Source organism: Dermochelys coriacea, chromosome 2 (assembly GCF_009764565.3).
Source record: "Dermochelys coriacea isolate rDerCor1 chromosome 2, rDerCor1.pri.v4, whole genome shotgun sequence".
Lineage (NCBI taxonomy): Eukaryota > Metazoa > Chordata > Testudines > Dermochelyidae > Dermochelys > Dermochelys coriacea.
Window position 1 is genome coordinate 154083450 of NC_050069.1, and position 288358 is coordinate 154371807.

A 288358-nucleotide genomic window follows, 5' to 3' on the forward strand; every position below is an offset into this window, starting at 1 on the left:
AACGCTCTCCCTTGAAGGGAGAGGCACCGGAGTAGTCCTGTCCATTTCCGGAGCCGCTCTATCACCCCGCCCTCTAAATTCTGCCAGTTCTCCGGCGGAGAGGGATGCGTGGCAGAAAGGTAAACGCCCAGATAGAGCAGCGGACCCATGCTCCACCGGATGGCTTGAAGCACGGGTGGGCGGGGGCTCGCCTGCCGCCAGTCCCCTACCACCAAGCCAGAGCTCTTGACCCAGTTGACCCGCGCAGAGGAGGCTGCTGAATAGATGGCCTGGCAAGCCTCCACTCGCACCAAGTCGCCCGGGTCCTGGACCATGAGGAGCACGTCATCAGCGTACGCCGACAGGACCAGCCGCAGCTCCGGCTCCCTCAGCACCAACCCTGTCAACCTCCTTCGGAGGAGACAGAGGAAGGGCTCGATCGCCAGAGCGTAGAGCTGGCCTGAGAGGGGGCACCCCTGCCGTACTCCTCGCCCGAAGTTGACCGGTTCGGTCAGGGTCCAGTTGAGTCTTACCAGACACTCTGCGGAAGCGTACAGCACCCGGAGAAAGTTCACAAACCTGGGTCCGAAGCCAAATGCCTGCAGAGTGCTCAGGAGATACCCGTGATCCATCCTGTCGAACGCCTTCTCCTGATCTAAGGACAGGAGGGCGAACGACAGACCATCCCTACACCCAAGTTCCAATAGGTCCCGGACCAGATATAGGTTGTCGAAGATACTGCGGCCCGGGACGGTGTAGGTCTGGTCTGGGTGGACCACGTCCGCCAGCACGGACCCTAGCCTCAGGGAGATGGCTTTTGCCACGATTTTGTAGTCCGTGCTGAGGAGCGAGACGGGACGCCAATTTCGTAAATCGCGGAGGTCCCCCTTCTTCGGCAATAAGGCCAGCACGGCTCGCCTGCACGAAAGAGGGAGGACCCCGCTCTGCAAAGACTCGGCCCAGACGGTGACTAGGTCTGGGCCCAGGACGTCCCAGAACACGCGGTAGAACTCTACGGTCAGCCCGTCCATGCCCGGAGATTTATTGGTGGGCATGCGACGGAGGGCTTCCGAGAACTCGGCCAGAGTGAGAGGCAGCTCTAGCCGGTCTCGGTCGCCCACGCTGACCGTCGGGAGCTCCTCCCACAGCACTCTGCAAGCGTTAGGATCGGTCGGCTCCGGGGAGAAAAGGCTTGCGTAGAAGGCTCTCGCCCATCTCCACCGGATCCGTGAGGGGGGTGCCATCCTCTGTCAGTAGGCAGATGATATGTTTCTTAGCCCCCCTCTTTTTTTCCAGGGCGTAGAAGAAGCAGGAGCCGCAATCCATCTCCCGAAGGAGACGGATGCGGGATCGAACAAAGGCACCCCGGGCCCGATGGTCCTCGAGGCTCCGGAGCTCCTCCCGCTTCTCCCGGCACGCTCCGCAGAGGGGTGGATCCTCGGGGCTGGCGGCCAGACGCCTCTCCAGCTCTAAGACCTCCCGTTCCAACTGCTCTATCGCTGCATTCCTCCGTCGGCTGGTGCCCCGGGTGTAGTCACGGCAGAAGAGCCGGGCGCGCACCTTCCCTACGTCCCACCACCGCCGTGCCGAGGGAAAGGCACGCCGCTGCCCTCGCCAGGCCAGCCAGAACTCCCGGAAGGACGCCACGAAGCCCGCATCCTCCAGCAAGCTGTTGTTAAAATGCCAATAGGCCGGCCCCGGCCTCTCCGCGCAGAGGGAGGCTGTCACGGTGGCTATGTGATGGTCAGAAAATGGGGCCGGCCGGATGCTGGAGGAGTGGGCTCGTGTAAGAGGAAAGCGTGATAAATAAATGCGGTCCAACCGGGAGTGGCGCGACCGATGGGCCTCCACCTGGACAAAGGTGAACGTGGAAGTGTCATCCGGGTGGTGGTCGCGCCAGACGTCCACCAGGGAGTGGTGTTCGACTATCTCCTGGAGGACGGCCACGGCGGCCGGGCTCTTCTCGGTCCCCGAGCGGTCCCGTTCCTCAAGGGTGATGTTAAAGTCCCCTCCCAGGACCAGGCACTCCTGAGGATCCAAGGTGCCGAGGAAGGCGGATGCCTGCTGATAGAATTGCAGCCGCTCCGGGCTCGCTGCTGGGGCATAGATGTTGACGAGGTTGACTACGAGCCCCTCCATGTGGACCCGGAGGTGCAGCAGGCGACCCGGCACAGCCTCGGCGACCCCCAGCACCTCGGGCCGTAGGTCGGGGGAGAACAGGGTCGCCACTCCACCCGTATGAACTGTGAGGTGGCTAAAGTAGACCCTGTCCCCCCAATCCAGCCGCCAGCTGTCTTCGGCGGTCGGATCCGTATGGGTCTCCTGCAGGAAAACCACAGAGTACCTCCCCTCTCGAAGGAAGGAGAGCACCTGGGACCTGCGGAGACCCATCTTACAGCCACGGGTGTTCAATGTTGCGATGGTAAAGGGTGCCATGAGGAGGGCTGGGGGGGATCCTCGCCGGCAGGGATGCTCGTGGCTCCCGGCGGGCCGCGTAGCAATCCGTGACCCACCCCGTAGGTGAGTAAGGAGTCACGGAAGTGGCGGACCCGCTGGTAGGCCGCGGCGCCCTGTCTCCCGGTCCTTTTCCCCTCCCCCATGAGGGCCCTTGCGGCCCGGAGAATTTGATTAAAGTCCCCCCAGCGCTGGAGGGCAAGCTGGACTTTGTTGCGGGAGCCACGGACGTCTTCTAGGAACTCCCGCAACTCCTCTCGCAGCGCATGGGGGGCTGGGGTTATGGTCTGGTTGCTTCCCGATGGGGCCCTTGGTACAGCCCCCTGGCCCAGCGAGACGGGCAGACAGGGTGCGGACCCCCGACGGGGCTCTTGATGGGTTGACCTGAATGCTGGGGCGATAGGGGGCGGCGGAGGGAGGATAGCAGCCCCTGGTGGGTCGGGACGGGCAAACACAAAGGCCATTCCCTGGGAGTCATCTGTTGGAAAGGGGAAGGAGACTGTCCCAGGGGGTGGCAATAATATCTCGGGAGGTGGGCGGGAGAAGGGCAGGGGCAGGGGTAGAGGTGAGATTCTGGGTCGGGAGAGGGCTCTCACCGATGCCGGGCGCAAGCTCTCTGGTGGATTTGGCAGCCACGGCATCAGGAGGTGGACTTTCTTCTGTAGGGTCCTCTCCCGGAAAGGAGGTCGAATGCTCCTCACCAGCGAGGGATGCCCCTGGTGGCTCAGGTTCCAGCCGCGTGGCACTGGCCGTCGCCTCAACTGGCTCGGTGGCTCTCAGCAGGGTGCCTTCTGCAGCCGGGTTGATGGAGGAGTTCAGGGGCTCCTCGGAGGTGGGAGCAGAAGCAACTGTTACGGGGAGGGAGTATGGGGAAAAGGGGGCTGGAAAGAAGTCGCCCAGATCGAGGCCCGCTGGCATAGGATCGTCCTCCCCTTGGGTGACCGGGGTCAGACCCAGGGCCTCGATCTCCTCATATATAGAGGGGAAATTGTTTTCCGCTACCCCGGGATTCTCCCCGCCGGCACCTGACGCGATGGTTACTTCGGGGCACACTGGGGTTTCAGATGGTGCCTCGGGGGTCTTGGAGGGGAGGGACTCCCGTGGAGGGGAGATACCGTCTTCCAGTGCTGCCACGTCTTCCCCAGCCGGCTCTGGTGGGTGGAACACACCCGTGGGTAGAGCGGAAGGCTCGGCATCGGTGCCCCCCTTCCTGGTCTTCCGGGGGGCCTCCGCGTCAGATGGGAGGAGCGGAGCTCGAGCCTTCCGCTTGCCCCGCTTCCCCTGGACTAGGGCCCAGCCCTCCATGGCATCATCCGGGGGCTGGCTAGCAGGGGTTGTGTCAGGGGGCAGAGGCGATGGCTCAGGGACTCGAGGGGGTAACGGTGGGGCAGCACAAGGGAGGGAAGATTCCCCTTGGGGCGGGTCCTCTCCCATGCAGGGCGGTGTACCTGCCGCACCCTCCTCCACAGGCCTCGCCAGATTGCAAACAGCGGGGGAGGGGTTCTCCCGCTCGTCTGAGCATAGTGGGGGAGGTGCCCCTTGGGCCCGAGCGGGAGCAATGGTGGACTGGGAAGGAGGAGGGGCGGTTTCGGGCGCCGGGCAGCCAGGGGCGTTGGCGATGACGGGGCCGGTGCCCTGCCGGGGCTCGGGGATCCTGGATGGCCCTTCTTCCCGGGCCAGGGGGCAGTCCCTCCGGACGTGCCCCATCGCCCGGCAGAGGTAGCACCGGGCCTCCCCGGTGGAATAATGCACCCTGTAACGGGCCCCCTGGTAGGGGACTAGGAAGGACTCCTCGAGTGCCTCTCCGTCGCGCGCCGCCGGCGGCAGTTGAAGCTGCACTTGCCGGCGGAACGAGAGGACGTGACGGAGGGCGGGGTCTTTGCAGCCCAACGGGAGAGGGCTGATGACAGAGATGGGCTTCCCCAAGGTAGAAAGGGTGGGTAACAGGGCGGCATTGGGCAGAAAGGGAGGGACGGAGGTCAGAACCAGGCGGACGCCCAGGTCCTCTAGTGGCTCTAAGGGGACGAACACGCCCCCCACGGCCAGGCCCTTCTCCACCGCCTCCTGGGCGGCGGCCTCCGATGCTAGGAAGAAGACGACCTTGCCATACATTTTGGAGGCCGCCACAATGGCCGTGGGCCCCACCACCCTCGCCAACGCCCACACATAGGTCTCCACGTGGGGTGAGGCGGGCACCAGGAGGCAACGGACGCCGTGCTTCCTGGTCATGGTGGGAAAGGGGCCCCGGCCGCTATCGATGGTAGCGGAGGCGGTGGGCTGGAGAAATGATGTAGCGGCAGGCGGGGGCGCTGCCGCCACATGGGCATATGCTCTAGGGGCCGGGGGAGAGACACCTGCAGAGCTGGTGGAGGGAACAGCGGGGAGGGGCGCCCCAGCTAGAGATGGGGCCGGGGGATCGGGGACAGCCCCTGCCATGGAGGGCTGGGTCTTTTTAGCGGGGCCCTTCCCCTTCTTCTTCCCCTGGCCCTTCCCGCCGGCTGGGAGGACTCCCCGCAAATCTGAGGGGGTGATAGACGTGGCAGCAGTGGAGGTCACCCCGGTGCCCATCGCTGCTGGTGCCCCAACGGGGGCGATGGCAGATGGTTTGGCAGCGGAGGTAGAAGTTTGGGGGGTTGACAGAGGGGCAGGCGGGGGAGGGGGAGCTCGGGCTACTGGAGAGGTCTCACCCGTCTCATCCCCCGCCATCATGAGCAAGGAGGAAAGGGGGGACACCAAAAGGAGGAGGGGAGAGGGGAAGCAGGTCGACCACTCCTCCCCGCTAGGCTGCAGGCAGGGGAGGAGGGCGCCAAAAGGGGTGGGCTGGACAGGGGGCAATCAGGGGTTAGGGGTCAGTCACCGACACAAGGTGGAAATTCCGGCTCCTCTTGGTGCACTATGGGGGGCAGGATTCAACAACATTGAAGGTGCAGTGAAGAGGGTTGCAACTAAAATGGGGAATTGCACAAGCGCCTGGGAGTGGGCATGGGCACACGGAGCGAGGGGCTAAGCGGTCTGGGGGTAGAAGAGGGAAACCAAGGGGCTAGCTTCAGAGGCTGGGGCGGGGCAAACAAACAAAGGCTGCAGAAGGAAATGGGCGGGGCAGGCAAACAAACTGAAGCTAGTAAGGGGGGCTGGAGCAAAAGAGGAGGCAAAGCAAGTGGCAAATGGGGCAGGTAGTAAAGGGCAAAGCTGGGGGTTAGGCAGTCCGGGGGGGGGCACATGTGCCCATGTGCACTTGCACAAGTCTTTTTTAGCTGGCTGCTGCTTCTGGCCCAAAGGGTGGAAATAGGTCATGGCAAGCCAAGCAAGCAGCTGAGTCCAGAGTCAGGAGCTGAGGCAGATGGTATATAGCCAGTGGGGGTGGTGGAGGGGGCAGTGGTGGTGGTAGTAGTGGTGGGGGTTGGGGGGGACACACAGATGGATCGGGGGGCAGCTCCACGCCACACCCCCCGTGTCCCTACAAACACAGTCAAAACCCCCACCACAAGAGCACAGTTTGAAAATTACTCAGTCTTAGGCCCCCTCCACGGTGTCTGCAAAGTCTCTAGGTGCTGCCCCATTGGCAGATGATCCTCTTCTTCTCCTGCTCGGGCTTCAGCAGCTCCAGGCAGTGGCCTCTGCAGCAGCAGTAGCTCCAGGAACTCCAGGTGGTCGTCCAGACAGGCAGAAAGGACCCCTCTCAGGTGGTGGTGCTGGTGGTGGTGGTGGTATCCACAACAGCAGTGGCTGGGGTCCCTCACTTCTCCTCTCTGGGGAGAGGGCTAGCAGCCCCCCCCCAGGGCTGCAGTTGGAGCAGTAGCAGCACCTGAGAGTGGGGGGTCCAGCAGCCAAGTAGCAGAGAATGGGGGGGTGTCTGGCCCAGCCAGGGGAGCAGCTGGAGCAGCAGGGAGAGCTTAGGGCCTAGCAGCAGCAGGAGTAGCAGCTTCCCACCTCCGTCCAAGCTAGAAGGTTATGGGAGAGCAGGGGGAGGGAGAGAGAGAGAGAGAGATTCGCTCTAGGCTAAACAAATCCCTATCAGGATCAGTGAAATGGCAGCTGCTCCAGGTCAATTAAGACACCTGGGGCCAATTAAGAACTTTCCAGAAGGCAAGGAGAAAGCTAGGTTGATTGGGACACCTGAAGCCAATCAGGGGCTGGCTGAAACTAGTTAAAAACCTCCCAATCACTCAGGTGGGTGTGCATGTCAGAAGCTGTGGGAAGAAGTTGTGCTGTTGGAGAGGCTAAATAGTACACACCGTATCAGGCACAAGGAAGGAGGCCCTGAGGTAAGGGTGAAGTGGAGCTTGAGGAAGTTAGGGCTGCTGTGGGGGAAGTAGCCCAGGGAATTGTACATGTCATGTTTCTAAAAGGGCAGCTACCATAGCTGATACTATTAGGGTCCCTGGGCTGGAGCCCGGAGTTGAGGGTGGGCCCAGGCTCCCCCCCGACCTTTGCCCCCGTTTAATCACTGAGACTGTGCAAGGAAGGATAACTTCTCCTCACCTCCCTTGCTGGCTTATGATGAAAATGGCTCAGTAGACTGTGACCCTTGTCTCTAGAGAAAGAAGGGTTACGTGGAGGGTCACAATGAGCCTCTGAGGCTAGCGAAATCCGCCAGGAAACGTGGGACCCGCGGAGGGAAGGACAGAGCTTTTTCACACTAAACAGGACTCAAGTTTTACTACATAAACTGGGGTCCAAGAAAGAGACCAGCAGAAAGAACAGAAGAATAATAAGAAGGAAAGACCTGGAAGAAGAAGAAGAAGAAGAATCACCTCTAGACTCGGCCTAAGGTCAAAGCTGCTAAGAATCTTCTGCATCACTGTGACATGGAGCAACCAGAATCCAGACTAGACTGACCTTGCCTGGCCAACAGGGAAAGTCCGTCTGCCTGATCAGGATTGGTGATCATAGCATTGTATGCTTAGCATGTGTATTCTGCTTGGTAATTTTTAATAAATAGCGGATAAGGCTATTACTGTGTAAGGTTCTTTCACTGGTAAAAGATCCTGCAAACCCACAAGGAGTATGATACCCTGAGCCCTAGGAATTGGGTAAGGGTGGGTGTATAAATTAAAAAGAACAGGAGTACTAGTGGCACCTTAGAGACTAACAAATTTATTAGAGCATAAGCTTTTGTGGGCTACAGCCCACTTCATTGGATGCATAGAATGGAACATATAGAAAGAAGATAGATAGATAGATAGATAGATATACAGATAAGTTGGAAGTTGCCATACAAAGTGTGAGAGGCTAATTAGTTAAGATGAGCTATTGTCAGCAGAAGATAGAGATCTTGTAGGTGTTTGTCTCTGTCTGAGGATTTGGAGCAAATGCGGTCGTATCTTAGAGCTTGCCTGTAGACAATGGATTGAGTAGTGTGTCCTGGATGGAAGCTGGAGGCATGTAGGTAAGTATAGTGGTCAGTAGGTTTCTGGTATAGGGTGGTGTTTATGTGACCATTGCTTATTAGCACAGTAGTGTCCAGGAAATGGACTGCTTGTGTGGATTGGTCTAGGCTCAGGTTGATGGTGGGATAGAAATGGTTGAAATCATGGTGGAATTCCTCAAGGGCTTCTTTTCCATGGGTCCAGATGATGAAGATGTCATCAATGTAGCGCAAGTAGAGTAGGGGTGTTAGGGGACAAGAGCTAAGGAAACGTTGTTCTAAGTCAGCCATAAAAATGTTAGCATACTGTGGGGCCATGCGGGTACCCATAGCAGTGCCGCCGACTTGAAGGTATATATTGTCCCCAAATGTGAAATAGTTATGGGTGAGGACAAAGTCACAAAGGTCAGCCACCAGGTTTGCTGTGACATTATCGGGGATACTGTTCCTAATAGCTTGTAGTCTTGTATCTTTGTGTGGAATGTTGGTGTAGAGGGCTTCTACATCCATAGTGGCCAGGATGGTGTTTTCTGTAGATTCCTCAGGAAGTCAATGGTGTCTCAAGGATAGCTTGTGGCACCTTAGAGACTAACACATTTATTTGAGCATAAGATTTCGTAAGCTTATGCTCAAATAAATTTGTTAGTCTCTAAGGTGCCACAAGTACTCCTTTTCTTTTTGCGAATACAGACTAACACAGCTGCTACTCTGAATCGAGGATAGCTGGGAGTGCTGGTAGCGTAGGGCCTGAGGAGAGAGTCCATATAGCCAGACAATCCTGCTGTCAGGGTGTCAATGCCTGAGATGATGGGGCCTCCAGGATTTCCAGGTTTATGGATCTTGGGAAGCAGATAGAATACCCCAGGTCAGGATTCCAGAGGTGTGTCTGTGCAGATTTGTTCTTGTGCTTTTTCAGGGAGTTTCTTGATCAAATGGTGTAGTTTCTTTTGGTAACCCTCAGTGGGATCAGAGGATAATGGCTTGTAGAATGTGGAGTTAGAGAGCTACCTAGCAGCTACTTGTTCATATTCCAACTTATTCATGATGACGACAGGCACACTATCATTAGATTCTGCATTCAGCTCTTTTGGGAGATGGATTGTGGCTCCCGCTTTTTCTGCACTCTGGAGAGAAAGAGAGGTGCTAAAAAGCTATCACCTGCCTGCTAGCAGAGGATGGCACCCCTCTCATGGATCCAGTGGACATGCAGGGAAGGACCAAAGCACCCTGCCAGCTTCTTCTCTCTAGATCTAAGCAACTCTGATGTTTGTGGGTTCCTGTGGGACAAACTGTATGGCCAGTGTGGGCAACCGGGCCCTGTTAGAGTAACCGCTCACTCTGGCTGAAGTCTCAAAAGCTCTCTGATCCCCACTGTGACAGACTATACCTGCCCCTCACTGGGCTGGAGTGGGTTAACTCCATGCTATGGGCTGAGGAAGCCATGCTCCCTCACCTCTGCTGGGCATCCTCCAACTGGAACCACAGTATAAGAGGGAGCAATTGTGTCTGGGCTGAGTGAGGAGGAGAGCAGATGGGTACTGCAGGCTCCTGACAGGAAGTTGCTGAAGCCCCAGGCTGCAGAGGCCGACTGCGCTAAGGCCCCTGCAGACACTCAGGCAACTGCTGAGGATGTAAGAGAAATTTGCTGACCGCCGGGACACTACTGGTGTGGGAAGTGAGGGTAGGAAGCGTCTCAGGGAATGGAGCAGTTGTAGAGAGAGACTGAGCCTGAACCCAAAAGAATCAGTTCCTTGGGACCCTGGGTCGGAACCCAGTAGAGTAAGGTGGTCCTGGATCCTCCTACCATGCACTGTACGCCCCACTGGATGTGCTCACCACCTGAAGGAGTGGGCTTTACTGCCTTGAACCCAGGGGCAGCTGCTTGGACTCTGGCTGTTGGGCAATGCTGCCTTGAACCCTGGGCCAGCTGACTAACTGGCCACTGAGCTTTACTAGAGAGCTGGGCTTTACTGGAGAGCTGGATCAAGCTAGAGGCCAGGATGTCTGACCAGCTGCAGAGGTGGACAGGGTTGCTTCAGCGCCTTTCCCTTCAGGGGAGGACACTTGATGTTCAACCAGTTGGTCCTGTCCATACTCAGGCACCAGTTCAACACCCTGAGCCCACCCCTGGGAATCCTGGTCAGCCTGCAGAAGAAGATCCTGGAGTTTTTCTGAATGGGGCTGCACAAGGTCTCTGCAGGTGTCCTAAGCCTTCCCCTTGAGGGTGCGGGGGGAAGACTGATCCTGGTCTATGGCAGCCGGGGTCTATGCCTTCCACCTTCAGGCCCTACAGAGACGACTTTACACTGCAGGTAGTCCAGCATGGGGCATGCTGGCATACAACTTCCTCCACCAAGAGTTCCGCTGGGACTGGCAGCTCTTTTATCTCCACCTGAGGTCAACCCTGAGACCTCTCTGAGCTGCCAGTCTTTTACTGTGGCCTCCTCAGGAGGTGGAAGCTAGTCTCAATGACCAGGTCTGCAGTGGCCACCAAGAGGGACAATCTCCTAACAGAACTCCTGCTACACAACTCACACATTAGCGTGCAGGTGTTGGAGTCCCCCTTAGTGCACCAAAGGATGGTCCTGGTGCCACCAGAATTGGAGAACTTCTGGACTATGGTCAGAGGGACTGGATGGACCCCGCCGTGCTTTGACAAAGCATAGGGCTATCCACTCTGTGTGTTCCCCATCATATGCTCCAGTAGTTGAGGACAGCCTTGCCCACTGCTTCTCACTCTTTTCTCAAGTGGGTCCTGTAGGAGGATGCTTCCTGCCCACCTCTCATCTGTGGCCCTCCGGAATTTGTCTTTGGACCCCTGCCCCATAAGTCTCCCCAGTCACCCCTGACATGCTGCCTGTGTTGGCTGAATGACATCCAGCCAGTCTGTCGCACCCCAAAAACCACATGCCTAAAACATCTGTACACACTCATACCATCCATTTCCTTGTATCCCACCCTGGCTCCAAGAGGTAGGACCTCCTGCCAATCTGTGGAAGACAAGGAGTTTTGGTGGCCCAGTCTGTACTGGACTCTGGTTCCATGGCCCACCAGAGATATTAGTTGATGGCTCCTCCATGGAGCTGTGGGCCTGTATGGGGCATATTTCATGGACTCCTCTAATAGCTATCCTCTCTGAAGTGAGGGAGACACACTCTATGTAGATGTACACCAGTATCAGCCTGCAGCCGCTCTTCCAGCTCCTCCACAATCTCCTACTGAGGTTTTGGCTGCACTTTCCCCACACCTCCTCATTTATGTACACTCCATCCGTGGCCCCACAAAGACATGAGACCTCCTTGCCAACCTCCTCCTGGTGCTGGCCAAGATGTCCATCCATCACACCAGGAGGAAGAAGCTAGAGAGGGTACTCTGCAACTATGGGGCCTATTTCTCGTCCCTTGTTAAGTCATGACTCCAAGCAGAGTTCCTCTGGGCATTGTCCACTGACTCCTTAGGCACCTTTGAGGAACAGTGGTTGTTGTCAGGGGTTTTCTGATAAGTGTTTCCTTTGGGTTCCCTGATTTTTAACATTTGACCCTGTTTTTTTATTTATTGCCGCAAGACTTCAGTTGTGTCCTAGGTTCAGTAGTCCCTCCCTTTTGATTGAAGGGATGGACCTTTAGTTCTGGACAGCCCTAGGCCTGCCCATTCAAGTACCCACAATAGGTTATCTGTTTGGATCCCTCTGCATTCAAATACATCTGCTTCCTCCTTTTTCTCCATGCCACCAGAGCATACTGCCTGCTAAGGAGCACTGAGAGGACAGGACAGACAGACTTACTGCTCTCAGTTCTGTGGCCTCCAGATAAGGGAAAGAGTAATTGCATAAAAAGTCTTGCTCAGCCCCAAGGCAGAGCTTGATTGAATGTTTTGAGATTTTGGACATCAGCTTCTAAGAACACTCTACTCAGCATGAGTAAAAATTTTCAGAAGTCTATAACTCAGCCAATTTTGAGTGGATTTTCACAAGGAAAGTGTTTCCCAGTCCCACCACCACCATCACCACAAAATGTCAAGTTCTTGATCCAAAGCATGGAAGCACTAGAACTTCTGAACAAAACATTTGTAAAAATTATTTAACATTGGCAAAGCACTGTATTTTTCTATAGCCTTGTTTTAGGAAATAGCAGAACTATTTCTGCTGAAACTTCTCCCCTTCCCTGCTCCTCCCCTGCCCACCTGCCCTTCCCCCCCCCCCCCCAACATCAGCCTGAATCAGAGACCTGGACAGGGAAACTTCAGCCCAAATGATTAGTGTTAATCAAAGTTACCAACAACTAAAAACATGGTCTTAGAAAGTATTAGACAACCTTAGCGGTCAGCATTGCTGCCAGCTCTTCCTCTAATAATAAATCCTCACCCTATCATAATAAGAAAGTCTTACAGGATTGTAGTGGAATGCTCACCCTGCTCCAGCCCTGAAGGGGTTAAAACAGCCCTGGGAGAGGGCTGCCTAGGGGAGCCAATAGTAAAAGCAGCCCTGGAGAGGGCTGTGGCTGGGAAAAGGGATTAAGAACAGCTGGGGGAAGCTGACTATGTACCTGACTACAGCTATGGCCAGCTCAGTTAGGGCCCAGCTGGGCCTGATAAGAGGGCTATGGGCCAGAAGCTGGGGGAGTCTCACTCTAGCCCTAGAGTGGGAAGGGCTAATTGCCTGAGAGTGAGGAACCTTTAGTGGAGCAGTGCTGGGGAAGGGCAAAGGGAGCCGTGGAGCTCCAGCCTGGTAAACCTCCAAGCTGCAGGCCTTGGTAAAGGCCTAAAATGGTACTGGGGCTGCAGAGGGGCAACAGGTCCTACCCCCTTGCCAGTGATGAGTGGCCATTACAAACTGCAGTCTGCCCCAGGGAAAACGGCTGGATGATGACCGGCAGTAGCCACTGAAGCAAGGGGGTTTAGAGGGTTGGAGGTTCCCCTGAGAGGGGAGACCCAGAGTGTGGGTACTGCTTGGGCAGAACCCCAAGGGAAAGGGGCACTGGGGTCTGGGAAGGACATGGGGCCAGTGGAAGGTGAGACACCAGCCTGCAGAGGGTGCTCTGTAAGCTGGAAAAGAGCTAATTCCCAGATGACAAGCAGGAGGTGCTGCACCAGTGAGTCTTCAACCTCGCTACAAGGATGAGAACTTGATTACAATGGAGGCTTGCATAGATGCTCCTGAAGCAGGAGAAGAGAGTGGTAGAGAGGGCTGCTCTCTGAATCTGAGTATCAGTAAGAAAGTGTGGTTTGTGGAGGAACAGGTGTTAGATTTTGATAACTGGCTTTCTGTTGTTCAAATATGAAGTCCTCCCGGAGGAAAAAGATCTTGTAGTAAATTGGTGGCAGTCAGCCACAAGTGTGTTTTTTTTTTTTTTTTTTTTTTTTTTTTTTTTTTTTTTTTTTTTGTGTTAGGTGGATGTGGGGAGATTCCCGCAGCTTTCACATGAGGGAGATCATCAGTGTGTGTCTCCTTCCTGCTCTTCGCTCCTCCAACCAATCCTCTATCCTCATCTGGAAGAAAGAGCGGTCGCAGAGAGAGAGTGTAGTCTGAGGCTGCTTAGTGCAGTAGCACTCTGCACGCCCTTTGCTTTCCCTACTGATCAGCTGGGCAGGGAGGAGGCAGTTGCTGCCTCCTGGAGAAGAGGCCATTCTGTTCCTCTGTTGGGCAGACAAGAGAGTGCTCTGTGGTGCCATCTTGGCTCCTTCCCTGCCTGGCCCCACAACAGGCTCTGTGGGTGGTGCAGGGAAGCTGAGGCATGCGGATGGGGTGCTGAACCCGCTCTAGAGAAGAGCTGGCTGAGCCCTGTGCTTAGCAGCAGCTTCTTTCACCTCTGAAGCTGAGAGAGAACTGGGGCAAGAGTACTGCCCCAGAGGAGGACAGCTGTAGGTGTCTCTTTGTGTGGGAAGACATTGTCTTGAGGAACATCTGAGGATGGGGAACTGGAGGTGGCATGCTGATGAGGGACTCTTGTAGGGGAGGGATCATGCTTGCATTCTCATAGTACTTTGAAGATCTGTATTCCTCCTCCCCCGCCCAAAAAACCTGCTATCTAAATTCCTCCACTGAGGTCAAGAAAACAATCCATGAGTCCTGATTCTTGTCACCCTAAATCTCAATACCTCTCAATGAGGGGCTGCTGCTAATTAAGTGCTAGTGGAGCTAAACTTCACCAGCTACCTAGAAACTGTCCTGGCAATTGGGCAGCCTCCTTGCTTGGTGGATTGATAAAAGTGAGCAGCATTCTATATGGGCTATCACTTGCTGGAGTCCTTCATATGGGCTGCCAGGATGCTTTAGACCTCTATGTTGCTCATTTTAGATTAATCCCTCCAGCAGTATGACTTGATAGCAAAAGATGTGAGGGTCTTCATTTGTGTGTGTTCAATTGAGTTGGTTTAACATAATTGAAAGACTAACACATTTGTAAAACTTTTCAAGACAATTTCAAATATGTTAGCTTGGAGCTTAATGGCATTTTCAATTGTGTCACCTTCTCGCCCAAGATATGGCCCAGACATGGAGCCTGGGGCTTCCCTGGTTGGTCTAGATTAGGGAGGGATTCAGGAGAACTACAGAGTATCTGCCTTAGCCAAACTTGCTGCTGGTGCTCTTCCAGGAACGGGAAAAATGAAAGCATTAAAAAAGAATAGCTGGCTATAATGTGGGTTTCTCTGTGCAAATTGAGGTTGAGAAGAACTTTCCTGCAACAACTCAGCAGGTAGTATGCTTCCCAACCTTGATCCAAAATGAGTTTTAAAAGTGCTCTTTCACGCCAACAATTTAACTTATTTTTCTTTTCCATTTCTAAAACTGAGCACAACAGAAACATGAAGGACAAAAATCCACTAACATCATCCCTCTCTTGCAATCATAGGGACAAATCCTGAGGAATATGGCCATCTAATCCTAACAAATCATTCCTGTTTAGTACTCCACAGAAAAGTGAATTTGTACATCCTTTACCTCACAGTCCTTCCCAATATGTTTTTGGGGAGAATGTTGTCCTGTCTAATCTCAACATTGATCAGTTCAAACCTGTGTATGTGAGTGTAGCACTCCTCACTTCAAAGTAGCAGCCTGGAATTCCCATATTCACCACTGTCACATAATTATGGTACAGTTGGTACAAAGTATACCTTGTGAGGTATCATTTTAAAAGTCTTCATCTGCTGAACATTAATATCTTGTTGAATTGTATGTGAAGTTATGAATCATTGCTATGTTTTACTGAAATGTGTTATGGGGTTGGGAATGCCCAGCCTTTCAGTTACAGTAAAGGAGGGCCAGACAGCATTGATGGCCCATCAAGGAAAAAATCCATTATCCCAGAGACTCCTTATAGAAGGCACAAACAAAATGGAAACCGCTTGACCAATGGAGACTATTTGATCCCCATGTCACATCAAGGATCTTTCTAGCAGCTGGAAGAAAGAATAAAAGAGGGAGAGTGACATCATCACTGGGCCTCTCCATCTCAACATCTAGAAGCATGTCTGGAAGACCAAGACTTTGAACTGTGGAAGTTTGGTACCAGGCTGGAAGGTAGTCCCAGCCTGTGTAGTGAGAGACGGTACAAGCAGGTTACAGTTCATCAGGGTGAGAGACTGCTTGCTTCAAATCCTGCTTAGTGTGGCTAGATGTTTGGCTGTGTGTGTGTTCCCTCTGTGTGCCGCGTCAGCCCTGCGCAGACAGCTGGGACAGCAGACCTCGAGCAAACTGCCCAATGACCACAAGATCCATTAAGGGACAAAAGCAGCAGCGGCGGCAGGTTTGTATAATTTTTGGTGGTGCCCAGAACGGGTCCAACTCCCGCACGTGGCCGCCCCCCTCCCCCACATATATACTCCTGCCTAAGGCTCTGGGGGAGAGTTTGGGTGCTGGATGTGGGCTCTGGGCTGGACCAGGGGGTTAGGGTATGGGGATGGGCCCTGGGAGGAAGTTTGGGTGCAGGAGGGGTCAGGCTCTGGGAGGGAGTTTGGGTGTGGGCTGCAGGCTCTGGGCTGGGGCAGGGGGCTGCAATGCAGGATGGGGGGACGGGCCCTGGGAGGGAGTTCGGGTCCGGGTTCTGGGCTGGGGCAGGGGTACGGGAGGGGGTGAGGGTTGTGGCGCTGACCTTGGGTGGCTCCCGAAAGCGACCCGCACACCCCTCTGGCAGTGGCTCTTAGGGGTGGGGGTCTCCATGCACTGCTGCCCACAAGCCCCACCTCTGCAGCTCCCATTGGATGCAGTTCCAATGGCCGAGTTGGTGCTCGGGGTGGAGGCAGTACGCAGAGACACCCCCCACCTCAGGGGCCACAGGGATGTGCTATCCACTTCCGGGAGTGGCTCATGCTCTGAGGGAGGGCAGGCAGGAAGCCACTTTAGCCCCCCTGTGCTGTTGGTGGTGGCAGTGGGGCCCCCAGACCTCTTTAAATTGCCCAGGGGCAGCAGGTGGGGCTGGAGACTCTTGGGGGGAGAGGAAGGTGCACGGGGGCAGCAGGCAGGGCCGGAAGAGAAACCCAACCCCAAGCATTGGTGGAGCTGGGCTCCCGTGCTCTAAATATACCTGGAGTATGGGCACCATGGGCCCATACAACTTGCCACACCTGGGCAAAAGCACCCAGCCAGGTTTATTGTTGACTAAGCATGGGACTAGTATTCTGCAGACTCTACTGGACCACTAATACATATATGCCTGCAACAATGGACCAGCTCAGTGAACAGTGGGACTTTCTGTTCCTCCCTAGGCTAGACAAAAATGCTCCCTCTAAGAGATGTTTATACCATGATACAAACAAGTTAGTACTGCCCCTCTGACATGGCTAGTTATCACCCATCACCTCATACATGTTGGTTCGATCAAAACATCTTTATTACGTTATCCTGACCTTATCTTTTAGGAGGGGTCTGTGTGTTCCTGTTAACCTTGGGGAATGTCTTTGTACCATCCTTGATAGTGGGACATTTGGTACCACTTGATATCGGGATGTATTTGTGTGAGTACTTTCTAACTAGCACTTCTTAGGAATGTGTATTTCTGCAATATCAGTCCTGTTCTTGCCAAATGCTGTGAGCAGGTCCTGTCTCATACCAGGCCCCTGTTACAAGGGCTTATGTTTCAGGCTCTCTTCCTAGTACACGTAGTTAGTAAAATTTAGACTGTGAATTTATTTTTATTTCTTAAGTAGCCAACTTTGATCTGTATGGCTACTTATAATCACTTAAAATCTATCTTTATGTAGTTAATCTGTTCTTATATTTCACCTAAAACAGTGTGAGGTTTTTTGGTTGAAGTGTTAAGAGAATCTCATCTCAGGTTACAAAGGCTGGTGCATGTCCACTTTCCTATGGAATAGTGAACTAGGTAATGAGCTTACACTGGCTAGGCTTTTGACCAGTGCAAGACAGTACAGTTCTGGGGTGCAAAACTGGGAAGTTGAGGGGAATTGGCTGGAGCCTCTCTATTGATGTGGCTAGGAGATCATTCATGTAACTCAGTTGGGTGTGTGTGTCTGCCTGTGGATGGCTGTGTAAGTAGCAGAGGCTTGTGGATGGCAGTGCTTGTCAGATGATTGTAGCTTGACATCAGTTTCACAGTGTGAGAGGCAGCCCAAGTTGGTAGGTTTGGAAGGCTCAGTGGTCTCAGTCCAGGTTGCATCACAGGGACCCCATCACAGTGAGTAAGGATTGAATACCTTGTAACCAGCCTCACCAATGCTTGGTATCAAAAACCCAAATTCATCTCTTTTGATTAAGGGGAAAATTACTTGTATATTTCTTTGGTTTCTGTGCCTTCATCTCTCATTCTTTCCCCTTGCAACACTGGACTGGTGTTCTGGTGAGGAAGGGACAGGAACGCATTTTATAACTTTAGTGGAGCTGAAGGAAACTCAGACCTGACTTAATGGATCTCAGGAAAGCCTTATAAGGTGACTGCCATCTCTCCTAGCTCTGTGGCAGTGCTCCTAGTCTGTAGCTGACCTGCTCTTTCTTCTGAGGGGAAGTTGTAGATCGGGAGTTAATGTAATGAGCATCGTTAACTCTTAACAATTTGCTCTGTACATTAAGAGCAAGTACTGGAGGAGGATGTCATGTAAAGCTGCTGCTCCCTAGCACCTCTTCCTTTCTGACCATCTGTTTCTTTCCTTTCATGCATATTTTAACACTCATTGTTTCCACAGAGATGTGGGTGGTGTTTGGATAGCTGTGAGGCATAGCATGCTGTGTGTGTTCTAGTATTTATGTATTCCCAGCCTGAAGAATAGTAATTTTTGCTTCCTGAAAATCTGTGAGGAGAATTCTGCCAATATCTACTGAGGCAGAGAATTCAAGTGTTTACATATTTGAGGATAAAAGTGCTTACAAATATCTAATCTTCACTTTTTAGGGATTTTAATCTTCAGTAGGGATGCATGGTGTGTGTGGTTTGTTTTTTGTTGTTGTTGTTGCTGCTTAGTTCACACACTTCCATCCCCCAACTCCTTGGGAACCCTCTTACCATACTATATTTGAACACCCTCCAAAGTTCCTTTCCCCAAGTATCCTGCCTTTTCTGCAGATTGGTTAGATTTAAACTTTGCTGCATCAAAGTAATGCCTCCACTAGCGTATATAATTTGTTGAGAAAGGGAAGCTACTTTAAATACATATTGACAATTACTATTGTACATACACTTAAAGTGTGTGTGGCATATCTAAAAATGGGTCACAAAGAGCTTTTTTTTTTTTTCCAGGAGATGGTTTTTACTGAAAATGGACATTATGCTGTACTATTTCTATTGTCTCATCTCAGAGCTGAACATTTTATTTATCCTATGTCTGATGCGGAAACTACATCCAACTTAGAAAAGGTTGAGCCTCAGTCTTTCAACACTGAAGAAATGGTGCAGCAGCAGCTAAAACTAACATACGCTTTGGTAAGGCTAGACAAGTCTACATGGGGTGTGGGTGCATTGTGTAGATTTCATGGGGTTTATATTATGGTAGTGCCTAGAAAATGCATTCAAGCACCAGAATCTCGCTATTCTAGGGACCGTACTGACAAGTAACAAAGAAGACCAGCTAAGCTTTTTGGGGCAAAGTCTAGGATTAACAGAAAAATAGAATTCTCAGCAGTATTTAGAGCTAGTTGCATAAAACATGATTGACTTTTAATTTAAGAAGGTATACCTCATTTAAACTTGTGCTATTAGATATGTCTGTCTTCTGGACAAGCAAATATCTTCCTTGTAACACTTTGTTGTACAATGGATGTCATTTTGGAAGATCCAATATTGGATGGGGCTGGAATCCAATTTCCTGAGTTAATAAGAATAGGGTCATGGCTTTATCTAGGGTTATACCTGTAGCTCGAGCAATTTTCTCTTTTTTTATTAAAAAAAAAAAAAATCTAAGAAGGCCAACTAAATCTTGACTCCCTTTTATCTTAGCGGTAAAATAACTTTCAGTATTGTATAAATGACACTGAAATCAAACAACTTACAAATGGTTTTTAAAGGCCAATGACAATGCAAAACCTTTACCTATGAAAGCAGAGATGATAGAACACCAAGAAATCCTGGAAAACAAACAGCCCTATGGGGTGAGCAAGTGATGTTTTTTTGGTTCGAATATCGTTTCTATGATAGTTTCAGTAGCTCATAAGGCAATGTGAGGAGGTGAGTCAAACCAACAATGCAGCTGGTCTATTCTGCCACCAATAGAGGACACCTGTATAGGACATTTCCTCAAATTGTTGATTTCCAAATCAACAACATATGTTCTAGGTAGAGGAGGGGTTCTCAACCTATTTACCAGTGTGGGCTGCAGCTGGGGCCTGGAATGCATTATGTGGGCTGCATCCAATACTACCTGTATTGCCCGGAGGACTGTCGCACGGGCCACTGTTCTGTCCTGATTGGCCTAGGGCTTAAGAACCACTGACGTAGAGGCAGGTTTCAGAGTAGCAGCCGTGTTAGTCTGTATTCGCAAAAAGAAAAGGAGTACTTGTGGCACCTTAGAGACTAACACATTTATTTGAGCATAAGCTTTCGTGAGCTACAGCTCACTTCATCGGATGCATTTGGTGGAAAAAACAGAGGAGAGATTTATGTCTGTCTGTATCTGTGCGAGTTTTTTCATGAAGTTGACAGATTTCCACTCTAGTTGCAGGAATCCCTGGAATGGCAGGGGGGGGCCTTAGCACTTCAAGGCCGTGCTGCTGTAATGACAGAACGTGGGGGGGTTTCTCCCTGCAAGACATTAAACCAGCTCCACGTGGCCCTTGGTTTTTCCAGGGGGGTTGTGAAGCAGGATAAAACACAGGAAGCCCAGCCCCACTCGCCTTCATGAGGGAACTGGCTTTGGGGCTAGGTCTCTGGCTCCCACCTCACCCGCCCCTCTGGCTTTTTGGTTGACGGCCAGAATTCTTCCCTGCCCCGCAACGGAAAGTTGCCAGCTGCAGCTAGAAGGCGGGTCAACGATCAGAAACCATCAATTCCCGCAGCAGCGGCGGGAGCCCCAGGGGTTCACTCGCCCCTCTCTGTAAAACGAGGAGGCAGAGAGGCTCCTAAGGGGTGGAGGGGGCAGCAACGCTCGACCTCCAGCCGCCTCCCTGCTTCCTGGGCAGCCAGCTTTGTGGCTGGGGGGAGATGGGCCGGGCTGGCTGCGGAGGAGGAGAAGGGCCCCGCGGCGCTGAAGGGGAGCTCCCGCCCTGCGCGGAGAAGTTCAAGGCAGGGGGGAAACGTGCTGAGGGGGGGCAGCTAGGGCGGAGAAGAGCCAGGCTGGCACGGGTGCAGCACGTAGAGGGGACGGCCGGCGCGTCCTGTTCTCGGGCTAGGGCCGCGCTAGGAGCGGGGGCGGCCGCGGGGCCGGGGGCGGCAAACGTGCGGAGGCCCCGGCAGCCGCGGCGCGCCTGGGCTGGAGGCAGCTATCGCCGGGGGGGGGGGGCGCGGGAGAGCCCGACAGGCCGCGGGGACTTGCCGCTCGCGGGGGGGGGGGGGGGCTGCGTCCCGGGCCGCGGGCAGGTGTTTACGATCCGGCTCCGGCCCGGCCCCGCTGGGGGGCGATATGCGCAGCCCGCGTGGCTCCTACCCGCCCCCCCCCTCCCCCTCGGCCGGGGGGGGGCGGGGCTCCGGCGGTGGCGGCGGGAGGCGAGCGCGCTGCGGGCCGGGAGAGGCGCCGCGGGGCCGGTCCGGCTGCGGCTCCCGCCATGGCCACGTCCCCGTGCGGCGGCGGCGGCGGCGGCGTCTCCTCCTCGGCCGCGGGGCTGGGCGCGGAGGCGGCGCTGGAGATCCGCACGCGCTCGGTGGAGCAGACGCTGGTCCCGCTGGTGTCGCAGGTAGAAATCGCGGCTCGGCGCCGGGGGTCGCGGCAGCCGCGTGTGGCGGGGGCCGGGCGGGTTCCCGCCGCGGCCCGGAGAAGTTTGTGCGAGCGGCTCGGGTGCCCGGGCGGGAGGGGACTGCGGTGCCCCCGGCTCGGGCTCAAGGGGAAGCGGGGCCGGCCCGCCCGGGCAGCATCCCCGCGCTGCTTTGCCGCCGCGCCCTGGGTCCGCAACTTCCCCGCTCGCCCGTGGCACGATCCGGCGGAGCCCGCCGAGCTCCCCCTCTGCGTGCGCGGGCTGGGCGCCGCCTGCCCCCCGCCGCGAAGGGAGGCGGGCGGGGGGGGGGTCTCCCGTGCCCCTTCCGAACCGGAGCTTGTGCCCGGCGGGCGGGCGGGCGGGCGGGGTGGCGTCGCCCACGGAGGTTCAGTCCTGGCGGGCTGGAGCCGCGAAGTTGTCAACGTAAAGTACAAAGTCAGGCAGCGCGGGGAGCTCCCCCGGCAGCGTTCATTTACGCTGCATCTGCCCCGTGCGCGACCTGCCGGGCCGCGGAAGCGGGGACTTCATGCAGCTACGTATATGGCGGAGCAGTGAGTGCGGTGGCTTCGGGAACAGGGACCCTTTCAGCCAGCTGCGGGGTTTGTGTTCCGGCGTCCAACCGTGGGAGCTGAGCACGCTGAGCAAACGCGCTGCTGGTAATGCTGCCGCGGCCTGGCCTCGCTTCCGTGGAATTACCCCGGGCGGCAAGCACCGGGCTCTGTAGTAAGTGCTCGCGTGCTGTGACCTTTAACGTTGCCCAAGTGGGTGTGCTCGTCCCATCCACGATGGGACTTGGCAGCTACGTTTTTAAAAGGTGCATGAAGTCGAAGTGCTCATCGCGTACAGTGCTACCTGCGCGTTGAAACCAACTTTTGGCTTTGCAGACTTCGGGATTGCTGGGTCTGAAGTGAATCTGAGGGGCTTTTTATGCACTGTTTGCATAGGTCCACTGTATGTGAAAATAAATATCTTTCGAGAAAATCGGTAACTTCGATGACTTCGAAAACTTAGAATAGATTTATTTTGTACAACAACATTAGTTTGAAAAGTTGCATGCAAATAATGTGGACAGGAGTGAGAACTGCCAATGCTGTAGTTGTTCGGTCTTCGTACTAAACTTTACTACTGTATGCAATGCACAGTAAAAAGAAAAGGCGGACTTGTGGCACCTTAGAGACTAACACATTTATTAGAGCATAAGCTTTCGTGAGCTACAGCTCACTTCATTGAAAAAAATTTTTCATCAAAAAAAAACTTCTTTTTTTTCCACCAAATGCATCCGATGAAGTGAGCTGTAGCTCCCGAAAGCTTATGCTCTAATAAATGTGTTAGTCTCTAAGGTGCCACAAGTCCTCCTTTTCTTTTTTGCGAATACAGACTAACACGGCTGCTACTCTGAAAAATGTACAGCAAGTACCTTGTTAAGTTAATCAGCAAGCTGAGACCGCAGCAGCTGCTACCAGGAAGTTCCCTCGGTCCTGAGCCCTGTCGTGTGTCCCACCCTGCTCTGTGGAGATGGGGTAAGCCGGGGGAGAGGGACACCCTGACATTAGCCTCCCTCTCCTCCTTCTCTGTCTCTCCCCCTCCCCCCCCCCAGCAAGCAAGAGGCGGGCAGGAGCAGCACATGGCAGTTGGGGGGAGGGACACCTGAACTGCCCTGCAATTAATAGCCTGCTGGGCAGCTGCTGCACAGGGAACTTAAGGGGGGCTGATAGGGAGGCTGCCGGGCCACCCTGGTTCCAAGCCCCCACCAGCTGGCTCCAAGGGGCTGCTCTTCCTGCAAGCAGTGGACAAAGCAGGCGGCTGCCAAGAGGACATAAGGGAGCATTGTGCAACTTTAAACGAGCATGTTCCCTAATTGATCAGCAATGTAACAAGGAAGCAGTGTTAACCAGGACGACTTTAAGTGGGGAGTTACTGTACTTAAGAGTGCTGTCTGCGTACTGAAAGGGGAACTGCGCATCTCTCTCTCCCTCACGCAGGGTGTGTGTCTCTGTCTGCCATGCTGTCTCCCCTCCCTCCATTTGTGCTGCCTTGTAGAGTGTGAGTTAACCCTTGAGGGCCAATTGCTAGGTCATCATTTAGCAGTAAGGCATTCCCTGGGAAATATCCCATCCTCTAACTCAACCACCTCAACCAACTTCACAACAATCATCTTTGTGTACAGTATTAAATTGTTTATTTAAAACTTGTACTCTGTGTGTGTGTGTGTGTGTGTGTGTGTGTGTGTGTGTGTGTAGAGTCTTTTTTTCTGGCAAAAAAAAAAATTTCCCTGGAACCTAACCCCCCACCCCCCGCATTTACATTAATTCTTACGGGGGAATTGGATTTGCTTAACATCGTTTTGCTTAAAGTTGCATTTTTCAGGAACATAACTACCACGTTAAGTAAGGAGTTACTGTAGTCGCTTTTAAAATAGAACTTTTTAGCCAGAAGAACATTTGCTTAGCTCTGGTTTGGAAGCAGTAATATTTTAAGTAAATATCTAGTGCTTGAAAGGGAAAATGTCAGTCAGTGAGGGAAATACATTGATTGCAAGTTATAACTTTCTAATCAGGGAATGCCCGCTGCAGTGAATATTAAATATTTGATTTAAAGTTATTTTTAGGAAAGATCTGGGGGTAGGGAGAGAAGACATCCCTTGAAACAGCTTGCTTACTAAACAACTTACTAAAATGGGTGGGCAAACTTTTTGGCTCGAGGGTCACATCTAGGTGGGGAAATTGCATACAGGGCCATGAATGTAGGGCTGGGGCAGGGAGTTGGAGTGCAGGGTGTGGGAGGGGTGTGTGTGTGTGTGCGCGCGCGCGCAGAGGAAGGGGCTCCGGGCAAGGGGTTGGGGCAGAGGTGGGGTGCGGGGTGTACAAGTGGGCTCATGGGAGGGGGTTGCGGTGCAGGAGGGGTGGGAGGGGCTCAGAGTGCGGGCTCTGGCCTGATGCTCCCTGCCTTCCTGCCTGCCTGCCCTGGTCCTGTGTCGCTCCCGGAAGCGGCCAGCACCACGTCCCTGTGGAATGGGGGGCAGAAGGCTCCACGCACTGCCCTTGCCTGTGGGTACCTCCCCCAAAGCTCCCATTGGCCGCGGTTCCCGTTCCTTCCCAGGGGCCACAGGGATGTGGTGCCGGCTGCTTCCAGGAGTGGCGTGGGGCCCATGGCGCCATGGGGGTGGTAATCCTGCGGGCCAGATTCAAAGCCCTTATGGGCCGGATCCAGCCCCTGGCCGTAGTTTTCCCACCCCTGTATTAAAACCATGAGGCTTGGCACCTGTTAATTCCCAGTATGGATGGGCTACACTAGCATAAAGTGGTGTTTACACAAGTTTAGCTTAATATGGTAACATATTGAAGTAAACTGGTGTAAGCCCCCTTTTGCATTCCTGCAGCCAGTTTACATGGGGTTTGTACTGGTGTACCTACAGAGAAATATTTGCATCAGTGCAAAGGCCCTGTCTGTGTTAACTGGAATGGATGAGTCATTACACAAAGTAAAACTATTTCCCCATGGTATTTCTCCCCCCCACCCCACCCCCCACTGTTCCTCTGATATTCTTAGGTGGTTTCAGAGTAGCAGCCGTGTTAGTCTGTATTCGCAAAAAGAAAAGGAGTACTTGTGGCACCTTAGAGACTAACAAATTTATTAGAGCATAAGCTTTCGTGAGCTACAGCTCACTTCATCGGATGCATTTGGTGGAAAAAACAGAGGAGAGATTTATATACACACACACAGAGAACATGAAACAATGGGTTTATCATACACACTGTAAGGAGAGTGATCACTTAAGATAAGCCATCACCAACAGCCGGGGGGGGGGAAAACCTTTCATGGTGACAAGCAGGTAGGCTAATTCCAGCAGTTAACAAGCTAGAACTGCAGTGTGTATGATAAACCCATTGTTTCATGTTCTCTGTGTGTGTGTATATAAATCTCTCCTCTGTTTTTTCCACCAAATGCATCCGATGAAGTGAGCTGTAGCTCACGAAAGCTTATGCTCTAATAAATTTGTTAGTCTCTAAGGTGCCACAAGTACTCCTTTTCTTTCTGATATTCTTGTTAACTGCTGGAATTAGCCTACCTGCTTGTCACCATGGAAGGTTTTCCTCCTTTCCCCCCCCTGCTGTGGGTGATGGCTTATCTTAAGTGATCACTCTCCTTACAGTGTGTATGATAAACCCATTGTTTCATGTTCTCTGTGTGTGTGTATATAAATCTCTCCTCTGTTTTTTCCACCAAATGCATCCGATGAAGTGAGCTGTAGCTCACGAAAGCTTATGCTCTAATAAATTTGTTAGTCTCTAAGGTGCCACAAGTACTCCTTTTCTTTTTGCGAATACAGACTAACACGGCTGCTACTCTGAAACCTGTGTTAACTGTGACCTGTTAGTTTAGTCTAATATCCTTAAATACCAAAGTGGGATAGAAAGTAAAGTTCAGTGGAGTTTCTACTCCTGTGCGCTTTTATGGAAGTGTAGGATATGTTGACTATTGGGGGAGGGCGGCAGGGTAGCTAATAAAATCTCCAATTTGCCTAGAAATTTTATTCTACATTGAAAATTGACTTTTAAATTTGGAGTGTGAGTACATGCAGAAGTTCTTTTTCTTCTTGATTGCACTTTAAATTAGAAGAATTTGGCTTACTCTCAGAGCACTCAATACCATGAGGGCACCACTACCTCAAGGAAAATAGAAATTTTTCCTTGGCAAGCATGAGTGGCATCAACTTCTGTATAAATAGCATTGTATTTGTGCTTTATAGTTAAACTACACTTGGAAACTTTCATGGCCAGATTTTCAGAAGTGTTCAGCGCATACTCCCCTCACCCCAAAAATCATTCAATGTGAGTTGCTGAGTGGTGGGCACTCCTGGAAATCTAGCTATTAATATTTGCCTGATGTAAAATCTTTTAACTCTATATTAGGTTGTTGCCATGAATGAGAATTCCATTCAGGTTCAGTCTCAGATAGGTCACTTGAGACCAGATTTGTTTATTAAACTTGCCTAGTAGAATTAAAAATCAATGTTAAAGAGGGCACTGTTTCTTTTAATATTTGTAGACTGTGTCAAGCACAGGTCTCACCAATTTACCCTGTGTAAGTTTTCCATGTTAACTATTAGGTATTTACACAAGGATTGACTATGCTAGCATAGAACATTTAATATTAACAGCAAATGTATGATATGTTTTATACTTCTCTCATTTGTACATTAAATATGCAGTAGCAGCATCAACACTTAAAAGTTTGTTTTTCTACAGAAGTTTTTCTATATACAGAATATACTTGTAGAAACAAAGTGCATTTTCTTTCTACAAGTGTTCATTTTGTGGTACCCAGTTGGCATGCAATGTTGGCTATTAATTTTTTTTTGTCATATTTCAGTCTCTGTGAGGAAAAGAAAATCTTTTTTGGTAGCATTATTTTTTGGTTAATTTTGCAAGATTCATATAATATGGGAGTTTTGTCAGTTTTTTAAAAATACTTTGGTCAGGTCAAATTATAGTTTTAAAAAAAAAATCCTTATGAGTGCCACAAGCATCCTGTAAGCACAATTTTTCAGAATTGCTTTATGTATTATTGCAGCAGAGAGAAACAAAAAGGAAACAGCCGCAAAGAGTCATGTGGCACCTTATAGACTAGCAGACGTGTTGGCACATAAACTTTCGTGGGTGAATACCCACTTCTTCAGATGCATGTAGTGGAAATTTCCAGGAAACAACAGACTATTGTCTTATCAGTTTAACTTTCATATTTTCCTTCAATAAAGCCTTATGTAAACACATGTTATACTGGTTTACTAAATCAGTTTTTAAACCAGTGCAAAAGACTGTGAAGACAATCTCTTGTTTTGTGTTAAACCTGTTCCTAATTGACTTGCGCTATAAAATCTGGCTAAAATTAATTTAGTATTTTAAGAGTCCACATAACCTTTTGAGCCTCTTTGACTAAAGTGATTTTTAGTCATACCTTTATGTAATTGGTGGAATTTTGCATGAAAAGAACCCTAAGTGTTGAAATGTTGCCAACAGTGTCGAGGAATTCTTATTTGTTCAACTTAAACCAGCTGCCATTAGTATTAAAGAATTAATAGAAATATTTCTTAACGTCTTAAATAGTAAGTTTTTAGAAAACTTACACACCTAAACATCTTGCTTAATAGTGTCCTTTTAAAGTGTAGCAACTGGTTTTATGTTTTACTTTTTTGTTTGTTTACTAATCAAAACCTGACAAAATAAATCTTTAGTTTTCACTCTAAATATTGTTTTAAGTATATTCCTCAGACTTTCCTCTCTGCTATTCAGACCTCCACACCCTAGGGAGTAAATTTAACATAATAGCATGGTGTACATCTTAGAGCAGACAGTTTAGGAGCGATGCTTTTAAACAGGGATTGAAAAATTTACTACCTCAGGGCAAGTAGAAATTTTTCTTGGGCAACTGTTAACGTCTGCAGAAACAGAGCTGCTACTTCAAATATGCGTCAGCATGGATCCCACTGTAGGTGCATGTGCACCTCATGCACAAGATTAGATTTTTTTTTTTCCCCCCCACTGGTAGTTTTTGTTGGAGGCATGTGTTCACCCTGTGCCTTATTGTGGTCTCTTGCAAAGGCCTAAAACATGGAGCATAGCCATGATCCTCCCTCAGTTCCTTTTTACCACCCATGGCAGCAAGACAGAATTCAGATTATGTCCGACCCACTACACTCTTCAGAGACCTTAAACCAAGCTTTTACAGCTTATTTGGTGTGAAATCTAACCTGACTTTTTTCTCATACAATCAATTTTTTTAAATGTCTTTTATGCCCCCTCTGTATAACAGTGGAATGAGGTGCTGCAGTTCTTCCTAACTGTCACATCTCATGGGAGAGTGCAATTCTTCAGGGTTCAAACCCTGCTCATCCTGTGATGGACTGATTTCCATCAAGGATGCACACAGATGACGCCTATGAAACAGCTGCATCCCTTATAAGTGCTCTGTGGTGCAAGCCCTTCTGCAGATCCAGGGACATTGGCTCAAGATGCATTTATTTGAGCAATCCGTGTGGGTCACTTCATAACAGTCACCTTTGGATCTGACTAAAACGAGGCTGGATTAACCAGTGTTGGCCAGCGCTCCCTTCAAGCACTCTTTATGCACTGGGATATGGCAGTGGAAAGAAAGTGAAGAAGGCTCTGGCAGAGTCAGCAACATTAATGCTAACCACTTCAGTATTGTCAAAGTCCCTGGTGCATGAGACCTCTGTGCCAATAGCCTTGACACTGACAGTCCCAGCACTTGTAGTCCCAGTGTTGATGACTCCTTCTCTACACCAATTGCACCAATGCTGCAGGTAGCAAAGCCAGCAACTGCGTCTGCTCATAAACTGGACGCTGACTTGTGTAGTTAGATCAAGCATATAGAGAGAATTCTGGAGGGGAACATGGTAAATCACTCCTCCAAGGGCAAAGTCCCTAAACAGTTGGGCAGAATGAAAGACCCAGCACCGTATCAGTGCCTTTAATGGAGCCAAGCAGGAACTTCAGATATGTTGTTGAGGCATCCATACTTCTTCCAGAAATATTCCCAGTGCTGAAGAGGCAGCTGGCATCAGATCTGGTACTGGCCTCATACATTCCTCAGCACTGCCCTTCAGTGAGGAGGCACATTCGCCTTATTAATATCAGGTAGAAATCTCTCCCCCCTGCCATTGAAGAATGAATAGGCTCCCCAATACCCTAGGATCACAGTGCTGTCCCATCTGGTGTGCGAGTGGTGTTGGTCTGTCCCGTCTCAGCCAGGCCACTACTCATTTGGCTTGCCACCTTGACCTTACTGGGGACCCTCCTGCCATGTGTGGAGGAGCAGATCAGCCTACTGCATATCTAGGAAAAAAAAAAATCTTGCATCCTGGCCAGGCCTCTCAAACTGGAGCTGAAAATGAGCCCAAAGGAACAGGAGAAAGTAGAGAGACAGCAGCAACCCTTGTCTCCTCCCAAAAAATCCTCCTCTTTGCCAGACAGAGCAGTAACACTAGCACCTGCCCTGGTGATAAGTGATTTTAAAGCCTTCCAGGACCTCCTCTCTCAAAATGCAGGGAATCTGGGCATTGAAGGTACATTCATGTAGGAGAAGTTTCATTAGCTCTTAGAATTAACCAGTGTTATCAGATGGATATCAAAGATCCCTTTGTTAATAAAGAGAATGATTCTGGCCAGAGAGTTGCAAACCCTTCTTTTCACCTCCTGCAGCAAAGTTGTTATGCGCCACACAAGATTTTGAACACTTTTACACCCATCCAAATCCAGAGTCCTTTGTCATATCTGCTGCACAAAAGACATTGAAGTCTACTAAAGGCACACCTATGGAGAAGGACTCCAAGAAGTTAGATCTATTTGGGCAAAAGGCATGTTCGTCAGCCTCACCGTGGCTTTGGATTGCAAATAGCCAACTACAGTTACCTTTTGAGGGAGAGAAAGATCACCAGGAAGAAGCAGACAGTCATGAAAATATTGCTACAGGTGGCTAGGGCTATCACCTGATACAGCTACAGGGCTGATGCACATAGCCATCACTGAGAGATGAGCCTGCTGGCTCCAGGCATCAGTTATACCACACAAAGCACAGGCCACTGTAGAGGACTTGCCTTTTTGGGGACGGGTACTCTTAACTAGAGGAAAGATGAACAAACTAAAACTAGCTACTCAGGGGGATTCCACTCCTTGACCAATGTGGCACTCTCTCAGTGGCAGCAGATTTGATGGGTGTTTTGGGATCCACAACAGTGTCAGCCAGAGGCTGGGAGCTGCCTTGCCCCGTTCCACAGGGTCTGGGTGACTGTCACAGCCAATTAATAGGCATTAGACATTGTTTCTCAAGTCTGTCTTGCACACTTCTGTTCACTACGCCCACCCTATAGCCCTTCCCTGTCCCCTTTCAGGACCCTTCTCAACAAGACCCTCTTGATGATGATGATGATGCCACTTCTGTTTGTTTCACCTGGGACCTGTAGAAATGTTATCGCTGGGGAATAGGTGAAGAGGCTTCTAATCCCTTATCTGAAGAATTAGGGTCTTTTGTTTTATTTCAGAAGACTGAGCAAATACATGTGTCACCTCAGATTAAGGTTAGTAACACTTAACCTCCATTGCTCTATTTCTGCAGGCTCAAGACTGGTTTGTGGCTCTTGACTTGCAGGATGTGTGCTTCTACATACTGTACACCTGGCCCACAAGAAGTACCTAAAATTCACAGTGAGGTCCAACAACTCACTATACAAAGTTCATGGAGGATAGATCTATCAATGACTATTAGCCAGGATGAGCAGGGATGGTGTCCCTGTCACGTTTCCTTCCCCACTCTGAACTCTACGGTACAGATGTGGGGACCTGCATGAAAGACCCCCTAAGCTTATTCTTACCAGCTTAGGTTAAAAACTTACCCAAGGTACAAACTTTGCCTTGTCCTTGAACAGTATCCTGCCACCACCAAGCGTTTTAAAGAAAGAACAGGGAAAGAGACCACTTGAAGATGTCTTTCCCCAAAATATCCCCCCAAGCCCTACACCCCCTTTCGTGGGGAAGGCTTGATAAGAATCCTCACCAATTTGTACAGGCGAACACAGACCGAAACCCTTGGATCTTAAGAACAATGAAAAATCAATCAGGTTCTTAAAAGAAGAATTTTAATTAAAGAAAAGGTAAAAGAATCACTTCTGTAAAATCAGGATGGAAAATACTTCACAGGGTATTCAGATTCAAAACACAGAGGATCCCCCTCTGGGCAAAACCTTAAAGTTACAGAAAACAGGAATAAACCTCCTCCTTAACACAGAGAAAATTCACATAAAACAAAAGATAAACTAATCCGCCTTGCCTGGTTTACCTATCCTGGTTGCAATTGGAGACTCGGATTAGGATGGGTTGGAGAAGATGGATTTCTGTCTGGCCTTTCTCAGTCCCAAGAGAGAACGAACACGTAAACAAAGAGCACAAACAAAAGCCTTCCCTCCCCCCTCCAAGATTTGAAAGTATTTTGTTCCTTTATTGGTCCTTTGGGTCAGGTGCCAGCCAGGTTAGCTGAGCTTCTTAACCCTTTACAGGTAACAGGATGTTCCCTCTGGCCAGGAGGGATTTTGTAGCACTGTATATAGAAAGGTGGTTACCCTTCCCTTTATATTTATGACCGTCCCTAACCTCTGTTTGCCAGAAGTTGGTAATGGACGATAGGGGGTGGATCACTTGATGATTATCTGTTTTTTTTCCATTTCCCCTTGCGTACCTGGCATTGGCCACTGTCGGAAGACGGGATACTGGGCTAGATGGACCTTTGGTCTGACCCAGTATTTTCATTATTAGGTTCTTATATTCTTTTTCTGGCATTAATGGAGCCAGGAGAACAAAGCAGGGTGGATTAAAATCAATTTTTTTAAAAAATAAGATTTTTTTAAATTTAATTTTTAGGTCTTATAAATCTATTTGAAATGGACAACCTGCATTAAGGACTAGATTTACTGTATTCTCTTACAATTATTTAAATCAAACTTCAGCAGCAAACATGTACCTGCTTAATATTTTTAAAGTTAAACCACTGAACTGGTGGAAGTTACTAGCTAACCACCTGAAGCCAGAGTGTGTTGAAGTACTAAACCAGTTTTTGACTGAAGTAGTCTCTTCTGCAGATGCAGAGAGAATATTTTCTTCTTTTCAGTTTATTCAACTAGTTCAGTTTAATGACTAATTCATTCAAGGTTAAGAAACCAGTTAAGAGTTGGACAATCAGGAAAGCTTGTTTTCCTTTTCCAATGTATGAATAAAAACAAGGTATGAGAGGATAAAACCCACTAGTTCTAAAATCTTCAAGGACATGCTGACTAAAAACAATAATTTGTTTTAATTCATTAGCTACAGCTAATAGTTCTTTTGTATAATCAATTTTAAATGGAAAATGTGTTTCAATATACTTCTTACATATTCAGGACACAAAGTAGGTTCAGCTTAAAATAAACACTGCTTTTTTTTATTTATGAAACTTCAGTGCCCATCTATAGAGCTTGACACACATCATAAATACAAATCTGTTCAGTTTCTAATATTAAAAAATAAAAATGAGTAGTCTATATACATAGTAAGCTGTTTAGTTGCTTAAATAAATGCATGTTGATACAGTGTATTCTTCTGGTTATGAAAAAAAGTACTAAATTTAGTGTAAAGGCTATATTTAGTTGCAAATCAACATATCTTAATGGTTACTGTACAATAAGTATCAACCTTTCTTTAGGAAGATAACTGAAAAGTAAAAATGCAAAACGAAGAAAAGCAATTTATTTAAATCAAGGTTTTCTGCTTGCTGAGTTATATAATTAAATTGATGTGTGATGGGACACTTGCCCTGCACTGGACTTAAGGGGTTAATAGAGCTCTAGGGAGGCTGTGCAGAGGCAGCCAATCAGGGCCCGGCAGGCCCATTTAAGAAGAGCTGCAAGGCAGAGCAGCTTCAGTAGCTGCCTGGCGCTTGAGGAGGGAATATCAGGCTCCTTGCAGGAGGAAGGATTGCCAGCACCCTGGAGAGAGCAGTGCTGCTAGCAGCAACTGCGGGGAGCTAAAGACTGCTCCTGAGTGGCTGCAGGGATTCGCAGGTTGAGCCTCGCAGGTCCCCACCACCCTATTCGCCCTTGCCTGAGACTAAGTGGCCTAAGGAAATGAACTGAACAGTTGGAGGAGACTTAGCAAGTGGCCATTTATAGGGTCCCTGGGCCAGGACCCAGAGTAGTGGGTGGGCTCGGTTCCTTCCCCCATCCCACCACTGATGAAGTAGCCGGACAATTGGCTGCAGTTGCCACCGAGGGAAATGGCTGGACAGTGGACTGCAGTTCCCCTGGAAGGGGGGAGAACAGTGTGACACAGCTGGAAGGTCCTGGGGGTGACATGGGTCGTGGAGCAGAAGTGACGACAGCAAGACACCACCAGAAGAGAGTGCACTGCTAGCAGAGCTAATTCCTGGGATAGCCAGCAGGAGGCACTGCAGTGGTGAGTTGCACCCTGTCACATGATGATTTACATTAATCTACCCTGGCAAACAGAAACATCTTTAATGTGCCACTGTTAGATCTCTAGTGTAGCTATTCCATGCCGATGGAAGAGAGCTCTCCCGTTAACATAATAATAAAACCACCTACATGAGCCGTGGTAGCTATGTCGGCAGCGAAGAGCTCTCCTGCTGACATAGTGCTGTGCACACTACTGCTTATGCCAGTCAAACTTGTGTTGCTTGGGGGGGTGTTTTTTTTTTTTTTCACACCCTGAGTGACATAAGTTTTGCTGACATAGTGTTGGTGTAGACATGGCCTAAGATGGAGTCTTTCAATTAGTCAGCCTTTGGGTCAGGCCCATACTGAAGTTAGTTGTTGGGCTTGAGGTTGCCCATTATATAGGGCAGTGGTTCTTGATCCGTGGGCTGCATGCGACCCAAATAGCACACAGCTGCGGCCTGGCTGTGTGCTAAAAACAATTCAAAATTTGCTCTCTGGTCTGGCTGGGGGTGGGGGCTGGCTAAGGGGGAGACAGCATCAGGCAGCCCTGCTGCAGCACTCCTGCTAGTAGCAGGCCAGTGAGTGCCGCAGGGCAGCAGGGTGTGGGAGAGACTGTCTCTGGGGAGGTTTGTGGGGTCGGGGGATCTGGGCAGAACAGACACATGAACTAGGGATTTGCAAGGGTGCTGCAGCACTTCCAGTTTTTATGCGGAGCTCCACTCCTGGCCCCGTGCCTGGGGTCATGGCTGCCGCCCCGTGCCCAGGGCTCTGCTCCTGGCCTTGTAGCAGGGGTCCTGGCCGCACTCTGTGGGGGGGCATCTGGGCGGGCGGCGCTGGGCATAGGGGTGTGTGTGGAGTTTTAGCAGGTGGTTCTCAACCTGCAGCCCAATCAATAGGTTGAGAACCACAGATACGGAGAATTGGATGTGTCAGTACAAACAGATCACACATTTCATTGTTCAAATTATCAGTGAAGACATTTTGGATGAATCAAGTCAGATTTCATAAGCATCTTTGTGGCTCAACAGATTACGGAACAAACAACTGATGTTTGGTGTACATCTGAAGGTAAAATTTAAGACATTTTGACTAACACTGCATAAATAGAAATTAAATATGTGTAGCCTGCTGTAGCAACATTTGGAAGAGTAATTTCACAGTTTGAGGAATTCCTGAGCAGCTTGAATTTTAACTAATTGCGAATTGTGGCTTGCTGGTTTTAGAACTGGCTCGTATATCAGGGCTGACATCTCAAATGAGAGAGGTTTGCCGGTGATTGTGTTGTGTTGGCCTGTGGACTTTAGTTTTGAATATGCTGTTCCTCCTACAGATCAAGGTGTTTATCAAAGCTTTACTCTGCAGGATTTAGAAAATCTGGATTCCCACATCCTGTCCCTGTAGCTAAAACCTTGTCCACATTCTGGTCATCTTCCATCTTGGCAGCCATCCCATCCCTTCTTCCTCAGGCTTGTTGATAGCTATTTCATTCCCTTCAAGTCTTTTCAAAGTGTAACTGCTAAAATCTTCCTCTTGCATTTACCAAAAAGCTTCATTCACTTCTTGAGTACCTCCATTGGCTCTCTTGCCTCCTTAACATGAAATTTAAATTTCTCGTTCTTGTGATCAGTGCCATGCTCAATTCCACCCCTGCCTACATCTTGGACCTTGCTTCATATTGTATTTTCTCCAGCCCCACTTGCTCCAATAATAAAGAAATCCTTGATGACCCTTCTGTATCCTGCCACTGAGCATAGGTACAGGATGGAGAACTTTACAAAAAATATTATCCCATTACATAAATCAGTGGTGGGGGTCTTATATGGAATATTTTGTGCAGTACTAGTCACTCCATCTCAAAAAATATTGCAGAACTAGAGTGAGTTAAGAGAAGGGTTGACAAGAATAACTAGAGGCATGTAAAAGTTCCTATAAAAAGTAGGATTGTTTATCTTAGATGAATAAGGGGGCACATGATAAACGTATTTAAAATAAGGAATGTATAGAGAAGCTAGATTAGGAGCTCTGGTTTTTCGGATTTCATAATGTACGTGGAAAGGAGACATTCAATGAAATTTAAAAGGTGGCAAATTTGAAACTGATAAAATTAAATACTTTGTCCCAGAACACACATTTAGACAGTGGAACTCTTTGCCACAAGACGTCTTTGAGACTGAGAATTTAGCAAGTTTTTTTAATTGTTACTTTATATGTATAACTGACTTTAGAAAGCATATTAAACTTCATGCTTTAGGGCTTAAGCTGATCTCTTAGAGATCTGGATGAGATCTAATGTGGAAGGCATATTATCCCACATCCGCCTAATAACATCTGCTCTAGTATGGTACTTTTCATGAGTAGATCTCAAAAGTGCTTTAAACAGGAGGTAAGTCCTGTTTTATCGATGGGGGAAGCTAGGGCACAGAGCTGAAGTTGAGACAGCAGGCCAGTGCCAGAGCCAGGAAGAGGGCACAGATTTCCTGAGTCCCAGTTCAGTACCCTAGCCACAAGACTACACTGTCTTGCAAGGCTTCTTGCACCTTCCTCTTAAGCATCTGGAAATCCACCACATTTGGAGACAAGATACTGGAGTAAGTGGACTTGCAGGCCTGATCTTATGTTCCTGCGTTCTTGTAACCTTTCACGTTGCTGCCTTCAAGTGGAACTCATTCTTAGTCCTCCAAGCCGCCTCTGTCCTCATTTAGATTGCTTTGAAAGATATTCTGCTGAAAAGCCTGCAATAAGCTATGATGAAAAAGGGGTAGTTTTTTTTGAAAGGTGACTATAGTAGAACCACACAGTGTACATAATTGTAAGTAGTTGAGTTATCTTATTTTTCCCCTTTCTTTTACTACCTTCTCTCCATTGTTGCACTTAATTGTCCTTTCTGACTATAATAAGAGTGTAAACTCTTTGGTCAGAGTAGGTCATTGGTTTTATAAACCCACAAAAAGGCAGGCAGCAGGCTTGTATTTCGCACGTGTATTTGTGATCCACAGTTTAAAAACATGATAGTATCAATTTTCTTCTTGATGTGCAGGGTTTTTTTTATGCAGTAGAAAATTTTCTCTTTGGTAGCTTTGAGCTATTAATTTAACTAGTCACAGTGAACTAACAAAAGCTGTCTGCAGTAAAATGTTTGCTATTTTAGAAGTGTAACTTCTCAGATTTAAAATGAGTGAACCAATTAAGAAATGAAGCATGCAGGGCTGAATTGTCATGGCTCTTATTCAGCTACACAGTTGGAACAAGTGCAGCCAAGTAAAGGCTCTGATTAGCCCTCATACTTTTTGCAATCAAGTAGCCTAGGATTACGGAAGTGTCTTGACTCTGCCATACCTATTTGTTGTCCACAGAAGCTGGCTGGATGCACTTGGGGGAATAAACTGCTCCATGAGAAGGGGTGAAGTGGCTTAATCCACCTGGCTAGGAGGGATTCATTTAAATAATCAATTTTTATCATGATTTAAATCAGTAAGCAGAAAACGTTGATTTAAATCAATTTTAATCTTGTTTTGCATTTGTACTTTTCAGTTTTTTTTTCCTAAAGAGAGGTTGATTCTCATTGATAGGTCTAATTTGGTACTACTTTTGACTCTCTGGGAGGGCACACAATAGCTGTATACATTTATTTAAGCAGTTGTGCAGCTTAACATACATTTACTGAGGTTCTTAACATCTGCTTTTTTATTATGTTAGAAAATGGTGAATGATTTATTTCTTACTTAATTAATTTTTTTTACTTGTTTGTATCAAACTGGATGGAAATCAGACTAGCTAAAATGCACAAGCAGCATTGTAAAGTTGTTTATTAGTTAAATAAACCTATCTTCAGTGTGCTGGATACTCACTCGTAAGTTTATCAGTCAGTTTGAAATGCAAAACATGTTCTTATTAAACAAGGAAATATTATCTGTAGTGAATTGAACTAATTGAACTAAGGTCACCATGTTCTTGAAGATTTTAAAATGAGTAGATCTTATGCTCTTGCACCTCATTTTTATTTGTGGATTGGAAGTGGAAAATAAACTTTTCTGCTTTTTCAGCTCTCAATCAGGATCTTAGCTTTCAGTGAACTAGTCATTGAACTGAACTACTTGAATAAACTGAAATGAAGAAAATACTGTCTCCTTACCTGAAAGAAGAAACTATTGTTGTCAAACGCTGGTGTATCACTTCAGCAAACTCTAGTTATAAGTTTTTTAAAAAGGTCAGTGGTTTGACTTTCTTTAAAGCTTCAGCCGCAAACATGAACTGTTTGAATACTTATTTAATTTAAATAGGTTAAGGCCTAAACTTTTAATTAAGTTGTCATAATTTCAAAATGGTTTCTTTTTAAACAGAAAAGTTTAATTTTAAGTGATTTTTAAAAAATAAATTGGTTTTTGTCCAGCACAACAAGGGAGACTAGGGGAAGAATTGTGACTTGAGAACAAATTGTTACTCATTGTGTTTCTGGGTGGTGCATATATGTGTCACCTGTTACTCAGGCCAGAATATAACTTACAATGTAGCCCTCAATGATTGAACAATTATATTAAAACATTGAAGGGAAAATGAATAAGGAATTATTTCTGTAAATGAAAACATGTTGAACCCCTTTGAGAGCCCAGGAAGGTGCACTTGGGAATTCCTTCCTGTGGGGTACCCTCAAGCTCTTTCACCTCCTCCTCTGGGGAAGAGCTGAGAGAGGGGGAAAAGAAAAGAAGAAGGAAAAAAAAAAAGGAAATCAACTGTTGACACCAGCTAATTAAACAACATGTGCACAAACCTCTTAAGACACAAAAATCCAATTCCGTTCTTAAAGTAAATTTTATTAATTAAAAAAAAAGAGAGAGAAAAAATACATCTGGAACTCAGGCTATTGCTAGATTTTAAAAGAGCAACTACAAGAATTAAGCACCAAGAATAGCTTTCTTGAGGTCCAGCTTAAAAGTTACCAGCAAAACAAAAGCACCTGGGGTTAGCACAGAGGAATCCAGCCATAACAAAATAAAAGGAATAAACCTATTGCATCTTCCTAGATATTTCTTGATCTACTTACTTATCTGGGGGTTTAAATGAGTGGTTTCTAGATATGATACTACTGATTTTTTTTTTCATACCTGGTCCAAGCTTCTTACAACATAACTGCTGTCCTGCTTACCGCTCCCCGGGAGAACAACAACAGACAGACAAAAGGGGAGTCTTGTTTCAATTTTAAAAAGTTCTAGCCTTCCCATTGGCTCTTTTGGCCAGGTGTCCACTCACTTCCTTTTACCTATGTATAGCAGTGAGACTTTAACACTTTGCAGGTAGAGCAGTTAGAGAACAGCTACTAACAGGGATTTTATAGCTGCTGGCTGACTGGGTGTCCATAAAAGAAAGCTCCCATCTTCCCCCCCCATTTATCACAAATACACTGATGGTTTATTTTCTTATTCAGTAAGGGCTACATTTTGTCACCCTTACTCATTATTAGGGCTGTGGATTTATCTTGGCATTATTTTTCAGTCATGGAGCAGTCACAGAAGTTTTGTGAGTTTTTTTTAATTTAAAAAAATATGCTGAGATAAGTGGGGAGGAGGGGGCACCAGAGAAGTGCTGGAGAGTGAGCTTGTCCTGCACTCCACCCCGCAGCTGTAATGCCTACAGTTTCTGCCCCATAGGGGTGGATGTAGCTCCTTGTTCTAGACCTTGCAACTTGGTATATGTGGTTGCAGTGCTGCCCAGGTTTGGCCTGGCTACCCCAATGAGGGCTGGATAGCCAGGCCAAACATGAGCAGTGTTGCAATGCCCAGAGCCAGTAGCTGGGCTCAGCCCCCTAGGACAGACACTGCTGGGGTGAGTTTATTAAAATCATAGATGCAAAGACATCACAGACAAGTCATGAACAAACAGGAAAATGACTGTCTCAATGACATTTCTCGCTGATAAACCTACAGCCCTATTCATTGTCTGATAAATACCTTACTCTCCAAATATTCCTGTTGATTTAATGGGACTACTTTCAGATTAAAGTAGTACTCAGTGTTAATAACGATGGCAGAATCTAGCCTCAAGTCTTTAGCTGTAGATCTGTTCCAGCTCCACAAACTATAATGAGAATAAACAGCACTTTCTTGTTCTTGAATGTAGAATAAACGATTTAATACGCAGCTAATTAACATTTAACTTTTGTTGATATAAATTCTTTGAGGATTTCAGCAGCTGGTTATAGGGAGCAAATCTTGATCTGTTTCTTCATGCCAAAGACCAAGCTGTATTTAGTGATCAAAATTATTTTGTGGTCAGTTTTTTCTCAAAGGATTATTAGACTTTTCTTTGTATAGCTGTGATAAATGAAGAGGAGTAGCTCCCTTTTATGGGCACCCAGTTAGTTATAACTAACTCTTGGTGGCTGTTCTCTGCTTGCTTTACCTGTAAAGGTTTACCAGGTAAAGGAAAAGGAGTGGGCACCTGACCAAAGAGCCAATGGGAGGCTAGAACTTTTTAAAATGGGATAAAAAACTTCCTCTTTGTCTGCTCTCTGGAGAAGGAGACAGAGCAGCAATGTTATAAGCAGTAATGCTGTGTAAGGCTTGAACCAGGTATAAAAATTCATCTTCCGTACCTAGAAGAAATTATTGGACAGGAAATGTTTAAATAGACGCAATCGGGTTTATTTCTTTCTTTTGGCTTGCGGCTCTCCTCTGTGCTAACCCCAGATGCTTTTGTTTGCTTGTAATCTTTATTCTGAAACCCCAAGAAAGCTATTTTGGGTGATTAATTTTTTGGAATTGCTCTTTTAAAATCTAGCAAAAGCCTAAGTTTCAGTTGTATTTTTTTCCTTTTTGTTTTTAATAAAATTTACCTTTTTTAAGAACAGGATTGGATATTTGGTGTCCTAAGAGGTTTGTGCATATGCTGTTTGATTAGCTGGTGGCAACAGCTAATTTCCTTTGTTTTCTTTCTCAGTTCTTCCCCAGAGGGGAGGGGTGTGAGAGAGAGAGAGAGAGAGAGAGAGAGAGGGCTTGAGGGTACCCCACAGGGAGGAATTCCCAAGTGCTCCTTCCTGAGTCCAAGGGGTTTTTTTGCATTTGGGTGGTGGAAGTGTTTCCCGAGCCAAGGTCAGAGAAAATCTGTAATGTTGGGAGTTTAATACAAGCCTGGAGTGGCCAGTATTAATTTTTAGAATCCTTGCAGGCCCCAACCTTCTGCACTCAAAGTGACAGCAGGGATTCAGCTTTGACGATAGCACAGAATAAATACAATGTAGCTTTTGTTTTGTAGCAGTGTAAAAACTGAATTCATGTAGTAAGTGAAACAGTTACTCTCCTAATGAAAGATACCAGTTAAAGAATGGGAGATGTGAGTTTGTCATATTTGTTAGTACTCTTCTTCTGTAGATCTGCAGCTGCTTCACATAGGTAAGTATTGCCCAAAGTTTGCAAATGTTTGAAATAGAGAAACAGTGCATGGTTTCTCTCAGGATGCTCCTTTGTAAGCAAAGATTTGCATAATACTTCAGTATTGAATAGATGTCTCATTGTATTTTTAAAATTCTCCATTCTTTGCTTGACATCAGACCCCATAAAATTTTATTTTTAACTACCAATCTTTCATCAGCATGAGTCTATGAAAATGGTCATTGGGTTGGGCTAGAGAGAGATGGTCTTTGGATTTGTAGAAGTGGTTAACAGGTGCTTGGTCATAGCCCTAGCCTGAGGGTTAGGTGTATTTGTATGTCACTTGTTTGTCAGGATCAGGATTGATGAAGTCAAGGGGAATTTAGGGTGTTTCCTTACAGATAGTTGCTCTCTGGGACAACTAGATGCCTCGTGTGTGGTCACTTGCTTGACCTATGATCTTTATGCACCATAGATTGCAAGGAATGAGTTATTTAGCCACAAACACATTTAATTATCTGGACGTGCACATATGTGCAATAGGGAATTATTCTTGATTGACCTCTGCACATTCCCATTCTTGGAATGTGCTGATGGTGCAATTTGGACCAGTGGTACTTGCAAGTAGCAGTTTCTATTGTAGCATTCTCGTATCCTTTGCCCCGCCATCCACAGCTCTGACTGTTCAGAGGGTGGGGCCATAAAAGAGGTCATGATGATGTGTTTTTACAGGACTAATTCAGTTTCAAGGTGTGAAAATGCAGTTAACCAAATAAATAATATTTATGATGTCATGCTGTAATCTAGCCTAGTGTATTAGGTAAACTTCTGATCGTTGCTTGTGTTAAATGTACAGATAAGTAGTGTTGTTTTTATGGCCCTTCAGATAAATGGTATTGGCTATCATATTCTTGCTACAGTGCATGCAGTAAAAGGTTTTTGTAGACTTGAATGTCAAACATCGTGTGCTTTTCTGGATAAAGGAGTTCTCATTAGGAAAGATGAGCAAATGTTGGTCCTAAGTATTACCTGAGATTTAGAGAGATCTTTAAAGAGTGCAGTATTTGAAATTGATGTTTTGTTTCTAAATGAATGAATTAGTCTCTTTATTTACCGAGAAACTTGTCTCAAAAGCCCACATACTAAATCCTCTGCAAGTGTCATCTAATGTGACAGAACAGTTGATTTTATAGTGCAAACTTATTGCAAGATTTGTATATCTTCTGTCCTTTATGTGTTGCCTCAATTTTCATATTTTAGTGAGGTTTCTTGAAATTTTTAATGAAAGTGCCCTTTGTAAACAACTTGATGTAGAAGGGGGAAAAATGCAAACCAGTATAAGAACTAGTGCTCAAGATGTACTGCAGAACTAAAATGAGTCCTTATTCCCTGTAGAAAATATCTTGAACATTTTTGCTGTAGCAGAAATAAAAAACTTAAAGAAGTCACTGAATAAAAATCTGACTCAATAAGCTATATGTATGTCATATGTGTGATAGTTATAAATCTTTTCTAAAACCAGGTGATGTAATCACTTAATGCTGTCCATGCTCAGTGGGGTCTCTTACACTTTTTACAAAGAAACCATGAATTAAAATATAAGTGCTAAGGCCCTCATGTGAATGGGAAGATTATGGACCATATGACAGACTGAATATCTTTTTGTGGCTATAAAGCATCAAGATACTATTAGACAACTTGACCAAAGAAAGTCAGAAAAGATCATTCTTCCATAGCTGATCATAAGCAACAAATCACACGACTCCTAATCTCTGGCAATCCAGTGAAAGGAGGCTGAGTCCCCTTATTCTCAGACCGTTGGCTCTCCAGAGCCTTAGACAGGTGTCTCATGGGAATAGTACAAGAGGGCTTCTCAACAGAACTCAAACGCCACTTGAGGATCTGCTTCACTGAAGCTCCATTAAATAGAGGGTTGTGGAAGAATTAATTACTTATCTCAGTGAGATTTTTTCAGGTGAATATTCAAGCCCTTTTTCTTTTGTCAGCCAAAAAAAGTCTGGTAGTACTAAGGCAATATTTAGTCTCAGGCTGTGTACTCTAGATATGTCAATTTCAAAACTGAGACGAGATAGTTTCTTTTAATCCCCAAGGATTTCTTATCTTGACAAATCAGAAAAGGCACATTCATATTCTTGAAGATAGCTGAGGGTTTCTTTTATGGATCATTCCATTCCATTTGGCCTTTTGTGTATTGCACACTTGTTCACAACTATCACTTGTAGCCTTGAGAGTCAGCATTCACACTTTTTTTGAATAACATCTTCATCAAAGTATCCCCTCTAATGAAGGTGAACAAACATACCTAGTGTACAGTGATCACCTTCCTCCAAGAATACTGCTTCTCCATAAACAGCTGTGAGTTATACAAAGTATTCTTCTCTGAGATTAATATCAATAAGATTGTCTCCCCTAAATCTGTGCTGTGTATCAGAAAAGTCACAACAAATCCACTGGAAACAATTGTTGAATTGATTTTGGCTATGTAGAACCACAAAGGAAGTTCATTTCTCTTGTTCAGGCACAAGAACTTTGACCAGTTGTTTATTTCTGTGGTCTTAGTAGGAGCTTGCCTAGGTAGCCCTGCTTTGATCTTCTAGTGAAGCCCACAAACTTTGGGGGAGCTTTGGCAAATGTAATTCACTTCCCTTACTTCCTTGCTCCTCTTCCCTCTTCCCCAAGCAGTGCAGACCTACAGATCTCAGTAGAAGAGAGGCTTGAAGCAGTTAGTTCTGCAGATGAGCGATCGGAGAAGATTACTCATGTTGTGCATGGATGGGCTTTTCCTGGCATTTCTAAGGATGGTGGTTGCTTTATTGAAAGTGAAGAAACTGGGCTTCCACAACCACTCAGCTGTCCCTAGAAAGAGAGGATCAATGGTTATCCAAGCCACAGAAAAATGTAAGACTTATCATTAAGCAGACAAGACGCTACCCAGTTTTTTATATACTGGACCAGATATCCAGTTTCTCAGGTGGGTTTCTATTGAGTAGCCATGTAATATTAGCTATATGTGTATCCTCTGTCACTTGTAGTAACGAACACATACAACTAAATTATAACCATTTCACTTTTTATTTAGCACCTCTATTTGATGTCTCTGTAAGTCTTGAGTTTAGTACTCAGTAAAAATCTCTTGCCCTACTTAATTAGAATTTCTTTAATTAAAAGTCTCCAGTTCTTGAAAACTTAATTTTATTTGCCCTTGATTTGGGGGATGGCTCTTACCTTAGGGTCACTTTGTCCTAAATGGATTCTACCTTCAATTTTGTGTGTTTCTCTAAAACAAAAGGGATTCATCTGACTATTTGTATAATCACTTTCTCCTTCCTGAGGTTTCAAGAAGGGAAAAAGATGCTTGACTAAAATACTTCCCTCGATCATTTGTTCTTGTCCACCACACAGCTGTGCTTTCTGAAGTAACGGGATATTGGGAGCAGATTTAATCTGTTCCTGCAGAACTCTTCTTCTTCTTCTAATGATGCTATTTTACATTTGGTATAATTGTGATTTTATTCATTATTTTCTCTAAAATATTACTAAGCAGTAATACTAAACAAAGTTTAATAACCAAAGTCAGCCTTCTCCAGCTCTGTCCTTTCTTTGTCATGATTTTCATAACAATCCAGTACCCAGCATTATCACACACAGCCCTTCTAGTTTTTACACCACAACATAATTCACTGTATCTGATGCTAATGTGTATTTAATTATATAAATTATACCAACATAAAATATTTCCAACTTAAGTATTTTTGTTTGTTTATTCTGTATTTTGATTTGTGGTTCAATTTTTACCTGACATTGAGATGTCTTAACATTGACAACTGCTGTGTTTTGTTATTTCCCTTTAACACACACACAGCCCCCCATTCCTCCCAAAAACCAAACAAACTTCACCAAACATCCTTCCAACTTAAATAAATTAGAACCATGATAGTAACGACCCCAGCCTGCCCCCAAACAAATGAGGATTGTATTTTCCTATCCCACTACTTTAATCCTCAACAGATGGGGAGATGTTACTCCTCTGCATTGTAGAATCTCCTTCCCACCTTGAGTGCTATTAAGCATTTTACAATCAGAATGAGCTAGGAGGGATTTAACTGCATGTTTTAGGGACATTCCTTCCTTCCTTTTTCCCTCATATCAAAAAGCCTGTCCTCGTGACAGAACATCTCTTACGAGTAATAAACTACTTATTGTAATCCCATATTACAAATGTTTTTGGTTTTAAAAACGCTTCACTTACCTTGCACACATGATTGCAGATGAACATTTGCTCCTGACTCGTATTCCATGGCTAACTTCTAGAGTGTTGACAACACACTTCCACAACTAGGAAACCGGTCTGTCTAGATTCTTGTTCTCTTCACAGCGTGCATGGAGATCCATCAACACTGAGTAAGAAACCCAGTAATGGTAACAAAGTGAAATTGTATCCCATGCTATTGTGAACAACGTTGCTGCCAACCCCATTAAAAGTATTTTTCAAATAGTTTGAAAAACACAACTGTGACGACTTCCTCCTCCTCCCCCGGTCTACATGCATTTGTAGTAGCACTTAAGTTATTAGTGGAATTAGAATAATGTTAATATCTAATTATTTGGAGTGAAATGTGGGATTCCTTTCATTCTGAGATTTGAAATTGATTTTGGAGCTACTTGTTTCTTTTAGGGTTATACTGAATATAGTTATGTTTGTATTCATATGTAAAATGCCTTGGGATACAAAGTTAAAGCCAAGTGTATAAATCTAATTTGTACTGTATCTATGAGAAGTCAGTAATGTCATCACTCACATCTTTATATACAACTATTTGCTTCTCAAAATAGACATATGTTGGAAAATAGTGCCAAAACATATTTAGTTATCTAAGTAAATATATGCCAGCCTGTGCTTATGAGTCACCTCCATACCCTAAAGTACCATTTCCTAGCACTGTCTCTGTCCTCCCCAGGAGAAGTTCTAATGCCGTCTTAAGATGGTGGTTACATTACTAAAATTGCAACAAATAACCAGTGCATATGTAATTTGCTGAAGGCAAAAAGTATACTCTTTTACTTGCATAATCTTTAGAAATATAACATCTAGATTGTAAACTGGTCATCAAGAACTTAACTGCAATTTAATATAAAAAAGTTTTCAGCATAGTTTTGAGTTCAATTTATCTCAGACACTTTCAACTCCTGTATTAAGACAATTAATATAATCAAATCTCATACTCCAGGGCTTCAGCTGATCACTTGTAGGCTGAAGGGTCAGTAAGGATTTTTTTTTTTCCCCCAGGACACACAATTGGCCAGATACATTCTGAGGTATCTTTTCCCCTTCCTCTGAAGCATCAGAGATTGACCACTGCTGTAAATGGAACACTGGACAGGATGGACCACTACTCTGGGGTGGTGTAGTGAATTCGCTTTCATAGATAGCTGGGTGGCATGTCTTGCTTACATACTGCCCAGATTTGGGGTCGTGAAAGAATTTCCCCTCAGGTCAGATTGGCAGAGACCTTGTTTTTTTAGATTTCTTTTGCAGCCTAGGGTGTGGCTTGCCTGCTAGGATCATCTGGCCATATTCCACTGTAATGTGGCACTCATCTCTTGAGCCCCTCCTAGCAGTTGGGCTTGGTACTGCAGTCCATTTCTTTCCCCTGGTGCCCCCTGTAGACTGCCAGCCGACACTGGCAGGTCTTCAGTGACTTAGCCCTCCGGACAAGTCTGAAAGTCCGAATGAACCCCTTCCTTGGTAGGAAAGAGTCTAGCAAATAAAATTGTGTCTTCTGTCTTGGCTCTGGACCCTGTAAATTCAGCCCTTTTCTCAGGCTTCCAAACAAGTAGTGCCCCTCTCGGGACTTATGCCACTTTACCTGGGACCAGTACAGGAACCTGATCCCACCCAGGGGCCCTATACATAGCAGCCACGTACTGCTTTCTTCAGTCCTCTGCTGCTATTTCCCTGGGCCTCTTCCTATCAGGCCCTTTTATCACTAGCCCCATCCCAGGGCCAGTGTCCTCTGGTTCTTCTCCCTCTGCAATCCCAGTGTGAGTTCAGCCAGCCTTAAATTCTCTGGCTACTTCTCTGGCTCCTTTGGACAGGATGGAGTACCCTTCTTCTCTGCTCTGGTCCCAGCCAGGAACTGACCTGCTAAGACCGCGCAGCACCTTTTATCTGAGCCTGCTGGACTCTGATGGGCTGTTGCTAGCTCTTGAAGCACCAGGTCTCTCTAGCTTCCATGATAGGGTTGCCAGCTTTCTAATTCCAGAAAACTGAACAACCTTGCCCTGCCCCCACCCCTTCCTGAGGCTCTGCCCCTGCTCACTCCATCCCTCCTCGCTCTGTTGCTTGCTCTCTCCCATCCTCGTTCATATGCTCATTTTCACTGCAAGGCCCAAACAGGCATATTTATTGTTTTGACAGATGTATTATTCCAAGTTCAGGTTTCATTTGTTACAGGATGCTAGAGCTGGCAGCAAAATAGTCAAAAAGGGTAATTTTTTAAAAAATGAAATTTTTACGAAGGTTTTCATGATTCTTTCCCTCCTCTCTCCCAATTTTTTGTAACCAGTTCCATGTTTTTTGTTCACCAAAGTTACTGTAATTTTGTGTGTGGAATTAGGACCACACATTATCACAGCTGCATTGGGTCCATTAAAGGCCCACTCCTGAAGCCCAAATACAAATCCATAGAGCACAACCACAGAAATGCATACCTGCCCAGATACCTAGATAAATAAATCTGTAGAAACTGACTTCCACGCCTACATGCAGATACTCGCGTGTATTCATGTGTATACATTTAGCATACACTAACATGCATACTTCCACATTATTTATTATTACAATTGTTGTTTAGTGCCTAGAGATCCCAACTAAGATCAGGGCTCCAGGATGGTAGGTGCTGAACATACACACAGAAAGAGAGTCTGCAACAAAGAGTTTATAATGTAGCTAGACAAAGGTGGGGAGAAATGTATAATACATGGCTCTTCTGCAATTATTCATCAACAGGATTCACTTTTTAAGAAATAATACATTTATTTTAGAGTTCTTCTCTTTTAAAAACTTGTTTTGAAATGAATACACCGATAGTTTGTCATCAGTTTTTTTTGTGCGCAAGCCAGCAAAAGAAATAAGTCAGAGTTAGGCAGCAAATTTTATTCACATAGGTATACACATGTGGAGAATCATGCATCTCGCTACACACAGTCTCTTACACACATAGAGTACATGCATGCACACACTTGCCTACACAGAGACACTTTTCCAGGGGCTGTCTAAATCACGCAGCCAGGAAGGGAGGAGGGTGAGCTGGAGGGGAAAAGATGGGTGGGGTGGGGTGGAGGAGAGAGGATGGGGAGGGAAAGAGGCCAAGGATGAGAGCAGTGTGGAGGTGAGGGGGGGCAGTGAAGGAGAGAGGAGGGGTGTGGGGGGATGGATGGGGAGGCAGAAGGCTACAGGTGCATTAGAATGTGGGGTGTATAGGGATATAATGGGAGTGCTGCAGTGTATGGAGGTGAATTGTGGGTGAGGGACATGGGGGTGGTGGCTCTGGGAGGTGGAGAGGATGGGTGGGAGAGAGCTGTAAGGGGTACAGGGATGGGATGTGTAGGTGTGGGGGGCTGGATGGGATGGGGAGGGATACAATGATGGGGGTGGGGGTTGGGATGGGGAGGGATACAATGATGGGGATGGGGGAGTGGGGGTTGGGACGGGGAGGGATGCAACAGTTTAGTCTCCAGAGGACCGAAATGCTTTAATCTAACTAAAGTCACTGGGCTCAATATAGGTGAAATTTAATGGCTTTTGATATACAAGAGGACAGACTAGATGAACTCATGATCCTCCTGGCTTTACTCCATGAAATGTATGAAAAAAACCTTATTCGTATATATTTGTTTTTTTATTTGCTGATAAAATAGGGTGACAACACATAGATAATTAAAATGGAAAGTTTCTAGAATACTCTTTAATTTGTATCTGTCCAGTTTATCTTCTGAGACTAAATATCTTCTCCCTCCTCCCTGTTAACCATTGTCATGTATATCAAGTTGATTGTTGTTCACGAAACATGAACCCTACCTTCCTTCAACAAAAATCAGTTTACCTCTAGTATATCTAACTTGCATTTTAGTCTCAGTGGCTCTGTTTTGAATTAACCAATTTATCAACTGCTAAAAAAAAAAGTTGGTTTCAGATTTTAGAATCTGTGTGCTTTTATTAGTGAATCTCGTGATACAAAATCCAGTTGCTTCTGTAGATACAGGGAGCATGACTCCCAGGATATAGTTGTGTCCTTTAGGTGGGATTTCAGCCTGCTGTACCTGTTTGCGGCCCTAGGTGCTCCAAAAGAGAATTAGGCCCACAGGGAACTTGATTTTGATCACTCTGAGCTATCCAAAATATCCAAGCCTAGCGAATCTGGTTGTGGAACTTCAGTTATGGCTTCTTGTGACAAAAGATCTCCTGACACAGGTCCCTATCACCTGTGACAATACATCTAATTTCAGGTATAGGGCATGGCTATTTGGAGGGCAAACTTCAGAAATAAAGGCTTTTGCATAAGGTCATTTCAATGTTGTTCTCTTGGAATCAGTCTACTTTGGCGAAGCATTCAAGCGTTTGGGAATGTGTCAGTTCTTGGTGTGACATTCACTCTATAGTTTATACCCTTCCTGATATTTTGGAACTTTTTCAGAGTAGTCTGCCTCATAGGGATGAATGCCAGCTCACTGATTATCCAATTACCAGTAAGTGTGATCTCACAGGGCCACTTAGATAATGTCGCGTTGGGGGCATGTTCTGGTCATATCTGGGTTCTGTGGAGAATCTTAGGCTGGTTTTCAGTTCACCTGCCCCACTATGAGAATTGAACTCAGCTCTGAATTCTGTCACTAAATCACCATTCAAGCCATTATGAATAATTCTGTGGCTCTTATCACTGAAGATCTTGTTACTACTTGCAGCATGGTGAACTGGTAAGTTTAAAATCTTTTTCTTGAAGAGATGGAAGTGATTCATTTGGATGGAAATTAGAATTAAAAATGCACAAAAACATAATTCTAATATTATTCATTAGTTAAAACTAAAGATGCTGGATACACAAGAAGAAAGTGTATCAAATGTTTTTATTTAAAACTCCTTTATTAAACAAAGGAAATATTATGTGTCGTTAGTGAATTGAACTTATTGTTTCTGATCATGTCCTTCAAGATTTTACAGCAAGTAGAGCTCTTCCTCCTGCACCTAGTTTTTATTTATAGAAAGAGGAAAAGAAGCTCTCCTGATTTTTTTTTTTTGTCTTCTAATTGGTTTCTCAACATTGAACCAGTCATTGAATTGAACTAGTTGAATAAACTGAAATGAAGATATCCTCGTCTGCAGGTGCAGAGAAGGATACTAATGTCAAAAGTTGATTTAGCACTTAGTCTGTTAGCCAGTGACTTGTGCCAGTTCAGTTTTTTGACTTTTTAAAAAAGGCTTTAACATTGGTTGTCATAATTTCAAACTTAATTTTAAATTGATTTAGTTTTGAAAAGAAAAATATATTTCATTTAAAGTTAAAAAAAAATAAAATTAAGATTTTTTTTTTGTAAACAAGTCTATTTTTATCCACGCTAGTGCTCAAGACATTGCTATGTTTTTTGCGAAAGGCTTCCTGTTTTATTCCATTTGATCCAAAATATAACTGTCCCTCTTTGTCTTAATCCCAAGGAACAGTAATGAATGTTTGAATGTAATCAGTCTTAAGAATCATCTCTGTCTCAGAAGCTCAGATGCTTTTCATTCTGCATCAAGGCTCTAAGAAAGGACAAACAGCACCCAAGTCTACCTTGTATAATTGAATGCATCCGATGAAGTGAGCTGTAGCTCATGAAAGCTTATGCTCAAATAAATTTGTTAGTCTCTAAGGTGCCACAAGTACTCTTTTTTTCTTTTTGCGAATACATACTAACATGGCTGCTACTCTGAAACCTTGTATAATTGGATAACACATCCTCTAATGGAGGCGTATTTCAGTAAGAAGTGTCAGAAGCATTCAAGTCTTACTTTATGGAATTATTGGATTTATCATGGGAAAAGTGCATAGCAGCTCTGCTGGCAATTTGTAAAGCAACCGCTGCATCACGTCACACATTTTTCAAATATTAGAGTGGATGTATAGCTTCAGTCTATGCAGCATTCAGAAGGAGAATGCTGCAGGCCACTGTGGGTTGCTAGTGCCTCCATTAGGGGTCTGGAATATGCTTTGAAAGGTCCCGAGCATCAAGATCAGCATAGATGATCAAAGAGAAAATGGGGAATTTCCCTTGTTTGAGTACTATCTCTCTTCAGGACATTCATGCCAGTTCATACTCCACTTTTTTCAGACTGACATCACTCCATATAGTTTCGGTCTAAGCTTAAAATAAGTTTAGTTTTTTTACTTTAAAAGTTAGCAAATTATCATAAACTGTTCTTAGAAGTAAAAAGAAAAGGAGTACTTGTGGCACCTTAGAGACTAACAAATTTATTAGAGCATAAGCTTTCGTGAGCTACAGCTCACTTCATCGGATGCATCCGATGAAGTGAGCTGTAGCTCACGAAAGCTTATGCTCTAATAAATTTGTTAGTCTCTAAGGTGCCACAAGTACTCCTTTTCTTTTTGCGAATACAGACTAACACGGCTGCTACTCTGAAACCTGTTCTTAGAAGTGTTAGCTGAGCTTATTGAGGGATGACCTCACCAAAAAGGTTTTATGTACTGTCCCTATCTGCTGCAAGTATCTGAACTGGCAGAAGATCTTGAAAGAATATTATTCAGGTAAAGAAAATTTTCCATTAAGATTCTTCTGTTCAGTTTCAGTGTAGTATTCTGACTAAAATTTCTGTGGAACTGTGAAATGAATGGAGCTGTGTAAGACTTTGACTGGAATATTGAAGTTGTTAATATTTAATACAAACATGTTCACTTTATTTTATGCTCCTGCAAAAGTTAGTTTGCTGCAGTGTAGTTAGTTCTGTTGTCTGGGGAAGTGGAAGAGGGAAAGAAGGGTTTCATAGTGGGGAGAAGGTGTGAGAGCGTAAGTCCTTCTGTTACTGGAGGGAAGGTTTGGCAGCCAGAAGGATTTGTTTTTGCTAGATTGGGGTAGGGTGGGAGCACAGACCCCACACACCCAAAAGCCCTTGCACAGACCCCACACACCCAAAAGTATTTTCTTATAGCTGGGCAATGTCCTGCAGTTTTTTTACAGTAGGTAGGAGAGGTTCGTAGGTTTCCTAATCCCTCTTTCTTTCTTTTTCTTTTCACTGCTATGAAATAAGACCTATTTTGATGCAAGGCTAATGGGTCCAAAATTGAGCCTGATCTAAGTGTAATTTTTAAAAAAATGTGTATCCGGTCTTGTGAAAGGTGGGTAAAGTTCTTCAAAATGTAATTTAGCTCCAGCATTGATTACATAAATGCTTTTGCTAGGCAAATTGCCAGCATTAAGATTTTGATTGGGTACATGCACATCTCTGCAAATGGCCTTTTTTCTATTTGTGTGATATAGCCGTTGATTAAAATACACAAGTTCTGAATAGACAGTCAGAATGGAAAGATGGCAGGACTTGCAAATGTGTTGGCAAACCAAAACAATGCTGGTCGGTCTAGAATTACACAACAACTTTAACGGGGACACTAAGTATTATTGGCCTGTCAAGTGACTTAGAATGGTTTATTTTTAGTACACCCGCTCCCATTACTACATATGAAGTTTAAAAATAAAAGTCAATCTTTAATCTTTTATGAGAAGAGGGTGTGAGTTCAGAAGTGAAAAGGGAACACCAAACTGCTTTTTTAATATTCAGTTTCGAATTTGTTTCCAGAAATATTTAACACATGATTCCATGTGACTCAGTGCAATCGTGTGTTGGCTAATAAAATTGAAGGTCTAGCTCCAGGTGTATTTCAAAACTTGCTAGTAATTTTCATGTTAAAATGTTGACTAATCTGCCATCCTAACAACTAACTTTTTTTTTTATTATAGATAACTACTCTTATTAACCATAAGGATAAACCAAAGCGGTCAGACAAGACATTGCAAGCAATTCAGCGGGTGGGTCAAGCAGTTAACCTAGCAGTTGGAAGATTTGTTACAGTAGGAGAAGCCATAGCCAATGAAAATCGAGAATTGAAAAAGGAAATGAGTATTGCTTGCATTGAAGCAAAGCGAGCAGGTATGTGATTATTTAAGAAATATGCCATTTATGTTGCTATGCTACACCTGACATTGAAAACAAACAGAATCTACTGCTTTCATCTATTGCAGTCATTAAACATGATTTTGGGAGACCTTTTCAGTGATGACCCCTGCCTACATTCAATACCTGATTGGTACCAGTGCTCCCACACTCCACCTGCTGTTTAAACTTCCACCATTATGTCTAAAGTTGACAGGTGATGGCATTCTTGTGTCATGCTTTATTGTGTGGAACACACTTTGCCACAAGAAGATTCACTTTTCCCTTTTTAATTTAAAAAAAACACCAGCAATCCCCCCCGCAACAAACCCTAAAGTTGTTTTTAAAAGTACTTTCAGGATGATCAATGGTGAATCTACATATTTTCCCATTTCTCCCAGTAATTTTCCCTATTTCAAAATTGGAGAACCTGTATTTGTAGTTTTTGATGAGGGAATCTTTCAATTAAGAAACTCAGTGAATTAAATTATTCTTTATTTTAAAGAAACATAATTTGATTTATATCTGGTTGAGTCTTCACAAAACTAACTTGAAAACTTGTGCTATTGCAATCTGTAATACATTTTAATATAAAACCACACTGTAAATACTGTTTTAAAATTCTTATTTTAAAGCTCCCATTTGTAGGGTATTTTCTATTTTAGTTTTACAAAGCCACTGTAAGCGAAGAACAAAACCAGAAGAAAATATTAAACTTGTCTTTTTTTATAACTTTTTTCATCCATCCAAATGGAGCAAAATTTGTCACTAAAAAGAAAATTACTTCAATGTTAACACTGAAATGTTGTGTAGAGCTTCAAAACGTGAAGAAAATCCAGATATGTGAGAAACATTTATAGAGACCCGTTCATAGTGCAACATGAAGCATTACTCCAATCAACGATTTAAAAAAAAAAAAAAATTGCAGGCAGTTACCACTAGTTTGTCGTCGCTGACATTCACTTTCAGGGCCTTCAGAATTAAAATACTTGAACCGTAAACCAAACTTGAAAGCACTATTTATTCCCATGCCATATAATCTTTGTAATTGTCCATATGGATTCCACTCCTTGTGCGCTCTCTCTCTCCCTCCGCCCCCGATGCGCGCAAGATTACTGTCCAGAAGAATCCCGTATCCATTGGGGCTGTGAAGGACAGAGCAGGCCATCAGTTCCTCCATGCCATCTGGCAGTGAGATGGAACCCTAGCACGCTGGGCATTGTTAATTAGTTTGGTTAATTATGTTAGTCACCCACTGGCACGCCAAAAAAAAAAATAGACTTTTTTTGTTTAGATAAATGTTTAGGGTAGAACACCTACGTCTTGTTACAGTGTGACTAGCATCATGGCACAAGCAAAAACAATAGATTTAAGGCCTCTTTCTCATGGAGTGCTTTGGTGCCTGTTAACAACAGGCACTCTGATGTCTGCTCTGCCTTGGAGAAGGACACATTCTGTAGCAATGCTCTGTTTGTTGCTCTTTGTCCAAATTCACTCAGAGCAAGGAAAGTTTGCATGAAACCGTTTCCCAAAAGATCGATGTATGCTGCCTCAGATTACCAAAAAAAGAAAAGGAGGACTTGTGGCACCTTAGAGGCTAACAAATTTATTAGAGCATAAGCTTTCATGAGCTACAGCTCACTTCAGAAGTGAGCTATAGCTCACGAAAGCTTATGCTCAAATTTGTTAGCCTCTAAGGTGCCACAAGTCATCCTTTTCTTTTTGCGGATTCAGACTAACACGGCTGCTGCTCTGAAACTTGTCAGATTACCGAGAAGAAAGCTATAGCCATGCCTCAGCCATCCAGTGAGTCCTTCTCTGTTAATGTTCTTGGGAGGCTGGATTGCACCCTGATATCCCGAGCCATGTTTTATCAAAGGCCTCATTCATCTGCTATTACATCAGTATTTATATTTTCAGACAGAAAGGATCACTTCTCCAGAGATGAGCCAAGGCTTGCCCAGCAAGTTGAGACACCAGATCATCAGACTCATGATTTGTCTTGAGATCATTCTTCTGAGGCCGGAAGCCTCAGAAGGCCTCTTCCAGTGTCTCAGTACCAAACTCAGAGACAGCATATGTAGTACTTGCTAAATCAGTGGACCGTGTTGCCCTTGGTACCAACTCCTCAGCATTGACCCTGTCAAAGAGAGCCTTACTACTTGATATTCCTAGTACCTTCCATACCTTCGTGCAGATGATGTCTGCTTATACCTGTTACCATGGAACCAACAATCTTGACACCTAAACTATATGTCATGCCACATGACTTATCAGTGATCTGGGTACTGGAGTCCTCTCTCTTTGAGAGATTGAGGGTGGTGGTATCCAAACCCTACAGTTTCAGAGTTACTGGTGCATCAGATTCAGGAGGTATCCTTGGCACCCACCTCCCCCATACAGAGACAGACCCCCTTGGGGGAAGTATACCCTTCAGCTGGGTATAGCATGGACTCGTCTCCAATCTGTTCATTTTCCCTTTCCTGGGTAGCACATTGGAAGTCAGGGAGGGATTCTAAAGAGGAGTCCATGAAAGGTAGAAAAAAGAGACCTTGGGTGCACAGGAATCCTCCTTCTTGGGTACCCCCATGTGTCTCCTGCTTCAGTATTCCTACCCTTATCATCCATGGTCCTATTGAACAACCTGTGTTGTGCAGTCATATTCCAGAAAGCCTGCAACATCCACTTTCTCTAGATCAGCTGCTCCAAATTGGCAAATAAGATCATCGCCAACAAGTCTGTGGTGAGTGCATTTCGGATAATGGAGAATCAAGAGGAGGATAGTAAAGGAAGAACATCAGCTGCAAAGTGAAGAACTGCTGCTTTCTCCTCATCTTCCCCAGATGAGGAAGTGAAACCACCCTTGCCTGCCTCATTAGATGAATTCAAGGTATTCCAGGACTTCATGAATCAGATGGCAGAGACCTTGGATGTGCCCCTGGAGGTAATTCAAGCAAAATGGGACCAACTCTAGGACATCCTATGTGCTGCAGCTAATGGAACCTGCACAAAAAACCAAACATGCAATTAAGTGACAGGTGATACCAAGTATCTGAAAGGGGTCTAAATATTTTTGGTTACATATAACATCAGGTTCAGGAGAGGCCAAAACGGGGACATCCTAAGTCTACACCAGGAGAGAAGGATCTAAAGAAATTGGACATCTTCAGTCACAAGTTATGCACATCAGTTAGCTCCAGATGAGGGGGCTAACTGTCAGACTTTCCTCTCCAAATATGACTATTTAACATAGGACCTGTTGTCTCAGTTTATAGACAAACTCCTTGTAGACAAATTCCCTAAGGAACACCCAAGAAGAGATGAGTCCATCATGGGCTGACTGCCTTCCTGAAATTGACAGCAGGATGCACTGAGCTGTAGTGGAATGAGCTGTGATACAATGACACGTACTATGGCCTCAGCAATAGTTATCATGGCTGCTATCGTTGGTGACCCGGTGAGGTCTAGACAACAGTCGAGGACCTGCCATTTGAAGGCAACAAACATTTAAATTTAGTAATGGATGAAGCAGTCACTCCTTGAAAGGCTCCAGGGTGATTGTGTAATTTTATTTTTTGGGGGGTTGGGGGGGCTTATTGTTTCTCTCTCATTGCTCCAGAGTGGCTACTTGACAGATGCCTTTCTTATCGCCTGGACACTGGGACTAACATATGCTTTCCCACCAAGCCCCATGAGGAAACGGAACAAGATGCTGGGTGGATGATTGATAGCTTCTAGCTGAGCCAGGCAGTTCTGGTATTAAGATCTGATAAACCTTTCAATACGGTATTCTACCAGTCCTGCCTGACAGTCTTGCAGAACAGAAGTCAGATCCTACATCTAAATACAGCCTTGTTGCATCTGACCGACTGGATGCTGGCTGGATGTCATCCACCAAAAGAAACTGTTCAGCGGAGTTTCCAGAATATTCCGCTCTCCAAAGCAGGATATTTTCAACTAGACTGACTTACTAAGCTTAATGGAAATTCTTTACTATCAGGGCATCTCAGCACAACTTTTCTCATGTGACATTACCGATTTCAACAATATTGGACAACCTGCTAACCCTGATACAAATCTGAGCTTTCCATTAACTCCAAAGGCATCCATCTAGCAGCAGTCTCATGGCGCCTTCCTGTCCTGGATCATATTATTTTTTTCAGGCCCTACAATGGCAGGATTCCTTAAGGGCCTCCTTCATTATTTTCCCTTGGTGTGCGAGTTCCTTCCGTCTTGGGACTTCCTATGCAGTGTTAGCGAGGTTGATTATTCTCTTCCCTCTCCTCCCCCACCAATAGCAACCTGTTCCCTATACCACCTGTCTATGAAGACTGCCTTTTCAGTATCCATTACATCAGCTGTAAGAATAGGGGCAATTCAGTCCCTCATAACAGGTTTTCCTTTATCCAGTGTTTCATAAGAACAGGGTCACTTCGCCTTGGGCAGACCTCACCCCAAGTTTTTATCTCAGACTTCTCTGTAAACCAATCCATTCTGTTTTTTCACATCAGCAGAACAAAATCATTCAGGAATACACCCAGACTATTTGTGGCCTTTGCTGATGGAGTTCAGGGGCACCGTGTATCCATACAGAGATTGTCTTGAGTGGGGCCAGGTCTGTTGCCATTTCTACACTATGGAGCCTATATCTGCATAGCTCCATAGAGTAGAATTAAAGTAATCTGATAGAAGAAGCTCTACTGCAGCTTAGAAATACCACCTCTGAGAAATGTTAGCTAAGACAGCAGAAGCACTCTTCAGTTGGCATATTTGCATCTATAGTGAGGGTTTTGGTGGCATAGTTATGTTTGTTTTTCTCTCCACACTCCTAAGCTGGCATAGCGATGCCTGTATAACTTTGTAGTGTAAACTAGGCCTGGGTCTCCAACTGTAAGGGCATGCGATACATTAACCAGGTGAGATCCAACTAGCTATATTAGAGCTTATTCCACTAGAGTTCAGGCAGCTCTGTTGCCTGCTTGAGGAATTTCCCTGTTTTGAAAATTTGTAGGGCAGCTGTGTGGATTAAGTTAGTTTACAGGACACTATTTCTTAGTGGAGGCTTCCAGATTGGGTAACTGTTTTGGTAGGGCTGTCCAGCAGCCATTAAACAGGACTCTCACTACTCACCCACAAGTGAATAGGCTACTGCTTGTTGGTAACCATGAGCGGAAGCCATCTGGACAATAACTAGAAGCAAGAACGCTTACTTACCATGCAGTAACTGTGGTTGTTTGACATATGGTGCTGCGTAGATTCCATGACCCACCATCTTTTTCTGCTATATCACCTGGATTCTGTATTGGCAAAGGCATTGTGGGACAGTTGGGCCTACTTATCCTTTATGCTCTTGAGGGAGGAGAGCATGAGGGCATCTGGGGTGCATGCATGGCCCCAGTATTTGCTGCTGGCTGAAAGAATCCAAACTCATGCCCATGGGCTACATGCACACCAAGAATGGAATCTGTGTGGACAATACATCTCAGAGAACCACCGTTACTGTAAGGTAAGTAACCATTCTTTCACCAGGCCAAATGATGAAAATAGTCTTTAAACACAGCAGAGGAAGCTATTGCAGTTTACAGTTGACATACTGCTTTCATGATTGCATCTGTTTTCTCTTGGGATATTTACTTGAGACATTAACTAATGAACAGTTATAGTGTTTCAGTATTTAATTTGAGAGCATAACTTTCTGAAATGGAGAATTATTGTTGGCAGAAACACACTTCTAGCAGAAACTTGTATAATGCTTTCTCTGTGTGGATGCTGGTGATTGTGGAGGTTAATCATCTGTTAAAAAATTACGTGGTTTTGCAACATGATCAGTGTTTTATGAATTCATATTTTTACATTACATAATTGCAAGACAGAAATAGATTTTTCAGGCTTCTTCCAGTCTTCAGCGGCTTCAGCAATTGAACATGAATTCTTCTGTACAGAATCAAGTACCATTGCAACTGTCATTAATATTCAGAGCAGTTCCCTAGCACAACTCATCAAATTAATATTTGTTAGTTTCTGCAAAGTCAGTGTTCTGCTGCACTCCTTACAGACTTTGTGCACTCAGATGTTTGTTTCTATCTATGTGAGGCATGACAAATATACAGACACTTTCCTCTTAATATTTGGCAAACTACAAAGTAGTTGATCCAAAATAATTTAATTGGAAGCATGATTTTTGATATTCTTTTCTTTCAAGCCTTTTGACAGTAAATTTAGAATGTATATAGGAATGTGTGTAGCTATTAGCTGCACTGCCTTTAACAAAGATGAATCATATGGCACCGACATTCCTTGACACTTTTGACTATATCCTGAGTAATTGTAATCAAATATTTGGATGAACGTGGATGACTGGAGTTATGAGTGCTAGACATGTAAATTGCTCCTCCTTTAGCAGTTAGTGTATCATACACAATAGTTTATGAATGTTACTCCATATATCTATACTCGCATATATGCAGTAACTGGATAGTTAGTGAAAATGCTTATGTCCAGATCCTTCAAAAAGACTTCAGCACTTAAATAGTTCTGAGTTCAGTGGGACTACTCACATTCTTAAAGTTAATTGTGTAAATTTCTGCAGGGATTGGGCTGAAGTCTTCTTGGCTTCAAACACTTCATCCATCAAGTGCCCAGCCACCGCAGTTCTGTATGGTGAAGTATAGCCTGATTGAAGCATTTCAGTTTGCTTGACTATTGGATTTCAGTATATCAGAAAAAGAAAAGGAGTACTTGTGGCACCTTAGAGACGAACAAATTTATTTGAGCATAAGCTTTCGTGAGCTACAGCTCACTTCATCGGATGCATTTCATGAAGTTGACAGATTTCCACTCTATACGGCTAAATTCAGTGCCTTGCATACTGACAGGTTTCATGCATCCGATGAAGTGAGCTGTAGCTCACGAAAGCTTACGCTTAAATAAATGTGTTAGTCTCTAAGGTGCCACAAGTACTCCTTTTCTTTTTGCGAATACAGACTAACACGGCTGCTACTCTGAAAGAAGTATATCAGAAGGTGGTGCTGGTTGCAAATAGAGTATAGGCTATTATAGTATAGGCTATTATTATTGTAGAGCCCTTCCTGGATACATAAGTATGACACTAGTATGTGCAAGGGACAATGGCTGGTGAGCCTGGTGCCTGCCCCACTGGGCAAGGCTGGGGTGGCACAGCAATAATGGAGGAGCTTCTGGAGTTGGGCACTGGCTCCTGTGAGCGGCAGCCTGATGTGCAGCTGCTTTTGCCACTGCAGTTGCTGGCCATGACCCTGCTGGTCTTGCTCATTGTCACCAGAGCCTTGCAGCTCCATGGATATCCGCTTTATATCTGCAGATATAAATTGTGTAGCCACACAGGGCTCTAGCTGTTTGCTTATCAATTTTGTGTTTGAGTTTTGTTTTGAGCATACTGCCAGGATGTCAACGAGGTCCTGGGACTTCTCCCTTTTGGCATAAATGAACATTTTAAGTGTAAAACTTCTTAGCAAAAAGCCCCTGTCAAATCTGAAGTTATTCTAACAATTAAACTAGTTTAGGAAGGGGGAAAAAAAAAAGTACAAGCACCCACTGCAACAATTTGACTGTAAATTGAAGTAAAGAACTAAGACTATATAAATACAAAATCTTATTTAAATACAATTTAAAAGTTTTTATCCACCCTGATCTTACTATTTATTTTTGTTCTCATGCACTGTGCTTAAGGTGCTTTTGGTAAGATATTAAGGCTAAACTATATAAATAAATAAAATTGGGGGTGAGTTACTCTTGATTGGTTGAATACATTGATATGAAGTTGCATTTTTGTGTAGGTAAAAGCATGGCTATAGAGTTGATACGAGGGGGTTTGAAGACCTGGATAGTGTTTTGGATGGTTTTTTTTATTCTACTTGTTGCATTTTGTGTGTGTTTGGTTTTATTGTTTGTTGCTCCAATATTAACATTAATTTAACTACAGGGTTTTGTAGCCAGTGCCTTGATTTCTATGTACAACAAGCAAACAAATATTTTTTTAACTTCTAGTGTATATAAATTAAAAAAGAGAGGAGGAAGGTGAAAACACTTTTGAATCATGATAGAATAGAGTCTAACCAGCTTGGTTTTTGAACTCTTGTTAGAATTTTTTGTCAATAAACATGTGAAAAAGTAGATACACAGTGAGGAGGTAAATTTGTAGGTGTAACACAATTCTGATTATTCAAGACTAGGGAAAACTGATGAGCCTTAAGAACAACCTTGCAAAGCTACATGAATAGGCAGCATCGTGGCAGATTAAATTCAATGTTGACAAGTGTATGGTAAAGCAGGTTGGAAAAAGTAATTTTAACTACTCATGCATACTTGATTCACTAAGGAATGAGTACTTGGTGGTCTGAAGAGAGGTCAATGAAAACTTCAAAGTTGTGCCATTCTGTTTCATTCTTGATACACAATGTTTTCAGTATTTTCTATCAGTCACAGGGTAAACAGAACGAAGCACAGTCACCAAAAATATATAGCAGAAAAAGTGGAAAGTGGTTCAGAGAGATAGAGAGAGAGAGAGAATGATCAGTGGCATGGAGACACTGGAGCTGTTTAGGTTTGAAGAGCAAATGAGTTGAATGGGACATGATGAATGGTATAGAGAAGGTAGATGGAGATGTCCTCTTTTTTTTTTTTTTTTTTTTTTTTTTTTTTTTTGCTGCTTCTCCTCCCTTCCCCCCCCCACCTCTAATAATACAAGGAGATAATGAAATTAAAAAGGATTAACTTTAAACTGAGAAATACTTTCACACAGTGCATAGTTAGTCTGTAGGACTCATTGCCTGAAAATACCATTGAGGCTAAAAAATTAACAAGATTCAAAAAAGTTTGGAAGTCTGTCTGGATAACAAGAATATCTAGGTGTCTGTAAGCATTAAAATGAAAAACCCAAGAGTTTTGGAAGGAAGAGAAGCTCTCATGCATGCTTCAAGACATAAGCAGGCCTGTAACAGGTCACATTAGGAAAAAACTTACTTTACAGGTTATTCTGTAACTGCTTACTGTAGGGTTCTTGCAACTTTTTTCTGAAGCATCTGGTATTGGCCACTGAAACACAAGATATGGGACTAGATGGACTACTTGCATGATCCACAATGACAATTGCTGTTACTGTATTTTGTCATACTTGTTAAAGTATCACTTAAGTTTCTTTTGAGTCAAAGCAGAGCTTGTTTTGCCTTTGAGTGAAAATTTAATATGAAAGGTAATTTTTTTTAACAACTATTTGCTTTGGAGTTTAGTTTAAAAGGCTACACATACCTTCTTCCAGAAAGTACTAAAGCATTATTTACACATGTATACACAGTATATACAAGCCTCTCTTACTTAAGGTAAGACGTCAGGTTGTTTGAGCCAAGCAGCTGAGATGGGGGTAGGAGGGAAGCGGAGAATAGAGGAATGGGTATGGGCTGGGATCTGGCAACAAAGGTGTGTGTGAGGGAGAGAGAGAGAGAGAGAGAGAGTACTTTTGAGCTCGGAGCCAGGAGGTGAAGCTATTGGACTATGATCCAGCTAGCCGTGCAATGCCCCTTTTGGGGGCTGGGATAGCAGAAAGGCGGGAAGAAGGCTCCAGGTAGCAGAAGGGACCACGGAGACTGCAGATAGCAGTGCAAGGGGAGGTGGAGGTGCAAGGAGGCCATGATGTGGCAGAATTGGGCAACTGGAGGGGGACTGGAGAGAGAGGCCAGTTGGAGTGGTGGCGGAGGGGGGGGGCTGGAGAGGACTTAGGGGACTGGCCCCGAAGGATGGGATGGGGAGGACACGAGGCTGGGGGGCTCCAGGGACCACTTGGGGACAGCAGCAGCACAAGGCTGGGGTGTGTGTGTGTGTGGGGGGGGGGGGTTCTGGAGGGGCTGTGCTGTGCTTGGTGCCCTGACGCAAGCAGATTCTGCGGGAATTGGTAGGGTACTTACCAGCTGTGTTACTTGGTAGGGAAGGGCCCATGAGTTGTGGCTCTGTGGCCCGGTCGGCCTGGCCGTTTCCATGAAAACTGGGCAATACACGAGGCGAGGTGAAGACCAAAGAGAAGTTTGACTTAGGGCCCCAACAGCACTGCCCTTTGATTAGGCTGCAGAGTGAGCACATGCCACCCCATTGCTCCCTGATTGGAGGGCCAGGGTGTAGATGAGACACATCAGCCAGGCTCCCAAGGACTCCAAACACAGCATCTGTGCAGCTTCTGGGGTGTGTGGAGACTATTTCTCCCCGCCATCTCCCCACCTCTTCCCCCAGAACATTGCTGCTTGCAACCCTGAATGTTCCTCTGTGCCCCACAGTTTGAAAACTGGGCATTTGTCCTGTTTGCTCTTGCCAAGTGATGATCAGATGGCAAGAACAAACGGAACAAATGCCCAGTTTTGCCAAAAAAGTTGGGACCTCTGGGGACAGGACTTACATAGGGGACTGTCCTGGCCAAAATGGGACATATGGTCACCTACAGATGGTGAATTTTGAGATTGGGTATGAGAGGATTAGGTGTTTCATCTTCATGTTTTGTGCTTGGTATTGGGCTGTTAAGTTTGCTTTTAACACACAGGAGTTACTCATTTAAAGCATGTGAGTAATATAGTAAATGATTGGTATTTAAAGCAGTTGTCTCAAGGTTAGTAAAAATTTGATCCAAATTTTTTCAGACATGTTCTAGGTAGTTTCTGTTTTACTGATATAGACACTTTAGATTTCATAATAGCATGTTTATTGTATGCTATGGGAGCACTGGTGTTGCGTTGTGTTACAGGGATAAAAACAAACCATATTCTTTTAGCTCTTGGAGAAAGTTGCTGTAAATAGACAGTGTTGTAATTGTGAAATTTTACATTATTCAATTTTTAAAACATATTTTTCATCGTTTCTTTTCTCTGTTCTTCCTTTTTGTCTTTGACTTTGCATTGTCTTCCTAAAACCTATACACAGTAGTGTCATTACAGTGCTTCCCCAGTAGCCCAACAGATGCAAAACTGTTTTATTGGATATTTAAAATTCCCGTTTGGGGGCTGCTTATTCTTTACACTTGAGAATTTTTAAAGCAAAATGAAATCTACAAATCCGTTAGCTTGTGAGAATTCTAGCCAGGACTTGACAGAATAAATGCTGGTTGGGCTATGGGTTCTTCTGTTTTGTTCCAGTGCTTACATGAACTTCATTTTTGTTATTAAAAAGAGAAAAAGTAGGAGAGAAATTCTAACTTTCATTTTTTCTAAAGCAAAATTAAACCTACAAGCTCTTGAGGGCAAAACCAAAATTTTGTTCATGTGTGAGGGAGAGAAGGAGCGAATATCAAGCAATTGGGAGCTGAAGTGAGGAGACAGTAATAGGAAAAGAGACAAAACGGAGCAAGTAATAGGTCAGCAAGACAAGCGCCACTTATCCCTTTTAATTTAGGCTTTTTTATGTTCTCAGCTTTTTTCTGTTTTAAAAGCACAAAAGTTATTTATTTATTTTTGGTGTTTTTTTTAGGTGAAACAATTGCACAACTTACAGATGTAACTAACTTGGATCATCCAGAATCTGATGGCCGGATAACAATATTTACAGACAAAACAGGAGTAGTAAAAGCTGCAAGATTGCTGCTTTCTTCAGTGACAAAGGTGCTGGTGCTGGCAGACAGAATAGTTATTAAACAAATTATAGCTTCCAGAAACAAGGTATTTAAGTGTCTTTTGTTATTTCTGAAACTGTATGTGCTGGAGATGTGAGAGCATTTGATACCAAATGAAGTAATACTTTGCATTACACTTAGTATTAAAGAACTATGTTTTTTTCCTCTTTTTAGTTTAACGATATATATTTTAAGAGAAGAAACTGTGAAGCTTGTAAAAAAGTCTATTTAGATTCTTTATTTCAGGAAATACTGAATCAAGAGACTTTAGGTCACGTTTGCAAATAATTTGTTTTACATACTTTGCTTTATATTCTCTTGTCTGTAAATATGGCTACATTTGTGTAATCTGTTAGTGATACTTCTTGGAGTTGGGGTGGGGAAGTAAAACAAAATAGTTAAATACTGCCACAAGGTATATATTTTATCTACCCAGTGTGTGAAGAGTGATGGTGGTTGGGCAAGTGTCTAAAGTTATTTTGGTGACTTTGAGCATTGTGTCAAAAGACTTGAGGTGCTGTTTTGTGAGGAGAAAGATGAGGTGATGTGTTAGTGTTCATTTAGTGTTCCACGAAAAAAAATTGGCTTTTATATTTCTTGTTGGGTGCAAAGGATGGCTATTGGTAAAATGGCCAATAAAAATCTCTTCTGTTGGATCCAGCACAACATTTTTAAACATGTTTCCACCAACTGTCAGCAATAAAAATTATTTCCTCATCTATCCTGGGCCCAATATGGCTACAACAACACTGCCAAAACAAATGTTATGTGATTTAACTTTTTGAGTCTTAAATATCTTCAATTGGTGAAGTAAAAAAAAGATTTAGGAAATATACCTTACTTTTAATGTTGGTTGTTTCATATATACAATTAATCAAACTTAAGTGCAAGAAATAAAGCCAAATGGTAATACTAGCTAGGGCTGTTAAGTGATTAAAAAAATTAATTGTGATTAATTGCACGATTTAAATAACAATAGAATACCATTTATTTTAAATATTTTTGGATGTTTACTACATTTCAAATATATTAATTTCACTTACAACGCAGAATACAAAGTGTATAGGGCTCACGTTGTATTTATATTTGATTACAAATATTTGCACTGTAAAAAACAAAAATTTATTTTTCAGTTTACCTCATACAGGTACTGTAGTGCAATCTCTTTATCATGAAAGTTGAACTTACAAATGTAGAATTAGGTACAAAAAAAACTGTATTCAAAAATAAAACAATGTAAAACTTTAGATGTAAAACTACAAGTCCACTCAGTCCTACTTCTGGGTCAGCCAATCACTCAAACAAGGTTGATTACAATTTTCCAGGAGATAATGCTGCCTGCTTCTTGTTTACAGTGCCACCTGAAAGTGAGAACAAGCATTCGCATGGCACTGTTGTAGCTGGCGTTTCAAGCTATTTACGTGCCAGATGTGCTAAAGATTCATACGTCCCTTCATGCTTCAATCACCATTCCAGAGGACATGCGTCCATGCTGATGACGGGTTCTTCTTGATAACTATCCAAAGCAGTGCGGACTGACGCATGTTCATTTTCATTATCCGAGTCAGATGCCACCAGCAGAAGGTTGATTTTCGTTTTTGGTGGTCTAGGTTCTGTAGTTTCTGCATCAGAGTGCTGCTTTTTTAAGACTTCTGAAAGCATGCTCCACACCTCGTCCCTCTCGGATTTTGGAAGGCACTTCAGTTTCTTAAACCTGGGGTCGAATGCTGTGACTATTTTTAGAAATCTCACATTGGTACCACCTTTGTGTCTTGTCAAATCTGCTGTGAAAGTGTTCTTAAAACGAACATGTGCTGGGTCATCCTCTTAGACTTCTATAACATGAAATACATGGCAGAATGCAGGTAAAATACAGAGCAGGAGACGTACCATTCTCCCTCCAAGGAGCTCACTCAAAATTTAGCTGACCCTTTATTTTTTTAACAAGCATCATCAGCACGGAATCGTGTCCTCTGGAATGGTGGCCGAAGCATGAAGGGGCATAAGAATGTTTAGCATATCTGGCATGTAAATACCTTGCAACGCCAGCTACAAAAGTGCCATGTGAATGCCTGTTCTCACTTTCAGCTGACATTGTAAATAAGAAGCAGGGGCAGTATCTTCCGTCAATGTAAACGAACTTGTTTGTCTTAGCAATTGGCAGAATAAGAAGTAGGACTGAGTGGACTTGTAGGCTCTAAAGTTTTATGCTGTTTTGTTTTTGAGTGCAGTTATGTAACCAAAAAAATCTGCATTTGTAAGTTACACTTTCACGATAAAGAGATTGCACTTCAGTACTTGTATGAAGTGAACTGAAAAATACTATTTCTTTTGTTTCATTTTTACAGTGCATATATTTGTAATAAAAAATATCAAGTGAGCACTCTGCACTTCGTATTCTGAGTTGTAATTTAAATCAATATTGAAAATGTAGGAAAATACCTAAAAATTTAATAAATTTCAGTTGATATTCTATTGTAAGTGTGATTAGTAGCGATTAATTTTTTTAATCTCCATAATTTTTTGAGGTAATTGTGTGAGTTAACTGCCATTAATTGACAGCCCTAGTTAATAAATTAAAATTAGTAAATTTCTGCAAAGGTGAACAGTATGATGCCATTGTTGCGTTAGTGACAGTAACTTGAAGGATTGTTCTTTCTAAGTGTAGTCCTTAGCAGATTCAACTATGCCTGCTCCTGCTTGGACTATTGATGGTCCTGTTGCTGTCGACTATCTTTGGCAGTCAAATATGTAAATAAATGAGAATGTGATCTGCATAGCACAAGATATCAAGATAATTCCCATACTTCTTGCTTAGACTTAAACGAGAAGAACTAGAAGTATTCGTACATAAGCTAAATGCTTTGTCTTATTTGGCAGCACAGAGACTTGATGGGATGACTGGCATATTGGTATAGAGAAGTATGAATTGTTCAGGAAGAACAGGCAGATAAAAAGGGAGTAGGTGCTGTATATAGTCTTGATGTATAATGCACTTGATTTGAGGTCCAGAAGAAGGTGAGAGGCAGAGCAGTTGAAAATCTCTGTGGAAAGATATAAAAAGAGGTTTTATATATATATTTAAAAGAAAAAAAAGGCGGGGGTAACATCATGGTAGGGGTCTATTGTAGACCACCAAATTGGGAAGTGGTGGTGGATGAAGCATTTCTAGAACAAATAATAGAAATATTGAAAACACAAGACCTCGTTGTAATGGGAGACTTCAATTGCCCAGAGATCTGTTGGGAAAAATGCTGCTGCAAAAAACAGTATTTCCAGTAAGTTCTTGGAATGTACTGGGGACAACATTTTTGTTTCAGAATGTCAGGAAGTAACCAGTGGAACAGCCATTTTAGACTTAATGCTGACCAACAGGGTGGAATTGGTGGTGACTGTGAAGGTGGAAGGCAATTTGGGTGAAAGTGATCATGAAATGGTAGCTTTCATGATTCTAAGGAAAGGAAGGAGTTAGAGCAGCAGAATAAGGATAATGGACCTGAAAAAAGCAGACTGCAGGAAACTCAGAGAACTGATGGGAAGAAAATCTAAGGGAAAAAGTTGTTCAGGAGAGCTGGCAGTTTTTCAAGGAGACTATATTAAAAGCAAAACTGCAAACTCTCATGATGCAAAGAAGAAATAGGAAAAATAGTAAGATGTCAGTATGGCTCCATGAGGTGCTCTTTAATGACCTGAAAATCAAAAAGCAATCCTACAAAAAGTGGAAATTTGGATGAATTGATTAGGAGGATTACAAAAGAAGAGCACAGGCATCTAGAGATAAAATCAGAAAGACGCAGCACAAAATGAATTACACCAAGCAAGGGACGTAAAAGGAAACCGAAGAGGTTTAATACATTAGGAGCAAGAGAAAGATGAAGCCAAGTATAGGTCTTTCACTTAATGGGGAAGGAGAGCTAAAAATTGATGACCTCTAGAAGGCTGAGGTGTTTGTTGCCTATTTTGCTGCAGTGTTCACTAAAAACATGAATGGTGACCAGATACTCGGCATAATATTAACAACATCAAGGTGGAAGGAACACAAACCAAAATAGGGAAAGAAAAGATATTTAGTTAAGTTAGATACACCGGACCCTCGCTAGAACGTGGGGTTCGGGATCCATGCGCGATACCGCATTATAGCAGGAACAGCGTTACCATGGATCCCAATTTAGATATATAAATTTGGGATCCATCGCCACGACCACGCTACATGAGAATCCGCGCTCTAGCGAGGGTCTGCTGTATATTCAAATTGGTAGGTCCTGATGAAATTCACCCTAGAGTCCTTAAGGAAGTAGCTGAAGCAATCTCAGAACTGCTAGCAGTTATGTTTGAAAACTCATGGAGGACTGGTGAGGACCAGAGGTCTGGAGAAGAGTAAACATAGTACCAATCTTTAAAAAGGGGAATAAAGAGGACTTGGGGCACTATAAACTACTCAGCCTAACTTTGATACCTGGAAAGATACTGGAACACATTATTAAAAAAACAGTTTGTAAGTGTCTAGAGGATAATAGGGTTATAAGGACTATTCAACATGGATCTTTCAAGAACAAATCATGCCAAAACAACCTAATTTCCTTTTTTGGCAGGGTTGCTGGTCTAGTGGATAGGAGGGAAGCAGTACACTGGATATATCTTGATTTTTCAGTAAAGCTTTGGACACAATTTCACAGGACATTGTCATAAGCAAACTAGAGAAATACAGTCTATGTGAAATTACTATAAGATAGATGGACAACTGCTTGAAAGACCATAAAAACTGAAGTTACCAATGGTTTGCTTTCAAACTGGGAGGGCATATCTAATGGAGTCTCGTTGGGTCCAATCTTGGGTCTGGTACTGGTCAATATTTTCATTAATGGAATGGAGTATTTCTAACATTGGCAGATGACACTAAAATGGGAAGAGGGTTGTAAGCACTTTGGAGGGCAGGATTAAAATTTCAAATGACCTTGACAGATTGGAGAATTGGTCTGAATTCAACAAGCCTAAATTCAGTGAAGATGAGCAAAGTACTTCAAATACTCAACTACAAAATAGAGAATAACTGGCTAGACAATAGTACAGCTGAAAAAAATTGAGAGCTTATAGTGAATCATGAGTATGAGTCATCAATGTGACGCAGTTGCAAAAAGGCTAATGTCATTCTGGGGTGTATTAACAGGAGTTTTGTATGTGAGACGTGGGAGATAATTGCCCTGCTCTACTTGGCATTGGTGAAGCTTCAGCTGGAGTACTGTATCCAGTTCTGGGCACCACACTTTAGGAAAGATGTGCACAAATTTGAGTGTCCAAACTGTATTCCCTCTAAGGTGTGCGTCTGCAAGGCCGCACAGGAGACCATCAGGGACCGCGCACCTGATTACTACAGCCACGCAGGTGCACACACAGGGGTGTAACCACAGGGGAGCGTAGGGTGAGCTGGGGAATGGGGGTGAGGTGGGGGAGCATGAGGCATGCAGGTCTATGGTGGGGAGACACCTGGCCCCAGCCGTGGGGCTACAGTGAGGAGAGACACCTCTCCCCCAGAGTCCCTTCTGCCCTTGATCTGAGGCTCCTGACAGTGCACCCATACAGGAGCTCACCCACACACAGCTCCACCAAGCTCCCCCTCAGAAAATGCTCACACCCTGCAGCAGATACGCACGCACAAAATCTCTGCTTTGTCTCTGTCCTCCTTGGCACCCAATCTCTCCGGATATCACAATAACAGATGTAAGATAAGTCTTACAGGAACCTCTCTGCTGGGCTCCCCTAATCCTGTGTTCAGGACCCTGCTGGATTCCCTTGTTACAGACAAACTGTCCACTCCTGGTCACTTGCGCTATCAAATCTCCCGGGCACTTTCTCCAGATGGAGAGTGCTTCACCTCTGAGAGATGTCCAAGTTTCCTAACAAACACATGCACCAACCTGTCACCACATAAGCCCCGGCCAGCTATGGTAGGCATTTTTCTCGCTCTTTCTTTTCTATAGCTCCCGAATAAATTATCCTGAGTAGGCTATTCCTTTGTATAGGCAGTCAGGCCTCCAGACATTCCACATTTCAGATCTGGCAGCACCGAGGTAGGAATATATCAAAAATGTGCATTGCACATGTGTTATTTATTAACTATTTCTACCATGCAATTTTGCAATTGACAGACTTTAGGGTGTTCAGTTGTGGATTACAGAACACACACGTACACACACATTGCTTCAGTTAAGTTAAACACATACTCACACCTCCTTGCTTTCATTCATCTGAGTGGTGCCTGCAATTATCTAATCATGATTCTTGTCTGATCTATAAAACAGGTTAAGATAGGAATTGGGTAATTTACATGAAACCTCTTTTTTTCTAAGGGAGATCCTGAGTTACAGCAATTAAATGTTTCTGTTCTTTGTTCTGCGGTACCTCTGTTTACATGTGATTTATGGGGCTAAGCAATATTTTATCTGCCAAAAATATATACCTTATTGAGTCTGAGCCACATCCTAAACCAAGATTTATACAAAACTGTGAAATACCACAAATTACTACCTTTAACCAGAGAAGAAATACCTTCAAGACACCATAGAGTTTTCATTTCCTTTGGGTGAGGAATCTCAGTTTAGGTTCAGCTGTGCACTGCCAGCCACTAGATTAAATGCTGAGCAAAGGGAACTGCAACCTGAAATATGGGTTGCACGTTATAGGATTTCATTGTTTTCTGTCCTTCAAAAAAGCCTGTTATGGTCATAAGACGTCAGTCTATGCATTTGCAATAGTGATAAGGAAGCTGTTCTAATATGATACACTTGAAGGGCCAAATCCTCAGCTGGTGTACAGCAGCCATGATGTCAATGGAACTACTTTGATTTACACTAGCTGAGGATTTGGCCCTAAATGTCAGATTCCAGGAAATAAATATATATGTATGTTTTGTTTCTGTTGGTGGTGCACATCTGCTCACTACCTCGATATTGGTGCTGCACATAACAAAATGCATTCTGCAAATGGATGGAAAAATTAGAGGGAACACTGAGTCCAACTACCTATAAGGGATGGTCTAAGGCAGTGGTCCCCAAACTGTGGGGCGCAGAGTTCTCCCCCAGGGTGCAGAGGAACATTTAGGGGGTGCAGATGGGCAGGGAGGAGTGTCGCCCAGCCCTGCTCTGCTTATGGCCCCAGTCCTGACCGTGGTTCCCGTCAGGTTCCGGGGGAGAGAGCAGAAAAAGTTTGGGGACCAATGGGCTAGGGTTACTTGGTCCTGTCTCAGCACAGGGGGCTGGACTTTGATTTCTCAAGGTCCCTTCCAGCCCTACATTTCTATGATTCTTTAGAAATGTGCCCTGAAGTGTAGACCATTGGTTCTCAATGGGGGTGGGGGGGCCGCGAGCTGCTTCATGTGGGTCACAGGGCCCCATAACTGGAGCCGCAAATCCCAGCGCTCCTTTTGAGGCTAAAGCCTGAAGTGGCTGGCTGAATCCTCGAGCCTCAAGCCCAGGCACTCACCATGAGGCTAAAGCCAGGAGCTATGGGGCTAAAGCCCAGAGCCACAAGCCCCGATGCTCCCACAGGGCTCCATAGGATGCTTGGACTTTGAAAACCCTTTTTTTCCTAAGTAGGGAAACTGGATCTTCTAAAACTTATTTCTTCAGATACTGGGAGAAAAGGGAAATGGTTTTGTTCTGAGAGGAAAGGGAATATAAAATGTTTATCCTTGTTGGCTTTCAGAACAAATGGATCTCATATTTTGATTGAAACAGAATGATTTAAAATATTTTTCCATCTACAAGAAAAGAGCTTTTCTCCACCTTTTCCTTCATTTCCGTCACTTGAAATAATGGTCTTACATGACCCAATTGATCTGTATAATCCAAGCACTCTGTCTCTCAACTCATAGCATTTGGTAGTCAAATTTCCTCCTTCTCTATTTACCGAAGGAGCAGTTTTATTGCAAAGCTTTGTTAAAGATGAAATTAAGAAAGTAAATAATTACTGTTCATTAATAGATAAAATGTAGCTTAATATGTAAATGTATGAAAATCTGCTTTAGAAGCTTCTGCATAACACTTTCTACGCTTTTAGGAAAATTCCTGATTTTTATCTTGCTCTGCTGCAGTTTTACAGGTTACAAATAGCCATCAAAACTAATTTTCTTCAACATATTACAGGTTCTTGCAACAATGGAACAGCTAGAGAAAGTGACTAGTTTTCAAGAGTTTGTGCAAATATTCAGTCAGTTTGGAAATGAAATGGTGGAGTTTGCCCATTTAACTGGAGACCGACAAAATGTAAGTACTGATGAAAAGCTTCAAGGTTTATTTCAAGTAATTGTGACTTTTTGCTCTATTCAACAGTGGTGTTTGGGTTCTTTTTTTAAAGAAAAATGATTGTGGTGTGACTACAAAAAAACAATGAATACTTGTATCCTTATCCTGCAAACGTTTCCAAAACCCAGTTTCTTTTCCCCTCCTCTCACTGGGGAGCGCCATTCTTGGCGCATCACTTTCCAAAAGCAAGGGGAGGAGCTATTTAAATAAGCCTGCTCTGGCATCTGATAACCAAATTGCCAGTATTTTATCATTTGAAAGCTGCCAAAACAGGTGTTTAACTCCATGTTCTTGTTACTTAATACCTTGCATGTAATGCAGATGAGCACCTTCACAGCAATCCCAAGGCACAGTCTTCTCAAAGAACAGCATCAAACAAGCTACAAATAATTAGGGAAACTCCAGCCTGGAAACTACAGCTTTTCCTTTTCTCCTAAGTCTCACTGACAGTTGAACCCTGTGAAGGGATAGATATTCCCCCAGTCAGTGACACATTAAGGCTAAACATGGCCCAGATCAAACAAAGACTGTGATCTGTTTATGTATTTCTTGCTGAAGTTACTGCAAAATTTTGATTCTCTTTGGAGAATGCGGCCTGATCACTGATGATTAATTCTGCTTTAGTCTATCAGCAACTGTTTTGAAGGAATATAAGGAAGCCAGGCCTCTTTCCTGAAATGGTCATTTTGTAGTTTGGGCTTCAATATGTTGCTGTCTCATAATTTTATCAGGGGGAAACATCACTGTCGGTGTTTTCATTATGTTTAATAACACTAGGCGTGTGTGCAAAACTTTAGGTATGTTCATTGTTCTGAGGGTGAAATGTGAACATCTCAGAGAAACAAGGCACTGTTTCCTTTAATGTACTCTAGAGGCTTGACCTTGTGTTCTGCATTTGTTTGAGTTTTTAAGATCAGAAGGGACCATTATGATGATTTATCTGCCTAACTGCGACCAGTTAATTTCACTCAGTAATTCTTGCATCAAACGCATAACTTCTGGCTGATGAAATACAATCTGGTCATAAAGCACTCCCCCCCGCCCCCCTTCCCATTCCCCTCAACACTTGCTTAACTACTACAATGATCAAGGCTGATTATGATTATGATTAACTGTGAACACTTTTCCAGAAGTTTAGTGAAAACTAGTTTGGGTGTATTTACAGTTTTGCTATTCAGAAAACTATACAGTGATTGGGCTATTGAACATTACTTGATTTGTGAAAATTATTTTAGAATTATGCTAAGCATAGTAGTAATTTGTTTGTTTGTTTTTTATGGCTATATCTTGCAAAGGGATCCACTCTGGCAAACCCTTATGCCCACAAGGAGCCTTGTTGAAGTCAGAAGTCTGTGGATGTGGGTGCAGTTAAAAGGTTGGGGCCTTAGTAGTTTGTTGTTAGACATACAGATTTAACACACGTACTGTGTGCAGGGGTGTGGATGCTGAATTTCAAAAGTAATTCAGATTTTTTTTAAAGCTGTGCTCTACTCAGCTGCTACTAAAGACAGGTCAAAACTGTTTACATAAGCGTGTTAGAGTCCTGATGGAACACTGTATCTCATTCTTCCTGTAAGGATGCTGAAAATGATCTTGTTTCAACTTTACTAGAAGCCAAATAATCTTAACATTTTTTGAGGAAAAGCAGTTACTGATGACCATTATCAGAAATGGGTCATTTTCCTAATAGAGACTGTCCCTGCTCTAAAGAGCTTATAGTTTTAAATGCACTTAAATACCAGTAAATGTTGGGGTAAAGGAGTGCAACGGAAAAGTGAAGTGATTTCACAGATGCAAGTACCTTTTGATTAGCATCACTACATTTCTATTTAAAAAAAACAAAACAAAAAACTGTTTCCTGCCTTTTTAAGTGTTTTCTAATTAAGTTTTCCCACTTTTTTTTTTTTTAAGGAAATTGCTTTCATATTTTTTATGTTGACGGGACAGTATTTACATAATGCTTACTAAATATTGGTAACTGGAAAAGTTGTAGACACTTTTTTTTAAAAAAAAGTTTTTAAAAACCCTGAAAGCTAAAAACAGAGTGGGTTAAAATCCCTAAAGATATCATTATTGCAGGATTCTGACTGCTTTGTCTCAGCTCCCTGCTGTGAGACAGGCAGAACTCTACACTCAGAGCAGTAAAACTTTGAAGAGGTGTGGCAGCGACCACAGAGCTTGACTCTTAGCAATTTTTAAGCCTACCCGTCAGTTCTGTTACCTGGCCAGTGAAAGGATTCCTTCTGTAGCCTGCTACCTCTTTCTTATTTCTGATTTTCCCTCTGATTCAATCCTTAGTATATCATAGGAGCCTTCATTTTCTGCTAAATCAGGAATTATCTGGAAAGTTTCAAGGGTGGTGCTTAAGCTTTGTGGTGTTGCATTACCATGAGCAGAGAATGATTGCCTTTATAAAGAGGGGATGGCAGCCCTTTTTATGCTCATAAAAATCTTTCAGTCTTGGTAGAGTTCTGCTTGCCTCACACTAGGGGACTAAGACTAAAAGTGAGAATCTTGCAAGATAACATCAGAGAGGCAGAATTACAAAGATAGTGACTTTTCCCTTATATTCTATGTGGATACATTTTTCAGTAGAGTTAAGCTTCTAGCAATTGCCTGAAAAATGCCAAGTACATAATGTCATTTGCTATAGAATCAGGCTCCTGAGTTTTAAAGGGAAGAGGTCTTTGTAGCTGTCCTGCAAAATTCCTAAGACTTCCTTCTCTTCTTTAATGCAACTGAGCAGCTGGAGAAAAGGAGGAGAGGTTACTTACCTGTACCGTAACTTGAGTTCAAGGTGTTTTGTCTCGGTGGTGCTCCACCATAGGATGTGTGTGGGTCTGTGTACCTTCCACTGGAGATTGTAAATAGCAGTGTCCACAGGTCTGTGCCTGTGCAATGGATTGCCTCATGCTGCTAGGCGAGGTATTATGGGGAGGCTTGGACCCATGGCCTGTCCAATTCCTTCTCAGTTATGGTGGCTGGAAGACTCTACAGCAGGTGAGAAGGAGGGCAGAAAAGTAGAGCACCCAGAGGGACAAAACACCTTGAGGAACTCAACAGGTAAGTAACCTCTCCTTGGAGTGTATGTCCCTGTGGGTGCTTCACCAAAGGAGCCTCCCATACGACCTGTCAGTGTGGAGACGGGTGCTAGGGAGGCAAATTCAAGACAGTTCAGAGAACTGCATCATCAAAGATTGTCACCTCTGGATGCATGTATGATCGTGTAATGTTTGGGAAACGTGAACTGAGGACCAGGTTGCAGCCCTGCAGATTTCTGCTATGGTAGCATCCTAAAGGAGGGCTGTAGAGAAGGACTGAGCCCTAGTGGAGTGGGCTGTCACTGTGAGGGTGATGTGTCCCACCAGTTTCATAGTAAGTTCGGATACCATGCGATACCCACTGTGACAGTCTATACCCCTATATGCACCCCTTTATACAGGACTAGGACAAATTTTGTACAAAGTATGCCTTAGGAGGTATCATTTGAAAAACTCATAATTTGCTGATCATTATTGTCCTGGTAAACTGTGTAGCGACATTGCATGTAAAGTTATAGGATTCCTCTATATGGTATTACTAATACATGTTCCAAGTCTGTGGAGAGCAGCGACAAACCAATTCCCCAGAGAAAAAAAGGCTAACCACGCCTCAGCCAGGCATCGTCAAAATCAAATGGATCGTCAACTGGTTAAGTGGCTATTCTTTGGCGGGAAAGAAGATGTGGGTGAAAATCTACATCTTGACAAAGAAACAGCTTGGGGTTCCCATCCACACAGACATGATATCTCCTGAAGCTCTGCTGGTGATGAAGAGAGAATCATAGAATCATAGAATCATAGAATATCAGGGTTGGAAGGGACCCCAGAAGGTCATCTAGTCCAACCCCCTGCTCAAAGCAGGACCAAGTCCCAGTTAAATCATCCCAGCTAGGGCTTTGTCAAGCCTGACCTTAAAAACCTCTAAGGAAGGAGATTCTACCACCTCCCTAGGTAACGCATTCCAGTGTTTCACCACCCTCTTAGTGAAAAAGTTTTTCCTAATATCCAATCTAAACCTCCCCCATTGCAACTTGAGACCATTACTCCTCGTTCTGTCATCTGCTACCATTGAGAACAGTCTAGAGCCATCCTCTTTGAAACCCCCTTTCAGGTAGTTGAAAGCAGCTATCAAATCCCCCCTCATTCTTCTCTTCTGCAGACTAAACAATCCCAGCTCCCTCAGCCTCTCCTCATAAGTCATGTGCTCTAGACCCCTAATCATTTTTGTTGCCCTTCGTTGTACTCTTTCCAATTTATCCACATCCTTCCTGTAGTGTGGGGCCCAAAACTGGACACAGTACTCCAGATGAGGCCTCACCAGTGTCGAATAGAGGGGAACGATCACGTCCCTCGATCTGCTCGCTATGCCCCTACTTATACAACCCAAAATGCCATTGGCCTTCTTGGCAACAAGGGCACACTGCTGACTCATATCCAGCTTCTCGTCCACTGTCACCCCTAGGTCCTTTTCCGCAGAACTGCTGCCGAGCCATTCGGTCCCTAGTCTGTAGCGGTGCATTGGATTCTTCCATCCTAAGTGCAGGACCCTGCATTTATCCTTATTGAACCTCATTAGATTTCTTTTGGCCCAATCCTCCAATTTGTCTAGGTCCTTCTGTATCCTATCCCTCCCCTCCAGCGTATCTACCACTCCTCCCAGTTTAGTATCATCCGCAAATTTGCTGAGAGTGCAATCCACACCATCCTCCAGATCATTTATGAAGATATTGAACAAAACGGGCCCCAGGACCGACCCCTGGGGCACTCCACTTGACACCGGCTGCCAACTAGACATGGAGCCATTGATCACTACCCGTTGAGCCCGACAATCTAGCCAGCTTTCTACCCACCTTATAGTGCATTCATCCAGCCCATACTTCCTTAACTTGCTGACAAGAATGCTGTGGGAGACCGTGTCAAAAGCTTTGCTAAAGTCAAGAAACAATACATCCACTGCTTTCCCTTCATCCACAGAACCAGTAATCTCATCATAAAAGGCGATTAGATTAGTCAGGCATGACCTTCCCTTGGTGAATCCATGCTGACTGTTCCTGATCACTTTCCTCTCCTCTAAGTGCTTCAGGATTGATTCTTTGAGGACCTGCTCCATGATTTTTCCAGGGACTGAGGTGAGGCTGACCGGCCTGTAGTTCCCAGGATCCTCCTTCTTCCCTTTTTTAAAGATGGGCACTACATTAGCCTTTTTCCAGTCATCCGGGACTTCCCCCGTTCGCCACGAGTTTTCAAAGATAATGGCCAAGGGCTCTGCAATCACAGCCGCCAATTCCTTCAGCACTCTCGGATGCAATTCGTCCGGCCCCATGGACTTGTGCACGTCCAGCTTTTCTAAATAGTCCCTAACCACCTCTATCTCTACAGAGGGCTGGCCATCTCTTCCCCATTTTGTGTTGCCCAGCACAGCAGTCTGGGAGCTGACCTTGTTAGTGAAAACAGAGGCAAAAAAAGCATTGAGTACATTAGCTTTTTCCACATCCTCTGTCACTAGCTTGCCTCCCTCATTCAGTAAGGGGCCCACACCTTCCTTGGCTTTCTTCTTGTTGCCAACATACCTGAAGAAACCCTTCTTGTTACTCTTGACATCTCTTGCTAGCTGCAGCTCCAGGTGCGATTTGGCCCTCCTGATATCTTTCCTACATGCCCGAGCAATATTTTTATACTCTTCCCTGGTCATATGTCCAACCTTCCACTTCTTGTAAGCTTCTTTTTTATGTTTAAGATCCGCTAAGATTTCACCATTAAGCCAAGCTGGTCGCCTGCCATATTTACTATTCTTTCGACTCATCGGGATGGTTTGTCCCTGTAACCTCAACAGGGATTCCTTGAAATACAGCCAGCTCTCCTGGACTCCCTTCCCTTTCATGTTAGTCCCCCAGGGGATCCTGGCCATCTGTTCCCTGAGGGAGTCAAAGTCTGCTTTCCTGAAGTCCAGGGTCCGTATCCTGCTGCTTACCTTTCTTCCCTGCGTCAGGATCCTGAACTCAACCAACTCATGGTCACTGCCTCCCAGATTCCCATCCACTTTTGCTTCCCCCACTAATTCTACCCGGTTTGTGAGCAGCAGGTCAAGAAAAGCGCTCCCCCTAGTTGGCTCCCCTAGCACTTGCACCAGGAAATTGTCCCCTACGCTTTCCAAAAACTTCCTGGATTGTCTATGCACCGCTGTATTGCTCTCCCAGCAGATATCAGGAAAATTAAAGTCACCCATGAGAATCAGGGCATGCGATCTAGTAGCTTCCGTGAGTTGCCGGAAGAAAGCCTCATCCACCTCATCCCCCTGGTCCGGTGGTCTATAGCAGACTCCCACCATGACATCACTCTTGTTGCACACACTTCTAAACTTAATCCAGAGACACTCAGGTTTTTCCACAGTTTCGTACCGGAGCTCTGAGCAGTCATACTGCTCCCTTACATACAGTGCTACTCCCCCACCTTTTCTGCCCTGCCTGTCCTTCCTGAACAGTTTATAACCATCCATGACTGTACTCCAGTCATGTGAGTTATCCCACCAAGTCTCCGTTATTCCAATCACGTCATAATTCCTTGACATCACCAGGACCTCCAGTTCTCCCTGCTTGTTTCCAAGGCTTTGTGCATTTGTATATAAGCACTTGAGATAACCTGTTGATCGCCCCTCATTCCCAGTATGAGGCAGGAGCCCTCCCCTCACAGACATTCCTGCCTGTGCTTCCTCCCGGTATCCCGCTTTCCCACTTACCTCAGGGCTTTGGTCTCCTTCCCCCGGTGAACCTAGTTTAAAGCCCTCCTCACTAGGTTAGCCAGCCTGCTGGCAAAGATGTTCTTCCCTCTCTTCGTAAGATGGAGCCCGTCTCTGCCCAGCACTCCTCCTTCATGGAACACCATCCCATGGTCAAAGAATCCAAAGCCTTCTCTCCGACACCACCTGCGTAGCCATTCGTTGACCTCCACGATTTGACGGTCCCTACCCAGGCCTTTTCCTTCCACGGGGAGGATGGACGAGAACACCACTTGCGCCTCCAACTCCTTTATCCTTCTTCCCAGAGCCACATAGTCCGCAGTGATCCGCTCAAGGTCATTCTTGGCAGTATCATTGGTGCCCACGTGGAGAAGCAGGAAGGGGTAGCGATCCGAGGGCTTGATGAGTCTCGGCAGTCTCTCCGTCACATCACGAATCTTAGCCCCTGGCAAGCAGCAGACTTCTCGGTTTTCCCGGTCAGGGCGGCAGATAGATGACTCAGTCCCCCGGAGGAGAGAGTCCCCGACCACCACCACCCGCCTTCTCCTCTTGGGAGTGGTGGTCGTGGAACCTCCAACCTCAGGACATCGCATCTCATGCCTCCCAACCAGCGGAGTCTCCTTCTGCTTTCTCCCCCCAGACATATCATCTGGTCCACTCTCCGCATTGGTACCTGTGGAGAGAACATGAAAGCGGTTAGTTACCTGTGTCTGTGTTCCTGGAACCCGGACATTCCGCTTACCTCTTCTGGAGGTCACATGTTGCCAAGCTTCTTCACTGGCCTCTTGGCTCCTCTGTGCAACCTGCTCTATATCTTTAGAGCTTTGTGCCCCTAGAAGGCTATCCTGAGTTTGGTCCAGAAAATCCTCAGTCTCTCGTATACAACGCAGGGTCGTTACCTGTTGCTCCAGACCTTCAATCTTCTCTTCCAATATGGAGACCAGCTTGCACTTTGTACAGACAAAGTCGCTTCTGTCCTGTGGAAGAAAGACAAACATGGCACATCCAGTGCAGGTCACAACAGCTGAATTCCCCCCTTCCATATCACCTACCTACTACGGAGCTTCCTCAGAGACGTTGGCAAGATGTAAGCCTCACTGGGCTCGCTCCAGGCGAACTCCCAGGCAAACTCCTGCTGTGAGCTGCTCTGCTGTCCCCGCTGCTCCGCTGCCGCTCAGCTGGTTCGCGAGGCTCCGGCTATTTTTAAACAGCCAGGCTTCCCTGACGCAAACACACAGACACCCTAATGCCCGCCCCCTGCAGGCTAGCAGCCAATCAGACACTCACTCAGGCTCCCTCCCAGCAAACACACGCTCGGATACTTCCTCAGCAAGCAAACACACACACTCGGATACTTACCAGTCCCAGGCAAACTCCTGCTGTGAGCTGCTCTGCTGTCCCCGCTGCTCCGCTGGTTCGCTGCCGCTCAGCTGGTTCGCGAGGCTCCGGCTATTTTTAAACAGCCAGGCTTCCCTGACGCAAACACACAGACACCCTAATGCCCGCCCCCTGCAGGCTAGCAGCCAATCAGACACTCACTCAGGCTCCCTCCCAGCAAACACACGCTCGGATACTTCCTCAGCAAGCAAACACACACACTCGGATACTTACCAGTCCCAGGCAAACTCCTGCTGTGAGCTGCTCTGCTGTCCCCGCTGCTCCGCTGCCGCTCAGCTGGTTCGCGAGGCTCCGGCTATTTTAAACAGCCAGGCTTCCCTGACGCAAACACACAGACACCCTAATGCCCGCCCCCTGCAGGCTAGCAGCCAATCAGACACTCACTCAGGCTCCCTCCCAGCAAACACACGCTCGGATACTTCCTCAGCAAGCAAACACACACACTCGGATACTTACCAGTCCCAGGCAAACTCCTGCTGTGAGCTGCTCTGCTGTCCCCGCTGCTCCGCTGGTTCGCTGCCGCTCAGCTGGTTCGCGAGGCTCCGGCTATTTTTAAACAGCCAGGCTTCCCTGACGCAAACACACAGACACCCTAATGCCCGCCCCCTGCAGGCTAGCAGCCAATCAGACACTCACTCAGGCTCCCTCCCAGCAAACACACGCTCGGATACTTCCTCAGCAAGCAAACACACACACTCGGATACTTACCAGTCCCAGGCAAACTCCTGCTGTGAGCTGCTCTGCTGTCCCCGCTGCTCCGCTGGTTCGCTGCCGCTCAGCTGGTTCGCGAGGCTCCGGCTATTTTTAAACAGCCAGGCTTCCCTGACGCAAACACACAGACACCCTAATGCCCGCCCCCTGCAGGCTAGCAGCCAATCAGACACTCACTCAGGCTCCCTCCCAGCAAACACACGCTCGGATACTTCCTCAGCAAGCAAACACACACACTCGGATACTTACCAGTCCCAGGCAAACTCCTGCTGTGAGCTGCTCTGCTGTCCCCGCTGCTCCGCTGGTTCGCTGCCGCTCAGCTGGTTCGCGAGGCTCCGGCTATTTTTAAACAGCCAGGCTTCCCTGACGCAAACACACAGACACCCTAATGCCCGCCCCCTGCAGGCTAGCAGCCAATCAGACACTCACTCAGGCTCCCTCCCAGCAAACACACGCTCGGATACTTCCTCAGCAAGCAAACACACACACTCGGATACTTACCAGTCCCAGGCAAACTCCTGCTGTGAGCTGCTCTGCTGTCCCCGCTGCTCCGCTGGTTCGTAGAGTTATAGAGAGAACTATAAAAGGAGATGACCCAAATTATTCCTCCCTTTGTCTCTATCCATGGCATCCATAGTACCTGAAGAACAAAGGAAACAGCTTTGGACTGGAGAGGGATCCTGTCTGAAAGAAATTCAGCCAGTTAGATTGTTGGAACATGTGGTGAGAGAGACTGCTTTTAATTCACTTAGCTTGTCAAGTTAGGCATTAGTTGTGTCTTTATTTTCTTGTAACCAATTCTGACTTTTATGCCTCATTACTTGTAATCACTTAAAATTTATCCTTCTGTTGTTAATAAACTTGTTTTGTTGTTTTATCTAAACCAATGTGTCTGGATTTATGTGTTTGGGAAACTTAATTTGGTATAACAGGATTTGTGCATATCATTTTCTGTTAATAAAATGACAGACTTTATATGAGCTTGTATTGTCCAAGAGAGGGCTGGGCAGTATAAGACGCACCTTTCTAGGAGAAACTCTGGGACTGGGAATTTGCTGGTATTGCTCTGCAATGTAATTCATTAGTGGCTGGCCACAGAATGCACACAAGATAACTGGGAGTAACTTGCATGCTGGAGGCTGTGCACGCACAGACCAAGAGTGGTAGCTCTCACAGCAAAACAGTGTAAAAGTTATCCCAGTTTGGAGAACTGAGGGGACACAGCTATTCATCAGTCCAGATTGTACCCTGGGTAATGTCAGTTTGAGTGGAAATTGGTCATCCATTCATCTTTTTGGTAAAGGACACAAAGTATGAGCAAGTCTTAAAGGTCTTAGTGCTGTCAAGGTAGATGGTGAGGGTCCTCCTGATATCTGTGGAGGGTCCTCGCCATCTAATTTGTGGAGAATATCTTCCTCCCTTTAGGTGTGGGGCTTAGGATAAAATACTGATAAATGGATCTCTTGGGTGATATGAAATTTCACCCAGACTTTAGGAAGGAATAGAGGATGGGGGCGCAGCATGCCCTAATCTCAGTAGAAGATGGTGTATGGTAGGTCTGCCATGAGTACCCTTAAATCACCCATTCTTTTGGCCAAGTTGATGGCAATAAGGAATAAAGTCTTGAGGAGAGTGAGCGGGTAGCCATTGACGCAAATGTGGCCATTACTAAAGGCGTTGAGGACCAATTTGAGGTCCCATAGAGGTACAGAGCTCTCAATAAGAGGGAATACATTGTATAAACCCGTAAGGAATGTTGCCATGGTTAGACTGGCAAAGACTGAAACTCCTTTGATAGGTGAGTAGAAGGCTGTAATGGCAGCCAGGTGTACTCTAACTGAATTCATTGACGGACTTTGTGCCTTTAGGTCCAACCGGTAATATAGGATCACTGAGAGTGGCACTTCTGAGGCTTGCCAAGAGTGGTGACAGCACCAGGAATGAGTGTTTTCGCTTTTGCAGATAAGTCTTACAAGTAGTCAGTTTCCAGCTACACAAGAGGACCGACAGAACATTAGCTGAGCAGTTCAACTCTATGCCCAAGAACTGCTGAGGAGCCATACTTTTAGGTTCAGAGATGAGAGATTCAGATGATTCTGGGTGCTGGGACTCTGTGACAGGAGATTCCCTCCTCCAATCCCTCCAAAGGGAAGGCAGAGAGGCAACACCACAGAGATCTGAAGCAGATCAGAGTTCCACACTTGTTTCAGCCATGAAGGTGCAATCAAAGATAGGGCAATGGCTTTCTTGCATCAATTTGAGGTCCTCAGGATTGGAGGTATAGCTGTGTAGGCATAAAGCAGGATGCAGGACCAAGGTAGCAGCAGGGCATCTCACATGGAGCTGTGGTGCATCCTTCCTTGGACCAGAAAAAGCAACTTTTCACATTGATTGAGGTTGCAAAGAGGTTTATCTTCGGGAGGCCTCAGGTGTGACAGATTCTGTGGAAGTAGGAGCTGTTGAGCTCCCACTTGTGGTCCTGATCAGAGCTCCTGCTCACTGAGTCTGCAACTGTGTTCTAAAGGCCCTGTAGATAAACTGCAGAACTTTCTAAGTGATGGAAAAGACAACAGTTCCACAGCCTTGGTGGTTCTGCAAATAAGAATTGAGATCTTGCTCCCCTTCGTTGGTTTACGTAGTGTATAGCTCTCCTGTTGTCCAATATTACCCTGATAGAAGGGCCTGCTGTGTCATGAAGGAAGTGCTGACATGCATAGCAGACTGCTCTTAGTTCCAGGATGTTGATGGGGAACAATCTCTTATGGGGACCATTTGCCCTGTGCTCTGGCACCCTGTTCATGTGCCCTCCCTTCCCCCCCCCCCAAGAGAGAAGCATTTGTGATAAGAATTTTCAAAAGTGGTAGATGTGAAAATGGGATTCCCATTCAGGGGGTGTTTCCACTGCCTGAGAGAGTCTAGTACCTCTGGAGGCACAGTGATTCATTTGGAAAGACTGTTTCTGTTTGAGGTGTATGTAGGCCGTAGCCAGGCCCGAAGGCACTTGAGATGCAGTCTTGCATGTGGTATAATGAACATGGAGGCCAACATGTGACCTAGGATTATAGACAGGCCCTTGTAGTTGTTTGGGGGTTGTGCTGTAGAGCAGAGTTCAGGCTGGATGTAGTGGAAAATCTGTCCTTGGGCTGGTAGACCCTGATGGTTAGGGAGTCTAGTGCAGCCCTGATGAAGTCTATCTGCTGGACAGTACTGTTGGGGTATTTTAGGGTTAAGTATAACAATAAGCTGCTAATGTGCTAACATGGCATTAGGGGGCAAAGGCATATATAGGCAGTATTTCTTTGTCTAATACATAAATTGCAGAGTCTTCCCTTCTCTGTTGCTTGTAAGGGTTGATAAGGATGCAGCTTCAGGAGAAATGCCCTTTTTGTGAAAGAAGGTAAAAGAAATGTTATCTTCCCTTCTGTTCCTCCCTCCCCAAGAACTGCTGATGAGGGAGATTTATGGCAACAGATTATTGCAAAGAAATGTATCTTCAAGGTAAAAGTGTCTGGATGAAAAGTGTAATGCTATGAGTAATACATAGGGGTGGGTTTACTAAAACAGTAGGTGTTTCTGTTACTTAATAAGGGTTTTTGGGGTGTTGTAATAGATGTAGGCGTGTACATACTAACCTAAACAAAAAGAGTGTGCTGTAACTAATTCAGTGCTTACTGGACAATTGGGTCCAGGGGAACAAGTATTGCAATAAAGAAACCTGTACTCGTATCTGCCTTTGGGTCGACCTGCTCCTCCTCCTCCTAACTAGTATTCACGTAGGCTTCTTTTAGATTGATTCAGAGGCCCAGAAACTGGGCTACAGCCTTGGTCGTTACTGACTGGGCCTCTTGGGTGGAGCGGCCTCTAAGGAGCCAGTCGTCCAGATATGAAAAAAATGTGATGCCCCACTAGCACAGGTGAGACGCTATTGCTGAGAAGACTTTCATAAAGACCCTGAGGGCCACAGATATCCCAAAGGGAAGGACACAGTATTGATAATGTTCTGAGCCTATTGCAAAAGGCAAAGAATACTTGAGGGAGGGGTGACTAGACACATGAAAATAGGCATCTTGGAGGTGGAGGGCAACGAAACACCCCCTGGATCTATGGGTGGGGATCATGGTAGCTAACATCACCATCCTGAAGTACTGTAATAGGATATAGGAGTTCAGATTCCTGAGATCTAATATCAGCCTCCAACCGCCACCTCTTTTGAGAACCAGGAAATGTTTGGAATAGAACCCCTTTCCAACAAATTGAGAAGGAACTGGCTTAATTGCCCCTAAGTGCGGGAGAGATTGGACTTAGTGCATTAGAAGATCCTTGTGAGAGAGATCCCTGAAGAGGAAGAATGAAAGGGAGGGTGGGCAGGACAGAATGGCAATGAATGGAGTATCCTGTAGTGACCACCCCTAGAATCCACTTGTCTGTGGTGATAAGCTCCCAGGCATGTAGGGAATGGAATAGGCAATCTCCAGAAGGAGGGTAGATGACAGGATGGTGCAGTTAGAGGGTCTTGAGGAAAAGATTTTTTGAGGCCCTTGACCCTATTGTCAAAATGATGATTTAGAGAAAGGTGCAGGCTGGGTGGTTGTAGAGGAGGGTAATCCTCTTTTAGGGGTCTTTGTAGATCTGTTGCAGATAGTACTAGAATGGTGGCTAAGGACTGTGAAGTCATGTCAGTGCCACTGAGAGTAGCCTGCAGGGAAGCTTTAACAGTCAACTGACCCTCTGAAATGAGGGCTGGAAATTTGTTTCTTTTGGTCTTGTGGCGGCCGTTCTAGAAAATGAGCAAACTTTGAATAGTTATTTAAAATCATATTTTACCATCAAGGTCTGGTAGTTCGAGACTTGAAATTGATGAGCAGTTGACAATAGCTTTTCCTACTCTGGAAATCTAGGTGATTAGACACCTTCTCAGAAGGAGAGAATCTGGAGCGAGCTTGACAATCATTGACCATGTCTACAGCTAAAGAGTTGGGGGGCAATGAGAGAAGAAATACTCCATTCCCTTGACTGGAATGTAATATTTTTATCCGACTCTTAAGTAGATGGGATAGTGTCATAGATTACATGCTGGAGATGACAGTGCCTCATTGATGGGTAGGGATATCTTACTCTGCAGGGGGGGATGATATGTAAAATGTCAACCTGAGAATGTTGAGGCTCCTGGACTTCCCTCCAATGGAATCCGGAGGGATTCTGCTAACCACTTCATTAAGTCCTGGAAGACCCTAAAGTCATCTTCATAAGAAGGCCAAGTAGCAGCATCGTTGCCTTGTCAGGGATAAGGAAGACTTGGGTGAAGGGGGTGACCCTTCGTTTGGTGGCTCTCGCCTCTCGTGAGTCTTCTCAGGTAACAGGGAAACATTCAGTACTAGTGGGCTATCTTGCAGTGCCAGTGGCTGTTGCAGTACTGGCAGGTCTTTCTGTTTTTTTGTAGGCTGGTACTCTGTAAGATTGGGTGCCATAACCTACCCAGACTTTCCAGTAGTCCCACTATAGAGGTGGATAGGGGAAGAATCCCCACAGTTATTTGTGCTCAGAGAACCTAGGGCTTCTGCTTGGCTCTAGAAAACCATCTTCAGGGTATGTCTCAAGAGGCATGGTGTGGTAAGGGTTGAGAGAGAGCCCTGTATGAAAACCTCAGAGTCTGAGGATGTCATTTTCTGAGTTGAATAGTGAGTCTTTGGGCATTGGTGCCTGGTACTGGAGGCAGTGAATCAGGTGGTGTTCTTGCGAGTAAGGGTTCAGTCACCAACTGTTGAAGTGGCATTGAGGAAGAGTCTCTTACAGTGCCCTTTTGGAGAGAGTACTGCAGTTCATCTGAGATGAGATCCTTGGGAGGAAGAAATTTGGAGGGCTATGATGATAATGAGCAGTAGGAGCCTGAGGTGATACCAGGGCCTGAAATGGGGATGGTTGCAGTGCTAGAGATGCATGTTGTATTGGAGAGGTGGATGAGGTGATGTCTCAGTGCTTAGAATGGTTATGTCAAGAGGAAGATGGTACTGAGAGAGCCAGCAGTTGGTTTGAATGGGGTCTCTGGCTCCAAGAGGTTGTCTGTACCAGTGCCCTTGAAGTGGTCTTCTTAAGAGTCTCTGGTTTTAGATGAATCTCACTGCCTAGAGGTGTCAGATGGTACAGAGGAAGGTTCCTCCTGGTGCTGCTTTGTTGATGACTTCTCCAACTGAGATGACATCTAGGCCAGGGGTCTCAAACACGGGGCCCGCAGAGTTATTTCCTGCGGCCTGCCGTAGGCACTGACTCCACTGGCATCCAAGCTTCAAACATTACTGAGTGTTTATATTTTATTAAAATCCCTCTTTGCATTACAGTTTAAAAAAAATTAATACATTGACTTTTAATACCATACTATATTACTCTTCATTTTTTACTATACTTTTGTATCATTGTATGAAAAGGTTTCAGTGATGCAGCCCTCAGGCCAATGTACTAGTCCTCATGTTGCCCTCATAGTGAATTTGAGTTTGAGATCCCTGGTCTAGGCAGTACCAAAATCTTTGGTACTAGAGTCAGCTGGAGCCTGGGCTGTATCCATTGTGGCACGCAAGGTCTCCCTTGAGTCTGCTCTAAGAGGTAACTTACTCCTCTTTCGAGTCTTTGGTAGGGAAAAAGGAGTTTTCTTCTCTCAGTGGGCTTCATCTCTGAAACTGTCCCAGAGCACTGGAAGTCACCGGTATGGCCTGAGAGGTTGAGCCTGGTGTACTGGTCAGGGGAGAGGGAATGGGACTCCGTGGGAGATATGAAGCATTCTATTAGGTAGAGCTTGAGTCTAGCTTCTCTATCCTTGTGGGACCTGCCCTTAAACTCCGTGTAGACTTTGCATTTGGATGGGGTGTGAGGTTCTCCAAGGCCCTGTAGACAGCTGGAGTGCCTGTTGCTATGGGGAAAAGATTTGTGGGCAGGTTTGGTAGGGCTTGTCCCTTGAGGCCTTAGACATAGTCCAGGGAAGTGCCATAGACGACAAAGCCTGCAAGGTCAAGAAATTTAGGGAGGGGGAAACCCCCCAAGCACAAAATTTGTACTTCAATTAAGAAAAATTAACAGAACTAGAAAAAATAATAAATTAAATAGTCGTTGAAACAAATAAACGAGAGGTGAAAAAGTAGCTAGGAAGCAGCATTCTTCAATTGCTCTATTTTGAGCCTCAGGTTGTTGGAGCAGCGGTGATCTTCATAGAGTTATTGTTATGATATGCTTATGGCATAACTCTGTATTTTATGTGAGATAGGTCATGTAAGATATCATTGAAAAGGTTATGATTCACTGAATATGATTTTCCTATTTGTATGCATGTATCATTTTGGTATCTGAAGGTCGGAATATTGTCTACAAATGTGTTTACTCTTGAGGAACGCCCACTAGGCAGAATGCAATCAGTCTAGATGGCTGGCTGGGAAGGGCCATTAGGGAGAACAATACGGTCTTAGAAGAAGATAATCTCCTGCTGGGGAGCCTTCCTGAGGACGCTACAAACAGCCTCCGAGTTATGGCTGCTGTGACCCTACAAGGACGTGACCAAGTCACGTGGTACTGGACTCCATCTTGGAATGCCAGTGTTTTTCCACTGAAAGGCGTGGGAACTAAGCTTGGAGACACAGGGTTTCTGTTAAAAGAAAAGGAGTACTTGTGGCACCTTAGAGACTAACAAATTTATTGGAGCATAAGCTTTCGTGAGCTACAGCTCACTTCATCGGATGCTAACACAGCTGCTACTCTGAAACCTGTCATTATGCAAGGGTTTCTGTTGTATGCAAAAGCTATTTAAGGCAGGGGAGTGACATCATTGTGGTTCTTCTCTGACTCCCCATCCAAAGAGACTCCTGAAAACACCTGAGGAAGGAGGACTGAACTGGGGGGGAGAGCTGAACTGAGGCTAGAGGGATTTCTAGCCTATGAAAGGGATACATGGGGTTTTAAGCCTCAAGCAAGTTCAGCTTGCCCTTTAAGAAAGTCAGCAACTGGCTTAAATCATCGTTTAGGGTGAGAATTTGGTACTCTCCTATTCAATCCCTTTAGTATATTAAGCTTAGATTGCGTTTTTGTTTATTTGCTAGGTAATCTGCTTTGATCTGTTCGCTATCCCTTATAATCACTTAAAATCTATCTTTTGTATTTAATAAACTTGTGTTTGTTTTGTCTAAAACCTGTGTGTGGAATTCATAACTTGGGTCAGAAAGCTGTGTATATTCCTCTCAGCATTGAGGGAGGGGGGTGAATTTCATGAGCTTATGCTGTACAGTTCCCTGTGCAGTGCAAGACAGTATAATTTTGGGTTTACCTTCCAGAGGGGGTGTGCGCCTGAGAAGCTGGTAAGTGCCCAAGCTGTATAGCCTTCCCATGCAGGAGCTGGTCAGAAAGCTTGTCTGCATATTAGTACAGGTGGTTGTCCCCCTACCTGTGTGCTGGTGAAAGTGTGAGACTGGGAACATGTCCGCAGCTTGTCACAGCACGATAGGGTGAGTGGGAATCCAATCTAGTGGGTTGGGGGCTCAGTGGTACCCCAGTTCCAGGCAGCATCCCATGCGGAACCCATCACCCTCCTCCCCCCCAGCACAAAATTGTGCTACAACTAAGAAAAATTAACAAAACTGGAAAAAATAGTCTTTGAATCAAATAAGTAAGAAAGTTGAAAACGCATCTAGGAAGCAGCATTCTGCAGTTGCTCTATTTGCTCAATTGCTCAGGTGGTTGAGAAGGAGTTGGAGTGGTGGCGAGTCTGCGCCTAGCTATATGCCCTTGCCTGGAGCGCTAGGTGCTGCACTGTGAAGGCATAGACCTGTGGACGCTGCTATTTACAATTTCCAATGGAGAGTGCACAGGCAAGTGTACAGCCTACGGTTGAGCACCCACGTGATCATCTGCTCAAAGAAGAACTTAAAAGTATTTGAGCTGGAGTGATGAAAGGGCCCTCATTTCTTTAAAGATTAAGACACTATGCAACTGAGTTCTGCTGGTGTGTGGAAGACTTTTTTCATCTTTAACTCTTCGCTCTTATAATGACTTCTGTGTGTCTGGAGCATCTTTCCTCTCTCCAGCTTATATCCCTCAAATTCTCTCCTCTTGCAGGGCTTTCTTTCCATGGGCATAGTGATACACACCCCTCTCCTGGGAACTTCCTGACAAATTTCTGCTGCTATTGAGTTCCTTTCTGTACAAATAGATTGGTTTCTAGCTAAGCCACTTAAGTGTTTCATCAAATAAAATTGTATGCACTTAATATTTTAACCGCCAAGGTTGTAATTACATAATACTATTCTTCTTTTTAAAAGAAAAATAATTTTATAGCCTCTTTCTTTACGAAGATTTCTCATTCTTTGGTTTGGCGAGTTTTTCAAAGGTGACCTAACAAAAAAGTAATGGATTTATGCTTTTTATTTGCTTTATGATGTATTGAGGATCTGATTTCTCCCTCTACCTTTCCCTCTCACTTCCCTGCACACCATTTTATTTTGGGATGGATTTTTTTGCTTGGTTTTTACATTAAAATGTCATGTCTTGCCTTCCTATTTATTCAAGAGGACTCCTTTGGATTAGCAAATTATAGGAGTGGGAGTTTTCCTAGGACATAGCTGAAGGATCTGGGATATTGAATATATCGGAGACCTTTTATTCCACGAGTTTGACTCAAATGGATGTTAACAGAAATAAAATATAGTTTTCAAATAGTCAGACATAAAATGTCTTCCCCTTCAGTTGCTCAGGTTTCATTCTTTTGTGTTTTGTGATGTCATAATTCTGCATGTATTCTAGATTTCCAAGAAGTTGTCTGTTGGGAATAGACTGATACTTCAAGACTCACAAATCATAAAACAGCTGAAAAAAAAGACAACTTTTAACTTTGTTGGTTCTTTTCTTTGTTTATAAGCAGCTAATTTCTTCAGCTATCATCCAGGAATACTCAGTGTTTTCATTTTCTTTACATAGGATTTAAAGGATGAAAAGAAAAAAGCTAGAATGGCAGCAGCTAGGGCTGTCCTTGAGAAATGCACCATGATGCTTCTCACTGCTTCAAAGGTAAGACTTCTCATACTTTACTCAGTTTTGGTGAACCACAGATTATAGTAGCTGGTGGAATAACATAACCCTGTTTTCCCCAGCTATATTTATAAAGATTGCAACAAAAGAAATTTGAATGTAAAATGATGTTGGGGAGAGGCTTTTCCATGAGTAATGCTAAAAATGTTGCCATATGCAATAGTAAGTTAATTGAAGGAATTTGTAATAACATTACACATTTTTGCTTTAAGCTGGGTATAGAAATGAATATTTGTTTCATTATACTACGTGTGGACTTTTGGGTAATATCTTAAATTTACTTTTAAAGACATGTCTGAGGCATCCTGACTGTGAATCTGCTCTTTTAAACAAAGAAGGAGTGTTTCACCGAATGAGATTAGCTTTGGAGCAAGTAATAGAGATCGTAACTGACTCTAGACCCAGTGGAGAGAATGAAATGGTCCCCCTAAGTATTTATACTAGCATCAAAGAATTCAAGGTAAGGATAAAGACAGTGTTATTATTCTATGGCTTAAAACAATTTGATTACAGCATAAATTTCAAAAATACATATGTACACTGGGAAACTAATTTCTCTGCACCTTGAATGAGTGGCAGTTTCCAATATCAGGCCTTGCACAAAGCTCCCAGAAGTTCATTATAGTTTGAAAAAAGATGGTTATGGTTTGTCTGATGCTGCCGCTGCACATCGTCTGCTACTATTCCAACCACTTCTAACATGCAGGGGAGTAGATCAAAATGTATTCAGCTCTATATGCTATGTTGAAGTGCTGTTCTCAACTCTCACTCCTGTGCGGCCCAGATAGTAGGGTATGTCTACACAGCACTAACTCCGGGCTCTGACATAGGTTTAAGGCCAAGCCCTGCTTCTGTCCACACGGAAATCATTCACTCAGATTCACAGACCCTGCTGTGGGGGGTGGGGAGGTGTGTGTCAGAGCCTCAGTCCCCCTTGAAATGATACAAAGCCTCAGGCATTGCTATGTGGCTGCTAGGTCAAGTCCAGGTTGCCAGATTCAGAGTCCAACAATGATATCCTAGAGTCCTCTGCAGCTGTGCTTCCTAGCCCTTCAATCCCAGAGCTTTCCACTCACTTCCCAGGAACTGAAAGCAATCTCCTGGTTCAAATGCAGCTGTTTGGCATTTAACCCTTCATTTCCACATGGACTGCTCAAATGAAAACACAATCAATGTCAGCATGTATTTGAATGGCCAGCAATAAGATCAAGTCCTGCATCAAGCACATTGCCGGCTGGCCTGAGAAACGGAGCTGGATTCTAGTAAAACTCTGGTGCAAGGTGAGCAAAACATTCAACTTCATCAAGAGCACAAGAAATAATCATGTCTATGAAACTGTATCCAAGCAGATGGCAGTGTTGGAGATCAGTTGGACAACAGAACCATGTAGAGAGTGAATAAAGCAGCAAGTCAATGATGTTAATGTCCCATTCCAGGACCTTCCTACAGTTACTGAGTGTATAGCTGAACCTTCTTTTGCTAGGTCCTCTGAAATGAGGATATGGTTTCATAAGCCGTGGCAACAGGTAGGTGGGATCTCCTAGAATAACAGTAGGGACAGTGACTCCATTTATCAGAATGTCATTCAATGAGAATGTCCCAGCTTCTCCATGACTGTAAAGTCTTGATCTCTGGAACGCTCTGGCATCATGCACCGTGCCAGTGCATCCAACATTAATGTCCATGAATCTGCCCCTGCGGTTGACCAGGGCCTGAATAACGATGGAGTAGTACCTTTGCGGTTTATGTACTCGTGCTTCCAGTGTATAATTTATAGGCATGAGTCCCTCCATGGTCCCTGCGCAGATTGGAAAACTCATTCACTGAAAACCAGCAATTATTTCAGGAACATTTGTAATGCCCATCACCTTTGGGTACATTCTCTGCTCAGAAATCTCTGCCACAACAACCCTCACAATTGATTTGCCAATTCCAAACTGTAGTAGTCTGGGGTAGCCAGAATACCTATGGCTATAGCGACCTGTGTTTGGACCAGCATGACCTCTGTTATATGGGTGTTCTGGTGCTGGAAGATAGGGAAAGCTGATCACAAACCTCCAGAACATCTGTTTCTTCATGCGAAAGTTCAGGATCTACTGTTGGTCTTTCCGATGTCCGCATGACAATGTGATCCCACCAATCTGTGCTTGTGGCCCTGCTCCAGAAGCACTGGTATACATAGTGCGGTATACATAGCCATAGTGTGGCTAAGGCAAGAGGCATAAGCAGCATCAGCTGAGTTGCCACTGAAATGATAGTACCCCTATCTGCTCTGGCTGCTGGGAGTATACGGACACAAAATAGGTTGGTAGGATGTGTTCATGGGGTAGAACCACCGAAAACACACTCAATTAACTTTCATGGGATAGACGGACAAGTTCTCCTAACACCCTCTGTGAACCAAGCCCTAGAGCAGTTACAGCTGGCAAGAGTGCAATAGCCCACACGCCCACAAAAGCTGAAGTTGTGACTTGGGTCTGCTTATTGTAGTATGGATGCTCCAGCATTGCTGTGAGACCTGGGTTTCCAATGCATTGTGGATGTTCAAGGGCAGACGTGGAAATGCCAAGTCTGCAGGCATGGGTCTCACAGGTCTGGGCTTAGTGTGCTAGTGTGTAGATCTACCCATAATGTCTCAGCCAGCGTTTCCCTACAATAAGTCATTAGGAGGTGGACTAAGAAAGCTCCTAGTTGATCATTGGTAATTAAACTTTTAACATTTTAAAAGCTACACACTAAAAACATCTCCCTTCTGTGAAAAGAGTGTGAAAGAGCAAACTGTCATTTTGAAGAAACTGGTCTAATCCAGAATCATCTCTTCTGCTCATTTAATCTTGCTCTGCTAAAATTCCATTGGATATCACATCCCACCGAGAACATGTTTCTGATTAACTGGTTTGAGCATTGGCCTGGTAAACCCAGGGTTGTGAGTTCAATCCTTGAAGGGGCCATTTAGGGATCTGGGGCAGATATTGGGGATTGGTCCTGCTTTGAGCAGGGGGTTGGACTAGATGACCTCCTGAGGTCCCTTCCACCCCTGATACTCTATGATCATATTAAATGGATGTTTTAGCTGAACACTTGATAGTCTGTTCTGCCCAAGATTTATTCCTCAGGATGGCAATCAGGGGAGAGGCTCTTTTGGCTCTTTGCATCCTGACTTTGATCTTATCTGATATAACCATTCCCTGGAGGTTGTGCTACTCTTCTTTCTATGACAGGTTTCAGAGTAGCAGCCGTGTTAGTCTGTATTTGCAAAAAGAAAAGGTGTACTTGTGGCACCTTAGAGACTAACAAATTTATTTGAGCATAAGCTTTCATGAGCTACAGCTCACTTCATCGGATGCATTCGGTGGAAAATACAGTGGGGCGATTTATATATACACACAGAGAACATGAAACAGTGGGTTTTATCATACACACTGTAAGGAGAGTGATCACTTAAGATGAGCCATCACCAGCAGGAGGGGGGGGAAAGGAGGAAAATCTTTCATGGTGACAAGCAAGGTGGGCCATTTCCAGCAGTTAACAAGAATGTCTGAGGAATGGTGGGGGGTGGGTGGGGGGGGAGAAATAGCATGGGGAAATAGTTTGTGTAATGACTCATCCACTCCCAGCTCTATTCAAGCCTAAGTTAATTGTATCCCGTTTGCAAATTAATTCCAATTCAGCAGTCTCTTGCTGGAGTCTGTTTTTGAAGTTTTTTTGGTTGAAGGATAGCCACTCTCAGGTCTGTAATTGAGTGACCGGAGAGATTGAAGTGTTCTCCGACTGGTTTTTGAATGTTATAATTCTTGACATCTGATTTGTGTCCATTTATTCTTTTACGTAGAGACTGTCCAGTTTGACTCATGTACATGGCAGAGGGGCATTGCTGGCACATGATGGCATATATCACATTGGTAGATGCACAGGTGAAGGATCCTCTGATATTGTGGCTGATGTGAGTAGGCCCTATGATGATGTCCCCTGAATAGATATGTGGACAGAGTTGGCAACAGGCTTTGTTGCAAGGATGGGTTCCTGGGTTAGTGGTTCTGTTGTGTGTGGTTGCTGGTGAGTATTTGCTTCAGGTTGGGGGGCTGTCTGTAAGCAAGGACTGGTCTGTCTCCCAAGATCTGTGAGAGTGATGGGTTGTCCTTCAGGATAGGTTGTAGATCCTTGATGATGCGTTGGAGAGGTTTTAGTTGGGGGCTGAAGGTGATGGCTAGTGACGTTCTGTTATTTTCTTTGTTGAGCCTGTCCTGTAGTAGGTGACTTCTGGGTACTCTTCTGGCTCTGTCAATCTGTTTCTTCACTTCAGCAGGTGGGTACTGTAATTGTAAGAATGCATGATAGAGATCTTGTAGGTGTTTATCTCTGTCTGAGGGGTTGGAGCAAATGCGGTTATATCGTAGAGCTTGGCTGTAGATAATGGATCGTGTGGTGTGATCTGGATGAAAGCTGGAGGCATGTAGGTAGGAATAGCGGTCAGTAGGTTTCCGATATAGGGTGGTGTTTATGTGACCATCCCTTATTAGCACCGTAGTGTCCAGGAAGTGGATCTCTTGTGTGGACTGGTCCAGGCTGAGGTTGATGGTGGGATGGAAATTGTTGAAATCATGATGGAATTCCTCAAGGGCTTCTTTTCCATGGGTCCAGATGATGAAGATATCATCAATGTAGCGCAAGTAGAGTAGGGGCATTAGGGGATGAGAGCTGAGGAAGTGTTGTTCGAAGTCAGCCCTAAAAATGTTGGCATACCGTGGGGCCATGCGGGTACCCATCACAGTGCCACTGATTTGAAGGTATACATTGTCCCCAAATGTGAAATAGTTATGGGTGAGGACAAAGTCACAAAGGTCAGCCACCAGGTTAGCTGTGACATTTCTATATATCCCTGCACCTAAACTTTGGTCAAGATTCCCATGATGCGGCTGCCCAAGAATATGCACTTTACTATATGTAAAATTTTTATAAAAATTTTGAATGCAGGAAGGTGTGTAAAAGACCAAACAAAACATGAATACCACATTATGTTTAGCAACAGTCACTAGATTGGGTTTATCTTTCTATTCACAGCAGAACTATTATAGTACAGAAATAGTGAAATATGCTTAACTTTGCTGTTTGTTTCAGTGGTGAGATACAAATTACATTGCTAATGGTGCTAGTAGGTGAAGAAACAAAATGGATGGCTGCAGGTGGGTAAAATTTCTCATTGGTAGAAAGTGCTAACAATAGGCTAAAGGAAAGCTCAAGGGTGGGAGAAAAGGCACGATACATCCACTATCTGTATTTACATGAATGATTCACAGGGAACTGAATTTTATCCTTTACAGAATAAGATGGAAGGTCTTCGGGAGAATCTTTATGTTCTCTCTAAGGAGAATCTTTCAACAATGCTGGAACTCATTCTGGAACACACAGAAGATTTTACTGATTCTGCCTACACCAGCCATGAGCACAGAGAACGCATCCTGGAGCAGTCCAAGCAGGCTAAAATGGAACTAGAGCAGCTGGTTTCAGTGTGGATGCAAGCTGTAAGAGCTTTTTAGCAAAGTAAATCTTTTCATCTATACTTTGGAAAGAAAAACATGTTTTTTAGACTTTTTGTCTTTTTTGGTTTAAGAAAACAGAATGCATGTAATATATCAAAAAGCAGTTCATTATAGCAACCTCCACCCCAGTCCTCTACATTGCTCTTGCAGCCTTGAGGATATTTTAGTTTTCCATTGTTTTAGTCTATCTCCTTCTCTGCCCACATAATGCTCTGAATTCTGGCCACCATCCTTGCGGTGAACAATTGCATGGCATTCTTTTCAGAGACCATTGTAGCTCCTTACTTGATTATCTCATTACTCAACAGTAATTCTTTTAATTATTTTCTCTCTTCCAAAAAAAGAGAGCATTAGCTTTTTAATTAAAAACAAAAGTAGTAACCAGTGGAATATTTTAAATTAAAATATACTAATGGAACACCTAGTCATGTGTCCTACTTTTCCAGTATTTTTAGAGTTCAAAAATAATTTTGTTACTTGTGGAGATTTTAAATTGGTAGGGTGGTCGGTTTTTTTGTTTCACTGAAACTGTGTACAGGCTAATCCAGAATGTTGAAAACTTTTGAAAGCTAAATTCCCTTTCAAGAATATGAAAACAATTGTGCAGCCCTATCAGCCCCCCGATGTAATGTTGAAAGTCTGCTCAGAATGAGTGTCCACTCAAATGGACAGACATCACACTCATATTTGGGTCACATTTTCAAGGTTTTCTTCCTAATCTTAACAGGTGGAGACTGATGTTTTTAATGGAAGCTGAGGCTCTGGAGAATAATGGAGAGGCCTTGGGTTCTCTTAAGTAGACTCCTCTGTGCTTTCCCAGGCAGTGTCCCACGCTTTGGAAGATATTGGGTTAATCCAGGGGTGGGCAAACTTTTTGGCCCAAGGGCCACATTGGGGTTGTGAAACAGTATGGAGGGCCGGGTAGGGAGGGCTGTGCCTCCCCCAAACAGCCTGGTCCTCACCCCCTCCCACTTCCCGACCCTGACTGCCCCCCTCAGAACCCCTGACCCATCCAACCCCTCCCCCCCCCGCTCCTTGTCCCCTGACCGCCCCCTCCCAGGAACCCTGGCTCCTAACCACACCCATGGGACCCCACCCCCTATGCAACCCCCCTGCTCCCTATCCCCTGACTGCCCTGACCCCTATCCACACCCCCGCCCCCTGACAGGCTCCCCGGGACCCCCGATCCATCCACCAACCCCCACTCCTTATTCCCTGACTGCCCTGTCCTGGGACCCGTCCCTAACTGCTGCCCAAGAACCACACCCCCATCCAACCCCCCCTGCTTCCTGTCTTCTGACAGTCCCCCTCCCTGAACCTCCACCCCATCCAACCGCCCCGTCCCCTGACTGCCCCCCCCCCGGAACCCCTTGCCCCTTATCCAACACCTCCCTTCCCCCGCCCCCTTACCATGCCGCTCAGAGTGGCAGGACAGGCTTATTGGGAAGCCTGGGAGGTGGGCGGGTGCAAGTTGCACTGCCTGCCCCGCGGCTTGGCTGCGGGGGAGGGGAACAGCAGGGGAGGGACCGGGTTCTAGTCTTCCCAGCTGGGAGCTCAGGGGCCGGGTAGAACGGTCCCGCGGGCCGTAGTTTGCCCATCTCTGGGTTAATCTGTAATCTAGTTAGAAACCTTACTTACAGTTCACTTTTTACAAAAAAATTATGGACTGATATTTAAAGCTTTTGAACAAAGATCATATGTCACTCATACTCGCATGTCGAAGAATACACGAGCAGCATTACAGAAAGCAGGGGAGGGGGGCAAGGATATCTCAGTTGGCCTGCTAAACCCAGGATTGAGAGTTCAAATCCTTGAGGGGGCCATTTAGGGATCTGGGGCAAAAATTGGGGATTGGCCCTGCTTTGAGCAGGGGGTTGGACTAGATGACCTCCTGAGGTCCCTTCCAACCCTGATATTCTATGATTCCTTTGCGTAGCACCTGACTTTCTAAGACCATGTCCACATTGGGAATTTGGCAATGTAGCTGGACCAATGCAAATCTCAAGCATAAACAAGGACATCCACAATTTTCAGGTAGAGTTTACCCCAGCTTTAAATGCCTCTGTCCTGGGGCAACAGCTTAAAAGATCTTTTTTTCTTTCTTCTTCATGTTTAAAGTCCTCTTGCAAGTGCTTCTGGGGAGTCCTAAGCAAGATAGTGCTTTACTAGCACTGTACTAGTAGTCACTAAAGTTTGACAGCAGTTTAGGAACTGAAGCTTCCTAGGCTTTTATTTGTTCAGAACAAAGATGCTTTGTATACCTTATGGAAGGGATATTTCTTAGACTTTCTCCCTCAGTGTCCATTCTTCCTCTTGACTTTGGTAAGAGATGGCCTTATGGGGTTCAGTTTAATGGATTTTGCATTTAGGATCCATTGTATATCTGGGCAGAAGGGACTCGGGTCCTGTGTCTGCCAGTACTGATTTCCCATAGTATATGGGAGATGTAGTACATTCCATCCTGTATTTGCCCCTTTCAGGGCTTGATTAAGGCATGCGCCTTCTAGGCCCATACTCCAGATCAGAGTCACATGATGAGATCAGAATCTATCCTATTTTTTTGTTGTTTTGTTTGTTTTAAAGTTCTTTGAGTACTTGCTCATGTCAATTCCATTTTGGGTTTTGCCAGAGATTTCCGCTTTAGCGGTATTCTTAGGGCCAGCTGTGGCGCCCTCTGGAGTAGTGCGCTCGTGCAGTGGTATATCAGGTGCCACTGGCCCTGCTCTCAGTTCCTTCTTACTGCCCATAGTGGTTAGTCCGAGTGCCTTTACTTGCGTAGCAAAGGCTAGCAGTTTCTTCTTGTCCACGATGGACTTCGTGCCTTAAAGCCTTTTGTAAATAGTTTGTTGATAGTGTTACCTAAGTAACTGTTGTTAGTTAGCAATTAGAGTCCCATCTGGGACTTGATCCCAAGCAGGGCGTGCCCCAATCTCTCAGCTTTAAGTTGTGTTCAACATGCAGCAGACGAATGCCCATCAGTGATCCACATGACAGTTGTCTCAAGTGTCTGGGAGAAAGCCCGAGGAAGGACAAGTGTCATATTTGTAAAACCTTTCGCCCTCGTACCCAGAAGGAGAGGGATATCCACTTGAGAGCTCTCCTAATGTAATTGGCTTTTTGTGGCTCCACAAAAATTGGCTCCACAGCTGACCCCATGCTGAGTGGATCAGCTTCAGTGTGGAGCGCACTACCGGCATCGGACTCGGCCCAGCACCGCTCCCCCTCACTGGTGCCCAGGAAGTGGCAGAAGAAGCGGAGCCCTTCGGCGCTGAAGGACCGTGGGCTTATGGGCAAAGGACCTATGTCAGGCCATGTGCCCACTTTGGGGCTTCAAGGGGGTATTGCAGCGATCAGACCCTCAAGCCCAATCAGGGACCCGCCCCCCACCCCGGGCAGTGGCAGGAGCTCCCAGCCCACAGTGGGGCCTTCAGGGCCCGAAGTGGTTCCAGCAGCTAAAGAGCAAAGTCGACCGGCTCCACAGGCTCCACGCCAGGGGACTGAGTTGGTCCTGCCCCCAGCACCAAAGAGCAAGTCCACCAGAGTGCAGCAACATAGAGTCGCGGAACACCCTTGGGCATCGGACCGCAGTTGCAGGTCTCCTTCGCCGCAATCTCGGTTCCCGCCTCAGCTCACCGACCAGAAGGCCTACGTTCCCAGTGAGATCCCCACTGACCAGACTCTTGTAATGACTTTAATGTATCTGGAGCATCTTTCCTCTCTCCAGCTCATATCCCCCAAATTCTCTCCTCTTGCAGGGCTTACTTTCCATGGGCTAAGTGACAGACACCCCTCTCCTGGGAAGTTCCTGAAAAATTTCTGCTACTATTGAGTTCCTCTCTGATCTCCATATCCTTTCTGTTGGCTATGATCTGAGACAGAGCCCTCCTGTGTCCATAGCCCTCAAACGTTAGCCCAGACTTTGACAGGTAGTTTAGTTGTAGTTAGAAAGGATCACTTGCCATTTGCACCGGCCATACCACACTGCACTAAGGGCCACCATGGCCATGCTCGCACCAGCAGACCAACCTATCTGAAGACCCCAGCCAGTTCTCCCACTAAACCTCATTACACCCTTCTCAAGGACCTGGTGCCTTACCCAGACCCCAAGTTGCTGATCCTGTTAAACCTGGTTCTGGCGAGAGGCATCATTACACCATCCACATGTCATTTTATGGTCCTAAACAGTGGCTGGCCTGTGGGTGCTTTGACAATGTCAAGCTGCTGGTGCAGAGATATGCCTTTGACTATGCTGCTACAAGACAGATGGTACCAACGGAGTTGGATGATTTACCCCATGGACGAACAGGAGGTGGTGATACTGGTTTCCCCAATGATTCAGACCTGGGACAGCAGCCCAGAGAGAGCATCCAGAGGCCCCTACATCCCAGTGACATATACTGTGGAGCTAGAGGTAAGTGGTACCCCTCCCCCCATCGGGCCCACCTCCATACCCATATGATCCCACCCACTGGCCGCACAGGAGCTCTTTGCATCCATGTCATCGAGCTCCAGACTGTGAGAACCCTGGGCACAGCTTTTGGCAGACAGCGCCTCTAGGAAAGGAGCCTCACACCTCCCAGACAAAGTGGGGAAGCAAGAACAGCCAGAGCAGCCAGTGTGCTGGCAGGTGTGCTGACAGCATCTTCTTCTCTGGATGAGGCAGTGGTGCTGGCCTCTCCCTCCCTTCCGGATGAGAACAGAAAGTGCTAGGAACTGCTGATGAGGATTGCTGAAAAAGGTTCAGGATCTCACCCATGGACATTCTTCAGTCCATAGTTCCTTCCTAGGTGGCTCTCCCTAGACCATTTTGAAGCCTGCTAGGGATATGTAGCACACAGCAGCCATCAAAGAGGGTTGAGGAAAAAATGTTTTGTTCCCTCCAAAGGGGTGGGATATTGGTTTTAAACTGTAACCTGAACTTTGTTCTTCTCTATGACCACTTAGATGACAAGAGACTTCAACCCAAGTCTGCCCCTTCGGACAAGGATACCAAGAGACTCATCTCTTCAGCATAAAGAACTTTTTGTCATCCAGGCTATTCCTTATTGTGAGCTACCAAGAACTCGTGTCAAAATATGATTTTATTCATTACACCACACAGTCGGAGATCATCAGTTTATTACCACTGGAATGTAGACCCCGGTTTCAGGCTGTCTTAAATGAAGGGAAGCTGGTAGCCAGATTGTCACCTCAGGTGTCGCTTGATGCACTGGATATGGCTTCCTTTGTCAGGTCAACCTCAGTGGTTATGTGGTGGGCCTCTTGGCTGTAGTCCTCTGGGTTCCCATTGGAGGTCCAGGAGACAACTGAAGATCTCCCCTTTTGAGGGTAACAACCTTTTCAGTGAGAGAAGCTATGTCACTTCATTCCCTTAAGGATTAGTATGCCATTCTCTGCTCCTTGCAATTATACATCTTGGCTCTTCACGTGAAATACTCTAAGTCACTGCCGCACAGATACTGGCCAATCCCTCAGCTGTACTACCACTAGAAGATCTGTGAGCCACCAAGAAAACACCAGTGTGTGCAGTGTGGTAGACATTGCACCACCAGCATACCCTCTCTGGACTCAGCTGCCTACCAAGAAGACATTTTGATGGAACGCTCGAGAGCTATCAACCAGTCTCCCTCAAATCTTTTGGTGGCTGCCTGGCTCATTTCCTTCTGACATAGCAGTGTATAATTCCAGGCAAATGGGTCTTAGACATTATTGCAACTGGTGCATGATTGAATTCCTGCTCCCCCTCCTCAGAAACCCCTTCCTCATCCCTATTCAGGGACACTTTCACGAGAGGATTTTCAGCAAGGAGCTGGATTCTTTAGTCTAGTTAGGGGCAATAGAGCCTGTACCCCCTTGTCACAGGAGTGGGTGGAAGAGCTTTTACTCCAAATACTTTTTAATTGGCTGGAGACCCATCCTAGACTGCAGGCAGCTGAACATTTTCATCTGCCACTCAGGATTCAGGATGATTTTACCCAGGCCACTATAATCCTCTCCCTGAATGTAGGTGACTGGTATGCGGCTCTCAATTTGAAGTATGTCTATTTCCATATAGATACCATTCAGTGCCGAGGAAATTCCTGCATTTCGCTGTGGGCTTAAAGCATTTCCAGTACAAGGTTTTACTCTGGCCATTTGAAGAATGTCCTTGTCATTCCCAATAACAGGAAACCCTCTACAAAAAAGTATTATGCTGCCAAATGGAAGCAGTTCTCCCTGTGGTGCGAGATGCATAATTTGTCTCTGGAGGAGTTTGGATTTCCTCTTGTCTTGGACAATTGTTTTTACAAAAGTCATGGCTGTGGTGGCAGCACACCAGCACCATCAGTACCACCATATGTTTCCCTACCTACGTGACTGACTGCTCATGGTATGATTGCTTCAGGAGGTATATGCATACATCTCCTTATTTGGCCTGTGTAATTCCTTGGGATTTCAGGTAAATCCAGGAAAGTCCACTTCAACACCCACAACAACTATAGAATGTATTGGCACAAATCTGGACTCAGTTGGAGCCAGGGCCTACTTACCACCGAACAGATTCCTTGTGATGAGAGACCTCATTTAACTTCATTTCATCCCTCAGACAACAATCTATTCCTGCGAGGTCACATGGCTGCATGCATCTGTGACCCCCCATTGTGGTCTCTGGGATTGGGTGAGGAAAATTTGTGCTCCAAGCAGAGAAAAGTGTCTTGATTTCCTCAATCTCCAGACATCATTCCCCTAGTAAGACAAGAGGGACAATGTTTATATAGCGGTTTGTTTCCATCGCCCCCCTCTCTCCCCCAAACGCTTGTTACAAGTGCCTCTGCTGGGCTGGGTAGCACACCTGGATGAGCTCATAGTACCAGGACACCAAGAGTCCACACTCCACATCCACCTTCTTGAGCTTTGAGCACAACACAAAGTGTGCAAAAAGTTCCTGCCTTTTATCCAGTTCAATCACATCCGGGTCAGGTTGGACTGCATAACCACTGTTAACTATAGAAACAGGGATGGGGGGGATCAAGGGCCACCCCACTCTGTAGGGAAGTGGTCATGCTCTGACATTGGTGCATCCAGCATCAGATCACCCTCTCTGCAGTACACCTGCTGGGGTAATGAACTCCATAGCAGACACTTTCAGCAAAGATTTTCTCGAGGATCACGAGTTGGAACTCCACTCATCAGTGGTCTAGCAGATTTTTCATCAGTGGGGATTCCCATCATGGGACCTCTTTGCAACCCAGGAAAACCATTGCCCTGCCTGTTGCTCTCAAGATGCCCTGGGGCATGACTCCAGACAAGATGCAATGATCAGGCCCACTGATGTATGCTTTCCCTCCCATTCTCCTCCTATCTTGCACCGTCTAAAAGATCAAGTAGGACAAGGCAACAGTGATTTTAATAGCACCATGGTGGCCATGACAATTCTGTTCACGATGGCTGTGCAGATAGTCTCCCACCTGTGCATTCACTTGCAGTCATTTCTGGACCTGCTGTCACAGAGCAAAGGGAGGACTAACCATCCCTCCATCTGGCAGCCTGATTTTTGGATGTGCAACAAGCTTAGAGATTCTTCTCAGAGTAGGTTCAATCCATCTTTCCCAATAGTAAGAAACCTTCTAGAAGAAAGTGTTACGTTACCAAATGCAAGCAGTTCTTCCTGTAGAGCCAGATGAATGCTTTGCGTCTGGAGGAGTCTGGATTTCCTCTTGTCCTGGACAATCTCCTCTCCTCTACTTGAAGTCATCAGGCCTGTACATTAGTTCGCTATGGGTACATTTAGCCTTTCATCCTATGGTGGTGAACTGCTTAATTTTCACCCACCCTATATCAGCAATGTTCTTAAAAGACATTGTCAGAACATTCCCATCAATATCAAGATTCAAATCTGATGGTTTTGCAGCATAGGAACCTGCCACTAGATCACTTGGCTTCCTGTACCCTATGTGACAGACCCAGACCAGTGGGGTACAGGAGTCTGGTAGAAAGCGAATATACTGGCCGCTGGATGAATAGTTTTCTGTTCCCTGAGTGACCAGAGCAGGGGATGCCCTAGAGCAATCAGGAATCTGCTAGAACCAATTAAGACAGGCTACTCAATCAAGACACCTGGAGCCAATTAAGAACATACTAGAATCAGTTATGGCAGGCAGACTAATCAGGACACCTGGCTTTTAAAAAAGACCTCCCATCAGTTAGTGGAGGGCATGCAAGGAGCAGGGAGTGAGAAGGCGTGCTGCTGGAAGATTGAAGAGTACAAGCGTGATCAGGCTTCAGGAGGAAGATCCTGCAGTGATAAAGAAGGTGCTGGGGGGAGACCATGGGGAAGTAGCCCAGGGAGTTGTAGGTGTCACGCAGCTGATTCAGGAGACACTGTATACAGCTGCTATCCGCAGGGCTCTGGGCTGGAACCCAGTGTAGAGGGCGGGCCCGGGTTCCCTCCATCCCTCCAACTCCTGATCAGACACAGGAGGAGCTGACCTGGTCTGTGAGCAACACCAGAAGGGAAGGTCTAATTTGGAAAGGGATCTGGCCTGTCCTTGACCCACTAGGTGGGACAACAGAGACTCTGGAGATTGTTCACCGTTTCCCCCATGCTGGCCAGTGATGAGGTTAACTGAGTGAACAGCAGAAGCGGCCAAACTGAAGGCTGCCATGAACCTCTGAGGTGAGCAAATCCACCAAAAAGCACAGAACTCACCAAGGCAGAGGAGGAACTTTGTCACACCTCTTACTTTTATCGATGAAAATGGCCTTCCTAACAGCTATTGCCCCCACCAAGAGAGAGGGGGAACAATAATAGGGAGGGCAGGAGACCACTCCCTCAGAATGTAGAGCTTCATCCTTTTACCTGGACAAGGCAAGGCCCTTTAGAAGATCTCTGTGGTTATTCATTTCCATTGCTGAGAGGATGAAAAAAGAAGCAATATCTTCCCAGAGACTCACTGAATAGATTTCTAACTGCATCTTCCTCTGCCATGAGCTTGCAGAAGCCCCTCCTTCTCAGTCTGTCAGGGCTCTTTCCACCAGAACTTAAGCTCCCTTCATGGAATGAGCTTCCCTGAAAGGAATCCTACTCCCTGAGACTTGTAAAGCAGCAACCTAAGGTTCCTTTCACATGTTTACAAGGCACAATGCCCTGATGCAAACCTTAGCTGAGGATGCTTCCTTTGGTTCAGTGATCCTATGAACTGTGGTGCAGAGCACTTCCTTGCACCTGCTTCCTCAATAAACGCTCCTTGGGAGTCACCTACGATGAATCTCCATAGGAACCAGTACTTGAAGAAGAAAAGAAGAGTCTTGTTTGAGTAGTGTCCCTATGGGTGCTCCACTTGAGGCGTGCATACACCTTGGATCAGAGATTTTTGGTAGCAGCACCTGCTCAGCCCATGCATGCCCCCTTCACACCTTCATGTCCTCTACTAAGGATATACAGGGCTTCATGGGTTCCTTCTCAACTACCTGAGATCTAGCATGCCAACTTTTATTATTATTCAAGCTTAGCTTTGCGATTCTTAGTTATAGTTTTAGTGTTAGTTGTAGTTACCTGTGTTAAGTTTTCTTTCATAATGTCTCACTTTTGTTTATTCCTTCTCCTGGTTTCCCATACGGAGAGGTTTCCCTCAATGTTGCATATGTTGTGGGAATATGCCAGGATCTCTAGGATTTAAGCATTGTCTCACTTGACGAGACTCTATCCCTGTCAGTGACAGACATTTCCAGTGCATTAGTTATTTGGGGGACATGCACGTCCCGCAGAAGTGCAATATTAGCTCAGACTTTAAGAGCAGAGCTAGGCAAAAGTGGGAGATCCTTATAATTAAGGCTAAGATTTTGTCATGGTTATTTTTAGTAAAAATCATGGACACGTCACGGACACTAAACAAAAATGAACGGAAGCCATGACCTGTCTGTGACTTCAGCTGCTGCAATTCCATGGTTTCCCCAGCTACCATGGTGGCTGGAAACTGTGGGGTTCCCCTTCTGCCCGCGGCGGTTGGAAGCTGCAGGGTGACCGTATTTCCCAAAGAGAAAACAGGACACCCCCAGCCACTTGTCCGGGGCATCCTGCTCCTCCCCCACACAAGGCTGTCGCCCATTGCTAGAACCCTGAGGAGGGCCTCCTCAGGAGTCCGTCATCTATTGCTGGAACCTTGCAGGGGACCGCCTGTCGCTGCTGTTGCCTGAAACTGGAACTCTGCTAGGGCCCCGCTGGCTGCCAGCTCCACCATCCCGCAGCCCCTGGGGCTGAAGTAGGGAATGTCATGGAGGTCTTCTATGACATAAACGTAGCCCTTACTTATGATGTCAGGATTTCCCCCCTTCCCGCCCCGTACATCGGCCTCTGAGTGAGCATAGTGCCTCAGTACTGTGTTTGCCCCAACCTTCGTGGGAAAAGGCATCAGAAGGTTCTTGGAAGGCCCCTTAAAAAAAGGAGTTTTAGTTCTCCTCATAAAGAGTCCACTTTAGAAAAAGTCTCGGTCTTTGCAAAAATCAACTGTACGAGTGCTGAGGTCCCATGCTGGGTACTGCTGAGGTTCCAGGCTCCTTTGGTTACTGGTAACATTTCTAAGAGCCATGCTACCAACTATACTTCAGTAGCTAAAACATCCTCAGTATCATCTAAACATGATTGTGAGAGCTGAGAGAAACATTCTGCTTCCCAGAAGCTTACACCAACAGATTTTAGTATGTAACCTTCAGAACCTAGTCATATGACTCCCTTGGTATCACAGAAGTCTAAACTGCCATCTGCTATCACTTGGTTACCTCTAAAGCACTCAACATTTATCAGTACTGACAACTTCTAAAGAAAGTGACTTGTTGAAACATACAACTCCCTTGGTACTGCAAATCCACCCAGTACCATAGGAGTTTAGACATTCCCGAGACTTTCTTTTCAGTTGAGCCAGCTTGTCACATTCTGACAGACAAAAAATTGCTTTAAGCAGGAGCTAAATTGGAGAGAACATATCAGAAACATAAGGGTAAAAGCATTACAAGAATATTGTAATTATCCCCAAAACAAACATTACAAACTCCATTTTAATTTAATTTTTTGCCTGTTATGGAATACATTTCTCGGGAAGGCAATTGAAAGAAAGTATAAAGAAATTCAAGAGACACCGAACAATCAGGAATATTGCTTTAAGATGTGTTTTAAAAGATACATTATCAGACTGGGCAGCTATTCCTTTTAAAAAAAAAAAAAATTATGCCACACACAATCCAGAATCTGTGTTATTCATCTGGTTGTAGCTGTTAGAGAGAGAGAGAGTCAAGATAAGGTTTAAATCTGACCACATCCATCTTGTGCTGATGCTCTTAATTAAGATAATTTTCCCCCCATCAAGTTTTGGAGAAAGAGAAACTTTTTAGCACCTATCTTCCCCGCCCCCCCCCCCCAAACGTGCATCCTCCTTCACTTTTGTGCAGGTTGTCTTGTTTTGCAAATGCACACAAATTCCAAACCCGAAAGCATTGTTTTTGTATAAATTGATTGAAAGATTCATAGCAACAATTCTTATGTTACATGAACAATTGAAATTTTTAGGGCATAGAAAAAGATTTAGTCAATTATTTATTAAGTAAACTTCTTGAATTTAAAATACAAACATTAATTTGGTGAATTATTCTTTTTTAAATAATGAGGGTTTTTATAAAATCTACTCTTGTGGGCTTTTAAAAACTGGAATAGCTGTAGCTAGCTTAACAGGATGGTTCAGGCATAAAGATTTGATAGCTCATACTAAATAAAAAAGCCCTCTTTTCTCAAAGAACACAATGTTCAAAACTGAAAAATCCTTCTTGAATAAAAATAAAGTTGATGGTCTGGCATCATTAATTGTTTTTTTAATAGATTCTTGATTCAGTGATGAATTATCAAATGCAGTAGTAATAATGAATTAATATAAAATTTGTTTTTTTTTTTTTTTTAAAGAAAATGTACTTAAAACTGAATTACTGCATTAACACAGTCTGGGATAATTTGTACATCAGTTGGGGTATTTTTTTAAAAATGTTTGTCTTTTTCTTGTAGCAAAGCCAGAAAACAAAGGATATCACAGAAGACTTGGAAGTAGCCATACTAAAAACAATCCAATGTATGAATGAACTCAAAAGAGAAGTAAGTACAGCTTATATAAACACAGTCTGAAGAAGATTTTGAATCGCCTTTATTTTCATGTGTAATGCAAAATAAGGCCCTGACTCTGCAAAGGCATAAACATCACATTACATGCTATGAATAGTTCTGTTGACTCAGCTGAACACTCTGATAGTCTTAACTTTATGCCTGTAGGTAGTATCATAGAATCTTATCCTGCAACACTTACTCAAGTGAGCAGAAATCAGTGGGACACTTCTAAGAGTAAGGACTGTTTGCATAAGTAAATGTTTACAGGATCTGATTTATAGTGAATTTCACAATGGAGCCAGTGCTGCTGTAGAAGTCAATTTAAAAACTTCTTCATAGGGAGCAGGAACAAGTAGTACATTTTCAAATGCATATATATATAATCCACAGAGAAGCAAGGAAGGTGAGGTAATATCTTTTAGTGGACCAGCTTCTGTCTGAATTTGTTTAGCTCAGACACTCTGCTTTCTTCTCCAGACCTGAAGAAGAGCTCTGTGTAGCTCGGAAGCTTGTACCTTCCACCAAAAGAAGTTGGCCCAGTAAAAGATATTTCCTCATCTACCTCTTGTGTCTCATATCCTGGGTCCAACACAGCTACAACAACACTATATAATCTGCCAGTTTAGTGCCAAATTTTGCTCTTGGATGCATGCATAGCTCTGATTAAGGTTTACTATATAAAAAGGTAGTACTTACTTCATAGGATTTTTAAGAAACTAGGAGTTATGTTGACCAGTAATTATTACAGTATCCACGTGTAGTTGTGAAAACTGAATAAATGGCTTTTGCAATTTCTTTGCATTTTACTTATTGCAATTGAGAAGAAAACTTACTTATTTTCACTATGAAATACATTAAATATGTGCCTTACAAAAACATTTTTTCAGGTATCTTGCTACAATAGATATTGTTAAAATGCAGCCTAAAAAAACTAGAAGTTAATTATTTACCAAGATAATTATTGTAGGAACTGCAATTATTCATAGTAGTATCTGACATCCTGCACATTTTTATCCTGAAGAATTCAAAAGCACTCTAAATATTACAGACAAAAGCTGTTTTAAAATAGCTTTTTACATGCTAAGTCAAGATCTTGAAAGTTAGAAGTATCAGAATTTAGGTTGATCGTGAAATCTCAATTTGATCTTTGGTGCATATATATTATGATTCAGTCTTTTAATTAATGATCATATGCTGTTTTATTTTCCCTCATGGGAACTGCTCCTCGTTCAGTGCACAGGGTGGATGGTGCTCAGTGAATGAGGCATCTATTTAGTATTCTTGTTTATCCTTATTCAGTGGATGGGTTTATGCCTTGTTTACTGCACAACTCAAATTCTGCATTGAATACAGAATTAGTGATTTCCTCCTGGTCTTTTCTGTGGTGTTCCTCACTCTAGTATCTGAGTGCCTCATAAACATATTAAGGCACTTATCTACTCAACTCCCTGGGTGATAAGAGAATTATTGTTCCCATTTTACAGTTGGAGAAACAGACAAAGTGACTTGCCTGAGGTTTACTCATGGGGGAATTCTGCACCACTTTGCACATGCAGAATTCAAGTCCCCTGCAAATTTTTTTTCTCTGCAGAATATAGATTCTGCTGGAGAGGTGCTGCAGTTACAGCTTTTGTCCACTAGGGGCTACTGTGGTGCCATAAGAGAGGGCAGCCAACTGGAGAGGCTGCATTCCTCACTGCGGGGCCAGGTGAGGGTGCACCAGACAAACAGAGAGGGGTACGCAAGGCAGCTAGGGGGTGGTGTCACAGATGGGGATTCAGACCGGCTAGTGGTGGGGACAGACTAGACTAGACTAGACTAGGATCTAGTGGGGCAACTGCATTGAGCCAGGGGCTGAATGGGAAGTGGGCTGTGGGGCCATATGGGGGACAGAGGCAGATATTCCTAATTGAATGGCATTGGCTAGGAGTCTGCATGGGGGAGGCTCCCCAACTCTCTAACAATCCCGCCCCCCCCCCCCCCAAAAGTAACCTGTTCCATGCTTTTCCTACCCACATCCAACAACCCTCCAGGTTCACTCCCAGGTTCCTTCCCTCAGCTCCTCTGTTACCCCTGACTCCTCCCAAGACTTTGCACTGCTTCTGTGAGGGGTGCCAGAAATACGTTTGTGTATTGTAGTTTAAATGAATTACTCAGAGTTCTGTATTAATATGCCTAGTAAAGAATCTTATTTGTCAAAAAAACATTTTCTGAATTTTTTTCTCTGTATTGTTAGACATATTTGCAGACAGATAATTTAAAATAAATTACCAAAATAATTGAAACTGGCATGATTATATTGTTATTTTGACAAATATACAGAATTTTGCTGCATTTTAAAATACTGTGCACAGAATTTTTAACTTTTTGACACAGAATTCCCCCCCGGAGTAGAGGTTGTGCTGCAAGTCATTAGCAGAACCCTAATTTGAACTCCGGACCGACTGACTCTCATCCCTTTCCTCATCCCTCCATCCAGAGCTGTTGAGCATACACAGCTTCAGTTTGACTTCATTTGCAACCGACTGCTCAACACACGCCAGGCGTGTCAAATTGGGCACCCAGAAAATGAGGAACACACAGATAGTAGCCTCCTGCCAACATTTTGATGCGACTTGCTCATCATAAGGAAATCTGTGGCAGAGACAACAATAGAATAGAGTTCTCCTGTGCGACATTCACCTGTTTTAACCACAAGACACCTGTCTCATTCTGTACATACCTGCCTATTCTAGAGCAAATGAGGTAGGGGCTTCTTCTGCACACAATTCTGACTTATTCCCTGACCGCCATCCATCCTGTGCACTAAAAATAGTATGTGATCATGCAGTTAACACAATCTCATAATGCATATGTGTAAAGGGGCCAGATTTAATTTGCATAGGAAGTGCTTGACTTTGCAATCTTAAATAATTTTCTTATAATGTCATTTTTAATATCATTTCCATTGTTAGTCTTAAAAAAAAAAATTAAAAACAAACTCTGTTTTGTACAAATGTAATGTCAACAGTTTGAACCCTGAACCTCTCAACACTGCAACTCAGACTTCTACCACTAAAGTTTGAAGATTTACTAAATTAACTGGCAGCAGCGAATAGTTATCCTCTGTAAACCAAACACTAGAAGAGGATATATAATACACGTACCCAATGGGAGCATGAGAAGCTCTGCTTTATTGACAGTGTAGCTAAGGTCAGAGATATGGCAAATTATTTGAGAGGCAGTGGAGCTAATGGGGTGTCATTGGGTTTGACATATTAGAAATCTGCATTCTACATTCCCAGCTTTTGTAGCCTCTCTGGGGGGAATGAAGTCTTGCTTAATGAAGGGTTTGTGAAGGCTATAGAACTATTAACACCTCTCAGTAGAAGTGAGTCTAACTCAGTGCTGTCTTGGTTCCCAGCTGTTTGTGCTCCACGGCTTCTTATCCTGCACCTGTGAAGGGGGTTGGTCCTCTGGGGCCAGGTTCTGGATCCTGGGTGTGGCTGAGAAGTCTGACCTGCCACATTCTCCCACATCCCCTGCTTCTATAAATTGATCCATCAGGATCCAGGCTCTTTCTGCTTCTGAGAGTTCCAAAACCTTGCAGCAACCCCTATATTAGGTTGCCTTACAATTTTCATTATAAAAAATTCAATTTTCTGAAGTTATAATACCTCCATTGTTTAAAGACCACTTTATAAACTCAGTAGGGAGATTGCTTTGGGACAGAGGACATGCCTTTTGCTTGCCTCATGAAATTCTATTTAAAGTTAGCTGATTAGTACAATAGTAGTGGGGCCTAGCCTTAGCATGTTTAGAGATTATGGCACGCTGCCAAAATTATGCTGCCAGTCCCTCCTGTGATACAAGCAAAATATTTGCAAGAATCATTTTATTAATCACTACAATGAACCCAGCTCTGGGTTAAAACACGGCAATATTAAATAGCACAGGGCAACATTATTTAAGAGTTTACAGTGAGAAATGAAGAATACTACAGTTGATTGAAAACATAGCCGGAATTTAGGTAGGCAGAAGTACTGTAGGTAAGTTTATGTGAAGGCACTAATAAAAAGGCAAAAATGAAAACCAGACTTCTGTATTTGCCAATAAGTAATATTAGTGCACAAACTTTTTAGTACATTCTGATAATAAAAAGGATTGTTACTTGAACTATTATTCCAGTTAATTTGCAGTTACATATTTAGATTGTTTTTGTGGTTATTCAAGTATTTATTTGTAATATTCAACAGATTTTATATAATGAAAACTGCAACATCACTATGATAAATAAGAAAAACTACCAAGTCAAATATTCAGGCTTCTGATTGAATTTAGTATCCTGTTTAATTTGTTTTTCATGTAGCCAACAGTTGCAGAGAGATTAAGAACTTCGTATTAAAAAAAATGTTTGTAATATGTATTCTTTTAATTTACTCATACAGTAATTCTGCATCATGTACAGCAAGCTGAAAATACCCATCCATTTTCAATTTTATTAGTGTTGGAGGTACTCTGCCACACTGTTTCCCCCACAACCTCACACCTCCACTCTGGACCCCATCAAGACCTCTCTGGAGGTCTGGGGTCTACGGAGAAAGGCAGGATTGGAGATTGGGACAAGTCCCTCCTTTTCCCTCCACCTCAGGGACAACTGCAGAATTGCCAATTCCAAATGTTAAATCCTGAGTCAGGCCCCAAAAAGTATTGGCTTAAAATTTTAAATTAAGTAATTAGGGCTGTCAGGCAATTTAAAAAATTAAGTGTGATTAATCACATTAATTGCAATGTTAATAATAGAATATCATTTATTTAAATATTTTGGATGTTTTCTACATTTTCAACTATATTGATTTCAATTACAAAACAGAATAGTGTACAGTGCTCATTTTGTATTTTTCATTACAAGTACTTGCTGTATAAAAAAACAAGTACTGTGGTGCAGTCTCTTTATCATGAAAGTTGAACTTACAAATGCAGAATTATGTACAAAAAACTACAGTCAAAAATAAAACAATGTCAAATTTTAGAGCCTGCAAGTCCACTAAGTCCTACTTCTTGTTCAGCCAGTCGCTCAAACAAACAAGTTTGTTTACATTTGCAGGAGACAGTGCTGCCTGCTTCTTGTTTACAATGTCACTTGAAAGTGAGAACAGGCATTCTCATGGCACTGTTGTAGCCGGCATCGCAAGATATTTACGTGGCAGATGTATTAAAAATTCATATGTTCCTTCATGCTTCAACCACCCTTCCAGAGGACATGCGTCCATGCTGATGACAGGTTCTGCTCCATAAGGATCCAAAGCAGTGCGGACCAACACGTTCATTTTCATTATCTGAGTCAGATGCCACCAGCCGAAGGTTGATTTTTCTTTTTTTGGTTGCTTGGGTTCTCTCGTTTCCGTATCGGAGTGTTGCTCTTTTAACACTTCTGAAAGCATGCATCACACTTCATCCTTTTCAGATTTTGGAAGGTACTTCAGATTCTTAAACCTTGGGTTGAGTGCTGTAGCCATCTTTAGAAATCTCACATTGGTACCGTCTTTGTGTTTTGTCAGATCTGTAGTGAAAGTATTCTTAAAATGAACAACATGTGCTGGGTCATTATCTGAGACTGTTATAAGATGAAATATATGGCAGAAGGCGGGTAAAACAGAGCAGGAGACATACAGTTCTACCACAAGGAGTTCAGTCACAAATTTAATTAACACATTCTTTTTTTTAACGAGCATCATCATCATGGAGGCATTTCCTCTGAAATGGTGGCTGAAGCTGAAGGGGCATATGAATATTTAGTACATCTGGCACGTATATACCTTGCAATGCCATCTACAAAAGTGCCATGCAAATGCCTGTTATCACTTTCTGGTGACCTTGTAAATAAGAGGGTAGCGTTATGTCCTGCAAATGTAAACAAACTAGTTTGTCTTAGCGATTGACAGAAGGAGAAGTAGGACTGAGTGGACTTGTAGGCTCTGAAGTTTTACGTTGTTTTGTTTTTGAGTGCATCTATGTAACCAAAAAAAAATCAACATTTGTACATTGCACTTTCATGACAGAGATTGCACTACAGTATTTATATGAGGTGAATTGAAAAATAGTATTTTTTTTGTTTATCATTTTTACAGTGCAAATATTTGAAATAAAAAAATAATCTATGCTTTGATTTCAGTTACAACACAGAATACAATATATATGAAAATGTAGAAAAACATCCAAAATATTTAATAAATTTCAATTGGTATTCTATTGTTTAACAGTGCGATAAAAACTGCGATTAATAACGATTAATTTTTTGGAGTTAATCGCGTGAGTTAACGGCAATTAATCGATAGTCCTATAAGTAATTGTTTTGTCTTTGAGTTAGGTTACAACCTGGTCACATTTTCAAGCTTTTCTTTGCAACATTAAGGGTGAGATTCTCTTGTCCTGTGAGTCCAGATGCTGGGATACTAGGAACTGTCTCCAGTGTCTGTGCCTTAATCTGGCTCTGCCTATGTGTCCGCAGTACGCAGTGGAAAAGGCCTGCCACTATCAGTAGGTTATGTGGGGTTTGGGCAAGAAGAGGGACCACTGATCCTTGTTCACACATAGCTGGTGGTCTCAATACAGCTGGTATGCAGCTGGTATAGAGGAGGGCTTATTCCAGTTGCAGTAATTGCCAGGGGGATGCAATGCAATATCCTTATACCCTGGCCTGCCCCCACTGTTTTTCTGTCTGCCCCCAAAAGTCTTGAATACTCAGCTTTTTTTGATGGTGGAGTGGATTTTAGTCTGTGTAATTGAGTAGAAGTTGCAGAGTAAAGCCCCTGAGGTACAAACATTCTTTGCAGACTTCCTCTGAACTTAGTATCAGTACGCTTTTTTTTTAAATTCCTGCCTCTTGGTCATCTGCTGAACTTACTATCGCTAAAATATTTTTATTGTAGATTAGCTTCACATGTTTATGTTTCAATGCTTATTTTTTCTGTTCCTTACTACTACTGAAGCTTCATCATGCAGCTACATCATTGGCAGCAGACCTGCTAAAATACCATGCAGATCACATGGTTTTGAAGGCATTAAAAATCACAGGAGTAGAAGGAAATCTAGAAGCTGTAGCAGAATATACTTGTAAGCTATCAGAGCAGAAAGAGCAGCTTGTTGAGGTGAGTTAATTTTATTTTCAAATAGATTTAATGTAAAAAGTGCCAAAATCTATCTAAATGAACTGTTCTTCAGGGTGTCTTTTGTGTTTTAACCTGTAGAATGCACCTCTGGCACTTCTGATTCTACATTCTTCTAGAAGGTAGTGTCCGAGTGCAGCATGAGTTTCCTCACTGCCCCAAACGTTTGGGTCCACTGTTATAGAATTGGACCCACTGCCCCACCTGCGCAGTTCCTGTTGCTGCTTGCTCTGGGCACAGGAACCTCATTGCCTGATTTTTGGGGGCCTCTGTGACTGCCTATTGGGGCCAAGATTTTCATAAATAGGAGCTTAAAATCAGGCTCTTAAATCCAGATTTAAACACTTGCCTATTTTCTCAAGAATACTAAGCAACCAAGCGCTTCCATTGATTTCATTGATTTTATATAAAATAAAAATATCACACACACACACACACACACACACACACACAGAGTAAGTAAGTACTCTATTTTTATTTCCACTTTAACATCTGCTTTTGCTGTATCTGTGTCTGAAACACTGGGGATAACTTCCAAATGTGGCATTTAGATTAATCCGGCTTCTAATAAACATACCAAACTGAAAGGTAGAGAGCTTTGTGCTTGTGAGAGTGCCAGGGTCGGCTCTAGGTTTTTTGCCGCCCCAAGCAAAATATTCGCTGCCCCAAGCTCCGAGAGCGCAGCTGCCCAAGCCAAAAAAAAAAATAAAAAAGGAGAGGGTGGGGGGGGGATTTGTAACTTTCTCATAAGTTCTTCTTTTGGGCTGACATTTTCTATGTTCCTTCTCAGCCCAAAAGTGAGTTGTTGCTTTTTAAAGTTTGCTCAAAAACTAATACATTTTGCTCAGAGTATGGCAGAAAAATTCTTTTCTGCTTTAAAATCAACTTGACACTGTTTTGCTCAAAGATCAGTCAAAATGAGATGAACTTTGAAATTGAAGTTTTCCATGTGACTAGTAATTACTGATTTAAGTTTCTTCCTGAAAGACATTTGTTTTCTGAGTACAGAGTTATGTTGTTTACATGGCTACGGAGGACTATATATACTTTAACTACTCCTTGGATAAGTAATTGCAATGCTCTTGTGCAACAATTTCTTCTACAGAATTTCTTAGTTGCCAAGTTTCTTAATCTTTCATGTTTATTCAACTGTGAATCTACAGTATGATATCAGTGTAGAGATGAATATTGTAGACTTTTTCCTTTCTTTTGGTTTTCTGTTAAGAACATAAGAACAAATGCTGTCCTGGGATGGACACCCTATGCTCCCATTGACTTCAGTGGGAATGTTGGCTCAGATAAATTAAATGCAAAAGATCATGTAATAAAGCATTAAACTGTTGCATTTGAAATTTAAATAACCATCAGGAAATAATAGTATGAGGTCCATATTTCAACTTGATGATATTGCATATCCTGTACATTTTATTTTTAAAAAAATTAACACAAAATAGTATCATTACTTACAAAAAATGCACACTGAAAGAATGTTTGTTACATAGTCAAGCATTTGAAAGTTAAGAAATGCCAGGGTTACGGTTACATTTACACAAGGGGAAAGAATTAAGGTTGTATTTGCATTGATAATATATGATCATGTACTTAAAGACTATGTATTTCGACCAACCCCCTGCCTCATTCAGGTCACAGGATGGGAATGAGACAGCTATTCAATATTTTTGTGTATGGCACCTGCCATAATTACTGCACACTATCCAAAGCCTGCAGTGAATACATAAGTATTAATTTCTTGTTGTCTTTTTTAGGGTGCTCATCATTGTAGTTTTTGAGTGCCTCATAAATATTAATGAATTTATTTACACAGTTCCTCTGAAGTAAGAGAGCATTATTAACACCATTTTACAGATGGGGACAATTGATACAGAGATTTGCCTGAGGTCACACTGAATTGGGCAGAGATAGGCATTAACTTGTGAGCCCCCTAATTCACAACACTTCTCTCATTCCTATAGACCACTCTTCCTACTGGCAGAGATGCAGAGTGGCCACCATAGCGTCAGTTTAACTTCAGGTGCAGTTTAGTGCTCTGTACTTGTGCAAATCTGGCCCCAGGAATCTCAGGTTGGGCACACAGAAAATGAGGAATGCACAGTAGGGGCCACCTGTCAACATTTTGGTTTGTGACTTGCTCTTGATCATACAGAAAGCCTTTGGCATAGGCATTGATAGAGCAGAGTTCTCACATGTGACATTCACCTGCCTTAACTGCAAGACCATTTTTTCTCTTTCTGCAGTCCCCTGTCTTTTTTCTCTACACACCTGACAACTTCTACAGAGAACGGCCTCATTCACTCTACAACACCAGTTCATTCTCTGAATGCTCTCCATCCTGTGCGATGAATGAGATGGGGTCCTGTGGGGGGGGGAAATGTACTCAAATAATTAAAGACTGTGTCATAATGCACACCCACAGGGATGCAGAATTAAGGTTTCACAGCAAACATAAATTCTAGAATTTAACTTTCAAGTATTAGACTTTGTAACTAAATAATGTTTTTAATGTCATGTGAGTGGATTTAATATGGAAAAATGTTTAAAAAAAAATTGTAAGAAAAATTTACAAATGTAACAGCCCCCTCCCATCATGCACCATCAGTAGAGTCCGAACCTTGAATCTTCAGCATTGCAGCACGTGTTGAGTTACAGGACTTAACTTAACATTAGCTGGAAGCAGAAGAAGGCTATCCCAGCATGGGTAGGGGGGAATGGGTTGCTAGAGCCATATGCTAAATTTGGGCTGTTGTTGGAGGAATCATCTACACCACAATTTTATAGCCCTATGAGCCCAAGTCAGCTGACCCAGGCCATTGCTGTGTAGACATACCCTTTAAGAGGCTGCCTGCAGCTGGGGGTCACAATGCAATGTAGTGGTATTTGGTGGTGGCACAGGCCTGACCTTGCATTAAAACGTTTATATTCAGTATTAGTTTGATTTTCTACCAACATTTTGAGGACAAGGTAAGTCACAGAAGAGAAATAGTGATTTTTCAAAAGTTTCTATCTCAGCCAGAATTTCCCTGGACATAGAAAAGGTACTTCTCTGGCCTGTGGGTTTCTCCCTGTCAAAATCCACAGGCCTGTGTCAAATGATAGAAGTTTTTAGACCTTCTCAAAAAAGATTACAAGAATTTTTAATGTGGAAAGTGCTAAGCAACCTAGATGTTGGAGAAGCTACCAGAAACACAAATGTATGCAAGCGTGATCGGGTTAATGTTACTGTGAGGCCTGGTGACTTTCAGTACCTGACCTGAAGGTCAGACGGTTACACACTCAAATGTAACTTCTTTTCTTAAAGATCTCCTGAGGTTTAGGAGGACAAAGGGGAAGGAGAGGCAAAGGGGAAAATAGCTCGATCCTTGTTTTCATGGTTTGATTTCACTTGAACCCCTTGCTGGAATTCTGACCCAATAATTCATACATCTGCTACTCCAGATGCAATTTCTGAAAAATGTACTGTACCTGACAGGTTTTCACCTTTTCTCAGCAATGAAAAGAAAATAAACTTTACTGCTGTATACCCTTCTTTAAGAGATCTTATTTATAATATTATTTACTCTTCAAAATATATTAACTTTTTTTCTTAGACATGTCGTTTGTTGAGACATGTTTCTGGAACAGAGCCACTTGAAATTACTTGCATACATGCAGAAGACACCTTTCAGGTCACTGGCCCACAGGTATGCCTACCTTTCATTTGATCACATTTTAAGTAGAATTTTGTAAAATAGGTGTACACTAAGATAAACATTCAACATATGTTCTTGGAGGCATGCCAGTTCAGTTCACAAAGAAACATAGTGAGAGTATTACAAGTAGGAGGCAGTATAAATATTTGTAGAAAGGAGTCCAAGCTAGATCTTCTGGTACATCTTGATTTGTGTTCTGGACATTTTGGAAGACACTGCAAAGCTGGCATAAAGTTCCTACAGACCCTGTGTGCTTTTCTGGAATGTGCTGTAGCTTCAAGTCTGCTTTAAATTATGCTGGCTTATACCAGCCACTTGGGGTTGAATACTAGCCCAGGACAGATGTAGAGTAGGGGTGTCCTCACCATGGCCTCCTTTTCAGTGACTATGCACCCCTTTTGCCAGCAGCTGAGCCGCTATGCCACTGCGGGATTACTAGGGTTATCGTCCATGGGCCGTTCACTGAATGCTGCGGCCAAAGTACACTAGCAGTGCATTGTAAAGTGGCCACAACCCACCCAAAGATCTGACCAGTCAGTCTCTTATTTATGTAGGGCAATTTTCACCCCTGTGCAGAGGACCAATATAAAGCTTATGAATCATTTAATTCCTGTTTTGAGAGTTTAAATAGGACTTCATTGGTACATAGGCCTTCACTGGGCCTTTGTACAGGGATGAATTTCACAGGGATAAAAGGTATCCCTGCATGCTAACCCAAGTATAAAATTATGCCACTATTACACATGTGTAAACAGCCCACCAGCTACTTCAGGGCCTTAACAATATTGTGCCTAATAATAGTAATTAGTATTACATAGTGCTTTATATTTAAAATGTATTTTACAGACATTGACTAATCATTTGTAAGTACCTGTGGATAAATTTTCTTTGCAGTTGTCACATGAGTATATGCACAGGTAACTATATATTTTTATGTAGAACAATACTGCACCAAATACTGCATCCTTACCTATCTAATTTTGCATTCACGGTTTATTTATCTATATGCCTGCCTGCAGATACCCCTGTAAAACACAAATAGCTTCTTTTAAAGTGCTAAGTATTTATTATTCATCATTAATTATATTAGACACACAAAGTGGGTGAGGCAATATCTTTTATTGGGCCAACTTCTGTCAGTGAAAGAGACAAGCTTTCAAACTTGTTTAACTACTTATGCTAAACAGCCTGTTCTTTGTGTAGATGCAGCCGTGTATTCCACTTTGGTATGTGCACACTCAGCGCACCAAAGCCAGAGAATTTTGCCTAGGAGTACCCGTAGAGGGGCAGCACTCTCACACCTTGTGGCCATAGCCCCTCCCCTGGCTATATGAGGCTGTGTTGCCCTGACCCTCTTTGGTTCCTCCTTACCACCCTGGCTGGAGTCGACCCTCTGAGTAGTTCCTTACCTCACAACCTCGCTATTTTTTAGTAATTTTTCTAGTTGTATATAGCTAATTAGTACTCTTAGTATAGTGTTTGTTAGGTTTAGTTTAAATATTTCCCTGGTGACACCCTCGCCAGGGTTTAAACAGTGTCTGCTGGGTGGGGTAGTGATCCCCAACAACAATCCCCACACGGGGTGTTTGTTGTGCCTAGGCAAAGCCCACATCAAGGAGCGGTGGTTGATTTGCAAATCATTCACAATAGTGGGTGAGGGATCTTCTGTCTAAAGCAACATCTGCTTGAACAGGCCATTCAGCCTGCTTCAGCACTGATGCCTAAGTTGGATCAGAGGTCGTCCTCTGGTTCTGATACTGCTGCTGTTTTGTGCTCTGAAGAAAGAGAGAAGTTATTCCTCATTGAGTGTGCTGAGGAAAAGGTTGCATACGATGGATCCAGGTTGCTCCAGGTTGCATGGGGACTTGTCTGCCTCCTCCAGAAGGAGCACGAACTGGCACCATGTGAATACTGATGTAAGGGATGTAGCAGATCCTGTCAACTGCTTCCTGGTACCGCACAGGGAGGTCAGTGACCCCACACCATCGACTCCAGTTCTGGCCCCAAAGCATCCGTCGAGTCCAGTACCAATGAGGGCAATGCGAGCACCTGCTGTTTACACGCTGGTGGCATATCAGATGGCAATGGCCCTCCTTTTTCTTTCTGTCCCATCTCTCACTTCATCCTGGACTTTGCTGGGGCTGCGTTGTTTATAGCCCTGTTGGCTGGGCAGGCTGCTGAACCTATGGATCTGTCAGCACAGCACCCTGATGTTTCCCTTCTATAGTCAGTGGAAGTGGGGCTGGTGCCAGGCTCTGCACAAGGGACCTGCTTGGTGCCGGGAACAACTTTGGTGTCCCTGCTGTGGATGCCACTGTTGTTACGGAGGTGGCGCTCACCACCCTGCATTCAGCATAGTCAGTCACCTCAGTATCGCTGCCGACTTCGGAGTCGACGCCACTGCCAGCACTGGAAATGACAAAGGCATACTGGATGCCGCCGCTACCGTTTCTGCCATTGCTGTCAGTTCCCCGTTCATTCTGGGCTACAGATGAGTCAGACCAATTGCTCACAACCTCAGAGCTGGCTCCACCTTTCTTCCCTGAAGCCAAGGACTCATTGGCATCCTGGTTGGGGTCTTCCTCCTCTCGCTCTCTATCGTCTGACCTTCATCACAGGCCATTCATGGAGCACTATGTGTACCAGGATTGGCACTCATCTTGTGGTCCAGGATGGGGGCCAGTGGCCAACCATTGCCTTATCCATACCAGTGAACTCCATGTAATCCATGAGATGCTTCTTGGTCATGGAGGTCCCACTTCTCATCTCACACTAAGGTGAGATCACTGAGCACGTTTGTGGTGGTGACTGTCACTCTGCCATGGGCCCAGCCACCAGTGAACCTTCCCATTGTGGAGCCTCCAAAATCATCCTGTCCAGGTCTGTCAGTCCTGGAGCAGGATCCAGTTCTGGCACAGTTAACTGTTTCAGCTTTGTCCCTGCACAATTCCAAGGTGCCTGTCTCCTCTTCTCCTTTGTTACTGGAAGATTTTAAGGCATATCGGTACCTTTTGCAGCATGTGACTGCTTCCCTGGGTATTCAAGCAGAGTTGCTACAGAATACCCATAAGCTGTTGGATATCCTGCAGCCGTCTGCCCCGGGAGAGTCTCCCTCCTTATTAACAGTGTGCTCTTAGAGCTTGCCAAGGTTATCTGGAGCACACCGGCTTCAGTACCGCCTACTGCAAAGCACATGGGGAAAAGCTACTTCCCTGCACCTGTATGATTTGAAGGTTTTTACTCATATCCAGCCCCAAATTCCCTGGTCTTAACCATGGTGAATGATAGAACCCAGCAGGACAGATTTAAGTCACAAGGATAAGGACTCTGAATGGATGGACCAATGGTTAGGAAGATTTACACCTTTTCTTTGCAGATGCACGTTGCTAACCAACTGGCATTCCTGTCCAAATACGACTTTGTGAACTGGACGGCTATGTCTTAAGTTTGTGGACCAGCTGCCAAAAGACTTGAGGGAGGAATTTCAGGCATTCATCACCGAAGGCTGTTGGTGACTAAGACTTTGCTGCAGTCCGCACAGGACATCATGGATACTTCAGCCAGAGTTAAGGCCTCAACAATGGCCATGAGAGAGACATCCGGGCTGCAGAATTCAGATATTGTTCTCGATATGCAACAGGCCACAGAGGATTTGCTCTTCGACGGCAGAGTGCTTTTTTCAGAAAAGAGACTGCACTCCTTCAAGGACTCTCAGGCTACCTTATGGTCCTTAGGGGTGTATAAAGAGCAGTGCATAGATGCCACTTTGGTGGTTGGCGGCAGCAGCAGTATGGTCTGTAGCCTTTCTCTGAGATGGATGGACTACCCCAGAAAGGGGCATAGGTCTCGGAGGAGGAGGCGTTCAGATCCACAGTTTGGCCAGTCAATATGCCTTTCTCTGGTGCCATCCTCTCACCCACAAACACCCGTTTTGACTCTAAGGGTAAGACCTATCCTCAGCCTTTGTGGCCTCAACAAGTGTATCAGATACATGAGGTTCCAAATGGTCACTCTATCAACTGTCCTCCCTGCATTGTCTCAGATTGACTGGTTTGTTGCTCTGGACCTCCAGAAGCCTACTTTCATGTGGCAGTTTTGCTGAGACACGGAAAATCCTTTCCTTTCAATTTGTCATAGTAGAACACCATTTTCAGTATTAGATGCTTCCTTTCAGCTTCTCTTTTGCTCCTTGGTTTTTTATCAACTGCATGGTCGTGGTGATAGCATACTTCAGAAAGAATGGAATCCACATCTTCCCATATCTGGATGACTGGTTACTGAGAGGCAGGTCAACATTACACTGTGCTTGCTCGACAATCTGGGTCTCATCTCAAACACTGGAAAGTCAACTTTGGCTCCTACTCAGAAAATTGAGTTCATTGGGGCCCTAATAGACTCTCCAAATTCAAGAACATTTTTGCCAACCAACTGTTTTCAGGCAGTTCACCACCTTTGCCTCAGCCTGCAGTATCAGCCTTCTATCACAGTTCAGGTATGCCTGAGGCTCTTTGGCCACATGGACCACCTGCATGCAGGCAGACAGTTTGCAACGTTCTCTTCACCCCTTTCAGTTGTAGACCAGGACAGTTTACCTTCTGATTCTTTCCTCCTTGAACAGATTGGTCTGTATCCATCCACAGGTCCTGGACTCCTTGCAGTGGTGGAAGCTTCCAGAGAATGTTTATCAGGGTGTTCCCTTCATCTGGCCCTTTTCAACCAGGTCTGTTGTCACCGACACCTCCCTCATGGGCTAGGGAGCACATCTGGGGTTGTTGAAAGTTCATAGTCTGGTCAGAGCAGGAGTTCTCGCTGCACATCAACGTGCTGGAGCTTTTGGCCATCTACAATGCATCTCATGCTTTTCTGTACTGTATCAGGGACTCATGGTTCACATACTTACCCACAATACCAGCACGATGTATTATGTGAACAGGCAAGGGGGAGCACACTCCAGGATGCTTTGCCAGTAGGTGATCAGGTTGTGGTAGTTCTCCATCAAGGAGAACATCACTCTGATAGGACCATCTCAGCAAGAATTTTTCCCTGAATCACCTGTGGTCTCTGAAGACAGGCATTCTCTGGGTCATCTTCGCAGCTTGGGGAATCCCATTGATCAGCCTGGTTGCCACAAGGGACAACAGGAAATGTCATCTGTTCTGCTCTTGATGGGGGCCTCAATCCAAACTCCCTGTCCAACGTTTTCTACCTCAGCTTCCCATCAGTTCTCCTGTATGCTTTTCTCCCAATCATTCCAGAGGTCATCCTCAAGCTGAAGGTGGATCAGGCCAATCTCATTATCATTGCCCTGGCATGGCCAAGGCACGTGTTGTACGATCTTCTTGTGCTGTTAATTCAGTTTCTCATACCCCTTCCTCTCCATCCTGAGCTACTCACCCAGGATCACGGTTGCACCGTATATCCTGTGCTCAGATCCCCTGTATCTCCTGGCATGGCTTGCTTCGTGGCTAAATGAGGTGAAAATGCAGTGTTTGGAGGCTGTTCGACAGATCCTATTCAACAATACAAAGCCCTCTACCAGAATGGCCTGTTCAACTAAATGGAAGCGGTTTCGGTGTGGTCGTTGGCCCATGGAGTTCAGCTGACATTGGTTTCTATTCAGTACATCTTGGAATACTTGCTGTACCTTTAGTTGTTGGGCCTTGCACTTAGTTCATTGGGAGTATATCTGGCAGCAATAGCACTGTTTCATCCCCCCCATTCTGGGAAGATCTGTCTTCTGTAATGTCATGGTAGCAAGATTCTTAAAAGAGCTTCTTCATCTCCATCCTCCGATCTGAGGGCTGGTTCCTCTGTGGGACCTTAACATGGTCCAAGTGGCTTTAATGGGACCTCCGTTCAAGCGCCTGGCATCTTGTCCCTTTCCACTTTTTGTATCAGAAAACTGTGTTCCTGGTAGCCTGAGACGTCCCTATGCTACAGTGAATCGGGGTGGCTGCCCCGGGCCCCACGCTTTGAGGGCTCCACGCTTTAGTGAGGAGGCAGACGGGGAGGTGAGGTGGGTAGGGGGGGGGGCGAGGAGGAGCCCGCTACCAACCTCCACCTATCCCCAGCACCTCCTGCCCACCAGCGGCCCCACCGATCAGCGCCTACTGCTGATCAGCTGTTTTGCGGCATCAGGAGGCACTGGTGAGTAGGGGAGAGGAGCAAGGGCGCAGCGCATTCGGGGGAGGGGGTGGACCTGGGAGGAGAAGAGGTGGGGTTGCGAAGGAGAGGAGTAAGGGTGGGAAGAGGCATGGGGGAGCACCCCCCGGAAGTGAGAAACCTCTGTTCTGGGCCCCGCAGCTCCCTAGGGACAGCCCTGCTGGTTGCAATAACATCCAAAAGGAGAGTCTTTGAGTTGCAGACTCTGATGGCAGAACCTCCTTATACACAATTCTCCAAGGACAAAGTGACTTTATGACCACACCCAAATTTTTTGTCTGAAATGGTTTGTCAATTGCATTTGAAGTAGGAGGTATATTTACCTGTGTTCTTTCCTAAACTGCATTAATCTCCAGAAGAGCAACATCTCTATAGGAAAGATGCCAGGCGATATCTAGCCTTCTACTTGAACGGGACTAAACCTGTTTGTGTTGTATGCAGATCGTATGAAAGGGAAAGCAGTCTCTTTCCAGACTATCTCTAGATGGATGACATCCTGTATCAAACCTGCAGGTGAAATAGCTTTGGCTGTGCCTCTTCAGTGGTTGGGAGCTTGTTCTATGAGAGCGCAATGGATCTCAATAGCATTCCTCAGTGACATTTCAGTATTGGACATTTGCAGAGCTGCTATGTGGTTGTCCATACATACATTTACACACCATTATTCATTTTCCAGAGTGGATGAAAGTTTTGGTAGGGAGGTTCTGCAATCCTTGTTTAAGTAGACTTTGAGCCCTGCCTCCAGGGATGGGTACTGCTTGTGAGTCACCTAAGTGGAATACACGGTTGCCTATACTTGAAGAAGTGGCTACTAAGTGTAATTGTGGTTCTTTGAGACATGATGCAGGCATGTATTCCACGACTCATCCTCCATCCCCTCTGCATTGGATTCTAGTCTCTGGGCATTCAGTGCAAAGTAATAGAGGACGGTTGGGGTGGTGCTGCCCAAGCACCACCCCTCTGCGGGTAATACTATGCAAAAGTCTCTGGCTCCAGCACACACGCACGTAAGTGGAATACATGTCTGCATCGCATCTCGAAGAAACACAGTTAAAGTAAGTAACCATTTCTTCCACCTTGTATTTAGTTGTGACGCTTTTCCCGGACCTGAAGACGAGCTCTGTGTAAGGTCAAAAGGTTGTCTCTTTCAACAATAGAAATTTGTCCAATAAAAGAGATATTATCTCACCCATGTTGTCTCCCAAATATCCTGGGGCCATGATGGCTACAATAACACTATAAAAAACGTTACATAATCTCAATAAACTAAACTAAGTTTGATAGAATATAACAAACTAGAGTGGAGGAGTTGAAAATATCATGTACTTGGTTTTAAAAAGCAACATGTTCCACAGGTATAGTTCTGCAGACCCTTACACATGAGTAATTCTTACTTACGAACATGGTTCTTCTGACTTCAGTGGGATTATTTGCACATGTAAGAATTATTCAAATTTGTAGCAGTTTGCAGGATATAAAACTAAAATTAGCAGGTCACGAAATACTTGTATTCTTTTAATTCTCTTTCCTGTTGTCTAATATGCTAGAACTCTTTGTCCATGCTGATTTTTAAAAAACTGCATATTCGCAAATACATTTAATACCAGAATGTTCCAGCGAAAGGCCTTAGAAATATAACCGGTCTTTGGTCAACAGATGTAATATTCGCAAAAAGAAAAGGAGTACTTTGTGTACATAAGCTCATGAAAGCTTATGCTCAAATAAATTTGTTAGTCTCTAAGGTGCCACAAGTACTCCTTTTCTTTTTGCGAATACAGACTAACACGGCTGCTACTCTGAAACCTATCAGATGTAATATTAACTCTTTCTTACTATTGACATTGTTTCTTGTTTTGTGTGTGGAGGCATTTGCAAATTCTCATGTAATGTTACAAGCTAAGATGGGTTTTTAATATTTGTTGCTCTGATTGCATTTTTTCAGATAATTTCTGCTGCAGAAACACTGACATTACATCCATCTAGTAAGATTGCAAAAGAAAATCTTGATGTGTTCTGTGAGGCTTGGGAGTCCCAGCTGAGTGACATGTCCATGTTGTTGAGAGAAATCAATGATGTGTTTGAGGGAAGAAGAGGTAAGAATGCTGTTCATCATAACACAAATGCAGCATTCCGGGTATTTTACCTGTTCTACTAAGCTGCGGTCTAGCAAATATGCTGTTTTCTGCAGATGGATTAAAAAATAAACACTCCTTTTTTTGGTATCTAGGTAATATTACATCAGTTCAGTATGTTGGTTTTATAGAAACAATGGATTGGAGGATAATTATCAGATCTGCTAAATAAAATACAGAATACTTGATTTTAAAAACTAAGGCTAAAATCTAGATCCTGTAAAAACATATGCATGTGCTAAACTTCATGCACTCTGACTAGTCCCACTGCTCACAATACATAAAGTTAAACACGTCGTAAACCTTTGCAGGAATGGAGGCTAAAGGCTGAAGGAGTTGTATGGTTTTCATACTCATCTAGTGTCTTGACCTGATATGTCACTGAGTGATACTAATCAAAATTCTCATAAATTGTAAACAGAAAGTAAATTGAATTGTACGACAAGTATAGTTTTATCATAGGGATTTAGTATGATTAGTATTAGCATTTCAGTTTTGTTTTTGAAGTGTAGTCTTTGAAGTTCTGCTAGGCTTTTCATTGTCCAGTATTCTTGGAAAATAAAATATTTATTTTAATTCTGTACTATCAGCTTAAATTTTATTCATTGCATAATGTAATGAATGTAGTTACTTGATTTTTGAACTGCTGTCCTTTATCCTGGATGGAATCTCTGACAACGCCACACAATCTTGGGATGTTTTTTCTGGTTGGTAAGTTACCTGGTATTTGTACAACATGTAGAATGCAACCATGGAACTTTGAAGAACAAATTGGTTTTTACTCTCATTTTAGTATCCCCTCAATATGGTATTCTTTTTTCAAAATGTAAGAAAATAGCTTGGTGTTTATTTTTATGCAATTTAAATTTTCTTCAAAAAGTTTGTCTTCAGTGCAGCTTGGCATATCACTTTTGTGCAGTTAAATGTTTGTGTTATTCTTCAGGTTATAATATAGAGGTACAACGTAACATGCCATACATGTGGGCTTGGCAGAATTACGTTTATTTTTAAAAATAATTTTAATGGCGAACGTTGCTGTTTATTTTTAAGCACATTTTAAAAATTTTTATAGATTTAAATTTTCACAGTTGCAGGAAATTATTGTGGGGAGGGGGGTCAGACAATAATTATTTAATGACAGGAGACGTTGAGATTCAAAAAGTTAAAGCTTCAGAAGTGTTAAAACACAAATTGTCAGAGCACATGTCAGAACATACAAAGCGAATATCCATACGTCAAACTCTAGCAAGTTCCCTAGCACCATTTTCTTGTATTTTTCTAACTTCGCCTAGCTGTAAATTTCAATCATCATCCATGGAAATATGGGGTGTGTGTGTCGAAATCTACATTTACTGATAAAAATGTAATCCTTACAAGCCTAAATATCTTGAATCTGTTTTGTGTTTTAAGAAAAATTACTCAGGGAAATGCAATGATTTGGTTAAAAATTAGACAAAGGGATTTAACACATTTTTTTCATATCTAAGCTATTACTGTATGTTCTGAATCAAGGTAGACAGATTTCAGAGTAGCAGCCGTGTTAGTCTGTATTCGCAAAAAGAAAAGGAGTACTTTTGGCACCTTAGAGACTAACAAATTTATTTGAGCATAAGCTTTCGTGAGCTACAGCTCACTTCATCGGATGCATTTGGTGGAAAATACAGTGGGGAGATTTATATACACACACAGAGAACATGAAACAATGGGTTTTATCATACACACTGTAAGGAGAGTGATCACTTAAGATGAGCCATCACCAGCAGCGGGGTGGGGGGGAAGGAGGAAAACCTTTCATGGTGACAAGCAAGGTAGGCTATTTCCAGCAGTTAACAAGAACATCTGAGGAATGGTGGGGTGAGTGGGAGAAATAACATGGGGAAATAGTTTTACTTTGTGTAATGACTCATCTATTCCCAGTCTCTATTCAAGCCTAAATTAATTGTATCCAGTTTGCAAATTAATTCCAATTCAGCAGTCTCTCGTTGAAGTCTGTTTTTGAAGGTTTTTGTTGAAGGATAGCCACCCTCAGGTCTGTAATTGAGTGACCGGAGAGATTGAAGTGTTCTCCGACTGGTTTTTGAATGTTATAATTCTTGACGTCTGATTTGTGTCCATTTATTCTTTTACGTAGAGACTGTCCAGTTTGACCAATGTACATGGCAGAGGGGCATTGTTGGCACATGATGGCATATATCACATTGGTAGATGCGAAGGAGCCTCTGATAGTGTGGCTGATGTGATTAGGCCCTATGATGGTGTCCCCTGAATAGATATGTGGACAGAGTTGGCAACGGGCTTTGTTGCAAGGATAGGTTCCTGGGTTAGAGGTTCTGTTGTGTGGTGTGTGGTTGCTGGTGAGTATTTGCTTCAGATTGGGGGGCTTTCCGTAAGCAAGGACTGGCCTGTCTCCCAAGATCTGTGAGAGTGATGGGTCGTCCTTCAGGATATGTTGTAGATCCTTGGTGATGCGTTGGAGAGGTTTTAGTTGGGGGCTGAAGGTGATGGCTAGTGGCATTCTGTTGTTTTCTTTGTTGGGCCTGTCCTGTAGTAGGTGACTTCTGGGTACTCTTCTGGCTCTGTCAGTCTGTTTCTTCACTTCAGCAGGTGGGTATTGTAGTTGTAAGAATGCATGATAGAGATCTTGTAGGTGTTTGTCTCTGTCTGAGGGGTTGGAGCAAATGTGGTAGACAGATTGTCATTACATACAGTACTTCACTAACTAACAATAGGATTCTTTCAAAGATTGTCAGTGTCAAACTGGTAAACCTTCATTTTTGTATTTTGATGAACTTATGCTACAGGAAAGTCACCTAAAAATTGTTGGCTTTCTTGGTGCAAAGTCACGTATTATCCATGATGTTTTATGAAGTCTGAATTAAAATATACTAAAACTATGAACAGGGCTAAATAAGCAGCATGTGGTACAGCATAGTTAGGCATATGAAAACAAAGGGAAACTTGTGTTCATGTCCCACCTGTTCCTCATCTGATTCCGGAACTACTGGATATGAGATCCTGTTTATGGGCCTGATCTTATAAGAAGATGAGAGCCCTCAGATGGCACTCTTTACCTCAGAGGATCAGTCACTAAACTGGGACTATTAACTTTCTCTGATTTAAGGGAATTTATATTTTTGGAATTTCAGCAAGAACTATGTACGTAGGTTAATTCCAATTGGCAAATGCAGGTCAATTGTGCTCTTGAAAAAACAGCTTTGTTATAATGTGAAATCACAAATAAGGTATGTTCAGATTTATGGTTAGGGTTATAACTGAAAACATCTTTGCATGTCTTGAACAAGTTCCAATGCTTTAGATACCATTTATCAAGGAAATCAAAATAGTTTGGGATTAGTTATGTCCGAATAACCCAACTTTCTTTCTTTAGTAGCAAAATGATTCTGTGTTTTAAATTATGTTGTATCAAATGCTAACTATATTTACTACAATTTATGTAAAAATAGAAGGTTTTAAGACTGATTGTGCAGTTTGAAATCTATTGAATTCTTATGTATTTAGGAAATAGTTTCATGTTACCTTTTTGGGATGGGGGAGAAAACTTTTTGAGTGTTTGTTTTTTGTTATATTTCAAACGTTAGAGCAGAACAGTGTTGTTCTGCAGCAAAGTATTTACTCATCACCCACAAAACTGAATATGGGTTTTGAAGTAGGTTAGAGCAGTGCTACTCAAAGTGGTGGTCTGCGGACCAGTGCCGGTTCGCGAGCCATCGGCGGCCGGTCTGCGCGCACATTGGAAAAAAAAATTGCCGATCCCCCACATCAGATAGCTTGAGAAGCACTGGGTTAGAGGACAATCTTAGTGTGTCCTGTTAGCAACAGTTACTTTTCCTATAGTCTTCCATAGGCAGTGGCCACAAGCCATATGGGTTCTGTATAGCTGTACGATTAATATGCACCATGGCAGTTGGGGCCAAATTGTGGTTGCTGTCCTGGACATTCTGAAGAGGAGACTGTGCTGTCTCCCTGTTTCTTAGCGTACCTGTGCATAAGGCAGCGCATTATATGATTTCCAGACTTGGAAGTTGGGGGGAGGAGGTGGATAGCACTTGCCAGCAATCAAAGAAACCTCATACCATGCATCAGCAGGGCTGCAGTAGATGTTGGCTATTCCTGTTCTACAGATACAGCCAGGGTTATATTTCTACATTTTATAGAATACAAAAAGCATTGTTAGGCATGTCTTCAGGCACTGCCACTTGAGCAGTATGCCTGCTCCTCCTTCCTACCAGGGCTCAGCCTGCTGAGAATCACCACTGAGCCTTTTGACTCTAATTGGCTATTATAAAGGGGAGGCTACCTTTTTTAAAAGGACCCTGATAGAAAAATAAAATGGGGTGAACCCCTCTTTGCATTCTCCATTATGTTTCACTTAATTTGATTTGTGTTATATGATAATAATTAAGTACTTAGGATAGTACCTCCATGGACTTCAAAATGTGGCTTGCCTTAGTGGCAATGGCTACCAGCAATAACCCTAAAAATCACTTTACCAGTTTCAGCATTACATTGTTTTCTAGAAACGATGATTGGTGAAGGATGAGGCTAAATATTTAATCATCACGTAGTCATGAGATGACAGAATTTGTGGATGCTTTCATCAAGTAGTAATCTCATCACATCCAGTCACAGTGTAGGGCTTGATAACATATTAGCATATGATCTTGTTTCCCATTGTAAATTTTACTACTTATTCTAAAACTGAGATTGGTAAAGTCATCTTTATTTTACTTAGTACAAATGTGAGAAATATTTTGCTCTTATGAGGCGTATGATTGAGTCTGTATAATAGAAAAATATTTTATAATGGATAAAATTTTATAATAGATAAAAATGTAGGAAGATAGTGCCTTTTCTCCTTAATTCTGAAATTCAGAGTTTTTAAAATAATGTAATTTTGTATTGTCCCTCTGAAACATTTGGATTTGATATGGAGAGTATGGTAGAACTATTATTTAAAAGCCTAAGAGAGAGAAATCTTTGCTGTTGACAAACACTGAAGAGCAACCGAATGTTCTTGGCACATCTAATAAAGTAAGCATTTTCTGTGTTGTTGTTTCAAAGTGTGTTTGTCTCGTCTGTTGATTGGATAAGCAGGTATGCAATTGATTTTACATCAGTGTTTGTTAAAAGTATTAGCAAGCTATGCACTTTGCAAACTAAGATTTGATAATTGACATAGATTTAAATAGAAAGCCTTCAATAAAAGGCGCCAAATTCACCCTGGAGGTAGGAAGATGCAACTCCATTTATTTCAGTGGAGTTATTCCAGATTACACCTAGGTTAAATTTGGCTAATTGTTTTTATGATAAACAGGCTTTTACAGGGCTGCAAGGTAACTGGGCCTATACCTCATGAGAGAATTACTGCATTGGTCTGCAGGACTATCCCTACCAAACAGTTGTTTTCTGAGTAAGGGAGAGTTGAGCACAATCTGCCCTAGAACAGAGTGCCTGATCCAACCATTGCAGTTAGTAGATGTCTTTCTGATTGAGGGAAAGGGAACAAGTGAGCAAAACATTTTCCCCTTCTTCAATCTCCCTCTGCTCTGTGGTGTGTGAAGAAGAATCCTCTGACAGCTCCCCATGCCTTGAGAAGTGGTAAAAGAATACCTTCCCCATTAGTGGTTTCCCCCCCCCACATGATATGAGAGACCTGATTAGATGTTAGGATTTGCGGGGGAGGAGAGTGGTGAAGGCAAACAAAGGTGTAGTAGTTTTTGAAGGGACAGAGACTAAAGGAGCAGGGAGAAAACTGAGGAGTAGTATTGAGATGGCATGTGATGGGAAAAGAGGATGACACAAGCACAAGGTGAAAAGAAAGAGACTGGAAGAAACTGAGGGGAAAATAATGATAGAAGGATTAGAAGGTGGGAACAGTAACAAGGAAGATGGAAGGAGAAAGAGGTGAAATGATTAAAAATTGAAAAAGACAGAGAAAAAAATACATCAGTAGATAGAGAATGGAGTAAAGGAAAGTAAAGAGAAAAGAACCAAGGTATGGCGCATATTCTTTTTGATGATTGTATTGACAGCTGGATCCCAGAATGATTAAATGTAAATATAAAATATTTTTTATGTACACATAACTCATATTATAGATCTAAAATCCATGAATAAATTGATGTGGGTGATCTCCTTGTCAAGGATGACGTATCTTGGGCTTGAATAATTTTGCCTTTGGAAGACATGATCTTGTATCTAGTGACTTAAAAAAAAAATTCTGAGAATAATCTTACCTGCACCTACCTTGGCAACAAAATGCACACAGAATTCTCACTCATAAGTCTTTCGCTTCCACCACAAGACAGGCTGGGAACTCCTAGGCCTTAACATTTTACCCTTCTCAGGCACTGGTAGTTGAGTGCCTCACTTTTGTGCCTTTTTCAGCTACCAATGCCCTTCTAGAGTCTTCATGCTGGTTTTTTTAGTACAGTCAGGAAAGACACTCCTCACTTGAGCTGTATTTTGGTTTTGTTTCTTCTCTTCTGATGATTGCTGCTGTTTCCCTTACTTTTGTTTACGCTCTTGTCCTACTCAGTTCCTTTGTTGACAGTTGTGTGTATGTATGCACATGCAAAAGCTTCCATTTTTGTTTGGGTCTCTGTGCACTTGTGGCTATGCTGCAACAGTCTTGATGTGCCCATTTTCCTCTGACAGCAAGGGTTTTCTGCTTTTCACTTGGAAATCGCATGCATAGCACCAAGGAGACCTCATTATTTGACACTTTTGAACTGGGATTCTTGGTGCTACTTAGATAGCTTCTTTGGTGGTTTTCTTTCTTGTTGCTTTGTACCTGCTTTCGCCATAGTTCTGAGGCCCCTTAATCAGACAGCTTGGCACACCTGAGATGTCATCCAGAACATTTGTTAATTTATAACACTCTTCAGTGCAAAGATTTTGTCCACTTGGACAGATGTTGGGGCAATGGAAACACCTGAATGATTTTCTGTGTTCTTTTGATCTGTTTAGGTAGACAGTGCCCTGATGCCCGCTTCACCTCTAGTGTGGGTAACTTGGCTTCTTCTTGATGGAAGTATGGTCCTGGAAAGAATGCTGGCCGACTTGTAGTGCGATTACAGTGTTAATCAACCGCTACTTTTGGAAGGAATTTTGGTTGTAGGTGAAGGATCACTTTGTCATGTATTGAAGATTGTAATAGGAGGGTCAGCCATAAGACCCTGGAGCTTGTTTACCTTTTTCACGTTGTTAAGGCAATAAGCTGTGGATCCAAAAAGGGGTTTCATTACCCCAGTGAGCACTAAGTTTAAGTGCCAGGTGGTATTTGTCTTTCACCAGAACATTCTCTATTCACTTATAGTCCATTAATAAAGCATTTATCTACAAGATACCAAGCATGCTCTTGTTTTCTGCTTCTGGATTGTGAGCTCAAATTGCACCTTTTATAGAGGATATGGATGGTCTCATGGATGAGAGGTATAATAAGTACTCTGAGATTGAGACGGGGGCTGTGGTTGGAGAGAGATTTTTGTCCACATAAATAGAGATGTTTTTAACAGATGGAAGTAGATGGATTTAGCAAGATCTCTTGAACTTGTCCTGAGCAATTAAGTTTTTGAAGCAGTTAGACCAACAAAGACTGTTTAGTCTTGAAGATTTTGGCTGAGTTGGTCCATGCCAGATGAACTATGGGATGTATCTGATGGTTTAGGCACCACTTCTACACAGTGTAATGTCCTTTTTCAAAGCTACCTGGACTTGAGTGACCACCTGACTGCCTGCAGCTTTCAGATTGTATATTTTATCCTCCCAGGTATTCCAGTATCTGTGTTTCAGTTTTTCAGTGAGCAGTCCAGGCGTGACCATCTGAGACAATTGATCATTGTTAGTGGAGGTCGCATTCTTCCGGATGTTGCTCCATTGATTCTCCCAGTGGAAAGAGTTGACGCCTTTTGTGGTATCATCAGCAGAAGAGATACGTTATCTACATTGGGGATGTATTATTGCACTAACCTATGCTTCAGAGCCTCATTCTTAGTCAAGCAGAAGGAGTTGCATAAATGCTTTAAGTCTTGAGGCCTATCAGTCTATGGAAGAACACCACTGGTTGACATGTTACCTGTCAGTGTTTCTAGCCTTACATATTTTGAAGTACCTCTGTCCTCTGGTAGGAGTGCCTGCCTTGTATCAAATCCAAAACTATCCGAGTGAAGATGATTCTTTGAGCTAGGGTAATGCAGGATTTTTTTCCCCTCAGTTAATCTCTTGGCCCAACTTTTTAAATAAATAGCAAGTTGTCCTCATGGAATGTTAGAGCTTCTTGGGATTGGGATTGGGCTCTGACCAGCCAATCATCTAGCTGTGGGTATACATCTATGCCTTGCCTTCTCAGGTGGCCTTGTCATGGCATCAGTGTCCTTTTTGTTACTTTATACCCCATGGCCAGAGCTATGTCTTAACCGCACATGATGTAAGCATTCTGTTTTATTAACCATATGTCACAAGGAAAACTTAACTTACAAAATGAACTTTGTCTCTTGCACTTCTCTTAAGTTTCTTCTTTGAGTGCTTGCTCGTATCCATTCCATTGTAGTTCCATTCGATTGTAGGTGTGTGCGCTCACCACATGCACCAGTGCCAGAAGTTTTTCCCTTAGTGGTATCCGTAGGGGTTTGGCTCTGGCGCCTTCTGGAGTGGCGCACTTATGCACCAGTATAAGGGGTGCTGCTGGTTCCCCCTCTCTCACTCCCTTCTTACCACCAGTGACAGTGCTGGAACATCTCCTTGCCTCGGCAAGCTTTTCTATTTCAACTCCACTTAGTAGCGAATTCGTTGGGTATAGTTTTAAAGTTGTATGGTTCCCTTAGCGTTAAGTTAGAATTAGTTAGTCCCATACAGGACTTAGCCTAGAGACGGGGCATGCCCTGGTCCCCAGGCTTCAAGCCTTGTGACTGCTGCAAAAAACCTGTGCCAGTCAGTGATCCCCATAGAAGCTGCCTGAAGTGTTTAGGGGAAATCCACGTGAGCGACAAGTGTCAGATTTGCAAGAGCTTCAGGCTGCAGACCAAAAAGGTGCAGGACGCTGGTCTTCGAGCACTCCTTATGGAGTCGGCCCTTGCACTGGCTTCTGAGCCGATGAGATCAGAATCTGCTCCAAGCACTATGGCCTCAGTGCAGAGTGCGCCACCAGCACCCATGCTGATCCGCATCCCTGGTACAGGCTAAAAAGCAAAGAAAGGCTGGGAGAGGGTATTCTCCTACATCCCATAAAGGGAAGGAGAGAGTGAGAGGAGAGCAAAGACCCAAGTGGGGCAACTCTTCTGCTCCAGACATTAGCCAGGCTCCAGCTCCCATGGAGCTGTCGAGCCCACTTTCAGACCCACCCACCACCCTGGGAACTGGCAGAGGCACTTGGCACTGGCACCTTTCAGGCCACTAAGGACATACTGTGTCTTTCAGTGCTGCCCACGTCGGCTAGTAAGGTACCCCGTTCAAGAGGTAAACCTGCCCTGGAACCCTTCCAGCGGTCTCCCATCAGTGTGGCACCACTTCCCGCCTCAGGGTGTGCCCCACCAGCCCGCAGATGCAGGTCGGTTTACCTGCCAGAGTTCCCTGTGTTGGTCCCTGGACTCTAGGCAGCATTCCCTGGGGTCCCGGCATCAATCACTGGCAGTCTGGCGCAGAGCTGCAGAGGCATGTCACCAGTCGCTAGAGCCCCAGTGCCGGGAGCGCCTGAGTCGGTCTCCCCAGTCCTCGGCACCGCTCCAGAGGATCGAGGTGCCAGTCCCTGGAGCCCTGTCACCGGTCTCCAGATTGCCAGTGCAGATCACTGTGAGCACATCGCAGTCTCCAAGACATCTATGCTCTTGCTCCCGCTCCCTGCGGAGCAGCACCATTCTCAAAGCATGAGGCATCGATCACCAGGGTACCATCACCAATCTGCCAAACGCTGACACTAGTCACCGGAGTCATGGCACTGAGAGCCTTCGTGTCTATACATATGTCTCTCCCTCCTCGGGCTCTGACAGTGAGGAGGAAGACCTGCCTGCAGGCCAAGGTCACCCAGTGGGGACGTCGGTGTTCCCTTCTGGACCACCAGTACCGCATAGCCCCAGGGCCGGCCCTCTGGTTTCTCCATCCATTGCAAAGGCATCGATTGGTCTTAGGTGCATCCGAAAGACAGTCGGCGACAGTCTCCCACCCACCGCGTGACTTGGACGTGGAGTTGGAGCAAGGTCCCCAGGGACAGCCAGCCTTGGCTGAGGCTCCCCTGACAGAAGTGGTGGAGTTGGCAGACCCACCTGTACCTGCCTCCTCCTCATCTTTGCCCGATGAGGTGATAGCAGGACCTTCCCCCAGGGTGATGCAAGGGCCCACCAAGGGCTTTTGAAGAGGGTGGCAGCGAACCTGGGGAACTTGAGCCTGCTTGTTCTGGGAAAGAGATTTAGGAGGAAAACCCTCAGATGTTTGTGGGCCCTTCTTAAGTGATGGAAATGGAAGAGGAGTAAAGCAATGATACTGTGAACATACTTATCCTATGTTCCAGCTGACCTTTGGATCCACTGGTCAGATCCATATTTGTTGAATCTGTCTTGCTTCCAGTTTCAGATGCCAGTGCCTATTTTAGATGCATTGTCTTAACCCCTAGAGATGTGCTGGGAGCCAGAGAGGCTCTCATTGGTCCTGCACAGAACCTGTAAAGCTGAGAGCCTCTGAACGTTAGAGCTTTGCCGCCAAGGCAATAAGACTACCTGGAGGCATTCTCTGCCTCTTTCCTTGCCCTCAAGATGCAGGTCTTGCATATGAAATAACATGAGGAGGACCACGTCTTTTCCAGAGAGTTGCATATGAGACTCGAAAAACTGCTGGGCAAGAGGTATAATCTGTAGAGTCTGATCTCTTTTACTGGCAGGTGCACAAAAAAGCATCTTAGGGGCCTCAAATACTAGCTAAGTGTTTTCTCCCTAAAACTTCCTAAAATTACTGAAACTATAATAAAACAAATCCTAACTATTTACAAATGCAAAAAGAGATATTTTTTTTAAGCTAGGTCTGGTGAAAGATCAGGCAGGCTTTCCAGATCTTTACTCTACTGCAGTTGGAAGGAAATGAGACAGTTGTATTGCCATTTCCCCATTTTTTATACTTTGCCACCCTTATGGCTTCAAACATTCAAAAGATATTTGAGCTTCACCAACGGGCACTGTTTCTAGAAGGTTCCACCAGTCTGCTGACCCATGCTCGCATCTCCTAATAGATGGAATGTACAGTGACCTCTTGGCATGATTGGGGTTCAGGGTCAAAGTAATTTGGGAACCCTCCCGCAAGGTCTTCTAGTGTTTCCTACCTTCTTACCTTCACAAAATTATTTTTAATCAGAACTATGGCAACTTTTGACATTTCTCCTGTTGTTGTCTTTGTTCTTTTCATCTCAGTCTCCATGTTTTTGGGCCACCTCTTAGTACTTGCACCTCAAGTGAGCAGACCTCTTTACTTTCGTGAAATGGATTCAAATTTTTATCTTCCCCTGAAGACACAGACCTTTTCAGGACACACAATGCCATGTGTAGTGCAGAAGATCAGTACTTGAGGTATGCTGTGAATATTTCTCTTCTCCCATTGTACCTCTGTGAGCCAGGATGACATGGATGTATATTATTGTAGCCATAAACCCATGGAGCTGAAGAAGTCTGTGTTGTCTGAGAGTAGCTTATTCGTCACCGTTTCTAGTTAAACAAGGGATACATCACAGCTCTTCTATTTTAGGATCAGAATAAAAATCCAAGTTTAGTGGAATTTTGAAAAATATAGGTCCGCAATAGCTGAAGTTGCTATGCAAGGTTGTCAGCACATGGCACAGTCCCCCTTTTGTGACACGTTTATCTGTGGGAAAGCTCTTTAGCTCACTTTGATGTACTTCAAATGTATTTTTTTTCTCTCCCTCTGACTCTCTTGTTCAGTTGTACTCAGAATGACTAAGACACCTGACTTCTCAGGAAATAAAAGAAATAGTTCCAATAAAAAAAAATTCTAAAATTCTCTTAAACACACGTCTAAAATAGTTTTTTCTACAAAATATGTGGCATACACTGCAGTAATGTATATTTGTATATTATAAAGGTTTCATTGGCACTTATTTGGGTCAATCCTGCATAACTCACAGGGGGCTTCACTGCTGCTGTGTGATACAGCCATTCCAGACTCATGCCAGAAAAACATATCACAATACCATGTGTTCTGCATATGCCATATTTTAAGTGTGCCTGTGCACCCATGTTCATTACTTATTTTTATATTAAGATTTCAGTTTCTTGATTGTCTTTTTATTATTTCCAGGAGGGGTAACCTGTGATGATGGTACCTTTTAAAGAAAGGAATTACTCATAATTCTTTGTAGATATCATCTCACAGGATTCCCACTCATGTACCCACCTCAGTTTGGGGTTCTATTTTTGAGGCAAGGTGGTGGTTTTTATTTATTTTTTCCATTCTTTTGCTTGTCCATAGGTGCCGACTTCTGCTGGCGCTGGTTGGTGCTCGACCCACCTCTGCCCCTGCCCCACCTTCATTCCAACCCCTTTCCCAAATCCCCGACCTGCCCCTGCCTCTTCACCACCTCCCTCCCAGAGCTTGTTATGCCGTGAAACAGCTGTTTTGCGGTGGCAAGCACTGGGAGGTAGGGAGAAGTGGGGACACGGTGCGCTCAGGGGAGGAGGCGGAGGTGAGGTGGGGAGGGGAGCTTGGCTGCCGGTGGGTGCAGAGCACCCACTAATTTTCTCCTGTGGGTGCTCCAGCCCCGAAGCATCCACGGAGTCAGCGCCTATGTGCCTGTCTTCTCCTTGGACGGAGTGGGGATGCTACTGGTTTTTGGTTTTGTTTTCTTTCAAGTAGTTCTGATTCCCATGCATTTCAGAATTGACTGGAAGGGTCTAGAGGCACTAGAAGTCAGAATGGAGTGAAAGGGGAGGGGCTTATGCCCAGCTATCAGTGACTGAGGGTTAAAAATCTAAACACTAGGGGAGTTCCTGGCTTGTCTGTCTCTGGAAGCACAAGATAAAGAGTGGAAATTCTGAGTGAACTTCAGAAAGGATTACAGATAAGTATGTTTCTTTTATAATTTAAAGTGAAGGGAGGGTGAAACTAGAAGTATTATGAAAAGGAGTACTTGTGGCACCTTAGAGACTAACAAATTTATTAGAGCATAAGCTTTCGTGAGCTACAGCTCACTTCATCGGATGCATTTGGTGGAAAAAACAGAGGAGAGATTTATATACACACACACACAGAGAACATGAAACAATGGGTTTATCATACACACTGCAGTTCTAGCTTGTTAACTGCTGGAATTAGCCTACCTGCTTGTCACCATGAAAGGTTTTCCTCCTTCCCCCCCCCCCCCCCCGGCTGTTGGTGATGGCTTATCTTAAGTGATCACTCTCCTTACAGTGTGTATGATAAACCCATTGTTTCATGTTCTCTGTGTGTGTGTATATAAATCTCTCCTCTGTTTTTTCCACCAAATGCATCCGAGGAAGTGAGCTGTAGCTGACGAAAGCTTATGCTCTAATAAATTTGTTAGTCTCTAAGGTGCCACAAGTACTCCTTTTCTTTTTGCGAATACAGACTAACACGGCTGCTACTCTGAAACCTAGAAGTATTATGGTATTCATTAAAATCTGCATACAAATATTCTTATGTTGTTCATAGGAGAGAAGCGTGCCTACCTATCACTTCCCAGGCCAGGGGTAAGTTTTGTGGGTTACTTTTTGGTTGTTGTACATCTGTTGATAACTAATTGACCCCCCACAACTTGCATATTGCTCGTGTATTAACTGCTTTGTAAAGATACAGACAATAAAACCTTGTTAATGCACACCTTGATTGTATGGCCCTTTGAGTTACTGAATTAGTTAGTAAATGAGTAAACATTTTAAAAAGCCAGGGTAATTCATCATAAAATATGTTTTTGTTATTTACTTTACAATTCTAGCTTAATTTTGATTAATTATATTTTGAAATGTACAGAATATCTGACTTTATTTTTACAAGATGCACCATAGTACATTGATTATTACAGTATCATGACTGCACTGTAATATATTGTAAAAATAAGTTTTGTGACCTGACACCTCCCTGTACTATTGTCTGAGTTAGTAACTCTTTTATTGAAGGAAAAATTGACGTGTTTGTGCATCGTAGGAGGTGTCCACGGTAACGAGGCTCTACTGTCTGTAAATTAAAAAAAATTTTCATTCAGACTTTATAATCTCATTTTTTATGTGATAAATCAGTTTATTACTATGCTGCACAATAGGTCAATAGATCAATGCAGAGTATAGAACACGCTGTTTCTGAAAATATCCATCTCCTGGTAAACCATCTAGTAAGTCCTGTTAGTATTACTGTGATATAGTCATAAAAACAACACAACAACATATTAGTCCTCTCATGGGGGAAGGGAAGTGATAATATTGTCTCCAACTTTTTCTCTTTCCCTGATCCCTTTTCTAAACCTGTAGCATTGAGGAGTTGGCGGTATGGTATAATCACCTGTTCTTCTTCAGTCTTTGAACGCTTCTGCAGCAGTTTCAGAAGCAATACTTCAATTGTTACTTTACCCTTAATGAAGAGATATAACACCTTAAAGATAAAATTCGGTCATTCTTGAGCCTACTTAAGGGGTTACTTAGGATTTAAGTGGTGCTGTGCTGGGCCTTTTGCAAAGGGGTGAATGTCATCTTCTGGAAGTAGATAAGTTGGTTGAGGGGAGTTGACTAGAATTTTTTTTGGTTAACTGCTTCAGTGACTACTGACATATAGTTTGTCCCCAGAAGAACCATCTATGTAGGCTTTGGTTTGGGGATATAAATCATACTGCTTTGCTGTCATTGAAAGCTCTTAGAATCATTGAATCATAGAATATCAGAATTGGAAGGGACCTCAGGAGATCATCTAGTCCAACCCCCTGCTCAAAGCAGGCACAATCCCCAGATCCCTAAATGGCCCCCTCAAGGATTGAACTCTCAAGCCTGGGTTTAGCAGGCCAATGCTCAAACCACTGAGCTATCCCTGGCATTAAAGAGCATAGCATTGCAGAAGGGTAAGAGAGCTGAGAGGTCAAAGAGTGAGGAGGTTGCATTGTTGAGTATTGTTGCATTGTTGAGTATTGTGAAGATAAATTGACTCTTTCCTGTTGTTTTACTAGCAACGCCGTCCTTAGGATTTATGGGGCCCTTTGCAGTATTATTAGGTGCCCCTATGCCCGACAGCAGCCTGGGCTCGCAGCCCGGTGCGGGGGAGGGACGAGGCAGCAAAGGATATCGAGCCGCCCAGCCCACCTCCCTGTGGCGGACAGTCAGTTCCCCACAGAGACCCCCGTACCCTCTTCCTCAGGCAGAATGCGCAGCACTGGCGAACTCGACTCTCTAAATACTGCCCCGCCTAAGAACATTGCAGCACGTGCTAGGTGTGCGGGAACCAACCCGCTCTTACCTGCTGTCATGGGCAGCAGTGGGTAAAGCTGCCGCTTGGGGAGGCTAGCTCCCTAGCCCACCTCTTCTGCCTGTGGCCCTGCCCTCACCCCCAACCAGCCAAATCCCTGAACCCAAATGAAGCAAATGACATTAGAAAGAAATTGCATAAGAATGTTTTTTTCAAAAGAAAACGGAGCATGTTTTCCACTGCATGTCAGAAGGTGACGACTGGACATGCAGAAGGTACCTAATTAAAAGCACTAAATTTAGGAATAAAAAATGTCAGTCGCGGGTATTGATATACCCTGAAGTTTGTCAGAGATTTATTTGCAAAAACTTTGTAGTAAGGGCAAGTCAGCTGTCCTGCTGAATACAACATTAATTATTATGGAATACATGATGCAGCTCTTCTCTGATTTACATTTTCTTAATCAGTATTTCTAAGCTGATTTTATGTTTTAAATGTACTCTTAAGCCTTCATAAAGTAATCATTCCAGATTACTACATATTTAACTCTCTGAAACAAAGACATTATTTTAAATTAATCAGTCACAAAGGTTTAGTGTGTTCATAACAATGTTCATTGCTTTTAGAAAAAGGGAACCCTAATTTACTTTGTGTGATCTCCATAACAACAGACATGTTTATGAAATTTCACCAATTTTAAAAAATGTTTCCAAAGATTTTAGGCATAACAAAGGATTTTATGTCTTACTAAGGTATTGATTTTGCTGGATGGTTCTCTTAAAACTAATTCATCAAATAGTCAGAAGTAAAGAAAGGAAAACTCATTTGTCCAGCTATCTGGAAGGAAAAGGGTGTTGTCCCTTTAAGGGCTAGTCTCCCCAACAGGTGAAGGGAGAAAAGGATGGACAGGAAGACTTTGGAAGGAAGTTTTTTGTACTATAGTAATTAAAATTAAAATGTGTATTTTAGATAAGTGGTCTTTTGAAGGATTTATTTAAAAAACTATATGTCTGAAAATCCAAGCACTACAGTAATGCACAACTTTTTCTGTTAGTAAATTCAGAAATTGACAGTATATACCTGGGGGTTGGCAAATGCCTGTTAAATGACTTCATTACCACTTGAATGGCTCTTTAACAGTTTCAATGTTGTACTAATAGGGCTGGAAGGCTTTTTCACTTTTAAGTTACTAGATCCCCTCCAGAGTAAGAGTCACCAGGCTGCAGCAGCTAGCTGTGGGAGCCTGCAGGAAGGGTTAGAACAGGATAGGAAGTGGCGGAAGGGTGGACACTAAGACCTGGGGTGCCCCAAATTTTCTCGTGCCCTGTGCAGCCTTGTATGCTGCATATGCCTAAGGACAGCCCTGTTTACTAGTCAGAATCCTAGTTCCCTCTAAGGCAGCTTCATGTGTAAAAAGCTTGATCTAGAAAGAAACTGAATAATCCTGGTTGGTTCCCCGTTGCCGGCTCAGCACCCACGCTGCTTGAGAACAAACACCAAACAGGCAAAAGTAGTATAAAGTATAGGAAAGAAAAAAGTGTGTGTGGTTGGGGGAGGGAGAAAAGCACTTAAAAAGGGGCAGTAAGGGAAGGCGGAGTATAGAAATGCTATAAAAAAGGAGGAAGATACAAAGACACAAAAGACTGGGACAGATTCATCGCTGAAGTAGGTTTCAGAGTAGCAGCCGTATTAGTCTGTATTTGCAAAAAAGAAAAGGAGTACTTGTGGCACCTTAGAGACTAACAAATTTATTTAAGCATTGAGCATTATTTGAGCATGCTCAAATAAATTTGTTAGTCTCTAAGGTGCCACAAGTACTCCTTTTCTTTTATAGCTGAAGTAGACCTGGTCAAACCTTTTCCAACAGAGCAGTTTCCTGTTGGAAAATGCTGATTTGACAAAAACAAAATGTTTCACGGGAACACACTGAAACTGTCATGGGAAGTAGTTGGATATTTTGTTGTTCTTAAAGTGCTGGTCCCTGTGTGTATTCCACATGTGCGCGCATGCACACCATCTGCCTGAGTCAGGAAATTCTAACCAGGGTCCATTGGCCTGCCTGCATGCAGTAGTTCTCCTCATGCTTCAGACTGAGGGCATAAGAGGCAATGTGGGCCAACGCCTCTCCAGTTCCTTCTGACCACTGCATGGCCTGAGTTGGAATCCCCGCGTCCACAGATTTTTCCTGCTTTTATCCTTAGTAGTCTGAAAATAAATTTATAAATAATTTTTGTGTAAATAGTTATTTCCTCGTCCTGGTGTGGGACTATGCAAAGAGCCCCCGCATTCAAGTACATTGTTTCCTTTCTTTGCTCCTTCTCTGAGCGATGATCACCAAAGCTGTCTCTACAGCTTGGGTGAGATGCGTATTGCTGTGAAGTGTGACATTTGTCACTCGTTTCCACCACAAATATTCCAAGTTCATGAGCTTTGATTAAGGAAACACCTTAAGGCAGTGGTTCCCAAACTAGAGCCGCCGCTTGTTTAGGGAAAGCCCCTGGCGGGCTGGTTCATTAGCCTGCTGCGTCTGCAGGTTCGGCCGATAGCAGCTTCCACTGGCCACGGTTCGCTGCTCCAAGCCAATGGGGGCTGCAGGAAGGGCGGCCAGTATGTCCCTCGGCCCACGCTGCTTCCTGCAGCCCCCATTGGCCTTAAGGAGAAGTCTGTGAGGCCTCACTCTGATCTGGGCTAGGGATGCCACCTTGTACATCGGCCCCATTAGACAAGCAGCACTCCTTCAAGCACATACTTGGGAATGGAGCCTACACCAGCGAAGCCCTAAGGTCTCTTCTGCCATAAGGGAGCACTCACATGGTTGGAAGGACAGATCCTCATTCAAATCTGCCCATAAAAGAAGGGATTCCTCCCTGAGCCCATCCTGTTGGTCCATGACCGCAAAAGATCCCCAGGCTGGAGGGTAAAGCACACAAGGAAAAGGTTCTGTCAGTACCGTTGGTGGCACCAGTTCAAAAACACAAGGACTGACATTTGTTGACTCCATCCAGAAGTGCTGGACCTGATGGTTCCTTGGTACCAGCCTGCCCTTCAAGGACTGCCCAACTACAACTTCCCGGAATGTATCAGAACTGTCGATCCTGACCATTAGAATGCCCTGAATACCTGGTCACGTGGACACCTATGCTATGCCTGGTCGTCCTGAGACACACACGTCACGGATGCAGTTAAGTCTTCTGGTGTGGCAAAGAACAGTCCCCTCTCCAGCCCCTGGGCAAGAGCATCCACCTTCCATAACCATTGGCCCAAGCAGTGCAGGCAGAGGAGGACTTAGATTCAGATGAGTTGGACACCCTGGCTGGTTCATCTCCTCATAGAGAGCTGAGTCCTGGTAAACAGTCAAACAGACAGCTGCAGCGGCACAGGAGCTAGCAACCAGAGCTGTAAACAGGGGAGTTTGAGTGGGAGTTCTGTTGGAGAAGAAGGTAGTTGTACTTGGTTTTCTATTTTTAGTATTTGTGTGTGTGTAGGGGCTTTGTGCTGGGAGAGCAGCTGAGCCCTGCTTGGGGGGGGGGGGGGGGGCTTATGACTAGAGGTCCTATAAAGGTAGCCAGCCAGTCAGGCAGCGGCACAGACAGCTGCAGCAGCCCAGGAGCTAGCAAACAGAGCTGTAAACAGGGGAATTGGAGTGGAAGTTTGTATTGTGGTGCTTGTTTGGGGTTTGCTTTTGCTGGGAGGAGTGGTCTTTTTGGTGTGGCTTGTGTTTCCCAGATTAACAGGATTTAGGTGGGAAGGCGATGACAGATACAGAGGCAGCTGTGGGAGTGACTCCTGTAGTGGAAGACACATTGAGGATGACTGGATGTGGAAGCTGTGGTATGTACATGATCGTGGAGGGGGGAACCGGTAAGAGTTTTTTCTGCATGAAATGCCGTCTGATAGAGCTGATGGAGGAAAAGATCTGAGGTTTGGAGATGCAGGTGGAAAGTCTGGTTGAGTTTAGGAAGGGGTTTGAGCAGATGATGGAGCAAAGATATGAGGTATCTGAAGGGAAAAGCTCAGACTCACAGATGGAAGCAGGGCTGGGGAATTTTCAGGGGAGACTGGGTGAGGAAAGTGGTCAGTGGAAGCATGTGACTAAAAGAACCAGGCAGAGGAAAAGACGGGCTAGTGAAGGAGAAATAGAGCTTAGGAACAGGTTTGCAGAGTTGGAAAATGAAGAAGGGGCTCAGCAGGTACTTGTTGAAGGTGGAAGGGTAAGGAAGAAGAGAAGAGAGGCTAGTCCTATAGGAAAAGGGGAAGAGTCAAGGGAGACTACACCAAATATGAGCCCCAGGAGGATACAGGATGGGTTGAAGAAGATTGTAAGGGAAAATAGGAATGGAAAGAACTTGCAGCCAGAGGGAACAGGGGAGAGACTGGAGAATAGCACCGTCACCAGGAAAAGGCAGGTCTATGTGATCGGGGACTCTTTATTGAGAAGAATAGACAGGCCTGTAACTAGAGCTGATCCAGAGAATAGAAGGGTGTGCTGTCTTCCGGGTGCTAAGATACGGGATGTAGACCTGAGGTTGAAAAGGATCCTAAAGGGAGCGGGAAAGAATCCCCTAATTATCCTTCATGTGGGAACAAATGATACGGCTAGATTCTCACTAGAAAGTATTAAGGGAGACTATGCTAGGCTGGGGAAGACGCTTAAGGAAATTGAGGCTCAGGTGATCTTTAGTGGGATCCTTCCTGTTCCTAGAGAAGGGCAACAAAGGTGTGACAAGATTATGACTGTCAACAGATGGCTTAGGCAGTGGTGCTATAAGGAGGGCTTTGGGATGTATGGCCACTGGGAGGCATTCACAGACAGAGGACAGTTCTCTCGGGATGGACTTCATCTGAGTAGGGAAGGAAATAGACTTCTATGATCAAGGCTGGCACAACTGATAAAGAGAGCTTTAAACTAGGAATTAGGGGGAGATGGTTGGGAGATGTCCAGGTAATCTCCACGCCAGATTTTAGCATTGAGAGGGAAGAAGACGAAGTAAGAAAGGATACAGCCGTGGGTAGGAGAATGTATATAAGGAGCGAGGGCGGTCTGGATACCAGTCTAATAGGTTATACTGGCTGTAGAATGACTGTGCCTAATAGGGTACAAAATGTGAGCGAGGCCAAACAGCAAAAATAAAGATGTTTGTACACCAATGCGAGGAGCCTAGGTAACAAAATGGAGCAACTAGAGCTACTGGTGCAGGAAGTGAAACCAGATATTATAGGGATAACAGAAACATGGTGGAATAGTAGTCATGACTGGACTACAGGTATTGAAGGGCATGTGCTGTTTAGGAAAGACGGAAACAAAGGTAAAGGTGGTGGAGTAGCATTGTATATCAATGATGAGGTAGAATGTAAAGAATTAAGAAGCGATGCAATGGATAAGACAGAGTCCGTCTGGGCAAAAATTACATTGGGGAAGAAAACTAGTAAAGCCTCTCCTACGATAGTGCTTGGGGTGTGCTACAGACTTCCGGAATCTAATTTGGATATGGATAGAGCCCTTTTTAATGTTTTTAATAAAGTAAATACTAATAAATACTGCGTGATAATGGGAGACTTTAACTTCCCAGATATAGACTGGAGGACCAGTGCTAGTAATAATAATAGGGCTCAGATTTTCCTAGATGCGATAGCTGATGGATTCCTTCATCAAGTAGTTGCTGAACCAACTAGAGGGGATGCCGATTTAGATTTAATTTTGGTGAGTAGCAAGGACCTCATAGAAGAAATGGTTGTAGGGGATAATCTTGGCTCAAGTGATCATGAGCTAATTCAATTCAAACTAAATGGAAGGATTAACAAAAATAAATCTGCAACTAGGGTTTTTGATTTCAAAAGGGCTGACTTTCAAAAATTAAGGAAATTAGTTAAGGAAGTGGATTGGACTGAAGAATTTATGGATCTAAAGGTAGAGGAAGCCTGGGATTACTTTAAATCAAAGCTGCAGAAGCTATCGGTAGCCTGTATCCCAAGAAACGGAAAAAAATTCATAGGAAGGAGTTGTAGAGCAAGCATCTTAGAGAGGTGATTAAGAAGAAGCAGAAAGCATACAGGGAGTGGAAGATGGAAGGGATCAGCAAGGAAAGCTACCTAATTGAGGTCAGAACATGTAGGGATAAAGTGAGACAGGCTAAAAGTCGAGTAGAGTTGGACCTTGCAAAGGGAATTAAAACCAATAGTAAAAGGTTCTATAGCCATATAAATAAGAAGAAAACTAAGAAAGAAGAAGTGGGGCCGCTTAACACTGAGGATGGAGTGGAGGTTAAAGATAATCTAGGCATGGCCCAATATCTAAACAAATACTTTGCCTCAGTCTTTAATAAGGCTAAAGAGGATATTAGGGATAATGGTAGCATGACAAATGGGAATGAGGATATGGAGGTAGATATTACCATATGTGAGGTAGAAGCGAAACTGAAACAGCTTAATGGGACTAAATTGGGGGGCCCAGATAATCTTCATCCAAGAATATTAAAGGAATTGGCACCTGAAATTGCAAGCCCATTAGCAAGAATTTTTAATGAATCTGTAAACTCAGGAGTAGTACCGAATGATTGGAGAATTACTAATATAGTTCCTATTTTTAAGAAAGGAAAAAAAGTGATCCGGGTAACTACAGGCCAGTTAGTTTGACATCTGTAGTATGCAAGGTCCTGGAAAAAAATTTGAAGGAGAAATTAGTTAAGGACATTGAAGTCAATGGTAAATGGGACAAAATACAACATGGTTTTACAAAAGGTAGATCGTGCCAAACCAACCTAATCTCCTTTTTTGAAAAAGTAACAGATTTTTTAGTTAAAGGAAATGCAGTGGATCTAATTTACCTAGATTTCAGTAAGGCATTTGATACCGTGCCACATGGGGAATTATTAGTTAAATTGGAGAAGATGGGGATCAATATGAACATCAAAAGGTGGATAAGGATTTGGTTAAAGGGGAGACTGCAACGGGTCCTACTGAAAGGCGAACTGTCAGGTTGGAGGGAGGTTACCAGTGGAGTTCCTCAGGGATCGGTTTTGGGACCAATCTTATTTAATCTTTTTATTTCTGACCTTGGCACAAAAAGTGGGAGTGTGCTAATAAAGTTTGCAGATGATACAAAGCTGGGAGGTGTTGCCAATTTGGAGAAGGATCGGGATATTATATAGGAGAATCTGGATGATCTTGTAAACTGGAGTAATAGTAATAGGATGAAATTTAATAGTGAGAAGTGTAAGGTTATGCATTTAGGGATTAATAACAAGAATTTTAGTTATAAGTTGTGGAAGCATCAATTAGAAGTAACAGAAGAGGAGAAGGACCTTGGAGTATTGGTTGATCATAGGATGACTATGAGTTGCCAATGTGATATGGCTGTGAAAAAAGCTAATGTGGTTTTGGGATGCATCAGGAGAGGTATTTCCAGTAGGGATAAGGAGGTTTTAGTACCATTATACAAGGCACTGGTGAGACCTCACCTAGAATACTGTGTGCAGTTCTGGTCTCCCATGTTTAAAAAGGATGAATTCAAACTGGAGCAGGTACAGAGAAGGGCTGCTAGGATGATCCGAGGAATGGAAAACTTGTCTTATGAAAGGAGACTTAAGGAGCTTGGCTTGTTTAGCCTAACTAAAAGAAGGTGGAGGGGAGATATGATTGCTCTCTATAAATATATTAGAGGGATAAATACAGGAGAGGGAGAGGAATTATTTAAGCTCAGCACCAATGTGCACACAAGAACAAATGGGTATAAACTGGCCACCAGGAAGTTTAGACTTGAAATCAGATGAAGGTTTTTAACCATCAGAGGAGTGAAGTTTTGGAATAGCCTTCCAAGGGAAGCAGTGGGGGGCAAAAGATCTATCTGGTTTTAAGATTCTACTTGATAAGTTTATGGAGGAGATGGTATGATGGGATAATGGGATTTTGGTAATTAATTGATCTTTAAATATTCAGGGTAAATAGGACTAATCCCCTGAGATGGGATATTAGATGGATGGGATCTGAGTTACCCAGGAAAGAATTTTCTGTAGTATGTGCCTGGTGAATCTTGCCCATATGCTCAGGGTTTAGCTGATTGCCATATTTGGGGTCGGGAAGGAATTTTCCTCCAGGGCAGGTTGGAGAGGCCCTGGAGGTTTTTCGCCTTCCTCTGTAGCATGGGGCATGGTTGACTTGAGGGAGGCTTCTCTGCTCCTTGAAGTCTTTAAACCACGATTTAAGGACTTCAATAGCTCAGACATAGGTGAGGTTTTTCATAGGAGTGGGTGGGTGAGATTCTGTGGCCTGCGCTGTGCAGGAGGTCGGACTAGATGATCAGAATGGTCCCTTCTGACCTTAGTATCTATGAATCTAAACTCTGAACGCTATCCTCCCAAATAAGACTTCCCAGGGACCATTGCTACCCAATGCCATGGAGTAGTTTCCTCCCTTCCCCCACACACACACACACACACATACACAGTTGATCCTTCCATTTGGCCTTATTGGGGCCCCGGAACCCCTATAGTAGGTGTCCCAGAGCTGTCCACAATCCAACTACACTTCTTCTAGCTGGCATCCACCAGATTCCTAAGAGTACAAAGAGGCGGACGTTGACCTGGGTCTGCAGGAACCGATAGTGCCAACAGGAATCTTGTCCTTGTTTCTGGATGAAGCTATCACTCTACCTTCACCATCTCTAGTGGATGACCATGGGCAGTATGAGGGGCTCCAGCAGGGGATAGCTAATGACCTCCAGGTACCACTGGTGGAGGTCAGGGACTCCCAACATTAGCTCCTAGATATTCTGCAGCTGTAAAGGTGGCACTCCCAGTTAATGAGGATATCCGGGAGCCAGCCAGATTGGTTTGGCACACTGCAGCCTCGTGCCCCCATGCCTAAGAAGGCTGAGAAACTGTTTTGTCCCTGCCAAAGGGGCTGAATTTCTTTTCTTCCACCTGTCAACAATGCAGTGGTTGTACATACAGCCACAGAGAGAGAGACTGCAGCATCCCAAGACCACGCCAGCTGACATGGGCTTAAAGAGGTTGGACCTTGGAGGAAGAAAGGACTTTTCTTTTACGAGCCTACAACTCCATTTTGCTAACTGTTGGGCCTTGTTAGCAAAATATGATTTTAACAATTACTCCAAGCTGGCCAACTTTAAGGACAAGTTTTCCTTGAGGATGGAGCCAAATTTCAGTCTTTCATAGAAGGGCAAAGAAGGGAATTCAAGCTGTTGTGGACACTGCATCGACAGGCTTGGCCACTGGTATAGTCATGAGGCATGGGTCTTGGCTTCACTCCTCAGGAAGGTCCAGTACACCATGCAGGACTTGCCTTTTGACAAGTCAGATTGATTTAGCAGAAAATCAGATGAAAGACTCAACATCAATTCTTGTGCTTCTTGGGAATTTACACCCTGGTCTAGAGGAGAAAACACCAAAGGCAGGTGTATAAGCCAAGGCTGCCCCCTCCACAGATGTTGTGCCACAAGCATCCAGCCAAACCTCTGTGTAAGCAGAGGGTTCAGGGGCCTCTGTTTTTTCAGCCCCCCTCTACTACCGGAACCTCTAACCATTCCCAGCTACCCACTAAGGGATGCTTTTGATATTTTAGTCAAGATCCACCTACCCCCCCTATTGATGCCACCCCCTTCTAACCCTCCCCTCCTTATCTTTGGGGGCTGCCTCTCACTTTGCACCCAAAATTGGGACTCTCTCTTGATAGTTGGGTATTAGAAATTATCCATCAAGCATACTCTGTTTAGTTTCCCCCCCCCCACACAAAACCCTTCCTGGTCCCCCTTCACGGACCATTTTCATGAGGTGTTTGGAGGCAGACTGTCTCCTCCTACAAGAGGTAATAGAACAAGTGCCACCTCAGTATCAAGGGAGAGGGTTCTATACCCTTTATTTTTTAGTCCCTCAAAAAGACACAGGGTGGAGACACATTCTGGACCTTCAACAACTTAGCATCTTTATTCGAAAGCCAAATTTAAGATGGTTACACTAGCATCAATAATCCCTCTCTACAGGAGGGAATATGGTTTGTGGCAATCAACATGAAGGATGCCTATTTCCATGTAGATATCCATCTGTCCCACAGAAAGTTCCTTTTGGTTTCGAATGGGTCAGGAACATTTGCAGTTCAGAGATCTTCCCTTTGGACTAGCAACAGCATCCAGAGTATCTACAGAGGTCTTCTTTGTGGTGGCAGCCCAAATGAGATATCAGAGTTGCACAGTTTTCCCATATCTCAGCAGTTGGCTCGTAGTAAGTCATTGCAGCCATGAGTTCAGATCAGCATCTTCGTTCTTTCTACATCTTCTAGAAGCACTGGGTGTCTGTTTAAACAAAGAAAAGTCTGTTTCAACACCCATACAGATGATAAACTTTATCAGAGTGACACTGGACTCCATTGCAACAAGAGCTTTCCTCCCCATGGAAAGATTTTAGTTAATGAGCAACCTAATAGCACACTCAGACCAAGGACTATGGTCAGGATGTGCCTTTCTCTTCCGGGCCATATGGCCTCCTGTACTTATGACACACCATTCAGCAGACTTCACTCTCTACGCTGCCCATTGGCCTGGCTCTAGTCAGTCTACTCACCAAATTAGGATCACATCAACACCAGAGTGACTTTTCCCATCATAGTCAGTATCTCTCTTACCAGGAGGTTGAACCCGATACCTGGACCGCCTGGGAGGCCACACAGCACATCCATTTACTGGAACTGAGAGCAGTCTACCTGGCATGCAGGGCTTTCCTCTCGCTCATTCATTCTCTTCATGTCCAAGTAATGTCCGACAACATCACCATGGTTTCACATAAACAAACTGGGTAGAGCAAGATGTCTTCCCCTTTTCCTAGCAGTCAGGCTTTGGAACTGGTGCATCACAAACCACATCACTGTTCCAGCCTCAGATCTTCCAAATGCCCAAAACTTCCTAGCAGATAACCTGAGCAGACGCTTCTCTGCAGACCATGCATGGGAGATGCTCCGCTCTATCCTGAGCTAGATATTTACTTAGTGGGGAACACTTCAATGGGGTCTCTTCACATCCCAAATGAACAGGAAGCTTCACTTGTACTTCTCCAGAGGAGCTATAGGTCACAGCTTCCAGGGCAATGCTCTCCTGTTGTCATGGACAGACAATCTCAGATATGCCTTTCCTCCCATTCCCCTGTTACCACACGTCTTGAGAAACATCCCTCAGGACAGGGCCAGAGTCATTCTTCTCATGCCCAACTGACCCAGATACTTTCGGTTCATGTAGCTCCTGAGAATGTCAAGCCATCCTCCTGTCAGGATCTCCTTATTTCCTGGATCTCCTTATTCAGGAAGGGGGCAGAATCAGACACCCCAATCCATACCCTCTCCACCTCATGGCCTAGTGTTTTGGATAGGCATCAGAACGAGAACACTCTTGCTCAGCGCCAAGCCAAGCTATTCTTACTCTAAGTAGGAAAGACTTAGAACTTGCTACCTAGCTAAAAGGAGACGCTTGTGTACCTAGGTTCAGAATAAACAGCCTCTTCCAACTTCTCCAAATATCCTAGTTAAGATTATTTCCTGTTTTTAAAAAATTCAAGTCCTTCCATTAGCTCACCATGGGTCCATCTTGAAGCGGTCGGTGCCTTCCTGACATTGAGGTTCATGAAAGGCCTAGTAAGACCTTTCTGCCAGTTGTAAAACCTACACCTGAATGTGACCTCAACCTCATCCTGTTAGCACTCACCAGGCCACCATTTGAACACATGGTAACATGCTCCATCTCGCACCTGTCCATGAAAGTCATATTTCTAGTTGCTATTACCTCAACCAAAAGGGTGAGTGAGATGGAGCCCTTCTGGCAGACCCACCGTATGCTGTTTTTCTCCATTCGCCTACAGCCTAAATTCTTCCTCAAGATTATTTTCTGAAATCCACATCAACCAAACTATCCACTTATATATTTTATTCCTGAAACCCCATGCTTCTGCTAAGGAGAGGTGACTTCATTCCTTCAACCTCAGATGCACCTTAGCGTTCTACCTGCAGGGGACCACACCTGTCAGAAAATCATTTAGGCTATTTCTTGCTATAGTGGAATGGACTCTAGGACAAGCTATATCCTCTCAGAGAATCTCTAAATTGAGTTCTGGTCACATCATCATGTGCTATGAATTACCCCATGCAGAGGGAAATGTGCTAAGAGCACATTCCACAAGTGCATAAGCTGCCAGTACAGCATCCCTGCGGAAAATACCAGTTCTGGACATATGCAGAGTGGCTACCTGGAGCTCTATTTACAAAACATTGAGCTAATTCAGGTATCCTCTCACACACACCCTTCACCCCCAGTCTCAACACTACTTGTCAATCACCCCTGTGTGGACTATACATAGGCACCGGCACTTGAAGAAATGGAGGTTGTTTACCTGTAACTGGAAGTTCTTCGAGATATGTGGTCCCTATCTGTACTCCACTACCCCACCCTCAGTTCCGTCTGCTTCAGAGCCTCCTCGATTCATGATAGGAGGAGGAACTGGAGAGGCTTCAGCCCGCACTTCCTCTTACACGCTTGGTCTGGAGCATGAGGAGGACTACTGAGTACAGTAGTAGGGCCAATGGTCTAACTGCTTGTTAGACTTTCTGGACTGGGGTGTATGGTGCGCATGTGCACTCGCATGTGGAATACAGTTAGGGACCACACATCTTGAAGAAGTTCCAGTTACAGGTAAGTAACCTCTATTTTTAACTTCGTTTTCTTTTGTTATCTTTTTCATTGTAATATAAAAGTCAAAACATTTAAACTTTTAGATACATGACAAATAAAAATAAATCAGAACAATGAAGTTGAAACAATACTTTTGGAGTATTTCACTTCATGAAGAATTCTGAGATTTTGATGTTTCTGCCCTGATAAAGGATAAAACCAAAGTAGGGACATGCTGGCCACCGCTTCCCACAGCTCCCATTGGCCGGGAACAATGAACTATGGCCACTGGGAGTGTGGGCAGTCGTGCCTCTGGACGGTCAATGTAAATAAACTGTCCTACGGCCCACCAGCAGATTACCCTGATGGGCCGTGTGCAGCCCGTGGGCCACGGGTTGCCCACTGCTGTAGAGGAAGAAATCAGTGTTGAGCAACTTTTCTGAAACTGACACTAAAACCACATCACTCTGCTATTATCTTATGAAGATAGTTTTTCTTTTCTGTACTTATGGATTGGGGCCCAAATCTACAAAAATGCATGAATGCTTTTGTGTGTGCTTGATATAGATATGCAGATCTCTATGTGCTCATCCTTGGATGATGGGCTGGGTCCCCAAAGGTGGTACTTCAGCAAGGTAACTGAAGCCAGCAAAATCCCCAATGAGGAACAGTAACATGAAATTAAAGTCATTTGTAATTGAGAATTGCTATTTAATGTATTATTCTCCTATTTGCACATTTGTGTCAATTGTCTTTAAGATAACATATCTTTATTGGGAGAAGGCAGGCTATTCTGTTACATAGTGCCATAAATACCTCATACAGTAAGGGATCTCTATACTACCATAACCATGTCAGGTAAGAATTCAGTTGCACAACTATGGTCCCTTTTAGAATTAAAACGTGGTTCTGTCTTTAATATAGGTAATACTTAACTGTGTGTGATCTGTGTTTTTGAACTGTGCTACAACCTTGGACACAGCAAAGCAGTAACATGGTTAAAGGGCACAGTTAAAACGTATTCCCTCGCTGCAGCATCATAAGCGTGCCTGCTGCTTATTGGCAACTTCCAGATAATGGCAACTTTTTGCTGCGAACCAAGAGGTTGATAAGAAGCAGAATCCACTGTACATATAAAATATATTACATGAAACAAACTTAAATGACATTCAGTACTATGAATTTGTAAATTCTTTGGTGGATCGTTTGGTGCCAGTGCAATTCCCCCCCCCCCCATTTCTAGTACATCTGCAGAATTAGATCAGTTCTTTATAACTAAAACCCCTGAAAGTGTGTTTTGGATAGACGTTCATAAAGTTTATAATAAGCCTTTGGGAACTTTCGCAGGAACTTCCGTGCAAGTTAAATAACAGCGAGTGGCAAATTGTGGCAGGAGATCAGTAATAGTATTCCATTAGTGCCTAGAAACCTCAGGCAGGATTGAGGCTGCATTGTGCCTAGATGCTTTACAATAGTGGTTCTCAACTAGGGATACACCTACCCTTGGGGGTACACAGAGGTCTGCCAGTGGGTACATCAACTCATCTAGATCAGTATTTCTCAACCTGATGGATGCAGGATGGGTTTGGGGGGTCGCAAGTGCAGGCCCAGTGTCGGGGGTGGCAAGCAGGGCAATTGCCTGGGTCCCCATGCCACAGGAGGCCCCACAAAGCTAAGTTCCATGCCTCAGCCTCAGGTGGTGGGGTTTGGGCTTCAGGCTCCTGAAAGAGGCACAGTTAGTCTGGAAAGGCTGAGACCACTGCTTTATAAAAGAGAGCAATTCCATGGAATGAGAAAAGCAGCAGCTCCACTGAATGTTCCTGCGTTGGCCTCCAGCCACAGCAGTCAATAAGGATCTGAGTGGCACAGGAGATGGAGCAGCAGCCACTGGAAGCAGCATGCCCCTCCTGGGTTTATGTGGTTTTCAGTTTGGAAACCTGACAAGGAGCTGAAGATGAGTCAACCAGTAGGCAGCTCCTCTCTATAGCTTCAAAATCACCCGAGAGGTGATTTTAAAAAAAAAAAAAAAGGATGCAGCTATCCCCAAGGACCACTTGGCTTCTGAGTGGGTCATGCTGCCATGCAGGAGGGGGGCTATGAGGTCTGGGTGAATCTTCAGAAGTCTAAGGGCAGGACCTCCTGGCATTTCCTTGGACATAAATCCCACTCCCTCTCTGTCCACAAGGAATGTTTCAGAAGAAACCCCAAGTAGGAAACCGTTTCCTACCCTTACACTGAAAAATCTCTCATATGGAGCATGTAGGCTTCTGTCTTAATTACTAAAATCCTATTCTGCAAAGTACTTTTAAAGATGATCTTATATTTTACTCCGTGACTTGTTACTAAATTGACTGCCTATACCTTTTGTAAATCTTTTTCTTCAAATTATTTTTTGTTTGAAACAGAAGCATAATGCAAATCTGAAAGCATTAAAGCCAGTCAAACTTGATACTGAGGTAAGATGCTTCCCTCTATTTAGTATTGAACCTTTTAATTATTTGTTAATTTGTATAAAGAATGTAGTGAGTGGAAAAAATGCAATAAGTTTATCATGTACAGGAACAAGCAAAACTTGGAAAACTTGGATTAGAACTGCATTTGCTCACCTCTGATGTAGACTCTGAGACTGAGAAATGGGAGGACCAGGAGAATGAGATTGTGCACCATGGACAAAGTATATCCAGCATGGCCCACTCCATGTACTTATTTACCAGGTAATTACTCTGAATACAGTTTAAAAAGAAAAAAAGTATTTGCAGGACTTATGGAACCAGAGACAGTTTTTGGCTTTATCGAGAAAGCAGAACATTTTATAGGGAACTATAATTGAGTTTCATCCATATGCTTCCTGATTTTATATTCTAGTGTATAATACTTCATCAGTAAACAGCTTGGTAAGCTTTTCTAAGTACTGGACATAATTGTGTTGGCAAGCAACTCTTTTTAGGACCTTCTGTGAAAGGTTTTTTTTTTTTTTTAAATAAACATACACTGAAATTTTCAAAGCTGACCAAGAGACTTTGCCTTTCAAATGGGAGTTGTGTGACTAACAGTAACTGTGGGACTCACTCCCTTCATCAACTTTGAAAACTTCAGTGCTTATGTTTTTGCAATGTAATTCAATGAAATGCAATTTTTGTAACAATTTTTAAAAGCAAAAAAGTCACATTAAGGTTAATCCTTCTTTAACTTATAAAAAAAAAAGTAGCTACATTCTGTTCTTCAAAATCTTGAAAGCTGAAATTAAGGTTGCAGCAGGGCTTTCATAATAACCCCATATTCCAATGTTTGTAACTTCCTGAAAAAATTTCATTTTGCACTGAGAGGTCTGTCTAGATGTGATGTTTTTCATTTTGATTTTTAATATGAGGAAAAACCCTTGCAACTATTGAAATTATTGAAGAATGAAAAAACTCCTACTTCAGCATCTTATGACATACATTTTGCTCACCAATAAACACAGCTGACAGAAAAATCCCTACAGATTTTACATTTCAATATCACTTTATATGTAATCATCTCCCCCCACTTGGGTGGGAAAAAAAGATTGGAGTTAGACTGAAAAAATCTGAAAGGTCATAACTGACAGAAAATGACAACTGGTTAGGATATTGAAAATATAAATTTTGTACTGTGTGGGCAGGCTAACATTTCAAGAACCTTTTAATATTTGCTTTCCCTGACTGTTTAAATGTGTAACTTTAATGTTAATTATTGGAGGTTTTATCTATATAATAGAATATTTACTTGAAGCAAATCAAATTGAAACAAAGGAAATTAAAACAAATAGTAAAAGATTCTTTAATTATATAAATAAACAGAGAACAAGAAAAGATGTACAGCCACTATGCTGTGAGGATGGGGTAGAAATCAAGGATAATGAAAATAAATGTATACTTTGCTTTAATTTTCAGTAAGGATTACAATACAGATCTTGGGGGCTATTGCCCCTTTACTATCGGAGGGCCTAATCAAATTTCAGAGATCTTGGAGATGTTCCAGTTAGTATTAGAAATTGATGGTCTGGTATTTTCTTTGATGAAAACTTGTTTGTTTATAAGGAATGTACAAAGTCCTGCTTCTCTGAATGCAGGCGGCTTTTCTTAGTTTACAGCACCAGGCCTCTTTAGTCAACACCAGACAAAAAAGTACTCTTGCTAGCTTTTTTCCTCTGATCATACTGTAATCTGCAACTGTTTGTCTTATCTTACTTTTTGCATCTGCCTCTCTCTGTGTTCTGTTTATTCTGTGTGTGTGGGTGGGTGGTCTGCCCACACACGCCTACATCTACATAACCCCCTTTTGTTTTAGGTGGGAGGGGACTTCTGATTAACTCAACCTAACAGTTACATTACTTGAAAGGCGTGTTCATACCCAGGGTATGTCTACACTGCACAGTTGTAACCAAAACCTTTGTCTTTCGTGGGTACTTGAAAAGGAAAAAAAAACCTGCAAAAGACAAAAGTTTTGCCGGCGCAAGCAGCAGTGTAAATGCAGCTTTGTCGGCAGGAGCGCTCTCCGGGCTGGAAGTACCGCAAAAGAGCCTTGTCGCTAGAAGCTATGTAGTGTTGACAAGTTCCCAGTCTGAGGTTTGTGATCAGAGCAGTGACCAGTGCCTCTTACCATAACAGGGCAAAATCATGACAGCTAATGGGAAAGGGGTGTATAGAAATGGAAATTATTACATCCCCTGTGAAAGCAAAACCCAAAGAGCTTAATGCATTCAGGGTAGAGGGATGTGATAACTTCTCTTCCAGAATACTAAAAGAACTGACACATGAAATTGCAAGTCCAGTGACAAGGATTTTTAATCTGTCCAACCATATGACTGGAGAATAACAGACATAGTACCTATATTTAAGAAAGAGAAAAAGTTATCCGGACAACTACAGACTCATTAATCTGACCCCAATAGTATGTAAGACCTCAGAACAAGACACAGAGGTAAATGGAAAATGGGCTTACCAAAGGTAAATTGTGCAAGACTAATATGATAAGGTTTTTTTGTTTTTGTTTTAATAAGAACTGATTTTTGGTGTTTTGTGTTGGATTTTTTTTTTTAGACCAGAGAAATGTTGGATCTAATCTAGCTGGACCTCACTCAACCATTTGATACAGTACCACAGGGGAAATTAATAGTTAAACTGGAGAAAATAGGGATTAGTTTAAGAATTAAGGGTGTGATTGACTGGCTATAGGGGAAATGTCAATAGGTTGTGCTGAAATTGGAACTATCTATCTGGAAAGGAGGTTACTAGGGGAGTTCAAGGTTTGCTCTGGGGACATTGGCACAGAAAAGAGGGTGCTCAAAATCTGATGACACAAATTTGAGAGGCATCATCAATACAGAGGAGGACTGGAATATTACACAGGAAGAAGAGGATGACCTTGAGGACTGGAGTAATAGAAATGAGATGAGATTTAATAGCGCAAAGTGTGAGGTCATGCACTTAAGGATTTATAACAAGAATTTCTGCTATATGCTGAGGGATATACATCAGAGAGGTAAACACCAGGAAGGGTGAAGAGCTTTTAAAGCGAAAGAACAACGTTGGCACAAGAAAAAATAGATATAAACTGTTCGTGAATAAACTTGAGCTGGAAATAAGAATGTTTCTGACCCTTAGAGAAGTGAGGTTCTGGAACAGCTTCGCAATAGGAGTAGCGGGGACAAACAACCGAACTGGTTTTAAGATGAAACTGGATCATTTGTGAAATGGATTACATGATGGGGGTTGCTTCTGATAGCAGGGGACTAGACTCTGCGACCTTGGATGTTCCTTCTAGTCCTCTGTTCAGATAAGAAGATTGGCTGTATATAATGGCTACATTTGGTGAAGTTCTAGGAGGAGAAAAAGCATGTAAACCATATTATGTAAAAAACAAGGGAACAGACTAAGCAATCACCAGCTGTACATGGTATTAATTCTGTTGTCTCTTTCAGAGGAGAAGGGCTGCTGAAGACTACCCATGATTTATTTCACCAAGCAGAGGTAATTTATATTGAAAAAACAGGGATCAGTAAACCGTCTAAGATGCTGTTAATGGCCAGTTTGTGGTGTTCTTGTATCTGAATTACAGAGCAATTTAAAGTTCTGCAGTTGAGGTCCTTAGCATTAAAAATTCCCAGATACCCCATAACTAAGGTGGTATTTTTCCTGAAAGTCAGCATACCTGCATTCCAGGAATTAGTTTGAGGGGCTATTATTAAAATATTAAGACAGTGTTCATCAAGCTTTGACGTTCTATAATTTGGATATTAGTTTGAGAAAGGTGTAAAATTTCTGTATAAATCAGTTTGCGAAAGGACTCGTTTATTGACTCTTAATAGTCTGAGATACCAGATTAATCCCAAGGAAGCATGGGGAAGACTGTACGACCCAGATCCTACATACGCTCACGGACCAAATGTGTGTTGCTGCTATGGTGGCTCCTTAAAAGGCCCCTTCGCTTTCTGCAGGCTTGGGCATAGATTTCTCTGCTGTGGGCCACTCAGCTCAGTTGTATTTGATGTTCTATCCTTCCCTGAGCAGCATGCAGCCTTCTTTTGAGCAGGAGGAAGGGGGAAAGCAAAAAAAAGTAAATAATAGAAAAGACAAGAAGGAATGCAAGAGAATATAGCATAAAAGGACATGGGATAGAAAATGAATTTTGGAGATGGAGGATGAGTGGGTAGTAGTGGCAACTCTTAGGGCAATACATAGGAACAAAGGAGCACCAGGAGGCATCCATCTACCAAATCCTTGCAAGGGACTTCAACAAAGAAAATTTGGGAACCAGAGTTAAAATGAAACCTCATCACTCTGCATCCATGAGCTGAATCTTTGCAGGGAAAGCAATTTTTTTATCTGAGAAAATGTCATTTTGTCCTGTATCGTGTAATTTCAAAATTGCTAAAAATGCAGGCAGATGTATACAATTTTAAATGTTTCCAGAGCATGGCAAAGAAATATTTTCTTCTGTCTTTAATTTACTAGCACATTGCTTAGTATTACAACAAAGTAGTAGTTTGTTGCAATGGTTCTCAACCAGGTGTATGTGTACCCCTGCGGGTACATCAACTCATCTAGATATTTGCCTAGTTTTACAACAGGCTGCATAAAAAGCACTAGCGAAGTCAGTACAAACTAAAATTTCACACAATGATTTGTGTATAGTACTCTATACTGTACACTGAAATGTCAGTACAATATTTATATTCCAATTGATTTATTTTATAATTCTATTGAAAATAAGTGTTTTTTCATTAATAGTGTGCTCTGATACTTTTGTATTTTTGTGTCTGATTTTGTAAGCAAGTAGTTTTTAAGTGAGGTGAAACTTGGGGGTATGCAAGAGAAATCAGACTCCTGAAAGGGGTACAGTAGCCTGGAAAAGTTGAGAGCCACTCGTCTATTGTTCTTGAATTATCCAATGTATTTGCAAAATAAACAAACAACTCTGAATAACTTTTTTCTGTTTCAGATTTTTGCTACAGAGGGCATAAAGCTTGCTTCAGTTCTCACTGCCTTTTCTAATCAGGTAATGTATGACTACTAAATGGTACAAGTAATTATTTACTTCCCTACTTTATTACACTTGTGTTTGCCTGGAAGCTTAGGGTCACTGGTTTTCCTTGTAACTTACATATATGTTCTGTGATTGTAACACTGAATGGTTTTAACATCTTAAAATGTATTTCAGCTAGAAGATGATGACGCACCTTTGCTTTTGTTGGAGATTGACAAGCTGATCCCAGAGTGCCAGCAGCTTCAGATAACGGCAAAAAACATTGTTCAGGGGAAAAATGCTACGTTTACAAAGGTAAGATTTTTTTTTTTTTAAATGTTTTAGGAGAAGCATCCAAGCCTTATTTTGAAATCTCATTTACTTGCCTACTTCAGCTGTTTGCACAAAAAAACAGAACTGCTGATTTAAATCTGGTCCATTCTATTAGGATTTTTTCTTTTATCACAAAACAGTCATGAGTGCTGATGAAAATGCGGAACTTTCTGATCCCCCACACAAGGATATGAGCTCTGTCCCACTAATGCCTCAGTTGTGCTGTCTTGCCCAGAATGAACAGCAGAAGTTATTCCCCTTTCCTAACAAGAACATTCCGTTTAAAATTTAAACATGTTTTTAAAAAAATTATATAAAATAGCCGAAATATAGAGGAGCAGAAGAATTCCTCCTCTTTCAAAGAAGCCATTCTATCCACTGGCTCTGGAGATTTGACCCACTTGTTAACAGTACTCTGAACTGTTCGCTTCAGTTTCAGACATGTCCGGAGGAGAATTTCTTCAGAAAAGATACAGTCTCTCTTGCTTTCAGTTTTCCTATAGTTGGTGGTCTCATTTCACTGTCGTTCCTACCAGTGTTTTTCCTCACTAGCAGTGAAGGCCATCATTGATGCTTGGGTGCTCTCCTATCACTAGGCTCTATCCACACTGGGAATTGGCTTCAATTCTAGATATCAGTAGACAGCCATTGATGTACCTGAATTGTTCCAAACCATAAGTATGGACAAAGTCAAGATTTGTACTAATGGAACTTATCTCTGCTTGAAACTGGGGTAAGATCTACCTGAAAACTGTGGCTATCCTTGTTTATGCTTGAGATTTGCACTGGTCCAGCTACACTGCCAAATTCCCAATGTGGACATGGTCTTAGAAAGTCAGGTGCTATGCAAAGGAATCATCGAATATCAGGGTTGGAAGGGACCTCAGGAGGTCATCTAGTCCAACTCCCTGCTCAAAGCAGGACCAATCCCCAATTTTTGTCCCAGATCCCTAAATGGCTCCCTCAAGGATTGAACACTCAACCCTGGGTTTAGCAGGCCAATGCTCAAACCACTGAGCTATTCCTCTTCTCCTTAAGAAATATTAAGCCAAGTTTTTCATTCCTGTCTCAAGGCTTAAGACAATTCTTGGTTCCATAAACTTCTCTGAGCAATGTTCCTCTGGAAACTTGAATTAATCTGGCTCACATTGACTCTAGAGCCTTAGGTAGCAATTCCTACGTAAATAATTATAGGTCAGTTATGCATCCCTATGCTATAAACACCAGTGTTGATTTATCAAATCACTGTTGTCCTAAAAGTTTCCCCCATAGTTCTTGTCAGTCTATTATGGAAAAATAGGACACAATTGCCAAATGGCTTCCCTTTAATTCTTTCTCTGTACTTCGAAAGGTGATGAGATTATGCCACTTCCTGTGAAAAGAATAAAAGATAATGCTATTCTTTCATCTGCTATCAATGAAGACTAACTCTTGGGGAGACTGAATTGTAGGAACCTCCTGATAAATTCAGATCTTAATAAATTGCAAATGGATGATGCCATCCTTTGAATTTCACTGTTATGAAATATTCCAGAAAAATATATTTGCCCATTAGAGGCAATTCTATTTCTGGGCTCTACATGAAAGAAGAGGGTGAATCAAGTTTTTAAAAAGAGCTTAAGTTTTCTTCCACACAGTCTTCTGCTTCTGTACACTACCTTCATGCTAAGTAGGCTCTTGTTACCTCTGCTTAGGTAATACCCTGTTATGCAAACCAGCAATATGGAGTTCAATCCAAACATTTACCACTCACTGTTCCTGGTGAAAGCTTTCATGTTGGATGCTGGTTTTGGCAGGGCTGTCCTACAAACACTGTTCAAGAAGGCTTCTGCTCACCTACGTGCTGGATAACTGCCTGTTGATTACCAAGCATGGAATTTGTGTAGAAAATCATTTGAAGAAAGAATGGTTACTTACAGTTCCTGTGCATCTTTGAGATGTGCTACCCACACAGATTCCATATCCTGTTTTCTTTTCCCTACTCTTTATGTTGTGGGCTATGGGAACCAAGAGGGCACAGGTGTGGTCCGAATGGACACTGCTATTCAAAATAATCCAATGTCAGGCATAAGTGTGCCAACAATGGAAGTTGTGTGGACAACACATTTATAAGTATCCATAGCTAAGTAACTTCTCTCATGCTCTCAGAAAGAGAACATATTAGTGACATAGAACTGCAATCTTGGTGTTCAGTGCATACCCTTACCAGTTATTATAAAACAGATGCTATCTGTAGGTTGATGTGGAATTACTGAAAACAGCTGTCACCTTAAATTGCATCCTTCAAGTGTTAATAAAAAAAAATCCAGATGAGGAATTCAAGAAAGCTAGTATATACTGAATGGTACTGGAAAGTTCTGAATTCTGATTGGTCCTTTCTTGTTTTGTGAAAGGAAGTAAAACCTCTACCTCCATAGATTGGATTGTCAAATCCCTTTTACAAGTAAATTGTTCTTTCTATATGAAGTAGAAGACAACTAACACTTCATTTTCCAATACAGAACAGGGAAAATGTCAAAGGACAAATACCTATTAATAATTCAAGCTGAGTCTGTGTGCCACACAGATGCATTTCATAGAAGTGTGAAGAGATTGTTTCCTGTCAATTTTAAAAAGGAAGAATCCGTTCATATTTTAAAGGGTCAGCATGTAATATTCTCATCTAATTTTGATTTTTACATGAATTCTGTTTTAGGTTGACACATGCATTCGGAAAACAAAAGGTGTGATGACCATATTATCCCAAGTTCTCCCACTCAGCTGCAAGCTACTGAAAAAGGTGAGTTAATGATCCATTTGCAGCAATGAGAAAAAATAAAACCAATCCTGCTTCTCTGCTTTTTGTTTTGTTTTTACAGTGTGGAAATGGCTGGCTTAGATCACCTCATCCATGGAGAGAGAACAGATTACAAACAAATACAAATGACAACAGCATGGAAGGGAAAACTGATGCCTTTGGAATAAAATCCTTGGAACATCATGTAGCAAATCTGACATTTTTAGAGAGCAAATAATTGTAGTATTTAGGAATGGAAGAATTTCATGTGGAAATTACAAACTGACTCAAGTTTCAAAGTTGCTTTCTTTTGTGAAAGATAAAGCAGGTTATTTGAATTAAAGCTGTTGTGACCTTCTCACATCTAATAGATGTCATGGTACTTAACAGTAACAGTTGCAACATCAGTCAGTTTTTAACTCTTCTGTATTTTTATAATGTGAATGTGTCTCCTTTGCTCAACATTAATGCTGTTATTTTTGTAACTAACACTTGTGAACATCTTAATGGAAGTTTTACCCAAAGATGCTGCTAATGGACATTAGAATGCAGAGAAACTGGATAGTTTTTGAGGATATGTGCTGCGTATACTACTGTGGAAGTTTGTCAGTCTCGTTGGCCAATATTGGGAAGATAATCTGGAAGGCTCTGGCCTCAAGCGTTGAATGTTGCTGTCTTAACTGAGATATTTCTGCAATGAACAAAAGTCTACAGAAAGCCTTCTGCTGGTTTGCAACACGCATGCCAATTTTTTTAGGCTAGTTTGATTTAAATAATTTAATTTTACTGCTGTCAATCTGAACTAATGATGTGTTCATCCTCCAAAAACATTTTATATTTCCAGTGAATATTTAAGAATTGTTTGTTTGTAAGCTCTTTAGTGATAAATAGCTGATCTTACTGCTGCTTTTGATTTATTATCGAAACTTAGTAGGATTTGAAATGCATGTGAAACTACTGAAATCTTCATTTAGCATGTATGGCATATTTAAGTTTCATAAAGTAGATTTTTACAGTGCCAGATTTAGTACTCTTAGAAAAGATATTTTAATAGCAATTATGACCAATCATTATTTGATTCCAAGCCACTATACTATAACTACAAGTGAAATACACATTTAACGTTGGAGATGCCTGTTTGCTCTTTGTACAGATGCCATACCTTAACCTTATTTTGTTGGCCTTGTATATGATTAGTCTGTTTTATTGTTTCTTTAAAACTTACAGTACTGTTCTCAAAGTAGTAAAACAAGAAAAAAAACGCTAAGGGATTCAGGTCTTAAGGGTATTTAATTCTTGTGGGGCATCATCCTCTCACCAGTAGCTCTGTCCCCTTTGCTGGTAATGGACATCACAATGGGGATGCTGGATTTGCAGCACCAAAGAGGTAACAGCTGAAATCCTCAACACTAGGGATTGGGGATGAATCTTGGTCAGAAATGGTCTTCATTTAAGTATCTGTGACTTAGGGTTCTAAAAATAGGTGAAACTAAGGTTTTTTGCTTATAACATTAAGCACTAGAAAGAGTTATTTTACTATACTGCACCTGTCAAAAAGATACAGAACACTTAAATGTTAGAACTGTTTATTTCTATATGAAATTAAATGACTGTTTACTGGTCACTCATTTAAAAAACGTTAAACACATAAAAATTAAAGAACTAATTTCTAGTCCTCTACATTAAGTCTGTACAATTTTACAACTCTTGCACTATGGGATATACTGGAAGTAGATGATTACAAGTGTTATCTATGCAATACTTAATTCTGAAGCTACTTACAGGGTAGTTTCAGACATTGATGTATTCAGTTAAATATAGAGCTTCATGAAGTGGAATTAAAACGTTTCAACAAAACTTCTTCGTATTCCTTCTGTGTCAGAAGTCCTTGAGTTATGGTCTTACTTTCTTCAAATTTGGGTAGTACAACTGCAATGTATCCCTCAGTAGATGGCTAGAAAATAAGACCATGATATATAACACAGGAATAAAAAGGGAAAAAAAACTCAATGTAAGCAAAATTCTTACCTTTTCTTGTAGAATAGCTGGATTATCCAGAATGTTTTCATTAACTTCCATCAACCGCCCTCTTATACAACTGCAAAGAGGTTCCAGTGTTAGTAAAACCATGCTGTGTAATCAAAATGCAAAAAAAAAAAAAAATTACTTACCTATATATAGTATATTCTTCTCCATCTGAACAAGATATCCTGCACAGAGGGGCAAGTTCTGTTAGAAACTGAGCACCCTGCATGTGAAACAAAGAATTCTTATGAATTTAAGTGTTTGTTTTTTTCTAAAAGTGTGGCCTTCCTAGCATATTGAGAGAATTCTGAACTTTGTTACAATCAGCAGTACAAAGTAGTCACATATTCCGAGATTGTTTGTTTTAAAAGACTTTTGGTCTTAGTTTTATCTTTTTCTAAATTTTTCACATGACTAAAAGTAACCGTCTGACGTTGTTATCCACAATGCAGGATATCCCCTTAAGGATTTCTTTTTAAAGGTGTAAATGAACTGAAGTAAGTGTGTGTGGACATTTACATGAAAATAAGACAGTCTTATAACTAAGGCCTGGTCTACACTGGGGGCAGGGGAGAAAATCTATCTAAATTAAAGAACTTCAGCTACATGAATAATGTAGCTGAAGTTGATTTACTTAGATCTACTTACCATCGTGTCTTTACTGCGGTAAGTGGACAGCTGACGCTCTCCCGTCGACTCCGCCTGTGTCTCTTGCCTTGTGGAGTACCGGAGTCGACGGGAGAGCGCTCGGCAGTCGATAAATCGACCCCTGTTGGCTCAATCGCTGCCTGTCAATCCAGCAGGTAATGTAGACAAGTCCTAAAATAAAGATGTTTATTTTGTTCTTCTCTGGGTGTAGACCAGCCCTCAGGAGTTATCTACACACATCTCTCAGAGCTTACTTAAACCAAAATTGATTTAGCTCAAACTCTGGTTCTAAATCAACATAAGCTAAATTGAAATGAGTATCCACGCTGCCTTTTCACTGGTTTAACTAAAGGTGTAATTTCAATGTGACTGTTTTTAGACAACCCATAAGTTTGCCATATATATTTTCAACAAAAGGGAAGTTTTCATGTCCATTAAGTCCTTGATGTCTCTGAAGAGGCTTTTAATGTTTATCTAGTTTTTTTTAAAAAATAAAAAAAAGACGACACCTTTAAGCCCTATAGACAGTAGGGAAAGTTTGACGTTTTCCACGACTTAACACCAGCATGGGCAACCTACTTCAGACAACCCTAGCACTGGTATTGTAACAGTATTACATAATCCTGCTCAGAACAGATCTACGGAATGGGGTGCTTAGTATAGACACTGCTGCAGGTATTTAGCAGTCTAGGTTGGAGTTCTTTAATTTAGTAATCTTGGAGGATCTGAACCAATGTCAACAATGGTAGACAACACAAGAAATTTCTTTCTGGGAAAGGAACTCCAGCCTCTGATACAGTGGATCCTTTTTATGTTACCATTAGAGGTAAGCATTTCAAGGACTTAAATAAAAAGTGAAACTGACAAGATAGTTTTAAAATTTAAAAAAAAAAAAAAGCCATACCCGCTTTGACTTTCCAGAGACTTTATTTTGAAGTCTACTGCAGTTGGCACTGATTTGGTAATTAATACTCTTAATTGTTTTTCCATTTTGAAGAAGAGGATGAGCTTCTGCCAGCGTGATGACACAGATTCTGCAAGGAAAGTTACAATTACCTTCTGTACTTAAGCTTCATCCCTGGGATTGTTTAGCCTTTTAATATGCAAATAACTCCCTCCCGCAGTGGGTTAGTTCTGTGAAAGGCAATATTTTCTTATTCAACTCAGCTGCTACCGAGGGCATGTCTTCACTACATCATTCACTCAGGCTCTTCATGGGGTGTTGCCCCTCATGCACAAAACCCAACTTTAGTGAAAAGTTCAACACTTGTGGCACCTTAGAGACTAACATTTATTAGAGCATAAGCTTTCGTGAGCTACAGCTCACTTCATAAATGCATCCGATGAAGTGAGCTGTAGCTCACGAAATCTTATGCTCAAATAAATTTGTTAGTCTCTAAGGTGCCAAAAGTACTCCTTTTCTTTTTGCAAATATAGACTAACACGGCTGCTACTCTGAAACATGGTTCATCAACTGGTTCATCTGGGACTGCAGGCTAAAACTTCTGAGCCTTTCACTAGGGTTGCTCACGTTCCCCCTTTGTAGTGAGCACTTAGGCTAAGCCACTCAAGTACTGACAGTCCTCCAGTACCTTCCCACAATTCACTGGGAAAGAACGAGAGCAGTGGTCCCCAACGCGGTGCCCGTGGGTGCCATGGCAATGTTTCTTGCCACTACCACTTCTCAGCGGCATTTCAGTGGCAGGGTGTCTGGCATCCCCCAGACTCTTCTGGGAATGGCAATATGCTATTCCCACAAGAAAGGTTGGGGACCACTGAATCAGAGGCTTAGCTTACAACAGAGCAAAGGACCAGGAGGTAAAGCTCCAGAAGTTTTAGCAGCCACATGGTTAAGTGCAGCACCAATGCAGAGATAGTAATTCAGGTATGGTTTCACTATGTGGCTGCTCACACCTCAGTGCCAATCATTCAAGTTAACTTTGCAGTGAAGATACACCCTGTATGTCAACTATACCTGCTTCCTTCCATGACAAGTTTTATATATCCATTGCCCCGTTCTTACATTTTAAAATTACAACTGCAGAGCCAAATGCAACCCTCATTTCCATGTGTGTAACTCGAAACTTTGGGGATTGCACAGTTGTATCACTAGCTGGAAATTGGCCTGCAGATCTGTCATCACTGATACACAATTCATTAATGACAGGTTTCAGAGTAGCAGCCGTGTTAGTCTGTATTCGCAAAAAGAAAAGGAGTACTTGTGGCACCTTAGAGACTAACAAATTTATTAGAGCATGCTCGGGGGTCGCATAACTAGTTATAATATATATATATATATATAGTTATATATAGTTGCATAACTCTAAGGTGCCACAAGTACTCCTTTTCTTTTTACAATTCATTAAGCATCCATGCTTTATTTTCAGATGGCAGATTGAAATTGCAAAGCAGGTAGTTAAAGCCATCTTTTTACTTGAAAACTGAACAAGTTTTATACAGATGCCATATAAGAACTGCAAATAGGAAATTTCACAGGTCGTTTACGAGTGAAATCTATCAAACTATTATGACAGCAGTAGCAAACTTACTCAACTGATGGATCAGCCAGAGTCACGGTATGCCAATTTCTAAATGTCACACATCCGCATTGCAATCTATGCTATTTTTAAGTGATCTTTCCTCAAATGCAACAGCAAAGTTTTCTTGATGACAGTATCACCTCTGTAAGGTATTTCCTTGTTTTACACATCAACATTGAATTTTATAATGTATTTTAAGATCACCAGCTTTATGAGTTCTAGAAAACACTCAAAAAGAAAAGGAGTACTTGTGGCACCTTAGAGACTAACAAATTTATTAGAGCATAAGCTTTCGTGAGCTACAGCTCACTTCATCGGATGCATTTGGTGGAAAAAACAGAGGAGAGATTTATATACACACACACACAGAGAACATGAAACAATGGGTTTATCATACACACTGGAAGGAGAGTGATCACTTAAGATAAGCCATCACCAGCAGTGGGGGGGTGGGAACCTTTCATGGTGACAAGCAGGTAGGATAATTCCAGCAGTTAACAAGAATATCTGAGGAACAGTGGGGGGGGAGGTGGGGGGAGAAATAACATGGGGAAATAGTTTTACTTTGTGTAATGACTACTCCTTTCCCAGTCTCTATTCAAGCCTAAGTTAATTGTATCCAGTTTGCAAATTAATTCCAATTCAGCGGTCTCTCGTTGGAGTCTGTTGTCCCTCCACCCCCACGAACATGATACAGTTCTGTGGTGACCTAGAATCCTATTTTCGACGTCTCAGACTCAAGGAATATTTCCAACACACCTCTGACCAACATATTAACCCACAGAGACCTTCCTGCCAACACTACAAAAAGAAGGATTCTGGGTGGACTCCTCCTGAAGGTCGAAACAGCAGCCTGGATTTCTATATAGAGTGCTTCCGCCGATGTGCACGAGCTGAAATTGTGGAAAAGCAGCATCGCTTACCCCATAACCTCAGCCATGCAGAACACAGTGCCATCCACAGCCTCAGAAACAACTCTGACATCATAATCAAAAAGGCTGACAAAGGAGGTGCTGTCGTCATCATGAATAGGTCGGAGAATGAACAAGAGGCTACTAGGCAGCTCTCCAACACCACTTTCTACAAGCCATTACCCTCTGATCCCACTGAGAGTTACCAAAAGAAACTACAACATTTGCTCAAGAAACTCCCTGAAAAAGCACAAGAACAAATCCGCACAGACACACCCCTAGAACCCCGACCTGCGGTATTCTTTCTGCTACCCAAGATCCATAAACCTGGAAATCCTGGACGCCCCATCATCTCAGGCATTGGCACCCTGACAGCAGGATTGTCTGGCTATGTAGACTCCCTCCTCAGGCCCTTCGTTACCAGCACTCCCAGCTATCTTCGAGACACCACTGACTTCCTGAGGAAACTACAGTCCATTGGTGATCTTCCTAAAAACACCATCCTAGCCACTATGGATGTAGAAGCCCTCTACACCCACATTCCACACAAAGATGGACTACAAGCCGTCAGGAACAGTATCCCCGATACTGTCACGGCTAACCTGGTGGCTGAACTTTGTGACTTTGTCCTCACCCATAACTATTTCACATTTGGGGACAATGTATACCTTCAAATCAGCGGCACTGCGATGGGTACCCGCATGGCCCCACAGTATGCCAACATTTTTATGGCTGACTTAGAACAACGCTTCCTCAGCTCTCGTCCCCTAATGCCCCTACTCTACTTGCGCAACATTGATGACATACTTCATCATCTGGACCCATGGAAAAGAAGCTCTTGAGGAATTCCACCATGATTTCAACAATTTCCATCCCACCATCAACCTCAGCCTGGACCAGTCCACACAAGAGATCCACTTCCTGGACACTACGGTGCTAATAAGCGATGGTCACATAAACACCACCCTATATCGGAAACCTACTGACCGCTATTCCTACCTACATGCCTCTAGCTTTCATCCAGATCATACCACTCGATCCATTGTCTACAGCCAAGTTCTAAGATATAACTGCATTTGCTCCAACCCCTCAGACAGAGACAAACACCTACAAGATCTCTATCATGCATTCCTACAACTACAATACTACACCTGCTGAAGTGAAGAAACAGATTGACAGAGCCAGAAGAGTACCCAGAAGTCACCTACTACAGGACAGGCCCAACAAAGAAAACAACAGAACGCCACTAGCCATCACCTTCAGCCCCCAACTAAAACCTCTCCAACGCATCATCAAGGATCTACAACCTATCCTGAAGGACGACCCATCACTCTTACAGATCTTGGGAGACAGGCCAGTCCTTGCTTACAGACAGCCCCCCAATCTGAAGCAAATACTCACCAGCAACCACACACCACACAACAGAACCACTAACCCAGGAACCTATCCTTGCAACAAAGCCCGTTGCCAACTCTGTCCACATATCTGTTCAGGGGACACCATCATAGGGCCTAATCACATCAGCCACACTATCAGAGGCTCGTTCACCTGCGCATCTACCAATGTGATATATGCCATCATGTGCCAGCAATGCCCCTCTGCCATGTACATTGGCCAAACTGGACAGTCTCTACGTAAAAGAATGAATGGGCACAAATCAGACGTCAAGAATTATAACATTCAAAAACCAGTTGGAGAACACTTCAATCTCTCTGGTCACTCGATCACAGACCTAAGAGTGGCTATACTTCAACAAAGAAGCTTCAAAAACAGACTCCAACGAGAGACTGCTGAATTGGAATTAATTTGCAAACTGGATACAATTAACTTAGGCTTGAATAGAGACTGGGAATGGATGAGTCATTACACAAAGTAAAACTATTTCCCCATGTTATTTCTCCCCCCCCCACCCCACCCCCCACTGTTCCTCTAATATTCTTGTTAACTGCTGGAATTAGCCTACCTTGCTTGTCACCATGAAAGGTTTTCCTCCTTTCCCCCCCCTGCTGCTGGTGATGGCTTATCTTAAGTGATCACTCTCCTTACAGTGTGTATGATAAACCCATTGTTTCATGTTCTCTGTGTGTGTGTATGTAAATCTCTCCTGTGTTTTTTTCCACCAAATGCATCCGATGAAGTGAGCTGTAGCTCACAAAAGCTTATGCTCTAATAAATTTGTTAGTCTCTAAGGTGCCACAAGTACTCCTTTTCTTTTTGCGAATACAGACTAACACGGCTGCTACTCTGAAACCTGTCATTAAAGAAAACACTCAGATGGTGAATACTAGAATAGGACAATTCAGTAAAAGTTGAAGAGGCATCAAGGCTATGAAATGAGAGTACAGCTAGCTAAAGTTCTAGAAATGAGTTAATCCCCTTTAATTAAGTGTTTTGGTACATTTTAAGAAGGAGTTTCATGGAGCTGACTAAGCTTTATTATAAGAGGGAATGTTTCTCAAATGAGAATCAAATAGACTTTAAATTCACTCTATCAAGACTAATAATGTTACAAAACATAATTTTGTATCAAAAATACATTGGAAACTGTAGGGCCTGTAGATTATGATGTACAATCATTGATTTTTAAAGGCAGATTAAGTCAAAGTGCAGTCTAGGCATTATCACCTCATAGTAGTAATATGCACATATTAAAAGTGAATTGGCTGTGTAACATCAGGCCTAGAGCTGAAAACCTCATTCCCTACAAAAAGCGGTGTACACTAGGGTAGTACCCAATAGAAAATATGCCATGGACCTGATACAGGATTATGCTCAGCTTTTGTTTTTAAAAAAAGTGTTTCTAGCCCTTATGATTAGGGCTGTTGATTTAATCGCAGTTAACTCGTGATTAACTCAAAATTAATCATCATTAAAAAGATTAATCGCACTGTTAAACAATAGAATACCAATTGAAATTTATTAAATATTTTTGGATGTTTTTCTACATTTTCAAATACATTGCTTTCAATTACAACACAGAATACAAAATGTACAGTGCTCACTTTATATTTTATTACAAATATTTGCACTAAAAATAAAATTGTATTTTTCAATTCACTTCATAAAAGTACTGTAGTGCAGTCTATCATGAAAGTGCAACTTACAAATTATTTTTTTTGTTACATTACTGCGCTCAAAAACAAAACAATGTAAAACTTAAGAGCCTACAAGTTCACTCAGTCCTACTTCTTGTTCAGCAAATCGCTAAGAGACATGTTTGTTTGCATTTACTGGAGATAATGCTGCCCGCTTCTTAATTACAATGTCACCTGAAAGTGAGAATAGGCGTTTGTATGGCACAGTTTTAGCTGGCGTCAAAAGTTATTTACATACCAGATACACTCAAGATTTGTATGCCTCTTCATGCTTCAGCCATCATTCCAGAGGACATGCTTCAATGCGGATGACACTCTTTAAAAAATAATGCGTTTATTAAATGTGTGACTCTCCTTGGGAGAGAATTTTATGTCTCCTGCTCTGTTTACCCACATTCTGCCATATATTTCATGTTACAGCAGTCTTGGATGATGACCCAGCACATGTTCATTTTAAGAACACTTTCACTGCAAATTTGACACCAATGTGAAATTTCTAAAGATAGCGATAGCACTTGACCCAAGGTTTAAGAATCTGAAGTGCCTTCCAAAATCTGAGAAGGATGAGGTGTGGAGCATGTTTTCACAGGTCGTAAAAGAACAAACACTCCAATGCGGAAACTACAGAACTGAACCATCAAAAAAGAAAATCAACCTTCTGATGGTGGCATCTGATTCAGATGATGAAAATGAGTATGCATCAGTCCACACTGCTTTGGATTGCTATTGAGCGGAACCCATCATCAGCATGGACGCACGTCCTCTGGAAGGGTGGTTGAAGCATGAAGGGACATATGAATCTTTAGCGCATCTGGCACATAAACATCTTGCAATGCCGGGTATAACAATGCCATGCAAACACCTGTTGTCACTTTCAGGTGACGTAAACAAGAAGCAGGCAGCATTATCTCCTGCAAAATGTAAACAAACTTGTTCAGCCAATCGCTCAGACAAACAAGAAATAGGACTGAGTGAACTTGTAGGCTCTGAAGTTTTACATTTTTATTTTTGAGTGCAGTTATATTTTTGTACATAATTCTATATTTGGAAGTTCAGCTTTCATGGTGGAGATTACATTATTTGTATTAGGTGAATTGAAATTTTTTTTTTACTGTGCAAATATTTGTAATAAATATAAAGTGAGCACTGTACACTTTATATTGTGTGGCAATTGAAATCAATATTAGAAAAAGTAGAAACCATCCAAAAACATATAAATAAATGCTAATCTAGTCTTCTTTAACAGTGCGATTAATCATGATTAATTTTTTTAATCGCTTGACAGCCCTACAAACAATATAAAAAAGCAGAACAATACGTGAAGAGGAACAAACACATGTTGTATCCCAAAATAATGAGAACTGAGCGGGGCATACGAGTTGAAGATGTCAGCCGTGAAAGACAAGCACAGCCAAGTAATTGAGGATGAACAAACAACGTAAAGAATATTTTGAAGAACTGTGCAACCTGCAGAATACAGTGGACGAAACTGTCCTGGAGACGCTCCCCAGTACAAACAAGGGAGAGCAGGTGCCAGAATTTTTAGACGAAATAGCAAAAATCTTGATAGAAAGTTTGAAAAATAAAAAGATTCTGGGAAACAACAACAACATAGCATTTTCTCTTGTGGAATAGCTCTGTGGTTAAGTAAATGGGGGGAAAGTGATAATAGTACCAATCTATAAAAAGAGAAGACTAAATGCAAGAACTATAGAGGAACCAACTTATTGAGCATACCAGGAAAAGCATTCACTGAGATGCAGCAGAGGACAATGAAAAGGTACGTGGAAGCAGCACTTGCAGAAGAATAGGCAAGACTTCAACTAAGAAACTATAACAGATCAGCTAATTGTGATGAGACATATCAGAGATGTATACAAAACACAACTAAACCTGTTACAACTACTTAAACTTCATACAAGCTTCTGATAGTATTTGGCAGAAGGCATTATGGCAAGTTTTGAGAACATATGTATCCCTGAGAAATCAAACTGATAGAAGACATCTACAGCAAGTCAATAAGTGTGGTGAGAAAAGACAAGAAGTTGATGGAATCGTTCAGGATGACTGTAGGAGTGAGACAAGGATGCATGCTGTCACCAGATTTGTTCAGCATGGTACTGGAAGCAGTAATGGCTGTAGCACTGAGAGATTAAACGGAAAAAGTTATGTGGAACAACAGAAAATAACCTTAGATTGGCAGATGTTACTAACCTCATACCATTGACCAATTAAGATTTACAGAGAATTTGTAGAAGGTAGACAAGGAAAACAGAAAATCCAGATTGAAGATCAGTAGAGATTACAAAAATTATGGCAATTGGAAGACACAAGGAAGAGGTAAAGTCAAAGACAAAGAACTAGAATAAGGGGAAAAATATGTACCTTGGAGAACTACTATCAAACAATGGGAATTATGAAGACATAAGAAGAATCAGACTAGCTGCTACTGTACTCAGAAAAGCTGCAAGATCTGGAAGGCTAATGACATTTCAATAGAAATAAAAATTAGTGTATATGAGACCGTGCCATGTCAATACCACTGTATGGGTTGGAATGTCTGGGCTCTGAGGTAAGCTGATGAACGAAAGTTGTCGACTACAGAAATGAACTGGCTGAGAGTTTCAGGACAGCAGAAAATAAAAATTTAAGTTAAGAAAACAGCTAGGACAAGAAATGACACTGTTGCAAAAGATTCAAGACAGACAACTACAATGCTTTGGACATGTGTCAAAAAAAGACCTGGAAAGTATACCATACCTGGTGATTCACACCCAGAGTGCAAGGAACTAGAAATAGAAGAAGACTGAGAATGTGCTGGATGAACACAGAAGAAAAAGTTTGAGACTAATTAACCTGTGAAGTGTGTACAAGGCCAAAAGAGTTGAAAGATTGAATTCAATACCATTATTACTTCTGAGCAAACAGACAGGAATTGAAAAACAAGAGAAATGGCTGGTGCCACAGAGTACATGAGGCTCTGCTATTAGGAAACCTCAAATACATAAGGGCATATCTACACTACAAAATTTGATCAACGTAAGTTAGGTTGATCTTCAGCTGCCACAGCAATTAAATCAACTACCCTCCTTCTGCCAGTGGTGTGTGTCTTCACCAGTAGTGCTTGCACCAACTGAAGTGGGGCATTGTGGGGCACTGACAGCTACATGGGGCTCACAGCTGGAGCCCTCAACCCCCCCAGGACAGAGCTCAATTTCACAGCAGAGAGCCTACCACCAGTGAAATTGACATTCTTGTCAGTTTCACAGTTGCTATTATTTCACATTCATCCTGGGGCTGACAGCTTGATGGGAAGGGGGGGCACCTGCTGTGAGCCCCTTGCTGGGCTGACGGCCAACAGGAGATGTAAGTCATGCAGTGTCTGTTTAAACACTGCATCACCTTAACTACATCGACCTAAGTGCTACGCCTCTCGGGGAGGTGGAGTTATTACATCGCTGTAGTGGACAACTTACATCAACAGGAGCACCACTGTAATGTAGACACTTGAGTTAGGTCAGCGTAAATAGCCCTACCTCGACCTAACTCTGTAGAGTAAACCAGGCCTAAGCAAACCACCACATAACTGAGGACTAAAGTCTAGAGAAGAGGCATCTTTGCTTAAACAGCTAAAAACGAAGTTGATTCTGTTCCTTCACACATCAAGCATTGCAGGGAGATGAGCAGTGTACTTGAAGACACTCAGTAATGCAGATTTGTACGTCCAGTGATTCAACTATAATAGAATTGATCTAATGTTTGTATGAATCCTCGAGATGACTGACCATCATGGCTTAAAGGGGTTGAGCTTAATACCCAAGCTCTCAGAGTGTCAAATTTAGACAAGAAAACCATTGGCAAAAAATAAAATTTATATAATAGCACCAACTCTAATCATTTTAGATGGAGAACATTTCACCTTAAAGAAAACAGTTAAGCACAGCATGCTGAGACAGCAATGTGGCCAATGAAGCCATCAATGTGAATAAATACCAATCTCCTCAAATGTTAAAGTCAAAGACAACGCACACCAGGGTCGCTGACACTTGAGCCCTAGTCTCTAAGACACCCTTCCTCCTCCTCAGAAAGAGACTCTGACAACTCAAAAGCAACTTTATCTACACTTTATCTAGAAGGGTCTGAGAAAGGCAGTGTTGTAGGGAGCTACTTCAGTTCACCACAGAACTAGGGAAACCAGGGAAAGAATACAGAAATACTGCTAAAGCCACAGGGTCTAGAACCAGCCTGAGCAGCTGCAGTTCCAGTAGGAGGAACACCTATAATACCATTATTAAGTGCCATCAGAAATTAAGTGAAACAATGTTCTTGGGTACCCAACCCTCGCAGCTGGTCTCAAAATGAGGCCAGCCTGCTAGTATTTCAATGGGCCAAAAATCTTTGAGACCTAAGGCAGATCCAGCTTCTCCAACAGCAACTGGAGAATAACCATTTTCCCAAAAGTCTGCCTGTGGCATGACAGATCAATAAGCAAGGCTAAAGTACACTCCTGGGGGAATTCTGTGCCACTGCATAACTTGTGCAGAATTAATGTTCTGCACAGAATTTTGTTGTTCCGCCCCAGAACTGGTGCTGCAGAGCTGCTGGCTGCCACTAGGGGCCATTGAACCCAGCAGAGCCCAGCTCACAAATACAGGACACTGCTGGGGGAGAGGGGAGGGAAGGCTGCTGGGCAGCTGTGGTTCCTGGCACATCCTGAAGGAAGAAGGCACCATGCAGGAAACTCCATACAAGCCCGAGACTCAGCATTAGGATGTTTTTCCTTTGAATCCTTAGGCTCTGTGCAGTAGGGACCGTGGGTGTCTGGGCTTGGGCCTACTCAAGCTGGGCTCTGGGGGGTGGGTGTGTGGTCTTGGGGGCACCATGCAGCTGGGCTCTGGAGGTAGAGAGTGTGGGTGTCTGGTCTGGGGCATGACCTGCAGCTGGGCTCAGGGGGTGTAGGTGTCTGGGCAACCTGCAGCAGGGCTCTGGGGGGCAGCTGATGCAGATGTGTGGGCCAAGGATTGCCCCGCAGATGGGCTTGGGGAGGGGATGTGTGTGTCTGAGACCAGAGGGGCAGAGTATTCCCCCTAAAATATGCCCAGGTGGCACATGTTAAAACACCCAAACTGAGGCACCCAACAAAAGCATAACAGAGAAACAGGAAATGGGTTGTCATAGGGGCTTCTTTAACACTCTACTTCTGGGGGAATTGGGTTTTGTTGTCTCTATTGTTACAGACATACTTGCTGACAGGTATTTGAAATAAATTACCAAAAGGATTGAAAATGGTGTGATAGTCTTATTTTGACAAAATATACAGAATTTTGCAGAAATTTAAAATATTGTGCACAGAATTTTAAAATTTTTGGTGCAGAATTCCACCAGGAGTAAAAATAGTCCTCAGTCAATAGAAAAGGTTCTTTGGCAGATATTTACAGCCAGTATATAGGAGTGTTTTATGCAAGGTGAGAGGGCTCTATCTTGCTGCTGCCTAAAATTGCTTCCCGGGCAGCAGCAGAAGTAGGTTGACCTGATTATACTACTTTGAGTATATGGCCCTATGGGTGTTCCACCACAGCATGCCTGTGCACTCTCAATCAGAGAGCACAGAATGTGCAGGCCTGTGCAGAGGAGTCCTCTTACCTCCAAACAAGGGCATATAAGGAGGTGCAGACCACTGCCACCCAGTTCCTTCCCAACTGCCTATGGCTTGAAACAGAGTGGTTGCATGTCTGTTGATTCTCAGCTTCCTGCCTTTGTTAGTATACCATTTTAGTCTTTGCTTTTTCCATTTACTTTATTTAGAAGGGTCCCTCCCCCAGCTTCTTTTATTGGTCCATTATCACCCAGGGTTATGCCCTGGCATGGGTCTTTTCCTATTAGTGACTGGCATTTGAGCTGAGGCCAGCTACATTCAGGAACACTAGAGACAAATGTCATCCTCAGTTGCTGGAAACCCTTCAGAAGAGGAGCAGCTCTAACTGCCCACTACTACTTTGCTCTTGCTTGAGATGCAGTGTGCATACCATTAAGAACAGGAAAAATGTCTACATCGCATCTGGAGAAGACAGGAAGAGGAAAAACACAGAATGGCATTGGCCCTTCTGCAGAAGAAGAGAAAGAGAACAAGTTCTACCCCCTCTCAACAGCTAGGAGTGGTCAAGGACATTTAGGCCTCCATACCAGGCCACTGCATTTAGACCTGGCTTTGGGAATAGGGCAGGGAGAGGATATTGATATTTTCATGGGACTAGCCTTATTAGAGCAAACCTTATTAATAATATACTCATCTAAAGGGTACAAAATAAAGCGCTGAATACAAAAGATGCTGACAATATAAAAAGGTTACAAGTGACTATTTCCCATTTCAGTTTATTTTCAGTGTTGATAACATACGCAAGAAGAGAAATTATTTTTTCCATTTAATGTCATTAAAGCAACACTTTCATCTTGAATGTTAAGTATCCAAGTTGGATAAAAAGCCCTTTAATAGCATATCTAGTGTTCTTTCTTGGAAGTGGGTTTTTTTTGTTTTGTTTTTTTTAATCAAGTTATATTCAGGGAGAGAGATTGGGTGGGCCCAAGAACAGCAAAATAGGCTCCCCTCTCTATGCACATATGTGTCTGCCTGCTCTTCAGCAGCAGCGTAACTCCTCTCTGGGAACTGCAGAGGAGTCCCTGCAAGTAAAGAACTACCCACTCCTTTCCTCCCCACGACCCCACCCCACTAATTCCTGCTTCATATAGGGATCCGGAGGGTTCTCTCTGTGAACTCCCTGCTTGAGAGAGTGAAGAGGGCTCCCCAGGCCTTTATGGACTTCTGTTACTCCCCAGCCCCATTCATGGGGATAGTGACTGAAGAAAGGGATTGTGTGAAACCCAATGTTTCAGTCCTGTTGAAGAATAGGGAGTGCATGGAGCTCCCCATCCCCTTGTTCAGGAACTTGGAGAGGAAGAGGTTCTCCGCTTTGGAGGAAGCCCCAAGTACCAAAGAGTTTTAGAAGTAGGAATAAATAGCTCCTAATCCAATTTTAAAAGATTAGCTGAATCACTAGTTTGTTAATGTACTCTGTACAAAGCTGAGTATGAACTAATATGACTGTTTTCTACTTTATCATCGGCCTTATGATTTCTAGCAGGACCGGAAGATCAGAGTTGCAAGCAGACAAAGGAACAGCAGGAGTCTTCAACAGCTGTTCAATGTGACTGGTAAAGTTTTAAAAAGAGGATGTGTGTCCCTTTTGCTTCTTTGTGTTGTAAGAAACAAGACTGAAATGAGGTTTTCTGCTGTGTATTTTTCTAAAGTTCTTGATTTGTACCCAAGAAAGATCAGGAACATTAAGTCTATTTTGACAGGTTTCAGAGTAGCAGCTGTGTTAGTCTGTATTCGCAAAAAGAAAAGGAGTACTTGTGGCACCTTAGAGACTAACAAATTTATTTGAGCATAAGCTTTCGTGAGCTACAGCTCACTTCATTGTAATGCATCCGGTGAAGTGAGCTGTAGCTCACGAAAGCTTATGCTCAAATAAATTTGTTAGTCTCTAAGGTGCCACAAGTACTCCTTTTCTTTTTATTAAGTCTATTCTTCCCTATTGTGCTGGAAGACTTCAAAGATGTGTGTCAGCTCTCACACCTTAACTGGAAGGAGAAATAAATCAACAACATACATCTTTCTTCCAAATGTTTATTGGTGTTACATGTATAAAACAAAACAAAGTTGAATCTCTTGGCCTCAATTACTCAGCTTGCAGTGACTTAACTATTTAGATTGTGGCTGTGCCCAAGATGTGCTTGGTACATATCCTTTGTACTGTTAATTTTACAAGTTCAAGTAACCATAAAACGTTCCAGGGTAGACATGACCTGATGCTCTAATATTTTAAAAAAAAATCAGAAAAAAACCAAACAGCCTTTTTTGAACAAAGTTGGGCACTTTTTATACTTGAAAGAAACAAAATAGGACCCAAGTCCAATATCCTCCCACCCTGGAAGGTTAATTTTTTTTCTCATTTAATACAACTACTTAATACTTACACTTTTTGTCAGAATCAGAGATCCAATCATAATATTAGAGCACAGACTGCTTCTAAAAAAAGTGTTCCCTGTGTGTCTTCCCATAGTACTGATCTTCATGTTCTGATAGGCACCATCCAGATGCCTTCCTTGGTCTGACCCAGTATGGCCATTCTTATGTTCCTTATTGTAATTACTACAATTGTAGCCTCAAGAGATTACACAGCTTCTCAATTCATAAAAGTTTTAAAATATATTCCAATCTTTTTAAATCTGCTTTAAAAATTTTTTTTTATTTAAGCTAAAGTCAGTAGCTTTCCTTTAAAAAATGGGCCTCATTGGAAAGTGGCATCATGGGACTCAATGTCAGCTTAGTGACTTTTATACACATTATTGAAACTTTTACAAGTTACAATAATTTTACAGGTACCCACCCTGCAAACCTTGCCTGGGCTCTGAAAGTCAAGTTATGTTCTGCCTTCTCGTGCATAAATCGCTAGTAGTAGAGGTTCTGCAGTCAATGAGTAGCCCTATGGGTTAACAACTGTAATTTTGTATTCAGTTCTGTTGAGAATGCAGAAGAAATTGAATCCAACTTACACTCTGAGTTGTGCTGACTACAGGACTAAGAGAACTACAAACTTAACTAGTTTAAGCAGACGCAATACCCAAAAAGAGAGCTGTTAAGTACCCTGATACCATTCTTACCCAATGATTTTCATCGTAAAACCTCATTTTAAAAATGGGAGGTCATTTGTTCATACTTGCAACTTATAGGAGACATACTCAGCAACATCACTAAAAAATTTTAAAATGAGACTTGTATTACAGAATAATTCCTTAAACGTTTTTGGCCCAAATGCTGTCAACTGGAGTCAGAGTAGGTATATTATGACCAAATATAAAAACCATCATAATATCTTCTGATATTTAAAAAAAGTCCAAAATATTTTAGTAAGAGAAGATACTTTACATTTATATATTACAACCATCAGAAACTAAAATTAACTGATCTAGTAATTTGCATTTCACTAGACTGATGAATTTCAGTTTTAGGTTATCATACACTAGCAAAATACATATTCCAAATTTATACCAACAAATGGAAATATGTCAGTAAAAAGGCTTGTTGAAAAAATTTCAAAAATACTCATTCATATTAGGTTTTCTAATATTAAAACCTAAATATTGTGTCTGATTTACTTAGCTATGTACTTAGGGTAACTAAAGTGTTAATAAAGAGGCTGTCAAAGAACGATGGTGCTTACTCTGAAATACAAAGAACCCAAATATCCTTTCAGTGTTGAAAAGATTAGCTCTTTATTAAAGATGTGTTTTCAAACTAGTAGTGCAAAACAAATATCCTAAGAACTTAACCAGATTTTACTTACCTATTAGAATGCTGCAATATACAGTGGTCCTCACATAGATTACCCTTAACATCTGTAAAAAAGAACCAAAACCAATCACGACACTAAGCTAGAAACATGCAAGAACCAATACACTGAAACGTATTTCTGCATACTAAGATGGACTTATAGTTCATGAAGTAGATTCCTAAACACTTCAGTGGAGGTTTGAAGATGATGAAGAGCAATCTCTGTGCCTCAGTTCCCCCATCTGTAGAACAGGAGTCATATTTTCCTCCTTTGTAAAAGCTGTGGCAGACCCACCCCAGAAACCTCCCCCAGATACAAGAAGCTCAGCAGCCTTCCCTGCTTCCTGCCCCCACCACTCCTCAACTGTGAGTGAGGAGTCACTGCTGCTCCCCAATCCACCCAACCCCCTTGCAACTGGACCTCCCATACCCAGATACCCCTGCCAAGCCTCAGCAGGTACATCCAGAACCCCCCTAGCCCTCCATACCCAAACCCCATCCCAGTGAACCTCAACCCTTGCATCTGGAGCCCTCTGCACCCAGACCCCCTGCCTCCAAACCCCCATCCCTGCACCAAGACCACCCCCCACTGAGCTCCTTTCACTCAAACCCCAACTCTGATGTCCCTTCCCCTGCACCACCCTGAGCCCCCACACCACTGACCCCCAACTAGCTGTACCCAGATCCCTGCCCCACCAAGCCCCATTCTCCCAGCAATCAGACCCCACTGCTGAGCCCCAGCCAGCTTCACCTGGAAGCCTTTGCAGAGTCCCACTGCCCCTGCACCTGGAACCTCCCTCCCCCCACCCCGAGCCTCTGTGCATCCACACCTATACCCCCCACTGAGCTGCCTGCACCCAGACAGTCCCACACAGAACACTCTCACCCCACACCTAGATTCCACACACACACACTGAGCCCCTCCAAACTTGGATTCTGCCTGGTTGAGCCTGTCTGCCCCACACCTGGTGTGCCTGGAGCAGAGGGGCAGGGCCCCAGGGCATTTCTAGGGCAGATCCAGGCCTTGTGCTGTGTCAGGATCGGGTGCAGCCTCACCACTGAGTCTGTGTCCCAGGGGTGGGGAGGCTGTTGGATGATCTCCCACCTTCAGCAAGCCAGTGGCCTGCACTCCCCACTGCCATGGCAGAGCCTCTACATTTATTTATTGACAAATAAAACTTGCAGAATTTTAAAATTTTGTGGACAGAATTTTTAGGTTTTGGTGCAGAATTTCCTCAGGAGTACGACATTAACTCCCCACTTAACATCCTCTCGCTTAATATTGTTTCCATCTTACATCCCTGCTCAATTACAGAACATGCTTCATTTAAAGTTGTGTAATGCTTCACTATAACGTCCTCTGGCTGCTTGCTTTGTCCACAGCTGACAGCCCTCCTATCAGCTCCTCTACGCCCATCCCCACAGTGCTTCCCACCTGCCTGCAGACCCTACAGATCAGCACCTTCTCCTGCTCCCCCCACCTCCTGCCCGTGGCAATCAGCTGGCTTGCGGCAACCGTGTAGCCAGGTGGAAGGAACGGGGGGAGCGATCCAAAAAAAAGGCGCCACCCATTGTGGCACTTTTACTCACCCAGCGGCGCTAAGGCGGTGGGCCCTCATTTGCTCCGGGTGTCTTTGGCTGCACTGAAGGTCCTGCCGCCGAAGACCCAGAGCACCCCTGGGTGAGTAAAAGTGCCGCAGCAGGTGGCGCCTTTTTTTTTTTTTTTTTGGATTGCTCCCCCTGCTCCCTCAACAGGTGAACATTTAAAAGGCAACAAGATGTTGACAAGGCACCACCTGTGCTCAATGGGGGAGCGCTGCAGCCCCGCTCCCCTCTAGCTACACTACTGGCTTGCAATGTTCAGGAGGGAGGGGGAGGAGCAAGGATGCGGTGTGCCTCCCCCCTCCCTCCTACCTACAGAAATCAGCTGGTTTGCAGCACTCAGGAGGTAGGGGGAGCCTGCGCACTGTGTCCTTGCTCCTCCCCACCTCCTGAACACCACAAGCCAGCTGATTGCTGTGGGCAGGAGGGGGGGGGGGGGGAGAAGGAGTTAGGACATGGGGGAAGGAATAAATGGGAAGGGGGGGAGAAGAGGCAGGTTAAGGGTGGCGGCTTGGGGGATGGGGTGGAGGGGGCGGGCCAACCGAGGGTTGAGCCCCCGGCCCCTTGTGCTTGCAGAGTAGGGAAAGCTGCCACTGTGCTTCTCCTAGCCTACAGCACCTTCAGCCTCCTTGCCTGCCTTATTGTCTCCAGTGCCAGTGGGCTGTGCCTGAGTGGGGTAAGGCGAGGGCACCTCCCAACAGTAGTACTATATGGCGCAAAAAAAAAAAAAAATTTCCCTGGAACCTAAACCCCCCTATTTACATTCATTCTTATGAGGAAATTGGATTCACTTAACAGAGTTTCACTTAAAGTTGCATTTTTCAGGAATATAACTGCACTATTAAGTGAGGAGTTTCTGTATTTGTATTCTCACAGCACCTCGCAGCTCCAGTGACAGAAGAACACCTCAGGGCACCAGCTGATGTACAACACAGAACAAAGAGGCAGCCCTGCAGGCTCAAGGAGTTTACAATCTAAGTATAAAACAAGAGACAACAGATGGATACAGGCAGACTAGCAAATGAGTCCAAGAAAACCAGGAGACAACAGTGGTCAGCATGAAAGGCAGCTGTCTCAGCACAGCAGCAGGGAGTGTTTTGTTCTTACCCAAATAGTTAGATATGCAATCCTTACTGCGGGCTCAGGTAGACTGGAACAAAGCTGCCTTACAACGCTGACTTTTATTCTCTCCAGTTTACTGGAATAGGCTGTACCGGTATAAGGCACCTCTGTCCCCAGACATCTGCATCTACACAAGGAAGTTACCCTGCTTCGTTTCACACGGACGCACTTAAAGTAACGGCACAGACCAGCCCTCACGTGACAAGGGCAGTATGTACACCACCACCCCGCCCCCCAGCACTAACAAAACCCGCCCACCCAAGCTCAGTGGGGCTTTCAACTGGGCGGCCTGGCTCACCCAAGCCAGGCTCTCACGCCAGCTGCGAGCTCAGCCCCTTGGCAGGGAGGGCAGCGGCTAAGCCGGGAACGAGCTGACAGCCCGGCCGCGGCCGAGGGACGCGCCCCCGGGAGCCGCAGCGCACACGCACAGGGGCCGGTCGCGCCCGGCGGGCTCTGCACGGGAGCGAGGCGGACCCTGGGCCGAGCTCTACCACCAGCCCCCGCCCCCGGGCGGGCTTAGGGGGGGCCCGGCCCATCCCCCCCGTTACAGGGTTGGGCCCCGTTCCCGCGCGACCCCCCCGCGGGGGGGAGGGGCAAGTACCTGGCTTGTACCAGCGCGTGAAGTAGCGCTCCGTCACCCCCGGCGCCGCCGCCATGCCCGCTCCGACCTGGCGGCGGGCGCCTCGCCCCCTCCAGTCACGGGGTCACCGCGAGCCAATCAGCGGGCGAGTCCCTTCCTGGCTTGCGTCCAGGCGGGCGGGGCCCCTGCCCCTGCCCCTCGGCGGGAAGAGCCGCCCCTCGTTCGGCGCCGCTGAGACACGTGCGATGGGCGGTGACCCACCAGCACGTGGCTTCTCACCCGCAGCCGCGAGAACGGCTCGCGCTCCGCGCTGGGCGGTTACGCCCCTGCTCCGAGCTCGTTCCCGCCCTGGGCGGTGAAAGAGCGCGCCACGAGGGGCCTGTTTGGAAATCGGCCGCCGCGTGCACCATGAATGCGGGCCCGGGCAGAGGCCCTCTCAGAACAGGCGCCCCTGGGATAAGCGTCCCGTGCGCGTGCGTGTCACGCCCAGTCACCCACAAGGGCTGGGTATGGGTGAATGGTCATGCGCGGTCGCACAGCGCACGCGCACACTGGGTGCGTGTCACGCCCGGTCCCACGCGCTGGGTGTGTGTAGGGCCCTACCAAATGCATGGCCGTGAGAAACGCCTCATAGAGCCAGGGCTGGGCTAAGGGTATGAGGGGTTCTAAGGTTAAGGGGAGGGAAGGGCCTCAGTGTGAAGTACCTATTGCAAAGAAAAGAATGAAGTCATCAAACATTCCTCGAGAGACTTATTTACATATTATTTATTTATGTGCAATTAACAAGTGTATTCTACTCTCGCTACACCCAACCCTTCAAACAGATACTTCTGAGTAGGAGGTAGCATGAAGGATGCTACGCTGCCCTTCTCTTAGGCAGAGGTGAAAGTAAGCCAGCAGCTGGAGCCTCGGGCCCTTTAAATCGCCGCCTGAGCCCCAGGGTAGCGGTGGTGGCGGCCCGGAGCCCCAGGCCCTTTAAATCGCCACCTGGCCGCGTTGAAGGGCTGGCTACGGGAGTCTAGCCGCAGCCCCGCCCCCTTCTGCCCGAGGCCCCACCCCCACCTTGCTCAGAACCTCGGGTTCTGTGCGTCCCTTGAGTTATTTTCACCCCTGCTCTTAGGCCTTCTTCTTCCTAGGTAGTGGAGTGCTAGTCATGCATACACTGGGTACATGCGAAGTTGCGCACAGCACACACACTATGTTCATGTAATGTACAGTCCCACACAGCATACACACACTGGGGTCATGTCACATAGAGTCGCACCACATACACACACTATGTTGTCACACATAATGTACACACTACAAAAAATATACACTACACAGCATGTACACGCTCAACTACACATAGCGTACACACACAATACAGACTACACTACACACAGCATATACACACGGTACACATACAAATATACAGTAAATACAAATACAGTGTGCACACCAGACACAGCATATACATCCAAAATGTAACACGTTTGTGTGTGTGTATAGTGTGTACAATGAAGGAGTACTGCAGAAAAGGACCGGGGGGTTACAGTAGATCACAAACTAAACGTGTCAGCAATGTAACACTGTTGCAAAAAATAGTGAACATCACTATGGGATATATTAGCAAGACTGTTGCAAGCAAGACACGAGAAGTCATTCTTCCACTTTGCTCAGCACTGATAAGGCCTCAATGAGTACTGTGTCCAGTTCTGGGCACCACTCTGCGGAAAGGATGTGGACAAATTGGAGAAAGTCCAGAAGAGAGGAACAAAATCATTAAAGCTCTAGAAAATAAGACCTGTGGGAAAAGATTGACAAAACTTGGGGAGTTTTTTTAGTCTGGAGACGAGAAAACAGACAGGGGACATGATAGCAGTCTCTAAATACATAAAAAGTTGTTATAAAGAGAAGGGTGATAAATTGTTCTTACCCACTGGGGACAGGATAAAAAGTAATGGCTTTAAATTGAAGCAAGGGAGATTTAGGTTAAACATTTGGAAAAATTTCCTAATTGTAAGGATTTTTAAGCACTAGAACAAATTACCTAGGGAGGTTGTGGAATCTCCATTATTGAAGATTTTTTTTAGAACAGGTTGGACAAACATTTGTCAGGAATGCTCTAGGTAATACTTAGTCCTGTGTCAGTGTAGGGACTGGACTAGATGACCTATTGAGGTCCCTTACAGATCTATATTTCTGTGAGTCTAGAATGTAAGCGCAATGTATGCACTGTTCACACAGTGTACACACTATTCCCACACACAGGATATGCACAGAGTGTGCACACTATACACACAATGTACACAGAATGTATATTCACATGCAGTGTACACAGAGCAAATACAATCCCTCCAGAGATATTTGCAGAAACCTGGATTAGTTCCCCCTGGCACCCCCAATGCTTGTCGGCTCCAAGATGCTCCAGTTCCTAGCTTCTATGCGCACTGTTATGTGGCGAATGAAACAATAATAATTGTGTGGCCATCTAGACAGGGGTGACCATGCTCAGCGATCAATAACCTGGGATCATGAGGCAGCGCTGCCTGCTTGACCTCTTTGAACAGTCACAGACCAAGTGGCCCATGGGGCAAGGTGGATATGATGCTCTTTGCTTTTGGTTTCAGAGTAGCAGCCGTGTTAGTCTGTATTCGCAAAAAGAAAAGGAGTACCCGTGGCACCTTAGAGACTAACAAATTTATTAGAGCATAAGCTTTCGTGAGCTACAGCTCACTTCATCGGGTGCATTTGGTGGAAAAAGCAGAGGAGAGATTTATATACACACACACAGAGAACATGAAACAATGGGTTTATCATACACACTGTAAGGAGAGGTTTCAGAGTAGCAGCCGTGTTAGTCTGTATTCGCAAAAAGAAAAGGAGTACTTGTGGCACCTTAGAGACTAACAAATTTATTAGAGCATAAGCTTTCGTGAGCTACAGCTCACTTCATCGGATGCATTTGGTGGAAAAAACAGAGGAGAGATTTATATACACACACACAGAGAACATGAAACAATGGGTTTATCATACACACTGTAAGGAGAGTGATCACTTAAGATAAGCCATCACCAACAGCAGGGGGGGGAAAGGAGGAAAACCTTTCATGGTGACAAGCAGGTAGGCTAATTCCAGCAGTTAACAAGAATATCAGAGGAACAGTGGGGGGTGGGGTGGGAGGGAGAAATACCATGGGGAATACAGGTTTCAGAGTAGCAGCCGTGTTAGTCTGTATTCGCAAAAAGAAAAGGAGTACTTGTGGCACCTTAGAGACTAACAAATTTATTAGAGCATAAGCTTTCGTGAGCTACAGCTCACTTCATCGGATGCATTTGGTGGAAAAAACAGAGGAGAGATTTATATACACACACACAGAGAACATGAAACAATGGGTTTATCATACACACTGTAAGGAGATTTCAGAGTAGCAGCCGTGTTAGTCTGTATTCTCAAAAAGAAAAGGAGTACTTGTGGCACCTTAGAGACTAACAAATTTATTAGAGCATAAGCTTTCGTGAGCTACAGCTCACTTCATCGGATGCATTTGGTGGAAAAAAACAGAGTAGAGATTATATACACACACACAGAGAACATGAAACAATGGGTTATCATACACACTGTAAGGAGAGTGATCACTTAAGATAAGCCATCACCAACAGCAGGGGGGGGAAGGAGGAAAACCTTTCATGGTGACAAGCAGGTAGGCTAATTCCAGCAGTTAACAAGAATATCAGAGGAACAGTGGGGGGTGGGGTGGGAGGGAGAAATACCATGGGGAAATAGTTTTACTTTGTGTAATGACTCATCCATTCCCAGTCTCTATTCAAGCCTAAGTTAATTGTATCCAGTTTGCAAATTAATTCCAATTCAGCAGTCTCTCGTTGGAGTCTGTTTTTGAAGCTTTTTTGTTGAAGTATAGCCACTCTTAGGTCTGTGATCGAGTGACCAGAGAGATTGAAGTGTTCTCCAACTGGTTTTTTGAATGTTATAATTCTTGACGTCTGATTTGTGTCCATTCATTCTTTTACGTAGAGACTGTCCAGTTTGGCCAATGTACATGGCAGAGGGGCATTGCTGGCACATGATGGCATATATCACATTGGTAGATGCGCAGTGTGAACGAGCCTCTGATAGTGTGGCTGATGTGATTAGGCCCTATGATGGTATCCCCTGAATAGATATGTGGACAGAGTTGGCAACGGGCTTTGTTGCAAGGATAGGTTCCTGGGTTAGTGGTTCTGTTGTGTGGTGTGTGGTTGCTGGTGAGTATTTGCTTCAGATTGGGGGCTGTCTGTAAGCAAGGACTGGTCTATCTCCCAAGATCTGAGAGAGCGATGGCTCGTCCTTCAGGATAGGTTGTAGATCCTTGATGATGCGTTGGAGGGGTTTTAGTTGGGGGCTGAAGGTGATGGCTAGTGGCGTTCTGTTGTTTTCTGGTTGGGCCTGTCCTGTAGTAGGTGACTTCTGGGTACTCTTCTGGCTCTGTCAATCTGTTTCTTCACTTCAGCAGGTGGGTACTGTTGTGTAGGAATGCATGATAGAGATCTTGTAGGTGTTTGTCTCTGTCTGAGGGGTTGGAGCAAATGCGGTTATATCGTAGCGCTTGGCTGTAGACAATGGATCGAGTGGTATGATCTGGATGAAAGCTAGAGGCATGTAGGTAGGAATAGCGGTCAGTAGGTTTCCGATATAGGGTGGTGTTTATGTGACCATCGCTTATTAGCACCGTACGTGTCCAGGAAGTGGATCTCTTGTGTGGACTGGTCCAGGCTGAGGTTGATGGTGGGATGGAAATTGTTGAAATCATGGTGGAATTCCTCAAGAGCTTCTTTTCCATGGGTCCAGATGATGAAGATGTCATCAATGTAGCGCAAGTAGAGTAGGGGCATTAGGGGACGAGAGCTGAGGAAGCGTTGTTCTAAGTCAGCCATAAAAATGTTGGCATACTGTGGGGCCATGCGGGTACCCATCGCAGTGCCGCTGATTTGAAGGTATACATTGTCACCAAATGTGAAATAGTTATGGGTCAGGACAAAGTCACAAAGTTCTGCCACCAGGTTAGCCGTGACAGTATCGGGGATACTGTTCCTGACGGCTTGTAGTCCATCTTTGTGTGGAATATTGGTGTAGAGGGCTTCTACATCCATAGTGGCTAGGATGGTGTTTTTAGGAAGATCACCAATGGACTGTAGTTTCCTCAGGAAATCGGTGGTGTCTCGAAGATAGCTGGGAGTGCTGGTAACGAAGGGCCTGAGGAGGGAGTCTACATAGCCAGACAATCCTGCTGTCAGGGTGCCAATGCCTGAGATGATGGGGCGTCCAGGATTTCCAGGTTTATGGATCTTGGGTAGCAGATAGAATACCCAGGTCCTGGCTCCAGGGGTGTGTCTGTGCGGATTTGTTCTTGTGCTTTTTCAGGGAGTTTCTTGAGCAAATGCTGTAGTTTCTTTTGGTAACTCTCACTGGGATCAGAGGGTAATGGCTGTAGAAAGTGGTGTTGGAGAGCTGCCTAGTAGCCTCTGTTCATACTCTGACCTATTCATGATGACGACAGCACCTCCTTTGTCAGCCTTTTTGATTATGATGTCAGAGTTGTTTTCTGAGGCTGTGGATGGCACTGTGTTCTGCATGGCTGAGGTTATGGGGTAAGCGATGCTGCTTTTCCACAATTTCAGCTCGTGCACGTCGGCGGAAGCAGTCTATGTAGAAATCCAGGCTGCTGTTTCGACCTTCAGGAGGAGTCCACCTAGAATCCTTCTTTTTGTAGTGTTGGCAGGAAGGTCTCTGTGGGTTAATATGTTGGTCAGAGGTGTGTTGGAAATATTCCTTGAGTCTGAGACGTCGAAAATAGGATTCTAGGTCACCACAGAACTGTATCATGTTCGTGGGGGTGGAGGGGCAAAAGGAGAGGCCCCGAGATAGGACAGATTCTTCCGCTGGGCTAAGAGTATAGTTGGATAGATTAACAATATTGCTGGGTGGGTTACGGGAACCATTGTTGTGGCCCCTTGTGGCATATAGTAGTTTAGATAGCTTAGTGTCCTTTTTCTTTTGTAGAGAATCAAAGTGTGTTTTGTAATGGCTTGTCTAGTTTTTGTAAAGTCCAGCCACGAGGAAGTTTGTGTGGAAGGTTGGTTCTTTATGAGAGTATCCAGTTTTGAGAGCTCATTCTTAATCTTTCCCTGTTTGCTGTAGAGGATGTTGATCAGGTGGTTCCGCAGTTTCCTTGAGAGTGTGTGGCACAAGCTGTCAGCATAGTCTGTGTGGTATGTAGATTGTAATGGATTTTTTACCTTCAGTCCTTTCGGTATGATGTCCATCTGTTGCATTTGGAGAGGAAGATGATGTCTGTCTGTATCTGTGCGAGTTTTTTCATGAAGTTGACAGATTTCCACTCTATACGGCTAAATTCAGTGCCTTGCATAATCACAGGTTTCAGAGTAGCAGCCGTGTTAGTCTGTATTCGCAAAAAGAAAAGGAGTACTTGTGGCACCTTAGAGACTAACAAATTTTATTAGAGCATAAGCTTTCGTGAGCTACAGCTCACTTCATCGGATGCATTTGGTGGAAAAAACAGAGTAGAGATTATACACACACACACAGAGAACATGAAACAATGGGTTTATCATACACACTGTAAGGAGAGTGATCACTTAAGATAAGCCATCACCAACAGCAGGGGGGGGAAGGAGGAAAACCTTTCATGGTGACAAGCAGGTAGGCTAATTCCAGCAGTTAACAAGAATATCAGAGGAACAGTGGGGGTGGGGGGGTGGGAGGGAGAAATACCATGGGGAAATAGTTTACTTTGTGTAATGACTCATCCATTCCCAGTCTCTATTCAAGCCTAAGTTAATTGTATCCAGTTTGCAAATTAATTCCAATTCAGCAGTCTCTCGTTGGAGTCTGTTTTTGAAGCTTTTTTGTTGAAGTATAGCCACTCTTAGGTCTGTGATCGAGTGACCAGAGAGATTGAAGTGTTCTCCAACTGGTTTTTGAATGTTATAATTCTTGACGTCTGATTTGTGTCCATTCATTCTTTTACGTAGAGACTGTCCAGTTTGGCCAATGTACATGGCAGAGGGGCATTGCTGGCACATGATGGCATATATCACATTGGTAGATGCGCAGGTGAAGGAGCCTCTGATAGTGTGGCTGATGTGATTAGGCCCTATGATGGTATCCCCTGAATAGATATGTGGACAGAGTTGGCAACGGGCTTTGTTGCAAGGATAGGTTCCTGGGTTAGTGGTTCTGTTGTGTGGTGTGTGGTTGCTGGTGAGTATTTGCTTCAGATTGGGGGGCTGTCTGTAAGCAAGGACTGGTCTGTCTCCCAAGATCTGATCAGAGCGATGGCTCGTCCTTCAGGATAGGTTGTAGATCCTTGATGATGCGTTGGAGGGGTTTTAGTTGGGGGCTGAAGGTGATGGCTAGTGGCGTTCTGTTGTTTTCTTTGTTGGGCCTGTCCTGTAGTAGGTGACTTCTGGGTACTCTTCTGGCTCTGTCAATCTGTTTCTTCACTTCAGCAGGTGGGTACTGTAGTTGTAGGAATGCATGATAGAGATCTTGTAGGTGTTTGTCTCTGTCTGAGGGGTTGGAGCAAATGTGGTTATATCGTAGCGCTTGGCTGTAGACAATGGATCGAGGTGGTATGATCTGGATGAAAGCTAGAGGCATGTAGGTAGGAATAGCGGTCAGTAGGTTTCCGATATAGGGTGGTGTTTATGTGACCATCGCTTATTAGCACCGTAGTGTCCAGGAAGTGGATCTCTTGTGTGGACTGGTCCAGGCTGAGGTTGATGGTGGGATGGAAATTGTTGAAATCATGGTGGAATTCCTCAAGAGCTTCTTTCACTGTAAGGAGAGTGATCACTTAAGATAAGCCATCACCAACAGCAGGGGGGGGAAGGAGGAAAACCTTTTCATGGTGACAAGCAGGTAGGCTAATTCCAGCAGTTAACAAGAATATCAGAGGAACAGTGGGGGGGGGGGGTGGGAGGGAGAAATACCATGGGGAAATAGTTTTACTTGTGTAATGACTCATCCCTTCCCAGTCTCTATTCAAGCCTAAGTTATTGTATCCAGTTTTGCAAATTAATTCCAATTCAGCAGTCTCTCGTTGGAGTCTGTTTTTGAAGCTTTTTTGTTGAAGTATAGCCACTCTAGGTCTGTGATCGAGTGACCAGAGAGATTGAAGTGTTCTCCAACTGGTTTTTGATGTTATAATTCTTGACGTCTGATTTGTGTCCATTCATTCTTTTACGTAGAGACTGTCCAGTTTGGCCAATGTACATGGCAGAGGGGCATTGCTGGCATATGATGGCATATATCACATTGGTAGATGCGCAGGTGAACGAGCCTCTGATAGTGTGGCTGATGTGATTAGGCCCTATGATGGTATCCCCTGAATAGATATGTGGACAGAGTTGGCAACGGGCTTTGTTGCAAGGATAGGTTCCTGGGTTAGTGGTCTGTTGTGTGGTGTGTGGTTGCTGGTGAGTATTTGCTTCAGATTGGGGGGCTGTCTGTAAGCAGGACTGTCTGTCTCCCAAGATCTGAGAGAGCGATGGCTCGTCCTTCAGGATAGGTTGTAGATCCTTGATGATGCGTTGGAGGGGTTTTAGTTGGGGGCTGAGGTGATGGCTAGTGGCATTCTGTTGTTTTCTTGTTGGGCCTGTCCTGTAGTAGGTGACTTCTGGGTACTCTTCTGGCCTTTGTCAATCTGTTTCTTCACTTCAGCAGGTGGGTACTGTAGTTGTAGGAATGCATGATAGAGATCTTGTAGGTGTTTGTCTCTGTCTGAGGGGTTGGAGCAAATGCGGTAATATTCGTAGCGCTTGGCTGAGACAATGGATCGAGTGGTATGATCTGGATTGAAAGCTAGAGGCATGTAGGTAGGATAGCGGTCAGTAGGTTTCCGATATAGGTGGTGTTTATGTGTCCATCGCTTATTAGCACCGTAGTGTCCAGGAAGAAACTCCCTGAAAAAGCACAAGAACAAATCCGCACAGACACACCCCTGGAGCCCCGACCTGGGGTATTCTATCTGCTACCCAAGATCCATAAACCTGGAAATCCTGGACGCCCCATCATCTCAGGCATTGGCACCCTGACAGCAGGATGTCTGGCTATGTAGACTCCTCCTCAGGCCCTTCTGTTACCAGCACTCCCAGCTATCTTCGAGACACCACCGATTTCCTGAGGAAACTACAGTCCATTGGTGATCTTCCTAAAAACACCATCCTAGCCACTATGGATGTAGAAGCCCTCTACACCAACATTCCACACAAAGATGGACTACAAGCCGTCAGGAACAGTATCCCGATACTGTCACGGCTAACCTGGTGGCAGAACTTTGTGACTTTGTCCTGACCCATAACTATTTCACATTTGGTGACAATGTATACCTTCAAATCAGCGGCACTGCGATGGGTACCCGCATGGCCCCCACAGTATGCAACATTTTTATGGCTGACTTAGAACAACGCTTCCTCAGCTCTCGTCCCCTAATGCCCCCTACTCTACTTGCGCTACATTGATGACATCTTCATCATCTGGACCCATGGAAAAGAAGCTCTTGAGGAATTCCACCATGATTTCAACAATTTCCATCCCACCATTCAACCTCAGCCTGGACCAGTCCACACAAGAGATCCACTTCCTGGACACTACGGTGCTAATAAGCGATGGACACATAAACCCCCACCCTATATCGGAAACCTACTGACCGCTATTCCTACCTACATGCCTCTAGCTTTCATCCAGATCATACCACTCGATCCATTGTCTACAGCCAAGCGCTACGATATAACCGCATTTGCTCCAACCCCTCAGACAGAGACAAACACCTACAAGATCTCTATCATGCATTCCTACAACTACAGTACCCACCTGCTGAAGTGAAAGAAACAGATTGACAGAGCCAGAAGAGTACCCAGAAGTCACCTACTACAGGACAGGCCCAACAAAGAAAACAACAGAACGCCACTAGCCATCACCTTCAGCCCCCAACCTAAACCCCCCCCACGCATCATCAAGGATCTACACCCTATCCTGAAGGACGAGCCATCGCTCTCTCAGATCTTGGGAGACAGACCAGTCCTTGCTTACAGACAGCCCCCCAATCTGAAGCAAATACTCACCAGCAACCACACACCACACAACAGAACCACTAACCCAGGAACCTATCCTTGCAACAAAGCCCGTTGCCAACTCTGTCCACATATCTATTCAGGGGATACCATCATAGGGCCTAATCACATCAGCCCACTATCAGAGGCTCCTTCACCTGCGTATCTACCAATGTGATATATGCCATCATGTGCCAGCAATGCCCTCTACCATGTACATTGGCCAAACTGGACAGTCTCTACGTAAAGAATGAATGGACATAAATCAGACGTCAAGAATTATAACATTCAAAAACCAGTTGGAAAACACTTCAATCTCTCTGGTCACTCGATCACAGACCTAAGAGTGGCTATACTTCAACAAAAAAGCTTCAAAAACAGACTCCAACGAGAGACTGCTGAATTGGAATTAATTTGCAAACTGGATACAATTAACTTAGGCTTGAATAGAGACTGGGAATGGATGAGTCATTACACAAAGTAAAACTATTTCCCCATGGTATTTCTCCCTCCCACCCCACCCCCCACTGTTCCTCTGATATTCTTGTTAACTGCTGGAATTAGCCTACCTGCTTGTCACCATGAAAGGTTTTCCTCCTTCCCCCCCTGCTGTTGGTGATGGCTTATCTTAAGTGATCACTCTCCTTACAGTGTGTATGATAAACCCATTGTTTCATGTTCTCTGTGTGTGTGTATATAAATCTCTCCTCTGTTTTTCCACCAAATGCATCCGATGAAGTGAGCTGTAGCTCACGAAAGCTTATTGCTCTAATAAATTTGTTAGTCTCTAAGGTGCCACAAGTACTCCTTTTCTTTTTGCGAATACAGACTAACACGGCTGCTACTCTGAAACCTGTATTTCCCCATGGTATTTCTCCCTCCCACCCCACCCCCCACTGTTCCTCTGATATTCTTGTTAACTGCTGGAATTAGCCTACCTGCTTGTCACCATGAAAGGTTTTCCTCCTTCCCCCCCCTGCTGTTGGTGATGGCTTATCTTAAGTGATCACTCTCCTTACAGTGTGTATGATAAACCCATTGTTTCATGTTCTCTGTGTGTGTGTATATAAATCTCTCCTCTGTTTTTCCACCAAATGCATCCGATGAAGTGAGCTGTAGCTCACGAAAGCTTATGCTCTAATAAATTTGTAGTCTCTAAGGTGCCACAAGTACTGTAAGGAGAGTGATCACTTAAGATAAGCCATCACCAGCAGCAGGGGGGGGAAAGGAGGAAACCTTTCTGGTGACAAGCAAGGTAGGCTAATTCCAGCAGTTAACAAGAATATCAGAGGGAACAGTGGGGGGGGGGTGGGAGGGAGAAATACCATGCGGAAATAGTTTTACATTGTGTAATGACTCATCCATTCCCAGTCTCTATTCAAGCCTAAGTTAATTGTATCCAGTTTGCAAATTAATTCCAATTCAGCAGTCTCTCGTTGGAGTCTGTTTTTGAAGCTTTTTTGTTGAAGTATAGCACTTTTAGGTCTGTGATCGAGTGACCAGAGAGATTGAAGTGTTCTCCACTGGTTTTTTGAATGTTATAAATCTTGACGTCTGATTTGTGTCCATTCATTCTTTTACGTAGAGACTGTCCAGTTTGCCAATGTACATGGCAGAGGGGCATTGCTGGCACATGATGGCATATATCACATTGGTAGATGCGCAGGTGAACGAGCCTCTGATAGTGTGGCTGATGTGATAAGGCCCTATGATGGTATCCCCTGAATAGATATGTGGACAGAGTTGGCAACGGGCTTTGTTGCAAGGATAGATTCCTGGGTTAGTGGTTTTTTTGCTCTTTTTTTTTTTTTTTTTTTGCTCTTTTTCTTTGCTTTTGGTAATGTCATTGATGTGTCACAAAACCTAACTGGAAAAGTGAATTCAGACCAGCCTGTACATAGGCATTGTTATGTGATATGGCCCGCTGATTGGCTATAAGCAAAGGAGAGTACACAGTGAGAAGTGCTGCATTTTTATTGTGTTGGTGCCCATTGCAAGGGTGGATGTCATGTTTTCACTCCTCCCTGATAAGGGAAGGGGAATAACCTGTCCATGAGACTCATAGACCCTATTCACATCTGACGAACTTAAAAATACCATTGAGGACACTTGCAGTCGTTAGTCTTTTTTTTCCCCCTGCTACACCTTCATTGTGTTAACTTGACATATCTTCTATCTCACAGATTTTATTATGTAATCCTATAGGCCTTAGATGCATTATCTTTTATATTAGCTGGTAGTAGGGCCTCTGCTTTGTTTTTCTCCACATGTCTCCTAGGTACAGTCTTCTTATCATCTGAAATGGGAAGGGGTATTTGGCTCCAGCCACAGCAGAGTAAATTTGCTGAAGAAAAATTGGTCAGTGCATGATTTGTGGTACAACAGAACCACTAACCCAGGAACCTATCCTTGCAACAAAGCCCGTTGCCAACTCTGTTCACATATCTATTCAGGGGACACCATCATAGGGCCTAATCACATCAGCCACACTATCAGAGGCTCCTTCACCTGCGCATCTTCCAATGTGATATATGCCATCATGTGCCAGCAATGCCCCTCTGCCATGTACATGGTCAACTGGACAGTCTCTACGTAAAAGAATAAATGGACACAAATCAGACGTCAAGAATTATAACATTCAAAAACCAGTCGGAGAACACTTCAATCTCTCCGGTTCCACTCGATTACAGACCTGAGGGTGGCTTTCCTTCAACAAAAAACTTCAAAAACAGACTCAATGAGAGACTGCTGAATTGGAATTAATTTGCAAACTGGATACAATTAACTTAGGCTTGAATAGAGACTGGGAATGGATGAGTCATTACACAAAGTAAAACTATTTCCCCATGTTATTTCTCCCCCCACCCCCACCCCCCACTATTCCTCAGACGTTCTTGTCAACTGCTGGAAATGGCCCACCTTGATTATCACTACAAAAGGTTCCCCCCCCACCCAGCTTTCCTGCTGGTAATAGCTAGCCTTACCTGATCACTCGTTACAGTGTGTATGGTAACACCCATTGTTCATGTTCTCTATGTATATAAATCTCCCCACTGTATTTTCCACTGAATGCATCCAATGAAGTGGGCTGTAGCCTCCGAAAGCTTATGCTCAAATAAATTGTTAGTCTCTAAGGTGCCCCAGGTTACTCCTTTTCTTAAAGCTTATAGCTTAAAGCTTCAGTAGATGCTGAAAAAAGATTATGTGAAGAAGAGCAGAGGAGAGGAAATGTATGACTAGAACAGCCTTCTAAATACCTTTGGATACTTCCTATACACAGGTCTCAGGGTTTAGGCCTAGATGCTACATAACCAATCATGCGTATTTCTGCATCCAGATAGACAACTTTTCAACATTTACTTCTTGCTTGGTACATCTTCTGAAAAATATAGTTAGTTTTTGTCACACAATTGCTCATCTGAAACAGATGCATGCTGTACAGTTGTCAAATTAGGTCAGTTGGAATAAGAGTAATTTCAGAATATTATGTATGAGATTTAAATGGCTTGTGGAAATATGGAGTGAATATTTCAGCTTAAATGGAGCTAGTTTTAAGATTACTTAAAAACTAATCCCGGAATGAAGATTCTCTCTCTCTCCAATGAGTGAAACCTAGCAAATATACATACTAGTTGGGCAAAACATGACCTTATGACCTCTTGGCTATCTAGCATTCCTCCAACTGCAGCAATTACTGAACACAATGAACCTGATTCTCCATTGACTTCAGTAAAATGTCTCCCAATTTGCATGTCTGAGTAAGGGGTAAAATCAGGTCCAATAAGATTTTTTAACATTAAATGTAAGTGTTTCTGAAGCTTCTCAAGTAGTGTAATCCTAATTTTCAGTTTTAAAAGAAAATAATATAATAAATTGTCTTTTGCCCAAATCCCCCCCACAAAAAAGTCTGTGGTAATAAATGAATTAAATTTCACTATCTCAAATGTACAGCAAAACCTAAATTCAGCTGACATGGTGGTTTTGACCAGGGAACAGAGCCATGCTTAGAGCTATCAGAACAAAAAGATGTTCACTCATCTGAATGGTTTTGACATGGTGAAGAAGTTTCACATGCCACAGACAGGTTATAGTACACAGACAAGTCTGTCACTGGCTGGTGTACTTAGCCTCTGGATCACAAGTCCAATTGACCTGTCTAGGATGACATCTGTCAGAATGCTCTTGACTCTGCTGCCAATCCTCCTTCACACTGGGGCACGACTATTAATTTTTATCTTAGTCTGTCACATTTATTGCCATGATTAGCACATGATATCATAGAATATAACTAGTCAAGCTTGAAGTAAACAGACAGAAACCAACAATAAGAATAGGAAAGCAAGAAAATAGTGGCGAAGTAGTTACGCATAAGGAAGTGCATAGCAGGAATCTTAAAGACCAGAGGTTGCTTAGAATACAGTTGATGGCCTGACATTCTAGCATCTAACTGGTTCATTTGTGATCCAGATGTATAGGAGTATTCCCCCAGACTTCATGCAAAGGTGTTGGCCGAGGGTGAGGTGAGGATTTTCAGGATCCTAAAAAATATTTGGTATGTTCCTCTAAAATTTTGGAGAGGCGTGGTCAAGCATTGATGTTTCATCAGGCTGATTAATTGAAAACAAAATATGATAGTCCAAACATAGGCATTTTTTTCTATTTCAGAGAATACCTAGTCTATTTTTATGCCAACTTGTGTCCTTTATAAAAGCCCCTTGAAGGTCATACCACCACCACACTTCAACCTAAACAAACACAATTCAGATAATTCTTTTCACTTTGCCTTCTGCTCATTTTTATTAGCAATACTATATAACAAGTTTATGGGTCAAGATGACCTGTCACCTTTTATCTATTTTGCCTCAGCAAGGGTCTATAAAAAGGTAACACCAAAGTTACGGTCCTTAATACAACAAAGAAAACTTCATCACAATACAACTTCTTGAAGAAAACAGTTGCATTTTAGAGACAAAAGGAAGACAAACTCTGCATTGGGAAGGAATATTGAAGTGAAAGGAAAAGAGAGACACAGAATATACAAAAGCAGTGTGTCTTTCAGAAGAGAGAAGAAAAGAAAAAAAATAAAACAGCAAATGAATTGTATTCTGGAAAATGGACATCAAACTTGCTGTGATATGTTCATTTTCCAAATCTTTTACTGAAATTTTCATTGCTTGTCTGAAATGAGTCATATACATCCAAGCTGCAGGACAGATTGAAAAGAAAAAATGGAGGCAGAAGGAAAAGCTGATTTGCATTTATATCTATTTTTAAGGTCAGTAGAAAACTCTCTACTAAAAATTAAACTGTTGAAACAGAAGGATGGTCAACAACTTCAGAATACTGTTTTGATTTTTTTCCCCTTACATTTTAAAGAAGTCCCTTTGGGGATGGGAAAATTTCTGCTAAAGCAAGTATTCATACAATTTTCTATTAAATACAAATGTAACTGAAATGAAGGCCTCTCGTGGTCTTGACTTCACTAAGAAAAAAGTTGTTGTTTTTTACTATTTGCTAGCTAGCAATGGAAACTAACACATGGTAAATTGTAGCATGGGCAAGACAGTTTAGTTTTCACATCAGGTGGTCAAGGTAAACTCTAAGCTCACCCCACCTGTTTACCTCAACCTGCTAACATGTGAAAACTACAAACTGCTTTGTCCATGCTATGATTTTGGTAAAATTCTAATGTTACCATGTTAGCTAATGCTTTGAGTTTTTCCTAATGTGGATGTGTTTTCTGTATTCAAATGCAGCAGCTGTTTAGCAGCTGTTCTAATGCTGAGAACACAGTTCAAGTGAGGAAGTAGGAAAAAAAATTTATCCAGTTGAAGTTACTCTCTCCCTTGCTTGTTGGCACGTGCATATGCCCAGCCCTGCTCCCCCCCCCCAACGATGATCAACCATGCATGCACACACACCTAGCCCCCTCTCCCATATCTGGGGCTGCTCCAGGCACACTGGAACAGACGCACTGCCTGGGCTGCCGGGGAAGAGGCGTGTGTCCCTTGGCAGATTTTTTGTGAGTTTTTCTGTGCAGGGGGCACACAAAAATGCAGGCCATATGAATTCTAAATCTGTCAGGAGTAATTTGTGTGACAAATGGAGTCCTTATTTGCATCTGTTGCATTCCTTGTGCTTTTAAGTTTAAGAGCCTGTGGAGAGGGCAAAGGGGATCTCCTTCCTGCCTTTGAAACAGTACTTTTCTCTGGCAGAGTGGGGGCCCATGATCTGCAAACCAGACAGATCAGAAGCCATTACACTGCTACCAGAGACAGACAGGGCTTTATGGAAATAGCAGTCTTGAACAAAAGCCCTTCCGTGCATGCCCAGACCTGCTTCAGGGTGGGAGAGGGGTTGTGCACCTCATACAGAGCATTATGAAAGAGCCCTATTTAGAAAAAAGAGCCCTGTTTCAAGAAAACCAGCAGCAAACATTCTCTTACACTGGGAGGACAAAAGGGAGAATTTAAACCCTGATTTTTACATCAGTTGCATTGAAGTTACAAATAAGCAACTTATTAATTTGCTTCTGTCTGGGGACCAGAGCCTTGTTTTCAGTGCAGTGCTCTGACTGATAGTTCTCTGATTCAACGCTGTCTTGGGAAATATGGCATCAGCCGCATGGAAGACCTCGACCATGAGACCTATACTGTTGGCAAGAACTTCAAAGTGGTGAACAACTTTCTATGGCCCTTCAAGTTATCTTCTCCTTGTGGTGGAATGAAGAAGAAAACTACCCACTTTGTGGAAGGTGGAGATGCTGAACATAGGAAAGACCAGATTAACTGGCTCATAAGGAGAAGGAATTAATGGTGACATGCTCCAGACTTTCCTACTCCGTCCTTTTGTTAAAAGAATAAATACTTTAAAAAGGACTGAACTGGCTGTGGGGAATCCTTGCTTTTGAACAAACCTGCCTCTGTCAGGGGCCACTGGTCTTGAATCCTTAAGAACTAGGCAGACCTAACCTCCCACCCAGTGACCTTCTAACAGCTACTAGAATAGCAGTTGGATGCTAGAAGAGGACTGTAGTGCTGGGATTTGATTAGTGCAACTCCTGATTGGTCCCCAGCCTCTATGTAACCCAAGTATAGGAACAGGAAGTTGTCCATGCAGCTGGGGTCTCCCTGATTTGGAGTGCTTCCTGTGATACCTGCTCCTACTTTCTGCTGCTGATTTCCTGGTAATCTGACTCTGCCTGCCTCCTGACACCTGACTCTCAGTTTGCCATCTGGCCCATCTCAGACTCTGACCTCCTGGTATTGCACCCAGCCTGACCCCCACCACTTGGTTAAACTGCTCACATCCTGGTTGTGACAACCTCTGGCTGAATTACAGCTTCACACAGGTATAAGACCTGGCATGCCAGGCCAGTCTGACTCTGCTCTGACAGAGGCAGAGCATGCTTCCCTTTTGAAGCTCCTGAATAGCTGCCTTATAAATATAGCACAACTTGGATTTGGCTCAATGCTTACAGGGCTTCTCTGTCATTGGACTGAGGAAAGAGGAAGCCAATTAAAGAGGGTCACCCAAAGGATTAAAGCCCCAGTACTGTGGTAATTTCTCAGCTGAGGAGAGAGAGAGAGCAAAGCTAAAAGTGAAATGAAGTCACTACTGCACAAAATGAGAAAGAATTAAAATTATAAAACAAAGTAGTCAGGAAAAAATGAGCCACCAACCCTGCTGCCAGAGGCAGAATTTCTAGAAGCCAGATACGAGGGGCAGTGCTTAGTTTTGGAACCCCCAGCAATAATACTGGACCTCCACCATACTCCATAGGTGAGAGGCATTGCCATTCATAAAGAGTAAGTGGAGAAGCTGTGCATCAGAATATAGAGCTGTCTTAAGAAAAATGAAACAGCAGCTTTATGACAGATGTGAAATTTCCCCATTTGTGGCAGTTATATGTCAACTCTGATACTTTCAAAGTAAGATTGTCAACTAAAGCATGTTAGTTGCTCATGAAAAATATGTCTCATTTAGCATACATAATTACTGCAGTGGTGCACTTAGGGTCATTTTAGGACTACTGCTAATTCTACCCTTTACTTATTTGATCCAAAGCCATACATATGGAATTACCTGATCTGTTTAATTTTCCACTTAGTGAGGCTGAATGTGAAGTAATTTTAACTAAAGTTGCAATTATACTTTCTTTTTGTGCAACCCACTCATCATCCATGGGAGATCTGCTTGTATATGCCTCTGTCTTAGTAGCCCCAGCTCACAGCACATAAGTAAAAATATAGTTAAGGTCAGGCCCTGGAATGCTTTTGACATTGTTCCAAATCATAATCATAAACAGTAGAAAACATTGCAGCCATCTGCATAAAGTTGCTCTTCTCATGGTAACTTTTGAGTGTGTTTTGATATTTATATTATACTGCAGTCCAATTCTAAAAAATATCTCAGGATGGAACACCTTATTATATACAATGATACAAAAAAGCTACACATCATTAAGGCTGCAAAAGCAAGCACTCAATAGGTAGGAAAAGCCAGACTTATGGTTGCCTGTACAACTTTCATTCTGCCTATTTTCAAATCCATCCTCTGCCTTGAATGAGGCAAGGGTCCTGTGGAATAAATAGTATATGCTCATGTAATTAAAGATTGTATCATAATGCAAACACATAAAGAAGCTGAATGTGATATATTTATATTTATATAAACCAGTTATATTTATCAGTCATAGGAGTCAGTCAGAAAGACTTGGATAAAGAAAGCTCTGGATGACTAGGCTCCTATATGGGAAAGGGGAACAGAACCAACTCTCATTCTCCTGGGCAGCCTCAATTGTCCTGTGTGTCTGGCAGACTCCCAAACCTGGTCCTCCCTCTCTCCTGACAGGGTCTTGGCCCAGTTAACGTATTGCTCCATTGTTTCTAGAATGCAAAGCCTCTTGGTGCCTAAGACTATTTTTCCCTGGCCCCAGGGAGCATGCAGTAGGGCCCATCCACAAGAATGCACCTGCCATGGCTGCTCCATTTTTTGGGCAGTTAGACCTGTTCAGTCTGAGCATCAATATGTAGCCCTGGTGTTGCCCCTAACCCCCTTTCTGTCCACACACAAAAACCCCTAACCCAGGCTTGACGGCGCTTTAAACCAGAGCTGGAAGGCATAGCTGATGGTATAGGCTTGAGCTTAGGTTTTGGTTCAGCCCAGGCTGGCAACCCACTGACTTTGCAGTGAGAATGCAGGCTAATCAAGCACCTGTGCTCTTAGTCCTCCAATCCTATCTCATAATTACCCACCTAAACTGTACTCTGTCTAAATCTTCCCTTGCATTGCATTTTAACCCCATGTTTGCCTGCTCCATTTCTGCTGCACTGTCACAGCATTTGGACAGAGATTTTTATCCAAGAAATGCTTCTCCTATGCTTCAGTTGGCCAGAAGCTGACACCAGCTGGCAAAGCTATGGTGTGATAGCAGCATGACCTATAAATTGAGGAAATGTACACAAAATAACATTTTTTTACGTGCACTGGGAAGGAAGGAAACAGAGAGGCAGAGATGTCAGTTGAGTGCACTATGACTCACATTGTGATTTGCAAACTGAATTCCTTAATGACATTCTCAGTAAAAGTTCTTGTGTTTGCTTTTTTCTTCTGAACTGTCTACATTAATGAGCAACACCATTTGGAAGTTTAAATCAGGTACTGTTATGTCACTGTCACAGACACCAGCTCCATACTACCTGAAAGTGAGAGCACATTAAGAATGAATTCAGAGCAGGTCAGTTTAATGCACCACTTAGAACCAGGGGTTAGCCCACCAGAAAACCATCTCGGCATACAGGCTAGTACAGCAGCATTGTGGATCCAGTTACACACGTCTGGCACAGATAATACTTTGCAATGGGAACGTGCTGCCCTTGTTGGTTAGCCCAGGCTGACTCCACACTGAAGACATGCTCAATAATGAGTTGTAATCATTGGTCTGGTGGCTCTCTCTCCTCTGCAGGTGAGGGTGCTGAAAATTGTCTGCTAAGTAGGTGTGGCCTCCTCAGCCCTCTTTGCTGTAGTCAAACACATGAATCACATTTTGGCTACAGATCAAAATATGGAATTAATAGATTCTGACAGTCATGTTTTCATATTATTTTATCCCCTTCCTTTGTCTTTGTATTGTTGATCCCTTTCTGCTCAGGACCCCTCCTTATTTTTTCCTCTCAGAGTCCTCCCTTCCACCCTCCTACGTGCATAAAGCTCCTTCCTTCCAAATAAGAGTAGGAATCCATCCTCTGCAGCCTCATAAATAGTTTCACACTGTTATTATTCAACAGAAATTCTAGGTTTAGAACTTTGTATTTTTGTAGAATCTTCTATCCAAGTATCTCAAAGCGTCACCATGAATGACTGAAAAGTAACATCCTATACAGATGAGAAAGTAGGCACAGCAAAGAGTATGTGATTTCCGTAACTTCACTCAGGAAGTTTGTGGCACAGAGTGGATTAGAACCCCCAATCTCTTGACTCTGATCTACTACAAACCAAGAAGTTGGTCAATATGCACTAGGAACTTTTAGTGTATGTAGATTAAACTGTTTGTCTAGACAAATCCTAAAAAACATGGCACGCCCTGATTTTATTAGAATGAAATCACCCATGAACTTTAAATGGAACACTGAATTAAGCTTTGCAACAAAGTGGAATTTATTGATTCTATCAACTCTATGCAGAATGGAACTTGTGTTTTAAACAGAGGCTACAGATAACTCAGTCAATTGTTACAAAGAATACACAAGTTACAGAAATAGTGCTGCATTTAATTAATCTAAAACAACACCATCACCTAGAGTAGTTTATTCTAATGAGGCCTTTTCTGTTTAGTTTCCCAAGCACTTTCAGAGGATCATAGGCAATACTTTTTGGATTTTTGAAGTAGCTACAAAATTTTATAGAAATTATCATAAAATATCACCTCCTTAATAGATAAAATTGTTGCCTAAATCTTCCCGTGAAACACTCAGGTACACTGAAATTGAGCACTGGGTATGGAATCTAAGCTGTACTTCTTAGGATGCTCAGCCCCAGAGATGTGGGTGACAAAATGGCTGTACCATATTTGTGCTTCTTGAAGTCTGGAGGCAACTGTAAAGGACTAGAGTTGTCCCCAATCCAAGCTAGAGCAGCACAATAATCTATTTTGCTTTTCTCTTTTTCATGTGGTTAGTTCTCCTCCCCTTCATATAACCAAAATAACTTTTTGAGACCTCAGGTCTATAGAACAGATGGACCTTGTCAGTACACTTAGGTTAAAAGAAAAGTCCCTCTCATCAGGAATAATGGCTTCTTCCTCATACCCCTGGAAGCATTCTGCACCAAAAAATTCTGCAAATTTTGTCAAAATAACACTACATAATCATGCCAGTTTCAATTATTTTGATAATTTATTCAAAATACCTGTCAGCAAGTATGTCTGTAACAATACAGACACACACAAAAATTCCCCCAGGAGTAGAGAGTTAAAGCAACCCCTATGACAACCCTGTTCCTGTTTCTCTACCCTCTTCCCCCACCCACAACCCAGTTGGGGGCCAGACACTCAGAATCCCTCCCCCCTCAGAACCTCCTTGTGGCCCCCAGCCAATACACCCAAACCCACTCCTCCCCAGAGCCCAACCACGGGGGGCTCCTCTTCCCCAGAGCGCAGGGATCTGGAGGGAGAAACAGCCTGATGCTGGGTGTCAGGCTTACATGGAGTTGCCTGTGCACTGCCCTCTCCTTCCCTTGGGGCATTCTGGGAACTGCAGCGGCCAGAAATCCTCTAGCTCCCCCCAGCAGTGTCTTCTATATATGAGCTGGGCTCTTCCGAGTCCAGTGGCCCCTTGTGCTGGCTAACAGCACTGCAGCCTATTTCTGTGGGGGAAAGGAAGGTTTCTGCATGTACGTTAATCTCTGCAAAATCCTGCATTGCGCAGTGATGCAGAATTCCCCCAGGAGGATTCCTCATCAGCATATTAAGACTGAAGTTAGAGAAAAGTAATTGGTTACAGTAGTCTATATCCTTCAGGATAATGCATCATTAATAGACACTGCAGATATTTTTTTCCTTCTTAAGGTCCTCTGGTAGAATATTGATCATTTCAATGGCAACAATAGACTGATCTATTTCAGGTGCTCTGAGTTAAGTTATTTAGTAGGTCTAAACTATATCAGAATAATGGTCATTTTCAGACTACTTTTAGAATGAAAATACTATATTGTTTATTATTTGGCACGCAGGGCAAGTTCACCAAAGGCCCTGCCTGCAGCTGAACTGTTAAATTCTGCCACATGTGTGGAGCCGGTCAATATTTGAGGACTCAAGAGGGGATCCACACATCCTTGGAGCACAGAGCTCTATAAAGGTTCCCTGCCTGCGATATCTGAAGATGATTAGAGGGATTCATCAACTATACACCAAAGGTAGGCAGGGCACACAACCCTAATAAGACCCTAACACAACCCTAACAAAGGTAGGCAGGGGCAGCACACAACCCTTCAGCTCTCAGGTTGATGTTTTTATTAAACATTGATATTGTGGTTGCACCTAACACCATAAACTGATTTGTACCCATGATGCTAGGTGCTGTACAAACGTCAGTCCCTCCCTAACGAACTTACAGACTAAAATATAAGACAGAGGTAGAGAGGATGAACAAGCAAGCTGGAGTGGTGGGTAACAACTCTCAGTCATTTAGCAGCAGTAATCACAATTTACCACACATCTAGTCATCCAGTTGTAGTGGCCAGTGTGCATTAAGGCAGAGGTGGGTTCTGAGGAGGGTCTCTAAAGGAGGACAGGGTGGTGGCCTTACTGATTTTGATTGGGAACTTTTCCCAATTGTGAGGTGGGCAGGACTGGGAGAAATGCAAATGTGCTTGTCAGCAACTTCAGCAATGGAGACTGGCATCTTTGTTAGAATGAAGACAGGAATTAATCTTGTAATAAGACAGTAGGTAGGATAGGGCAACATTGTGGAGGGCTTTGAAAGTAAGGACAAGAAGTTTGAGTTTAATGCAGTGGAAGAAGGGGAGACCAGGCAGGGACTTAAAGAGGAAGCAGATGTAGTCAGAGCAATGACCAAATAACAGTGGCCATATTTTGTGGGTGCTAGAAAGGGGCACAGTTGGTAGGCATAAAATCCAGAGCAGAGTCAGGGCAAGAGATGATCAGGACTTGGACAGGAGCCTTGGCTGTGCAGAGATAGGTTAGATCTTAGAAAAGCTGTGTGGAAAGAAGTGGTAAAATATAGACACAGAGAGGATGTATGGTTCAAAGCAGAGGGCTGAGTCAAATATAAAGCTAAGATTATGTGTAGGCCCAGGACTTAACTCACCCTCATACTAAACTAGCCTTAGGTGAAACTCAGGGATTTCACCACTAAAATTAAGAAAATGCTCAGCTGCTAAGACACACCCACGTCAGGAATACTCCGAACAAGAGTTACACCAAGGTTGTAAAATAGTGACACCCGGGTGCTGGGAAGTTTAGGGAGGAAACAGAAAGGCACAACAAATGGTAAAATAGAAAATATAAACTCTGACCAGCAAATGTATGCCAATCAGCTGCACAAAGCAGGTCGTAAATAAGTTACAGTGTGGGCATGAGAGATAAAATGTAAAAAAGATTTGAGCAGGGAGAAGGAAACAGTTGCCAATGCATAACTGGTTAAATTTTGTTACCTAGGGGTATCAAATAACGTGATGGGTTTAGTGAAATTAACGGAGGAAGCCGCTTTTACCCATCTAATGTAACTGAAAAACAGTGCTCTTGGGAACCATCTCCAGACTGCAGTTCAACATCAAGCTGCTGGAACTCTGATCCCTCTGCATGACCGCAATATGCAGAGGCATTGCTGGAAACCTCAGACAAGTGGATCCTGACTGACCATCAACTGAAGTTTGTCTGTATATTGGGAGTGATGAGCATAAGATTTTGCTTGGCATATGTATTCTGTGTGTGTTGCTAATAAATAGATGTTTAGAGCACAGCTGTGTAAGGCTCTTTCACTAGGAAAAGGTACTGCAGACCCAAAGAGCCCCATGAGAAAGGTGGGTGTTTTACACCCTGAGCCCTTGGTAGGGAAAGGGTGGGGGTGCCTAAATTAACCAGGTCATACCTTGAACCTTCAGTAGGATATAGGCGGGGTGCCCTAGATTTTTTGTTGGTAACAATGAGCTCAAGTAATAGGGTGGTTAATGGTGATATTAGGTTGATTCTCTACTGTGATACAGAAAGGGGAGGGTTCTGCAGAGACAATTTAAGAACTTGGTGTTGGAGATGTTACATTTCAGTTGATGGCTGGACATCCACAAGACGGCAACAGTGATAGGCTACAATTTGAGTCTGGAGGGTGAGAGAACAGATGGGCAATTAAGGGATCAGATGTGTTAATGGTCCCCAAGGATGCGTATGGGAGACTGTCGGGAGAGGAGAGAGCAAGCCAGGAGTCAAAAATCAGAGGAAAGTGAACACTGAAGGCATAAAGAAAAGGAGTACTTGTGGCACCTTAGAGACTAACAAATTTATTTGAGCATAAGCTTTCGTGAGCTACAGCTCACTTCATCGGATGCAAGTGAGCTGTAGCTCACGAAAGCATATGCTCAAATAAATTTGTTAGTCTCTAAAGTGCCACAAGTACTCCTTTTCTTTTTGCGAATACAGACTAACACGGCTGCTACTCTGAAAACTGAAGGCATAGACAGCACCCTCACCATATTCCTTTGGATAAGATTCAGGGCGGGGTGTTAGGAGGACTTTATAAGAGAAAAGGACTGCTGCAACAGCACTGGATGGAAGAGCTAGAGGTGGTAAAATATGAGAGAGGTCACAGATGGCTGTAGCACCATGGAGCAGTTTTGCTACTGCCATGGAATTTAAGGGAACAATTCCTCTCCACCTAAAACCCCTCAGAATCTTCTCTTGCAACCCTAGCTAGTTGGTTTTGGTGTAGGACAAGATTTCTCCCTTAAAAAGTGCACAGATTTAATGAAATTACATAAGTGTAAAAAGAATCAAGGATATCATGTGAAGCTGCCTCAATATGCTCAGTCCAAGGGGTTCAAATTAGGGCTGTCAATTGCAGTTAACTCAAACAAGTTTTTTTGAGTTAATCAGTTTTAATTGCACTGTTAAACAAAATATACCAATTGAAATGTATTAAATATTTTTGGATGTTTTCTACATTTTCTAATATATTGATTTAAATTTCAACACAAAATCCAAAGTATACAGTGCTCACTTTATATTACAAATATTTGCACTGTAAAAATGATATTGTATTTTTCAGTTCCTCATACAAGTGCCGTACTACACTCTTTATTGTGAAAGTGCAAACTACAAATGTAGATTTTTTGTTTGTTTGTTACATAACTACACTCAAAAACAAAACAAACGTCCATGCTGATGACACGTACTGCTCAATAATGATCCAAAACAGTTCAAACCGATGCATGTTCACTTTCATCATCTGAGTCAGATGGCACCAGCAGAGGTTGATTTTTATTTCGTGGTTCGGGTTCTGTAGTTACCATATTGGAATGTTGCTCTTTAACACTTCTGAAAGCATGCACCACAGTTCATCCTTTTCAGATTTTGGAAGGTACTTCAGATTCTTAAACCTTGGGTTGAGTCTGTAGCTATCTTTAGAAACCTAAGATTTTGGTACCTTCTTTGCGTTTTGTCAAATCAGCAGTGAAAGTATTCTTAAAATGAACAACATGTGCTGGATCATCATCCGAGACTGCTATAACATGAAATACATGTTAGAATGCAGGTAAAACAGAGCAGGAGACAAACTATTCTCCCCCAAGGAGTTCAGTCAAAATTTAATTAAAGCATTATTTTTTTTTTTTACCAAGTGTCATCAGCATGGAAGCATGTCCTCTGGAATGATGGCCAAAGCATGAAAGGGCATATGAATATTTAGCATATCTGGTACGTAAATACCTTACAATGCCAGCTACAAAAGTGCCATGTGAATGCCTGTTCTCAATTTCAGGTGACATTGAAACCTTATTTACAGAGTAGCAGCCGTGTTAGTCTGTATTTGCAAAAAGAAACGGAGTACTTGTGGCACCTTAGAGACTAACAAATTTATTTGAGCATAAGCTTTCGTGAGCTACAGCTCACTTCATCGGATGCATCCGATGAAGTGAGCTGTAGCTCACGAAAGCTTATGCTCAAATAAATTTGTTAGTCTCTAAGGTGCCACAAGTACTCCATTTCTTTTATTGTAAATAAGAAGCGGGCAGCATTATCTCCCACCAATGTAAACACACTTGTTTGTCTTAGCGATTGGCTGAACAAGAAGCAGGACTGAGTGGACTTGGAGGCTCTAAAGTTTTACCTTTTTACTTTTGAATGCAGTTATTGTACATAATTCTACATTTGTAAGTTTAACTTTCATGATAAAGAAATTGCACTACAGTACTTGCATTAGGTGAAGTGAATACAATTTACAGCAAATATTTGTAATAAAAATATAAAGTGAGCAATGTACAGTGTTCTGTGTTGTAACTGAAATCAATATATTTTAATACAGAAAACATCCAAAAATATTTAAATAAATAGTATTCTATTAACAGTGTGAGGTCCATAGCCAGCCAAATGCTACATGTATGCCCATGCAGAGTGGATTGAGTTGGGTAGGGGCACATCACTGGTCCCCCCACCTATTTGTTTCAGGATGGAAACTGTGTAGTGATGTTAAACAATAAAATATGGGAAGGGGCAGGGGAGGAGTTCTTCCTATAAATTTTGAAATTTCTAATACAGCATCCTGGATTTTAGAAGATTTAAATACATTTCATCAATAGACATTTTGGGGCACTACCTATGGTGCTGGAGAGACTGCATCTCTCTCCTGGTAAAGGGAGGGAGACAGTAGGGTGGTTGTAATCTCCTTGTGGCCCTTGGAGTGCAGAAGGGGCAAACAACTGGGAGATTTTTTTCTTCAGAGGAAAAGAGAACAAATGGAGATTCCCAGTTGGGAATCTTCTTTTCTCTCAATTAGGCGCTGTTGCAGAAATTGCTTGTAGTGATGGGATGTCTCAAGATGGAAAAATGGGGACAAAAATGTTTCCATGTAGTAGTTTCCAATCCAGGAACCAGTTCCTCCGGCTGCTCTCACTTCAGATTCCCTGTACTGGGGAATCTTAATTTCACCAGCACTTTGACCCATGGTGAGCCCACAAGGTCTGGTCCTTATTTTTACATTTTATTACTACTGAGATGTCAATATTGATACATATAATTGCATCGTTATAGCAGTGTTCGTCCCAGAAAATTAGGGAGACTAGGTGGGTGAGGGAATATCTTTTATTGGTTCAATAAAAGGTGTTATTTCAGCTACCTTGTGTCTCTAATACTGATGTATGGCTGTTTGAGAATTCAAAACAGAGTGAGGAATGAACTGAATTTTAGATCAGTGCTATTTTAGGTTGTTTTGGAGTGTATAATTCATACAAAAGAAATTTAACCACCAGCAATTAGAATCTTCTCCTTTTATTCTCATTAACTCATGTAAAGTTGCATTACATAACTTAGGTCCAAATGGGCTGTAGGGAAGATACTGAAACCTCGTGTGGCAAGTTTTAGTTCCACATTTAAAACCTACATTCTATCCAGCAACACTAAATAGACAATTTCAAATTAAACCAAGTGGTTAGCCACTTTATTACTTTGATAAGCTTCTGAAAGCTGGCTTTGAGATCAAGGACAATGAGGTTCAGAATTTCCATTTCAAGTATATAACACAAATACCACATGCATGCACAGACAGTGGTAACAGAGAATACTAATGTTTAGTCAAGTGAATGTATTTGGACTAAACCAATCATCCCTACTAAAGACTTCGCACTCAATGAGAGCTTTCTCCATTATTCAGGTGTAATTATGATAGAATCTAAGACTATACCAAACCTTCCTTTCTTCAACCACATGCTAGTGAGCATATTCATTAGTGAGATTGAAGGAAGGATTAATGTTCATCACACAACTGTTTAGTAAGAAAGTTTGTCGAAAGTGTAATGAGCAAATGAGCTCTGATGAGCTAAAAGGAACTGGAACACACTACTCAAATGGAAAGCCCCTGAGCAATCACCACCATGGAGAGAAGGAAAACTCTGAAGAAATACACAGTGGGATCCCGCAGAGGGGTAAAGCTACTACAGAGGATGCCCTCCAGCTCCACATAGGATCCCCTTTTCAACTTCACCATACACAAAAAACCCCCCACCACCAGTGGGCAGCATAGACAAAGCAGGCAGGGCAGGAGCTGCACTAAGCAGAATGTACTATGGAATGCTGCCCGCAGTGACATGGAGAGCAGATTCAAGTTCTCCAAGTCCCACAGAACAGATAAAGGGAAAAAACAGCTACTGGTCTTGTAATACAAGAGGAAAAAGCTGAAGAGAAATCTAGCAAAGTCTTTCTGCAGGGCTGGTATCCACAAATTATCACCCCTATTCTGTGCACACACCTCCCATATTTCCTGCACACCTGTGAGAAGACTGCATGATTTCATGGTTTGGCTGAGCCAAAGTGTTTGAATTACTTTGTTCTTACTAGATGCCTTTTGCTTATGAAAATATATGGGCTTAAATGATGAGCTGCATCATTTAAGAAAATGCAGAGAGATTCTTAGTGCTATGTCAGAGAGTTCAGAATATTTACGATAAACAAAATGGCCAAGCAGTATACAAGATGCCCCAAAATTTTTACAAATCTCCCTTGGGTACTACCATTTTCATAATCACCAGGAGACATCCCGTTGACATGTACCAAGCCAAGATCAGACACCGTGGGCAGCAGAAGCAGCATTTTTCAGGTAAATCCTGTGGGTGAAATCCTGACCCCTGAAGCCATTGGGGCCTTGCCATTGACTTCTACAGAACCAAGATTTCACCCAGTTTCTTTGTTTGGTTTTATATAGATGCAAATAGTAAGAGAGCACATCTCACCACATGAAATACACCATTTATCGAAAAAACTGTTGACGTTTCTTGTTCCTTTTGCCTCAGCTTGTAGTTCTGGTAATTTTTCTTGTACATAGATTATACACAATATCTTCCAGCTTCATTACTGCAGCAAGCTTTGTTATGAAATTTCCATATTTTGACTCAACTTGGGTACACTTTGGATAAGCCATGTGTCTGATTTGTAACTCCCGTAATAGCTGATAGCTATATCCCATTTATTACATTTCTCTCTTCAAATATTTTGTTTTACAATACTCACTCTGCCCATATGTTAAGAGTATTCACCGTTTCTTGAAACAGAAAAAGTAGACAATTTCTGCATTTCATACTACAATAAGAACATGGCCATTTCACTTGTTTATACAAGCAAACACCATTTAGGTAAAAGTACAAGATGCTAAGATCTCACAATTATTACATGCAGTAAATGAATCACAGAACAATACTTTAAAATAAAAATTGTAAAAAAAGTGATACTCCTTTATGGATTTGGCACTTTTACCATGTGTAACAGTGCACCAGTCTGCCTAGCACAGTTATCTATAGTACCTCATACAATACTGAGCATTATGTGTAAACAGTTCACAACATTCAGTTTTACTTCTGGAAAAAAAGATACATCAATAAAAAATGCCTAGTCTATAAAGCCTAGAGCTCATTTACAGTAGCTAATAGAAAAAACAGAACCATGTCTACTATAATCTTCAATTCAACATCAGGTAATCAAAACTATAGGTTTATGCTGAACACAATTTTATGTTCAAACACAGAGATAAGCAGCATAATCCCAAAACCTAACAGGATTCCAGCATTCTGTAACAGGAAATCCCCAACGGCTACATCCGTGATCACTAGCATCATTGTGCAGCATTTCAGGCACCTAAATAAAAAATAATATTACCATCTTCAAAATAAATAGTATCCCTCATTCTGACTTGTTCACTAAGGAACAGATTCTGTCCCCCTCACTCATGTGGAGTAGTATCTTACTCCTTGAGTAGTCCCACTAATTTCAGTGACACCACTTGTGGAGTAAATTGCTAGTCCTCAGGTGAAAGGATATCAGAGTCTGCCTCCAAACGGCTCATTATAACTTGGAAAGTGGTGATATTGCACAGGTCTAATCAGCACCATCTATTTCAGGAATTATACCAAATGAAATTAATGCCTTCCAATTATATTATTGCATATTTACAATGATAAAGAATTTTATCTGATTTTCATAAACAATATAGTTCTAGAAACAAGAACAAGTTTGTACGTTATTTCTGCCTATTAGAATAATTTCCAGTCTTGTACTGTACAGGTTTAATCTAGAGAAGTGCTGAAGATTTATTGCAAGTGTGCAGCACGTCTCAGGATCATGCCAATAGTGTACAACCAGGCCATTGCACCATTATCCAATACACCAGCCAAGGCATCTTCATCACTAATAAAACTGGTATTAAAAAGTAACTGAAACAGGCTGACGGGGAATGTCTCACTGAAAATAAACATCTCTATCTCCCTTCACTGTTTTTTTTTTTTTTAATGTCTCATGTTTTTGCCTCAATACTTACTGCCAAGATCATCATCCTTTAATGTTCCATTCCACCAATATCTCCTATACAGAACAAATCCTGAACCTGAACAATTCTACTCAATAAAGCAACAACATTCAGGTGCCTAAATTTTTTACAATGTGACTATGTGCATTCCCAGAGAATTTTGCTTTATAAAAAAAAAATTCTAGTAATATTCCAATTTGGCATAAAATTTCAATTATTTGAATAGGAACTTCCAACACATTACGCTATTCACAATAATTTGATGTCTATTTACTTGTTTGTGTTCCATAATTGCGTTGCATAATTGTGTTGAAAAGCTTCCTTAAGAACAAATTAAATGTTGTCAGTCTTTAGGTTAAGAAATGTGTAATACATGTGGTCAATGTTTTCTTAGAGGAAACAAACCCACTTCCTATTTTATGACAAACCTATTTGGTATTGGTTCTGAATCTCAGTTATGTAAACAGCAAGTAGTTCTAGTTACATACTTACCATATCAACAAGAGCCACATACATGAACAAGCCAGCAGTAAGTGCAAATATCCACATTGAAACATTGTCAGCATAGTGACCAATAAGAATCCCAGTTGCCATTCCAAGATATGCTAGCATAGCTGACAGAGCATTATAAAGAACAGCTTGTTTGACAGTCATGCCAGCTTTTAGAAGTACAGCAAAATCTCCTATAGCAGGAAAAAAAATAAAGCATCTTTCACCCTCTCATGCAACTACTGTAACTCGCGCAGTAACATTTATTTTCACCACCTAGAATGAATATCTGAACTATTTTAGTGCCCGTTATTGGCTTTCTTCAAAGTTTTCGTCCAGAAAATAAATTTGTTTATTTATGGGGAAATAGGTCAGTCAATGAGTGAACACGTGAAAACTGCTGCATAGCCACAATCTATAGTATGAAAATTTAGTCCTGCACAAGATCACATTTTTAGTTTATTTTTAGTATTCTGGAAAATGCATACCGTCGGACTTATCTGATTTAATAAAGTAAATCGTTTTAATTTGTATTCGTATTCAACCTCAGTGAACACTGTATAAAGTATTTTTTCCACAAACTGGCTTTAATGGATTTTGAAAAAAAATTGCTATGTGATGTGTTCTCATCATGGTTCTACCAGTTATCTAGTGACTTTTCTAAATACTTTATACTCTTGCCCAGTCATTGCTTAAGAATTTTCGTTACTAATTTCTGTAAAAAAGTGACCTTGCGTATCTCAGTTTCACTAGAATGATTAACAGCAGTGCTAATTTGAAATGGGTAAGAGTAGGGAAATATCCCTGTGCCACTCCAAACTCACTGTAAAGGAAATTGCCATGTTTTGTAGTGTTTACCTATTACACACACACACACACACACACACACACACACACACGTTTGCAAACCATTTATCTCTGGGGGATGTAACTCCCCTGCTAATCTCTCTGTAACCCCACCATTTTATACCACAACCTGTAAAATCTTATGTCAAGGCAAATTTCCAGCCAAGACAGGCTTGATGAGATTCCTTTTTAAAATCATCCACAGAAACATTCTAAGCAATGGGCAGTCTCAGTTAATTCAATAAACAAAACAAGCTTCATTCTACTGAGATAAAAAAGACTAAGTGCCCAATCCAATTCCTAATGACTTCTCTGTGACAGATACCAGGCCCCAAACCTATAACCTAGTAGTATGTAAATTCTTATGTGGAAGACATACACAGATTAATCAAATCTGACTAGAAAGACTCAAGATGTAGAGTTCCAAACAATATCCCCAAGTTAGACTTTGGATGGGAATCTTTTGCAAGATCTGAACTTGAGCTGAATAATAGTGGGAAAAGCAATCCACCAATGTTTGTTCAAACTTGAAAGTGAATTTTGATTTGATATTTGTGACCCAAGTACCCTTTCAGCAAATATTTAAGCACTTCCATATTATCCTCTGTGCACACATAAAATCAAGTTAAGCAGGTATTTGACAGAAGCCAATTTCAAATTGCATATTCAGCTGCAAGATTCACAAGTTACACATAAGTCACACAAATTAAGGAACAGAAATAATGCCACATAATTAAACATAATGCATGTTGAATATTTGCAAACTGAGTGATCTGATCATCAAAAACTTAACTTCTGAGATTTGCAAATAATTCTAAATAGTAAATCTATTTATGAATTTTATAATCTGTTTACAAACAGCTGTAAACTGAGTGAACACTTCTGAACCTGGTTAGAATTATTTCCTCCTAAGACTTCAGAAAAATGTTTGCTATGCATTAAAGCACTGATAAATAAAGCATTATCCTTTAATGTCTCCCAAATTCCTAGGAAACTATCCTTTACTAAAATATCGTGCTGTCTTACCTAATTCATGGGGTAATTCATGGCAAAATACAGCCACAGAAGTACTTAATCCACTAGATAAACCTTCAGTAAAGGCTGCTCCTGTGAGAAGACAAAAAAACCCAAAATGTTACAGTTGAAAAAATCAAGCTTGGAAACACTGCTGTATGTGTTCATATCCTATTAGAGCAGAAATGGTCAAACAGCCGAACTCCAAAGACGCGCGTGCGTGCGTGCGCGTGTGCGTGCGCGTGTGCGTGTGTGTGAGAGAGAGATTTTAAAGCCAGAAGGGACAATCATCATCTAGTCAAACCAGTATAACAAAATAATGTAACCTTGTAATTTCTGTTTCAAGCCCATCTCTTATAGCACTTTTTCTTAAAAAGCAAAACCCTACCATTGGTCTCAAATACCGAAACAAAAACAGCAGGGGATTGATCAACTTCACCCTACACTTTACTCAAGCTGCTGTAGATTAAAAGCGTGATTTTTACTAGCCAGTTCTATATTTACTCCTAACAGCATTCTGCACCAACAAATTTAAAAATCCTATGCACAGTATTTTAAAATTCTGCAAGTTTTATTTGTCAAATCAATAAATGCAGAGGCTCCAGCATGGCAATGGGGAGCACAGACCACTGGTTGCATGAAGGTGGGAGATCACCCTGCAGCCTCCCCACCCCAGGGACACAGACTCAGTGGTGAGGCTGCACCCAACCCTCACACAGCACAAGGCCTGAGCCTGCCCCAGAAACACCCTGGGGCCCTGCCACTCTGCACTGGGTATGGGGCAGGCAGAATCCAAGTGTGAAGGGGCTCAGTGGGGGAGGGCTCCAGGTCTGGGATGAGAGGATTCTGCTTGCAGACAGCTCGGGGGTGGGAGCGGTCCTAGGTGTTGGGGAATCTGGATGCACAGAGGCTTGTTGGAGAGGGGAAGGGGAGAATTCCAGGTGCAGGGGCAATGGGACTCTGCCATGGCTTCCAGGTGAAAGTGGTTGGGGCTCAGGAGAGGGGTTTGGGTGTCAGGGTCTCAGCAGGGGGATCTGAGTGCTGGAGAAGTGGGACTTGGTGGGGTGGGGGTCTGGGTGCAGCTAATTGGGAGTCAGTGGCATGGGAGTCTGGATGTTGGAGCTCAAGAGGTGCGGGGGGTCGGGCTCAAGTGCAAGGAGTTCAGTGGGGAGTGGTCTGGGTGCAGGGGTGGGGTTCCAGAGGCAAGGGGCTCCAGCTGCATGGGCTGAGGTTCAATGGGGTGGGGTTTGGGTATGGAGAGCTAGAGGGGTTCTAGATGTAGCGGGTAAGGCTTGGAAGGGGGTGTCTGGGTATGGGAGATACAGATGCACAGGGGTTGGGTGAATGGGGGAACAGCTCCCCATACAGTGACCCTCCCTCACAGCTGAGAGATGCGGGCAGGAAGCAGGGAAGGATGCTGAGCTTCCTGCAGCTGGGGGAGATTTCTTGGGGTAGGTCTAGACACAGCCCCAGCCTGCAAGGGGAAGTCCCAGTCCCATCCTCTCCTGCCTCCAGCCCAGCCAGGACTAGCAGCTAATCCTGGCTCAAGGTAGAAGCCAATGGCTGGGGTGCCCCAGCCCCACAGTGATTTACTATTTTTCTGCAGGGAAGCAAAGAAATCTGCGGGAGACATGAAATCTGAACATGCATCATGGCGCAGAATTCCCCCAGGAGTATATATTGCTCAATTTCACAAAATTTTGTCCTGAATAAATCTAGCACTGAAATAGTGAGAGGTTCTTCTTGTGGTTGTGTCAACCCTGCTTTGTGTCAAACCTGCTGGGTTTCAAGAAATACTTGAAATATCACAAGAAAGCTCTTTCCGGATCAAAGGCTCAAACAAACACCAAAGAATTTGAATTCTTAGACACGTCTTAGCTTAACATTTTGTGATTCATCTCCTGCTACTTTCAAGAAATGGTTTATATGGAGTGTATTTTATCAATTTTGAAGGAGAAGCCTGGGATGTATTCAAAGCTCTATTTGCATAATATCTTTTGTCAAGGCCTGTACCATGGTTTTAAAGTCTTAATGGATGAAAGATAACACAAAGGCAATATTGACCCATAACTGTTATATAAAATTTATGAACATACATATGAATGGAGCTGAAAAGCAGCTGAAAAGCAGACACCAGGTCCTAAAATCTGATTAGGGATTTTCAAGGCTTCCGGTAAGGCTGTATAATTCTATTAACAACAAACAAAGACCTTTCCCAGACCTGAAGAGCAGCTCTGAGTAAGCTCGAAAGCTTGTCTGTCAACAACAGAAGTAGGTCCAATAAACGTTACCTCACCCATCTTGTCTCTCTAAAAACCAAGATGTTAAGATGGGAGAGGTTCATAGGTAGAACCAATGGATATTTTTTTTGGTGACTGGTGCTGAAAATAGTGTGTGGGGATGGAGGGCTGGTGGTAGCAAACTGCCTGTGGCCCAGATACCCACTAACTTCTTCTGCCAGGGTGATTATGTTTTTCAAAGTGGAAAACTGGAAGACTGCAAAAAGAAAAGGAGTACTTGGGCACCTTAGAGACTAACAAATTTATTTGAGCATAAGCTTTTGTGAGCTACAGCTTACTTCATCGGATGCATTCAGTGCATCCGATGAAATGAGCTGTAGCTCACGAAAGCTTATGCTCAAATAAATTTGTTAGTCTCTAAGGTGCCACAAGTACTCCTTTTCTTTTTGCGGATACAGACTAACATGGCTGCTACTCTGAAACCTGGAAGAATACAGGTGGTCATCTCAGGAAGCATTTTGATAGGAGATATGGGGTGAAGGGGGGCTGTGGAGAAGTGAGCGGGACAAAGAGGCACCCATTCCCTTTCAAACTAGGACACTTCTTGTCCAGAATAAGGAGGGGCTCTCTCTTGTCATCCTTTTTTTTGTTTTTTTGTTTCTTTACATGCTTAAGAGATTCTTCCCCTGCATTCAGCTTTTACCTACTCTTCCCCAACTCTCCTTACAGCATTCACCCATACCCTCATTCACCAACTGATTCCCTCCCGACCCCACACTCAACCCTTCATACCCAGCCCAATTCTACTCTCTCCCCACCCAATGAGGACCTCCCCAAACCCTCACCAGTCCCCACAACTGAACCTCTAACAACTCAGGAATAGCCACACCTCACTCTTCACAGCTCAAAACCATCCCCTCAAGTCTGAGCCCTCTCACATAGCACTACAGGCCCTTTCTCCCTCTGACCAGACTCACACATCACCAAAAGGCTCAAAAGCAACTCAAGCTCAGAAGCTTCCCTCACTTACTACTGGCCCTGGAGAAACGGGAGCAGAAATAGCTGTGTAGGAGTGTGAGAGCAGTTTCCAGACTTCACTGGCTCATTTTCCATCTTCTTAAGTTGTTGCAAAGTGAACTGATGGAACATTAAGCTGACAGTTGTGAGCTACACGCTTCCTCAAGACAAACTTGAGTTAGCTCCACAGAAGCCTGTACTTCCTGCTGTCTCCTCTCCTGCTGCCTGCAATCTATGGAAGCGTATGGCACTCTGCAGGGTGGGACTGGAGATGTTTCAACCTGAAGTCCACTGGCAGCAGGAGGCACTGCACCATACAGTCCATCAGTCACACAGAAAATCATAGAAGACAGGGTTGGAAGAAGGTCATCTAGTCCAACCCCCTGCTCAAAGAAGGACCAACCCAACTAATCATCCCTGCCAGGGCTTTGTCATGTAATGTCTATAGAGCAGCTGACAACTCTGGCATTATTGCTGGGGCATAGCTACATAAAGGCCTAATGAGTAGCCACCCTGCTTGATTGGATGATAATGACACGCCAAGTTACCACTCTTTTGGACACTGTTTTTCTGAACATTACTCTGTAATTAGCTTAAACTTGCGGTCAGAGAGAATGTTGGACAATGAGCGTACATGCGACAGGGAGAGCCAACAAGCTTCGCCATCAGGGTAACATAACCTAATGGGAAAGAGTAACTTATATCACTCCATTGGGCCTCTATTCCTAATCCTGAAAGATGTCCTGATTATGAGATGAGAGGAGAGAGGTAGAAGATATCATGGTCGCCATGGCTGTGTCCTCAGCAACTCCTGGAACGTAAACCAAGGAGTCCTACTATTACAGCCTCCATGGTGCAAGTTTCCCTCCCTTCCCATCACCTCATTTCTCCAATTGTAGGCTTCTTTCTTTTTGCCTTCTCTAGCCCGAATGACTTTGCCAGGTTCTCAATTGGCTAATAAGACTGTATAGTATGTGAAGTGCCTGTGATTACCCAGCAATTAAAACTACAAGCTTTAGTGAGACAGAAGCAGCATTTTCCTATCTTTCACTGTTTTCTTCTCTTTGCCTTCATGTATGTTTGTCTTTTTGCTTCTTTAACAAAAGAGATTAGACGTCAACTCAAGGAGCTACTACCTAAAATGGGCTCCCTAAAACAAGGGCATTTAATATAGTTTAAGATATGACTAAAGGGATTTTCCTTTAAAAGACTAAAATAAATGAAAAATAAGGGCTCTTGTTACAATAAAGGTTTATCTATAATTTTAAGATGTTCTACATTTTAACCATTTATTAAGAGCACATAAACAGAAGAGGGTTTTTTTTAAAATGGTGATGGTGGCAGGAACTTGTCCCTTTATTATGTTTAATGTTGTAACAGTAACACCAGAATTCTAGTATACCTTAGAACCTCTGAGTCTTATCGCATCTCAATAAATAAAACTGGCCCATGAAAACCAAATAAATACATGCTGGAATACAGTAAGGAATCATTATGAATCTGAGAAGAACTCATTTACTGCAAATGAAAAGGTTTATTTTAGCCTAATATTTTCCTGCAACCAAAAATAAATTATATTTTTCATTCAAATCAGGAATCTCTTTCCTAATGGTTCCAGGATTTTCCCTCCCATAAGATCGGCAGGTTGGGCTGTCCCATAATATGAAATTTTAGACAGACCAAAGGAAGAAATCCATCTTTCTAGTAGTCTAGATCAGGGGTGGGCAAACTTTTTGGCCCGAGGGCCACATCGTGGGTCCAAAACTGTATGGAGAGCCAGGTAGGGAAGGCTGTGCCTCCCCAAACAGCCTGCTCCCCACCCCCAGAACCGCCGACCATCCAACCCCTTCGGCTTCTTGTCCCCTGACCGCCCCCCCTGGGGCCTCCACCCCCTAACCGTCCCCCAGGATCCCACCCACTAACCCCCCTTCTCCAACTGCCCCACCCCATCCACACCCCCATCCCCAACAGGCCCCACAGGACTCCCACACCTAACCAACCCCCTGTTCCCTGTCCCCTGACCATCCCCCCCACTTCCTCAAACCTCTGCCCCATCCAATTGCCCCCGCTCCCTGTCCAGACTGCCCCTGGGAGCCTCTGCCCCTTATCCAGCCCCCTACGATGCCACTCAGGACACCAGGACTGGCAGCCGCGCCCCCGGCCGGAGCCAACCACGCTACCGCACAGTCTAGAGCACCGGGGCAGGCCAGTGGCTCTCGCAGCCGCGCTGCCTGGCAGGAGCTCGCAGTCCCACCGCCCAGAACACGGCAAGCTGAGGCTGCTGGGGAGGGCAGACAGCAGGGGAGGGGCTGGGGGCTAGCCTCCCCGGACGGGAGCTCAAGGGCTGGGCAGGAGTGGCCCACGGGCCGGATGTTACCTGTGGACCGCAGTTTGCCCACCTCTGGTCTAGATGAATCAGTTAATGAGTCCTTACTAAATTGGCTGGTCTCATTTGTTACAGACTGTATTAGCCTTCCCTTGTATTTTACTTCAAGTCCACCAAATCCATCCTTTCCCAAATCTCTCACATACTATACTTAGGAAAATTGATTCTTCTTGGCTTTTATTACATGCAAATCCTCTTATTTTCCTACCACATTTTCACTACTGATAAGCTGGAAAATTTAGATTTGATGATTCAACCTTTTTTTAAAATAAAAATTACATCAGAAGCTCTCGTCACATTATATTATAAATTGGATACAGAATTTATGTTTGTTCACATCATTATTCTGAAGTCCAAAGAAATACTTATACACTATCACTTATTGTAACTCTTCCTCATACAAACAAGAAAAAGGAATTCAGCTCTGCAATGTGATTTACAGTAAAGCTACTGTCCTTGAACTGACTACAGTGCATTGTTGCAACTGACCCTACATTAAAAATGAATCCAACATCTGTAGAGCAATGAGTGCATCTAGAAAACTGTTGTGTCTTTCGTGATCTTGACTTGTTAGTGTTGACTGCTCATTTAAAAAAAAAAAAATCCATCCCATCACCATCTTACTTTACACCCAGAATTCTCATTATCCATCTTGCTAGAGAAAGGTAGGGGACAGCCAACCTGATCTCACTTGTCTAATGCTCCAAATGACGTGCTGCATATACATTAAATCTTTCCAAAGAAGCTACAGCATTCCAGTATTACAGAACTGAAGGAATAAAACATGCATGAGAGAAGGAATAGGTACACGAACAAACCATGCAGGAAGAGGAGATACTGTTATAACTTTAGACAAACTATGGTTTTAAAAAAAAGTCACAGGATATACACTAAACATTCACTCAAAAAGTTTAGGAACCCCTTCCTTAGGGGCTCTGGATATTTAAAGTATGAATCCTGATCTTGGTGAAGGTCAATGAAGCTTGAGGAAAAATATGGAAGACGATGACCTGATTAAAATGAAAACTGGAGACTACTATAGACAGGCTATAGGAGTGAAGACATGGAATCACCTATTTTTATGAACACAGCATAGGGAGAATTAACATCAAGCCTGAAATCAGTGGATTGTGCTGGGTGCCCAGCACTTTTGAAAAGTGAGGCCAACTACTTAAGTACCTAAATCATGAATTTAGGTGCCTATCTGTAGGCTCCTAGTTTTGAAAATCTTGGTCTGATCTTTTGGGTGTAAAATAATTAAAGCAATATTTATAACTTCCCATTGTCTGTTTCTTTAAGAAACGTCTTTTCTGTTATCTGGTCATTATCTTTATACCTTTCTCAGTTGCAGCAAATAAGTTATGGTTTACTGTTTCGCACTAGCTATCCAGGTTTCCAATCTGTAACCTTGACTGATCCATTCAAAACCCACTAGCAGATCACTGGCTAATTTATTATGGCAACACTCTTATCTGATATCCTCTCGCTAGAAGTTAAGTGGCAGCAGAGGAACAATTTTACTTTGCTGTTATTACACAAGAAGGCAAAAGAATTGTATAAACACTTACCAATTGCTAAGCCATCACTGAAGTTGTGTAGTCCATCACCCATAATCACCATCCAGGCTAGAGTAGCTATCCCAGCATCCTTCAGCTCTTCACGTGAGTAGCGCTGACTGTGGCTGTGTGGATGATGATTCTGGGTATGATGGTGATGCAGAATATGATGGTAATCATGATGATGGTGACTCAGATGATCTGACTGTCCAAGAGTGTCATGTAAATGAGAATGACATTTGTTTCTACACCCCCTGGATACATATTCATTGTCAGTTTCCTCTTGATGGGAATGAGCTATCATGACTTCTTCTTCTTCTTGTACCACAGGTTGCTGAGAAATGAAGTGTGATGGATCTTGTGACTCTGTCCCTAAGTAACCTTCAGGCCCTTGTAAATAATAAAATAAATAAGACTACATAACTGTACATAAAAATAATCAAATACAATAAGAGAAAAGCAAGGAAATTCAGAATTGAGGCGGACACCCTCTTCCAATGTGACTAAGTATGGCAGTATTTTGAATTTCCACAATACTTTCCTTTTAAATATCATCTCAAATTTCCCTAAACTCACCATGAAATTCTACAGAAATGTTACAAAATTATATAAAAAAAAAAAGTCTTAACTCCTAACTCATCTCTAAAGACTCATTTCCAAAAAACAAAATCCCCACAAGTTACACTGTGGTGTTCTAACTTCTTTCAGCTGATAAAATATATTATTTTATCGCAACAGTAGATTATACCATATTACATATTAAATCATTTGCTAGTTTTTGAACTATTTTTCTTAAGGACAAATGTGTACAGTTTTTACTTTTTAAACTTGCACAATTTGACTTGTAGCCCAATTGTTTTGAAAATTAAAAAAAGTCTGAACTCACATTGTGTGTACTTTTCATTAATTTTAGGCTGAATTATAAGCCACCAATATCAGAGAAGTTATAATATAAGGATCAATGCTGGCACTTTGTGATGATACAGATGTAATTGATTACTACATAAAAATCCATAAGTCTGAACTTCCAAAAAAATAGTCAGACATATGCACAGAAAGTATGTAATACAGAAGGACATAGCAAGTTGTATTAAACATTTAATGTCAAGGTAGGTCAGTTAAGTTAAGAATTGGCTCTAACTGGCACTTCAGTTACATTATTTACCTGCAATGAGTGACATTGAAAGAAGTGCACAAATCTTGTGTCTTGGGGGGGGGGGGGGCTAACGTAATTTGCAATATAATCCTGAAACAAAAGCCCCATTGACCTCAGCACCAATGGGAACTGGTTTCTGCATAATAAGATATGATCCATATAGCCACATGAAAACTACATATGGGGATCAGTAAAACCAAATTCCACTGTGATACCTATGCAGACAATCAGATATAGAAGAGTTCTGTTTGAGGCTGCAGGATCACATATGGCATGCAACACTGAGCCAACATAAGAGCTTTTATGTATTTTCAGGAGAGTCTGGGGTTCTGTCTAATCAAATAGATAATATTAATATTCTGGTAGTTCTGGTCAGTGTTGGATGCTTGAGGTGCTTAAAAAACAAGAGAGACAGAAAATTGGAGAAAAAAAATACAATTAAAAGAAGTCAGAGATAATTTATCATGCCAGAAACATCATCTCCCGTTAATTACAGATAAAAAGTGCTGTCTCCATATAATATGATTGCAGGAGATACACCCATGTGATTTGGGGTCCCTGCAAACTGAACAAAGTTCCTTTTTTAAACTATGACTATTTTGGTACTGTTCTACTTGGTGGAGCAATTCACACATTTTGATTCCAAGAAATACTTCTGAGATGGTGTTTTGCTCAAGAGTCTGAAAAACGAGTTAAAGCGGTAAAAGTGAAAGTAACCCTTCTAACCCTGAACATAGAAACAGAAATAAACCCAAATCCCCATTTATTTTTTTCAATTGAGTATATGATTCAGCCTTGCAATAGGATCAAGAGGAGAGAGAGGAAGTCCACAGGGGAAGTAACAGAGGCATATAAGGGCACATCTTAAAACCTCTAATGGGGTAACTAGAGAATATGAAGTCTAGGGTTTAAAGGAGTGAGGCAAAGGGGCATAAATCAACTTCATCTATGCTTTCAATCCACCAACTTCAGTGGGCTTTCACCAAGGATGTGTATATTTGTTCGCAGACAGAACACTGCTGTACTTGGACAAATTTTTGACATAAACTCCCCTCCAGCAAATATTACACTAATATGCAAGACATTTTGTAATATTTTCACCTCAGAATTGCTTTAATCTCACTCTTGCTAAGAATGAGGTATTTTGATCACACTATTATTTAAAACCCAGAATGAGATTAATTAATGTTAATATCACACACACACACACCCTGTTTACGCCTACCTTACAATCCAAGTGCTTATCATAGTGGATATTTCAGTAGCCGAGCACACACAGTACTGAAAAGCAGCGTATAAAATCATTTGTATAAAATCAAAAAGCTCAATGTTTTATTGTAAACTTGTACCAGAAGATCTGGACATGTGGTGGCACTCTTGTTCCATGAAATTTTTAAGGTGTTTTCATTAATGGTCTGATTTTGAGAAATGCTGAATACCTGCAGCTTCTCTCTCCCCAATTAACTTCATCTAGAATTGTGGGTGCTCAGGCCTTCTGAAAATCAAGTCCTCAGGCATTTGAAATATGTAAACTTGAGTGCTTACGTTTTGATATCAGATTTGACACAGAGACTCTTAAAAAATCCTTCCTCCATAGAGTTACAGGTACTATTAGTCTAGAAATTGGTAGATGCATAAGCATCTTAAACTTCTGTAGACAGAAGGGCTTAAACAGTTTTGATTTCCAGTGCTCAATCCTGGATCACAAGGGTAGAAGCTTAAAAATTCAGAACACACATGGACTACTTCAAACCCCTATCAACATTAAAAAAAGGTTAAAAATCAACTTACTTAGGGTCAATCCTCTGCATACCAACATATATCAAGATTTTGTTTCAGGAAAGATTTAATTAACCTAACTACACAGTGATCCAGTCAACAGTAAGTGAAAGGATCAATGAGCCTTCAATAGCATAGAAAAGATTCTTTACCCTTTTGATTGATACAGTTGTGCAGTAGTATTACTAAGACTTACGATAATCTGCATCTAATTTTTCTTCATTTGTTGAAAACTTCTTACTTTCTGCATCTTCATTTTTTTTCTGACTCCAAAAGAAAATTGAAGTTATAAATACTTACTTATTTTTCAGGATATACATGAGCAATAAACAGTATATTTATAAAATTATGCAGCATGAAAATCAAGAGGACAGCATGGAGATATCCAAAGAATGCATAATCAGGAAGACTACTAGAATGTCAGCAGAAGCAGAGTAAAAAGGCAAAGAATTAGCTAGGGTACAGAGGGGGGAAAAAAAAAAAAGAGTCACAATGAGCAGGCATAAGGATTTATACAGAATTACACAGTAACTATAGTTCCACTTTATACTTGAAACACCTCTAAAGCCTAACAAAATGCCAATTTTTTCCCTGTTGTAGTGTTTAACGCAAACTCAAATTTTAAACAAATGTCTCATTAAAACATGATGAAAACCAAGCATCTGCTCTGCCTGGGAACTGTTTGCCCAGAGGTACCTTGCAAAGAGCAAAGAACTTTAGCTGTAGTTATGGAGACTGATCCTGCCACCCTCATGTGTATTTCTTACCCATTTTTACACTATGTAGCTTGCTACAATGGGCACCATTTTGTAAATAACATTTACACCCCAGTAGTTAGAATAGGAATAACACCAATGATGTAAGCATAAGGACTACCATAACAATCCCATATAGTAACCACTTGGGATTTTTGGAGGGAGGAGAAGGAAAATGGTGTGGTTTTTGTTGTTTTAATATGGCACTCACTGTAAATCAGGTCTTTCACTGTAACTTCAAGATAAATAACTGCACTGTAACTTCAAGATAAACAACTGAAAGATGCAGACTTAATTCTGTTTGTGCAAGAAAACAGTTAACAGAATTCTTTTTAGGAATATAAATACATGTCTACTCTGAAGAGTAGAGATGGTTAGGATCACCCAAAGTATAGTACTATAGACTTATAAGCAAAAATTGAGTTGTGAGCACATTCCTCATTAGCTACCAAATCTAATCAACAAGCTGCTCTCTACAAAAGGCAAATTTTAATATCCACAGACATGACTATTACATAGTGCAATGAGACTTCAAAATGTAATTTCCCTACCTTTTTCTTCTTGTCTTTAAACTGCTTAATTAAAGTGATCAAATGCTCAGCTAGAAACATGAAATACAGGCCTCCAAGGGCTGTCAGTCCTTTCCATGTGGAATCCAAATAAGCAGTTTCTTCTACACTTTGAAAGACAAGATGCTTGAACAGGGCATCTTTATTTTGTTCAAGTAAAAGTTTCTCATGTGATGGTGATGATTTCCATGGGACTAAGGAAAGAAAAACATTCAAGTTCCACTAATTCAGAACAAATTTCAGTATAACAGAAGAAAAAACTGAAAGATGTGCTCTGTGGCTCATTTTATTGATTCCAGAGACAAATCTTATTACTTTTCTTAACGTGAGAAAGAATGTAAATGAAAACAACTCAAAATGGATTAAAATGGCTGTGATGTTTGTGGATAAAGGGAAATATTTAAAGAGTACATGCAGACTCAGCCTTCACCCTCTACCAAGTGTGTATATGCACCTTTCATTAGAATGGTTTGCAACATTAGGATGCTCTTGCTAAATCCTCAGCTAGTAGTGGTGGCCCAGACCATCATTTTTACTGCCTCATTTATAGCTGACAAAGAAGCTAGGAACATTTCTTTCTAATACGGACCACACAATACGGACCCAAGCCTTTGCCTGACTCTCAGAGGACCCCAACTTTGGACTCTCCCCCACTGGGAGGCTACTTGAACCAGAGTTGGGCAGCTTTCAGGGTAGGAGAGAAGGATTTCTGCTTAACTTTTGCATGAGTTTGTCTTATTCCTGAAAATTCTGCTGCCAATATATTTTTGAGGTGGCAGCAGCAGCAATTTTGTTTAATGTACACGTTGATTAAATTTATGTTTTGAAACAGTAAACGCGTTCACTTCTTATGACAAGAATAAATGGCTGGTTAAATAGAGCAGAAAGGATCAAAATCTGCTAGCTAAAAAGATCCCCTAACTCAGGCAGATTAGTGTTAAGGTGAATCCAGAGGGTATAATGAATAAACCAGCTGACAAGAAACACCATTATGGAGATTGAATTTAATATCGGGGACAAACAAATCTAGGTATTGCATTATAAGTGCTCTAAAAGATGATTGTTTAGCACTAAAATCAAACTATTCCCTTTCCCATTTTTTTGCCAGGTATGCTGGATCTAGGGCAGCAGTTGAACAAGTCAACTCTATTCCCAAAGTAGTCTTGATATGAATGTGAAAGTTATTTTGCATTTTTGTTGTTGTTGTTTTTTTTGGGGTGTGGAGGCATGCAGAGAGAATAAAATGACACCTATTGAACAGGACAAAGTCAATAAGGGAAAAATTTGATAATGATAAGTTTACTCATTTTCATTCTCAGTTGTATAGTAGTAAATTTTAAAGACGGAGATACACATAATCTAGAATTTCTGACCAGATTTAATTCCTTAGGTCAAATTTTGAGGTAGAGGTGCATTCCCCTAAAAAAGCCCCAGTGCATTCCTAAAGTATAGTTTCTTGTCCAGTATGAAAGAGGAAATCCCCTGAGGTCGAAATTCAGACCTGATATAAGCATGGTGCAACTCCCACAAAACACTCTGGATCAAATGCAATAGTGACAGTGTAAGTGGGTTGGAAAATGGGTGTAACCAAGGATGTCAAGCAGTTTAAAAAAAATTAATCGCACTATGAATACACTGTTAAACAATAATAGAATACCATTTCTTTAAATGTTTGGATATTTTCATTTTCATATATATTTATTTCAATTACAACACAGCATAGAAAATGTACAGTATTCACTTTATTTTTATTACAAATATTTGCACTGTAAAAAACAAAAGAAATATATTTTTCAATTCACCTAATACAAGTACTATAGTGTAATTTCTTTATCAGGAAAGTTTAACTTACAAATGTAGAATTACGTACAAAAAATAACCGCATTCAAAAAATAAAAATGTAAAACTTTAGAGCCTACAAGTCCATTCGGTCCTACTTCTTGTTCAGCCAATTGCTCAGACAAACAAGTTTGTTTATATTTGCAGGAGATAATGCTGCCTATTTCTTGTTTACAGTATCACCTAAAAGTGAGAACAGGCATTGCATAGCACTGTAGCCAGCGCTGCAAGATATTTATGTACCAGATGCCCTAAGATTCATATGTCCCTTCATGCTTCCACCACCGTTCCAGAGGTCATGCGTCCATGCTGATAACTGGTTGTGTTCAATACCATCCAAAGCAGCGCGGACCGATACATGTTCATTTTCATCATCTGAGTCAATGTGACCAGCAGAAGGTTGATTTTCTTTTTTGGTGATTCAGGTTCTGTAGTTTCTAAATCGGAACGTTGCTTTCTGAAAGCATGCTCTACATCTTGTCCCTCTCAGATTTTGGAAGGCAATTCAGATTCTTAAAACCTTGGGTGAGTTATGTAGCTATCTTTAGAAATCTCACATTGGTACCTTTTTTGTGTTTTGTCAAATCTGCAGTGAAAATGTTCTTAAAAAATGAACAACATGTGCTGGGTCATCATCCAAGACTGCTATACATGAAATATATGGAAGAATGCGGGCAAAACAGAGCCAAAGACATAGTTCGCTCCCAAGGAGTTCAGTCACAAATTTAATTAAAACATTATTTTTTAGCGAGCATTATTAGCATGGAGGCATGTCCTCTGGAATGGTGGCCGAAGCATGAAGGGTTTAGCATATCTGGCACGTAAATACCTCACAACGCAGACTACAAAAGTGCCATGCAAATGCCTGTTCTCACTTGCAGGGGACATTGTAAATAAGAAGCAGGCAGCATTATCTCACATAATGTACACAATCTTATTTGTCTTAGCAATTGGCTGAACAAGAAGTAGGACTGAGTGGTCTTGTAGGCTCTAAAGTTTTACATTGTTTTATTTTTTGAATGCAGGTTTTTTGTACATAATTCTATATTTGTAAGTTAAAACTTTCATGATAAAAAGATTACACTTCAGTATTTGTATTAGGTGAATTGAAAAATACTATTTCTTTTGCTTGCCATTTTTACAGTGCAAATATTTGTAATAAAAATAATATAAAGTGAGCATTGTCAACTTTTCATTCTGTGTGTAATTGAAATCAATATATTTAAAAATGTAGAAAAACATCCAAAAATATGTAGTAAGTTTCATATCCTATTCGTATTCTATTATCTGTGCAATTAAAACTGATTAATCGGGATTAATTTTTTAATCCTGATTACTCTGAGTTAATCACATGCATTAACTGCGATTGACAGCCCTAGTGTAAACATTAAAGTAGTGTAGTTTGTAGTGTAGTTTGTACTAAACTGTCCTCTGTTTTTCCACCAAATGCATCCGATGAAGTGAGCTGTAGCTCACGAAAGCTTATGCTCTAATAAATTTGTTAGTCTCTAAGGTGCCACACGTACTCCTTTTCTTTTTGCGAATACAGACTAACACGGCTGCTACTCTGAAATTTGTACTAAACTGACATTAAGTGTGAAAAACAAACGTATCTTGATCATCAAGGAACACAGGAACACAAAAAGCAACTTTCAGGAAGGTGCAAGATAAAGAAAAGCAGCCTGATAAAAGGGTCAGAGCTGTTCTTAATCAGGACCTGCTTTTCCTGCTCCACTCCCTGGTGTGAGAGAATTACCCTTATTTTACCCACCCACCACATGCCAAATCAGTGCAAGTTTTACTACCTTAATATATGCACCCAAATTCCTGTCCCAGTTATGACATTGCTGAATTTAGGCCTGAAGGCTAGTACTTAGCACCTCTGTACATGAGAAGAGTGCTATTGGAGGTTCTTGTGAAGAAGTGTATAGGACTCAGCAGCAGTGCTGCTTTTGTTGCTTCTTTTGAAAATTTTCAAGTTAAGATACATTAGCAACCCCTTAATGGCAGCAAAAGTATGGTTCAAGCATCATTGAGAATACTGCTTTCACGAAGCCAGTCTTCCAGAAGGTTTGTAAGTAAAGAACATACAGTAAAGCATGCTGGATTTTTAGGATACTTGCACCCCAAGCACAGAGGTCAAGAGACAAGTGCCTCCAGAATCTGAGAAACAGTTCAACAATATAATCAACTGAAGGGAATAAGGAAAAACCTACACATACAGAAAGCAAGGCTTTCAACTCACTGCATAATACTTAGTTTTACTGATGAAGCGTACCATAGGGTTGGACTGTCCCTGTACTATAAGTCCGGCACATAGACTTCTCTAGAGACAGAATTTTATAGTGATTCTAGTCCAGTTTCATTCTTGACCTAAGTTAAGTCTCTTCAACCCCATCACATGGGGTAAGTGGTCTGGTACTAAATCTCTCCAAGTGTTGTGTTCCCAGCATTTCTCAGATGTTCCATTCAGAGGATAAGCAGTGTCAGCACTTGAATGTTGCAATTATCTCTCTCCCTTCACACTGAAAAGAGATAATGGAGCTATTTCTGTTTCTCAAAAAAAAATCAGGAGGTAGGTGAAGAGGGTAAAAAGAAAAAAAAAAATACAGAAAGGATTCTAAATTGCTGATCTACAAGCCCAATTTGTCTGTGAGGGACTGAGTAATGTACAAGAACCTTGCAAACCAACGCGTGATGGGGCAACTGCATGCATTGTGGGGAATCTTTAGTCAGATCAGAAACAGCAGCTACAGTTTTACATAGATTACTTGAAGGTAGATCATTTTTTCTTATTAGGTTAATACAAGTTTTCATTAATGTCAATAAACCATTAGGTCTGGTAGACAGCCAAACCAAGTGTTAGTAAGCTTCCTAAAGCACTTGATATTGATAATAAGGTAATAAAGCCATATTTCACTAACATTTTTCAAGTTAAGATGAATGATTTAATATGAGTAAAAAATACTTACATGTGGAAGGAGATGTAAAAAAGCATCTCCACTCAGAGTCCCAACAGCTAGTGACACAAGGAAACTTAGAAGAAACTTGAAAAATACACGATTCATCAGAGGTATCAATATAACACCCAATAAAGAAAGAAAACTGATGATGGAGATTGATATAAAACCACCAATCCAAGCTGGTAAGAGAAATACAAAATATATCAGATGATGCTTGCTTTCTTCAAAACACTGATTTAGATGTTAGTAACTAAGAAAATCCCCAGGATAAGGGTATCTAGAAAGAACTCTTTGTACAGCACATATAAAAGTCAAGTATCTAAGAAAAAATAATAGTTTAGAATCTAAATATTTATATTAGCTATAAAAAAAAGCAAATTTCAAGTGTTAATGATTGATGGTAAGATTTATTCTAAATTTAAAAAGAAATTAAAACCTACCTATTTGCAAAGAATAGCTTTTTGGAGGGCTTTCAGTCTTTTCACTAGCTGCATGGATTATGCAGTGTTTGCCATCAATCTGGTTAATAATTGCTGGACAAAGATAACTGAATTCTGTAGCAGTCAACAATACTTGTGTGCTTATTCCATGAGACGTCATCAGTTTTGATACATTGAAGCACTGCAGAAAGAAAAACTCTGTTTAAGAACAGAAGTACTATCACATCCTAGAAAAACTTCAAGAGCAGTCCAATACCAGTTCAAAATACAGTAGCACCTCCCTAAAATAGTGAAATCAATTTTAGCGAAGGTCGGTCGCTAAGGTTGGTAACAAGCTGACTTCAGCTAAATAAACCTTTGCAAGTTTTATTCTGAAATAAGTGTCAATGCACAGGCACCAAAATAATTAAACCTATCAGTTCACACCTTTTGTTGTTGCAGTTCAAATTTGTGTGTAGATGGAAGCAGCCTCTATTCACTACACCCTAACCAAGAAAACACCCATCACTGAAGACTTTGAAATCCAATCTCCCTCAAGATTCTATCCTTTCTTGTGTCTACAATACATGTTGCACACACCTGAGGGAGGTGGACAATGCTAGCAGTACATTTCTTGTTCCATGGGCTAGCCTCAGCCTCTGGACTGGAGAGGTAATTAGACAACATTGCCAGCTGGAGGCATGTGCTGTCTCATTCCTAACTGAAGGAAGACAGAAGTCATGCTGGAGGAAGAAGTCTTTCTTATGAGAGGCTTGTAATAAATCTTTTCAATCACACCATTTCTACCGAAAGCCATGTTCTGAACACGTTTCTTCTTGCAACTATCTTTGTACTCCACTACTTGCAGTCTTTAAAAGACTAGTCATTCCTCTTTAGTAGGGCTGCCAGCCTTGTTTCTCCTCTGCTTGTGAAAAATGAAATATGCCTCAACATTGAATTCAGAACCTGTGATTATGTGCGCGCACACACCCTGAATTATTTAGCTTAGCTACCTCAAGTGGGGTAAATAGACTTCAAAGAGGATCTGCTGATTTTTAAAGCCCTTAATGGTGAAAGATTAGACTGTAGGAAAAGCTCTCATTACAGTGGTTTTATTTCGTGACACCAGCCAGCAATTCCATGAGCATCCCTTTCCCCTTTTAAAAAAGAAAAAGGAAAGACATTTTATTTTCATTTGGGTTTGTCTCTCCAAAACCTCCCCCACCTCTTAAGAAAAGAGGTAGGATCCAGCACTCAAAAAAATAAAAAAGTATATTTGTGATTGGATTGGATTTTAATAATCTGTGCAACAGTTCCAGTGGAGGGTAGTAGTGGGGTGAATATTTACATTTACTTTAACAAAAACAAGATACTTCAGAATTAAATTGGACATAGTCAAAAACAGAAGCCTTCTTTTGGGGGAAAAAAGATTTACATTTTACAGAAGAGGACACTGAATGACAGCTACCATGTCCTTACTAATGGCAAGTTTACACTACAGCGCTACATCGACGCAGCTGTGCCACTGTAGTGCATCTGGTGAAGATGCACGATGCCGATGGGAGAGCACTTTCCCATTGGCATAATTACACCACCTTAGCGAGAAGCAGAAGCTATGTCAGCAGGAGACACAGTGCCAGTGTGGACAGTGTGCAACTTGTGTTGCTTGGGGGTGAGGGGAGAAGAAGGCTTTTTCACACCCCTGAGCCACGTAAGTTATATTGACTTAGGTATCGCTTAGGTAATGTAGACCTACCCTAAGAAACAGGAGAAGTTAGGATAGGAAGAAACTTAGTCTGTATTGAAATAAATGGGAAAAAGCATTAAAGACACTGAAGGGATTTTTTTTAACTTTCATTACACTTAAGGCTTCCAGCTAAATTTTATATTATTGTCAGAATGGTTTCAGGAATATCTCAGCATGTCCCTTCCATGCTTCAAGCCCCTCGTAGACCCCATCATTCCCTCAGATCATCTGCTTGTCCTGACCTCAGGTCCATCCCACCTAAACTTCACTTTCTCAAAACCATGCTCCAACTTGAAAATACAGGGTAGCAGCAGGGAAGTGGAAGTGAAAGTGAAATGAGAGGATCATCATTTTTCAGGGACAGAGATGCAAGTATCTACGGCAGCTCTAATTACAGAAATAAAGAAAGAAAGCGCAGACAGCAGCTTTCACCAGAGAATGAGAATGTTTTACAAAGGTGATTATTTTCCCCATTTTAAAAGGGGAAAAGTAAGGCACAGCAAGACTTATTTGCCCGATCACAGAAGAGTAAGCCAATTGCAGAGTGGTGAACAGAATTTAGGGCTCCCAACCTCTAGAATACAAGTTAATACCAGATTACATTTACCTAAAGATGATTAGTAAATATACATAATGAAACTTGCATAAAATCCATACTTAAGTTCCAAGGCCTCTCATTGATTTCTATGTAGGATGAATTACTTTCTGTCCTAGCCTTTTACTTCCAGCAGAAAAATGTAAGCCTACCTGGAACAACAGGTTTCAGAGTAGCAGCCGTGTTAGTCTGTATTCGCAAAAAGAAAAGGAGTACTTGTGGCACCTTAGAGACTAACAAATTTATTAGAGCATAAGCTTTCGTGAGCTAAGTGAGCTGTAGCTCACGAAAGCTTATGCTCTAATAAATTTGTTAGTCTCTAAGGTGCCACAAGTACTCCTTTTCTTTTTACCTGGAATAAGTTCAGCAATATGCATGGTTATAGAAATGTTAAACTTTCAAAGAGTATTAATTGTTTTTAATTTTTTTTTAATCTACCCTTTTCTACACCATAAGAAAACGTAATTGTTTTCCTATAACGAGCATCAAAAACTTTCACATACTTGTGTCAGACGTTAACTAGTCTTAAAATGTTCTCCTAAAGAGAGAAACCAGAAAGAAAAATAAATAAATCAAATATTACAACCCAGTGTACAAACCAGAATGCATAACTATTCCACACACACACACACACACACACACACACACACACTTTGCATCAAGATTCCTAGAAGTTAAATGAACGTCTCTGGAAGACAAACCATGCTAACACACTTCTAATGGTCATACGCCCCCAAGAAGAGTACAGAACACTAGTCTCACCTCTTGCGTATTTTGGTTTTTAAATTTAGAATACATGTAACTTCCTCTTTCCGATTCCCTTAGGGAAAGAAGTGATTCATTAGTTTTTCCATTAAGAAGTAAACTCACACTGCTGCTTTCTGTAACATTCATGGCACTGGGGCTGGTTAGACTTATATGAACAGGCTTCACTTCTCTGGTTTCTGAATTCTGTAATACAGGATTGCCATCTGTAGCAGTAGTGTTGGTATATGCAGTTATTTCCATAATGGTGTTTTTGTTGCTTATCAAGTTCTGCTTGTGCTCAGCATTTTCTATTCTTTGTAATTCCTTTGCATGACCATTACTAGGATCTTTATTTACACCACCAGATTCATGATTTGGGCAATCTGTTCTCTCAAAGTTTTTGCTTAGCATAACATGGTTATGATGAAGATGATGATCACGATCGTGGCCAATAGTGATACTTTTCACTTTATCTATTCCTATGTTTTGCAGCAACTTTCTAAATCCTTCAATAGTCAAAGTATTGTTCTCCCCATAACGTTGGAAAAGTTCCTGAAGGTGATGCTTCTGCATAAGTGCTGCCAAGTCAGTGTTGATACCAGCTGCCTTATCTGGAATGAATTTCTCAGAGGTCTGTGCAACAGTAGCCAGCTCTACTTCATGACGGTGACTTTTGCAGAACAATATGAAAAATGACAAAAGAAAGGCCATCAGAAGCTCATTCTCCATTGCAGCTTCCTATAAAAAAGGAATGACGAAAAAAAAGTTATGAGACAGCACATATGTGCTGTAGTGCAACTCACTGGCTAATTTAGCTGACCTGAGTTATTACCAGAAAAGGTGCCATAGCAAGAAGAATATCCATCAGTTGAAACCTGGCTTATATTGGTTTAGCTTGTTAGTAAATTTACAAGAGGCAAGCTAAACCAACATAAACCAGTGAGAGAGCATCATCACGCAGAAGTTCAACTAGTTTAATGACACTGGTTTAAAGTTAAATTGGTGTAACTGTGTTTAGACCAGCCCTGTAAGATAGCGTTTGACCAAACTCAGCATTGCAGTAGGGGGAACTGTGCTGCTGAAGACTTTAGAGCAGTGGTTTTCAACCTTTTTTTCTGGCGACCCAGTTGAAGAAAACTGTTGATGCCAACAGGTTTGGGGTATGGGAGGGGCTCAGGGCTGGGGGTGAGGGCTGCGGCCGGGGATGAAGGGTTTGGGTGCAGGAAGGGGCTCTGGGTTGGGGGGGGGGGGCTCAGAGGAGGGGCAGGGGATTGGGGCACAGGCATACCTCAGGCAGCTCTCTGACAGTGGCACAGCACGGGTGCAGAGGCAGGCTTCCTGCCTGTCTTGGGACCACGGACCACCCTGTGCCCTGGAAGCGGCCAGCAGCTGGTCTGGCTCATAGGCGGAGGCACGCAAGCAACTCTGCACAGCTGTTGCCTGCAGGCACCGCCCTCTCCAGCTCCCACTGGCCAGAAACTGGCCAATGGGAGCACGGAGCTGGTGCTGGGGCAGCACACAGGGCCCAATGCCTCCCCCGCCTGCAGGAGCTGGACCTGCTACTGCCTGCTTCTGGGGCGTGGTGTTGGAAAAAGTAGGACTAGCCTGCCTTAGCTTGGCAGCACTGCCAACAGGACTTTTAACGGCCCCATCGGTGGTCCTGACCAGAGCCAATACAACCCAGTCCCTTCTATTCCGCAATCCAGTTCTGGGTCGTGACCCATGGTTTGAAAACCCATGTTTTAGAGCAATGTAAAAGCAAGATCCTGAACTCCTCATCATTAAGAGGTCATGACATATCTAATAAGAGTTAGAGTGTGAATTCATTTTCTACATAAATGAAGACATTTTGCCTAAGTTATACCTGTAGTTTCATTTTGATATAATAATCTCAATTTTTTCATAAATGGTTGTGTAGTATTGCTGTGAGCTATTAAACATTACCACATTTCGCTCCAAAGGTGCAAACAGAGATAAACTGGTATAGAAACTATATACAAATATAAGTTTTAAAGTGCCTTTGGTTCTTGGACCAAGAAGTTGCTATAAACCTTTGTAATGCTTTATGCAAAAGGGAACATTTAATTGTCAAATGCAGTATTTATAGGCTGCCTAACATTTTAAATCAGTATTATGTTGCAGCAAAGACTATACACATTTTTGAAGCCTGCTATTGCAAATAATAGTTGGTATGGGTACTTCCACCTTTTCATGTTCTCTGCATGTATAAATATCTTCTTACTATATGTTCCATTCTATGCATCTGATGAAGTGAGCTGTAGCCCACGAAAACTTATGTTCAAATAAATTTGTTAGTCTCTAAGGTGCCACAAGTACTCCTGTTTTTTTTTACCTAAACGTACAGTTACTCCTGTGCCGATTCCCACTAACTATAATGAAATGCCATAAGGTAGGAACTACAGATTCAGGCCCTTAAACTCTGATTCTGAAAACACTTAAGCTTGTGCTTAATTTTACACATCATGGGACTACTCAGATGCTTTGTTTGAAGCCTGTGCACGAGCATTTGCAGTATCAGAATCTTAGTTTAAAAGCAGTAGACAAAGTGTTTACTTCATATTGTCAGGTTTCAGAGTAGCAGCCGTGTTAGTCTGTATTCGCAAAAAGAAAGGAGGACTTGTGGCACCTTAGAGGCTAATAAATTTGTTAGTCTCTAAGGTGCCACAAGTCCTCCTTTTCTTTTTACTTCATATTGTGGAGAAGTTGCCCCTTATGCTCCAGGGACCCTGAACACAAAATACTCAGTTAAGTTTCCCACTGACTATGAGCAACAGCACATTCAAACAGTTAAGATTTGTACTTCAAAATCAGTGTGTCCATCTCTTACCAATCGAATGCAACTTTCCTCCAATTATCTCCCATACCCCGGACCAATCCCCTACCGCATCTGGTCCATTTCTAATATTAAATACATTGCAAAGAGATGAAGCCAGCCCTGGACAGATGTGTGGCTAAGACGACACATTAATTGCACATATGACAAATAACAGCGCCGGGGCTCGGGGCCTATCACTGAGTGAGTACGCCAAGGCAGTACGAAGGCAGATCCGGCCCAGCTCGGAGGACACTGCACCCCTCCGTACAGCTGGAGACGGGGGGGGGGGGGAGATCCCCACGCGGGCAGCCGGCTGGGCTGGGGGGCCGGGGCACTTCCCCAGGCAGGAGAGCGGCCTCCGCCTATGCGCCCGGCTCAGGCATCGCCCGCATGCGGGGCTCGGGGCCGAGGCTCGCGGGCCGGCCGCAGTAGGAGCCAAACAAGCCCGGCACAGGCGCGCGCCATCCCCACCAGCCCACGTGGCCTTCCCGGGGAGTCACGGCCACGCAGGCCCGGCCCGGCCCCGCCTCGCCTCGCCTCACACCGCTCCGGCGGGGACAATTCACCTCCTCCTCCTGCAGCCGCCCCGTGCCCCGGCTCCTCAGCGCGCCCCCGCCGCCCTTTCCCCTTCCGGCTTCATTCACAACCACAGCAGGACGTGCGGAGTCCGGGCCCGGGCAGCCAATCAGGATGTGGCGGCATGTCACGGGTTGGCTCCGAGCCAATGGGCACAGGAACCGCGGGCCCCGCCCCCTAGCGGCGGACACAGGCCACGCGCGGGGCAGGCGGCAGTTGGGGGAGCGGCTCGCGTTACGCGGCCCCGTCCCGTTCCCCCTGGGGCCTGCGCGCGCGCCCCCCTCGGCAGCCGTGGTCGGGGGCAGGGCTGGAGACCCCTGGGCGGCGGTGGCGGCCCCCAGCGCGACTGGGCTGGGCTGAAAGGGCTGCGCGGCGCCGCGCCGAGGAGAAACCTGCCTGGGCGGCGTGTCGGCTCGGTGGGGCGGCTCCGCTCGCCGCCCGGCTGGGGAGACTGGGCAGGACCGGGCGCTGGGGAGCCGTTGGCGGCTGCCTCGCTGCTGCTCGGGGCGCGGAGGGAAGGCGAGGCGCGCGGGCAGGGGCGTTAGAAGGCGCGGGGCGCCTCGCGGAGCCGTGGGAGCGGCCGGCGCCTGCTGATCTCGCCCTGCCGGGAGCCAAAAGACGGGAAGCCGCGCTCCGCCAGCGCCGCGGTCCGGGCCTCGGCGTGCCCGGAGCCGTGGGGGGAAGCTCCGCCCCGCCCTGCTGGTGGGCTGGAGCCGGGGAGCTTCTCCCTGCCGCAGCGGCTGGCGCGGCCGCCGGTCCCTGGGCTGGAGGCTGGCGGCGGTGTCGCTCGGGTCCCGGTTCCCCGTTTGCCTTTGTAACCCTGAGGGTTGGACTGTGTTCAAGGCGCGCTGAAGTTGGGGTACCAGGCACGTGCCTAGGGGGCCGCCTGAGCCGGAATGCGGCTTTCCCCAGGTTAGATCCACCCCTCCCTGAGGCAGAACCGACTCTGGCAACCCAGCGAAGCCTGCCTTCAGTATTGTGATGCCTGCACCGCCTGTGGGGGGGCATCTCACGTGGGCTTGGACGAGGCCCCCTCCCCTCCAAGCCTTAGTCGTAGTTTTAAACCCTCTCTGTAAATTATTTTCTAGAACTTGTTCTGATGGTTAGCTGATCATAACTCTAAAACAAGTTGATCTAGACATATCCATTGTGTTTTCTTGAGTTGTATGTGCTGAGGAGAGGTTCCTTTTAATGGTGGGGTGGGGGGGAGATTTGAGTGTAGAGGGTGAAGGTTTTTTAGTAATGGCTTATAAATATTGTTTCTAAGCCATCTTAATAAAAATTCGCAAAAAGAAAAGGAGTACCTTAGAGACTAACAAATTTATTAGAGCATAAGCTTTCGTGAGCTACAGCTCACTTCATCCGATGAAACTCACCCCCACCCCCATGAAACTCATCCGATCGTAACTCACGAAAGCTTATGCTCAAATAAATTTGTTAGTCTCTAAGGTGCCACAAGTCCTCCTTTTCTTTTTGCGAATACAGACTAACACGGCTGCTACTCTGAAACCTGTCATTAATAAATATTGTAACAGTTCAGGGCACCTGCACCTGTATTCTCTCTGGTCTTTCAAGGGCACCCAGTCTAGGCTCCTGGATCCTCAGCCATCTCCTCAGCTGGGCAGAGACCGGCATCTCTTTCCCTCCTGACTAAGTTTTTCCCCCAGGCTGCACGATTCCCTGCCTACGCTATGATATCACCAGCAAGCCAGATTGCCTGAACAAGTCAGCATCTGTGCTTTGCTTTCTCTTCCAAGGCTATTAATGTAATGGTTAGCAGTTATAAATTACCACACAGCTCTTGCTAAGAAAACACTTTTTTCTTAAGGTAAAAGCATTACAGAGAAAACAAAAAATCTACCATCATGCTAATAAGCTAAGCAGAGATCACCTGTCCACTTCCAACAAAGGCTGTGGTAAAGGAGTTAGTCCTTCAAGCCACCTGGAGGGTTTTCTGTGCTTACAAGTTCATAACAGCCTCAGCTCAGAATAGGCATACTGAACAGGGCAGATCAGCCTTTTTCTTTATAAAGCTTTTGGGCCTTTGATCTTCAGATTCTGGGAACAGGTAATTAATAGACAATGGTCCCTTCCTCAGGGCATAGCTTCAAAAGTCTGGATTTGTGCATAAAGATATTTGCATTAACCTTCCCATAGCTACTTCCCAGGAACTCCACATGTAATGTCCCAAATTACCATTCTTGTCTGCCATGTTTAATGCAGTCTGTTGATTCTCCAAGTACACAATAATACATTATATTTGCATTTAATTCAATGGACTGTAAAGATACTTATCAGGGGGTAGCTGTGTTAGTCTGTATCCACAAAAACAACAAGGAGTCTGGCAGCACTTTAAAGACTAACAGATTTATTTGGGCATAAGCTTTCCTGGGTAAAACACTACTTCTTCAGATGCAGGGAGTGAAAAATTACATACGCGGGCAATATATTATGACACATGAAAGGAAGGGCGTTACCTCACAAGTGGAGAACCTGTGTTGACAGGGCCAATTCAATCAGGGTGAATGTAGTCCACTCCCAATAATAGATGAGGTGTCAATTCGAGGAGAGGCAAAGCTGCCTTTGTAATGAGCCAGCCGCTCCCAGTCCCTATTCAAGCCCAAATTAATGGTGTTAAATTTGCAAATGATACTTGAACTTAATTAAATAATGTTTTTCAAGTATATTGCAGGAATTGGCCTTTTCTGTCACATCCCCCTCCGTAAAAATTGAGTGTAACTAGTGTGCTTGAGCAGCACCCTGGGGAATCCTTGACTTATTTCGTGGACAGGTTTATTCCCTGGACAGGAGTGGCGGGTTTGTAGAAATTTTGGTGGTGCCCAGAATGCCCAGAGTCTGCCCCGCCCGAACTCTGCCCCCCACCTGCCTAAGGCTCTGTGAGGGAGTTTGGGTGTGGGGAGGAGATACAAGGTGCAGGCCCTGGGCTGGGGTAGGGGATTGGGGTGTAGGACGGTAGAGAGGTTGGGTCTGGGATGGAGTTTGGGTGCTGGGTGTAGGCTCCGGGCAGGGGCAGGAGGGGGAGAGGTTTGCAGGTTCTGGGATGGAGTTTGGGTGTAGGCTCTTGGCTGGGGCAAGGGGTGGCAGTGCAGGCTCTAGGAGGGAGTTTGGGGGCAGGAGAGGGTGTGTGGGAAGGGGGTGGGGGTGCAGGCTCTGGGATTGAATTTGGGTGCTGGGTGTAGGCTCCAGACTAGGGGTGCGGGTGCAGGAGTGGGTGAGGGGTGCAGGCTCTGGGCTGGGGGTGGGGGTCTAGGCTCTGGGAGGGAGTTTGGGGATGGGACGGGATGTAGGCTCTGGGCTGGGGCAAGGGGTGGGGGTGTAGGAGGGAATTTGGGTGCAGGAGGAGGTGTGTGGGAAGGCGTGGGGGTACAGGCTCTGGGATGGAGTTTGGGTGCAGGCTCTGGATTGGGGGTGCCAGCTTTGGGAGTGAGTTTGGGGGTGGGAGAGGGTGCAGGCTCTGGGAGGGAGTAAGGGGTACGGCACTTACAGGGAGAGGACTGCCATCACATGTGGCTTCCTTCCTCCCCTGCTGCCCCTTACCATAGCCTCGGTAGTGGATGGGGCTGCCCCTTGCCCAGCGTTGGGCAGGAGTGGTGGCTGCGGGGGGCGGATCACAAGGTCAAACACGGAAGCCCCAGCAGCTGCTCAGGTGAGTGAGGTCCACTCCAGCTGTCTCCCACCAGAAGCCCGCCCCCCCCCCCGCCGTGGATGCAGGGGAGGGGAGGGCTGCCTAGCATGTGTGCACTCCCTCCCCCTCCTGAGGTTTAGCAGCAGCAGCAGCCAGCTGCCTCAGCCTGCCACCAGCACTGCTCTTGTGCTGTGTTTTAGCCTTAGGCGGCAGCAGCAGCAGGCAGGTGAGGCAGAGCCCTGCCACTTTCATTCAGGCAGGGACCTCTGGGTCGGCAGGGGGGACTCTCTGGGGCCCCGGGTGAGGCGTGCGAGGGGGCACGCAGAGGCCAAGGGAGAGATCCAGCTCCAAACATCGGTGGAACAGGGCCCCCAGCCCTGAATAATCCTGCACCACGGGCCCATACAACTCGCCGCCCCTATCCCTGGATGGTGTTTGTGACATGACCTTTATAATTTCACATTTCAGCTATTCAGATAAACATTCTGCTGGCACAGGATATATCCTTCAAAAAAATCTATTGAGTCGTTTCGTGTTTGATAAACATCCTTCATGATTTCTCTCCTTAGAACCCTGAGCTCTTACATACCCTTCTTAACCTTGTTCCCCCAAAATCTTTGGGTGTGAATTTGAGACCTGATCCTCAGATTCCCACATCCCATGCAGCTTTTAGGGAGTGTGTGTGGTGTCCCTTTGTCTCTCAAGGGGTCAGCTGCCCCAGAAGTAGCAATTCTTTGGACCAAAGGGAGTAAGGAACGGCTTCCTCCCTATGAAGTGAATTTCAACCTTGCACTGCTTCTAATAACAGGGGGATTGGGCAAGACAGGTTCTTCAGACCTCCCCTACAGCCAAATTCCTTTATCCCACCTCCCCAGAGGTACTCCAGTGATTTTTCCTCAGCTTCTCTTGGGGGACGGGAGGAGTATTGATCTCCTACCTCACTGGGGTGGTCTTTTGATCCTCATATATAGAATCAAGGTGAGCAGAATTTATTCTCCCATCCAGCTTAGGTCTTTTACATTTTCACAGACCATCAGGCAGTTCGAGACTGTGGGAAGAACTCTCTACTCCCTCCTGCTGGTAATTACCTTTGTCGTCTCTCAAGCAGCTAATATAAGAACATAATGGCCATACTGGGTCAGACCAATGGTCCATATAGCCCAGTATCCTGTCTCTGACAGTGGCAAGTACTAGAGCTTCTGGGGGACTGTACAGGGCAGATGGAGTGATCCACCTGTTTTCCCCTTCTGGCTTCTGGTAGTCAGAGGTTTAGGGTTGCCCCAAGCACAAAGTTAATAGCCATTGATGGACTTATCTTCCATGAATTTATCTAGTGCTTTTTTGAACCCAGTTATACTTTTGGCCAACACATCCCATGGCAAAGAGTTCCACAGGTTAACTGTGAACTGTGTGGAAATAATACACTTTCTTGTTTGTATTAAAACCATTGCCTATTAATTTTATAGGATGACCCCTCTTTTTTGTATTGTGAGAACGGGAAAATAACATTTTTCTATTCACTTTTTCCACACCATTCATTATTTTGTAGACCTCTATTGTAACACCCCTTTATCATCTTTTTTTCTAAGATGAAGAACCTTAATCTTTTTTGTCTCTTCTTGTATGGAAGCCATTCCATACCACTAATCATTTCCGCTGCCCATCTCTGAACCTTTTCCAGGTCCACTGTATCCTTTTTGAGATGGGGTGACTCGGGCTACACTCAATATTCGGGATGTGGCAGCACCATGGATTTATATAGTGGTAGTATATTTTCTTATTATTTTCTATCCTTTTCCTGATAGTTCCTAATATTGTTAGTCTTTTTGAACACTACTGTGCATTATTGACCTGAAGTTTTCAAAGAACTATCCACATGAGAAGGGCAAACATAGTGTGACATCCTGGCACTCCAGTATTCACCACTGTCATGTAATTAGGTTATGTTTTGTATAAAGTATGCCTTGTGAGGTATCATTCTAAAAGTCTTGATCTGCTAGATAGTAATATCTCGTTGGATTGTATGTGCTATAGTCAAATGTGAAATTATGCAGTTTGGCTCTGGATGTGTTTCTGAAACATGTTGTGAGATTGAAAACAACCACAAGCAGCCTTTCAGGTACAACAGTAAAAAGGCCAAACAATGTTAATGTCTTATTGAAGAAATGCACACAAGCACAAGGATTACCCCAGGAACTGTGTACAATAGAAACCTCTCAGAGATAGCACTACACAATGGGAACCGTTTGACCCAGGTCGCACCAAAAGAGCTTTCCAGCAAGTGGGAAGAAGATATAAAAGGGGGAAAATGACATCATGATGGTATCTCACTCTCCTTATAACAACACACCTGGAAACATCTGAAGGGCAAGGACTGAACTGTGGGACGTAATGGTCCCCGGCTAGAGGGATTTTTAGCCTGTGTGTGAAAATGTGGGGAAGCCAAGGCAACTTGTGCCTTAAGTATCTGCCAGCCTGTTTATCACTCAGGGTGAGAATTTGCTAATTTATATCCTACTATCTAGTGCGTTAAACTCAGTTTGTAGTTATGTTTATTTACTAAGGTAATCTGCTTTGATCTGTTTGCTATCATTTATATTCACTTAAAAAATCTGTCTTTTATAGTTAATAAACTTGTTTTTGTTTTCTCTAAAACCAGTGTGTGGAACTTATAACTTGGGGCAAAAAGCTGTTGCGTATCTCTCTCCACATTGAGGGAGGGGGTGAATTTCAATGAGCTTATGCTGTATAGTTCTCTGTGCAGCGCAAGATGATACAATTTTGGGTTTACACTCCAGGGTGGGAGTGCACTCGAGTGCTTGGGCAATTCCTTAGCTGAGCTTTCCTATGCAGAGCTGATCTCAGCATCTGTGAAACTGCAGCTGGGTGTGTCCCTACCTGTGTGTATGCTGGAAAGGGGCTTGAGAGCCGGTCACAGCAGCACAGTATAAAGGGAACCCAGTCTGGTGGTCAGGTAGGCTCGGTACCCAAGTTTCAAGTGTCATCACAGGGGTACCTAAATTAACCAGATCACATCTTGAGCCCTTCGTAGGGTATAGGCAGCATGTCCTAGATTTTTGTGGGTAACAATGAGCTCAATCAACAGGGAGGTAAATGGTGATATTAGGTTGATTCTCTACTGTGATAGAGAAAGGGAAGGGCTCTGCAGAGAACATTTAAGAGCTTGGTGTTGGAGATGTTACATTTCAGTTCATGGCTGGACATCCACAAGACAGCAACGGGGATAGGCCACAATTTGAGTCTGGAGGGTGAGAGAACAGATGGGCAATTAAGGGATCAGATGTGTTAATGTAAAATTGAAGTCACCAAGGATGCGTATGGGAGACTGTCAGGAGAGGAAGAGAGCAAGCCAGGAGTCAAAAATCAGAGAAAAGTGAACATTGAAGCATAGACAGCACCCTCACCATATTCTTTTTGGATAAGATTCAGGGTGGGGATGTTAGGAGGACTTTATAAGAGAAAAGGACTGCTGCAACAGCACTGGATGGAAGAGCTAGAGGTGGTAAAGTATGAGAGAGGTCACAGATGGCTGTAGCACCATGGAGCGGTTTTGCTACTGCTATGGAGTCTAAGGAGAGAATTCCTCCCTCCACCTAAAACCCCTCAGGATCTTCTCTTGCAACCCTAGCTAGTTGGTTTTGGTGTAGGACAAGATTTCCCCCTTAAAAAGTGCAAAAATGTAAAGAAATTGCAGAATTGTAAAAAGAATCAAGGACATGAGGAGCTGCCTCAAAATGCTCAGTCCAAGGAGTTCAAATAGATCAAGGGAGGATCTATTTTGGTGATTGTCATCACTTTAATATTAATGTGAAGATGCAGCATTGCATGTCTGTAGCGATGGAATGCAGCAAGGGGGAAAAAGGGAGAGAAAAGAAAAATTTCCCAGAGGAGTTCTTTTACCCATAGAGGGCCATAGCCAGCCAGCCAGCCAATCAAATGCTACATGTATGTACATGCAGAGTGGGGAGACAAGTGATGTGCCCCTAACCAACTCAACCCACCTATTTGTTTCAGGATGGAAATTGTGTAGTGATGTTAAATAAAATATGGGGAGGAGTTCTTCCCATAAATTTTTGAAATTTCTAATACAGCATCCTGGATTTTACAAGATTTAAATACATTTCATCAGTAGACATTTTGGGGCACTATCTATGGAGCTGGAGAGAGTGCATCTCTCTCCTTTCGTCTCCTGATAAAAGAAGGGAGACAATACGGCAGGGTGGTAATCTCCTTGTGGCCTTTGGAGTGCAGCAGGGGCCAACAACTAGGAGAGATTTTTCTTCAGCGGAAAGGAGAATAAATGGAGATTCCCAATCAGGAATCTTCTTTTCTCTCAATTAGGTGCTGTTGCAGAAATTGCTTGTAGTGATGGGATGCCTCAAGGTGGAAAAATGGGGACAAAAATGTTTCCATATAGTAGTTCCCAATCCAGGAACCAGTTTCTCTCACTCCAGATTCCCCTTACTGGGGAATCTTAATTTCACCAGCACTTTGACCCCCAGGTGAGCCCACAAGGTGTGGTCCTCATTTTTATACTCTGTTACTATTGAGATATCAATATTGATGTATAGTTGCATGGTGGTTGTAGCAGTGTTGGTCCCAGGAAATTAGGGAGACTAGGTGGGTGAGGTTCAATAAAAGATATTACCTCACCCACCTTGTCATTCTAATACTGATGTATGGCTTTCTGAGAATTCAAAACAGAATGAGGAATTAATTGAATTGTAAATCAGTGCTTATTTTAGGTTGTTTTGGAGTATATAATTCATACAAAAGAAATCCAACCACCAGCAATTTAAAGGAGAAGATTCTATTCTCATTAATTCATGTAAAGTTGAATTAATAGCTTAGGTCCAAAAGGGCTGTGGGGAAGATATTGAAACGTAGCTGTGTGGCAAGTTTTAGTTCTGCATTTAAAATCCAGATTCTACCCAGCAAGACCAAAAAACAGCATCAAAAAGAGCGCCTGTACCCTGTCCAGAAGTTTGCTGTTAAGGCATAAACCCTTTGCATACTATGGATCTGTCAATTATATTGGCTTACTTTTTCTCATCAAACATCAAGTTGTTTGGAAACTGAAAAAAAAACAAACCCCTAAATAGAGAATTTCAAATTAAACCAAGTGGTTAGCCACTTTATTACTTTGATAAGCCTCCAAACGCTGGCTGGGAGATCAAGAATAATGAGGTTCAGAATTTCCATTTTGTGTATATAACAGAAATACCAGATGCATGCACATACAATGGTAACAAAAAATACTAATGTTTTGTCAAATGAACATATTTGGACTAAGTCAGTCATCTCTACTAAAGACTTTGCAGTCATCCTCCGTAATAGCAATGAGCTCTCTCCATTATTCAGATGTAGGTATGATAGAATCTAAGACTAATTACCAGGGGTCTCAAACTCAAATTACCACAAGGGCCACATGAGGACTAGTACATTGGCCCGAGGGCCGCACCACTGACCAACCCCCCCCCGGCTGCCTCGTCCCCGCCCCCACTCCGCCCAGGGGGTGCAGGAGGGTGCAGGGTGTGTCAGAGGGCTCAGGACAGGGGGTCGGGGTGCAGGGTGCGGCAGGTGGCTCAGGGCAGGAGTTTGAGGTGCAGGAGGGGTGCAGTAGGGGGCTGAGGGCAGGGGTCAGGGTGTAGGAGGGGTGTGGCAGGGGGCTCAGGGCAGGGGGTTCAGCTGCAGGAAGGGTTTGGGGGGCGGGTCTGGCCAAGCGCGCACCGGGGGTAGGTTAGGCTCCCTGCCTGCCCTGCCCCTGCACCGCTCTGAGAAATGGCCGGGACCTGCGAGAGGGAGGGGGCAGCCACAGGGGTCTGTGTGTTGCCCTGGCTGCTCCTCCAAATACCTCCCCCGAAGCTCCCATTGGCTGGGAACAGAGAACCGCGGGGAAGGGAGCCTGCCCTGCCCACGGTGCATGCTGGGCTGGAGCCGCTCTAGGTAAATGCTGGGGGGTGCGAGGGTGCCGCGGGGAAGCTGGTGGGCTGCAGAAAATAACCCCGTGGGCCGCGTGTTTGAGACCCCTGGATTATACTAAACCTTCCTTTCTTCCACCACATGCTAGTGAGCATGTTCAAAAGTGAGATTTGAAGGTAGAGTTACTGTTCATCACACAACAGTTTAGTCAGAAAGGGGTAAAGCTACTACAGAGGATGCCCTCCAGCTCCACATAGGCAGGGCAGGAGCTGCACTAAGCAGAATGTACTATGGAATGCTGCCCGCAGTGACATGGAGAGCAGATGCAAGTTCTCCAAGTCCCATAGAACAGATAAAGGGAAAAAACAGCTACTGGTCTTGTAATACAAGAGAAAAAGGCTGAAGAGAAATCTAGCAAAGTCTTTCTGCAGGACTGGTATCCACAAATTATCACTCCTATTCCGTGCACACACTCGTCCCATATTTCCTGTGCACCTGTGAGAAGACTGCATGATTTTGTGGTTTGGCTGAGCCAAAGTTTTTGAATTACTTCATTCTTTCTAGATGCCTTTGCTTATGAAAGTATATGGGCTTAAATGATGAGCTGCATCATTTAAGAAAATGCAGAGAGATTCTTAGTGCTATGTCAGAGAGTTCAGAATATTTAAGATAAACAAAATGGCCAAGCAGTATACAAGATGCCCTAAAATTTTTACAAATCTCCCCTGGGTACTACCATTTTCATAATCACCAGGGAGACATCCCGTTGACATGTACCAAGCCAAGATCAGACACCGTGGGCAGCAGAAGCAGCATTTTTCAGGTAAGTTCTGTGGGTGAAATCCTGGCCCCACTGAAGCCACTGGGACCTTGCCATTGACTTCAACAGAACCAAGATTTCACCCAGTTTCTTTGTTTGGTTTTATATAGATGCAAATAGTAAGATAGCACATCTCACCACATGAAATACACCATATATCGAAATCGAGCTGTTGATGTTTCTTGTTCCTTTTGCCTCAGCTTGTAGTTCTGATAATTTTTCTTGTACATAGATTATACACAATATCTTCCAGCTTCATTACTGCAGCAAGCTTTGTTATGAAATTTCCATATTTTGACTCAACTTGGGTACACTTTGGGTAAGCCATGTGTCTGATTTGTAACTCCCGTAATAGCTGATAGCTATATCCCATTTATTACATTTCTCTCTTCAAATATTTTGTTTTACAATACTCACTCTGCCCATATGTTAAGAGTATTCACCATTTCTTGAAACAGAAAAAGTAGACAATTTCTGCATTTCATACTACAATAAGAACATGGCCATTTCACTTGTTTATACAAGCAAGCACCATTTAGGTAAAAGTACAAGATGCTAAGATCTCACAATTATTACATGCAGTAAATGAATCACAGAACAATACTTTAAAATAAAAATTGTAAAAAAAGTGATACTCCTTTATGGATTTGGCACTTTTACCATGTGTAACAGTGCACCAGTCTGCCTAGCACAGTTATCTATAGTACCTCATACAATACTGAGCATTATGTGTAAACAGTTCACAACATTCAGTTTTACTTCTGGAAAAAAAAGATACATAAAAAAAAAATGCCTAGTCTATAAAGCCTAGAGCTCATTTACAGTAGCTAATAGAAAAAACAGAACCATGTCTACTATAATCTTCAATTCAACATCAGGTAATCAAAACTATAGGTTTATGCTGAACACAATTTTATGTTCAAACACAGAGATAAGCAGCATAATCCCAAAACCTAACAGGATTCCAGCATTCTGTAACAGGAAATATCCCCAACGGCTACATTCGTGATCACTAGCATCATTGTGCAGCATTTCAGGCACCTAAATAATAAAAAAAAATTAACATCTTCAAAATAAATAGTATCCCTCATTCTGACTTGTTCACTAAGGAACAGATTCTGTCATCCTTATTCTTGTGGATAGTATCTTACTCTTTGAGTAGTCCCACTGACTTCAGTGACACCACTTGTGGAGTAAAGTGCTAGTCTTCATGAGTAAGGATACCAAACTCTACCTCCAAACAGCTCCTCATAACTTGAAAAGTGATGATGTTGCACAGGTCTAATCAGCACCATCTATTTCAGGAATTATACCAAATGAAATTAATGCCTTCCAATTATATTATGGGTGCATAGATGACTTATTTACAAATTAAAAATAAGAATATAATCTGATTTTAATAAACAGTATAGTTCTAGAAACTGGAAACAAGAACAAGTTTGTACGTTATTTCTGTCTATTAGAATAATTTCCAGTTTTGTACTGTACTGGTTTAATCCAGAGAAGTGCTGAAGATTTATTGCAAGTGTGCAGCATGTCTCAGGATCATACCAATAATGTACAACCAGGCCATTGCACCATTATCCAATGTACCAGCCACAGCATCTTCATCACTAATAAACTGGTATTAAAAAGTAATTGAAACAGGCTGACATGGGGGAATATCTCACTGAAAATAAACATCTCTGCTTCCCCTCACTGTTAATTTTTTTTAAATGTCTCATGTTTTTGCCTCAATACTTACTGCCAGAGACTTTTAATGTTCCATTCCACCAACATCTTCAATACAGAACAAATCTAGAACCTGAACAATTCTACTCAATAAAGCAATAACATTCAGGTGCCTAAAGATTCTTTACAATGTGACTATGTGCATTCCCAGAGAATTTTGCTTTATTAAGCAGAAAAGAATGCTAGTAATATTCCAATTTGGCATAAAATTTCAAATATTTGAATAGGAACTTCCAACACACTACACTACTCAAAATACAATACTTACTTGTTTGTGTTCCATGATTGTGTTGAAAAGTTTCCTTAGGAACAAATTAAATGGTAACGGTCTTTAGGTGAAGAAATGCGTAATACATTTATAGTTTATATCCTACCTATCTAGTGTGTTAAGATTAGTTTGTGGTTTTGTTTATTTACTAAGGTAATCTGCTTTGATCTGTTATCACTTATATTCACTTAAAATCCATCTTTTGTAGTTAATAAACTTGTTTTTGTTTAAAACTAGTGTGTGCAAATTATAATTTGTGGCAAAAAGTTGTTGCGTATCTCTGTCCACATTGAGGGAGGGGGTGAATTTTATGAGCTTACGCTGTACAGTTAGTTCCCTGTGCAGCACAAGATAGTCAGGAGTGCTGGAACAATTTTTATAGTGGCGGTGCTGACAGCCATTGAACCAAACTGTAAACCCTGTATATAATGGAAACCACTTCAAGTCAGGGGGTGCTGCAGTACCCCCTGCACCCCTAGTTCAGCATGGTATAATTTTGGGTTTACACTCCACAAGGAAGTATGTGCACTTGAGTACTGGGCAATTCCATAGCTGAGCCTTCCCATGCAAAGCTGATCTCAGCATCTCTGTGTGTCTAGCTGCAGCTGGGTGTGTATGTGTAAAGTGCAGTCTGAAGCCTGACGGAGGGCTTGGCTGGGAGGGAGGGCTTGGCTGTGTAAAGGGAACCCAGGCTGTGGGTCAGGCAGGCTCAGTGGTAACCCATTTCCAAGCAGCACCCCAGGGGGCAGGGGAGGAGAGAACTCATCACACATAGTACCTATCTTTAAAAAGGGGATCAAGGAGGACCCAGGGAATTATAGACCAGTCAGCCTAACTTCAATACCTAGAAAGATACTGGACCAAATTATTAAACAATCAGTTTATAAACACCTGGAAGATGATAGAGTGGTAAGAAATAGGTAAGAAATAGTCAGCATGGATTTGTCAATAACAAATCATGCCAAACCAATTTAATTTATTTCTTTGATAGGATTACTGACCTAATGGATGAGCGGGGGGTGGGGGGGAAGCAGTAGAGATGTTATATCTTGATTTTCAGTAAAGCTTTTGACACAGTTCCACATGGCATTCTTTTACACAAATTAGGGAAATGTGGTCTAGACGAAATTGCTATAACATGTGTGCACAACTGGTTAAAAGACCGTACTCAAAAAGTTGTTCTCAATGTTTTTTTGTCCAACTGGGAGGGTTTCTCTAGTGGGGTTCCATAGGGGTCAGTCATGGGTCCAGTACTATGTATTCATTATTTTCATTTATGACTTGGATAATGGAGTAAAGAGTATGCTTATAAAATTTGCAGATGACATCAAGCTGGAGGGGTTGCAAGCACTTTGGAGGACAGGCTTAAAATTCAAAATGACATTGACAAATTGGAGAATTGATCTGAATTCAACAAGATGAAATCAATAAATAGAAGTGAAGTACTTTTTACTTAGGAAGGAAAAATCAAATGCACAACTACAAAATGCGGAATAACTATCTCAACCTTTCCATACTACTGTACCCCTTTCAGAAGTCTGATTTGTCTTGCGTACCTCCAAGTTTCACCTCACTTAAAAACTACTTGCTTACAAAATCAGACAAAAATATAAAAGTGTCATAGCACACTTACTGAAAAATTGCTTATTTTCTCATTTTTACCATATCAATATAAAATCAACTGGAATGTAAACATTGTACTTACACTTCAGTATATAGAGCAGTATGAACAAGTCACTGTATGAAATTTTAGTTTGTACTGACTTTGCTAGTGTTTTTATATAACCTGTTGTGAAACTAGGCCTGTATCTAGATGAGTAGATGTACCCCCCGAAAGAACCCGGTGTACTCCCAGGGGTATGTGTACCCTGCTTGAGAACCACTGGTCTAGGTGGTAGTACTGTGGAAAAGGGTCTAGGGGTTATAATGGACCACAAAGTGAATATGAGTTGCCAATGTGATGCAGCTGAAAAAAAGGTAATACAATTCTGGGTGTATTAACAGGAGTATTGTAAGTAAGACACAAGACAGAATTGTCCTGCTCTACTCGGCACTGGTGAGGCCCCAGCTGGAGTACTGTGTCCAATTCTGGGCACCAAAATTTAGGCAAGTTGTGGACAAACTGGAAAGAGTCCAGAGGAGAGCAGCAAAAATGATAAAATGTTTAGAAAAACCTGACCTCTGAGGAAAGGTTGAAAAAAATTGGGCATGTTTAATTTTGAGAAAAGAAAATTGCAGGGTGACCTGATAACAGTCTTCCAATATGTTAAGGGCTGTTATAAAGAGGATGGTGATCAATTGTTCTCCATGTTCATTAAAGGTAGGACAAGATGTAATGGGCTTAATCTGCAACAAGGGAGATTTACATCAGATATTAGTAAAAACTTTCTAAATATAAGTCATTAAGCTGCGGAGTAGGCTTCCAAGGGTGGTTGTGGATTCCCCATCATTGGAAACTTTTAAAAATAAGCTGAACACCTGTCAAGGATAATCTAGGTTTACTTTGTGCTGCCACAGCACAGGGGGCTGGATTTGACGACGTCTCAAGGTCTATTTTAGACCTACATTTCTGTGATTCTATTATTCCAAGATCTCTTTCTTGAGTAGTACAGATAATTTAGAACCCATCATTTTATATGTGTAGTTGGGATTATTTTGTGTTGCATTTATGTGTGTTGAATTTCATCTGCCATTTTGTTGCCCAAACACCCTGTTTTGTGAGATACCCCTGTAACTCACAGTCAGCTTTGCAATGAACTATCTTGAATAATTTTGTATCATCTGCAAATTTTACCACTTCACCGTTTACTGTCTTTTCCAGATCATCAATGAATATGTTGTAAAATACAGGTAAAAGTATAGATCTTTGGGAGACCCCACAGTTTACCTCTCTCCATTATGAAAACTGACCCTTTATTCCTACCCTATCTTTTTTAACCTGTTACTGGTCCATGAGAAGACCTTCCCTCTTATCCCGTGACCACTTAGTTTCCTTAAGAGCCTTTGGTAAGGGATGTTGTCAAAGGCTTACATGATTTCCTTATCTCCATGGTTGCTAACATGATGAAAGAATTCTCATAGATTGGTGTGGCATGACTTCCCTTTACAAAAACCGTGTTGATTCTTTCCCAACAAATTGTAATAATCTATGTGTCTGATAATTCTGCTCTATACTATTGTTTCTATCAGTTTTCCTGGTACTGACGGTAGGCTTACCAGGCCCATCATTGCAGGATCGCCTTTGGAGCTCTTTTTTAAAAATCAGCATTATATGAGCTACTTCCCAGTCATCTGGTACAGATGCTTGTTTCAGTGATAGGTTACATACATACTACAGTTAGTAATTCTGCAATTTCATATTTGAGTTCCTTCAGAACTCTTGGGTGAATACCATGGGGTCCTGGGGAGTTTGTTCGAAATCGTCTTCTACAGACACATCAGTGTGAGACAGTACTATTGGCCTTGTGGATAGACAGAAGGCAAAGTTGGGGATTCTTTCTCTCCCCCCGCCCATGGTAATAGAATGAATTCCCTTAGAAAACACTTCCACAGCTGCTGGGCCAAATAGCTGTGCAAGTAGCCAGCAGCGAGCCAGAAGGAGGAGGACCACACAGGAGCTTTTGGAGGTGGGGGCAAGGAGGAACAAAAAGCACCTTGCTTTCAAAATTGCCAAGGAGGAGAGGGACATGGTCCATAAAGAGAGACTGCTCCAGGGGTTCCTGGATGAAGTGAGCGGGGGCAGGGAGCAGGACCAATTGCTTAAGGAGAGAATGCTGGATATATGGACCAGCTGGGTGGTTCATCCAGCTCATATCACAGCACCAGCACCAGTGCATGTGCCAGCTGCAATGTCTGCAGGTGCGCAGGTCCATGTAGACATGACAGTGGAACGGTGTTCCTGGTCCTGGTTCACAATGGTTGAAGGGTGGAGTTTGTGGCAGAGCCAGTGAGCAAAATTACAGATGGCGTTTGTGTTCCAAACTATTGACAGCTGTGTGTCTGAGAGAAAGATCCTCTAACCCCTGTCCAAGAGATGTACCCCTGTCTCCAGGACCAGTGAGGTGGCAGAACATATACTAGTTTATGCCATACGCTGTCTTTTCTGGAAGGCCCTGAACTCTCCAGTTCCCTGATGAATGTTCTTCTGACACTTAATAGCTTTTCCATTTTCACTGTATTGATTATTGAGATGCTCAGCCAAATCGGCCAGGTCCTGCTCCCATGTGGTGCCTCACTTTCCCCGTCTCTGAAGTGGGGAGAATTCTGACCCACATTCAGAAAGTGTTTGATCCTCTGTTCTTGCTTTCCAAGTCCCTGCCCTCCTTGCCCAAACCTGGCTTCTGCCCTATTCCCCAAACGTCCATGCCCATGTTAGTGCCTGTCTCACCCCAAAACCTGCAAGGGCTCATACACAGTCTCCTGCCGGCAAATAGAATCTGCCCCTGGATCTGGTGCTGCAATTGTATGTCTTGAGTGCTGTCCTGCACCATGTTCACCATGCAGGTAGATCATCAGCTCCTCAGGTCACCACCCTCTCCAGCTTGGGGAGTGAGGAGGAGGGCAAAGGCAGCTGGCGACTCTGAACATCCTCCATCCATCACACCATCACCTAGAGCAAGTGAGTGGCATTAGGATTCCTCGGTGGCTTCCCTTTCCATCTGGGGAGAGGCAGAAATAGGGGGAGAGAATCTCTCCCAAAGGAGATTGGATTTGCAAACAGCCCCTCGTTCTCAGACCGGGCAGGGGCTTTTCCAGAGCCATCTCTGGTGTGTTTGGAAATGTCCCAGCAATGGGACTCCCAGCCCTTCCCTCATGGGAGACTGTTCCCCAGGCTGAGAGTCTCTGAGCTGGGCCAGACCCTGTGAGCTGTTAAGCACGGAAATCAGTGGGGAACGAGGGGACCCTGGGCTTCCTGTGCCTGGGGATTTTGTGACTTTGACGTGGGGAATGGTTTCCCGTGAGAAGTCAGGATCCCTGGGTTCTTACCTTCTCTAACCTGGGCGGGAGTGTGGCCTGGGACAGCAGGAGGGGCTGCTTGTCCAAAGTAACCAATGGTCTTTGTGACTGATCCCACTACTCTAAAAGGATGACACTCCCTGGGTATTGCAGCACCAGGGCTGATGAGGGGGTACACTGGGAGCAGATCATGCAGTGAACTCCTGCCAGTGTGCATAGTTTGCACTCCCTGCACCCCTGTGGAGGGGAGCGGGGAGAAGTTGCTCTGTTGGGGCAGGGATAGGGAGGGACCAAAAAGGCTGGCTAGTGAGAGGCTGCCTTGACCCCAGACTCACGATGCTCCCTGCTCAGTTCCAGGATAGCCAGGCTTACCCTGTCACCTTCTCTCCCTGGTGTAGGGACCCCCAGGGACTCAGAGGAAGGCTCTGCAGGTGGCCCCAGAGCCTGAGGGAAGCAGCCGCCATCTTCCCCAGGAGCAGAGTGGCCCCTCCATCCCTGCTGGCGGGGAAGCAGCTCTTTGCCAGGCCAGGAGGTGGAAGTGCCCAGCCTTCAAGTTCTGGCGGAGGAAACCCACTCCCAGCGCAGGCGCCGAAGCAGGGAGAGGCAGTGGCCAGGCCCCAGTGGAGCTGGCCCAGGATGCGGCTGGACAGGCAGGACCCAGCCCAGGAGGGGAGCCGGGGTGGGTGGCTCTGGGGCTTGTTGTGTGGGCAGCACCAGCCCCAGGAGCCCAGCCCGGTCACTTGGGACCTTCCAGCCTCCCCAGGGCAGGAGGTGGAGGATCCCTTTTCCAGCACCAGCAGCTCGGCCTGCTCCCCATGGGACAGCAAAAGCACCTGGGACTAGGACAGCAGCGAGACCGATGGGCACCGCTGCTTTGTTCCAGGTGAGGAGCCAGGCTGGGCTCAGGGAGGGGTGAGGAGGGGGCTGTGAACACCCTGGGCCCAGGCCCTCGACCAGTGCTAGGGGGCGGGTCCCCAGCCCAGGTGTCTGGCCTGAGCTACACGAACCCCACTGACACCAGCAGCAGTCACAGAGCTGCTCCTGCAGCAAGGGAAACTTAGGGGTGGGGGCAGCGGAAGCTGCTGCCACTTTGGTCCCTGATGCTTTCAAGGGGGCAGGCACCTCCCAGGGAGTCCAGGACAGTGCTCTCTTCTATGGGCTCCTAAAGCCATTGGGGGCTGAAGTCATCACTGAGCAGGGGGAGTGTGGGGTCTGATCTGCCCTGGGTCCCTGAGGTGGGAAGGGGGGACATTAACCCTTCGCTCCCCACCACACCCTTGTCCTTCCCCCGAGTGGCAGCAGGAGTCACCCTGTCTCTTTCTCTCCCTGGTGTAGGGACTCCCAGAGACTCAGAGGATGAGGAGGAGGAATGGGTGGACGTGGCCATAGAGGAGGTTGCTCTCAAGGACATCCGAGAGCAGCTCCAGGGCAGAGAGAAGGTACAAATGTTCCCTATCTGGAACTGAGATTGTCCTGTCCCTTCTCAGCGTCCCAATCCCCTGCAGAGGGTCTTGTCTCTCATGATCTACCACCCCTAATGGGGACCTTTCTCCTCCATGATCTGGGATCCCCAAGATGGGGATATTTGTCACACACCAGCCGGAGTCTCCTCCCCACACAGGCACTGTCCCAGTTCCTGACCCTGCTTGTGTAGGAGTCGTGGGTGATTTGGACAATGGGAGGGTCCCCACTATCCCCCATTCAGGCCTGAGTCCTGCAGCTGGCGTGGGTGGGGCAGGAGGTCCCTGGCTAACTGGCTCTCTCTCCCCTAACCCCACTCCTGGTGAGTGTAGGATGAAGCCCAGCAGCTCATGTTCCTGCACGCCACCCACCCCGCGTGTCTCGCTGCACAGCAGAGAGGGCAGGACATATTGGAGCCGCAGTGCTTCAAGGCAGCTGTGGTGGAGAGGATTGTGGTGAGCAAGACACGGCACCCAGCAGCTGGAATGAGGAGAGAGACATGGGACGGGCAGGGGTCCCCCCGGGCCAATGGATGGGGGCTGGGTGGTGCTGGAGGGGGCAGCACAGGGCAGGGATTGCTGGGGCTGAAAATTGGGGAGAAGAGATGGGAGAAATTCTGAGATTGGTCACTAGTGGGCAGTAAGGGAATTGTGGGGCTGGAGAGGCAGCTGAGGCTGGGGGACAAGGAATCAGATGGTCCAGTTCGGTAGTCGGGATGGTGGACTGAGCATGGCAGGAATCCTGGGAGGGGGCCAAGTTTGATGGGCAGTAAGGAATGGGAGGAGTGGGAGGCATGTGGAGGGATCCTGCTGGCCGTATATGGGGCTGGCTGTGTAATCTCCTCACAGGGAAGTGTCAGCGTGGCCCGAATCTCACATGCTCCTTTGTCTCCTTGGGTCTCACAGGAACTCATTGAGGAGCTGCCTGATGACTCTCCACCAGGCACCATCCTTGCTAACTCCCTGATTGCTGTGGGCAACCTCAGGTACTGAGACCCCCTGCACCTGGCTCCTCTAACCCCGGTACTGCTCAGGCCCAGGGCTGGGAATCACTGCCCCTCCCATTCCAACGTCACCGACCAAGAGTGTCTCCTCTGGCAGAGGTGGCATCTGTCTGTGAGGCCTTGGCCTTGTCATTCCCTGGCTCAGTGCCTGAGTTTCCATTCTCACCAGCCTCTGCCTATTTCCCTGCAGTTTTACATCCGTGTTGGTGCCAGTCCCACCTCCGCACTGCACAGTCTAATACCGGCTCCTCTCTCTTGCCAGCACCATGAAACCTGCTCTGGAGCCAGAGCTGGAGACTCACCTCCTGTGAGCTGCCCTGCATGCCATCTTCAGCCTGGGCACCCAAGTCCAGGTAGATCAAGCTAAGTTATCATCGATTGAAGAGCAAGCTGTCATCCTGCCAGGAATCCTTGCTAATTGCCTGCAGTGGGATGTGAATGAGAGAGACCGGGATATGTGTTTGGGGGTCTCACGGTGCTTCCCAGAGACCCCTCTATACCATCCTGTGGCAGGTATAGCCCCAGTTTCCCTAACTCTGACCCATGTGTTCATCAGTGACCCAGCCAAGGACAACAGCCAGCAGGCCAGGGAGGGGGTTTACTAGCTCGACCAGCTGCTCCTGCACCAGAGGGGTAAGGAACTCAGCTGGGAAATGGCACCCGATAGAAGAGTGAGACTGGGACCTCAGCCAATTTCTCTCAGACTGACCCCAGCTGGAGGATGAGTGTCTCTCTGTCTCTTTCTCTGTTCTTCACCACCTCCTGCAATTCTATTGGACCAGGCACACAACGAGGACTCTGCCCACTGTGCAGCCAACAGTGGGATTGGAAGGAGACAGCTGCAGCAGCACAGGAGCTAGCAAACAGAGCTGTAAACAGGGGAGTTTGAGTGGGAGTTTGTAAGGGGAGTTTGTATTGTGGTGCTTGTTTGGGGTTTGCTTTTGCTGTGGGGAGGGTGGTCTTTTTGGTGTGACTTGTGTTTCCCAGATTAACAGGACTTAGGTGGGAAGGCTATGACGGATATGGATGTAGCTGTGGGAGTGACTCCTGTAGTGGAAGACACATTGAGGATGACTGGATGTGGAAGCTGTGGCATGTACATGATCCTGGAGGGGGGACCTGGTAAGAGTTTTTTCTGCATGAAATGCCATCTGATAGAGCTGATGGAGGAAAAGATCTGAGGTTTGGAGATGCAGGTGGAAAGTCTGGTTGAGTTTAGGAAGGGGTTTGAGCAGATGATGGAGCAAAGATATGAGGTATCTGAAGGGAAAAGCTCAGACTCACAGATGGAAGCAGGGCTGGGGAATTTTGAGGGGAGACTGGGTGAGGAAACTGGTCAGTGGAAGCATGTAATTAAAAGAACCAGGCAGAGGAAAAGACGGGCTAGTGAAGGAGAAATAGAGCTTAGGAACAGGTTTGCAGAGTTGGAAAATGAAGAAGAGGCTCAGCAGGTACTTGTTGAAGGTGGAAGGGTAAGGAAGAAGAGAAGAGAGGCTAGTCCTATAGGAAAAGGGGAAGAGTCAAGGGAGACTACACCAAATATGAGCCCCAGGGGGATACAGGATGGGTTGAAGAGGATTATAAGGGAAAATAGGAATGGAAAGAACTTGCAGCCAGAGGGAACAGGGGAGAGACTGGAGAATAGCACCGTCACCAGGAAAAGGCAGGTCTATGTGATCGGGGACTCTTTATTGAGAAGAATAGACAGGCCTGTAACTAGAGCTGATCCAGAGAATAGAAGGGTGTGCTGTCTTCCGGGTGCTAAGATACAGGATGTAGACCTGAGGTTGAAAAGGATCCTAAAGGGAGCGGGAAAGAATCCCCTAATTATCCTTCATGTGGGAACAAATGATACGGCTAGATTCTCACTGGAAAGTATTAAGGGAGACTGTGCTAGGCTGGGGAAGACGCTTAAGGAAATTGAGGCTCAGGTGATCTTTAGTGGGATCCTTCCTGTTCCTAGAGAAGGGCAACAAAGGTGTGACAAGATTATGACTGTCAACAGATGGCTTAGGCAGTGGTGCTATAAGGAGGGCTTTGGAATGTATGGCCACTGGGAGGCATTCACAGACAGAGGACAGTTCTCTCGGGATGGACTTCATCTGAGTAAGGAAGGAAATAGACTTCTAGGATCAAGGCTGGCACAACTGATAAAGAGAGCTTTAAACTAGGAATTAGGGGGAGATGGTTGGGAGATGTCCAGGTAATCTCCATGCCAGATTTTAGCATTGAGAGGGAAGAAGATGAAGTAAGAAAGAATACAGCCGTTGGTAGGAGAATGTATATAAGGATCGAGGGCGGTGTGGATACTAGTCTAACAGGTTATACTGGCTGTAGAATGACTGTGCCTAATAGGGTACAAAATGTGAGCGAGGCCAAACAGCAAAAATTAAGATGTTTGTACACCAATGCGAGGAGCCTAGGTAACAAAATGGAGGAACTAGAGCTACTGGTGCAGGAAGTGAAACCAGATATTATAGGGATAACAGAAACATGGTGGAATAGTAGTCATGACTGGACTACAGGTATTGAAGGGTATGTGCTGTTTAGGAAAGACAGAAACAAAGGTAAAGGTGGTGGAGTAGCATTGTATATCAATGATGAGGTAGAATGTAAAGAAATAAGAAGCGATGCAATGGATAAGACAGAGTCCGTCTAGGCAAAACTTACTTTGGGGAAGATAACTAGTTAAGCCTCTCCTACGATAGTGCTTGGGGGGTGCTATAGACCTCCGGGATCTAATTTGGATATGGATTGAGCCCTTCTTAATGTTTTTAATAAAGTAAATATTAATGGAAACTGCGTGATCATGGGAGACTTTAACTTCCCAGATATAGACTGGAGGACCAGTGCTAGTAATAATAATAGGGCTCAGATTTTCCTAGATGCGATAGCTGATGGATTCCTTCATCAAGTAGTTGCTGAACCGACCAGAGGGGATGCCATTTTAGATTTAATTTTGGTGAGTAGCGAGGACCTCATAGAAGAAATGGTTGTAGGGGTTAATCTTGGCTCAAGTGATCATGAAGTAATTCAGTTCAAACTGAACGGAAGGATTAACAAAAATAAATCTGCAACTAGAGTTTTTGATTTCAAAAGGGCTGACTTTCAAAAATTAAGGAAATTAGTTAGGGAAGTGGATTGGACTGAAGAACTTATGGAACTAAAGGTAGAGGAGGCCTCGGATTACTTTAAATCAAAGCTGCAGAAGCTATCGGAAGCCTGTATCCCAAGAAAGGGGAAAAAATTCATAGGAAGGAGTTGTCGACCAAGCTGGATGAGAAAGCATCTTAGAGAGGTGATTAAGAAGAAGCAGAAAGCATACAGGGAGTGGAAGATGGGAGGGATCAGCAAGGAAAGCTACCTAATTGAGGTCAGAACATGTAGGGATAAAGTGAGACAGGCTAAAAGTCGAGTAGAGTTGGACCTTGCAAAGGGAATTAAAACCAATAGTAAAAGGTTCTATAGCCATATAAATAAGAAGAAAACTAAGAAAGAAGAAGTGGGGCTGCTAAACACTGAGGATGGAGTGGAGGTTAAAGATAATCTAGGCATGGCCCAGTATCTAAACTAATACTTTGCCTCAGTCTTTAATAAGGTTAAAGAGGATCTTGGGGATAATGGTAGCATGAAAAATGGGAATGAGGATTTGGAGGCAGATATTACCATATCTGAGGTAGAAGCGAAACTCAAACAGCTTAATGGGACTAAATCGGGGGGCCCCGATAATCTTCATCCAAGAATATTAAAGGAATTAGCACCTGAAATTGCAAGCCCATTAGTAAGAATTTTTAATGAATCTGTAAACTCAGGAGTAGTACCGAATGATTGGAGAATTGCTAATATAGTTCCTATTTTTAAGAAAGGAAAAAAAGAGATCCGGGTAACTACAGGCCAGTTAGTTTGACATCTGTAGTATGTAAGGTCCTGGAAAAAATTTTGAAGGAGAAATTAGTTAAGGACATTGAAGTCAATGGTAAATGGGACAAAATACAACATGGTTTTACAAAAGGTAGATCGTGCCAAACCAACCTAATCTCCTTTTTTGAAAAAGTAACAGATATTTTAGATAAAGGAAATGCAGTGGATTTAATTTACCTAGATTTCAGTAAGACATTTGATACCATGCCACATGGGGAATTATTAGTTAAATTGGAGAAGATGGGGATCAATATGAACATCAAAAGGTAGATAAGGAATTGGCTAAAGGGGAGACTGCAACGGGTCCTACTGAAAGGAGAACTGTCAGGTTGGAGGGAGGTTACCAGTGGAGTTCCTCAGGGATCGGTTTTGGGACCAATCTTATTTAATCTTTTTATTACTGACCTTGGCACAAAAAGTAGGAGTGTGCTAATAAAGTTTGCAGATGATACAAAGCTGGGAGGTATTGCCTATTTGGAGAAGGATCAGGATATTACACAGGCGGATCTGGATGACCTTGTAAACTGGAGTAATAGTAATAGGATGAAATTTAATAGTGAGAAGTGTAAGGTTATGTATTTAGGGATTAATAACAAGAATTTTAGTTATAAGTTGGGGACGCATCAATTAGAAGTAATGGAAGAGGAGAAGGACCTTGGTTGATCATAGGATGACTATGAGCTGCCAATGTGATATGGCTATGAAAAAAGCTAATGCGGTTTTGGGATGCATCAGGAGAGGCATTTCCAGTAGGGATAAGGAGGTTTTAGTACCATTATACAAGGCACTGGTGAGACCTCACCTAGAACACTGTGTGCAGTTCTGGTCTCCCATGTTTAAAAAGGATGAATTCAAACTGGAGCAGGTTCAGAGAAGGGCTACTAGGATGATCCGAGGAATGGAAAACTTGTCTTATGAAAGGAGACTTAAGGAGTTTGGCTTGTTTAGCCTAACTAAAAGAAGGTTGAGGGGAGATATGATTGCTCTCTATAAATATATCAGAGGGATAAATACAGGAGAGGGAGAGGAATTATTTAAGCTCAGCACCAATGTGGACACAAGAACAAATGGGTATAAACTGGCCACCAGGAAGTTTAGACTTGAAATTAGACGAAGGTTTCTAACCATCAGAGGAGTGAAGTTTTGGAATAGCCTTCCAAGGGAAGCAGTGGGGGCAAAAGATCTATCTGGCTTTAAGATTCTACTTGATAAGTTTATGGAGGAGATGGTATGATGGGATAATGGGATTTTGGTAAGTAATTGATCTTTAAATATTCAGGGTAAATAGGACTAATCCCCTGAGATGGGATATTAGATGGATGGGATCTGAGTTACCCAGGAAAGAATTTTCTGTAGTATCTGGCTGGTGAATCTTGCCCATATGTTCAGGGGTTAGCTGATCGCCATATTTGGGGTCGGGAAGGAATTTTCCTCCAGGGCAGATTGGAGAGGCCCTGGCGGTTTTTCGCCTTCCTCTGTAGCATGGGGCACGGGTCACTTGAGGGAGGCTTCTCTGCTCCTTGAAGTCTTTAAACCATGATTTGAGGACTTCAATAGCTCAGACATAGGTGAGGTTTTTCATAGGAGTGGGTGGGTGAGATTCTGTGGCCTGCGCTGTGCAGGAGGTCGGACTAGATGATCAGAATGGTCCCTTCTGACCTTAGTATCTATGACACAGACACTGCAACCAGAATGACAAATGTGTGTCTCTTTCCCAGGGCTAATCATCCACGAGGCCGAAGATCCTTGGTGCTGGGACTGGCACCAGGATAGCAGGCTCCTGGGCTACATGAACACAGCTGGGTCGGGGAGGTAAGGACATTGCAAGGGCATGACACAACTCAGGGAGTGAGGGTGGCTGGGTCCCCTGCAGTGGTTGCCTCCTGGGGCCACTAGAAGATGAGGTTGTTCTAGTGCCAGAATTTGGAGCCTGGTTCTGGGCAATCTGCTAATGCCCCACCTCCTGCTGGTGTTAGGTCTTCAGAAAGTTCTTCTTGGAGGAGCAGAGAAGATTCTTCCTCTGGACGGCACTGCTGGCCATCCACAACTCCCGGCTGCGTGTCTGCCAGGCTGGGCTGCTCCTCACCTACTCCCTCCTGGGGGAAGCCCAGCAGCTGGTGAGGGACAAGGTAAGCAGCTGCATTAGACTCAGGAGATTGGGGTGGGACCCGGGGCCTCATTCCCATCCTATGCCCGTTCACTGGCCTGGCAGCAAGGAGCCTGGTGGGGAATGAGAGTCAGAGCAGATGCTACTGGGATGGGAGATGAACTTACCTCCATGAGCAGGAGGGAGCCAGCTTGTCCCCAGAACAGCTTGTCCAACCCAGCTCTTTAGCAAGGCTAATTAATGACAAGCGTTACCTCCTCATGGACTTATGTTCTTAGGACACGGTGCTGTCGCTCTTGGGAAGGGCAGCAGAGACCCCTAAGTGCCCTCTGCGAGCCTCTCCTGTCCCACAGGGCGGCACCCAGTTCCCCGTGGCCTAGTGTCCGTGTCACCCAAGCCACCACCCAGAGTTGCTCCCATCACTGGCAGCCTGGGAGGCCAAGGACGGATGGGTGATGGTGACTGACCAGGCAGGGCTGAGGCACATGGGTGGGGGGAAGCTTGTCCTGCTGCTGGCAGGGGCTCTAGAGAGAATGGGAGGATTCAGTCAGCAGGGGCTGCCAACCTGCTCCATTCACCAGAATTGCCATCCTGCGGCTTCAGCATTAGTCATTGGGGTGACTTGGGGAAAGGTCCCAACCACCTCCCACCCCACTTCACTGCAGCCAGAATCCCTCCTGCCCCCCTGCTAGAGCCCCCTCCCTTCCCTACCCAGATGTGGGAGGGGTTGGAGGAGAGGGTTCTGAGAACTAGAGCTGTGTCCCTAGGTAGGTTAGAGGTGGAACAGTGGTCAGGGGCACTGAGGGGGAGGTGGCAGGAGCTCACCCTACAAGGTCAGGGGTTGGCACTGGAGGTACTAGGGAGGACAAGAAGACTCCATCCTGGGGGTCAGGACGGTGAATCCATCCTTCAGACATGGGCAGCTGCTGGGTGGAAATGCTGCTGGTTCCAGATGCCATTAATCCCCCCTGATTATTGGGGGGTGTCTGAGTCTGTGACAGGTTCTCATTCCCTTGCAGCAGAAAGATGTCACGGCCAATGTGATGTGCCAGGTCCACATCATCCAGCACTTGCACCAGGTGCCCGAGGCGCTGCAGGGACTGTGCCTTGTCGGATGCCTTTACAGGTTCCCCTCCCATGTTCATTAACTCCCGCTCTCTGCTGCAGGTACAGGTCTGTCTCACAGTAAATAGGGGGCTGGCGGAAGGGGAAATGGAGCCCCTGGCACTGACAGAAACTCTCTCCCCTTTCTCTGTGGAGCAGGGTCCTTCCCTCTGTCCCCAAAATTCCTTCATCTGCGGCATGAGCTCTTCCCCTCCCTCCCATTCCCCCTGCACCAGGGCAGAGCTCTCCCTGCCCCATATGGTGGAGAAGGACCTTTGTGTTAGGGCCACAGCCCGTCTGCCCAACTGAAGCTCAGAAAACCCCACTTTTGAAGAGATGGGGGTGGGACAGGAGCTCAGGGCTAGCCTCACCTCCTGCACTTTATTCTTCCCTTGGCCCTTCTATGGGGTCTCTGTGTGCAGCTGAGCCACCCCAGAGAGCAGTGGGGGACCTTGTCCTATCAAACCTAGCAGTGCTGAGTCTCAAAGAGGCTGAGAGGGAAGACCCCATTCCTTCATGGAGGTAAGAGCCATTTACTCCTCGTGGCATGGGGGTCTCTTGGGGGAGAAATGGGATCTCTGATGCATTGCCTGGCTGGGAGCTTCCCCTGTCTCTGTCCCTGGATCCCAGCCCTGCGACAGAGATGTCTCCATCAACGGGCCACCCTTGTTTTGCTCCTAGCAAAAGGCTCCAAAGAGACGTCCTCGAACCTGGACTCCTGAGAATGTTTTTGGCAGGAGGCTCCAGCCCCTCAGCCATGAAGAGAGCATCATGCAGTCTCATTCATATGGCATCTCCGCTCCCCAGTTCCACTTCCCCCAGCAGAACAAATGAACCTTCAGCTCCCAGAGTCCCGACTCTTTGACCTCCTTCCACTCAGCAGTGGGGTTTCTCCAGCCCCCTCACCACACCTGTCAGCCTGAATGATGAAAGGCCTGAATATCAGAGTCACCAGAACAGGCAAACTCCAGTTCCAGACAGTGGAGTCTGTGTGTACTCAGCCTCTCTGGAAACCAGGTCTGAAATGGGGAGCAAGGACCCCAGCCCAGTAACAGCAGGAGTGGGCAGAGCAGTCCTGTAACAGGGTGCTTTCCCCTGGGCTGCACAGCCTGGGGCCTAGCCAAACTGATTACAGAATGAGCCCTAACTGAGAGGGACCATGTACCTCCCCCTAAAGAGCCAGACTTCAGTGGTGATCCAGCCCAGCTGGAGTATCCAGTGGAATGAGAACGAGGTAGGAAATTCAGAGCAGCAAGGAAAGCCTGGAGGGGAACTTGAGAAGAGCGGTAGGAAGTGTACAGGGAAAACTACAGCAAAGAGAAAGGAGCAGACCTAGCTATTGGGCACAGGGCCCTGGGCTGCTACCAATGTCACTGTGGGACCGGGTTCCCCTACTGGCCCCAAAGAAGGGGGCATACACTCACCCAGAGAGGGTTACCAAGCCCAGCATGGGGGTTGCAAGCTGAGCAAGAGCCCCAGTGAGGGTAGGACTTCTTTCTGTGGAAAGACCTCTTTGGACTTTTAGTGTGAGACAAGCTGGGCCCCAGAAGGGTGGACTAAAGATGGTGACCGGGCCAGAGGCTGAGTTACCAGGCAGAGAAACTGCCATGGTGCTGGAGCATGGGAGATGATAGCCCAGCAAGAGGGCTGTGATTCCATGCCTGGCCACCAGGGGTCACATAATGATGAGGAGATTCATTTATGATTGGCATAGTCGGCAGGATTGAATTCCCCCTGTCATCCATGAGGGCTTATTGAAGTCTTGTTTGCTGAAAGAAGGTCTGTCCCCACAAGTGGGTGTATTGGGGGACCGATCTGGTCACTGGATTTCTCACTTCAGTTCCAGGGACTGGTTTAGCAGCCAAAGTAGGTCTAGGGATTTCTTCAGCCGTTCCTAGAAAACGAACAGATTCATAGATACTAAGGTCAGAAGGGACCATTCTGATCATCTAGTCCGACCTCCTGCACAGCGCAGGCCACAGAATCTCACCCACCCACTCCTACGAAAAACCTCACCTACGTCTGAGCTATTGAAGTCCTCAAATCGTGGTTTAAAGACTTCAAGGAGCAGAGAAGCCTCCCTCAAGTGACCCGTGCTTCATGCTATAGAGGAAGGCGAAAAACCTCCAGGGCCTCTCCAATCTGCCCTGGAGGAAAACTCCCTCCCGACCCCAAATATGGTGATCAGCTAAACCCTGAGCATATGGGCAAGATTCACCAGCCAGATACTACAGAAAATTCTTTCCTGGGTAACTCAGATCCCATCCATCTTATATCCCATCTCAGGGGATTAGTCCTATTTATCATGAATATTCAAAGATCAATTACTTACCAAAATCCCATTATCCCATCATACCATCTCCTCCATAAACTTATCAAGTAGAATCTTAAAGCCAGATAGATCTTTTGCCCCCACTGCTTCCCTTGGAAGGCTATTCCAAAACTTCACTCCTCTGATGGTTAGAAACCTTCGTCTAATTTCAAGTCTAAACTTCCTGGTGGCCAGTTTATACCCATTTGTTCTTGTGTCCACATTGGTGCTGAGCTTAAATAATTCCTCTCCCTCTCCTGTATTTATCCCTCTGATATATTTATAGAGAGCAATCATATCTCCCCTCCACCTTCTTTTAGTTAGGCTAAACAAGCCAAGCTCCTTGAGTCTCCTTTCATAAGACAAGTTTTCCATTCCTCGGATCATCCTAGTAGCCCTTCTCTGTACCTGCTCCAGTTTGAATTCATCCTTTTTGAAAATGGGAGACCAGAACTGCACACAGTATTCTAGGTGAGGTCTCACCAGTGCCTTGTATAATGGTACTAAAACCTCCTTATCCCTACTGGAAATACCTCTCCTGATGCACCCCAAAACCGCATTAGCTTTTTTCACAGCCATATCACATTGGCAGCTCATAGTCATCCTATGATCAACCAATACTCCAAGGTCCTTCTCCTCTTCCGTTACTTCTAATTGACGCGTCCCCAACTTATAACTAAAATTCTTGTTATTAATCCCTAAATGCATAACCTTACACTTCTCACTATTAAATTTCATCCTATTACTATTACTCCAGTTTACAAGGTCATCCAGATCCTCCTGTATAATATCCCGATCCTTCTCCGAATTGGCAATACCTCCCAGCTTTGTATCATCTGCAAACTTTATTAGCACACTCCTACTTTTTGTGCCAAGGTCAGTAATAAAAAGATTAAACAAGACTGGTCCCAAAACTGATCCCTGAGGAACTCCACTGGTAACCTCCCTCCAACCTGACAGTTCGCCTTTCAGTAGGACCCGTTGCAGTCTCCCCTTTAACCAATTCCTTATCCACCTTTTGATGTTCATATTGATCCCCATCTTCTCCAATTTAACTAATAATTCCCCATGTGGCACGGTATCAAATGCCTTACTGAAATCTAGGTAAATTAGATCCACTGCATTTCCTTTATCTAAAATATCTGTTACTTTTTCAAAAAAGGAGATTAGGTTGGTTTGGCACGATCTACCTTTTGTAAAACCATGTTGTATTTTGTCCCATTTACCATTGACTTCAATGTCCTTAACTAATTTCTCCTTCAAAATTTTTTCCAGGACCTTGCATAATACAGATGTCAAATTAACTGGCCTGTAGTTACCCGGATCACTTTTTTTTCCTTTCTTAAAAATAGGAACTATATTAGTAATTCTCCAATCATTCGGTACTACTCCTGAGTTTACAGATTCATTAAAAATTCTTGCTAATGGGCTTGCAATTTCAGGTGCCAATTCCTTTAATATTCTTGGATGAAGATTATCTGGGCCCCCTGATTTAGTCCCATTAAACTGTTTGAGTTTCTCTTCTACCTCAGATATGGTAATATCTACCTCCATATCCTCATTCCCATTTGTCATGCTACCATTATCCCTAAGACGGACTCTGTCTTATCCATTGCATTGCTTCTTATTTCTTTACATTCTACCTCATCATTAAGAAAAGGAGTACTTGTGGCACCTTAGAGACTAACAAATTTATTTGAGCATAAGCTTTCGTGAGCTACAGCTCACTTACGAAAGCTTATGCTCAAATAAATTTGTTAGTCTCTAAGGTCCACAAGTACTCCTTTTCTTTTTGCGAATACATACTAACACGCCTGTTACTCTGATACCTCATCATTGATATACAATGCTACTCCACCACCTTTACCTTTGTTTCTGTCTTTCCTAAACAGCACATACCCTTCAATACCTGTAGTCCAGTCATGACTACTATTCTACCATGTTTCTGTTATCCCTATAATATCTGGTTTCACTTCCTGCACCAGTAGCTCTAGTTCCTTCATTTTGTTACCTAGGCTCCTCGCATTGGTGTACAAACATCTTTATTTTTGCTGTTTGGCCTCGCTCACATTTTGTACCCTATTAGGCACAGTCATTCTACAGCCAGTATAACCTGTTAGACTAGTATCCACACCGCCCTCGATCCTTATATACATTCTCCTACCCACGGCTGTATCCTTTCTTACTTCATCTTCTTCCCTCTCAATGCTAAAATCTGGCGTGGAGATTACCTGGACATCTCCCAACCATCTCCCCCTAATTCCTAGTTTAAAGCTCTCTTTATCAGTTGTGCCAGCCTTGATCCTAGAAGTCTACTTCCTTCCCTACTCAGATGAGGTCCATCCTGAGAGAACTGTCCTCTGTCTGTGAATGCCTCCCAGTGGCCATACATTCCAAAGCCCTCCTTATAGCACCACTGCCTAAGCCATCTGTTGACAGTCATAATCTTGTCAGACCTTTGTTGCCCTTCTCTAGGAACAGGAAGGATCCCACTAAAGATCACCTGAGCCTCAATTTCCTTAAGCGTCTTCCCCAGCCTAGCATAGTCTCCCTTAATACTTTCCAGTGAGAATCTAGCCGTATCATTTGTTCCCATATGAAGGATAATTAGGGGATTCTTTCCCGCTCCCTTTAGGATTCTTTTCAACCTCAGGTCTACATCCTGTATCTTAGCACCCGGAAGACAGCACACCCTTCTATTCTCTGGATCATCTCTAGTTATAGGCCTGTCTATTCTTCTCAATAAAGAGTCCCCTATCACATAGACCTGCCTTTTCCTGGTGACAGTGCTATTCTCCAGTCTCTCCCCTGTTCCCTCTGGCTGCAAGTTCTTTCCATTCCTATTTTCCCTTATAATCCTCTTCAACCCATCCTGTATCCTCCTGGGTCTCATGTTTGGCGTAGTCTCCTGTGACTCTTCCCCTTTTCCTATAGGACTAGCCTCTCTTCTCTTCTTCCTTACCCTTCCACCTTCAACAAGTATCTGCTGAGCCACTTCTTCATTTTCCAACTCTGCAAACCTGTTCCTAAGCTCTATTTCTCCTTCACTAGCCCGTCTTTTCCTCTGCCTGGTTCTTTTAGTCACATGCTTCCACTGACCTCTTTCCTCACCCAGGCTCCCCTCAAAATTCTCCAGCCCTGCTTCCATCTGTAAGTCTGAGCTTTTCCCTTCAGATACCTCATATCTTTGCTCCATCATCTGCTCAAACCCCTTACTAAACTCAACCAGACTTTCCACCTGCATCTCCAAACCTCGGATCTTTTCCTCCATCAGCTCTATCAGATGGCATTTCATGCAGAAAAAACTCTTACCAGGTCCCCCCTCCAGGATCATGTACATACCACAGCTTCCACATCCAACAGAAGCAGTAGGAAGTGCAGGCGGAGCTACAGATGCAGCTGGCAAACTTAATGGAGCAGCAGAATACCCCTGTCAGAGATCCTGCAAAGAGAAATTAACCCAGGGTCTGCTATGCCCATGGACAAAAAGAGCAGACACTGAGAGCATGCCTGGGCTGTGCTGAGAAGGTTAGCCCAGGAGAGCAGGGCATGAGAAAGTGTACAAGTGTGGCCTAGTGCCAAGATGGGGACAAAAGTTATTTGTTTTTGGTGCAGAGAAGCAGGCCATACCAAAAGACACGGCCTGCTTAGGAACTTGCAGAGTGGCAAAAGGAGGGGCCAGGGCCCCAAGAAGGGAGAAAGAAAGTAGAAGGTGTCCTCTGGCACAAACCCACAGGAGGCAGGCAAAGTGGAGGTGGCAGTGATGGCTGTGGACCTTGCAGATCCTCAACCAACACACCCTGTTTGGTGCTGCAGGGAGGTGAAGGATGAAATGGTTGGCCCAGAGATGAAGCAGACTGAAGTAGGGACAAACACAAGGATTGAGCAGTCGATGGTGGGTCCTCAGACCCTGACAGAAAAGGTTTTGGGGGATGCAGCGGCAGTAGCAAAAAGGCTACAGGAGAAGCAATTGGCTTCAGAACAGGCTCTGCAGGCAGCTGTTAATGAGAATGAGTGGCTGCAGGAAGAGCGTTGGGATATTGCAGAAGAGAAGGATTGCCTCTTCATTCTGGTGAGCGATCTGGCAGGGGAGCTGGAGACATCGAGCGCCCAGGCTGTAGAATTGCGCAGCCGGTGACAGCGACAAGATGGTGAGGGATGAAGCTTGGACAAGAATAGAATTTGCCCCTGGTTTGGGCCGGATTTTAAGGATGCAGGTATATAACAGAGTCTGGAGCTAGGCCAAATGGATTACAAAGTAATCCTACCTGAGGGGGAAACCAGGGAAAATCGCAGCAAAGGTACCAGAGCAGGCCTATCAGTTCAGTACAAGGCCTTAGGGCAGAACCTAGAATCCAGGGCAGGACTGGGCTCTCCCACTGTCCCCGAGGAAGGGGACGTACAAGGCCATAGAAAGGGCTGCCAAGCCTAGCAAGGGCAGGCCGAGCCAAACTCAGGCTGAGGAAGAGCCCCCAAGAGGGCGGAAGGTCTTGTTTCTGTTTAAGACATTTTTGGACTTTTAGTCTGGGATGAGCGCAACCCAGGAAAGAGTGGACTAAAGGACAGTCATCTGGCTGGAGGGCTGAGTTCCCAGCCAACAAATGCCAGAATGCCAGAGCAACTATTGTCAGGGGTGCTAGCCCAGTAAAAAGGCTGAGACACCAGGCTTGGCCAGGACCTATTGGTGAGTGAACTCTGGTACAAGCCTGCTTCCATTATGAAAACAGCCTGATATTGGAGAGTGGTGGGGATCGCCTCTGGGAGAGGATGGCTAGAGGGGTCATACAGGAGGGTCAGCAGGGTCCAGTGATGAGCATAGGGAACAGGTTGTATTGCAGCCCTGCCACTGAGTGGTAATGTGATCCTGGCCAGGTCACTCTCCCACCTGGTGCCTCACTTTCTCCATCTTTGAAGTGGGGATAATCCTGAAGCAAATAAAGAAAGTATTTGATCCTCTGCTCTTGCTTCACAAATTTCTGCTCTCCTTGCCCCACACAGGCCTCTGCCCTGTTCCTCAAACTTCCATGTCCATGTTAGTACCTGTGTCACCTCCCCAACTGTAAGGTCTTATGTACAGTCTCCTGTCAGGAAACTGAAGCTGCCCCTAGATCCAGAACAGGATTCACAGTTCCTGTGCGCTACCCTACATAGATTATTGCCCATGGGCATAAGGCCAACATTCACATCCAGATAGATCATCAACGTACTCCTCTGTCCCAGGAGCAGGAAGGCCTCTGGTCCTTGCTCTCTTCTGTAGCTGGAGCTGCTGAGTTGGGAGTGGGGTTGGCAGAGATGGGAACAGGCCGTAGAATTAAAAAAGTGTCAGGGGGAGGCTCCCTCTCCATGGGAGATTATGTTACCCCTCTGTGGTGGATCCCTTCCCTGCAGATGCTATACTTTGGTTCTTGGACTCTGCCAGGAAGCCCAGCTCCCATCCATAGCAGCTTGGCTGTTCCATACCCTGCTGTGCACCAGGCCCTCTACAGAGCCAGCAGTCACCCTGACACATGTTGATCCAGGTTCCATAACCCTGACCCATGGTGTCCCTTCGCTGGCAGGCTCTGAACAAGGCCTGTGCAGAGACATGGATGCCATGCTGAAGAGCCTGCTGACAGCAATTCCCAGCACAAACTCCAGCACATCTTGGAGGTAAGCACAATGGGGAGGGGCAGCAGAAATTTTACCTTAACCCTGGGGAGGCCTGGAAATGAGAGACTGGATGAACCACATTTCCATTGTGTCCTGATACCTGAAAGCCCATTGGGCAAGCCTTGGTGAGGGCAGTCAGTGCAGCGCAGTGGTGGGGCACTTCCTCTTTCAGGGACAGAGGGAAGGTGCTGGCGCTCAATGACAGGGCTCTGCCTGGTTCTGTTGAGCACTAACTCCAAGCCCCAGGCCAGCTTGGAAAGTGAGAGCATCAGACCCCTGTGAGGTCCAGGAGAAGGCCCTCAGAGAAGAACTCTGGCTCCTTCCTAGGGAGCTGCTGAGATTCACAAGGAGGGAATCAGCCCTTCTCTCCCATGGACACAGATGGCTGTAAAGAGCAGGGGGTTGTCCTTTGTCCAACAGAGACCTGTCCTAGGTCTCACCCACAAAGCTGGGAGAGAGCTGGGAACTTGACTGGGTCCTACCCCGGCACTTCCCCAGTACACTCTCTTCTCCCTTCCCCCCTTGGCTATTTTACTATGGGTCTATGAACAGGAAACAAACAGGAACTTCTTCTCCATCTTTGAGGTTTTGCTCAGGACACCCAGAACCATAGAACCTGTTATCCTGCTGCCTCAGCAGGTGAGAGCTTTGCGGCTGCCAAGCTGTGTCAGCTGCCAGACACGCCAGCCTCTCTGCCTTGCCAGCAAACTCTTCAAGACTCTGCCAGACTGAAACTTGCCTTGCAAGTAACAATCAGTAAACCCCAGTTCCCCAGAGACATCCCCCTGCAGAGTCCAGTCTCCTTACTGGACACTCACTAAAATTATTAGGTTTGCTGCCTTCGAAGAGACAGGGCACACTTCAGCCTGTAAAGTAGGCTGGAGACTCACACTTCTCTTGAACACACAGCACTGGGATGGTTTGGAAGCGTAGTAACAAAGAACAGAGATTTAAGTGATACTAAGGAAGAGAAAGAGACAAGTTTGGTTACAAACAAAACAAAACAAAACAAAACAAAACAAAACACACTTTGTAGTGATTAAAACCGAATCTTAGCAAGTCACAATCTTTGCCTCAGGAGTTTCCAGACTAACATCAAGTTACCAGCATCTCCAGCTGTTCCCTTTCTTCCCTACATGATGGAGAACTCAAATGTCTTTTGCTTCCCTTCTATTGCCCAAAGTCCATTGTTGGTGCTTCCAGAGCCAGGAAAGTTTCCTGGGGTGCAGACTCTGTTACCTGGTGTGCTTCCCAAGCTGTCATTTGTTAGCTTAGTTACTTTGTTTACCCTTGATATTGATGTACTTTCATTGCCTATAGCTTACAAAGTTTGACCCAGACAGATGAATCCATGTTCCTGTCTCTAAGCCAAACTTGTTTATCCAGTCTGATCCCAAACATAATTTAAGAACCTATTTCCAGCACACATACACAACTACCCCACCTGGACCTGCATCTCACAAGGATATTCTTGACTAGCGTGTTCTCAGCATTGCTAACAGACCTTACTTGATGTCCCTGGATGGTACAATAATTCTCTATTGAATGAGTTGATTTAATTGCTTAGGCTTTTGTTTTCAGACCCTCTGTTCTCCCCCTGGGGTGACAAAACTCTGATTGTCACATCTGTCTTCCAGCTCTGTCCCAGCCTCTCACACAGACATATCCTGCAGCCAGCCCAGCTCAGGGAGCAGTGGGGACAGGTGATCTCATCCTGTCAAACCAAGGAACATGGATCTCATTGAGGCTTAGATGGAAAATCCCATACATCTCCTGGAGGTAAGAAGCATTCACTCTTCAGGGCACTTGCGGCTTTTGCAACAAAGAAGGAGCTCCTGCTAGACAGCCTGGCTGGGAGCTTTCCCTATCCCTGGATCCCAACCCTGGTAAAGAGACCTATTTGTCATCATGATATCCTTATTTTATTCTCAGAGGATGTGTCTGGGATCCTGGAGAGTGTTTCCTGCAGGTGGTTCAAGCAGGGAGAGATCACTCACTGTTATGATTCGAGGGGCTTCAACCCAAGTCTGCAAGGTTCATGGGAGCAGCCATAATCCAACCTTCCACCTGGAAGCCTGCTGACAATTTACCTAGGACCCATGAAGTCCAGCCCCACTTAGAGGCTCCACCCCTGAGGCCTATTGGTAAAGTCCCAGAGCAGCTAATTGGTCTCCAGGCCCTTCTTAAGACAGCAGCACAGACAGGAAGCTGTCTGAACACCCGAGCTCCTCCCTCTTCTGGACCGTGTGCTACCTGTTCCTGCTCCCACTCCTCCAGCTTGATTTCCTGGCATCTAGACTCAGTATGACTCACAGCATCCGATTTGTGGTTCTGATTGCAATTTTGTCTTTTACTTCAGACCTTCCAGTATCCTGATCCAGCTGACTCTTGACTCTTGTCTTGTGAGTGTGGACTCTGGCTCTGACCACTAGGTCTGGCTGCCCCGACCTGGCCATGACACTGACTTTTGTACAATTTCTCCAATGCCCTTTTCTGCTCTCCAGCTCTGCTCCCTCCAGCAAGATACACCAGTACTTTGGCTCCCAGAGTCCTAGTTGCCTGCTATCCAGGGTTGATGGGTAGTGCTTGTATTGCCCTCACCGCCACCCCAGCTGCTTCTCCTATGGGAATCTCCCTAGAGTGGAGGAGAAATCTCCTCTTCTCTTAGGATCAGTCCCGGCAGTAATTCCACCCACCCTGGCCTCAGCTGAGCTACTTTCTTTACCTGGGATCAGGGACCACGTTTGACGCCCTTGGTGTGCAGGTGTAGGCGGGGGCAGAGGCTGAAGCTCCAGCACTTCCCACTGGAGGACACCACCCTGTCTTTCTGTGGTCTGACTAGGGCTCACCATCCATCCTGGAGCTGAACACCAGATGGGAGCTGATAGATTGCCCTTGGTGGGCCATGTCCTTGTGTGTGATTGAGCTGTGTGCCAGAGAGGGCCAGGAGCAGATGCTCCATGCATGGCCTGGAACGGGCTAAACAGCCTGTAATGCTAGGTGAGTACAACCATGGCTACATACAGACACCATGGGGACTGAATCTGGGACCTTTGCTACCAAGAGCACAACTCACTCTAACTTGAGTCATGACAGTGGTGACCCCTGCCAGCCCCTTTGAGGTGGGTTAGTATTATTCCTGTTAGTGGGGGCACAGGGATGGAAAGTGAGTGGCTGCAAGGTCACCCACAATGTTACTGACAGAGGCAGTACTGAAGCACGGTCCTGATACCACTCCAGCTCCAACCACTAGACCACACCCACTTCCAAAGCCAGAGAACCCAGGAGCTCTGACTCTGACAACCAGTCCTTAAATGACAAGAGCAAATTCCCTCCCTTTCAGGAAGCCATAGAAGGGACTGTGTGCTGAGCCCCCGTCTGCAATGCCACTGTCAGAGACCATTGCTAGTGGGTGCCAAGAGACTGAGCAGGGATCTCCTAGAGAGAATCCTAGGGGCTGCCCATTCGTGTTTCACTGTGATATCTGGAGCCATGTAAAGAGTGCAGCATTGAAGAGACTCTCCTGCTCTAACAAAGTGTTTCTGTTCTCCTAGATTGTCAGCCAGTAAGGCCAGTTTGCAGAATGTGGAAGAGCTGTTTGGCGATGGGTGGAGGATTCACCATATAGGTGGCAGCAGAGGGAGTGCCTGGGGTCCCCATGGGCCAAGCCTCCACTCCTGACAGTCTTGGCTAGTCTCCCACTGCTCTCAGTGGGGCTTTGGCTTTAGCTGCTGGGTCTGCGTGCCCAGACAGAGGACTCAGGTATTTCCATCAGGCTGCTCAATGGCAAAGGCAGCCATCCAAAGAAGTGAAGAATGGAAGTGAAAGAGCAAAGCTGGACCATCCGCTGAGCTGCTGCAATCAAGTGAGCAGAGCCGGGGAGAGAAGAGGGAGAACTCAAAGGTGACTGGTGGCTGTAGGGAGGAAAAGTAATTTGGGAGCCAGGAGAGTAGAAATAAATAGTTAATGATGAATACTGCGGGCTTTGTCTTGTGTGGTAAAGGGTTTAAAATGGATCTCTTTACATTGACTTAGCTCTGTAGGGTTGGCCTTACACTGGCCTTAGTGGATGGACTCGGCAATCCCACTGGCCACATATGGAACACCTCTTCTCCCCCCGTGTCCCAGGGTTTCTCAGTGGTGGGTTCCCTCACTTGTGGATGTAGGTTTCGGCTTGGTCCTGATCCCTTGTCCTCTGATCCCACTTCATCCCTATTAGATTTTCTGTCAAACCTAGGACAACATCCACAGACTGATTTGCCTATTTCCAAGTTATAGTTACATCTCTAAGATATCTGTCTATCAACCATGCTTTCAGATGGGGATGGCAGAGTTTATAGAATAGTTCTATACCCATTAATTCGTAGGCCTTATCAACCATGGTAACCCCCCAACCAGTTCTCCATTTTCTTACATAACCCCTAATTTGAGCTGAAACCTCAGCATCGGTCATGACCCCTTTTTCTGCACTCCCAGAAAGCACCTCCTACACTCTTCAGGGAGCAGTATAAACTTGTTTACATCTCTCTTTCTGTTCACAAGGGTGAAAATGTTCAAAGCCTTTGTCCCTGACAGTAGTGGAACCAAGTACCATACCACGTTTTCCTTCCCTACCCTATTTCAAAAGCATTTAGAAACACATCCACGTTATCTCCCTCCTTAAAGGGAGGAAGTAATTTGGAATCTATGCCACCCACTGGGATAGGTACCTTGGGTCTGGCTTCACCTACCAGATTATGGTTCTGCTGGCACAGTTTCTCCAATTTGAGCTGAAGGTGATGATCTTCTCTCTTGTGGTGGCGCTGGTGCACCTTCTTCTCTTTCTCATGCTGACACTATTGCTTCTGGTCTGCAAGCTGCTGGATTTCCAGATGTAGTTGGTTCCTCTCCAGCTGTATCCTCTGTTGGTTCACCTGTGGACCTTTCCTAGCTTCAGTGATGCATGTGGCTGGATTGTTGCTACTTCTGTCAGCCTCTTATCTGCTTCCCTCCAGGGAGTTGGATCAAAACTTTCCCCCACCTGCTGGACACTCTGCCAATGGGCTGGTTGTTCCCTGTGAATCTGGATCATCATTCTTTTTCATGTCCCCTGAGTATATAGCAAGTCTACTCGCTGTGTCTTTGTCAGTGTTGAGCTGCCTTCTCTGCATAGTTCAACCAGCAGACCTTTCTTCAGTTGTTCATAGTTCAGTTTTCCTGTCTCTCTTTTTGCTGTTCTGTTCCCGAAAGGACAATTGAGACTTTTGTCTGTGCTTTTCCTTTCTAAGGTACTTCCTTTCGCTGCTGTTGGCATTTATGCAATTCACACTGTTATAGCTCCACAGACGCTACCTCCTTCTGTGTCACAGTTCAGGGCAACTGGACCTGTATTCCCCCTCTGTGGTCCAGCAAGGACACTCACGCTCAGCTCCCAGCTCTTCAGCCATCAAATCTGTTGGTTGGAGATGCTTGTCCCTCTCCTTCCTGACTGGGGTATTTCCAGGTTGCACAGCTCTCTGCCTGCACTGTGAATTCTCCAACAAGTCAGACTGCTTAAGTAGACCTGCTTTGGTTTTCTTCTCAGATGCTATAAACAGCATGATTGCTCATAGTCGTAAGTTATCACACAGCCTTTTCTACGCAAGCACATTTATTCTGAAGGTGTAAGCTTTATTGAGAAAACAATAAAAATAATAAAAGAAGCTACAGCCTGATACGGAGGATTTTTGGCTGCTCTATTTTGTTTCCTAAGCATAGCACTAAAAAACACAGCCTTGCCAGTTGCCACCATTAACTGTACCTAAGGGAAAAATTAAAATAAAGTTAGTTAAATTGGCTAAATTGGTAAGAAATAGGGTGGCACCCAGTAGATCATAACATTAAGATGTTTAAGTTAATAAACAATATATATTATAGAAATAAGATTGTGGGTTTTAGTTTAAAAAGTTTTAAGGTATAAGAATTAAAAGTGCAATCAAATTGGCACACTGCTAACAATAACGAAAAAACAGGTCACTGGACAGTTTTGAGCCAGGCGACCAATAACAGTATGGTGTTAGGCAAAGCCTGAACTGAGGTTAAGTAAAGATCACTTTAGGCAAGAGGAGGGGTACTCTTAGCCCAGAAAGGGAGTGTCAGACAGATGGACTTAGCTCAAATCCATGTGAGGTTTAGCAGTTATGATTGGTTCATATTTGTAGACCAATCAGAAAGATCAAATAGGATCCTGTAGATGATTGGAAGATAAAGTAGGATTGAAAAAATAGACCAGTCAGAGCAGGCCAACAACTGTATATAAGGCAAAGAACTGGCAGGCAAAGATCAGTCAGATCAGGAGTAGAAGGAGAAGATCAGAAAAACCTAAAAGAGCAAAGAGCAGCAAGTAAGAAAACCTGAAGGAAGTAGCAGCAGCGAGCTGTTGGGACAGAGCAGAGGGAAGGTAGATTCTGGAGAGTAAGTATACCAGCTATAGTATAGGATATAGAAAAGTAGGGTTAATGAATGTGTATGCTTGGGATAATAAAGCTGGATGTCTGTATGTGTATGTTTGTTACTATAAAGTTTAGTTTGTTAAGATTGCTCTCAGTGTCCTGCATGTGATTGATCACCATATGCAGAACACAATCACTTAATCCATTCTATCTGTATGCCATTGCACTTTTGGGTACTTTAGCTTGTATACCTGTGCTAAGGAATTTATGTTTATGCTTTAAATTTAAGTTTAGATTAACTATATTAGGGAAAGATTAGTTAAATAAACAAAACACGGTTTTGAAAGAATACTGCCTGAGTGTCAATACTTTTGAGTGGAGGGTTGTATCTATGTCCTCCCAAAGGGGAACAAATCTAGTTTGTTCCAAAGGGTATAGGAGAATCCCTGGTAACCCTGGGTGGGCCACCGCTGGTTACCTCATTAGACTTTAGTAAATGGGCCAAATTAAAGGGAACCTCTAGTAAGACTGAGGAGGGGCAATAGGTAAGCTATTAGGGTAATAGGAACAGGTAATTAGTATGATCCTTCCTTAGGGCATAGCTTCAGCAGTCTGGGGTTTTACCTAACTGGCAGAAGGCATTTGCATTAACCTTCCATGACAGAATGTACCCCTGTGTCCACACCCTACACACTATTGTAATAATCCTTTTACAAAGTATGCCTTGTGAGATATTAAAAAGTCATCATTTGCTGATCAATAATATAATGGTAAAATGCATGTAACAGTGTTATATGTGAGGTTATAAACGTAAGCTGAGATCATGACTAAACCTGTGTTTTCCAGAAAAGTCTGGTGAGTGGCCAGACCAGTTCCTCAGAGACAAAGGGCAAGCTGATGCCTCAGTCAGGTGTAAACAAGGCTGATGGGCCATTACTTGCTAAGTGACCATCCTTCGGCAGAAAAGGAGGCTGGGGCAAAAAATCTACAGTATAGCAGACAGCATTGAGTTCCCTTCCAAAGAGACTGCGTCGCCTTGCTCCTAGCTGGAAATGCTTCTCAAAGGATTATAAAAAGAAGAGGCAGACACTCCATGGTGTCTCTGTCTCTCTCTGCCCATTGATTCACTGCATCAGAAGTGACAAAGGAAGCAGCCATTAAACAGAAGACAGGGTCCTGGCCTAAGAAGTTTGGCCAGTAAGACTATTGAGAGCATGTGGTGAGAAAAACTTTGCTTTGAATTTAACACAGCTTATTAAATTAGGCACCAGTTGCATTTTATTTTTCTTGTAACCACTTCTGACTTTTATGCATCATTACTATATTCACTTAAAATCCATCTCATTGTAGTTAATAGACTTGTTTTATCTAATCCAGTGTGTTTGAATTGAAGTGTCTGTGAAACTCCATTTGGGGTAACAAGATTTGTGCATATCATTTCTATTAATAAAGTGACAGACTTTATATAAGCTTGTATTGTCCAGGAGAGGGCTGGGCACTATAGGGCATATATTTAACTGAAAATCTAGGATGGGGGTCTAGGTTATGGTCACCCTGCAATATAATCAAGGCTGGTGAGAACCAGAGTATAATCCAAATGTGAGTGGCAGGCTGCAGTTGCATACAGACACTCATGCTGTGGCTGGCATGCTGGAAGGGTGTTTGTGAGCAGCCCAGGTGGGAACTCCTTCAGCAAGGCATTGTAGGGCACCCATGGTTACAGGACAGGAGTGACACAGCTACTCATCAGTCTGGATTGTACCCTAAGTATGTCACATCTCCCTCTATATATTTCCTAGGAACTCTGCACACATGGTCCAAAAGACCATTCTTGTCTGCCACATTGTTCAATATCGTCCCGTGATCATCCAGGCCCACAATAATACATCATATTTGCATTTAATACAAT

The 288358-nt window shown here is 43.9% G+C and overlaps 3 protein-coding genes and 1 long non-coding RNA gene across 11 annotated transcripts; 2 read left to right on the top strand and 2 right to left on the bottom strand.

Moving 5' to 3' along the window:
- The first annotated feature begins 20788 nt into the window (after nt 1-20788).
- CTNNAL1 (catenin alpha like 1) lies at nt 20789-168906 on the top strand. Of its 7 annotated transcripts, XM_038389740.2 has the most exons (19): nt 20860-21074; nt 52488-52677; nt 64162-64349; nt 72445-72564; nt 91438-91527; nt 91838-92008; nt 96870-97070; nt 109117-109203; nt 116184-116342; nt 119966-120058; nt 128172-128322; nt 142048-142085; nt 158851-158901; nt 159005-159159; nt 162390-162438; nt 163910-163966; nt 164129-164248; nt 166962-167045; nt 167125-168906. In XM_038389740.2, exons 1-19 carry the CDS (start codon nt 20946-20948, stop codon nt 167278-167280), a joined length of 2289 nt encoding a protein of 762 aa, XP_038245668.1. In that variant the 5' UTR covers nt 20860-20945; the 3' UTR covers nt 167281-168906. The 7 variants fall into 7 exon arrangements, with proteins under 7 accessions (XP_043364443.1, XP_038245668.1, XP_043364444.1 ...); XM_043508508.1 differs by lacking the exon at nt 52488-52677 and having other exon boundaries at nt 20789-21074; XM_043508509.1 differs by lacking the exon at nt 119966-120058.
- On the bottom strand, nt 153695-189125 carry ABITRAM (actin binding transcription modulator). 2 transcript variants are annotated; one of them, XM_038389748.2, is made up of 6 exons: nt 188978-189125; nt 185666-185717; nt 170620-170749; nt 169214-169290; nt 169071-169140; nt 153695-154087 (listed from the first exon to the last, which is right to left on the bottom strand). In XM_038389748.2, exons 1-6 carry the CDS (start codon nt 189030-189032, stop codon nt 154022-154024), a joined length of 450 nt encoding a protein of 149 aa, XP_038245676.1. In that variant the 5' UTR covers nt 189033-189125; the 3' UTR covers nt 153695-154021. The 2 variants fall into 2 exon arrangements, with proteins under 2 accessions (XP_038245676.1, XP_038245674.1); XM_038389746.2 differs by lacking the exon at nt 153695-154087 and adding an exon at nt 168612-168996 and having other exon boundaries at nt 188978-189120.
- Nucleotides 189126-216552: 27427 nt separating this feature from the next.
- Nucleotides 216553-245183, bottom strand: SLC39A6 (solute carrier family 39 member 6). Its single transcript, XM_043508514.1, is given in 12 exon segments — nt 216553-218869; nt 218871-218923; nt 220083-220273; nt 221952-222032; nt 229151-229528; nt 232270-232336; nt 233380-233570; nt 233573-233591; nt 238209-238378; nt 238640-238820; nt 241723-242445; nt 245110-245183. Coding segments are annotated over 11 exon segments (2142 nt in total). The 5' UTR covers nt 242437-242445; nt 245110-245183; the 3' UTR covers nt 216553-218772.
- A 1328-nt stretch (nt 245184-246511) lies between these two features.
- Nucleotides 246512-253877, top strand: LOC122458845. The gene is made up of 3 exons (XR_006279124.1): nt 246512-246522; nt 251305-251307; nt 253722-253877. It is a non-coding gene; the product is annotated as an uncharacterized LOC122458845 (long non-coding RNA).
- The last annotated feature ends 34481 nt before the right edge of the window (nt 253878-288358 follow it).

Excerpts from the sequence above, each read along its gene's own strand:
- CTNNAL1 (XM_038389740.2), top strand. The coding sequence starts at position 20,946 with ATGGCCACGTCCCCGTGCGGCGGCGGCGGCGGCGGCGTCTCCTCCTCG. Across the intron at positions 163,967-164,128 it reads TCACTGCCTTTTCTAATCAG|CTAGAAGATGATGACGCACC; the intron begins GTAATGTATGAC and ends AATGTATTTCAG. Across the intron at positions 167,046-167,124 it reads GCTGCAAGCTACTGAAAAAG|TGTGGAAATGGCTGGCTTAG; the intron begins GTGAGTTAATGA and ends TTGTTTTTACAG.
- ABITRAM (XM_038389746.2), bottom strand. The coding sequence starts at position 189,032 with ATGGCGGCGGCGCCGGGGGTGACGGAGCGCTACTTCACGCGCTGGTAC. Across the intron at positions 185,718-188,977 it reads CACGCGCTGGTACAAGCCAG|ATGTTAAGGGTAATCTATGT; the intron begins GTACTTGCCCCT and ends TCTTTTTTACAG. Across the intron at positions 169,291-170,619 it reads TCTCTGGAAAGTCAAAGCGG|GGTGCTCAGTTTCTAACAGA; the intron begins GTATGGCTTTTT and ends TTTCACATGCAG.